Genomic DNA, 288,358 nt, shown 5'->3' with positions numbered 1-288,358 from the left:
GTTGTGTTGGATCTGGGGCAAAAACAATATGCAATGGGTCTTGTTGTGGCACAGCCAAAGCCACACTAATTGCAGGTCCCGTCCAGCTAATGTGCTGCAGATTTACAAAGTGGTGCAAAGCCACAGTAAGTGGCTTATGACCACATTGTTTATATGTCGGAGTGCATTATGTCACCAGAGCGTCACTACAAGTGTAACTTGGGTGGTGATGGGGCATTTTGATTCAGAGCTTATGTGTCCCAATGCAACCCATTAGCATGCATTGAGTGTGGCCTATGTGCCACCCCCTTCTGCCAAATGAGAGATTCCAGATAGTCCCCCCTGCAACATACCCTGCATTTGTGGTAGTTCTAGGTTGTTTGAGCTGTCCTGTCCTGTGATTCTAGTGACCAGCTCCTCCGTGATGACCACTGATTTCATCGTCTCCAGCTCATCCAGGTCCCCCTGGGGTGCAGGACTTTCACCTCCAGTCTGCAGTGCTGCCTTTTGGTTCCTGGGCAGTTTCTCCTTAGTTCTGCACTTGTAATCGTGCCAGCGCTTCTTGCATGCGGTGACAGTCCTCTTCACCTCTGCCACGCTGTTGACTTTGTCTATTATTGTCTGCTATATGGCCTCTTTACCACCCATTGTCAATTTGGAGGTGACAAAGAGCTGGTTTTGGTGATCCGTCACCTCTCTGACCAAGAAGTCATGCACCTCCTCACTAAGGTGACAGTTCCGCTTCCTCTTTCCTTCTCCTGGGGCTTTTCTGGACCCTCCTGGCTGGCACTGGCTGATTGGGATCTCCCTGGGGTCTCTCCTGACCTGCATTCTCCATCTTGTCTTCCCAAATGTATTTTTCTTGCTTGCGTGTTTTTACGCTAATGCAGTTAAATATGGCGCTTACCCATTTTGCGTAAAAAAACGTGCAGCAAAACGGTCTAACGGCACTCGTGCAGCATTAGCATAATTGTTCCTTAGAGCATGTCGCAGTGGTTAGTGTAATATCTTTTGCACACTAACCATTCCTTAGCACCATCATGCATATTTTTTAACATGGTGCACAGATGGTGCTAGGAAATGAAGTTAGCTTGTGTTAAATGTTCTGACGCACAACTAGCACAGTTGTGCAGCATTTTTCTTTAATATAGGCCTCAATTTCTTGATAAGACGCATATAGTTACAAACCATGTGTGAAGTATTCCTTATTATAGCAGCAGGGGTGTGTGATGCATCAAACATGGCACCATGTTTGTATTTATGAAAGTCGACTATGTGTATCTATAATGTCCGGTAATTGGGTGCAGGGAGGCCATATACTGAGACACATGTTCCCAGCTTGATAGCTGCGCTAAAAAAAAAATGCACTGAACATGACTAAAGTTGAAACATTTCAAGTTTTCTGCCAGATAGAGAAGCATTCTATCCCAATTAACCAGAAAGTGAAATCACCGTAGTCTAGATTTCACCCAGTCCTGAAAATTAATGAAATATAAGGTAGACAAAAAACTGACCAGGATGGAAAATCTTGGGATGTCTTTATGGGGCAAATTAGTGATAAAACAATATTACTTAAGATACTTAAGATACATTTTACTATGAAATCCATCATATTTGATACACCTAAAAATGTTTTAAACATAGTAGTTTCCTAATATGCAAGCTTATCCGGAGACATAAAAGGTACAAAGTTCATATTTACCGAAGATATAGAGTTAGGTGGCTTCTGAATACCCAATTTATTACAACTTCACTTTGCAACATCTATCATAATATATGAAAAAAAGAAATACTACATTGGACGGTCTATTTTCACCATGATAATAGATCATGAAGCCAAAGAATATCTATATCAATGTATGTCTTTAACTAGATTAGGCTTAGGATCTAATTCATTTCTTGGCATTAAGGATAGTCCATTGCAACAGCGAGTACTCTTGCCTGGTGGGCATAAACTCCTCTGCCAGGACAAGGTAGACTACCCCTTCTGCTAAGAAATACATTGAGATCTTAATAACTTTCTATGGAATAACAAAGCATGACTAGGTCTATTTAGCAAAAGGAGTGTTGACTCGATATTTCTATTTCTCTCTCTCTCTCTCTCTATATATATATATATATATATATATATATATGGAGCTGTAAGGATATCTTCTTACTACTGCAGGCTCTGAATCATCAAGACGTTGCTCCGCTGCCAGCCTTGCTGCTGTGGTGCCAGATTTTCATGCCACCACGGTTCCTGTCATGGCGGTGAGAGAGCGTAGCTTATATTATCAATATTAACATGAAATGATTATGAACTAATGTGTAATAATGCTGCATAGAAAATGTATTAATGTATTTTGCTAAACGCATGCTTGAAAATGTGCCCACAGGGAGTGGCCGTCAATATATACGGGGACTAATGAAACTGATTAATAATGTTGAAATATTATGATAGAATATATGTTTGCACTAATATTAAAAGAGTTTTGTTAATAAATCATTAGGCCTTAGTTAGCATGAGTCGAGGCCTAGCTGCCTGACTCTCATATTAAATGTGTTTTTCTAACGTGCAGAGTGCTGACTTGCTGAAGGACATGAACTCTTGTTTTTTTTCCAAAGCTAGAAGCTGAATGTAACTGTAGTAGATCCGTTCTCATGAAATTCGACTTGCTTGTAGAAACATTTTAGCTGAATGCAACACTGTAGATCACTCGTAGGTACAAGGTCGCCTAAACCGGTACAGGCAATGGAGCCACTGACTGAAGATGTGCAAAGGACCACGAGAGGATGAAATCATACCGGACCTTCCACCCAATCATAAGGACCAATAATATACGTGAGAACTGTTTTGGGGTGACAAATTTGATGAGCTAATTTGAAGTTAATTGGATAGAGATAGTGGGGTGCAACCTTTGTCCAACCAGATTTTAGGGGAATGTACAACGAAAATGGGATAAAAACCCTTGACATCAGGAAGTAAATTAGAACTAGGGAGTAGGAGACTAGGAGATGGGGAGATGCTGATGCGATTTGCTATGACCCAGACACTTTGTCACTCTGCATAGAGACTTTGCTGTTTGGTTCAAAGACAACAGAAATTCGAAAGGAGAATGAAAAGAGCAGAAAAGACTTTAGCCGAGGCTAGGTGGGACAATGAGAGCAGGATGTGGAGAAGGGGAATAGTTGACGGACTTAAATTGTTTCCAGCAATAACTCAAGAAGACGGGACACAGGGGAAGAAAGCCACTTGTAAGACAGACAAGGGCTCTAGTAAGTCAAAAGAGACTCATATGTCTTGGGTAGATGAAGATGATTCAGACGATGAAGAGTTTCTTAATCAGTTGTTACATGATCGCCCGCCGCCATAGATGATAACGCACAGGGCACTAGTATGAGTTCAGAAAACCAGGCACAGAGTAAGGGCGTCTCAAGTACAATGCAGACAAGTGATACAGTTTTGATACAGAATGGTGTCAGTGTACCCACTGCGCCAGACACACAGATATAGTTGCAGCCACCACAGATTCAAAGGATTTATCCAGACGTCCCAGTACTAGAGACAAATACGAGTCTGATGGTGCCACCTGATCCGATATATACGAGATCTAAGTTAGTTCAGATTGAGCCAACTCCGCAATTACTGCCCCAATTGCAGCAACAGCTGGTTCCGAGCTACAATGCAGTTGCAGGACCGCAGTCAGTAGCTACAGCTCCAATGATGAATCAAGCTATGGGAGTTAATGCTCCACAGGGTTTGGGACTTGGACAGCCACCAGCTGCTATATCATTGCCAATTACTGTTGGTCCACCAGTACCGCTGTATGCACAGGGTAAACCTGGCATGTGTGATCAGGGAGTAATGACCCAAGAGGCAATAAGGGAACAGGCAGCAGAAGGACTCAGGTCTTTGTTAGACCTTAGTCCGATTGGGGCTCCTTTGGAGACAATGAGGCAAGCAGGGTTAGGTGTGCTATCCCCACAGGTATTGAGCACAAACACTACACAAGCACCTTTGACGCAGTCAGGAAACATTTCATTGCAAGGCTTTTCTGCACAACAGTTGAATGAGTGGTTAGGAAAGCTCAATGCTTCGCAGACTACTGTGGCGACCACAGAGAGATCAGAGAGGGACGAATACTTAAATTTTGTGAGACTGGGTGTAGAAGCCATGGAACTGGTGGAAGGGACAATGGGGGTGAACAGATTAGAGTCAGATACAGAAGCAGAACTGAGGTGTTTGTGCCCCAAAATCACTAAAGAAGTGAGCAGGGTGCATCAGAGATTGGCAAACCTGGCAGATAAATACAATATAGATATTGAGAATACTAAACATTTGAAAAGAAGCTACAGATTAGACTTCAATTCTAAAGATTTTGATCATATGAGGTCTACCGGAATGAAAGCACATCTTAAAGAGATACTGCAAAGCCCACAAATCTGGGGAGCCCTAGAGAAGTGGGAAGGCAGAAGGGCAAAAAAAAGAGAAAAGGAGAAAGACGATGGTCCGGAACCAAAGCAAACTAAAGCCGCACCGGACACGGGGACAATAAAAATGTTACCAATGACAGAAACAGCCGGAGGGGTTCTAGTCCATGTACCGTGGTCTAGGGGAGACATCCTGTCCTTCACAAATGATTATCCCAGGTTGAGGGAGAAGCCGATAGAATGGTACCAGCAGAGAGATAGGTTTTTGAAGCTTGCGAAATGTCTCTGGGAGGAATTGAATACCCTGTTTGAGATTCTAGTTCCACCCGACTTATGGCTTGAGTGCAAGAGAGGTGTGGACTGGCCGACACAGGAGCCGGCAAGAGATAAGGCAACTAGAGCACCATCTGAAGAGGTGATGAAGTATTACCATAAAGTAATTGAGTTTTTGAAGAAGAAAGTGTCGCAGAAAGTCACTGATTGGCAGAAAATCGATCGAACTTCACAGGAAGCTAAAGAGTCGATTCATGCTTACTATGAGAGATTGTTAAAAGCGTTCAAACATTACAGTGGCACTGAGGTCATTGAGCCGAAAGACATGAATCATCTTGTGTTCAGGTTTGTTGAAGGGTTGAGGCCAGAAATTAGCCAGATGATTAAGAACCATATGATCTGCTGGCAAGCAAAGCCGATTGATGAGGTATTGCAGTATGCGAAATACTGTAGTGACGAGATTGAGTTGAAGCAGAGAAAGTTGAAGGAAAAGGTGATGGTGATGCAGATTAAGGCAGCACAAGCAGGGATGCAGGGAAATGGAGTACAGCAGGTGATACAGCAGCAACCGCAAGGAAATGGCATGTTTCAGGCACAACCCAGAGGTCGGGGAAGAGGAGGTTTTGTGAACCACGGTCCAGACTTGAATACTTTTGTAGTTCAAAATGATGTGCAGGGGATGAAAAAGGTGTCACCATGTCATGCGTGCGGGGGCGTGGGGCATTGGAAGCGGGAATGCCCAATGGTGGTGCAGGATGGTGTTGTTCAACAAAGCAATGATGTTGGTACATTCCAAAATGTGAGGGGTCCAAAGATGAGGGGCCAGATTCAGAACTTCCAGAATAACATGATTCAGATGCAGGGGTTACAGCCCATGCAGCAAATGCAAATGCTGCATGTTCAACCAGCACAAATGCAGCAGGTACAACAGCAGATTCCCATGGTACCTAGACAGCAAATGCAATTACCATTAGCTCCAATGGGACAGCAACAGGTGATGCTCCCTCAACAGGTCACAGGACAAAAGATGAGTCAAAATAACACAGTACAGCAGTTCCCATTTCGTGGTGAGGATGGAATAAATGATGAATGGTCGGATGATTGTTCAAACAGTGAGGAGTGCAGGCTTGCAGCGTCCCTTGAGGTAGATCAGAGGGGTCCCTATGTAGAGGGAAAGGTAATGGGTCATAAGGTTTCATTCCTAGTTGATACAGGAGCTACTCGCTCTACAGTCAGAAGTTCAGAGGTTCCGTAATTACCACTTTCGGGGCGTACCATAAGGGTGGTAGGAGTAGCAAATCAGTTCCTGACAAATCCGATTACAGATCCGGTCCAAGTTGAGTCTGTGATTCTAGTCCCATGTCCCTACTGGGAAGAGACTTACTGTGCAAAACAAGATGTTCAATTACCTGTTCCAATGAAGGGATCGAGGTGCAGACAAACAGTGATGATGAAGGGGACGAGGGTCAGTTTATAGATTTAGAGACGGAGACCGCAAATGAAGAATACCCTTTGATAACCTTATTCCTAATGCTTACAGTGACTGACTTACCACCTGAGCTGAAGGGGAACAGTGACAGAAAAGGTGTGGGACCTGACAGGAAAAGAAGTGGGACTGACAAAGGGAGTAGAACCGGTCAAAGTACAGGTAAAGCCGAATGCAGTGTTTCCTCAGGTACCGCAGTACCACATGGCACAAGATGTCCTCACCCAGATAGCACAAATAATTGCGGACTTTGTGAAGCAAGGAGTTTTGAAAGAAGTGCTGAGTAGTCTGTGCAATTCACCAATAATGGGTCTGAAAAAGCCTTGTGGGAAGGTCCGAATTGTGCAGGATTTGAGAAAATAAATGAGATTGTGGTAAAATGCTGCCCCATAGTGCCAAATCCAGCAGTGATCATGTTTCAGGTTCCATGTGATGCAGAGTGGTTCACAGTTGTGGACCTGTCACAAGCATTCTTTTCAGTGCCTCTTCATGAGGACAGCCAATTTCTCTTCAGTTTCAAATTCCTGGATAAGGTGTACATTTGGTGCAGAATTCCTCAAGGGTTTTCTGAGTCACCTTCTATCTTCAATCAGATATTGAAGAAGGACTTGGAGTCATTAGAGCTGCCTTTCAGTTCGACTCTAGTACAGTACGTTGATGATTTGTTAATTGCGTCCAGAACAAAAGATGACTGCAGGTACGACACAATTGCCTTACTGAACCATTTGGGAAAGAACGGACATAAGGTGTCCCCTAAGAAGCTGCAATACTGTCAGAGGGAGGTGAAGTACTTAGGTCACCTGATTGAGAAAGGGTCAAGAAGAATATCCAAAGAAAGAGTGACAGCCATACTGCAGATGAATCCACCGACAACAAAGAGAAATGTCAGGATGTTTTTGGGAATGGTGGGCTATTGTCGCCAGTGGATTCCCAATTTCTCGATTATCTCTAAACCATTGGTGAAGTTGACAGGCAAGGAAGTGCAGGATGACCCGGGTATCATAACTATGTTCGAGAAAGTACTAAAGGCATTCATGGAGTTGAGGGAAAGCATGTGCAGGGCACCAGCTTTAGGTATGCCTGATTACACGAAGCCTTTTCTACTGTTTTGTCATGAACGTGATGTTTGTTCTTTGTCTGTCTTAACACAGGTCCATGGAGGTGCAAACCGCCCAGTAGCATATTTTTCAGCTACTTTGGACCCAGTCGCAGCAGCCTTACCGGGTTGTTTGTGTGCTGTTGCAGCAGTTGGTCAAAGCCTCACACATTGTGAAGGCATAGTGATGGGACATCCCTTAACAGTAATGGTTCCACATTCAGTTGAAATTCTGTTAACCCGAACCAAGACGCAGCACATGACAAATGCTCGCCTTACAAAATACGAGACCATTATACTAGGGTCTCCGAATGTGTCCCTCAAGAGATGTACTGTATTGAACCCGGCAACTTTTCTTCCTATTGATAATGCAGACATTGATAATACCGTGGAAGTAGAACATGATTGTCTTGAGGTAACAGAACTATGCACCAAACCAAGACCTGACATTAAAGATACCCAATTGGAAGAAAATGATTACATTATGTTTGTTGATGGTTCATGCTTGAGAGACTCAGTAGGAGTACTGAGAGCTGGATATGCTGTGTCTACAATCACCAGTATTTTAGAAGCTTCCTGGCTCGAAAGAGTGTACTCTACTCAAGTGGCTGAATTACTTGCCCTTACTAAAGCATGCCACGCAGCTGAAAACCTGAAAGTCACTATCTATACTGACAGCAGATACGGATTTGGAATTGTACATGATTTTGGTCAGTTATGGTCACAGAGGGGTTTCATGACCTCTTCTGGTTCACCAATGAAAAATGGTGAAAAGATTAAGGACTTGTTGCATGCGATTCAGTTACCTCTTGAAATTGCTGTGGTGAAATGCAATGCTCATGTTAAGTCACAAGACTTAGGTGGTCATTACAACCCTGGAGGTCAGTGTTAAAGCGGGGGTAAGACCGCCAACAAGCCGGCGAAAAAAAAATTGGAATCACGACCGTGGCGGAAACCTCCAACAAAGACAGCCACTTTAACACTGTGGCGGTACAAACAAACAGCTTGGCGGTCACCGCCAACAGACAGGCGGACATGCAACACGCAACACCCCCACCCCCACCCTCACCCACGACAACCCACACACAAATACAGGATGATACATAACAGTTACATCCCCCAAACCCCCCCCGGAAAGAGTGCAAGGAAAAAAGGAAATGAGTGTAACCATTGTAATATATTAAAATCCAGTACGCAAAAATATATATATACACTATAAACAAAATATACACCAAGAATAGTAGTCCAGGTAGTGCTCCATTGAAGTCCGTGGAACACTGGGCCCACACGGTATGGGCGGGCCCACACCCAATCCCCGAAATGACGGAGAGAACACTGCAGGGGCATCAGATAGCAATAAAACAGGCACCTCAGGAGGAAGGGAAAGGGGGGGCACCTCAGCCAGTTGAGTGCACAACACCAATTCCAAGAGGGGGCCACATGCCCACTGTTCCATCCTGGTGAGTGCAAAGCCACAGTCTCTCAAGTCTCTACAGTGGGTGGTTTGCCCACTGTTCCATCCTGGGGAGTGCAAAACCACAGTCTCTCAAGTCTCACAAGTGGGTGGTTTGCCCACTGTTCCATCCTGGGGAGTGCAAAGCCACAGTCTCTCAAGTCTCACAAGTGTGTGGTTTGCCCACTGTTCCATCCTGGGGTGTGCAAAGCCACAGTCTTTCAAGTGGATAACAGTCTCTACTGGTTCTGGAGGGCGCTTTGTGCCAAGAATGCTTCATCCTGCCAAGGACAGAGGTAGTGGATGTGATTCTCCACTGGTTCTGGAGGGGGCTTTGTGCCCAGAGTGCTTTATCCTGCCAAGGACAGAGGTAGTGGATGTTTGTCTCCACTGGTTCTGGAGGGGGCTTTGTGCCCAGAGTGCTTCATCCTGCCAAGGACAGAGGTAGTGGATGTCATACTCCACTGGTTCTGGAGGGGGCTTTGTGCCCAGAGTGCTTTATCCTGCCAAGGACAGAGGTAGTGGATGTTTGTCTCCACTGGTTCTGGAGGGGGCTTTGTGCCCAGAGTGCTTCATCCTGCCAAGGACAGAGGTAGTGGATGTTTGTCTCCACTGGTTCTGGAGGGGGCTTTGGGCCCAGAGTGCTTCATCCTGCCAAGGACAGAGGTAGTGGATGTCATTCTCCACTGGTTCTGGAGGGGACTTTGTGCCCAGAGTGCTTCATCCTGCCAAGGACTGAGATAGTGGATGTTTGTCTCCACTGGTTCTGGAGGGCCTTGTGCCCAGAGTGCTTCATCCTGCTCGTAACGGACTGAGTAGCGTCAGTGCCCTTGGCACTCATGGGCCAGCAGTGCTTGTTGCGGCGGTTTCATTGGCAGCGGTGCTGGTTGCGGCGGTGCCCTAATCAGTGGTGCTTGTGGCGGCTGTGCCCTGTTCAGCGGTGCTTGTGGCGGCAGTGCCCTGTTCAACGGTGCTTGTGGTGGTGGTGCCCTGTTCAGTGGTGCTTGTGGCGGCGGTGCCCTGTTCAGCGGTGCTTGTGGCGGCAGTGCCTTGTTCAGCGGTGCTTGTGGCAGAGGGGTCCTTTGCAGTGACTTGGCTGCTGGCGGTCATGTCTGGCCCAGCGGGGCTGGTGCTGGCGGTCCTGTGTGGCCCAGTGGGGCTGGTGCTGGCGGTCCTTCATGGCCCAGCGGGGCTGTCACTTGCGGTCCTTCATGGCCCAGCGGGGCTGGTGCTGGCGGTCCTTCATGGCCCAGAGGGACTGGTGCTGGCGGTCCTTCATGGCCCAGCGGGGCTGGTGCTGGCGGTCCTTCATGGCCCAGCGAGGCTGGTGCTGGCGGTCCTGTCCTGGGCAGCAGGGCTGGTGCTGGCGGTGGCCTCCTGGGCCGCAAGGCTGGTGCTGGCGGTGGCCTCCCGGGCAGCGGGGATGATGGTGGTGGCCTCCTGGGCAGCAGGGCTGGTGTTGGCTGTGGCCTCCTGGGCAGTGGGGATGGTGCTGGTGGTGGCGTCCTAGGCAGCAGGGCTGGTGCTGGCGGTGGCCTCCTGGGCAGCTGGGCAGGTGGCCTCCTGGGCAGTGGGGATGATGGCGGTCTTCTCCGCTGTGTTGCTTTTCCCAGACTTGCTCACTTTCTTGTGGGCCTTCCCCACCTTGGAAGGTGTCGCAGCTGACTCCACACTCCCACCTGTACCCCTGGGAGCGGCTTTGGTGGCTGGAGTCTTCCCCCTCTCCCGCCGGGCACTGGCCAACTTTTGATGCTTGACAGGTGGGGGACTGTCCGTGCTGTGGCTCCATGCCACACTGGCTGCCCTGGTGGCCGGTGCACTCCAGATTTCGGTGACTACAGGCACCACTGGTCCCGGAGATGTTGTGGCTGAGGTGCTAGGTTGGGACCTGGAGAGTCGAGCCCTAGGAGAAGGACGGGGTGGGGAGGTGCGGGAAAGAGGTCAAGGTTGGCCAGGAAAAGTTTCTTGGGAACACTGGGACGGGTAGCTGGAGGGGGTTTGGGAGTGGAGGAAGAGGTTGTGGTTGTAGGAGGTGTTCATTTGGTGACTTTGGGTGAAGGTGCATGCACTGGAGGCTGTCGTGGGGTGGATAGCTGTTGGGTGGGTGTGTGCCTGCGTTTGTGTATCTTGGGAGGGGTGTAACAGACACACTGGGAGAGGACACAGGGGACGTGTGAATGGTAGTGGGGATAGTGACTGCATGTGAGCGGGGTGTGGTGGTGTGTGTGCTGGTGATGGAAGTAGTGGCTGTAGATGTAGTGCATGCATGTGTGAGTGGAGACGAGACAGGGAGGGAGTGGGGAGACGAGGAGGAGGAGGACACAGTGGAGGCAGTGGATGTTGGTGTGTCTGCATGTGTGTGATGCTTGCGTGAGTGCCTGTGGGATGTGTGGTGCTTATGTTTGCCTGAGCTTCCCTTGTGTGTTGAGGTGTGTGCATGCTGGTCTGAAGGTGTGCTTGGGATAGGCTGAGGTAGAGGAGATTGGGTCTGGGTGGACGAAGTTGGAGGGGAGAGGCTAGAGACAGGGACAATGGCTGCCATCAGTGCTGAGGCCAGAGTCTGAAAAGCTAGCTGAAGGGCCGCCTGACCAGAATGAATGCCCTCCAGGAATGCATTTGTTTGTTGCAACTGCCTTTCTACACCCTGGATGGCATTCAAAATGGTAGACTGCCCAACAGTGAGGGACCTGAGGAGGTCAATGGCCTCCTCACTGAGGGCAGCAGGGGTGACTGGGGCAGGGCCTGAGGTGCCTGGGGCGAAGGTGATGCCCACCCTCCTGGGTGAGCGGGGACTGGGCAAAGGCTGAGGGGCTGCTGGGAGGGCGGTGCTGGTAGGGGGGGTGGCAGCTGTACCTGTAGATGTGGGGGGCACAGATGTTGCCGCCACTACAAGGGAGCTCTCATCAGAGGACGAGTCAGTGTCACTGGTGTCAGCTCCTGTCCCCGCCTTGGAGCTCCCCTCGCCCTCCGTCCCACTGGTGAACCCGGAGTCTGTAGTCTCGCCTCCAGGGCTGGGATGCAGCTCCCTCCTGCTCCGGTGCCACTGCTCCTCCGCCTGATGATGCTAATGCACACAAGAACAGGGAGACTACAAAAAGGGGGGGCGACAGAAGAAAGACATGTTGAGTGCATGCATTACCGCTACCGTTGGCGGACACGACAGACACAGAAGCCCCCTGCACTACATTGCGCACTTGGGCTCCACTGTTCAATCCCTGGGACATGGCCTAAAAGGCTATGGCCGACATCTGCACACATGGATGACACAGGAGCCTGACTAGGTGAATTTGGCACTGTACACAGGTGGGGTGGGGTGCCACAGGGTCTGCCAGAACAAGGGGACCTAACTAGCACACTCGCCCTGTCCTAGGGAAACCCACAGCCCACCTTCCCCACCCAGACACCTCCACTGCGCGCAATATCAGCAGAATGAGAGTGTACTCACCCCCTTGTGGCTGCTGTGATGCCCTAAAGCGCCCATCCAACTCCCGGTACGCCACCGCCACCGCCAGGATCCTGAACATCAGGGGGGTCATGGTGCAACAGGCACCCCTCCCACGTTGGGAGGCCACCCCCAGCTGGGCCTCCGCCGTCTTCTTGCTCCAGCGGCGAATGTCCTCCCATCTCTTACGGCAGTGTGTGCTCCGTCTGTGGTGGACACCCAGGGTCCGGACTTCCTTAGCGATGGCACGCCAAATATCCTTTTGCTGGTGGGCGCTGACCTACATGAATTGTACAGGGGGAAAAGAAAAGTTATTATCAACTGCACCATCACAGTAATTGGCCCCCATCCCTACCCTTGCCATGTGGCACATGCACTCACCGTCGTTTCATGCACGCCTCAATCTCCCCCCCCCATCTTTCATCCACCCCCCTCCACACAGGCATAGCCCATACAGTATGCTCCCAGTGTACTTACCTGTTTGTCTGGAGGACCGTAGAGTAGTGTGTACTGGGGAGGACCCCATCCACAAGTTTCTCCCACTCCTTCGATGTGAAGGCAGGGGCCCTTTCCCCAGACGCACAAGCCATTGTCTCTTCCAGACTGAGGTCACAGCAGCACTTGCAGTGTAGGTCCTTTCTTGTCAAAGATCAGGTATCAAGTGATTGAACAGATAGAAAATGGCGGTCACGTCCGCGGCAGTGCGTACCGTCACGCCGGCATACATCATCATTGGCTCCTGGGACCCATAGGGTCCAATGTTAACCAATGCAGAATTGTGCCGCGGTCTTCGACCGCCTACCGCGACGGTGTACAACGCCAGCGCAGTTACATCACATCCCATTGTCCCACTTTACAGGTCAGGCAGCCGCCATTTCAGGGGCCCACATGGCTTAATTTTTAACTGTGTCACACATACCTAGGCCTTGCCTCAACACTCATATAGGCCAAATTTCAGAATATGATTTGTGTTCTGTGTAAGCTGTGGGTACGTACTTCTGAGTTGGTTGTCTCTGTGCTCGCTGTTGTCCTTCATAGGCATAGTCCGCTGGGACATGTCAGGAGATGGTGGCATCCTCCGGTGTACAGACTGTTAGTGGACCTGTCGACAATGGAGGAAAGACATGTGAACATCACCTACAGGCTTGATCGTGCCACAATCCTGGAACTGTGTGCCCAGCTGGAGCCAGACCTGATGTCAGCTATCCGCCATCCCACAGGAATCCCCCCTCAAGTGCAGGTGCTGTCAGTACTCCATTTCCTTGCAAGTGGGTAATTTCAAACAACAGTGGCCATAGCATCAGGGATGTCCCAGCCTATCTATTCCAACGTGTTGTTCAGAGTGTTGTCTGCCCTGCTGAAACACATGCAGAGCTACATAGTATTCCCTCAGGTGGAAGATTTGCCTACAGTGAAAGGTGACTTTTATGCCCTGGGACATATCCCCAACATCATAGGTGCCATTGATGGGACACATGTGGCTTTGGTACCCCCCACAGAAGTGAACAGGTGTACAGAAACCGGAAGAGTTATCATTCCATGAATATGCAGATGGTGTGTTTGGCAGACCAGTACATCTGCCATGTGAATGCCAAATTCCCTGGCTCAGTGCATGACGCTTACATCCTGAGGAATAGCAGCATCCCTTATGTGATGGGTCAACTCCAGAGGCACCGTGTGTGGCTATTAGGTGAGCACCTGGAAGCAAGTCAGTGGGAATGGTTGTCTGGGTCTGGGGATATCCCTACAGTTTAGTGTGTGTCTAACAGTTGTCCCTCGCCCTTTGCAGGTGACTCTGGTTACCCCAACCTGTCATGGCTACTGACCCCAGTGAGGAATCCCAGGACAAGGGCAGAGGAACGCTACAATGAGGCCCATGGGCGAACTCAGCGGATAATAGAGCGGACCTTCGGCCTCCTGAAGGCCAGGTTCAGGTGCCTACATATGACAGGTGGATCCCTATTCTACTCACCAAAGAAGGTGTGCCAGATCATCGTTGCTTGCTGTATGCTTCACAACTTAGCTTTGCGACGACAGGTGCCTTTTCTGCAGGAGGATGGTCCGGATGGCGGTGTTGCTGCAGCTGTGGAGCCTGTGGACAGTGAAGACGAGGAAGCAGAAGAATAGGACATCGACAACAGGACCTCTGTGATCCTGCAATACTTCCAATGAGACACAGGTAAGAATACAAACCTGCCTACTACATGTACTTTAACACTACTACCTCTCTACTGTCTATCGTTTTCACCCAGTGTATGGTCACTGAGTTGTCACTTTCCCTTATGATTTCACAGATGTGGGTCCCACTGTGTGACATCTGCTGTGTTTCCTCATGGACTAGAGCTGTGTGACATAGGTATGTTGACATTACAATTGAAAGAGCATTTTGTCACTGTAATTGCTAATACACTAATTCGAAATCACAGACAGACTCCAGATTGTTTTGTGCTTTAAGGGTGTTTATTTAAGTGCGCAATATTGGAGAGTGTTGTAAAATGGTGAGGGGTGATGGTGGAGGAATGTCCATGGCAAAGTCCAGTCTATTAGTCTCACAGGTGCATTGCTCAAATGAGCATAGGAAGTGGAGCTGGGGCAGACTGAGGATGGACAGGGTGACAAAGTGGGACAGAAGGATGACATTCAGGGTGGTCTCATTTCTTGGCGGGGATCTTGCCATCGTTCCCTGTCTTTGTCCTGGATCTCAGGGACCGTTTGCGGGCTGGTTCTCCCTCTGCAGGGGTGGGGTGCTGGTGTGGTGGTCCTGGCGCGGGCGTCCTGTCCACTAGCGCCGGCGGAGGTGGTGGGCAGTTCATCGTCCAGGCTAATGTCAGGGGCCCCTTGTTGTGCCACAGTGTCCCTCCTGGTGTTGAGTACTTCCTTCAGCACCCCTACAATGGTGCCCAGGGTGGAATTGATGGATCTGAGTTCCTCCCTGAAGCCCAAATACTGTTCCTCCTACAGCCGCTGGGTCTCCTGAAACTTGACCAGTACCGTTGCCATCGTCTCCTGGGAGTGGTGGTAGGCTCCCATGATGTTGGAGAGGGCCTCGTGGAGAGTGGGTTCCCTTGGCCTGTCCTCCCCCTGTCGCACAGCAGCCCTCCCAGTTCCCCTGTTTCCCTGGGCCTCTGTCCCCTGAACCGTGTGCCCACAGGTCCCTGTTGTTGTTGGGATGCTGGGTTAGCCTGGGTTCCCTTTAGTGGTGGACACACTGCTGATTGACGTGTCCTGGGGACAGAGGTATGGGCCTGCTGGGTGGGTACTGTGCTGGTGTTTCCAGAGGGGGGAAGCTCTGTGGTGGCCCGTGACTGTGTGAGGGGAACCGACTGTCCCGAGGTCCCCGATGGGCCAGGCTGGTCATCTAGATCCAGTTGGACAGAGCTGCTGTCCTCACTGTGGGCCTCTTCTGTTGGTGGTGTGGACCCTCCTGTCCGGTGACATTGGGTAGGGGTCCTGCAGGGGTATAAAAGGATGTTTATTACATCTGTGTGCGCTATGTTGTACAATAGGTGGGTGACCGTGTACCTCAGTGCTTGCATTCCTGTGTGGGACCTTGTGTGATGGTGGGTAAGGGGGGTGTATGGGTATGTGCAGTGGCCATGCATTGGTGAAGGGTGTCCATGCTTTGTTATTGCATGCAGGGCTTGGTGTTGGGATGTGTGGTTTGTGATATTGGGACATTTGTGAGGAGTTGGAGTGATGGGGGTGAGGGCGAGGGTGGGGGTATGTGATAGCATGCAGGTAGGGTGGGGGATGTAATAGTTAAGATTTGACTTACCAGAGTCCATTCCTCCATCTACTCCTGCGAGACCCTCAAGATGCAGAATCGCCAAGACCTGCTCCTCCCATGTTGTTAGTTGTGGGGGAGGAGGTGGGGGTCTGCCGTCAGTCTGCTGAACCGCAAGTTGGTATCTTGAGACCACGGAACGCACCTTCCCCCGTAGGGCGTACCACTTTTTCCTGATGTCATCCCTATTTCTTGGGTGCTGTCCCACTGTGTTGGAGGTGTGCTGCACCTGTGCTCTGAATAGCTGTGGCTCTACCCAGATGATTTCCTCCACCATGACCCTGAGCTCCTCCTCAGTGAACCTGGGGTGTCTTTGCCGTGCCATGGGGTGGTGTGGGTGATGTGTTGGGTGGTGTGTGTAGTGATAAGTGTGGTGATATTTAGTGGAGTGTTGTGTGAGGTGCGTGGAAGTTCTGTGGGTGATGGTATTGTGTGCCTGTGGATGCTTGGTAGTTGTTTGTGGTGTCCCTCTCTGGCCTTCTCTCGGTGATTCTGGTCATAGGGGTTTGTGGGTGATGTGGGTGTGTGTTTTATATTGTATTGGGTGTGTGGGAGTGGTGTGTGTTTGTGTATCAGGTGTGTGTATTTCGAATTGTCCAATGTGGCTGTGTTTTGTAAAAGTGTGTGTATTTTGAGCGCAGAGGTGTGTACCGCCAATGGAATACCGCGGTTGAAAGACCGCTGCGTGGATTCGTGTGTCGTGATAGTGTGGGCGGATTTCTGTTGGCGTGATGGTGGAGGTTTTGTTTTCGCCAGTTTATCACTGACCTTTGGTGTGGCGGACTTGTGTGGGTGTCTGAATTTTGGCAGATTCTGAGCTGTGGGTCATAATAGCTGTGGCAGATTTCTGCAGCCGCAGCGGTGTGTTGGCGGTCTTCTGCACGGCAGTAAGCGGCTTTTACTGCCAATGTTGTAATGACCGCCTTTGTGTCAATGGGAAACGGCCATGCAGATCAAGTCGCAAGGTTCTGCCCACTGAACTGTATATCGTTCCGAGATCAGTGGGAATTGTTCCCTGAAACCAAAAATGAAACATGTTTAGGCTTTGCATTAAGAGTGGTTGACACATTAGATGAGCTAAAATGACTGCAGGGACGTGCTAGCAAGGAGGAGAAACGCTCCTGGCAGAGAATGCAATGTGTACAGAGGTATGATGACTTATGGGTCTCAGAAGAGGGAAAAATGGTTTTGCCAAACAGTCTTTTGTCACAGTTTGCAAGATTTTACCATGGACAGGCACATGTTGGGAGAGACGCAATGATCAGGTTGTTCAAAATTGACTGGTTCAATCTGAAACTCAGACAAGCTGCAGAGGTTATCTGTCACAGGTGCATCATCTGTCAGCAGATGAATGCAGGCAAAGGGACTGTGGTGAATATGAACCACGTTGGGAGAGCTGGCGGTCTATTTAGCAGGATGCAGATGGATTTCATTGAGATGCCTGTGTGTGGAGGCTTGAGGTATGTGTTGGTGGTTGTGTGTGTTTTTAGTCACTGGATTGAAGCTTACCCTACACGTAGGAATGACAGTCTCACAGTAGCAAAACTGCTGCTTAGGGAGTAAACACCACAGTTCGGATTCCCGATCTCTTTAGAATCAGATAGGGACAGACACTTCGACAATGAGGTGATTAAGCTCTTGTGTGCCGCTTTAAACATTGAGCAGAAGCTGCATTGTAGCTATCGCCCTGAAGCATCAGGACTAGTGGAACAGATGAATGGTACCTTGAAGTCGAGAATGGCAAAAATGTGCGCAGCTACCAATTTGAAGTGGCCAGATGCATTACCCTTAGTGCTGATGTCAATGAGAAACACTCCTGACAAGAAAACAGGACTATCCCCCCATGAAATTTTAATGGCCCGAAGATTGCCCGCAGTACCTGCAAATGCTCTTGTAAATATCACGGATGATATTGTGTTGGACTACTGCAAGGGTCTGGCTGATGTGGTCCGCTCTTTTTTTCACCAGGTGGAGGCTACCACATTGCCACCGATAAGTGATTCAGGTCATACCCTGAAAGCCGGTGACTGGGTTGTTGTCAAGAAACACGTGAGGAAGTCGTGCTTGGAGTCGCGTTGGAAGGGGCCATATCAAGTAATACTGACAACCACTACTGCTGTGAAATGTGCAGACGTTCCGAATTGGATACATGCCACACAAAGAAAGTGACGTGTCCGACTGATGAGGAACTTGAAGTGACCAAAACAACAGCCGCAGAAAAGGAAGTCTCAGGGCTGGAGAGTATTCAAAGGGGAACTGAGACTGAAGGAGAGCCAGCTGTGGACAGCTTAGTCACTCAAAGTGAGTTCCAGAGAGGTGACGGTGAGCCTATCTCGGCTGAGGTAACAGGGAAACCGACGCAAAGAGAGGTTCCCCCAGAAGCAGACGGATACGGGTTTGAAGTTGAGCCTGTAACAGACCCTGAAGGCGAAGGCGAAGAGGCAGAAGGAGGTCAAAGGGAACCGACTCCTCCTGTGCCACTTGCAGGTCCATCAAGAGAAAACACCATAGCACAAGAGGAGGGCACTGTTCAACGTCCTGAAAGACCAAGCAGGAAGAAAACACACAAAGGGGATAACTGGCCGAAGCCACAAGCTGCAGGAGAGAAAGTGGTCCCTTGTGATACAATAGAAGAAGAAGTTGACACAACCAGAAAAGAGGATCTCAGTGAAGGAGAGTTGCAGAGTGAATGCAAACTGAAAAGAAAGAAAGTTGCAAACAGAAGGTACACAGGTCCTGAATGGGCGTATGCAACATCAGCTGAATGGCAACAAGAATTCTTGGCATTCTGTTTTGATCGAGAAGTACCAGGTCAATACTACGGCACCTGAATTCAACCTGAGAAAAAGACTGTATTAAATTGAAATTAAAAAAATTAAAAGGCTGAAAAGCTGAGAAAAGAGACTGATAAATTACCGAATGTGACACTGATAACTTGAATTGACTCTGAAAACCGATTATGACAAACTGCTAACCTGATTTGACAAAGGGGTCCTGGAGTGAGTGAAACGCTGTAAATACTCGCAGAAGAGACTTTGCATTGAAAAAAAAAAAAAAGAGCCTTTACATCGTCCTCAAGTTGATTGTTTGCTTTGAGTTATTCTGCTATCTGATTCTTTACAGATCATGGCTTACACTAGAGGTAATAGCAAAAAGGGTAGAATGTGTGGTTGGTTAAGTGCTATCTTAGGTATTGTGTGTGCAATAATAATTATAGGTGTGATTGTGGGAATGCCATGGATGGATAAGAATGTGACTAACAATGCTTCAAATTCTGAGACTTCTACACTAACACCGTGGGAAAAGTTTGAGCAGGATGCAAAATACTTGCATGAGGGAACTAATCCAAAAGGGGAACTCTCTACTAATGTCTTCTATTGCTTGCTGAATGAGTATGTTGACACATTGGATGCAAAGAATTGTTACGTGTGCACAAAGATTCCTTCATCAGTACAAGAAGGGGTTACTTATCATAGTCTGCCTTTAACTTATGGGATAAGCTGTAGTTTGCTGTTAACAAGATTCTATGACCAAGAACATATGCAATACTTCTACTCTGACTTAGATGTAGTGTTTTCCTTTGTGCCTGTGATTGAGTTTCTAAACAAATTAGCTAAAGAACATAGCATAACATTAGTTAGGGGTTTCTTCGAGCCGACACTGACATTTGGAACAGCTTATGCGCACCGCAATAATCTAACCTGCTTACTAACACCGGTAGAGAAGAGCTTCTTAGATCACACTGATGATAGACGAAAGGCATTAAAGGAAAGGCTAGAAAAGAGATTAGAAAAATGCACGTTTGCAAATGACTATGCTTATACCGCAATAAAGACACAGGGCAAGTTAGCTATAGATGCATTACATGTAGGAAGGCTTTGTATATATAGGCCGAAATCTGAGCATGACACTTTATTTGTGGGAAAGAGTGAATGCAGGCATGTGTTTTTGTTTCAGAGTAAGTGGACATTCATGTTAAATGGACAGGATCCAGCGATCCCTGGGATCTATTATATAGGTGGGATTTATGCTTATTACCGTGTTCCTAAAGGATGGTATGGGACATGTTATTTCGGAATAGTTTTCCCAAAGATTTATCAGATTAATGACTTAAAGCAAATTCCTAAAATGTCTGAATTACAACACGCAAAAGAGAGAAACAGCGGCTGCTATCGTTGGTTACATATTTGGAGCCATAATTCCTTCAGTAGGGGTTATCTTAAACTCCATAAAGATTCGAAAGTTGTCTACTATTGTGGATAACATGCCGACAAACTTCACAGGGGCAATACTCTTGATGGATACTGAACTTGCTGCGGAAAGAGCTATGACTCTTCAAAACCGGCTTTCTTTAGACATTCTTTTAGCAAAGAGTGGCGGAGTCTGCAAGATGCTTAATGAGCGCCATTGTTGTGCGTTCATACCAGATAACAGCAAAAAGATTAGAGGCATGCTTACTAACCTAACAAGAGATAGTGCAGATTTGAAAGAGCTGAAGGAACCTGGAGTTTGGGAGAAGGTTGGAAGAGGAATTACCAGAGTAGGGAATAGGTTTAGTATTATTTGGAATGGGGTTCTTGCAAAAATATTAGTGGTCTATTGATTGTCCTGATTTGTTTATTAGGATTATGGTTATCATTCATTCAAGTTAATGAAAGAATTAAAAGCAATCTGACAAAATGAAGTAAAAGAAATGAAGAAAATGAAAGGGAGAAAATGTTCAATGAAATTTTGGTAAGCTCACACAAAGGGCAAGATGTTGAAATGCTCATAATGCGAAAAGTGAAAGGTTGAAAAGGGAAAGGTTCGTGTGATGACAAGTGTCATCAGAGGATGGACTGAGAGAGCGTAGCTTATATAATCAATATTAACATGAAATGATTAGGAACTAATGTGTAATAATGCTGCATAGAAAATGTATTAATGTATTTTGCTAAACGCATGCTTGAAAATGTGCCCAAGGGAAGTGTCCGCCAATGTATACGGGGACTAATGAAACTGATTAATAATGTTGAAATATTATGATAGAATATATGTTTGCACTAATATTAAAAGAGTTTTGCTAATAAATCATTAGGCCTTAGTTAGCAGGAGTCGAGACCTAGCTGCCTGACTCTCATATTAAATGTGTTTTACTAACGTGCATAGTGCTGACTTGCTGAAGGACATGAACTCTTGTTTTTTTTCCAAAAGCTAGAAGCTGAATGTAACTGTAGTAGATCTGTTCTCATGAAATTTGACTTGCTTGTAGAAACATTTTAGCTGAATGCAACACTGTAGATCACTCGTAGGTACAAGGTCGCCTAAACCGGTACAGGCAATGGAGCCACTGACTGAAGATGTGCAAAGGACCACGAGAGGATGAAATCATACCGGACATTCCACCCACTAAAGACGTCAATCATAAGGACCAATAATATACGTGAGAACTGTTATGGGGTGACAAATTTGATGAGCTAATTTGAAGTTAATTGGATAGAGATAGTGGGGTGCAACCTTTGTCCAACCAGATATTAGGGGAATGTACAACGAAAATGGGATAAAAACCCTTGACACCAGGAAGTAAATTAGAAGTAGGGAGTAGGACACTAGGAGAGGGGGAGATGCTGATGCGATTTGCTATGACCCAGACACTTTGTCACTCTGCTTAGAGACTTTGCTGTTTGGTTCTTAAAACCATTCTTGCCTTATATATTGCCCTTTTACGCTTTACCTCCTTATGAGGGAAGTGCCCGTTTACCCGACTTGCTGAGTTCCTGGCTGATGGCAAATCAACTGATGTCCTGAGGACGAAGACAGAACCTGAGTGCTGACCAAATTTGGAGGGTAACTATATGACAATTAAATTGTAATTGTCTGTTTGCTTTTCCTTTCTAGGTACCAACTGCTTCTCTTTTGACAGAGACCATAGTTAGATGTTTTCCAAATTGGTGTTACTAAATTGTTTTGCATGAAGCCCAACATGCCAATGCTTATTCGAGGTCATGTGAGGTGTTCACTAAACTGACGCAAATAGACAAATGACTGAATCTATGCTTTGTTGAATAATGCGCTAATGTTACTCTGTTAAGGATAACCTATGTTGACGCTGTGTTATGGTCTAAATTTCGTGATTCTTGCTTTGATGAAATCTTATCACAGTTGCCATATTGTGACTATGCTAATGAGCTTTTTGGTTTTGAGATTAATAAACTTGCTAGTAGAATTGTAATTCAATAGGGAATAAATAGCACAAAATTCATACTAAACTGGTGTGGTTATTCATGACTGCAAGGTCATGGTGGTTTCTGAGTTTTATTAATGTCTTTAACTAAAGTGAGTTATCTTATTCTGGTAAACATTGATGACGTTATTGATATATTGATTGACATGCTGATTAGCTTTCTCGTCCTAAGGTGTCTTCAATCAGGGTCAAAAGATTCATTGAATTAAAACGAGTCCCAAAGTGATTACATTAGTCATAAAGGGACGCGTTATCAGTGGCAATAAATGTACCTGTGGGGGCTCTATCCTTGCTGTCTCAGCTGGGACTATCTTAGAAAGGTCAATTCCTGCATACGGACCCATGGCATATGCCATTTTTGGGAACATTACAGTATACATGGCAGTGCACTTAACAGACACATTTTTGTAATAAATAGTATATGTTTTCAGTGTTACTTAAATATATTTTTAATGGAATCTTAGTTTGATCATTGTTTATTTCCCAATCAAAGATCGCCAAACTTTTGCTATTAGGCCATAGCCTGTTCTGCAGTATATTGTCACACTCGGTTCTGTTTCAAACACCCAGTGTGCCTTGTATGGCACATGGGCCTCAGCACTTTGGCAGCCTCAGCCTTTCTTTCAACCTGCACAGATCTGTTATCTTCTGTATAAGTTGGAGATCAGCTATAAATGTCACGCCCAGAATTCAACGTGTTGATTAGCTTCCAGTTCTGACCAGGAGTGCAATCGGTAAGAGTTTCTACAGCCTCACATTCTACTCGTCTTCCGTACTGTACTCTGACGTTGGCCGCTTGGTTTCTGTGGGATGTCCTCCTCATCTGCGCACTGACGCCAGACGCTTGGTCAATGTGAGTCATCCTTCTCATCTGCATGTCAACACCTGCGGCTTGGTATCTGTGAGCCATCTTCCTTCCCTCTTGAACACTGACATCAGCCACACCACATCCTGTAAACCAAAACAAAGAACAAACACATTAAAAAGGTCAGTGCTCTGAACATTCAACTGTTACAATGTAAGTACTGTGACTGCAACATCTAAGTTTGAAAGGAGAGCTCTTTGAAAATCACACACATTCTTTGTTTGGCTACAAAGACATTTTCTCACTTTACTGGTTGTTAATAAGTAATTGTTTACTTGCAGCAAGTGTTTCTCTCACGTCTTGCTCTCTGAAGGAAGTAGAAGAAGCTCTGCTGCAGCATTTGTTTACATATTATGGGCCAGATTTATATTTTTTCACACAAAACTGCGTTAGCACGGTTTTCCGTGAAAAACTATAGCGCTGGCTAGCGCTAATGCCAGGGCGGGGGAGGAGTAGGGGAAGCAGGGGCTTGTGCTCCGAATTATGGCACTGCATTGTTTAGAGGCAGAAAAATGCCTCTAAGCAGTGTAGCACCATTCTCTGGCACACAACCTCCATGGACATGGCTCCTGTCTTAGTAAAGACATGAGCCATGCTCACCACAGCAATGGCCATGCCCAGGAGACGAGAGCCCCCTGGGCATAGCCATTGGGGCCAGCGCCATGCAGGGGGCCCCAAGTCAGGGGTCCCGAGCGGGGAAAAATTAAAAAATTTAAATACTTACCGGGACTTAGCTGGGATAGGTCCCCCATCCTGTGGTGTCCCTCTGGCGTGGGTGGGGGTAGGTGGTGTACCTGGGGCCAGGAAAGGGCACCTGTGGGCACATTCCATGGTCTCTGACCATGAAAATATGCCTACAGGTCCCTTTCGCCTGCCCATACCCAGGCATTAAATAATGGCGCTAAGCAAGTTTAGCAGCATTATTTAAGGCCCCAACACCCTGTGTTGGATTTTAGTGCAGGGAATAAATATGGCACATAGGCCATATCATCCTTTTCTGGACGGGAACGCCTACCTTGCATCTCATTGTTGCAAGGTAGGTTTTCACGTCCAGAAAACAACATTAACTCCATAACTTCGGTGCTAGATGTGTCTAGTGCTAAAGTACAAATATGGAGTTAGGTTTGGGCTGAAGTAGCGTAAAAAATGATGCTAATTCAGCGCAAACCGAGTATAAATATGGACCTATGATCTATGGGTCTAATGAGAGGTGATTAGATGCCAACAAGTGATAAGACTGATTTTTCCAGATGTTTTAAATAGCAGAGGTGAATCAAGACAGAAGTGGATTTCTTCCTCAAATTAAGCATTGTCTATGCAGAAATAGGAACAGTGTTAAAAACGTATTGGCGAATGTAGGCAGCACGATTAGTGAGAATTCAATGTCTTTCTATACATCTATATTAAAGGCCCCAATATGGACAGTTTGGCGGTCCCAACATGGGACAGTCAAACCCGCGGGGAGAATGCCACCACCATGGCGGTGGTACCCCCCACCCTATTACAATGTTTCAGCCTATCTGACGTGGGAGAACATTGTAATAGAGCATTTCCGCCAATCAGACTGGTGGAAACAGTGCTACAAGATAGCACTCAACTCCTTTAAAGGGGCCCAGTGCTATCTCGTAGCACAGAGGGGCCAACGAGCACACTTGGAATGCGCACTGTCTGCAAAGCAGTCAGTGCTCATTTCCATGGTGCTGTGCAGGGAGCACCCTGCTCACCCTCACCGCCAACCTTTCCATGCCGGTGATCCACCATGGAAAGGCTTGTGGTGAGGAAAGTTGTAATCAGCCAGGTGGAACTGAGTTCAGTGCTGTCCTGGCTGAGTACAACTCTGACTGCCGTCACCACTTCAGGAACCATGTTCCCAGCGGGGATGGCAGTTCCCTGGTGGGTCCACCCGCCGGGGTTGTAATTGGGCGGTCCTACTGACCAGAGTTCGGCGGTCAAACTGTCAGTGTGCGTGTGGCTTTCCGAGGCCTTAATTTTGTGTGTACATTGCTAGGTATGGAAGACACGCAAATGGCAGACATGCTCCAAACATTGAGGGAGTATCCCTAGAGCAGACCTGCCCAAATGAGAGGTGAAAAAGTCTCTCTACATTTTCCACCCTTTTTAGTCCAAACCCCCTGTCCCACAGAGTTAATCACCAATACTCACTAGAGTCTGAGTGTAGAAGGTTGGCTTCAGGAGGTTTTGGAGGATTATTTTCACTCATGCCGACTCCTGAATCTCCCAATGAGTGGAGACCTGTCATATATAAGGAAACTCCAGTGTCAAGACTAATTGCATCACAGTTGTTTCTTGCTGTTGTTTCTCCTCTGGACTCTGTGGATTATCTTCTGTTTCCCGCTCTAGTACTTTGTTAAGTTCATGTCTTTGCCCATCTAAAGGTTTTTATTTTTTTTCTGGTCTCCAGTCTTTTCCTTTCTTGCTATGTTATTTTCTACAGCATAGCTGGATACTTTGTTTTATTCTGGCTTCTAGTACTGCCTCTGAATAGAAGTAGCCGTATCTCCAGACCAAGAAGCTGATCTGTGCTTCACCCAGAATACCAGCCCTTCACAGTAGCTTCTCAAAAGGTCTCCTGGTGATCCTTCCTTTGAGCCAAACCCTTAATCTAATGTGGCACATTGGGCCTCATTATGAACCTGGCGGCCGGCGGTAAACTGGCTGTAACACCGCCAACAGGCTGTCGGTGTTCCGCCAGCTATTATGACCGTAGCACAATAGCCACAGCCATACCACCAGCCCCACCATTATACCGCCAGGCTTCCACCTGGCGGTCATAATCCCCAAGTGCCAGCCTGGCCACGTTGGTAAACACCGCCATGGAAAGGCTGATGGTAAGGGGGACTTTGGGTGCCCCTGGGGGCCCCTGCACTGCTCATGCACTTGGCAAATTTGATGCCTGACATACACACTTAGGGCCTCTTTACGAGGCTGACGGTCTTTAGACCACCAGTCTTGCAGTGGCGATCCTGACCGCCATCAGTTTGGTGGTCTGACTGCCAAATTAAGAGTTTGACGGTCAGACTGCCAAACGACTGTTGACTCCACTGGGAACAATGTTCCCGACAGGCTGACAGCAGTCCAGGTAGGAATCAGCTAGTGCTGATTACAACCCGGTTCTCCACCAGCCTATTCATGGCAGTTTCACTGCATGAAAAGGCTGGCCAAGAACAGGTGCAAGGGGTCAGAGGGAGCCCCGCACTGCTGATGCACTTGGCATGGACAGTACATGGGTCCCCCTGCCCAGCACCCTAGCTGTGCAGATAATGAGCCTTGCAAGGGTGCAACCTGTGGGTGGCATTGCCGCCAGCTCTACTACAAGCCAGCATCAATGTTGTCGCCGTCAGCCCAGTGGGAAAGTTGTAATGGGCCCGGCAGGGAGGTAGCCAGTATGGCGGCAACCTCCCCGTCTTAATTTCAAACTCATAATCAGGCCCGAAATGTGCAACTCTTACACTGGTAATCTACTGTTTTAATTTCAATTTCTTTCATCATTCAAGCTCAAAGTGCAATATAGGACATAAGAAGTAGCTTTCATAACAGAAAGAGTTTTGAAGGAGAATGGAGTTAAGGACAAATAAAAAGACTGTCAGAGAACAGGTACGGGGGGCCCTCTACTTGGCATGGGCAGTGCAGGGCTCAACAATCTTGCAATGTTCACCATCTCCTGTGCAGACGGTGAACATTGCAAGGGCACGGTGCGCCCTGTAGGCGACTGCATTGCCACTGGCTCGATTTCAAGCCGGAGACAATGCTGTTGCCTGTTTCTTGCTAGACCGTCCTCTGTTTCCATCAACCTAGCGGGAAACTCCTAATAGTGGGGTGGTCAACAATACGGGTTATCCCATCCATCAAACTCATAATTAGGCTCGTAATCTGAGTCTGTTTTATGGTTTATCATAGGTGTAGGCAACAATTAGCATGAATGTGTGAGAATTGAGGTGAGGGTAAGTAGTAGTGAATAGAGATGAATATTGTAAAGGTCTGTCGAGAAAAGTGGGATAGTAAAGTGCATAGCAGCATGATGGAGAGAAGCGAGGTGAGATTAATGTAGCAATATAATATAGATGTAAGGTAGTTAAAGTGATGACAAATTCACAGTGTACAGCAAAATCTCAGAGGGCTCATAAATCCCAAGGTTCAGCAACATCACAACTACAACCATGGCTACTTTAAGATACAGACCCAGAAATGCTAAACATATTCTTTGTTACACCAATAGAATGATTGTCTGAATGCATGATCACTTCCACCATATCAATTGTTTTTCAAGTTAATCATGACTGATCGATCACTGAATTTTAGGGAAAGTGCTGCCCACTTGTTCTGTAAAAGTACCTAACTGCTCCCATAGAAATATGGCCCTTCACTCTCACATGGTATACAGTTCTTAAGTGACCCTCATTACACAGTTAATTTTAATCAGTCTTCTAATTCCAAAATCTGAATTCCAGCAAATAACCAGCATTTATTATATAATGATGTAAACTGGTAGTGATGGAGGGGTAGACTTGTCAATTTCTCCAGCAGCAAATGAAGTAATTTTTAGCCTTCACTTTTAAACCCAAAAGTCTCACAGAGAGTTCTAAGTACTTGTGTTGTAAACTAGCTGTAACCCTCCAGCACAATCATGTTTAATGCCACTTGGCTGAGGAACTCTAAGGATCATACATTCTTCTGTGCAAACCCACCACATTATATGGGGCAGTAGGAAAAAGAAGTGAAGGAGAAGGGAAACTTTAGTATCCTTTCTCCAAAGAAAAGAGTAATGGAGTGATGAAGAAGAGATGGTGCATTATCCTTTCTCCAAAACCGCTCCAGCCCCAAGAACAGATACCTTCCTATTGAGTGGCTCTTTTGCAACCTCCCCAGATGTTTTATCAAATATCAAATGAGCCTAGGTACAAGTGAAGAAAGGTGAGTGAATATTCCCTCACTCTCTCCTTTTCACTCTCTCTCTCTCCCTCTCTTTCTCGTTCATTCTCTACACCACGTCCTCTATATCTCTCCCTCTCTGTCTTTTGCTATCTCTCCTTTCCATGGTTGAGAATGACAGCTGCCAGGGAGGTAGAACTCTTTGATGTTCATCACATACCATCTCCAAATATTATCACAGAATAACCTCTTCAGATAAGCTTGGGGATGAGGAGTGTTTGGACAAAATATCCAATAGAAAATATATAGATAGTCAAATATTTTGTCAAGAAAAACTGGTTGTGTTAATAAATAAAAACAGAAAAATGTGTTTTAATGTAGATGTTTAAATAATATGTACTTATTTTTTCAAAATAGGAAAAATATAGCTAGTTAATTATTTTAAAACTTAAAAAAGTAATAAATAAATAAAGTTTTGCAAAATTAACTGAATTATATTTATTGTTTGTTGTTTTGAAATCCGAAATATTTTACTTTCATTTTATTTGGCTGTGTGTAAAATAATTGTTTTGTTTTAAATATATATATATATATACTTTTATGAATAATCTTTAAAAGATACAATTGAAGTAATAAATTATAATAAATATGTATGAATTACGATTTATTCATGGGAAAAATATGATGTATTTTCCAAATTACATGATTTATACATCAATATAAACATGAAGTATCTTACTAGTTGTAAAATATAATATATATAAAATAAGAACATAAATATAATTCCCATAAATAAATTGTTTGTGTTGTATTAATTACCGTGCTGGTTCTCTCACCACCCCTCTGGGCTGATTGAGTTCTGTTTTCTAGCACTTGGATATATATATATATATATATATATATATTAAATGTTTGTGGCTGTAGTGTGGTACAAAAATGTGTTTTATATTTTATTAATAAATAGCTATTATGTTTTACTATGGAGTATGTATTGTGTATGTAAATCTTTTAGTGTCCACTACCTTCTCCTAGTTCATTTTGATTAGAGAGGGCAGGACCGTCACTGCTGTGGTAGCCTGACCGCTACATTAATACCATGGTGGTATGACCACCGGCGTCTACTATCTCTGCCGGGATCAGTGATCCTGACAGGTTAACAGCGGGTGGAGGTCGCAATCCGGCAGGGCAGGGCTGCATGCCGTGCAGGGCTGCATGCTGTGCAGACAGTGGACATTGCAAGGGTGTTGGTGCACTCTGCGGCAGCAGCAATGCCGGTGGCTCAACTTTGAGCTGGAGACATTGCTATCACCTAATTCCCCCTAGGCTGACGGGAGGAAACCTCGGTTTCTGCCCGTCAGCCTAGCGGGAAACTCCTAAAAGGTCTGGCGGGGTGATCGGCAATTGTTTAGGTTTGAGTGAGAATAGTAAGCATGCCTTCTTTAGTGTCCAACTCTTTCCTCAAATTGGTTCAGTTTGGAGTAGGAAAAGTAAGTGTAACCCCTATACTGTTCAGCACCTACCCCAAAATAGTTTATGGTAGAGTTCGAATAAGCAATTTGTATCCTTTTAGTATTTTGTATTCAGTAGGGGTAGTTACTGCAATTTAAATACTATCCCACATTTTCCGAAAATATGAGTTGGGAATGCACTTGTTGTATACAATGTTAATATTTAGATGTCTTTATTATAATGCAGAAACATAGCACAGTTTGTAATTTTCATTTTTGTTCACATATTTATTTAATAGACATATTTATATTTTTAGCATGTGTAATTGTACTTGGTTGATGGTGTATCGATGGCTCCCATAACACATCACACACCGCTCTCTGACCCGCCCAGTGTTGATCCGATTGCGAGGCATGGACGCTGATGTGTTGTCGCTGCTGGGCACTGAGCGCTGCTAAAATGTGGTTGGAAAATGCATCCTGTCTCGACTTGAGGCATGTCGTAATAGCCTCTTAACATGGTGTATAATGATGTGAAAAGGTGGCTGGTTCCAGGAGGAAGGAAAAGGCTTCCATTATGCCACGCCATGGAGGGGCGAGCTGCTTGGTTTGACAGGATTGTGTTTTCAGTGTGTTCTTCAACTTTTGAGGTAATCAGAGGCTCGGTGGCTGGATTTCCATTGATGCGCTCACTGACATGGTAGTGGATTTGAGTGCTTCATCTGAAGTCCCCTACTTTTGTTTGCCATCCAGAAATGCATGTAAGCAGTTGTTCTTCTGGCTATGACTCTTCCCCAGGAAGAAAGCCTGCACTTTAGACTGAATCTTGATTAAGTTGAAAACTGAAGTTGATTAAGGGGGGCAATATATTAAGTAAAGAAATCCCTGCAGGGAAATGCCTGCGAGCAGGGGGCCCTAAAAGTTCAGGTCTGAATCAACACAGTGGCCTCAAGGCAGGGTTAGGAGATCACCATGACATTCGATTAGAAAGGTGGCCTGCTTCAGAGAAGGCAAATTCCAAGCCTATGTTGAGGGACTCTACTGCACAGGCTCAAGAGTCCCCTGAATCTCAGACAGTAGGCCCCAAAGGCTGCCGGGCTCATAGCTCAACTCATGGACAATCTCAAGATGTGTCACAGAGAGGGAGTTTCAGTCGGAAGGGGCCCCCAAGAAAGAGGAGTCATTGACTGAACCAAAGGGCCTCATTATGAGATTGGTGGTCGGAATGATGGACCCCCATTGTGGAGGTCTTTTGAACGGTGCCAGGCGGACGGTCCCAAGGCTTCTGGATTACGAGTTCACCATGGGACTGGCGTAACAGTTGGGTGGAGGCAAGGGGCAGTATTATAGAGCTACTGCTGGCCATGGATCCCTATCCGTCAGTACGATGGGTAGACTGTGCCCATGCACAACGTCATGCACGGTACACAGTGCACCCCGAACCCCAAACTTGTTGGGTGGCCCATATTGGCCCCCTCCTTGACCTCCATGGGTCCGTACCCCCGATTCCTCCTGGTTTGGGCCTCTTACCTGCCTGACCGCCAAGCTTTCCATGGAAGTGGGATTGCCATTGAAAACTTGGAGGTCCTGCAGGTCGTAATGGCCGTTGCAGTCCCAATGCTGGGATCTCTAACATTGGCTGCTGCAGTCAGGACCTCCGCGGTCCCTGCCGTACTAACTATGGCAGTGCCCGTGGTCTGCTGGTAGTCTTCTGGGGGTCTGACCGTCAAACTCTCGTAATCTGACGGCCGAACACCAAAGTTGTGGTGGTCGAACTGAGTTGCTACCATGGTGGTCCGGAGACTGCCAAACTCGTATTAAAGTCCAGAGATGTCATGCTCACAAGATAAGCAAAGGGGGCCAGGGCCTCTGTCCACCAACTATAGTAAGAGTGTATCTTACAGAATGAACTACCAGTTATAAAACTTCTGAGTTTTCCCCCCTGTTCCTTATCAATAACAAGTTCAGCATACCCAGCAGCACATTGATGTCAGGCTTAGGGATAAGCTCAGCATCTGCCTCTCCTGTACTCCTGCACATGGATACCTCAACATGTCAAGCTGATTTTGAGATTTTGGCCACTGCTGGGGTGGAAGCCTCTCACTTTCCTCTAGATAATGCTTATTTGAACCAGGGGTGTGGCCTCATCTATCAGAAGTCTAAATCTTACAATCCCCAGCTCTCCAAGGAACCTTAAGTGCGATTCTAGAGGAAATAAAAATATTACAATTTTGCAGCAAATATCTTCTAAACAGGTCCAGGCTCAATCTGGAGGGGAGGGACTCTCAACTTCTCGACAGGATGGAAAAGATGGAACAGGGTATTTCCAACTGCGAGGATAAAATAACTCAATTGGTGGGGTCAGTTCAGGAGCTGGAGAAACCGCTAGGAGCCTTGACAATGAAACACGAGGCATTAGAGAATCATTTACCGAGATCCAAGTTGCACATAACAGGCATTCTGGAGCACAAGGAAGACGCCAAGGGACTGGTGCAATTTTTGACTAATCATATTAAGAAATAGGTCCTTCCAGATTATTCGGCAGATCTAACAATAGTGTGGGCACACTGGTGAATTCCAGATACCCTCGCACATTTCTCCTCAATTTTGTGAATTTACGGATCAAGGAGAAAATCTTAAGTAAGGATGTTCAAGTGAAAAAATGTGACATAAACAAGGAGTTCTTGATTTATATGTTTCATGACAGGAACATGGATTCTGCCACCGTAGGAAAGATTTCAAGGCCATGCTCCTCTCATTTCATCAGGCTGGGTCTCAGGCCACTATCTTTCACCCAACCAAATGGAATGTTTTTCATAATGGCCAGTTTAATTGGTTTACATCGGTTGATGAAGCACAGGCATTCTTGAAGACTATTTTAATGAATTAATTGTCTTGTTGATTTATTTGTTATAATTCAATGGCTTTTTGCAGGAGTGTCATCGGGGGTAGGTGGGCTAGGGTATCTGCGCACAGTACCAGGGTGCCAGGAGAGCTGAGTGGGCTGAGGGGCTACTATGGGAGGGGCAAGAGGCGTGGGTTTGTTTTAGGTTGGTGCGGGGTCACAGGGTCGGGGTTTCTGGGGAAATAGTGGTTTGTTTCAGTGGTTTGCATTACAGGTGGAGGGGGCATGTTTGGTGATGGAGGGTGATGATATTACTTTAAAGGGACAAAAAACCTGCTTGGGTACAGTAATTAGGCACAGCCTGGACACATTCATAGGGCCAAACAGAGAAAATGTTCTTAGTGCAGTAAAAAAAAGGTATGCATATCGATAATATGGATAACAAGGGGACAAATGTTATTATAGTTTGTCACAATTTGAATTGGTTAAATAATAGACGAAAATGAGCAGCATTTTTTTTTAGTCTTATGCAATATGACCCCTTGGTCATAATCACTCAAAAGACACATTTTGTTAGAGGGAACGAGGGCAATAAACTCTGCTACCGTTGGGTTAGCCAGTGTTTCTTTTCCTCTGAAGATTCAGCTCACAGGGAGACAGCAGTGCTATTTAGTCACAAACTTCAGGTCAGCTGCCTTTCCCCTGTGACAAATGTGGGTGGTTACTGGGTCATAGTCCCCACAGTAGCATCCAACATGAGATACAACATTGTGTCCTTATAAGGTCCATTGCCAGACAATATCAACTCTCTTCAGTAATTGCTGTGTGAACTATGTAAACTTGTAGGGGTACTCTTTATAGGAGGGGATTTTTATTATCTTCCAGCATGGGGTGTGGATTCCTCTAATCCAAATCTGGGCTAGCAAAAGCTTATCATAAAGGTGGTCTTTCTATATATGTGCTCTAGATTAGGGGTCCAAGACGTTTGGCATGAGTTAAATCCCACAACTAGAGTTCATTCAAAGAAGTATTGATCTGCTTAAAATTTTGTAGCCCCCTCATCTATGCCAAATATTTCTTCTCATTATCATGTCAGGACTTTTTTGGACCACTCATTGATTGTATTAAGATATTCTACATTCTGCTCTAGAGTAGCAAGGAGAGTGATTATGGATAAGTCTTTGCGGACCCAAGATTCATATGCCAAGTCTCTGTCTACAGAGATTGAAAAAATGTTTTCTAACCAGTATAACTCTACTTATACAAACACATTTTCATATTGATAAGCAAACAATATTTTAATAAAATATTGGTATTAAATAAACCTTGTAAATTAAATCTAAACATCTTCGTATTTTTACATTTTTATATAATTGTTTTTACTGTGTTACATTTGTTTTACAATAATATAGTTCTTTCAAGGATATTTTTCAAATGTAATTTTTACAGAACTTGTTTAGTATATATTAAATAATTGTACATTGTGTATACTTAGATTTAATGTATACTTTACATATTTGGCACATAATTTTACAAACATGTTTTACATTTTTAACATTCTTTCAACATTATTGCATTTTATAAAAATTTTTAACTTATATTCACATTGTTTTCAATGAGAAATTCATTTAGAGGCTATTTTTTTTATAGTTACCATTTATTTTGTAGACTATTTGTCTTATTTTCAGACTATTGTCCTGGAGGGAGGTCACTGGGAAGTACTGCTGGACTGGTAAGAAGGCATTTGGAGTTAGCATTTTTTTTTTTAAAGGAAATCAGTTTTGTTTTCAAGTAAACCAGTATTTGTTTTTATTTTGCTTTAGCTTTTTCAGTTTTCCTGGACCATTTCTTTTTTTTAAACACTTTTTTGGGTGTTGTATGGTTTATGAAGATTTGCATCGATGTATCTTTATTGAACTCATTTATTTTTACATTTTTAGGGGCTTTTTGAAGTTTCTTTTTCCATTTTTGTTGGATTATACTATTGGATTACATGGCTGTGGGGGAGGATCTGCAGATACAGGACAGAATGTAATATTTAAGTTATTTGTTCTGGTTGGAAAACATATTTTGTGAATTATGTCAAGTTTATTTGATTGAAATTTTCTAAAGTATTTTTAGGGGTGGTAATTAATTTTTACAATAATGTTACGTACTATTTAGATTTTTGATTGATGAGATTTATATTTTTTATATAAATAATATAGATAATAGCATTATTTATCAGTCCTAATGGAAATTTACTTTTATTTATTTTTGTCAGATGTAAAAACAATATATGTATTATTTATTTAAAATATATTTTGTTATGTTGGTTTGGGTTATGTTTTTCATATTGTAGGAATTTGTAGATTAATAATTACTTTACAATAGGATTTTGGTTATTAATTCTAAGTAGCTTACTCCTCTGTTGTTTATAAAGAGTTTTACTTTACATTGTAGCACGTTGTACATTCTATTTGTTTGTTTACTAGCTTTTGGTTTAATTTGGTTACCGATTAATGAATTTGCAGTTGTTGGTAGCTTTGTTCTTTTAGTATGGTTTCCATAAATTTATAGAGTTTAGGTTTGGCTCTGGAAGACATTGTGCCATCCTTCAACTGTATTGTTGGGTTTTGCTTCCTATGCTATGGTGTTGTCATGGACATTTCACCATGGTATTTGAAAATTGGTTTGATGCCTGTGTCCAGAGCAATGCAGCTGGCGATCATATGCAAGGGCAAAAAATAATAAAATATGCTGCTCGAGTAGTGCTGGACGCGTGTCAACTGAAGATGCCGAACCTGAGACCTTAAGTCACTGACCTGGCACTCGGAGGTTGGAGCGGCAAGCACTTAGGCCTCATTACAAGTTTTGCGGTCAGACCGCTAGACTGCCATGTTGGTGGTCCAAAAAAGACCACCATGATAGTGGTCTTTTAGAATGCCTTATCATGAGCTGTACAGGCAGGACCGCTGACCGCCAACCAAAAAAGGCAGACTGGCAGTGGTGCGGAGACCTGGAAATAGACAGCCTGACCTCCAGCGCCGTCAGCACCGCAACCAACCACTGACTGTATCACAAGCACACAGTCGCCATGGCGGACTCCCATGCCAGTCAGTCAATTGTGGTCCGAGCCATAGCAGGCTGCAATCACCAAAGTAATACTGAACTGCACATTGGATGAATTTGAAAACAACACAGCTGACGCACATTGCCAAACTGGACAAACCTGCAAAGGACAGTATAAAACACAGCTCTTCACACACCACTTTCCGTTGCATTTACCCTGCAACACATAGAAGCCAGAGCACTTTTATTCCACACAGTACAGATACTAGGCACCACTTTTTTTACCATCCCATACAACACCCTGCACACACTTTTGTCCAGTCACACCCTTTTGCCTTTCCCCTGCTTAGTAAGTCACTGTCACCTGTTTTTTCGTGTTTCACCATGGCATGTTTTAAAAATCCCCACTTTTCAGAAGATGAGTTAACAGTCATGGTGGATGAAATCATAAGAGTAGATTCACAATTGTTAGGAGCACAAGTCCAGCATACTCCTGTCAGTAGGGAAATGAAAATGTGGGACAGAATCGTTGACAAAGTCAATGCTGTAGGCACCACTATGCGCACAAGGGAGTGCATTTTGAACAGTTGGAATGACCCCAGGAGCAAGGTCAATTTCACGGTCTTTAGGCACCAGCTGCATGCCAAGAAGACTGGAGGTGGCCCTCCCAGTGTCCCATTACATCTTCTTCCCTGGGATGAGAAGGTCTTGGTTATCCTGAATTCTGAGACCGTGACAGGAATATCTGGGGGAGAGGAGTTTGGTAAGTTACAAAACAAAAAATGTCACCAAAATGCCATGGCATGCATGCTCACAGCTCACCAATACCCACTTTTACTGTCACTCCATTCACCAGTCCAGAGACCCCTATTTGGCATCTAACAATTAAAGGGGGTCATTACAACATTGGTGGTAAAAGCCACTTACTGCCGTGCAGAAGACCGCCAACACACCGCCACGGCAGCGGAATTCCACCACGGTCATTATGACCCACAGCTCGGAATCTGCCAAAATTTAGACACCCACACAAGTCCGCCACACCAAACGTCAGTGATAAACTGGCGAAAACAAAACCTCCACCGTCAGGCTAACAGGAATACGCCCACACTATCACGACCCACGAATCCACGCGGCGGTCTTTCAACTGCGGTATTCCATCGGCGGTACACACCGCCATGCTCAAAAGACACACACATTTCCAAAACACTACCACATTGGACAAATCGAAATACCCACACCTGATACACATACATACACCACTCCCACACACCCAATACAATATAAAACACACACCCACATCACCCACAAATCCCTGCTACCAAAAATTCAGAAAAAAGCACACACAGAGACACCACAATCTACAAACAAGCATCCAAACGCACACAACACCATCACCGACATAACATCCACGCACCTCACACAACACACCACTAAATATCACCCCACACATCACAACACACACCACCCCACCCATCACCCACACCACCTCATGGCATGGCAAAGACACCCCAGGTTCTTTGAGGAGGAGCTCAGGGTCATGGTGGAGGAAATCATCCGGGTAGAGCCACAGCTATTCGGAGCACAGGTGCAGCACACCTCCATAGCCAGGAAAATGGAGCTATGGCGAAGAACATTGGACAGGGTCAATGCAGTGGGACAGCACCCAAGAAATAGGGATGACATCAGGAAGAGGTGGAACGACCTACGGGGGAAGGTGCGTTCCGTGGTCTCAAGACACCACCTTTCGGTTCAGAGGACTGGCGGCGGACCCCCACCTCCTCCCCAACAACTTACAACAAGGGAGGAGCAAGTCTTGGCGATTCTGCATCCTGAGGGCCTCACAGGAGTAGCTGGAGGAATGGACTCTGGTAAGTCAAATCTTTAATACTATATCCCCCACCCTACCTGCATGGCATCACATACCCCTACCCTCGCCCTCACCCCCATCACTCCAACTCCTCACAAATGTCCCAATATCACAAACTACCCATCCCAACACCAAGCCCTGCATGCAACAACAAAGCATGGACACCGATCACCAAAGCATGGCCATTGCACATACCCATACACCCCTCTAAACCATCATCACACAAGGTCCCACACAGGAATGCAAGCAATGGGGTACACGGTCACCCACCCATTGCACACCATGGCACACACAGATGCAATAATCATGCTTTTACACCCCTGCAGGACCCCTACCCAACGTCACCGGTCAGGAGGGTCCAGACGTGTCCACACCACCAACAGAAGAGGCCCACAGTGATGACAGCAGCTCTGTCCAACTGGATCTAGATGACCAGCCCAGCCCATCTGGGACCTCAGGACATTCGGTTCCCCCTCACACAGTCACAGGCCACCACAGAGGTTCCCCCCTCTGGAAACACCTGCACAGCACCCACCCAGCTGGCCCATACCTCTGTCCCCAGGACACGTCAATCAGCAGTGTGTCCACCACTACAGGCACCCCAGGCTAACCCACCACCCCAACAACAACAGGGACCTGGGGGCAGTGGCAGTGGGCACACCGGTCAGGGGACAGAGGCCCAGGGAAACAGGGGAACTGGGAGGGCTGCTGTGAGACAGGGGGAGGACAGGCCCAGGGAACCCACTCTCCACGAGGCCCTCTCCAACATCATGGGAGCCTACCATCATTCCCAGGAGATGATGGCAACGGTACTGGCCAAGTTTCTGGAGACCCAGCGGCTGCAGGAGGAACAGTATTTGGGCTTTAGGGAGGAACTCAGATCCATCAATTCCACCCTGGGCACCATCATAGGGGTGCTGAAGGAAGTCCTCAACACCAGGAGGGACACTGTAGAACAACACGGGGCCCCTGACACTAGCCTGGATGATGAACTGCCCACCACCTCCGCCGGCGCTAGTGGACAGGAGGCACCGCCACAGGACCACCACACCAGCACCCCACCCCCTGCAGATGGAGAACCAGCCCGCAAACGGTCCCTGAGATCCAGGACAAAGACAGATAACGATGCCAAGACCCCCGCCAAGAAATGAGACCACCCTGAATGTCATCCTTTTGTCCCACCTTGTCACCCTGTCCATCCTCAAACTGCCCCAGCTCCACTTCCTATGCCCCTTTGGACAATGCACCTGTGAGACTAATAGACTCGACTCTGCCATGGACATTCTTCCACCATCACCCCTCACCATTTTACAACACTCTCCAATATTGCGCACTTAAATAAACACCCTTAAAGCACAAAACAATCTGGAGTCTGTCTGTGATTTCGAATTAGTGTATTAGCAATTACAGTGACAAAATGCTCTTTCAATTGCAATGTCAACATACCTATGTCACACAGCTCTAGTCCATGAGGAAACAAAGCAGATGTCACACAGTGGGACCCACATCTGTGAAATCGTAAGGGAAAGTGACAACTCAGTGACCATACACTGGGTGAAAAGGACAGACAGTAGAGAGGTAGTAGTGTTAAAGTACATGTAGTAGGCAGGTTTGTCTTCTTACCTGTGGCTCACTGGAAGTATTGCAGGATCACAGAGTTCCTGTTGTCGATGTCCTCTTCTTCTGCTTCCTCGTCTTCACTGTCCACAAGCTCCACAGCAGCCACAACACTTCCATCTGGACCATCCTCCTACAGAAAAGGCACCTGTCGTCGCAAAGCCAAGTTGTGAAGCATACAGCAGGCCACGATGATCTGGCACACCTTCTTTGGTGAGTAGAATAGGGAACCACCTGTCATATGTAGGCACCGGAACCTGGCCTTCAGGATGCCAAAGGTCCGCTCTATATTCCTCTTCGTTCGCCCATGGGCTTCATTGTAGCGTTCCTCTGCCCTTGTCCTGGGATTCCTAACTGGGGTCAGTAGCCATGACAGGTTGGGGTAACCAGAGTCACCTGCAAATGGAGAGGGACAACTGTTAGACACACACTAACTCTTAGGGATATCCCCAGACCCAGACAACTATTCCCACTGATTTGGTTCCAGGTGCTCACCTAGTAGCCACACACGGTGCCTCTGGAGTTGCCCCATCACATAAGGGATGTTGCCATTCCACAGGATGTAAGCGTCATGCACTGAGCCAGGGAATTTGGCATTAACATGGGAGATGTACTGGTCTGCCAAACGCACCATCTGCACATTCATCGAATGGTAACTCTTCTGGTTTTGGTACACCTGTTCACTCCTGCCGGGGGGGACCAAGGCCACATGTGTCCCATCAATGGCACCTATGATGTTGGGGATATGTCCCTGTTAGCAAATCCTCCACCTGAGGGAAAACGATGTAGCTCGGCATGTGTTTCAGCAGGGAAGACAACACTCTGGACAACACGTTGGAAAACATAGGCTGGGACATCCCTGATGCTATGGCCACTGTTGTTTGAAAAGACCCACTTGCAAGGAAATGGAGTACTGACAGCACCTGCACTTGAGGGGGGATTCCTGTGAGATGGCGGATAGCTGACATCAAGTCTGGCTCCAACTGGGCACACAGTTCCAGGATTGTGGCACAATCAAGCCTGTAGGTGATGATTACATGTCTTTCCTCCATTGTCGACAGGTCCACCAGCAGTCTGTACACCGGAGGATGCCACCATCTCCTCACATGTCCCACCTGACGGTGCCTATGGAGGACAACAGTGAGCACAGAGTCAACCAACTCAGAGGTACGTAAACAGAGCTTACTCAGAAAACTATTCATAAACCGAAATTTGCCTGTATGAGTGTTGAGCCAAGGCCTAGGTATGTGTGACGCAGTTAAAAATAAAGCCATGTGGGCCGCTGAAATGACGGCTGCCTGACCTGTAAAGTGGGACAATTGGATGTGAGGTAACTGCGCTGGCGTTGTACACCGTCGCGGTAGGCGGTCGAAGACCGCGGCGCAATTCTGCATTGGTTAACATTGGACCCTATGGTACGCACCGCCGCGGACGTGACCGCCATTTTCTATCTGTTCAATCACTCGATACCTGATCTTCGACAGGAGAGGACCTACACTGCAAGTGCTGCTGTGACCTCAGTCTGGAAGGGACAATGGCTTGTGCATATGGGGAAAGGGCCCCTGCCTTCACCACGGAGGAGTTGGAGAAACTCGTGGATGGGGTCCTCCCCCAGTACACGCTACTCTACGGTCCTCCAGACAAATAGGTAAGTACATTGGCAGCATGCTGTATGGGCAATGCCTGTTTGGAGTGGTGTGGATGAAAGATAGGGGTGGGGGGGAGAATGAGGCGTGCATGAAACAACGGTGAGTGCATGTGCTACATGGCAAGGGTAGGGATGCGGGCCAATGACTGTGACGGTGCAGTTGGTAATAACTTCTCTTTTTCCCCTGTACACTTCCTGTAGGTCAGCACCCACCAGAAGAAGGATATTTGGCATGCCATCGGCAAGGACGTCCGGACCCTGGGGGTCTACCACAGACGGAGCACCCACTGCCGGAAAAGATGGGAGGACATTCACCGCTGGAGCAAGAAGACGGCGGATGGCCTCCCAATGTGGGAGGGGTGCCCGTCGCCCCATGACCCCCCTGATGTTCAGGATCCTGGCGGTGGCGTATCCGGAGTTGGATGGGCGCTTGAGGGCATCAGAGCAGCAACAAGGGGGTGAGTACACTTTCATTCTGCTGATTCAGCGCACAGTGGAGGTGTCTAGGTGGGGGAGGTGGGCTGTGGGTTTACCTAGCCAGGGCGAGTTTGCTAGTTAAGTCCCCTTTTTCAGGCAGACCCTGTGGCACCCCACCCCACCTGGGTACAGTGCCAACTACACCTAGTCAGGCTCCTGTGACATCCATGTGTGCAGATATCAGCCATAGCCTTGTAGGCCCTGTCCCAGGGATTGAATATTGGACCCCAAGTGCGCAGCGTAGTGCAGGGGGCTTCTGTGTCTGTTGTGTCCGCCAACAGTAGCAGTAATGTATGCACTCAACCTGTCTTTCTTCCGTCTACCCCCCCCCTTTTTGTGGTCCCCCTGTACTTGTGTGCATTAGCATCATCAGGCGGAGGAGCAGTGGCACCGGAGCACGAGGGAGCTGCATCCCACATGGCCCTGGAGGGCGACACTATGGAGTCTGATTTCACCAGTGGGATGGAGGGCGAGGGGAGCTCCAAGGCGGGGACAAGAGCTGACACCAGTGATACGGACTCGTCCTCTGATGGGAGCTCTCTTGCTGTGGCAGGCCCATCTGGGCCCCCCATATCTACAGGTACAGCCGCCACCCCCCCTCCAGCACCGCCCTCCCAGCAGCCCCTCAGCCTTTGCTCCGTGCCAGCTCACCCAGGAGGGTGGACATCACCTTTGCCCCAGGCACCTCAGCCCCTGCCCCAGTCACCCCTGCTGCCCTCATTGAGGAGGCCATTGACCTCCTCAGGTCCCTCACTGTTGGGCAGTCTACCATTTTGAATGACATCCAGGGTGTAGAGAGGCAGTTGCAACAAACCAATGCATTCCTGGAGGGCATTCATTCTGGTCAGGCAGCCCTTCAGTGAGCTTTTCAGACTCTGGCCTCAGCACTGATGGCAGCCATTGTCCCTGTCTCTAGCCTCCCCCCTCCAACTTCCTCCACCCAGACCCACACCCCTGTACCTTAGCCTATCCCAAGCACACCATCAGACCAGCATGCACACACCTCAACACACAAAGGAAGCTCAGGCAAACATAAGCACCACACATCCCTCAGGCACTCACGCAAGCATCACACACATGCAGACATACCAACATCCACTGCCTCCACTGTGTCCCCCTCCCCTCGTCTCCCTCATCCTTCCCAGTCTCGTCTCCACTCACACCTGCATGCACTACATCTTCAGCCACTACGTCCATCACAAGCACACCCACCACCACACCCCGCTCACGTGCAGTCCCCACCCCCACTACCATTTACACATCCCCTGTGTCCTCTCCCAGTGTGTCTGTGAGGCCACCTCCCAAGGTACACAAACGCAGCCACACACCCACCAAACAGCCATCCACCTCACGACAGCCTCCAGCCCATGCACCTTCACCCAAAGTCAGCAAACGTACACCTCCTACGACCACTACCTCTTCCTCCACTCCCAAACCCCCTCCATCTACCTGTCCCAGTGTTCCTAAGAAACTTTTCCTGTCCAACCTTGACCTCTTTCCCTCACCTCCCCCACCCCGTCAGTATCCTAGGGCCTGACTCTCCAGGTCCCAACCTAGCACCTCAGCCACAACATCGGCGGGACCAGTGGTGCCAGTATTCACCGGATTATGGAGTGCACCAAGCAGCAGGGCAGCCAGTGTGGCAAGGAGCCACTGCACGGACAGCCCCCCACCTGTCAAGCATCAAAGGTTGGCCAGTGACCGGCGGGAGAGGGGGAATACACCAGACACCAAAGCCGCTCCCAGGGGTACAGGTGGGAGTGTGGAGTCAGCTGCAACACCTTCCAAGGTGGGAAAGGCCCACAAGAAAGTCAGCAAGTCTGGGAAGAGCAGCACGGCGGAGAAGACCGTCATCATCCCCGCTGCCCAGGAGGCCCCCGCCACCTGCCCAACTGCCCAGGAGGCCACCTCCAGCACCAGCCCTGCTGCCCAGGAGGCCACCGCCAGCACCATCCCCGCTGCCCAGGAGGCCATAGCCAGTACCAGCCCTGCTGCCCAGGAGGCCACCGCCATCATCCCCGCTGCCCAGGAGGCCACCGCCAGCACCAACCATCTACCAAGGTGGGGAAGGGGCACAAGAAAACCGGCAAGTCTGGGAAGATCAGCACGGCAGAGAAGAACACCATTAGCCCCGCTGCCCATGAGCCGACCGCCAGCAGCCCCGCTGCCCCAGACAGGACCACCAGCAGCAGTCCCGCTGCCCAGGAGGCGACCGCCAGCAGCCACACTGCCCAAGACAGAACCACCAGCAGCAGCCCCGCTGCCCCAGACAGGACCGCCAGCAGCAGCCCCGCTGCCCAGGAGGCGACCGCCAGCAGCCCCGCTGCCCCAGACAGGACCACCAGCAGCAGCCCTGCTGCCCAGGAGGCGACCGCCAGCAGCCCCGCTAACCCAGACAGGACCGCCAGCAGTAGCCCCGCTGCCCAGGAGGCGACCGCCAGCAGCCACACTGCCCAAGACAGGACCACCAGCAGCAGCCCCGCTGCCCAGGAGGCGACCGCCAGCAGCCCCGCTGCCCAAGACAGGACCGCCAGCAGCAGCCCCGCTGCCCAAGACAAGATCGCCAGCAGCCACACTGCCACAGACAGGACCGCCAGCAGCTGAACCGCTGCCCAAGCCAGGACAACCAGCAACCACACTGCCACAGACAGGACCGCCAGCAGTTGAACCGCTGGCAAAGACACCGCCACCACAAGCACCGCTGCCAAAAACACCGCCTCCACAAGCACTGCTGCCAAGGACACCGCCGCAACAAGCACCGCAGGCCCATGAGCGCCAAAAGCTCTGACGCTACTGAGGCAGCCACAAGCAGGATTAAGCACTCTGGGCACAAAGCCCCCTCCAGAACCAGTGGAGAAAGACATCCACTACCTCTGTCCTTCTCAGGATGAAGCACTCTGGGCACAAGGCCCCCTCCAGAACCAGTGGAGAAAGACATTCACTACCTCTGTCCTTGGCAGGATGAAGCACTCTGGGCACAAGGCCCCCCTCCAGAACCAGTGGAGAAAGACATCCACTATCCTCTGTTCTTGGCAGGATGAAGCACTCTAGGCACAAGGCCCCCTCCAAAACCAGTGGAGAAAGACATCCACTACCTCTGTCCTTGGCAGGATGAAGCACTCTGGGCACTATGCCCCCTCCAGAACCAGTGGAGAAAGACATCCACTATCCTCTGTCCTTGGCAGGATGAAGTACTCTGGGCACAAGGCCCCCTCCAGAACCAGTGGAGAAAGACATCCACTTAAAGACTGTGGCTTTGCACTCCCCAGGATTGAACAGTGGGCAACCGACCCACTGTAGAGACTTGAAATACTGTGGCTTTGCACTCCCCAGGATTGAACAGTGGGCAACCCACCCACTGTAGAGACTTGAGAGACTGTGGCTTTGCACTCCCCAGGATTGAAGAGTGGGCATGGGGCCCCCTCGTGGATTTGGCGTCGTGTACTCAACCGGCTGAGGTGCCCACCCTTTCCCTTCCCCCTGAGGTGCCTGTTTTATTTCTATCTGATGCCCCTGCAGTGTTCTCTCCGTCTTGTTAGGGTATCTTGTGTGGGCCTCGCCCATGCATTTTGGACCCAGTGGTCCACGGACTGAAATGGTGGAATACCTTGGACTTATATTATTGGTGTATATATTTGTTAATAGTGTATGTATATTTTTTAATACTGAATTTTAATATATTACAATCGTTCACCTCATTTCCTTTTGTCTTTGCATTCTTCCAGGGGGGTTGGGGGTGTAACTGTAATGTATCATGCTGTATTAGTGTGTGTGATGTCGTGGGTGGGGGTGGGCGTGTTGCGTGTGTGTGTCACTGTTTTTTCCCTCACCCTTCCCCTGTGCCGTAGGTGCAGTACTCACTGTGGACTTCGCCGCCGGCATTCGTGCTCCTGGTAGAGGAGCAAGAAGATAAAGGCTGGTAAAATGTGGAGCTCTGGTTCCATGGCGTCTTGGTTCCTCGTGGGGTGTGCAGAGGTGAGCGTTTTCCCTTCGAAGTCCTGTTTCCGCCGTGTTTTTGTTCGTGGTGAATCCGCCCGGGAAAAGGTGGCGGATTGGTAGGTTGTAATCCTGTGGGCGGTACATTTTCCTCCGCCTGTCTGTTGACGGTGACCGCCGCTGTGTTTGTTTGTACTGCCGTGGCAGTCGGAGTGTTAAAGTGGCTGTCTATGTTGGCAGTTTCCGCCATGGTCGTAATTCCATTTTTTTTACCGCCGGCCTGTTGGCGGTCTTACCGCCGCTTTAACACCGACCGCCAGTGTTGTAATGACCACCGAAGTGTATTTACTTGAGGAGATGACATTTGTGTAGAGTGTGTAATACAGGGACTGACATGACTACAACTCTCAACAGGCACTGTTCTATAACTCCAAATACCAAACCAGTGGTCACTTTTCCAAATACCCCTGTTTGGTACCTATCAATTTAAGGGTATACACCTGGGGAGGTAATATTTGTCAAGTGTGAGTAGTACATGCACTGACATGACTACAACTCCCAGCAAACACTATACCTGTAACTACAAACACCAGCACAGTGGTCACATGCTACAATACATCTGTTAGTCAACTCTCAATTGAAGTGGAGTCACCTGGGGGGAGAACAGTGGTCAAGTGTGTGTAGTAGAGAGAGTGACCTGACTTCAACTCACAGGAGGGAGGCACTGTTTCAGCAACTCCAAACACCAGAATAGTGTCTACCTGTCTAAAGACCACAGACTGGAAACTCACAACTCAAGTTTACTCAGCTCAGAGGATATGACTTGTCAAATGTGGGAAGCAGAGGGACATGACTACTAAGGCCAGGAATACCCTGTGTCGATAAAACCAACCATCAGACCAGTGTTCTCTTGTCCAAATATCATTGTTTGTGATCTCTCAATTAAAGTTGACTCACCTTGGAGGATAACATTTGTATAGTGTGTAGTACAGGGAATTACATGACTGCAACTCCCAGCAGCCCTTGTGTCTGTAACTTCAAACACCAGCACAGGGTTCACTTGCCCAAATGCAACTGTTTGTAATCTCACCAATGCTCTTCACTCAGCTGGGAGTATACCGTTTGTCAAGTGTTGGGAACTAGCGGGAGAGATATGGCTGCAACTCCCAGTGGGCCCTGTGTCTCGGACTCCAAACATCAGACCAGTATTCTGTTCTTTTGGGTCAGCTACAGATCAGACCTTTCTCTTGCTAAGGGGGAGTGACCATTGACATGATTATGTTCCATCACTGTTACCAACATTCCTTGTGCCTACATGTCAGCATGTGTCCCTTTCTAACTATTAAAACATTTGTAACTTGCTGTTTCATGCATGGTCTACCTGTGTTGATGGGATGATGCATGTATTCCCTCACATATATGTGCATGGTAACCTGTGTGTGGCATAAGACATTAACAATGGGGGCACAATTCATGTTGTTCCACATACAGGAGTGTGTCACCATTATTTATTGGCTGATACATACCCTCAAGCATCATAGCATGTCATTTCGCATCTACAACTGCAGTAGCAGTAAGGGATATAAGACCTAGGCCTGGAGTTTTGAGCAACAATGTTGATTTCTATGCCATTAATGTGGCATCATGTAGCAAAGTGTTCTGCAACATTTGAAATGGGTAAGGTTTGTAACCTTACTGTTGGCATCCATCATGGCTTGACTTTCAGTTATATTGAAATCACATGTGTGTTGGGTACAGACATCTGGGTCTGCATGAGCATAATGGAGACAATGATGTAGCTTCCAATTGGGCAGCATGTTGAAGGCCTTCTACAAGTACTTGCAAATCTCTAGGCCTCCCCAACATCACAGGGACTAATGGTGTCTACTGATGCACTCAGAGTTTGTCATTGTAAGAGGTGCCAGCCGTTAGTGGTGATTTACCTGTTTTCGTTTATTCATTGTGTTGTGGATTTTAGGGACATCTCTCCCTGACATATTGCATATGATGTCTACAATGTCCATTTCCATGCCACATGTGTGGCCTATCTGAGCAACATTAGTACCATCTCTATGACAGTGTGACATGAGTATTTCCATGTCCCTTTCTCCAGGCTATTGTTCTTTTGTCAGCAACTTGACAGAATTGTGGAGCATTATTTCTTATTGTTGAGTCATTATGTATGTGACAAATAGATGTGTGCATGACTTGTGTGGGATCTGTGGGAATGCAGTTGGCATTGGCCTATTATTGTAAGACAACAGGTAACTGAGGTCTGCTCCATGGGGCAAAACTTTGAGGGTTATGAGGTCCCCTACTAGTTCAATGGTTACTGTGATTGCATAACTTCAGCCATGCAATTGTAGTTGTCTGAGATCCTGATTTTCCTGTTGACAGCTCAGATGGCATCCATGCACATGGAATGGCACATGTGTGGGCCACTTTGTTGGAGTTTGTTGCTGGGGCCTACTTGACATAATGGTAATGTTTGCTAATCAGAGCTGATGTTCAAGTGTGATCATGGACATGTGATGACAACTTTTCTCTTGGTATTTGCAGCATCAGCCCAGGGAAGCAAAGGAAACAGGGTACACCCGAGCAGGGATGCATCTGGCCACCAGACCTGGGGTCAAGACACCATGGACACAGAGGAACCCAGAGGCCCGGAGAGTAAGGGGAGTGTCACGGGGGAGACTGGGACGTCATCTTTATCATCTAAATCTTCCTCCAGTGAACACTTCTTAGTGGAGGCGGACCCATCGGGTCATACCCCTGTACAAACTTTGTCCGCCACCCTGTTCAGTCACTACTTTCCCAATCAGTCCCACTGGCCCACACATGACATCTAGCATACCCACAGACACCACCACAACAGTCAGTGACACACCCACCAGACCCAGCATACTTGCATACGGCACCCCAAGAGACACACAGAAATCCACCATACCTGTAGATACCAACCAGACACCAAGACATCCACCACATCCAGCATACCCGCAGACACCACCCCAACAGACACACACACATCCATCACTCCGTCCCTCAGCATCTCCATCTCCCAGCTCCCCAAGACACACACCCCCACTAACCCAAACATGACATAAAAGATACCCACAGGCACCACCACAACAGTCAGTGACACACCCACCAGACCCAGCATACTTGCAGACGCCACCCCAACAGACACACAGAAATACACCATACCCGTAGATACCACCCAGACACCAAGACATCCACCACATCCATCATACCCGCAGACACCACCCCAACAGACACACACACATCCATCACTCCCTCCCCCAGCATCTCCATCTCCCAGCTCCCCAAGACACCCCCCCCCACTGACCCAAGAATGACATAAAGCATACCCTCAGGCACAACCACAACAGTCAGTGACACACCCACCACAATAAGCATACCTGTAGATGCCACCCCAACAGACACACAGACATCTACCACAACCACCATACCCAATAACACTACCCCAAAAGACACACACACATCCATCACACCATCCCTCAGCACCTCCACCTCCCAGCCTCCCAGCCTCTAAGACACACAAATGTCTACACTCACCCATGCAACAGACACCACGCAAGCAGAAGCATACCTTCTACACGCACACACCTACAACATCCACACCGACACAGCAGAAAACTACTCCCTCAGCCTCCAAATCTCCATCCCCTTCTGCTGACCGTCTTCATGTTCCTAAGAAAGTTTTTTTGCTTGACCTTGACTTTCCCCTGTTCCCTCAACCTCCTGTTCCAAACCCAAGAGGTCCCGACCCACCTCCCAACACATCCCTTCCACCTCAAAGGTCCTTCCCATCACACCTGTCCCCCCTGCAAGCACCCATATATCTCCCCCAAGAAGAAGCCCACCCCTCCTAAAAAGCAGTCCACCCCTCCCAAACCAAGCCCTCCCAAATCCAACCCCCCACAAAGATGATCCCTGAGGTGCCTGGCTGCCCACTTGATGACTCCTCCTGTGGAGGTTTCCTGGCAATTAAGAGTCAAGTTACATCACAGTAATGTACCTGGTTGGACAAAATAGACTGGCCATAGATCTTGGACTCTAAAAAGTTTGAATTATATAAACCCAAACAGTTGTTTTTTTGAGTATACATTTGTCCTGAAACTCCTTTTCTAGCTTTATGTTGTTCCTCAGTGACTTGTGTTGTCTGCCTACAGTGATGTGTGTTTCAGCCTGCTTGCTGATTCATTTGCTGTTGTTTGCAGTATCTGGCTTTCTGGGCAGTGCTGGTGTCTCCCAAGACAAGCTTATATGTTGACTGTATGGAGATGTGAGTGTAGATACAATGGGGCGTCATGGCATTGGGTACAGTTTGGTATGGTAAGTATTTCATCTTGTGCTGTCCAATGTGAGCATGTAAGGTATTAGACTTGTCCCCTTGATATGGATTATGGATTCATCTAATTTGTGGCAGCTTGGGTTTTGTTTGTGTAGACATGGAGTGTGTTCAATTGTGCTAGTTTCCTTTGCATTTCACTGTGCATGCACCCATTTAGCTGGGTGTACCTTGCAGCTACTTCATATAGAAGTGTGTCCCATGCAGTTGGACAGTTGACTTGCACTTCCACATTGTGCAGAAAGGCATGTCATTTGGGTCTAGTATTGTTTGTCCCTGAGATACATGAAGGGCCAATTCCTGTGCAAATGTTTTTTAAGGAGCATGTGCAAAGTGTAAGGTGACCTAGTGCAGCCTCCTTCCATGAGGTCTCCTGATGGCCCCATCTCTATTGTGTGGATATTGTTTGCATAGTGATCTTTGTATATTTGTCTCTCTGTCTGTTGTGCATCCCATTGTCCTTCCACTGTGTTGCAATGTGAGTGATATGTGTGTTTCCATTGCAGGGCTGTTTAATGGGAGTGGTGTTTGTGTTCCATGCTACCTCCATACATATGTGTTTTGAATGTGACAGCAGTCCATGGGATGTGAGGAATGTGAGTGTGTGAGTTGTATTTGTGAATGTGATGTTGGTATGTTTTTGGTGTTATGTGAGACAATGGTGAGTACACTTTACTGCCCCTGTGCCTGAGATGAGCAGATGTGTGTGTTTTTATGTAATGTTGTGGCGCAGTGTGAGTGACGTGCCCAAAGGGGGCATATTCTGACTGTGAATGTGTCCTTCTATGTGTCTAATTCTGATGAGGGGCACAATGACAAGTGTACTTGGTGCCCATAGCCTGACTCCCATATGATGTGGCTGGTGGCATGACGATCTGTTGTTGAGCATAATGACACAGGTAAGTGTGTGTACTTATGGTCCGTTGTGCACATGGAGGCATGGATTTTGTGCTCCATCAATGATCAGCAGCAGGACGTGTGTGATGGGCTCCATGGTGGCACCGGATGTGTAAGACTGCCTGCAGATGAGTGTCTCCCTTATTACTCCCCGTTTCCACCTGCTGAGATGTGGTGGTTGGACTGTCATGGTCATTTTGGCGGTGTGCAACCTCATAATGTGTCCAGCGGCAACACAGGGTCTACCGGCCTGCTTGTGCTTCCTTGTGACTGCAGCCATCTGTTTTGCCTGGTGCTTCTGGCTGGACCACAGCGGTCTTTGCTTCTCAGGCCCCAATGACTTGTAAAACGGTAATCCGACACCCAACTTGAAGGCGGTTGGACCACCAACGTCACCAAGACGGTCCATGGACCGCCAAACTTGTAATGAGGCCATTAAGCACTTAACTATTCAGTAATACACTGATTGCTCCCTTTAACTGCAAACAGCCTTATTTCACAAAGTGTTATAAATATTTTAATGGTCAATTTTACCTGATCATGATGTTTTTTTAATAAATAAATAGTAAAGTTTACAGCAACAACAGAAATGCAGTCGGCCAACTCAAGTGCAATCAAAATAACCTATTAGGGGCCTTAGTTTGTGAGCATGTTGTTGATGGAAAATACTTTCTATAAGTAGATTAAAGTGGTTGGCTACCTCTGTGACAGGGACATAGCTAGTGCAATCATTTTTTATTTCAAAAGCAAATTGACTGCATAGTCTACACTTAATGCAGATTGTTGAAGATCTCTCTATATGCTTTAATTGAAGTAATAGTAACAGCTTTGTATGGTTTAGTGAGGGCAACGTTTGTATTGAATCATGGCTTGTTCAAAATCAATTATTATTTTATGTGGACAGTAGTTGTTTGTCTGTTTTAATTTTAATGTGGTTTAGTAGTTCATAGTAAATGCTACTTATTTATTAGGTAGTTGGGCAAATGAATGCTATCTTTGTGTTTTGATATTTACCATGAATAGTGTATATCTGAGTGAATGCTTTGGGACACATTTTGAAGGTCCCATACATCATCCATATGTGACAATGGGTTAGATTTAGTAAGTTATCCGTTGTCGAAAATATTAGGGTTCATTTATCATTGTTGTTAGTCACCATGTAAGAGGAAGGATTCCTCATTATAAATGGTTGTTAAGTGACCAGAAATTTGAGGATCTTGGTATATTCTAGGGGCAGGAGGGTTATCATTGGTCACTCTTAAGATGGGATTTGCTGGTAGTTAACTTGTGATATGTTGAGGGACTTTAGGGATTATATCTTCTGGTATTCTAGTTGTGGGCTCTTGGGAGCTAGACCTCGCTTCTCTTACATCTTGCAATACATTTATTACTTCTATTTCTGTCACATTAAGGAGGTGGTTGTTTTCCCTTACATTAATTACAACATTATCTTTTTTAGTGGCCCTCCCATTGCAAGAATTAAAGTCATATTTAGTGCATTTCCAATTGACAAATTTCATAGTTGTACTTACATGGTCGTAAGTGTAGTCCATATGAGATAATAAGTACATTAATTTCTGAGATGTGATGTAACTTGTTCTGTCCATCAATATGTCAGAAAATAGTGTAATCGAATAAAGAATTAAAATGTTAACACCTATAATACATTTGTAATTCACATAAAAAATGATGCCACATTTTTTCTGTTTTATACTTACATGTTTGTTTTTGCTAGATGTTGTATACTTTCTTTGCAGCTTTTCCATTAGGGGTGTTGTACAGTGGAGCAGGTGATTTATTTTATAGTGGTTTAAAAAAAGCATATTATTTTCATTTTAAATGTTTGTTTGCTGGTAGGTAGTGGAGACTGGGTTAGTTAAGTCTTAATTTTTGATTGTTTTAGGGTGAGTTCCTGTTTAGTTATAAACTAAGGTCCATATTTATGGGGAACTGGCATAGGACAGCGCAGCAAGTCTTATTGATGTGCTGCCCTATGCCAATGTGAAAGGGCAGGGATGCACCATATTTATGAAATACTGTGCATTCCTCCTGTCCTTTTCCCTGCGCTGGCACCCATTTGACTATCTCTAGCGCCAACACATGCACCCCTGCACCATGGTGCAAGGGTGCCTGCATTGCATGCAGAAAGGGACACCTTCAAGCACAAAAACAATTCCAAGAAGTGTTTTCCTTTTTCTGCAGCACACAGAGAAAGAGGAGAAAACTAGGAGAAATGAAAATATTTCTCCTTGATATGTCTACTTTGGGGAGGAATAAAGCGTTGGCACTGCCCCAGGTTTACTTGATTAAGTAAATCTGGGGCAGCATCAAAATCCATGGGTGCTGCATGGGGAAGTTCACTGCAACGGCCATGGAATGTCTCCCTGGCGCATAGTAAAGCAGCACAGTGACTTGCACTGCTTTGTCCTACTCATGTGAGGAAATGCAAAGCTATGCAAAGTGGTCTTGCGTGCCCTCATAGATATGGTTGAGAGGCTTGCACCACTGGAGCTTCAAAAAAAGTGATGCTCCAGCAGTGCAAGCCTCTTATAAATATGTCTCTAAATTTATTTACTTTTTGTATGTCTTTTTTCCAGTTATGTGAGTAGTTTTGCTTTTTAGTAAATTAGCAGTTTCTCAATGTTTTAGTAATTTCTTTAGAGTAACTAACCCAGAAAGATTGAAATAGCAAAGTGTGCTAATACTTATTATTTGACATTTTTAAGTCTGATTTATTTGATGTTGTAGCATAAATACATGTTTTGCTTAGTTTATATGGTAGCTGTGTACGTATGTCCAAATCTTTTTTCAGGTTCAGGGTCAGTAAGTACTTGGCCCCCTGCAGCCATCTACACATTCAGGTAAAGGCAGCTGATTGAGAGCTCAGAAATTACCTCTGTCATTGTGGCAGAGTACTATTGACGGCAATGGATTAACACCTCAGGTAATCAGATGCTGATGGGGCAGGTCCCACTAAATTTGTTAAGGGTGACCAGACAAACCCAAACATGGAAATGGTCCCCTCATAAGTCACTGTCTGCATGGTATTGGCACACATACTCAATACAATTCCTGCCAGGGTAGCTGATACCCATAGTCCATATGCATCAGCCAATGATCCACACTACATCTTACCATTAGTAGGCTGTTCAAACCCATACAAGCCAAAACTTTGTGAGGTGCAAGTGTGAACTTACCCCCTTGTGGCTGTTGTGCTGCCCTCAAGCGCCCATCCACCTCTGGGTAGGCCACCGCCAAAATGTGTTGCCATTAGAGGAGTCAGGATCAGAGGGGTACCCCACCCTCATTGGGAGGACGCAGTCTTATAGCCCCAGCATCTCAGGTTCTCCCACTGCTTTCTGCAGTTGGTATTCTACTGGCTATGGACACCAGGGTCTGCACTTGCTTGGCAATAGCACGCCAAATCTCCTTCTTCTGATGGGCGCTGACCTACATGGGTGACACAGACAGAAGGAGAAAGTCATGTAGAGTGGCATCACAGCAACAGCAGTGAACTTCACACGTCAGACACATCTCATGCCCACACTAACGTGTCTTAATGGCACAAAAGCGCTAACTCCACTGCCACCTGCTTTCATCCACTCCATATGCGTTGTCACATCTTTTCAGCCTCAAGCACACCACTATCAGACAGGGCAGTATCATTGGACTCACCTTCTACTCTGGTGCCCCATACAACTGTCTATACAGGGGTAGGCCCCCGTTCACTAGCTTTTCCAACTCCTCCTGGGTGAAGGCAGGGGCCCTATCTCCTGCAGGACATAGCATCATGGCTCCCAAAGACAGTACACAGCAGCTCACACAGAGGAAGTCTTGGTTGCAGAAGTGTCAGGCGCCAAGTGAGCCATGCAAAGGAAAATGGCAGTCACAGCCACCACGTACATGACAGTCTCCGTCAGTGGTGATGGCCCCAGTCTCCCTTAGGCAACAATGTTATCAAATGAGGAGCTGCACAGTGGTTGCAGCTGCATATTGCCATGATGACTAATGCTGGTGGAATGAGGTCACTTCCATCTGTCCTGTGCATGCAGGACAGGGGGCTGGCATTTTACATGACGTCTGTGTATTGTAGGTGTATTTTAAGTGCATCATGGATGATATGTAGTGACGATTGGGTAGATTGACTATTTCCACACATCAAAGCTTAGTTCACACATGTGACATTAATGGAGAGTGTAGTTAGATGGACTGATGACAATAAAAGGACATGTGCAGTCATGTGCTGTGTCATAGATGGAGTATCCATATCTGTCTGTTAAAAAAGTTACATTCAGCTAATTACCTGTGGCAAAAGGGTGTTGTTAAATTGGAGTGTGACATGTTTTCTGTGTGGCAAGCTATATGTTCAGTTTACATTCCCCAATGGATTGTGCATACTTCAGTGTTTTATTCACATTAATATTATGTGTTACTAATACAGTGTTTGGTGGCACGTAAAATTTCAACTTCAACCTGTGGCTTGTCCTCTCTCCTATTCCTAGATGCCATGCAATGGTGAGAATGAATCAGGCATCAGTGTACCGGCCCCTAGTCGACCTGGCTACCCTGGAAGAGAGACACATCATTCAGACCTATCGTCTGAACGGTCAGACCATCATGGAACTGTGTACACAGTTGGAGCCTGATCTGTTGCCTGCCATTCATAATCCCAATGCAGTCCCTCCCACAGTACAAGTCTTATCAGTGCTACACTTCCTTGCCTCAGGCTCGTTCCATATTACAGTGGGCTTGGCAGCAGGGATGTCACAGTCGATGTTGAGTATTGTGTTGAATGATGTACTGTGTGCTTGTGCTTTGCTCAAACACCTGGACAGCTACATAAGGTTCCCCCAATGTGCGAATTTACCCACTGTTAAAGCTGACTTCTATGATATGGGACATGTCCCTCATGTGATAGGGGCCATAGATGGCACCCACATTGCTTTGGTTCCTCCCAAGGTCAATGAACAAGTGTACAGGAACAGGAAAAACTTTGACTCCATAATTGTCCAGGTGGTGTGTCTCGATGCCATGTGATGGCCAAGTTTCCTGAATCTATGCATGACTCCTACATTCTGAGGAATAGCAATGTCTCACACATGATGGCACAACTACAGAGAGAGAGGGCCTGGCTCAGTGGTACGTCTCCAATAGTAAGTGCAACTGTAATGTCAGCTCTCATCACAATATACCCTGTGTGCCTACCGGTATTGTGATAGGTCCAACCTTTGTGCACACAGGAGACTCTGGCTATCCTAACCTTCTGTGGCTGCTGACACCAGTGAGATACTCAACAACAGATGGTGAAAACCATTTAAATGAGGCCCACAGCAAAACAAGATGTGTCATGAGGGTACCTTTGGGCTACTGAAGGCCAGATTCCGGTGTCTACATGTCTCAGGAGGTGCCCTGCTCTACAGACCACTAAAGGTCTGCCAGATCGTTGTTACCTGCTGCATGCTACACAATTTGGTCCTGATACATCACATTCCGTCACTTGATGTTGAGGAAGGTGCAGCTGGACCAGTGGTTGATGAAGGTGACAAAGATAGTGATGAGGAGGCAGATGATGAGGATGCAGCTGACTCTAGAACAGAGTTGATCCACCAGTACAGTACGTCCAATGAAAATCAGGTATGTGTGAACTGTATTGTATGTGTACTGTACTCCTGTCTGCCTTGTGACATTGATCCTCCTGGTGTGTACCATCAGGGGTGGTGTTACTGTTCAATTGTCAGAGCTACGTTTTCCATGCTGTTGAATAGCATCACATCTGCAAATCAGTGGCCATGTTGTATGTTCCCAGTAATGCAAGGTCAACTGCAAAAGCACTGTCAACCAATGTAGTGTTCTCAGTTTAGCAACTTATCCTGACTGTTCATAATGGACGAATATGGTACATAACTTATACTGAGAATGGACCTTGGCTTTAGTTGTGTAATGTCAGCTGTGAGGGATTGAGCATTTGAAATGCATGTTTTGCAAATGTATATCTGCCATGGTAATCACTGTTGACATTCCGCTTGCCAATTCACACTAGATTGTACGACAATATCCTGCATGTGTGTTGAGTAGGCCACTTTGACTCCCATTTGTGATGGTTGTCCCTGTATTCCTATATTTCCAAGTCATGTTAGACACAGGATTACAGTATCTTGCTGTTCTACTATCAAGCTAGCTCTACATTGCTTCCCCTTCTGTCCATCTTACAGACTTTTGCAGGTCAATTACTTCACTGAAAGGACATGTTGTACTACAGATATTTATACTTGTCACAATAAAGTCATTTAAGCAGTAGCTGTGCTCAATGATGTTTATTTTGTTTCACAATTGCAATGGGTGAAGAGTGGGGTCAGGGTGGATGAATTCATCAGAGCAGTTGGCCCAGTTGCAGGTAGTACAGGTCCAGTATCCAAAGGCCATGAGAAAATGGAGACATGCCAGTGGACAGTCAACAGGGTGTGTCAGTGGCAAACAAGGGAGAATGTTCAGGAGAGTGTTACTTCCTGGCAGTGGGGTTGGTCTTGGCATCAGCTACAGTGGGAATGGTGCTAGTGACCTGTGGGTCCTCTGGCAGGGCCTCCATTCCACTAGCTGCAGCAGAAGGGGTTGGCTCAGTTGGTATATGGCTAGTGGAAGGGGCCTTCTGGTGGGTGAAGGACGCATGCAGGATGGTTGTTAGTTCTTTGAGCTCCGCTGCAATGGCGGCCATGGTGGCATTGAGGATCTGCCACTGCTGCATGACCTCCCCGTGGTATTCCCTCTGCAGCCTAAGGTTCTCATGCACAGTGGAGAGTATCTGGCCCATCTTGTTCTGGGGTTGATGGTATGCTTCCAGGACTTGGGAGATGGCCTCATGCCCAGTCATTCCCCTTGGGGGCCCCATCCATTTGTCTACAGTTGTCCTCCCACTGTCCTTGTCCCACTGTGCCCCTGGCACTGTGTGCCCACTCCCAGTTACACCAGGACCCTCATCCTCTTGGGTGTGAAGGGTAGACTCTGGCCCCTTTACTGTGAGGCACACTGATGATTTACCAGTCCTTAGGACACAGGATTGGGGATGAAGGGTTGGCTGTGCTGTTGTTGCCACGGGGTGGGGCGCTCAGATGTGGGCAGGGTGAGGCTGATGGTGGTAGACTGACCAGTCGTCCCAGATGGGCCTGGTAAGTTGTTAATGTCCAGACATCCAGAGTATTAGTCCTCACTGGGGCCTTCATCCTGGGAGGGCTGGCTGTCTCTGGCATCCTCTGCCGGGTAGCAGTGGCAGGGGTACCTGTGGATTTAGAGGGAGTGAGTTACATTGTGGAGGTGCACTTGTTCATATGATTGTCTGATGCATTTGCTGGCTTGACTTTCTTCCCAGTGATGGCAATGAGAGATGCAGCACTGCAGACATTGTTTATGGGTGGATTGTGACATTGGCTCCTTGTTCCATTGAGGATTGTGGCTAGTGGATAGAATTGCTGTCATTACCAAGTAGGGATACACAGTTAAAGCATCCAGTTGGTGTAGCTAGTGTGATGGTTTTACGAGCAGGTGCTCCACTGTGAAGTGTGAATAGCAGCGTTTCATGTGTAGGGAGTAATGCATTGTGGAAGTTGTAGTGCTTGCCATTGTGAGTGTTATCTGTGCACTAAAGAGGGCTGTGTGGGGATAGTGGAAGTGGGGTGGTGTGCCATGCAGGAGAGGGGCATTAGGTGATTGAGAGGGAGTAGGTGTGAGATGGGGAGAATTGGGGACTGATAGGGTGATGGAGATGCATGCTGTACAGGAGTCGTTGGTGCCAGGGGAGTGTTAGTGACTTACCAGAGTCCAGTCCTCCAGTTATTCCAGTCAGGCCCTCTAGATGCAAGAAGGCCAAGACCTTCTCCTCCCACTATCTTAGTTCTGGGGTAGGAGGTGGAGGGCCCACCTCCAGTCTTGTTGATGACAATTTGGTGTCTCGATGTCATGGAATGCACCTTCTCCCTAAGTTCATTCCACCTCTTCCTGATGTCCTCTGTTGTGCGTGGACGTTTGCCCACTGAGTTTACCCTGTCGATTATCCTCCACCATAACATTACTTTCCTGGCTATGGATGTGTGCTGGACCTGTGCTCCCAACTATTGTGGCTCTCCCCTGACGATTTCAGCGACCATGACCCTCAACTCTTCGTCTGTGAGTCATGGGGGCTTTTGAGGGACATGGTGGTTGTGATGAGGTTGGGGGAGTGTTGCGTGCAAGAGTGGTGTGTTTGGTTGTTTTGATTGGGTGTGTGGGATGCTTAGTCTTGTGTGCTGGTGTGTTGTGGTATTTGTGTGCAGTTTTGATGTGTGTATAGTGCTTATGGTGCAGTTGTATGGTGTGTGCTGAGTGTGATGTGTATACATGCCTAAGGTGTATCAGTGCTAATTTGTTGGTTTGTGGGTCCTAGCTGTGTCTGTCTGTGGTTGTGGTTGCAAAGGGTCATGGGTTCTGTGGGGGGGTGTTTTATAGTGGTGTGTTTCGGTGTGCTTATTCTGTGTATGTGTCTCAAAGTGTCGAGTATTTGTACTGTCCAATGTGGTGTGTTTTTCAGGCTGGGGTGTGTTTTTGACTGTTGGGGGGTTCGCACCGCCAATGGTTTACCACTGTGCAATGACCACTGTGGTGATGTGTGGTTCATGATATGGAGAGCAGTATGCCTTCGGCATGGCGGGGCTGGTGTTGGGACCGGCTCTCTCCTGCCCTCGGTCGACCTGGCGGAGCTGGTGTTGGGACTGCCTCTCTTCTGCCCTCGGTTGACCTGGCGGTCTCGGATTTGTGGCCGTTTTTGGGTGGTCTTCAGTATGTGACTTGTAATACGCAGGTCAGGATACTGCCAACACTGGCAGTATTTTGGCATCCGCCACCACAGCAGTCTTCCAAAAAGAACACCAGACTCATAATGAGGACCTGAGTCTTTTCTATTATTATTTTACAATTCTTTGTGTGATTTATGGGGTAATATTTTTAATGGTTAATTTATGTTGTTTAGTTTTCAATTGGTTTGTATTTTTTTTCAGTTATGTCCTTTTATGGTGAACCCTAATTGAAGTATCCACAGGGCTTGGTCGCACCACTCACTGCTGCCGCTCCTGCCTGCCTTTGCCGCCTCCTGCCTGCAGATTCCTTCGCTCGCTCGCTGCTCCTGGGATTTCCCGCCGCTGCCTCCCTGCGGCCCCGCCCCCCTGTGATTCCATTCGCCGGACCGCTCCCGCCACCCAGCTGCTCCTCCCTCCCGGCTCCTTACTTAAGGGGACCGTAGGGGACCACAGAGTGTGACCGCTCAGCCCTCCACAGGGCTTGGTCGCCCCACTCACTGCTGCCGCTCCTGCCTGCCTTTGCCGCCTCCTGCCTGCAGATTCCTTCGCTCGCTCGCTGCTCCTGGGATTTCCCGCCGCTGCCTCCCTGCGGCCCCGCCCCCCTGTGATTCCATTCGCCGGACCGCTCCCGCCACCCAGCTGCTCCTCCCTCCCGGCTCCTTACTTAAGGGGACCGTAGGGGACCACAGAGTGTGACCGCTCAGCCCTCCACAGGGCTTGGTCGCCCCACTCACTGCTGCCGCTCCTGCCTGCCTTTGCCGCCTCCTGCCTGCAGATTCCTTCGCTCGCTCGCTGCTCCTGGGATTTCCCGCCGCTGCCTCCCTGCGGCCCCGCCCCCCTGTGATTCCATTCGCCGGACCGCTCCCGCCACCCAGCTGCTCCTCCCTCCCGGCTCCTTACTTATGACGCCCCCAGAGCGACCGCGCAGCGGACGCGCGCAGCGGGAGCTCCGACTGAGCGCCGAAGGTGCGCCAAAGGTAAGCCCGTCTGCGCCCGTCCGCGCCTGGACCGCGCCCAGCGCCAGACCCCCTGGTCCTCGCCCTCGCCAGCACACCCTGCACAGCTACGATGCCAGAACCCTCCACGCACTCAACGCCGGCCGAAACACCGCCTGCTACCGAGCCACCCCGAGACGCACCCACGGACCCTTCACCTGCCTGACCTGCCGCTTCACCAGCCTACGACCCGACACTGCACCTACTAAACCGAGCCCCAGCAACAAACACCTGATGTGCATCCTGCTCAACACCCGCTCCGTTCACAGGCATGCCGTCGAACTCTGGAACCTCCTCGACTCGACAGCACCAGACATCGCCTTCCTGACAGAAACCTGGATGAACGCCTCCTCAGCACCCGACGTCGCCATCGCCGTCCCAGAAGGCTACAAAATCACCAGGAGGGACCGCGTCAACCAGACAGGAGGAGGCATCGCCATCATCCACAAGAACACCATCCGCATCACGACCAACTCTGATGACACCTTCACCTCCGCCGAACACCTCCACTTCCAGATACACACCAACCCCAAGACCACGCTCAGAGGCACCCTCATCTACAGACCACCGGGACCACGCACACAGTTCAGCGAAGACATCACAGACTTCGTCAGCCCCCACGCCATCAATTCCACCGACTACATCCTCCTGGGGGACCTCAACTTCCACCTGGAGGACGACAAGGACCGCAACACCACTGCTCTACTGGACAACCTGGCCAACCTCGGACTCAAGCAACTGGTAACCACCCCTACACACCACGCCGGCCACACGCTTGACCCAGTCTTCTCATCCAGCAAATATGTCACCTTCAGCCACTCCACCAATCTCCAGTGGACTGACCACAGCTGCGTCCACTTCAGCTTCAGTAAAACGACGACCCACCACCACCCTCAACAAACCCCCCGCAGGAGCTGGAACAAGATCACCGGCGACCAGCTCACCACCTTCCTCAGCCAGAACCCCCCCACCAGCTCAACGGACCCCAACGAAGCCGCCAACAACCTCACACAGTGGATCACCAACTGCGCAGACGCCCTCGCACCACTGAAGAAGAACCCCCCCAGCAGACGCAGCAGCAAAAAAGCCTCCTGGTTCACCGACGAGCTCATCACCTCCAAGAAGAACTGCCGCTCCCTGGAGAACACCTGGCGCACCAACCAGACCACAGACAACATGACGGCCCTCAAACACGCCACGCGCAAACACCACCAACTGATCCGCGCCACAAAGAAGACAGCCTTCAAGGAACGACTGGACAACAACACCCACAACAGCAAGGAACTCTTCAGCATCGTCAAAGAGCTCTCCAACCCCGACGCCGGAAACAATGACATCACTCCCTCGCAAGACCTCTGCGACTCCCTCGCAGCCTTCTTCCACGACAAGATCGCCAACATTCACAACAGCTTCGGCCCACCAACCACAAACCCCACCACTGAACCGATGCCCCCCACCGCCACCCTCCGCACCTGGACCCCAGTCAGCACCGAAGACACAACACGCACAATGAACACCATCCACTCCGGATCCCCTACGGACCCCTGCCCACACCACATCTTCAACACGGCTGACCACATCATCGCACCCCACCTCCGTGACATCGTCAACACCTCCTTCAACACCGCCACCTTCCCGGAGTGCTGGAAACACGCCGAGATCAGTGCCCTGCTGAAGAAACCAACTGCAGACCCCTCCGACCTCAAGAACTACCGCCCCATCTCGCTCCTCCCGTTTCCTGCCAAAGTCATCGAGAAGACCGTCAACAGACAGCTAGCTGCCTTCCTCGAGACCAACGGATCCCTCGACCACTCGCAATCCGGCTTCCGAGCCAACCACAGCACGGAGACCGCCCTCATCGCAGCCACAGACGACATCAGATCCCTAATGGACAATGGGGAAACTGCGGCCCTCATCCTCCTGGACCTCTCCGCAGCGTTCAACACTGTCTGCCACCGCACCCTGGTACAGCGCCTGAACAACACCGGCATCCAGGGGAAGGCCCTGGAGTGGATCGCCTCATTCCTCGCCGGAAGAACCCAGAGAGTCCGCCTCCCCCCGTTCCGGTCAGCGGCCACCGAAGTCATCTGCGGAGTTCCACAAGGGTCATCGCTCAGCCCCACCCTCTTCAACGTCTATATGAGCCCCCTCGCAACCATCGCACGTCAACACAACCTCAAGATCATCACCTACGCCGACGACACCCAGCTGATCCTCTCCCTCACCAGCGACCCGGACGCCGCCAGAGCCAGCCTACACGAAGGGATGAAAGACGTCGCCGAATGGATGAAGAACAGCCGCCTGAAACTGAACTCAGACAAGACGGAGGTCCTCATCCTGGGATCATCACCATCCGCCTGGGACGACTCCTGGTGGCCCCCCGCCCTGGGAGCCACCCCCAAGCCAACGGACCACGCTCGCAACCTAGGCTTCATCCTGGACTCCTCCCTCTCGATGACCAGACAAGTCAACGCCGTCTCATCTTCATGCTTCAACACCCTGCGCATGCTTCGAAAGATCTTCCGGTGGATCCCCACCGAGACCAGGAAGACGGTCACCCAGGCCCTCGTCACCAGTCGACTGGACTACGGGAACGCCCTCTACGCCGGCACCGCCGCCAAACTCCAGAAGAAACTCCAACGGATCCAGAACGCCTCAGCACGACTCATCCTGGACATCCCCCGACACAGCCACATCTCCGAACACCTGAGAGACCTGCACTGGCTCCCCGTCAACAAAAGAATCACGTTCCGACTCCTCACCCACGCACACAAGGCCCTCCACGACCTGGGCCCCAAGTTCCTCAACAGCCGCCTGACCTTCCACAAGCCCACCCGCCAGCTCCGCTCCGCCAGCCTCGCTCTCGCCACCGTCCCCCGCATCCGCAGAGCCACCGCCGGAGGAAGATCCTTCTCCTACCTGGCAGCCAAGACATGGAACTCCCTCCCCATCCACCTCCGGACAACGCAAGACCATCTCGCCTTCAGGAAGCAACTCAAGACCTGGCTGTTCGAGCAGTAGCGTTTCCCCCCCCCCCCCCAGCGCCTTGAGACCCTCCGGGTGAGCAGTGCGCTATACAAATGCCTTTGATTTGATTTGATTTGATTTGATATTTGTTTTATAACGTTAAATATGTATTTTAAAATGTTGCTTTTATTATTCATATATATGCATATATATATATATGTGCGAGTGTAACATACACATCTATGTATACATATATATACATATCTATACATATATATATATACATATCTATATATAGATATACATATATCTATATATATATCTATAGATCTTTATATATATATATCTTTCTTCAGTGAAGATGGAATGGTGTTATGTTTAACAGCGTGGCCCTGGCGTGAGTGTGCACCATCGCAGAGTATAGAGCACATATTTTGTCCAAACTGGGACCCCTTTGAAGTTTCAGAAATTAACTAGGGTGAAGGCTGCCGTTGAAAAGAATGTGGAAATTGAGTCTGTTTTGACACGTATTCGGAAGAAGTAGGAAGTATGCATTTGAACATTGATTCCAGTGATTTTGCTGCCATGCCCACTGGAGGGCGGTAAAATTTTATTTTAAATTAATTGCTGGAACACAGAATCTCGAATGCACTGGAAAGAACAAATAATGGACTGAGGGTATGCGAGTCAAAGGGTCATTAGCATCAAGCCACACCTGGGACAATTACCGGATATTTATTGCATGTGAAAGAGTTGAAAAGCTGAAGGGCATGCTAAAAATCTACCAACAAACAGTCCTGGCTGGATTGGGATCATAACATGGTCCTGTATGGATTAAAAGTATGTGCAGTATAACATCTGTGAGCAATATCTAGGAGGACCGCAACACGTCAGAAAAGCAATTATAATTGGAACTGTATGTTATTATTACACATATACATATACATACACATATACATATGCATACACACATATATATGTATATATATATAAAAGAATAAAATATATTTAAAATGTTTCTATTAGCTAGAAACATTTAAGCTAGAAATATATATGTATATATTGAAAAAACAAAGGTTACATGCTAAACGTACAAAACCATAGAAATTCACCTGTTATAGTTAGAGGTATCTCATTATCCAATTATAACTCAAGCCCCCACCATGCAGTTTTTTCATCAAAAATGTTATTGCAAATATTACATTGATATTATCAATGATGTTATCAAAAATTTCATGAGTGGGGTAATTTGTGTGGTGATTAGCAGTGCATGTTGAGGGCATGAGTTATAGTAACCTTAGGGCACAGTTATAGTTACTAAAGATAGCGCTAACTATAACAGCTTAATTTCTATGGTTTTGTACGTTTAAAATGTGAACCAGACTATAATGTCCTGGTAACCTTTGTTCTTTTAAGTGAATTTCTATGTTTTTTTTATTTTATTTCCTAACTATAATGGCCCTGTAACCTTTGTTTTTTTTCAGTGAATTTCTATGTTTTTTTTTTGCGCAAAGTAATTTTCATTACCAGATGTTAACCCAACTACTGCCGCAGGACCTGTGGCCAACACCCCTAACACCCCTAACCACCCAACCCCACGATGCGCATGGCCTTTGGCCACGCATAGCAGGAGTTGGTCTCAGATCCACATGGCCCCCTTCCCTGGCTGATTTTGGGCCCAGCATTCTACAGTTATTTTTTGCCCCCCCCCCTACCCTGGCTGATTTTTGTCGTGGGGACCCCATGCCCCAGGGCCTTGTGTTAATATATTTATTTATTTTTGGGGAGGGGGCCATATTCCCCCTCCCCAGGACCATCTTGGCCCCAGTAACCCCACACCCTGGGGCTAGTAGCTAATTTTGGGGGGAAGGGAGGGCTAGCTGATATTATCCCCCAGGGCCTGGACTAAACATTATCTTCTTTTTTTAGGGAGGTGGGCCACAGAGCCACCCTGCACGGGCCAATCTAAGCCCCGGGGACCCCATCCCCTGGGGCCTTGCATAAATATTTTACTTTTTTTTTGGGGGGGGACGTCGCGGCCCCTCTCCCCTAGCCAGTCTCAGATCCGGCGACCCCATCCCTCAGGGCCCAGCCATGACACCTGGGTGCCCCCCAAGGCACCCAGTCAAAATTGCTGTCACAGAGAGTGAGAGCTGCTAAACACACATCGCCCGTCTCTGTGAGAGCAATTGTTTCCTCTGTTTTCCTGCTTTCCTGTTTGTATCTCTACAGGCAGGGAAACCTCTGCTTCCAGCAAGTGAAAGCTGCTTGACAGCTCTCACTTGCTGGACCTTGAGTGTTTGCTTTGACTTGGCAGGAGCTGTCAAAGCCCCCACCACGTCAGAGCACTGAGAGCTCCTGCCAAGTCAGATCACAATGCTATGTCCCATGGAGGTCCCTAGGGCCATTATTGGCTCCATGAGGGGGCTGCCCTGCCCCATGCAACATTACAATTTACCCCAGGGAGGTCCCTGGGGTTGGAGGTCTGTAACGGACCCCTTATCTTATTTAAATTCAACCCTCAGGAGGTGGTGGTCCCCGGGGCTGACAGGGGCTGTGCGCCCCCCCACCTACTTGAATATTTGCCCCAGAAAGGTGGTGGTCCCCAGTGCTGTAGAGGAGCCATGCGCCCCCACTACACTTAATTGCATATTTGCCCGGGGGAGGTGGTTTTCCCTGGGGCTACGCGGGGCAACGTTCCCCCACATTTAGATCTATGTGGATGCCTGGGTAAGTGGCAGTCCCTGGGGCTGCAACGGGGGCGGCTGCTCCCCTGACTTTAATTCTGTGTGTGGCACCGGGAAGGAGATGGCCCTTGGACAGCGGGGAGGCAGGCAACCCCCCACTTTTCATTTCATCTTTGGCTCCGGGGAGGTGGCTGTCCAGAGCTATGGGAGGGTCTGGCAGCCCTCTTCCCATTTATTTCTATGTTTTCCCCTGTGAGGTGGCAGTCCCTGGTTCTGCATGGGGGGCAGGCAGCCCCCTCATTTCTTTGTATGTTTGCCCCTGGAAGTTGGTGGTCCCTAGTGCTCCAGTAAGCCTAGGAGGGGGGTCCCTTATGCCCCCTAGGCTTTTAACATGCCCCTGGGACCTGGCCCCACCTAGGTGCTTCATGTAAATAAGCTCGGGAGCCTGCATTTGCTTTAAAAAAAATAAATAGCTGGATCCGTGGATCTACCGTGACTCCCGGTGATAATTAAAAAAATATACTTTTTTGCTCTGGGGGGTCCCTCTGGGACCCCTGCACCAGAGCTAGGAGGTCAAGGTGTCGCTACCCTGGCCCCTTTTCTTTTTTTTATCCTTTAAGGTTGCTACTCCTGTTTCGAAATCCCTGAGGAAAAATGCATGGGGAAAAAGCGTTTTTAGGATCCCCCTTTTTTTCAGCCCCCACTTGACAGATAACCCCAAAACTTTCCAGACAGATGCTAAAGGGATAATAGTATTTTTTTTTTAATTTCTAGAAGATTCATCAAACAATGAAGTTATTAGGTAAAATGTGCACATATATTTATATATATGTATATATATATATATATATATATATATATATATATATATATACTTCAGTAGGTAGTTATTGTTAGGACCATGTTTCCATAGAAAAAGCATTTTTTGACTTGCCTATATACCGTTTGATGCTTCACAAAGTTTTCCAAAAAGAGTGGCCCAGTGATTCTTGTTGAGCACTGAAAGTTCTGGGGTGATCTGTCAAGCGGGCCGAGCAAAAGGAGGCTAAAAAAACATTGTGTTTCCCATGTTAATTCCTATAGGACCCGTCAGCACATCTAATTCCACTGGACGGAATTACACCAAATTTGGCAGAAAACTAGCTGCTTGTATGCAGATTGTGCTTTCTGTTATTTGATGTAAAAAAAAGTGGTTAAGGAGATATTTAAGGGCAAATACATTTGTATAGCTCTAGGCCGCAATGAATCGCACAATTTGAGAATTTTCAAGAATACGCATGTGAGAAGAAGCATAGTAGTTGGCTGATCGGAACCCGACTAGAAAGTTGCGTCATACATTTTTTTCATGGGACACGGTCACTGGGGGTGAAAAATGAAATTGTAAATGGCATAAGGGGTTAGAGTGAAGGTACTCTGACCCCAGGGGTGTGACATAGGTGTGTTTCAGGGGCAAATTATAGGTTTAATATAATTTTGCATGTCGGCGTGCGATATTCGTGAAAATGTGTGAATTTTCGTGAAGTTCCGGTAATTATTTGCGAATATGAAAAAATGTGAAAGAATAACCACAGACTCATTCATACACTAATTCATTCACTCAAACATGCACTTAGAGGCTCATGCAGCTATTCACACACCCACTCAGGTACTCATGTACCCACTCAGAGACTCACACACCCGCTTTCAGACCCTCTCAGGCACCCACTCACACATCCACTGACAGATACACACCATGTGGCCAACCTGAGCTGCACACAACCAAAGGCCATGTCTGGTGTGGGGTTGGGTGGTTTTAAGGCCTGGACTGCAAAGCCTGCCTGCATAGCCAGGCCTAGCGGCCAAAAAGCAGAGTGCGGCGGAGGTTGGAATATCATATAGTAATTAAAATTACTTATGTGGAAATTTACTCTTTCAAGTAACTATAACTGACGCCTTAAGATAACTATAACTCATGCCTTCACCATGCACAGCTAATTACTCCACATATTATGTCATTGATGAGATATTGTTTGGCATCTTTGATATCACTGCAACATTTGCAATAACATTATTGATAAGAAAACGGCATGGCAAAGTCCCGGGTTATAGTTACTTGAAAGAACTCTGAATTTCTATGGTTCTTTAAGAGTAAATTCAGAACCTAACTATAACGCCCTGTAACCTTTGGGTTTTTCAGTGAAAAAAAAATGTATATATATGTAGTCCCAAACCTCCATAGAACACTCGCTCAGGCAGTAAACCAGATCACAAGAATTTTAACCACCTTCAATTACGTGTTTCGGCCGAGGGGCGGCCTTGTTCACTCTATCTCTCAGGGGAGCAGCATCTGTACGAGTGCGTGTAACAAGATTCTCTCTCTCTCCTTTTATCTCTCTCTTAAAGCCTCCCTAAGCATGCTGCCATTAACCTCGGGCTGTTGGGGAAAATGACAGAAGCATCAGAAGTTGTTCTTGTCTTCCAAAATTAGTTTCCAAGGGCTTAAGGTCAGTGTGGAAATGTCTCGTGAGGTTAAAGGCCTATGCGGCCCAGGATGCTCACTCATAAATCACTTTTTTCATATGGTGCCTAAACCTAATCAGTCAGGCTTGCTCAGTAGCCAAGAAATATTAGAATATTTAATGAGTTCTCATTCATAACTGGCTTTTGTGAGAAAGTGCCTCTTTTTCGTGTGGTCACTTTAATTTTTTTTAGACTGATGCTATTGATGTTTTTGACTCTGTGCACTGAGACTCTGCTAACCAGGCCCCAGTGCATGTGCTCTGACCCTTAAAATATGTTGAGTTGGCTAACACCTAATTGACATGTTTATCTTTCCTATAAGTCCATAGTATATAGTGTCCAAAGCACATCTATGGCATGGAAAGTTAAATGTCACCTATGGACTACAGCACTACTGTTTTATCCACATGAGAGACCAGACAAACATGACTCTCTGCATTCCACAGCAGCCTTGCAGTTTAAAACTGCAACATGACCAGTCAAAATAAATCCTTTTTGACAACAGAAAAACATCTTTTTAAAATACACATAAATCACCACTTATTAGGCCTTGTAGCCGATATAGTAGGGTGCATTGTATTTAAAAGTAGGACAATGGGAATTTTAAGTTAACATGAGCTAAGAGTTACTAGTTATTTTCACTGTAGCAAAGCTGGCTGTTCCATAGAGAAACACTTTTATGTTTAATAATGCGATCCTTGGTTAGGAAAACAGATATAAAATGTATTTAATTGCAAGTTGAAGTGCGATGTATGAATGTTTTGTGACCGTGAATGCGGTCACAAAACAATCACAGTTAGCGCCAATTTTAAATTGGTGCTAACCCATTCACAAACAGGAAGGGGTTCCCATGGGACCTGTTCCCCTTTGTGGATGGTAGCGGAACTATTGTTTTTGGAGCAGGCCGTGGTCCCAGGAACCACTGCCTGCTCTGAAAAAATGAAAAGAAAACCTTATCTTTTTGTTTTAGAAATGCATCCCGTTTTCCTTTAAGGAAAACGGGCGGCATTTGAAAAAAAGACTGCTTTATTTAAAAGCAGTCACAGACATGATAGCCTTCTGTCCCCTGCAGTCCACCATCCCTGTGACTGCAGCCATTCCCAATGGGGTTGCAAATTGTGATCTACCTCATGAATATTAATGAGGTAGGTCATATATGACCCCATTGGTAATCACAAACAGTGTGAGGTACACTATTGTACATATGGTTTTGCGACTGAGTCGCAAATTGTGAGTCGCAAAACTCTGAGTCGTACATCTGACCCAAAGTTCTGGGTTTGGGGGGTGTTTCTGTTCCTCAGACAAGGTGACCATTTGGGCAGCGCCTAGGAACTTGATTACTTTTAAAGGGGTCTCTCCTGTCACAGGAAGGTGTCAGATCACACCTGCACCAGACCATCTTCATTCCTCCAGTCAGAGAGGATCCAATACTAGAAGGGAAGGAGCTGTTCCGAGAACTGGTTTGAAGGGACCAGGGTTTCACCATTTTGGATTTAGACAGGGAGGGGCACTGTGGAATGTTTTGTACTGGGTCACCCAGGAACTGCTGCAAAGTGAGTAGGCTTAACACTGGGATCTTTCTCCCAATTGGTTAGAGAGGAGCCAGGCCAGGGTGCTCTACTGGGTGATAGTGTGCTCTACAAATGTGTGTAACATAACCTCCACCTACAAGCTAGTGCCAGGCCTAAATGTGGTATCCCCTGGCACACTCCTCTGAACACTCTAGAAAGGAAGGACAGGAGAAGGACTGAACCTGCTGTTTGGGATCTGTCAGGAGACTTCAAGGGCTGAACCTGTTCCTAGTTCTACCCAGGATGAAAACGTAGTTTGCCATTTAATTAGTTGACCTCCTGCGTAAGTTAAAGACATAAAACAAGCTGTGAGACCTTTACCCTGAAGAGCCTAGCTGACACATACCCTCTAGACTTGACCTGGACCTTGATGGCCTCTGTTGGAGTGAATCTTGACCCCAAGTGCTGTTCCTGAGATTCTTTGACTCATGACTGTGTGAACGTGTCCACCTCCTAACATAACTACGCAACCTGAGTCTTAAAACATTTTGGACTTCAGAACTTTGGAGGATCAGAACAAACCTGTCACCAGATATGTGTAGCAAATAGGCTGAAAGTTTTTTCCCCTTCTCTGAGGTTATCGGCAGCAGCAAGTCAGATTCAGTGGGACCTCACTGAAAACATTTTCAGCCTTGTGGAGCCCTATTCTGATACAGCCTATACAGCTAAAATTTGACACTCTCCGACTCAGAAATGTCACGCCAAACCAAACAGCTTCACTGGGACCTCATTTTAAGACAATTGGACATTGTGGAGTCCTCTTCAGACACTGCATGCTGCCTTGCTCCTCTGAAGCATTTGGCTTTCTGAAAAAAGACCGAGGGCCAGATGCACGAAGGTGTTGTGACTTACAAATCAGTCGCAAATAGGTTAACGACAGAGGAAGTGGCTTTTTGGTTAAGTTATGCAACTGTTTAGCGACTTGCTATTTTTTGTGACTAATATTTGTAAGTAGCAATTACTGATTTCATATTTATGACTCACAAACCTTATGTTTGAGACTATCCCAATTGACGACGAATCACAAAAATGCCTGTTTGCACATGCAATTTAACACCATTTTGTTTCAGGTGTTAACTGTGTGCAAACTATAAAAGCTGTCCCAGAGTGCCTCAGGGGGTTCCACAATGGCTTCTCTTTATGTGATTGAGTGGAAGATGCAACTACTGGCTGCTCAGTAGAGGAGAAGGACAAAGACACCAGACAAAGGAGGAAATATTGAATTACAGGCTAAGTAATGGGGTTATATCAGATTTAATTGAAATGTTAAACCCACATCTTCAAATCAAGTACTCTGCACAGCAACTCCATCTCCGCTTATGCATAGGTGTTGTGCTCATGGCACCTTTTGGTCTCTGGCAGTTACCAGGATATGAGTACTGTTGCTGATGGAGTGTCCCAAAGTGCTTTTTGAGGATTTATCTAGATGCCATGTTCCCAAATATCAACAGGTTACCATTATTATTCCACAATGCCCATGGAGCACCCATGACTCAAACATCTTCAGGCATAATGGAATACACTGATGACTGGAAGGAAGGGATTTTGATAATGACCATTTATTAGGTATTGTGATGCAGTACAATGATACATATGTTTATGTTCATCAAATGCAAATAGTAAGCAAGCTCACACTTATGGTTTTGGTTCCAGGTGAAAGTATATATGCCTTCTGGCATTGGATAAGGGCACCATACTCAGCCCTGGCAAACCTAAATGAAAGGTGTTACAATATTGGCCATTGAAGCAGCACGGCTGTGAAAAAGTGCACATTTAGCATGCTGAAATCTAGATTTCATTGCCTTCACAAAAGTGGAGGTGCTTAACAGTATGCTCCTGTGGCAGCCTGCAAAATTGTGGCAACATGTGGGATGTTGCCTAACATAGCCACCAGGTCAGGACTACCCATCACTATGAATGACACTTATTCTGAAAATGAGGATCGTGAGGCACTTCTTCAGTTGCTTCTAGAGCAACGTACAGAAGTGGATAGGAAACGGATGTGAGACACTGATGGGGCCACATTGCAATAAATTACTTTTAAAGGTATTTAATAAGTGGCAGTACACTCAATGAAATGATCAAAGCAGATTTGATGCAGAAAAGTAAAGCAACCTTTCTAGGCATGCCACTATTTAAATTGCAACAATATATATAACAACATGACATCCTAGTTGTTGGAAATGTACAAATGCAATGTGGGTTACATCACCAAAATTACATTTACACAGCAATACTTAAACACACTATTCTGTGTCCTTCAAAGCCTCTTGTGGCTACGTCTCAAATAGGTTGAACTAACTTGTTCTCCGGCAGGAGTACAGCTGTTGCTGCATCACAGGACACGTGAATCAGTGGTAGAGGCACTGCTTAAATTTGGCATGTCCTCACTATCTTGAGGGGCATCTGTAACTCCACTGGCTTTTGTAGCACCTCAGCTGCAGAGGTTATCTGCCCTAAACCCCCTGCAATGTCCCCACTAAATTGTCCCATTTCCACCTGCGGGTTACAGTTCACCTGGATAGGGTTTAAGTGTCATTTTCCAATCTACCAATAGAATGGGTTATCCCATCCATTTTAACTGCAACCCTGCTGTCTCAATGCCTTTGATAGGCATGATCATCCACCATGTGCTTGCATACATTTTCTATGGCAGTGAGGAGGCTGTACATTTTTGTGCTCACGGTAACCAATTGTGTGCCAATATTGTTAAATACAAATGCCATACATTACTGCATATTCTTCATCTTTTTGTTCATTAGTTTCATCGGATTATGTTGCTGACACTGATTTTGGATCAAGGATGACTTGAGGCCTCAAAGCAACTGGCCATTTGCTTTAGGATCTACATCATGATGTGCCTCGCGGCTGCCACTGAGCACATGCACAGGGGCATGCTGCTCTCACTGCCTCACATCTTCCTGCAGGAATTGACTATGAGGCAGAGTGAACTGAAGTGAATTTAATTTGTAAAGTACAAACCATTACCATGCTGGTATCCTGGCACTGACAACATCATCCTCCATTAATGTTGCCTGTGATGACAACGAGTGAATCAGTGGGCAGGAGGTGTGCATGGCTGACTGTCTATGATCATGGCTTCTTCTGTTGTCATGTTTGAATTTTCAACTCCCTTCGCATTCTATTTGAGAAATGATTAGCCATAACCAATCAATCAATCAGTGTTTATAAAGCACAGCTACTCACCCGCAAGGGTCTCAAGGCGCTGGGGGGGGATGTGTAGCGTCCACCGGTGAGGTGGTTCTTAAAAAAGCCATGTCTTCATCTTCTTCGTGAAGTTGAGGAGGGGGTTGGTTTGTCTAATGTAGAGTGTAAGGGCATTCCAGGTGGTGGCTGCAAGGCAGGAAATGGAGCTTTCCCCTGTTCTGGTTTTCCTGATGCGGGGTACTTCGGCGAGAGAGACCTGGGGTAAGCATAGGGCCCTGTGGGTTGTGTGGAAATTGAGTCGTCTGGTCAGGTAGGCTGGTCTGCTGTTGTGGAGGGATTTGTGTGCATGGGTGAGGATCTTGAAGGTGATTCATTTCTCTATGGGAATCCAGTATAGTGTGCACAGGTGTTGTGAGATGGGGCAGTGTCGAAGCAGGTCAAGAACCAGTCTGGCGGCGGCGTTCTGGATGTTCTATAGTTTACGGGTGAGATTCTTATTGATTCCAGCATAGAGTGTGTTACCTTAGTCCAGTCTGATGGTGATGAGGGCGTGTGTAAAGGTCTTTCTGTGTTTGAGAGGGATCCATTTGAAAGTCTTGCATAGGCGGCGTAGGGTGCAGAAGCAGGTGGAAGTGACTGAGTTGATTTGGTGGTTCGTGTTGAGTTTGGAGTCCAGGATGATTCTGAGGTTGCAGGCTTTATTTGTGGGCGTGGGCAGGTTTCCGAGGGTGGGTGGCCACCAGGAGTCGTTCCACGCGTCGGGTTGAGGGCCCATGATGAGTACTTCTTTCTTGTTTGCATTGAGGTGAAGGCGGCTGTTTCTCATCCAGTTGATGACTTCTTACATGCCTTCACGGAAGTTGTGTCTGGCTGTGTTGGGTTTGTTTAATAGGGAGAGGATGAGTTGGGTGTCACCGGCGTAGAAGACGATGTTGATTCCATAGCATGTAGATGTTAAACAGTGTGGGGCTGAGGGAGGATCCCTGGGGAACTCAGCCTGTGGTAGGTGTGGGGTCTGTGAGGAAGAGGGCGAGTCTCACTTGTTGAGTTCTGCCAGAGAGGAAGGATTGGATCCAGTCGAGGGTCTTGTCTCTGATGCCAGCTTTGTGAAGTCTGCGTACCAGGGTGTGGTGGGACACTGTGTCAAAGGCCACCGAGAGGTCTAGCAGGATGAGTGCGGCCAAATCTCCCTTGTCCAGCAGGGAGCGGATGTCGTTTGCTGCGGCCAGGAAGGCTGTTTCTGTGCTATGGTTTTTTCTGAATCCAGATTGGGATATGTTGACGATGTTGTGGTCTTCGATACCAGGAATTGTTTTTCCTCTATCTGCAATTGCGTTCTTGATTTGCGACCACAGTCACAATTTTGGCATTCGCTAATACGGATGACCTGAATTGAGATGTGACTGAATAGTGAGTAGCAAACTGAGGGGTGGAATTATATGTACATACTGAATAGCGATTTCTAATAGAGATTCACAACGATTCGCTATTCGGAAATCACTATTCAGTACATTCATACATAAGCCCAAAAGTCCCATGGTAAAATCTCTGACTGGGTTGAACATGGTTAGTGTATCTGAATTTACTCCATTACGGTTAGCCTGTAATTGCACCTAAGTCCCGGTCTCCCACGAACATTGACTACCATTGGTCCTTTGTGCTTTTTGGCTCTATTTTTTACTTAAATCTTTAACAATTCATACCTCTATCTCCCCTTATTAGAGTTTTGTTCTTATTATGTCACTTTGCTCATAAATTGTTTCTGTATTTTTATAAATTGGAGCAGGATTGTTTTGTGTTGTATTTTTGACTTTTTAACAAGTTTGGTAATTCTAAATACTCTACACATGTTCTTCAGTCTGTGAGTTCTGTACCATACCCACCAGGGGTTGGGATCAGGTTTAAATCACTGAAACCTTTATTTGGATGTAACTAGATAATTACCTTATTACCTCTGGTAGCCCACCATCCTCCCCACTTAATAATCCATTTTCCCACAGCTGTCAACCCTTTAAAGTTGTGCTGTTCTTACTCGCTTATTGGTATTTGGCTATGGTGTTTACAACCCACCAGCTACTGTAAATGCAAAGTGTATGTCAAACTAGCATGTTTGTGAGTGACTTTAGGAACCCCACAAAGCTCCCCAGGAACTGGGCCATCAACATTTCATCAAACTATTAATTTATCACTGTTGAAAATAAATAAGGACCTGATATTGCCATGACTTTAACCCCCTGGGCCCTCAGCACAGAGCAAAATTGTTGACAGTTAATAAAACCTGTGGCAACAGGTGTGGTGTGGTGCTTCCATTTCAAAAATAAAATCAGAACAGATTCTAAATAGAATTATTTATTCATACTGTTAAACTTAAACAGAAATCTGCAAAATAGATTAAACAAAAGCATCTGCAAAGAGATATTCTTCTGTGTAATTAGCCTCCCATATGTTTAAGTTTGGTAAGAGACAAACAGTAGCTGTCTCGGATGGCGAGGTCAGATAAGGACAGCACAATAATGCGCATTAATGCGTTTTCCAGAAAAACAGACAGAGACATCTACAAACAGCATCCATTTTTAGAAAAAAATGCACTCAGTTCCACTATCAATACACTGATATCGAGTGATGTAAAGATTGCCATTACATTATTGAAGATGTTCTACTTTGCCCTTGGCACTGGACGTTTGGAGTCAATTTCTCAAGCTGCAATGTTCATTTAAGCTATGTCAGTGCATTATATAATTAAGGTTTCTTAATAATTCATCAAATCATGTTGATTAAAAATGGAAAAGATAAATCTCATCCATTACCTGCTGAGGCTATTCCCTGGTTAATGCATTGTTTCTCAGCTCAGTGATCTTTCTTTCTAAGCTCAGATGCAGGGATTTGATGAAGTGCATCTCACAAGAGTGAAACTAAGTCCTGCAGATCTGTAGCCAGAGCATGGATCTGTGCGCAAAGAGTCCTGCTCTCCCGGCCATTTGAAACTGCAAGAAAGTCCATCACTTTTTTATTAATAATCCTACAGGAACTGATGGAAGGGCAGCGGTGGCTGCTGGCAATCCAGGGTGGTACTGTTCAGGGTGAGGGGTAAAAATATATATTTTTTAAAATGTACCTGCCGCTCCTGCTCCTGGTCCCACTGTCGGCCACTACTTCTCCTCCTGGCAGTCACTTCCAATCCAGATTCTGCTCTCATGTTATACCAACCATTTGCCTGAGTGGGCTAGTTTGACACTCGCACAGACACAGGGAGCCTGTGCTATTTCCCCAACCCGGATGGGTTACAGAGCGGGGTCGGAGAAATGTAAGTGCGCATGTCAGTCTGGCCGGCCTATAATGGCCAGCCAAACTGACATGCACAGTTTACAGTGCCCACCACTCCTCCTTTCTAAGGCTTGGCATGCGCCAGAATTCCATGGCGCAATCAGACAGTGACAATTATTTTGTCACTGCCTGACTGAGCAGTTGGGTGATGCAGCTCTGCTAATACAGAGGGGACATCCCTGTGGATGGGACTTGCATAGCACAATCCAAGTTGCAGAGAATGTGTGTTGTACAAAAGAGAAGGGGTGCAGGGGTCATCAGTAAAATTAAGGAGGAGAGGGGAAGGAAGGACACAGTAAGGAACAAGCAGGACAGCTCATGGTGAAGGGTGAAGGCAGGCATTAGAGGGGGGTGTGAATGTGAGCAAATTTGGGCCAGAGATGGAGGGGGGCAGGACTGCATTTAAGATGGAGGAGGTGAAGAATGAGCTTATTTAACATGGGAGGGATTGAGAGATGGACAGGGAAAACCACTATGTTTGTTTGTGTGCACTCAATAGTAACCTAGCAATGAGATGCTGTTTGAAGAGCAAGGCTTTAAGGTGTTTTATGAATAGGGGGCAAGATGTTAGTCTGTCCATGCGTTTTGGGAATGAATTCCACTGCCTCGGTAGAGGGAACGATAAGTGCTATTGCTAGCCATAAAACAGAAGAACATGGTGATTTATAATAACAACCAATTGCTACTCTTTCCCAGTTGTCCTTGTTTGGGAAATAATTAGTCAGCACGATTTTGGTATTATATATACAGTTAAAACAAGAATGTGGTTACACTCAATTTGTCTTTGTTCCATACTCAAAGGATCTATTGTTGAAGTAGACTAACAATAGTGCGGTTCTTCCAATTTCAGCTGGGGTTTCAGCCACCTGACACTACTCATAATAATCTGTTGGTTAACATTGCAAAAACCAATGTACTAATTTTTCACCAAAATAGTTGGCTCTAAATATTGTATGAGAAGCACCAGGAGAGCTCAGGATAAATTGTATAATTACTTAGAAGTTTCACTGACCTGAGAACCATACTTATTCCCTTTTAAATCCAACGTCAATATGCTACCGTTTACACCTTTGAAACTATTTAAAATGCTTTCTCATCCTTCTGTCATGTCAGTATGAGCAAATTTCAAACCCCAAATGCAATGGTACTGCAAGAGCAACTAAATTCCATTTGATAGATAATGTAAAACAGATTTACATTATCTATCAAAAGATGTTCTTTTCACTTCAGAGAGCAAAACAATCACATATTTTCCTGGAATTTAATCTTATGAAGCCTTCTATCCTTACTGAGAAAGCATAACTGATTGTTGGACCTGGCCTTTTCTCCAGGGCCATCCAAACATTTTGCCTTCCTTCTCACCTTTTTACTGAATTTGTTTTTGTTGGCCTTAGGACTCTGTGCACTTTACCACTCCTATCCAGTTCTAAAGTGCTAAAGTTATTTTCCTAATACATGGTAAGATTGACTTATACCCTGTTGGCATACTTTGTTTACTTCTAAGTACATAATAAAGTGCACTACATGTGCCCAGGGCATGTAAATTAAATAATACTAGTGAGCCTGCAGCACTGATTGTGCCACCCACTTACGTAACCCTTTCAACATGTTTCAGGTCTGCCATTGCAGAGCCTGTGTGTGCAGTTTTAAACTGCCATTTTAACCTTGCAAAATAAACCCTTTGCCAGGCCCAAACCTTCCTTTTTAATATGTATAAGTCACCACTAAGGAAGACCCAGGACAGCCCCAAGGGCAGAGTGCAGTGTATTTTAAAAGTAAGACGTACTTTTAAGCTGTACATGCCTTGCTAGTAAAAAACTCTTAAATCCATTTTTCACTACTGAAAGGCCTATCTCTCCTATAGGATAACATTAGAGTTGCCTTATTATATGAGAAGACATGATCAGTTTGTGTTTGGCATATCTGGAATCCCAACATAAAATCTTAACTTAATGTGAAGTCAAATTTTAAGTTACAATTCTGAAAATGACACTTTTAGAAAGTTTGTATTTTCCTGCCTTAGCTATTTGGTGCCTGTCTCTGGTCTAATTAAGTTTTGAGATATGACAAGTGTTTCCTCCAAATAGTCAAATATGGCTCTTCTGACAATTAGGTATAGCCATTATGAAATCCGATATTTTGATTGAGAAAAGGCCAAACTATCTTCTCCAATCCACAAATGTTCTTATTCTTTTATTGCTTTTCTTTATAATATACATATATCAAACACTTTTTTGCCCTGTCACGGCATACAAGTCTAGGGCTTTTTCAATGCAAAAAATTGAGAAACATAAATCATATTGTAATGTATTAAATATTTTCCATATTAATTTAGAACCCATTCCCAAGAAGGAACACCCTGTGACTTGGTGAAATGCGGTTTACACCAACCATACAATCATGAGGACTAGAGTTAAAAAGGAGCAAAGAAGAAAAGAATAAAAAGAAAATAACCTGCTTATTGTTAGAACATAGGTTTGAAAGTAAAAGATAGAGCTCTTAAATGTGCAGAAGCTATTTTCATGAAGCACTGGCTCTGATGAGAACTGCAGTCATAAGTGTCATAATTTTACCTGCATTCTCAATATGTAAAAAGATCTCTGTGGTCACAAAAGGTAGGACATTCCCATATGGTTACCTGGGCAAAAAAGGGCACCTTAGGGTGAGTTTTCAGAATAACATGATTATAAAAATTAAAGTAAACTCCAAATGGTTTTTTAGAACTTCTTTGTTTGTGGTAAAAAAAACTGAAGTTTAACTCCTCATCGATTGCTACCTCTTCATTGTGGCCAATGCCAGCACACAAGTGACCAGTGCTTGGCAACCTAGGTCAAAATTATTAGCCACCATGCTGCCTTGCAATACTGTTGTAATATGGAAGTATACTTTGTACAGGAAGTGCAGTGTCAAGCAAAATGACACCTTATGAAGTTTGGTAAAATACGCCATAGCGTAGGTTGCCTGGCGATATTTGTTCTCACCTGTCTATGAAATGGCCAAAAAACTTTATGAGTGATCTATCTTTTAGTGATTGGAAATATTTTTAGTGATAATGGGCACATGATATGTGTAGGAAGTTGGCTCTGTATGCACTATTTCAAAGTAAGGAATAGTATGCACAGAGTCCAAGGGTTCCCCTTAGAGGTAAGATAGTGGCAAAAAGAGATAATACTAATGCTCTATTTTGTGGTAGTGTGGTCGAGCAGTAGGCTTATCCAAGGAGTAGTGTTAAGCATTTGTTGTACATACACATAGACAATAAATGAGGTACACACACTCAGAGACAAATCCAGCCAATAGGTTTTTGTATAGAAAAATATCTTTTCTTAGTTTATTTTAAGAACCACAGGTTCAAATTCTACATGTAATATCTCATTCGAAAGGTATTGCAGGTAAGTACTTTAGGAACTTCAAATCATCAAAATTGCATGTATACTTTTCAAGTTATTGACAAATAGCTGTTTTAAAAGTGGACACAGTGCAATTTTCACAGTTCCTGGGGGAGGTAAGTTTTTGTTAGTTTTACCAGGTAAGTAGGACACTTACAGGGTTCAGTTCTTGGTCCAAGGTAGCCCACCGTTGGGGGTTCAGAGCAACCCCGAAGTCCCCACACCAGCAGCTCAGGGCCGGTCAGGTGCAGAGTTCAAAGTGGTGCCCAAAACACATAGGCTAGAATAGAGAGAAGGGGGTGCCCCGGTTCCGGTCTGCTTGCAGGTAAGTACCCGCGTCTTCGGAGGGCAGACCAGGGGGGTTTTGTAGGGCACCGGGGGGGACACAAGTCCACACAGAAATTTCACCCTCAGCGGCGCGGGGGCGGCCGGGTGCAGTGTAGAAACAAGCGTCGGGTTTTCAATGTTAGTCTATGAGAGATCTCGGGATCTCTTCAGCGCTGCAGGCAGGCAAGGGGGGGATTCCTCGGGGAAACCTCCACTTGGGCAAGGGAGAGGGACTCCTGGGGGTCACTTCTCCAGTGAAAGTCCGGTCCTTCAGGTCCTGGGGGCTGCGGGTGCAGGGTCTCTCCCAGGCGTCGGGACTTTAGGTTCAAAGAGTCGCGGTCAGGGGAAGCCTCGGGATTCCCTCTGCAGGCGGCGCTGTGGGGGCTCAGGGGGGACAGGTTTTGGTACTCACAGTATCAGAGTAGTCCTGGGGTCCCTCCTGAGGCGTCGGATCTCCACCAGCCGAGTCGGGGTCGCCGGGTGCAGTGTTGCAAGTCTCACGCTTCTTGCGGGGAGCTTGCAGGGTTCTTTAAAGCTGCTGGAAACAAAGTTGCAGCTTTTCTTGGAGCAGGTCCGCTGTCCTCGGGAGTTTCTTGTCTTTTCGAAGCAGGGGCAGTCCTCAGAGGATGTCGAGGTCGCTGGTCCCTTTGGAAGGCGTCGCTGGAGCAGGATCTTTGGAAGGCAGGAGACAGGCCGGTGAGTTTCTGGAGCCAAGGCAGTTGTCGTCTTCTGGTCTTCCGCTGCAGGGGTTTTCAGCTGGGCAGTCCTTCTTCTTGTAGTTGCAGGAATCTAATTTTCTAGGGTTCAGGGTAGCCCTTAAATACTAAATTTAAGGGCGTGTTTAGGTCTGGGGGTTTAGTAGCCAATGGCTACTAGCCCTGAGGGTGGTTACACCCTCTTTGTGCCTCCTCCCAAGGGGAGGGGGTCACAATCCTAACCCTATTGGGGGAATCCTCCATCTGCAAGATGGAGGATTTCTAAAAGTTAGAGTCACCTCAGCTCAGGACACCTTAGGGGCTGTCCTGACTGGCCAGTGACTCCTCCTTGTTATTCTCATTATTTTCTCCGGCCTTGCCGCCAAAAGTGGGGCCTGGCCGGAGGGGGCGGGCAACTCCACTAGCTGGAGTGTCCTGCTGGGTTGGCACAAAGGAGGTGAGCCTTTGAGGCTCACCGCCAGGTGTGACAATTCCTGCCTGGGGGAGGTGTTAGCATCTCCACCCAGTGCAGGCTTTGTTACTGGCCTCAGAGTGACAAAGGCACTCTCCCCATGGGGCCAGCAACATGTCTCGGTTTGTGGCAGGCTGCTAAAACTAGTCAGCCTACACAGATAGTCGGTTAAGTTTCAGGGGGCACCTCTAAGGTGCCCTCTGGGGTGTATTTTACAATAAAATGTACACTGGCATCAGTGTGCATTTATTGTGCTGAGAAGTTTGATACCAAACTTCCCAGTTTTCAGTGTAGCCATTATGGTGCTGTGGAGTTCGTGTAAAACAGACTCCCAGACCATATACTCTTATGGCTACCCTGCACTTACAATGTCTAAGGTTTTGTTTAGACACTGTAGGGGCACAGTGCTCATGCACTGGTACCCTCACCTATGGTATAGTGCACCCTGCCTTAGGGCTGTAAGGCCTGCTAGAGGGGTGTCTTACCTATACTGCATAGGCAGTGAGAGGCTGGCATGGCACCCTGAGGGGAGTGCCATGTCGACTTACTCATTTTGTTCTCACTAGCACACACAGGCTTGTAAGCAGTGTGTCTGTGCTGAGTGAGGGGTCTCTAGGGTGGCATAAGACATGCTGCAGCCCTTAGAGACCTTCCTTGGCATCAGGGCCCTTGGTACTAGAAGTACCAGTTACAAGGGACTTATCTGAATGCCAGGGTGTGCCAATTGTGGATACAATGGTACATTTTAGGTGAAGGAACACTGGTGCTGGGGCCTGGTTAGCAGGGTCCCAGCACACTTCTCAGTCAAGTCAGCATCAGTATCAGGCAAAAAGTGGGGGGTAACTGCAACAGGGAGCCATTTCTTTACACAAGCCCCCCCCAGCCCACAGGCCAGGAGACTCAGCCCAAGCTGGGAGAGTCTTCCTAGTCTGTCAGGCGAGGAAGAGTAGGAGAAATAGGCTGGTTAGTTGCAGGGCCTACTCTGCCTTACATCCTTCTGTTCAGGTCATTCCCTTTGGGGAACTGACCCACTTCCACAGTGATAGGACCTAGTCTGAATTGCCTCTTGTCTGCTTCTTCAATGTCTCCACCCATTCTTTTTATTTTGGGTTTAGAGGTATCCACCTCTGCTAATCTTATTTTAGCCAGGGTCATCCCTAGCTTACCCAAAGAGGTTACCCAGAGCTGGAGTAACCCCACCATGACCAACAGGGTCAGGGGGCCTAACTTGCTATTTGGCATGGGGTCTGACCACCATGCCAAGGATAGTGCAGCCACAAAGGCTAACACCCAGCAGAGGCCACTGACAGCTGTCAGTGCCCAGAACCACACCTTTAGCTCTTCACCTAAAAGGGAAGGGGCTAAGTTACAGGCTTCTTTGGGTTCAGGTTGCCTGTCTGCTGTATTGGAGTGGGGGGTTACCACATCTTGTAGTAAACACCCTTCTTCCACTCTTTCTTCTGTTAGCTGAGGAGCCACCCACTCAGGTTTAACAGTTGCCTGACTAGCCAGGACTTCTTGTGGGTCAGGTTGGACTTTATCAGGGCCATTTTTGGAGTTCTCCCCTACTGGAGCAGAATCTCCTTGGCTTGCTGTAACCTTGGCTAAAGGTTGTCCACCCTTCCTACTCTGTTTTCTTTTCTTCTTCTTCTGGGGCCTGCTTGCATTTACTGCAGAGGCAGGACTTCCAGAATCCTTGGGAGAGGACTGGCACTGGACCAGTTCCTCTCTTGAGCTCTGACTAACCTCTGGGTAGTCATTTCCAAGGAGACAATCAAGGGGGAGGTCTGTACTGACTACTACCCTTCTCCAGCTAAGAGTGCCACCCACTTCTATGGGCACTAAAGCCACAGGCCTCTTAGTGACCCTGTCTAGGCTAACTCTTACCCTGGCAGTCTCACCTGGGATGTACTGGTTTGAGAGCACCAGCCTGTCATGCACAATAGTGTGACTGGCACAAGTGTCTCTCAGGGCAGTGGTTGGGATTCCATTCACCAGTAGGTGGTGGAAGTGTCTGCTTCCCTCTGGAATCTCCAACTCACCTGTTGGGCCCTGTTTCCAGTTGAAGGCTAGGAAGACCTCCTCATCTGAGGAGTCATCTCCCATGGCTACACTGGTTACCCCAGGAATTTTGTTCTGGGGTTTGTTTTTGGGACAAGAAGTGTCCTTGGTGTGGTGCCCAGACTGTTTACAGTTGTGGCACCATGCCTTAGTGGCATCCCAGTTCTTACCCTGGTACCCACCTTTGTTTTGGGTTGTGTCCTGGGGCCCACCCACCTGTTCTGGTTTTTGGGGGCCTACAGAGGACTCTTTTTCTTGGTTTCTAGTGTTACCCACTTTCTCCTGGGGAGTTTTTGTAACCCCTTTCTTTTGGTCACCCCCAGTGGAAGTTTTGGTTACCCTAGTCTTGACCCAGTGGTCTGCCTTCTTTCCCAATTCTTGGGGAGAAATTGGACCTAGGTCTACCAGATACTGATGCAACTTTTCATTGAAGCAGTTACTTAAAATGTGTTCTTTCATAAACAAATTATAAAGCCCAACATAGTCACACACTTCATTTCCAGTTAACCAACCATCTAGTGTTTTTACTGAGTAGTCTACAAAATCAACCCAGGTCTGGCTCGAGGATTTTTGAGCCCCCCTGAACCTAATTCTATACTCCTCAGTGGAGAATCCAAAGCCCTCAATCAGGGTACCCTTCATGAGGTCATAAGATTCTGCATCTTTTCCAGAGAGTGTGAGGAGTCTATCCCTACACTTTCCAGTGAACATTTCCCAAAGGAGAGCACCCCAGTGAGATCTGTTCACTTTTCTGGTTACACAAGCCCTCTCAAAAGCTGTGAACCATTTGGTGATGTCATCACCATCTTCATATTTTGTTACAATCCCTTTGGGGATTTTTAGGATGTCAGGAGAATCTCTGACCCTATTTAAGTTGCTGCCACCATTGATGGGACCTAGGCCCATCTCTTTTCTTTCCCTTTCTATGGCTAGGAGCTGCTTTTCCAAAGCCAATCTTTTGACCATCCTGGCTAACAGGGGGTCATCCTCACTGAGAGCATCCTCAGTGATTTCAGAAATGCTGGACCCTCCTGTGAGGGAAGCAACATTTCTGACTATCATTTTTGGAGACAGGGCTTGAGAGGCCCTGGTCTCCCTATTTAGGACTGGAAGGGGGGAATTGCCCTCCAAGTCACTAATTTCTTCCTCTGTGAAGTCATCCTCAGAGGGGTTGGCTTTTTCAAACTCTGCCAACAGCTCCTGGAGCTGAATTTTGGTAGGTCTGGAGCCAATGGTTATTTTCTTTATATTACAGAGAGACCTTAGCTCCCTCATCTTAAGATGGAGGTAAGGTGTGGTGTCGAGTTCCACCACATTCATCTCTGTATCAGACATTATTTTGCTAAAAGTTGGAAGACTTTTTAAAGAATCTAAAACTGTTTCTAGAATCTAATTTCAAACCTTTAACAAACTTTTAAACTCTAAAAGACAATGCTAAACAGGGACTTAACACACAAGGCCCTAGCAGGACTTTTAAGAATTTAGAAAAATTTCAAATTGCAAAAATGAATTTCTAATGACAATTTTGGAATTTGTCGTGTGATCAGGTATTGGCTGAGTAGTCCAGCAAATGCAAAGTCTTGTACCCCACCGCTGATCCACCAATGTAGGAAGTTGGCTCTGTATGCACTATTTCAAAGTAAGGAATAGTATGCACAGAGTCCAAGGGTTCCCCTTAGAGGTAAGATAGTGGCAAAAAGAGATAATACTAATGCTCTATTTTGTGGTAGTGTGGTCGAGCAGTAGGCTTATCCAAGGAGTAGTGTTAAGCATTTGTTGTACATACACATAGACAATAAATGAGGTACACACACTCAGAGACAAATCCAGCCAATAGGTTTTTGTATAGAAAAATATCTTTTCTTAGTTTATTTTAAGAACCACAGGTTCAAATTCTACATGTAATATCTCATTCGAAAGGTATTGCAGGTAAGTACTTTAGGAACTTCAAATCATCAAAATTGCATGTATACTTTTCAAGTTATTGACAAATAGCTGTTTTAAAAGTGGACACAGTGCAATTTTCACAGTTCCTGGGGGAGGTAAGTTTTTGTTAGTTTTACCAGGTAAGTAGGACACTTACAGGGTTCAGTTCTTGGTCCAAGGTAGCCCACCGTTGGGGGTTCAGAGCAACCCCGAAGTCCCCACACCAGCAGCTCAGGGCCGGTCAGGTGCAGAGTTCAAAGTGGTGCCCAAAACACATAGGCTAGAATGGAGAGAAGGGGGTGCCCCGGTTCCGGTCTGCTTGCAGGTAAGTACCCGCGTCTTCGGAGGGCAGACCAGGGGGGTTTTGTAGGGCACCGGGGGGGACACAAGTCCACACAGAAATTTCACCCTCAGCGGCGCGGGGGCGGCCGGGTGCAGTGTAGAAACAAGCGTCGGGTTTTCAATGTTAGTCTATGAGAGATCTCGGGATCTCTTCAGCGCTGCAGGCAGGCAAGGGGGGGATTCCTCGGGGAAACCTCCACTTGGGCAAGGGAGAGGGACTCCTGGGGGTCACTTCTCCAGTGAAAGTCCGGTCCTTCAGGTCCTGGGGGCTGCGGGTGCAGGGTCTCTCCCAGGCGTCGGGACTTTAGGTTCAAAGAGTCGCGGTCAGGGGAAGCCTCGGGATTCCCTCTGCAGGCGGCGCTGTGGGGGCTCAGGGGGGACAGGTTTTGGTACTCACAGTATCAGAGTAGTCCTGGGGTCCCTCCTGAGGCGTCGGATCTCCACCAGCCGAGTCGGGGTCGCCGGGTGCAGTGTTGCAAGTCTCACGCTTCTTGCGGGGAGCTTGCAGGGTTCTTTAAAGCTGCTGGAAACAAAGTTGCAGCTTTTCTTGGAGCAGGTCCGCTGTCCTCGGGAGTTTCTTGTCTTTTCGAAGCAGGGGCAGTCCTCAGAGGATGTCGAGGTCGCTGGTCCCTTTGGAAGGCGTCGCTGGAGCAGGATCTTTGGAAGGCAGGAGACAGGCCGGTGAGTTTCTGGAGCCAAGGCAGTTGTCGTCTTCTGGTCTTCCGCTGCAGGGGTTTTCAGCTGGGCAGTCCTTCTTCTTGTAGTTGCAGGAATCTAATTTTCTAGGGTTCAGGGTAGCCCTTAAATACTAAATTTAAGGGCGTGTTTAGGTCTGGGGGGTTAGTAGCCAATGGCTACTAGCCCTGAGGGTGGTTACACCCTCTTTGTGCCTCCTCCCAAGGGGAGGGGGTCACAATCCTAACCCTATTGGGGGAATCCTCCATCTGCAAGATGGAGGATTTCTAAAAGTTAGAGTCACCTCAGCTCAGGACACCTTAGGGGCTGTCCTGACTGGCCAGTGACTCCTCCTTGTTATTCTCATTATTTTCTCCGGCCTTGCCGCCAAAAGTGGGGCCTGGCCGGAGGGGGCGGGCAACTCCACTAGCTGGAGTGTCCTGCTGGGTTGGCACAAAGGAGGTGAGCCTTTGAGGCTCACCGCCAGGTGTGACAATTCCTGCCTGGGGGAGGTGTTAGCATCTCCACCCAGTGCAGGCTTTGTTACTGGCCTCAGAGTGACAAAGGCACTCTCCCCATGGGGCCAGCAACATGTCTCGGTTTGTGGCAGGCTGCTAAAACTAGTCAGCCTACACAGATAGTCGGTTAAGTTTCAGGGGGCACCTCTAAGGTGCCCTCTGGGGTGTATTTTACAATAAAATGTACACTGGCATCAGTGTGCATTTATTGTGCTGAGAAGTTTGATACCAAACTTCCCAGTTTTCAGTGTAGCCATTATGGTGCTGTGGAGTTCGTGTAAAACAGACTCCCAGACCATATACTCTTATGGCTACCCTGCACTTACAATGTCTAAGGTTTTGTTTAGACACTGTAGGGGCACAGTGCTCATGCACTGGTACCCTCACCTATGGTATAGTGCACCCTGCCTTAGGGCTGTAAGGCCTGCTAGAGGGGTGTCTTACCTATACTGCATAGGCAGTGAGAGGCTGGCATGGCACCCTGAGGGGAGTGCCATGTCGACTTACTCATTTTGTTCTCACTAGCACACACAGGCTTGTAAGCAGTGTGTCTGTGCTGAGTGAGGGGTCTCTAGGGTGGCATAAGACATGCTGCAGCCCTTAGAGACCTTCCTTGGCATCAGGGCCCTTGGTACTAGAAGTACCAGTTACAAGGGACTTATCTGAATGCCAGGGTGTGCCAATTGTGGATACAATGGTACATTTTAGGTGAAGGAACACTGGTGCTGGGGCCTGGTTAGCAGGGTCCCAGCACACTTCTCAGTCAAGTCAGCATCAGTATCAGGCAAAAAGTGGGGGGTAACTGCAACAGGGAGCCATTTCTTTACAATATGGTATTGGTATTGGGTCCAATATCAGCGTACAGGGCAAGATCTTGCCTTCCTTTGGTGGCTTCCCTCAGTCTTATACCTTTATTTGCAAAGATTGCTGGACACATTTCTGAAGAACAGCAATAAAAGAATACCAACAACATTTACGGATTGGAGAATATATTTTAACCTGGTCTCAATTAGAATATCCAGTTTCTCAATGGCTTTACCTAATTGTTGGAAGAACCATATTTGACTACTTGGAGGAAACACTCATCATATCTCAAAACTCAATCTGAATAGGCTGTGTCCCTCCTATACACAAATGGCTGCATACTCCCTGTAGTTAGTCCTGAGCCAGGGCCTGGAAGGCAGGGCATCTGTACCCTTCAAGGGAATACCTCTATACCTCTAGAAGCATCCCCCTACTTCAAAGGCACAACTGGGTATAAAAGAAGGACCTCAGACAACATCACTTTCGTACCCTTATGGACTTGTGGATTCTCTGACAGGAAGAAGGTCCGCTGCACTGTTGAAAGTACTGCCAATCTACTGGACTGCTACTCTGAAAGAGCTGCTATCATGATTTGCTGGCCTGCAGCCCTCTGGCCTGGGGAGGAAGAACTGACTCACAACCCATCTTGAACCCAGGACCCCAAGTGATTCAAATGTCTAGTCTGCTGTCCTCCTGATCAGAGCCTCAGGGATATAACTGGCTGTCCAACAGCTCCTGAACCGATCTACAGCGAGTTTCAGACCCCCAAGAGGTCCCTTTCAGGTCCTGGACCCTTGGTGATGAGCTTAAGCTCTTAAATGTAAGCGTTTGAACTCTTTGCGACCAGGAACAGGCCAGTTCACACCGGACCCACCCTGCTCGCATTAAAAATCAATGCAAGCCACTGCCAGTCCCTGTTTTCACACATCAGTATCGGCAGTCAGAGGGGGATGTCTAAGGCGAAGCTCCAGAGTGTGACAAAACATTTTCTAAAATGTTATCCGAACAAGGATACTCTAGAATAGTCCTATTTATGTCAGGTCAAATGCTACATGAGAACTCAGACTGTCATGTGCTTGTTTTTTCACAATCTTCAAACTTTATATTTGATTTGTTAAATATCTTAGCTCTCCTTGCAAATTGCCAATGCTGCAACCCCTCTTGAGTAGCTCACTACTACAAAGTATCAGTTCTCCTATTTCTGTTTCCTACTGTTATCCAGTAGGGGATATATTGGAACCTTGGCAACTAACTGGGGAACAATGGAAAACTACAGCTTGTGTACCTATGAAAATTAAAATCTTGCTCATTTACTCTGTAGTTGTCCCCCAAGATTACCAGAGCGGAAGGTCTATTTAAAATCTCTGTTCCTACAATTTAAAATTTGCTCTTTTAGCAATGCAATGAAGCTCTGCCCTGGTGGACACACTGACAGTCTTTTATGCCTTTTTAAGTCAGGTACCATTTCCAAGCCTGGTACTGAGATTTTTTTATTTTTTTGGCAATTTGTATATAATTATGTTTGAGAGGGGGTGGTGGAATTAAGTAGAGCCCATCACAAATTTCCCCTGCCTCCCCAGTGCTGAGTACCCAAAGGACTCATCCACTGAAGACTCTGGGGTGAAGGCACCTGTTGCACAGATCTATGTGCATCCACCATATAATATCAGCAAGTCAACTCTGAAGGTTAACACACTTCCACCCTGCCATTTCTGCACACAGATATGAAGCATCATAAAATGGCATAGAGGGTGAATGGTCACACTTTATTAATGGGAAATCCACATAACGTGTATGTCACAGATCTGGTTTTTTTTTTGTTTAAGGTAGTTCAGCATATTAATGGTCTTGTTGCAAAGATCCTGTTATTATCTGCAGATTACAAGTTACAAATATGGTGCCAACTTCAAACAGTGGCACATAACCTGTAAGACACACATTTGAAAGCTTGCTGGTAGTTTTAAACACTTACGAAACGCCATTCAATTCATTTTGTTTTGTGTGCTATATAAATGGCATGCGTTCTTAGACACCTATGAAAATACAAATGGCATTCTTACAGAGCACGCCTAGATCTATATCTTCCATCGCATACAAAGACAACATAAATATTCATATCATACTTTGCCCCTTGACAACCTGTGAAATGACATGCTGAGTATATGCTGGTTTACCATGACAGCCAAGACATTAGGCTTCACCCTTTGCTTAGTGTGAGCTCTAGCTTCCCCCAGCCAGCACAATCCAGAGTCAAAACAAGCATTTGCAATGCAGAGGGTCTCTCATTTGCTCGAGTTAGAGCTATTAGCATTGTAAACACCTAACCGGACTTTTCTTGCCACATAAATTGAAAATGAAAAGTAAAACAGTTTCATAGAAGCAAGCAAATTGAAAGTGCCACACCATCAGAGTGAAGGAGAGACACAAAAGGAAAAATAAGTTCACTCGCAGTCAAACATATCAGCAAAAGTGCAATTAGCTTTATAATAGGGTTGATGGCCAAGGTGGTAACCAAACCTCCCCAAAGGGGAACAAACCTAAAGTATTTACCAATGATAACAAAATATTGTCGAAGGGCAAGCAAATGAACGAGCCACAGTGGTGGGTGTGAGGTGGGCGTGGTTAAAAGCCCAAATAGATACCAACAGGTATGCTCGGCCTAAAACTGTTGATTATTCATTTGCATTTCCCTGCAGTCTGGTGTCTCGCACAAGTCACAGTGAACGTATGCAATCACCATGTCTGGGTGTCTCGTACTATCGTTATGACACAGATGTAAGTGATTTCTGAGACAGGTGCCTTTGTGAACTGGGCTCAAAACAGCTAAGATGGGAAAGTTGGGAATATTAAAGGAGTGTTTATACACAATGGGTACAAATAGAAAATACCTGCTTTCTTTGTATTTTTACTAATAGGGAGTTAGACTTTTCTTGGCCCATTCACAATCCATTTAGGGTTTAGTGAAGTACTGCTGCAGTACTACTTCCCATACTCATAAAGCCCTTTTTTGTATCAGCCCTGTGCATTTGTGTTGGCTAAGGTCACCATCATTAACGTTTGCAAATTGTTTTACTACATTATAAGTTCTGTATTTTTTTCTAGTGTATATTCTTCTTTGGCCACCTAGTGCTACAGTTTCGTAATAATAATAGTTTCAAAAGGTTGGACAGACATTCTTGAACATAGTCGGACTCAATAATTTCGGAATTTCTTATCTGACATGTCTGCTACTGTTGTTAACTGTCAATGCCATTTATTTAACAGCAGCCACATAAGTTTATGAGCACATTACAAACAGTCCAGGAGATAACAGCAGTATTGATGAACACTTTTAAACCCGAATGACATATTTAACATTTGTAAGATCATATGATCAAATGCAAACATAAATTTGAGGGAAGCCAACGACCTTATCCTAAGAAGTAAAAAGCTGAATGAAATAGTTATAGCAGTATTGAATTTAATGAACACCTAGGGTGTAGTAGGAGTGAAAAGAGAGGATGTTTGCTATTGTCAGGGTTGCAGCTGGTCATCTCTACTTCGTGAGCATGGTGCAATAGCTATGTCAGAAACAGGAGGAGAGGCCAAGGCAGGGGACACGGTCTATTTGTTATGCATTCCCCTGAATGGGTCCGTGCTCTCCCGGAACCCGCAGACTGCCGCCAGATTCCGGCTGAGGCAAGAAAAAAGCCACATGTGGGAGCCAGTCAGGACCTGTAATTGTTACTTACCAGACAAGTACCTGAATTTGGGGTTACTGTTCTCTTTACTGTTTGTTTCTGTCAGAACATGTGGTGACTATTTTTTATTTTGATTTAAAAACACACCTTATGAGAAAACACAAACTCCTTGAAGGTAAGGGATAAGATTCTCTTATGAAGAAGTATTTTCAGTGTTGACACTGTGAGCGCATCTGACCTTATTGGTTTATTGCGATAAATTGATAAGGGGACCCATATAACAGGTCGATAGACCGTTGTACTCGTGTAAGATGTTCACACCCCTAAGTCTGTATATATCATATAAATTAACAAAACAGTCAATAAAATTCTTTAGAGTAAATAATTTTCAGACACCATGACCCATTTGGCCACAAATAACCACACCTTTAGTATCAGTTAAAAAATGTATTTCCCTAAATTAACAATGCTATTATCACGTAAATTAGTCTCAAAACCACATGACATAAGTATAGAAACAGCACTGGTTGACCAAATCTTCTAAAGTATCTCAATTTCATCAAGGCATTGAAAATTAGTTCTTCTAATGCCAAAGTACAGACAAACAATAAGAATAATTGAGCAATATAAATAATTTGCATTTGCTTTTCAGCAATTGAACAACATCAATCAGTATTTTAGTTGAATGAAAGTAAATCTCTCTAGCCTCAGATTAGAATCAGCATGTTTGGGCTTCATGCAAAAAGATTTAGTCAACATAAATTTGGAAAACATTTATCTGTGGCTCTATCAGAAGGCAGCAGTTGGTACCTGGAAACAAAAGGCAAATCAGTAGCAAAGACATTTACAGATAGGTATATCTGTCCTTTTATGGATCAGCAAGCGGTAATTAGGGGGTCATTCTGACCCTGGCGGTCATCGACCGCCAGGGTCGACGACCACGGAAGCACCGCCAACAGGCTGGCGGTGCTTCCTTTAGTATTCGCCGCGGTCGCCCAGCCGGGTCCGGCGGTTTCCCACCGGATTACCCCCGGCTGGGAGAATCCTCCATGGCGGCGTTGCTTGCAGAGCCGCCATGGGGATTCCGACCCCCTTCCCGCCAGCCTGTTTCTGGCGGTTTTCACCGCCAGAACCAGGATGGCGGAACGGGTGTTGTGGGGCCCCCTAACAGGGCCCCAGAAAGATTTTCACTGTCTGCATTGCAGACAGTGAAAATCGCGACGGGTGCAACTGCACCCGTCGCACCCCTGCAACTCCGCCGGCTCCATTCGGAGCCGGCTTCATTGTTGCAGGGCCTTTCCCGCTGGGCCGGCGGTTCCCGCTTGGCGGGAGGCGGTCGGAATGAGGCCCTCAGTCTTTGTCAGGCAGGCATCGGTTCAGTCAGCATCAGCAACAGGACATGGAAAGGGAAATGGTTAAGAATTGGGGACTCTAAATTCTCTGAACCATTTGGAAGAAGTATCTACGATAGGTAGCGAAGGCGCAAAGATCTCCAAGCATTGAACGCAAGAGGGAACACCAGCATTTACGCATGGAGCATGAAATAAACAGTGGAGTAAGCTCTCATCAGAGAAGTATCGAAGTGACCAAAGAAGAAGTGATCTCTGAGAGTGGCCCCCAAAGTTCTGAGTGCAGTGCAATTAAGTTGAAGTTGGCCCATATTGTCACTGGTCAGAGAATCATACAATAGCCATTAGTCCAAAAACATTTTCTATTCTAAATCAGAGATATAACTAAACAGCATTTCACTCGTTGATGATTGGTTCTTCGCCCTTTAAACACGTTGTTTGACTTGTCAAGAGGCAACATTTTAGTATCCTTCTGTTCCTTCCATCAGAACGTCCATTGTTGGTTCCTGGGAACATTACTTTCTCACACATCTCAAGTTAATATTTGTAACAATTTAGAACATTCATGTTTCTATATATATTTTCTAGCAAACAATTCTTGTGAAAACAGGAAAAAACATTTTCCTACTCTAAAAGATTTGGTCATTTGGTTAACCTTTTAGTTAGAACAAGGTTTCTTTATTATTCAGCAAACACAAGATCATGATTTATCCTGACAGTGCATTTTTCAATATGAGGCTGTGTAATATTAATGCTAACGATAAGGCCTTGTTAGCTTGATCCCTACAGTTGATGTAAGCAAATACATAGCATTTATTCATAAGTATGACCTATTACTGCATTTTATTATTAATATAAACTCTAAATAAATGTAATACATCTTTTAATACAACATTTTAATGTTGGGTGATGGCGTTCAAGTGGGCACAAATTTCGAGTTATATGTTAATTTCTAGGTTAGGTAATTTTCTATCCATATTCAAAATACATACAATATTTATTAGTAAAACTTCAGCACTCACAATACTTTCTCTGATGACTAAATATGCCATCACACAAAAATGTACCCCACAAATTTTCTTTCAAAATGTGGTCTCATTTATTTTCTTATTTGTTTTTTTCCCTCTTGAATTTTCCCTAAACAAATTTTCCATTTTAATTTTTCCCTCCTCTGATTCTTTTTCAATCTTTTCAGTTTAATCATATTATACAATTTACATATTCCCTACATACCAATTAGACAAATTACAATAATCATTATCACTTGTATTATTTTCATTAATATTCCCTTTCCCAGGTTGCTAAGCCAATTTCCCACAGAAGCAATGCCTTTGCAAACATTTCCCATCATTTTTGTTCAGTTAGTTCTTTTGAGTCAGCGTTTTCTTTGGTTATATTTTTAATAAGGCCTCTAATCGCTCTACAATTATCTGGAATATATGAGCAACAATGTTGCAGACTCAGAAATTTACAAAGCCTTTTAGCTAAAAGGATGTCTAATACAAGGCGGTTCTGAAGAGTCACAGCTCTTAACGCAGCCATCTCTGTATCCACTAGGATAATGGCGCCTGAAAAATCTGTCAGCATGTTTTTGACGATACTACGAAACTTTCGAATTTAAATAGAATTCAGGACAACTCCCACTGAAGGAATCATTGCTCCAAATATGTTTCCAACAATGCCAGAAACGTATTCTCTCTCTTGTCTTTCATGATGTAATCCAGTCATTTTAGGTAGCTTGTTCAAGTCTTCAAGATGATACATTTTTGGGAACCTATCCCTAAGTAGCATGTGCCATAACATCCTCTAGGAAGACGGTAATATGCATTTGGTCCACAGATGTACTAAACACCTGGAACTGCTGGATCCTGACCATTGAACATAAATGTCCATTTATACTGAAACAGAAACACGTCTGCATTCACTCGTTCCCACAAACACCTTGTCAACCCTAGATTTAGGCCTATATAGACAAAGCTTTCCTACGTGTAGCGCATCTAAAGCTAATTTCTCTTGTGTGGTTGTGTCACTAAATGCATGATAATTTCCTGGTGTCCTTATCACTATCCCTTTTTCTATTTCTCCTTTTAATGCCCTTCTTCTATCTTTTGTGTGATCTAAAAAGCTCTTTTCTACCGGTGTAAGCAAGCATGTTAAATTATTTTTATGTTTATTAGTTCCCAATGTTAATGTAGGTTCAATGAAATCTCTCACTATAACTATGTTATTATCCGTAGCTAATTTATTCAGATCTCTAATTATGGGGACAAACGAAAACACCACATCAAAATTGGAATAGAAATATTCAATATCCTTTTTTTTATAAAATCTTGTTAGTAAAAGACTACAACTTATGCCATAAGTAAGAGGCAGACTATGATATTACTCCTTCCTGAACTGAGGCAGGAATGTGTGTGCAAACATAACACTCTTTCACATCCATTGTGTCAACATACTCACGCAATAAGCGATAGAAAACATTAGAAGAATGTTCTCTTTGAGTGTCATCTATGTGCAGATATTTCGCATCGAACTTAAACTTATCTATATTTGAGAGTATAGTAGTTGTCTCTATGGCTGAGGTATGGTTGGCCTTATTCTCGCCAAGAACAGTCACACTTACAATCAAACCCAAACACAGTATCACACATGCAATCGCCAAACCAATACCTATGTATTTACAGCATCTATTATTTCTACCTTGCTTGTTAGGGTTACTCATGGTCTGTAAAGACTCAGGAACTAAAAACATGAAAAATTTGTAGCTATGCAGCAAAAATTTTAAAACACAACAAAACCTTCCATTCTTCTTAATCCATTATTTACATCTTTCAGTCTTTCTTTCAGGACCCTTGTCAAAAATAAGTATCTTGTCAAAATCAGTTTAGCAGCTTGTCAAATCAGGTTATCAAAAATGATTCTTCCTGTTAATTACAACAGTCTCGTTTCTTTGCACTTTTCTCAGTTCACAGGTTTTCAACAGCTCAGCTCATCAGTTCCCTCCACGTGCCAAAATATTGACCTGGAATATCTTGATCAAAACAAAAAGATAAAAATTCCTTCTGCCACTCACTGGTAGATACATACACCCACTCATGACCTGAGTACCTTATTTTTGCTATTCTCTTTCTCTTCACCTTTCGATCTCCACTCAGTTCTCCTTCACTCAAGTCTTCCCTTCTGGTGGTATCAACTTCTTCCTCAATTGTTCTTCACTTTTTGTTGAGATTCTGGCCATTTATCTCCTTTCAACAGCCATTTCGGTCCTGCTCTTTTCAGTGCTGTATTTACAGATCTTCTTCGGTCTGCAATATATTTTTTTGACAAACACGCAACTGGTTTTGGAAGGGTAAAATCTTTTTGCCTTTGATCCGCCTCAACTCCTTCCCCTTTGGGGTCTGTCATTTGCTCTGTTTGTCTTTCAAGACTGTCTCCTGTATGGTCAGCCCACCTCTGACCATACTCTCCTGCCTTCTCAGCTGAGGTTTGTTCATAGTCACTCTCCTGTATTCCTTCCACTTTGCCTTACACAGGAGTGTTTACGTTGGATATGGTCTGCTCAGGTACAATCTCCAGTTCGCTTTCTCCTCTCTCCAAGCCTGGAGTTTGTCTGGACGTTGTTGGTACTCTCAACAATTCTTTTTCCTCATCCGAAGTTTTTGGTACTTTCAGAGTGTGGCTGGCATGAATCCAGTTCAGAAGACCAGCACACTTTACAGCTTTTGTCGTAATCAGCAGTATCTGGTAGGGGCCCTTCCACCGAGGCTCCAAGCATGACTTCCTCACGTACTTTCTGATCACAACCCAATCTTCTTCCTTCAGGTTGTGTCCTTGATTTTGAGACTGTTGCTGTGTGGTAGCTCCTACCTGATGAGATAAAGAACAAACCATATCATCCAGGCCTTTGCAGTAGTCCAACACCATATAATCTGTAAAGTTCACAAGAGCATTTGCAGGGACCTCTGCAACCTCATCGCTCTGACCATGAGAATCGCGTGTGGCGACAGTCCTGTTTTCTTATCAGGTGTACTTCTCATTGACATTAAAACTAACGGTAGTGCGTCAGGCCATTTCATATTTGTGGACTTGCACATTTTTGCCATTCTTGTAAAAGCTACTGTTTATTTGTTCCACAAGTCCTGATTCTTCAGGGCGGTCGCTACAGTGCAGTTTCTGCTCAATCTTTAAGGCTGAACATAGCAATTTTATTACTTCATTGTTGAAGTTGTGGTGTAGGCTCTCATTATCCTAATGAGACTACTGGATTTGGGTGGCAGAATCACTTGCACTGTGGGGGACTGAGTCTGAACCTACTACAGGTGACACCTGTCGACCTAATCCAGGTTTTGTTCCGGCTAACTAGCAGTGCCTCATCTCCACCCGAGAGCAGGGATGATTGGGCAACCAAGCTCATGACACTCCTCAGGGAAATCGTGGTCACTCAGATCCCTCTGTTTCCCTCAGTTACATTAGTCTCACGTATTCAAGGACAATCAGAAGCAAACTATGGTTCAATAAGGTTTTATTGAAGTAACTGCATCTTAGATAATAAAACATGTAATGCAATAACTAAGATGATGAAGCATCACAGGATAAAAATTGTGACAAGGAGAGTAAAGCATAAAAATAACGCTACCATATTGTCACTACGATCGTTAAGAATAGTGTTACAAGGTAAGTCAACAGATCTGAAATCGTTTGGTAAGTCTTTTTTTATACAGCATCCACAACAGTGCCAGCTGCTTACTCGCTGCATCCTTCCACTCCCAAACGTCCCTCCAAGAATCCTCAGGACATCTTGATCCAATGATGTCAGAGACCAGCCAAGTCCACAACACATCTCCCTCCCGTAGAAATAGTAAATAACTTAACTATGTTTCAATAACATTACAAACATATTGACATAAAGAATACAAAGAAAGAAATGGAAATCAACACAATGCAACAAATATTGGGCACATTGACAAAGTGTAGCTAAAGCTCATGCAACTGAAATAAAAATGGAATAACCATAAATAATCAATATATGATCAATATGTAATCACACACCCAATGTTACTGTCATAGCTTCCTTAATGTGTAAAATCCTCTAAATATTTGGGAGTTGTTTTAATCCTTACACTCCTCCTAATCTTCTCTCCAGAATCAGGATCAGATCCACCAATATTTTCCTCCTTGTACACTCCCTCAGTCATTGGTCTGTCATTCACACATTTGGCTAAGCGCGACATGCTCCACACATCACCCCCTTCCAGAACAACAACATTCCTTCTCACTTGCGCAATTTTCTTTGGTCCCATAAACTTAAACGCCCCTTTCCTTGACCAAAAAGGTTTTTTAACATACACCATGTCACCTACATGACACAACCTTTGATGAGCACCATGTTTAATATCAAATGCTTCCTTATATTTTGCTTGATTAGCAATAACTTTGTGCCGGATATCATCTTCCCCAACTGGTGAATCCCTAATCTCCTTATCAGCTAACAACCACAAGGGGTTAAGTTTAGAACCCGCCAATCGACCTCTCATTATTTTAAAGGGGGACATACCTGTAACAGCATTAGGAGCATTCCTGTGGGACCATAATTTCTCCCTAAGGACCGTTTTTAAAGGGATACAATTGTCCATGGCAGTCTGTGCACTAGCTACCACCAACTGGTTCATCTTCTCAACCAGCCCATTGGCTTGGGGGGAATATAAAGCGGTGCGAAAGTGAGATATAGCCAAATTGTTAAGAAAATTCTTCATTTCCAGTGAAGTAAATTGCACACCATTATCAGTGACTATCACTTTCGGAATACCCTCACATGCAAAAACATCAGTTAAGAACTCTATGACAACATTACTGGTGATAGCACTCACACAACTAGCAGTGACCCACTTGGACATATAATCAACTAATACAATTGCAAATCTCTCATTGTGAGGTAGAGTTTCAAACGGTCCCACAATATCTAATCCAAGTTTGCACCATGGTTCATCAGGAACACAAACCGGGGATAAAGGAACAATTCTTACACTTTTGGATTTATCAGTTCTTGCACAATACATGCAATTTTTTACGACTGCCTCAACCTGTTTATCCAGGCCCGGCCACCAGTAACATTCCCTGACACTGGCTTTGGTTAAGTTCCTGCCTAAATGTCCCTCATGAGCTAAATTGACCAGTCTCTCGTACAACCCAACTGGAGGAACCAACCTATCACATCTGTACAGATCATTTCCAACAATACTCAATTCATCTTTGACATTCCAAAATACTTTAACACCATCTGGACAATTACATAAATCAGGCCAACCCCTCGCAACATTTTCTGAAACCAGTATGGGAACGGTGTCTCGTTCACATTCTGACTCCCATCTATGCTTATCAATAGCTGGTTCTTTAATCCACAAAATTGGAATCTGATCATCCGTAGTATGGTCCATCAAAGGTAATCTAGAAAGAAAATCTGCTGGAATGTTTTCTTTCCCTGGTAGGTATTCCACATGGAAATTATGTTCCATTAGATCTTCTACCCAACGTCTGATACGTGGAGTTGTGTTTTCTATATTACGGCACAAAAACATCTGCACCAAAGGCCTGTGATCACTTCTAAGTACAAACGGTAACCCCCATAGATAGTACTTAAAATGGTTAACGGCCCAATTGCATGCCAAAGCTTCACACTCTATTACTGAATAGCGTACTTCTGCCTCTCTAAGGGAATGATAGGCAAAAGCCACAACTCTCTCTTCACCATCAACCAACTGTGAGAGAACTGCACCCAAACCCTTCAGGCTAGCATCTGTGGACAAAAAAGTTTTCCTCCTGGTATCAAAATGGCCCAGTGTAGGCATCTCTCCAATTCTGGATTTAACAATGTTAAAAGCCTCTTCACACTCCGAGGACCACATAAAATCCACACCTTTCTTTAACATGGCTCTTAAAGGCAGTACTACACTCGCAAAGTTTCTAATAAACTTTGAGTAGTATTCTGCTAGACCAAGAAATGAGCGTACTTGATCTCTGTCAGAAGGAGTGGGCATTGATATGATAGATTTGGCCAGTGTCACTTTAGGTTTGATACCATCGCCAGAAATGGTGTGCCCCAGATAGGAAACTGTACCAACCTTGAACTTGCACTTTTCCTTCTTTAAGGTTAACCCTTTTTCCTTTAATCTACTCAAAACTGCTCTGAGAGCAATGTCATGCTTCTCTTCATCTTCACTATAAATTAGCATATCATCTTGAAAGAATAGGACAGAACTCAAACCCTTAAGCACTTCTTTCATTATTCTTTGAAAGCACGCATCAGCCGACGCTAAGCCAGATGGCATTCTAATAAACCTAAAAGCTCCCAAAGGCGTAACAAAAGAAGTCAAGTGTCTTGAGTCCTCATGAAGTAAGATTTGATGGTAGGCCGCCGATAGATCTAACACACTTAGGGGGTCATTCCAGACCGCCGCCCGCCAAGCGGGAACCGCCAGAAGACCGTACCGCGGTCAAAAGACCGCAGCGGTCATTCTGAGTTTCCCGCTGGGCTGGCGGGCGATCGCCAGAAGGCCGCCCGCCCGCCCAGCGGGAAACCCCCTTTCACGAGGATGTCGGCTCCGAATGGAGCCGGCGGAGTGGAAGGGGTGCGACGGGTGCAGTGGCATAGCAGACACTGAAAATCTTAATGGGGCCCTGTTAGGGGGCCCCTGCACTGCCCATGCCAGTGGCATGGGCAGGGGCCCCACGACACCCGTTCCCGCCATCCTGTTCCTGGCGGTGAAAACCGCCAGGAACAGGATGGCAGTAAGGGGGTCGGAATCCCCATGGCGGCGCTGCAAGCAGCGCCGCCGTGGGGTATTCCCTGGGGCAGCGGGAAACCGGCGGGACACCGCCGGTTTCTCGTTTCTGACCGCGGCTTTACCGCCGCGGTCAGAATGCCCCCGGAAGGACCGCCAGCCTGTTGGCGGTGCTTCCTCCGTCACCTACCCTGGCGGATGGTTAAGGTTTCATTAATGTTCGGCAAAGGCTGGCGATCTACACATATGCACTGGTTGAGACCTCTCAAGTCCACACACATTCTAATTTTAGAACCATTGTCCTTGGGAACTAAAACAATGGGAGCCAACCATTCTGAAGCTTCAATTTCTTCAATAACTCCCAAACTCAGCAATCTGTTAAGCTCGTCCTGCAATGGAGACAACATCAAATGAGACACTTTTCTTACTTTATGTACTACTGGTTTAGCAGAGGATTTCAAAATGATTTTATGCTTGAAATCTGCCAACAGCCCCAATTTGTCACTGAACACTTCGGGAAATTAATTCACAATTGAAGCATCATTTCCTATATGAGATATGGAAAGAACTTGTTCGGGGGAATTTGGGTTAAGAATAATGCCCAGATCTTTCTGATGTCTCCACCCCAACAAGTTGTCTCCTCGTTTGTCCACATAAATTTTCCCTACAGTTTCACGCCCTTTGAATTTGATTGTCATCAATGAATAGCCAAATAAATCAATTTTCTGTCCACCATAGCCTATGGGGTTAATGTCAGGAGGCAAAAATTTGATGTGGTCATTACCAAAAATTTTCGCCCAGTTTTTATCACCTATTAAGGTAAAAGGAGATCCTGAATCCGCAAGGACAGGAACAACTTTACCATCAATCTCTATATCACATTTTGGCATAATTAACTTGGTGTCACTACTTATAGAGGAATTCTGAGTATCAGGACATATCACATTTAAAATTAACTGTTGACTCGACACTGTCTCATCTGTCACATTTATCTTCTGACTTTTGCAAACTTTTGCTAAATGTCCTTTCTTTCCACAATTTCTGCAGTTGACATTCCTAGCAAAACATCTCGGATTGTTTGCTAAATGTCCAGAGCTGCCACATTTGTAACATTTAAGTTTGGACTCTTTGGGCATCTCACTGCTCCCTTTCATATGATTTGTTGCTGATTTCTGCAAGATATTCCTTTCTTGTAAATTTTCTTGAGTGAAAACTCTAGCTACTGCCGGATTAATCAAGGAATCAGCTAAACAGTTCGAAGTGGTGTTCTTCATATCCTTGACCCAGGAAGTGGCATGCTCCAAACTCTCCACGATAGCAACAGCTTATTCCAGAGAGGGATTTTTTTCTAGCAACTTTTCTTGCACTCTTGGATTATTGGTACATCTTACCAGTTGATCCCTGATAAGAGAATCAGTTAAACCAGCAAATTCACAAGTCTGTGCTAGTGTCTTAAGAGAAGCAATGTAATTTCCCACTCTTTCATCTCTAGCTTGTGTTCTCATGAAGAATGTCTTTCCATGACTACATTTATTCGGGTATCAAAATGTTTCTTCAACATCATAACTGACATGTCATATACATCCCTAGGGTCACCATCTGCAGTGCCAATGGTAATTGGATCAAGGCTGTCATAGATATTCCTTCCTTCAATACCTAAATTATGCAGAAGAATTCCTTGTTTCCTTGCTGGTGAAAATTTTTCTCCGCCAATGCCAATCAAGTAAGATTCAAAAAGATTACTCAATTTTTTCCATGGTAGAACGGGTTCCCCACGTTCAGATAAAAATTGTGGTGGTTGAAACAAACTGAGAGTAGCCATTTGAGACATTATGTAGAAACTATGTTCCAAGAAAGATAAATCAATAAATGAATAACTGAAATATTCAAAATCCTCTAAGTACTTAAGTCAATAACGGTATATTATTCACATATTGTTCTACTTTTCATTTCAATAAAATATAACATTTCCAGGAACAAAGTGTATAAATGTGGTTTTGTGCCACAAAAAAATAAATAGTTAGCTGTCTAAACACAGGAAAGCTGTAAAACACGCGAGATCTGACATCCGTGTCAGTCTCGCAATGCATCAAAGTGGAAAACAACTATTGGAAAACGATTTAACAGTCTAGACACTGTAAAGCTGCAAAACACGCGAGATCTGACGTCCGTGTCAGTCTCGTGATGCATCAAAGTGAAAATCAATTGTTGGGAAGACTTGCGCAGTGTCGCGTTGCTTTTGATGACAGTCTCGTGCCAGCACAGAGTCCTTGGAATGCCGCTACAGTCATGCACGCACGTTTGCACGAGGACTTTGGAACACGCGCCGATACCCGCTCATGGAAAGGTATCCCTTTCCTTCTTCTTCTTTTTTTTTTTTTTTAATTGCGCACAAACTTCAACGCATGCTCGTGCCACTGCCACAAACACGGCCAGCGCGCGCTCAAAATACTACTGCCAACACAGCTCGAGCACTGCCACGAGACAAAAAAAATTAAAATGCGGCCGAAATACCTTCTCTTGCCAGGACCTGCAGTTCGGCAATTCCACAGCACGTACCAACTTGCGGCGCCACTCGACACAATTGCAGGTCAGCACTCCAGGTTGCTGAACATCAAAAAAAGGAACAAAAACTTCTCTATCACAGCGCTGGAGTACTTGAAATATCAGCGCAGCACTGGAGTACTTGAGATATCATCACAGCGCTTCCTCTCAACTGCATGGAACTTGACAGAAGCCCAGCCGTCCGTCCATCACACACCAGGTTCGGTGGATGCTGTAGACTCTCGTCGCCACTGTTACAAGGTAAGCCAACGGATCTGAAATCGTTTGGTAAGTCTTTTATGATACAGCATCCACAACAGTGCCAGCTGCTTACTCGTTGCATCCTTCCACTCCCCAACCGTCCCTCCAAGAATCCTCAGGACATCTCCCTTCTGTTCTCTGACATCATCAATCCAATGATGTCAGAGACAACCCAAGACCACAACAAATACTCCTACCTAGGCTACGTTAGAGCACAGCATGTTAAGCTCTAATTCTGCCCTTTGTGTTCCCCTGGGAAGACATCATCCCCCATACCTGAGCAAGTGGCCTGTAGTCTGCATAAGCAGCTGCAGCGAAGCATTCAGCAATCAGCATACAATCGTGGTCATCTGGCTGGAATCTCCCTCTAACGTACAGGGGTCAAAGTAGTGTTCTTATAATAAAAAAGCTGATGTTCCAAGAAAGGCTCCCAACGTAAGAGTGTGTATGTTTCTGTGAACATTAGAGACACAGCGTACCACTTTTGGTGGCAACCTATCTTACTGTAGCCTTTAGAAAAGCACAGAGTGAAAGAAATGTCTTATTTAAGAATGCAGTGCTGGCCTAGGCAAAGAACAGCTAGATAGAGAAAATAAAACAAGACCACAAATGTGGCTATTGTTAAAATAATAAAACAAAGCTGAATAAAATATGTCTAGGTTAATGTGCACAGCAGCAGGCCTAGTTTGCTAAAATAACGTGTATGAAGGTATAACAAAAATGGCTACACAACACCCTCCCCTTGCCATTTCAAAGGTGGTTCAAACCTAATTATTTTTAAAAGCTACTAAAATCCAACCTAAGGCATATATATAAGAATGTCAATAAGGACAAGTTAAAAGGCACTTGAGCATGTATAAAAAGGACAATTAAAAATGTTAACTGTGGTGTTAAAAAGGCTGAATTTCAAGAGTCTGAGTAATTTTGGAAGATGCCAATCGAATCCGGGACAATTGAAGACAGGAAATCGTCCACTTCAGCAGGTGGCAAGGTAGGAAGTTCATCACCAAGGAAAACCAAAGAGCATTCGTGTTCCAAAGCCTGAGCTCCAGCCAAGGCAGCAGCATTCTCTGGGGTGCCCAACAATAAGTTTTGAGCTGCATCCTCCATGAAGGGCAACTCATAAGCAGCTTCCCGTAGCAAATGCACCCTCAACATGCATGTCTGGCAATGAGCCCTCAGCGAGAACATCAACTGATCAGCGTCCAATGAAAGCAAGCGCTGCGTAGAAATACAAACCTTAAGTGCATGCTCAAAACAGCACCGAAACTCGGGCTGCATACAATGCAAAACTGGTCTGAATAACAGAGACCAGTCACACAGATGCCCTGGTGGAAGCGCTTTCTGTCCTCCTTTTGTGACAAGATAGCCATTGCGCAGAGAAAATAACAATAGCAAAATGCCACCTATGATAGCCAAAGTTATCGGAAATCCCCCGAAAATACTGGAGAATATTGAATGGATAGCTGAAGGCTTTAAACCGAATATAGAGGAGAAAGTGTGATCGAAACCAGAACCAATTGCGATTCCAGTAGTACTGGATGCATTAAATATTCATCCTACGAACTCACCAAAGTGACTGTATCTCTGCTGATGACCTTGCAACCTGAAGTGCATAGGTCTTGCACGCAGATGTGAGCGCCACATTTTTTGAAACAATAAGCCTTGAGTCTGCTCAAATTGTCAAATTTCCCATTTGAAGTGGCGATATGGGGCCAAATATTAGCTACTTCCCTCTGTTGTGTAGGAGGAAAAAGTACATTCCTGCAGCATGTAACAATCTTAGAGACCGAAACGACATAAACTATTCCGGCTCTTATCCCACAACAGTTTTCACTATTGAGGAGGACCTAACTGCCATTCGAGAGCACCTGGAATGCAGGTCTAATCAAGAGGACTGGGAATCCCTTCAGATAACAATCCAAGTTCGCTGCTGAAGCGTTACATGCCCTGTGCAAGGATAGCTGTTTACAAACCATCGAATGGCTGACAGAAGTCTTGCATTCACTACTGCTAAGAAATATCTCTTTCATGCACTAAGACATTTGTATGAGAAGGGTAGCTCTCATACCTCATGGATGTAACTATCTCCTACCCTTTCATATTTGCCTACTGGAATGTGTTTTAAGCAGGACATGAAGTGAAGTGTTGAAATAGGCAGATTAATGACCACGTGAATAAACCACTCAGCAGATGGTATTTCAGCCACAGTAAAAGGCAACTTTTCTAATTTCTCAATATTTAACATGACATAAGTCGCTTCTTTCTTAGCCATTAGTTGTTGTTTTCACGATAAATTAAATGTGGAAAATATATCCCTTGCACTAACATGTTGCCAGGGAACGCGACCTGCCTTCAGTGTTTGTAGTGTCCAACCCAACTTCATAATGGGCTTTAGTTGACTCTGTCCATGGTATAAAGAAGATATGTCACTTTGTATTATGTCTATTGCAGAATAAATTATATTGTTTAAGGTGTATATCCAGTTGGACAGAGTATTAACCACATTATCTACAACAGCTAATGTCTTCTGTAGGTTTTCCTGATCTATTTGCCTTAACCGGGTAGCAGCTTCTTGTTGAGAAAGCTTCCAAATTTCAATATAGACTGCAAATAAGAAGCTCCTTCTGTGTTGTTTTCTGGGGCCTAACAGGAAATCCTGTAAATCAGTGTTATTAGAGAAGAGACTGAGGTGTTCTCTGACAGCATCTAGTGAGGAACTCTTCAACCATTGCTGGCATAGTTTTCCCACACTGTATGTTGTTACTATACCCGCATGTTCAGATGACACATAGTGAGGGTCTGGCCTACTTGTTCTAAAACTCCTGTGGATTTTATAAAACGTTTATGACACGGGTGGTATCTATTGGCCATAATAACTACCCACCAGGACGTGAAAGTGAAGCATTAAACGTGCAGTTTTGGACCTATTCATCGAGCTGATCTTCAGTTGCATTTATATATTTTTGCCATTTGTAAAGATTTGCAGGGGCAGGAATAATGAGCACATTCAATTCTCTGATTTTTGCTAAGCATAAATAACTTGTCTGCTGTACTGTTTCATTTAAAAATATCATTTGAACAGGTATCATGCATGCTCTAAATAAAGCTTCCTTTCCCCTTATTTGCCAATTTTTTTGTTCCCCACACACTTTTTAAGTCAATCGACTTCAACCAATATTCATAGCCTTCTATAGCCAACCGGGAAACAAAGTAATCCGAATAGATGAATTTTGTATCTGTCAATAATATATGAACATTTTCCATCGATAGCAATTTGAAATAATATGACTCAGCATTTTTAACACTGTGCTCAGAAAAATATGCACATTTTTCGGAATATGTTTTAGAACTCCCTTGTGGTGGAGTTCGACAATGTTCCCATTGTGTGTAATTAAAAATAGTCTTTGGGGTACTTGCTCTGGGAATGAAATGGTGTACATAATAATTTTAGTAAAACATATCACCATAATTCTCTTTAGATTGATAAACATCCTCACTTTCAAATACAGTAAAATACTACAATTCAGTCATCATGAAATCAACTGTTTTTACATCCCAATCATCAGAAACAACTCCGGATATTATTACATCATACACAGAAAGTTTAAGCACATATGGTATTTGAATGACCTCCGTGGGGCCTTATATATCAAATGTGACTTTATCCCAAACAATCCCATCAGAAATTGGTATAGCGGAAATGTTCACGAAAGGCAAGTCTCTGCGGACCTTGTGTGAAGAAAAATTTAGTTTTAGGACCTCATTCACCAGTTCAACTGTTGATCTTTCAGGAAGGTAATGACCATGTATTAATAGAAAGAATGTAATGACAAAGCCAATCCAAAGGACGAAAGCGAATATAATCAAAGAAAGCCACAGATTCCATGGGAAAATAAAGTAATTGGTTTTAAGCCAGTTTTTCAGCTTACATGTTTTTGGCAGTTCAGATGTAGAAGAGGCAAATGAGTCCGAGAGGTGTCATTGATTTGGAATCCAGCCAGTAGATGTTATTGGTACATCCTTAATTCCTGTGGAGGCAGCACTGGCAGAAGCGTTGCCATCACGGAACTGTAGTAGTTCCTGCAAGAGAGAGACAAGTTCATTTATGTCAAAAGGTGTTTCTGCCGCCTCCACACCAGGACCATCAAGATCTGGAACATACATTTGAGTTCCAAACACGCACTCATATGAAGTACAACCCCCCCCAGGTATCTTCTAGGCAGAATATTAAGTGGTCTCTGGTCTCCATACAGGTGATTAAGCCAACTACGACCGTACCTAATACTCTGGCTGTTAAGGATTGCTTTAAATCACTGTTTCGTCTCTCCATGACACTGTTTCCCTCAGGATGAAATGGAGACGAGTAATGGAGTTGGACCCCTAACGAAGCCATGGCATCCCTGAATGCCCTTGAGGCAAAAGAAGGGCCTGGTCTGAGTGGAAAGTCGCAACTGCACATGTGCCGATAAAGGCTTGCAAATCTTTAGTAACAGTCCGAGCGTCAGCAGAGCGTTGTGGCCACACCCATAGAAATTTGGAGCAAGAGTCGACAGCGACTAAGATGTATTTGTATGCACTGTCCGGCGTTAGGGGACCACAATGGTCCAAGTACACACATTGTAATTGTTTGTTAGAAATTAGGAGGGGTGTCTGCGGTGGGTGATTGACAGTGGAGACTTTAATTTGTTGGCAGATGTCACAACAAAGGACATACTGTTTGGTCTGTTTGTATAGACCTGGCCACCAATAACGTGCTTGCAATAATGATATTGTAGCCGCCACACCAGCATGGTCAGATGCAATCCCCTCATGCGCTGCTTTAATCAACTCTGGTCTTAGGTCTATATTGTGAATTACTCGAACTCCCACACCTGGTATTTTTACTTCTGCGTCAAGCAAGCCTCCCATTTGGTAGGAATATTTAGCGGGAAATGCTTTTGGAAAGGGCGTGCCTTCAGCCGTGGCTTTCACAGCAGCCCATATGTCATCGTCCAGTTTCATTCTATAACAAGTTACTGCAGCTACAGCAGCTGTGGCTTCTGCTGATTTGGCTGCTTCATCAGCCAGTGTATTTCCAGCACTGTGTATTCCAACGCGCTGGTGTCCAAGTCTATGTACAACATGGATGTTTGGTAGCATTTCCTTCTGATGCGCTACTTTGCCCCACAGTATCCTATGTGTGATGGTGTTGCCTTTGGAATCTCTGAACCCATTCTGGTGCCAGTAATGCAGGTATTCATTGAAGGACTGGACACAATTGTACGAATCACAAACAATCAGTGTTAGCTGTGCAGGATCCGTATGTTCCAGTGCCATCACCAGAGCCTTTAGCTCTGCCAGTTGTGCAGTGCAATCCCCTAGGGTTTGCGTCAAAGTATGTTGTGGATAGAATTTACTACCCTCCATGTAGCTGCTTATGACTGTGCAAGCAGCTGAGTAGTGATGCTATGTGGCTATTGCAGGTTATGCTGAGCCATCGGTGTACATGACTCTTTGATATTGATCAATGGGCAATGTATTTGCCGGAACTAGATATTCTAGTTCATATTGCAAAAATTCTTGATTTTGTAACTTTGGGTTAAAAATGTAGTCGACATCAGTGGCTGTCAAAGACGTTGCCCATTAAATCCAACATGGATGTAATGCTTTAGCGTTTGGAACGCTTCCTTTGGTAACAGCCTCAAGGGCTGGAATCGGAGATACGACAATAATGCGTTTCCCCTGAGCCAGTGGTCTTTCTTTAATGACAGCCATCGGAATAGCAGTGAGAATTTTCTCAGTGAGAGCAAAACGTTGTTCTGCTGCTGAATACAAATGTGATTTGTATGCAATCGGGACTGTCTCACTCTCATTGAAAGTTACATAGGTGAAACTAATGGCACCAGCAATTATTCTGATGACCAGATGTTTTTTTTTTATTGTCCCTTGGGTGTAGGTGTTGTGCTGCAAGCATGTCTGCAAAGGTCTGTGAATGCGTGTGTGTTCGACTGTCCAAAATTTACTGGAAAAGTCAGGACATGTTATGTCATGTAAGGGCTTTAATCTGGAATGTACGTTCTGCCAGCATTTAGGAAACCCAATAGGTATTAGAGATTTTTAATGGTATTTGGAGGTTGTAACTGTGCGCATTTTTTCAAGAATTGTGGCGCCAAGCTCTTTCCTTTACTTGATAGCTCATATCCCAAAAACAGGATGCTAAGGAAGGCTAGCTTTGTCTTTTTGAAATTGAATTTATAGCCGAATTCTACAAATCCCACAACAATGCGGGCTACCTGTCTTAGATGTTGCAGTAATTCATTATCCGTGTGATAGATATCATCTACATAGGATAATACTTCAGTCACATGAGCCATGAACAGTCCTGGACTGTTCTTGTATCCCTGGGGTAAACGACAGAATGTTCTGAGAACCTAGGCCCGTATTTATACTCCGTTTGCGCCGAATTTGCATTGTTTTTTTCGACGCAAATTCGACGCAAAACCAACGCCAACTAACGCCATATTTATACTATGGCGTTAGACGCTTCGGGCGCCAAAGTGCCCGGAGTGTGCGTCATTTTTTAGCGTGAACCCCTTCCTTGCGTTAATGAGATGCAAGGGAGGCGTTCCCGTCTTAAAAAATGACTCCCAGGCCTTTACGTGGTATTTATACTCCCGGGCAAAAATGACGCCCGGGAGTGGGCGTGGCCAAAAACGGCGCATTTGCGCCGCTTTTTAACGCCTGGGTCAGGGATGGCGTTAAGGGACAAGTGGGCTCAAAATGAGCCCACAGTGCCCTCCCCTGCCCCCAGGGACCCCCCCTGCCACCCCTGCCCACCCCAGGAGGACACCCAAGGATGGAGGGACCCACCCCAGGGACATTCCGGTAAGTTCAGGTAAGTATTATTTTTTATATTTTTGTTTTATTTTTTGGGTGGCATAGGGGGGCCTGATTTGTGCCCCCCTACATGCCACTATGCCCAATGACCATGCCCAGGGGACATAAGTCCCCTGGGCATGGCCATTGGGCAAGGGGGCATGACTCCTATCTTTACAATGATAGGAGTCATGTTGATGGGGGATGGGCGTCGAAAAAAAATGGCGCAAGTCGGGTTACGACGATTTTTTCGACGTAACCTGACTTGCCCCATTTTAAGACGCCCATACGCCATTTTCCCCCTACGCCGGCGCTGTCTGGTGTACGTGGTTTTTTTCCACGCACACCAGGCAGCGCCGGTCCGCTTGCGCCGGCTAACACCATTCCATAAATACGGCGCCCGCATGGCGCTTCAGAATGGCGTTAGACGGCGCAAATTTTTTTTACGCTAAACTGCGTTAGCGCAGTTTAGCGTCAAAAAGTATAAATATGGGCCCTAGTGCGCTGAAACTTGTTAAGTCTCTAATCTCAGGCACTATATTTTGGCAGAAGAAACCATTGGAAATATCCAGTGTTGTTTTGTATTTTTTTCGCACTATGTTGTTCATAAGAGCTGTGCTGTGAAAGTTTTGTATAGCGGATGTGCGTGCATGACTGTTGAAAAGTCTGTAGTCTAAGACTATGCTGTATGAATGGTCTGGTTTAGCTACTGGGAATAAAAGATTATTCATTGGTGAAATGCAGGGTTTGATTACACCCTGGTACTCCAGTTGTGTGAGGATTTCCCTCACGGGTGCTTTAGCATCATGTTTTATTGGATACTGGGGTTGAGGATGAGGTTGATTTTTAATTGGAGTTAAATGATAGGTGGGATCTTTATCCCATCCTACGTGGTTGCGATATAATGCGGGTGCCTGCGGCAATGCCCAATTGATGGCGTAGGATTCTGCGAGCTCATCGGGAACAAGGGGAGAGAAAGAAGGTTTGATAACATCTTCCCCATGTGGGCAAGTATGGACAAATTCAGGTGGCCAATCCCTTTCGGCAAGTAGAATATCATATATGTTTATTACGCGGTCCCAGAAGATTGCGCCTATTGTGCGTTTAATATCTCCTTCTAACTGTAACGTTACTTTGTACACCCTATCAGGCGTGGAGACATGCGTGTCCGCAGTTTCAACTTGTAAGAAGTCATCAGTTGCTTTCACCTCCAGATGCTCTTGAAGATGCTGGCGAACTATTGTGACCTCTGCCGCGCTGTCTAGCAGCGCTAATGCCCACTTCTTGTTCTTCAATAGAGCCCTCTTTTTGAGTGTCATGACGAATTGCAACTGCTGCCACTTTCTTCTTTTTAAATTGGGGTTTTTGTTGGGGAAGTTTCTCTTCTTTTTTAACAGAAACTTCTGTAGAGCGTTGTGATTCCTCTCTCGGTTTCACATACTCAGTTCTTCGCTCTGACCGCCCACCTCTCTCACTGCATTTTTCTGATGAGTCCTGAAAGGAACGAGATTCACGTGTATCAGTATGTTGATATCTATCAGGCGTTTTTATATTATCTCTATTTCTGAGATTATATCTATTCTGTTGGGACTCCGTATGCTGAGATTCTCCCCTTTCTTTTTTAGGTGTTTGTTGTTTTTATCCCAGCGTTTTTTAGAATCCTCAGGAGCTTGCTTGGTAGAATCTTTATTAGATTCACCCTGAAATTGTGGTTTGGTGGGTCTGGCCCCCAGACTATCGCGACCAATACTAGAGTATGTCTCTCTGATAATCTTTGCCAGCTTACGCTCTTGATCCTGCGGAGGAACATCTCAGAGCCGCACATGCACTGCCAGTTCAACTGCTTCCCCTTTAATATCACTCAGTAAAATGGAAGATACAGTGAAAAAGTTGCCCATATGTTGCATCCCCAAGTCTAGGGCCGGGGCAGCCCCGTAGTCATCTTGAATTTGTTTTAACACTTCCGGTAGATTGGCAAGTTTCGGTGTACTGTGTGCGGTAGTATAGAGCGTGGCAAATACAGTGCCCCAAGTATTGCAGATATCTACTGTGGGAACCATCCCAAATGGCAAGCACATAGTTAATATTATATGCTTATCCTGAGGTCCGTATGGGGAAATACTGCTTCCAGTGAATTTATTTTTTGAGCTAACCAAAATGGAATCTCTTCTCGTTTGGCAGGTACTTTACCCCTGATCAAATGTACAGTCACAGAATTAATGCCTGGCGTTACTGCATGTGGTTGCGCCGGGGCAGCACGTGCTGGGATTGTGTTTAATGTTTGCATTACAATCAGTACTAATCATCTGTATATTGCCATAAACTCAGCATATAAGCGACAGACTTCAGCTACTGTCAAGGTTGCTGCAGCAGGGTGAGGTATATATGTGGCCAATAAAGGCCAGGTAGGACCATCATTACTTACAGGACCTAACCTAATTTGTAGAATTGTGTGGGGTAGGGTGCCATCAAGCCAATTATTATGATCTTGATAAGATAGAGGTATTTCTAGATATGCATATGCTCTGTATTGTGCAGGTATGTTTGCAGGTGTGTTGTGGTGAAATATATGTGTTTCAACTGCTGGAAATGTGACCCAAGAATAGAAAATTTCTGTTCTATAGGATGGATGAGCCTCAACAACAAATGTAACTGGACCCCCTGGGCCTTTAGGCTATGTGCCAATAAATGTGCAGTAAGGGGTAGTCACATATTGACTGCAATTGCTACCTGTTGCAGGTTTGCCATGATGAATGGTAATTTTGTTCAGAGATAAACACACCAAATGGGGATTATCGTTTTAGAGTTGAACAACCTACAGGGTTAGTTAGATACTCCCTACTTAGCTTAGGAGGAAAATCCTCAATACCACAGATGTCTCCATACTCAGGAGGACCCAAAAATGAGTGCCTGACCAAACGTTGGCGGTGCTATGTCGGGTAGGCTCTCATCATTCTAATGAAACTTCTGGATGTGGGTGGCAAAATCACTTGCACTGTGGGGGACTGAATCTGAACCTACTACAGGTGACACCTGTCAGCCTAATCCGGGTTTCGTTCCGGCTAACTAGCAGTGCCTCATCTCCACCCGAGAGCAGGGATGATTGGGCAACCAAGCGCATGACACAATTGACTCCTCAGGGAAATCATGGTCACTCAGATCTCATCTGTTTCTCTCAGTTACATTAGTCTCACGTATGCAAGTACAATCAGAAGCAGAATATGGTTCAATAAGGTTTTATTGAAGTAACTGCATCTTAGATAATAAAACATGTAATGCAATAACTAGGACGATGAAGCATCACAGGATTATAATTGTGACAAGGAGAGTAAAACATAAAAATAACGCTACCATATTGTCACTACAATCGTTAAGAATAGTCCTACCTAGGCTATGTTAGACCACAGCATGTTAAGCTCTAATTCTGCCCTTCATGTTCCCCTGGGAAGACATCATCCCTCATACCTGAGCAAGTAGGCCTGTAGTCTACATAAGCAGCTGCAGCGATGTATTCAGCAATCAGCATACAGTCGTGGTCATCTGGCTGGAATCTCCCTCTAACGTGCATAGGTCAAAGTAGTGTTTTTATAATAAAACAGCTGATGTTCCAAGAAAGGATCCCCACGTAAGAGTGTGTATGTTTCTGTGAACATTAGAGACAAAGCGTACCACTTTTGCCTGCAACCTGTCTTACTGTAGCCTTGAGAAAAGCACAGAGTGAAAGAAATGTCTTATTTAAGAATGCAGTGCTGGACTAGGCAAAGAACAGCTAGAAAATAAATCAAGACTGCAAATGTGGCTATTGTTAAAATAATAAAACGAAGGTGTATAAAATATGTCTAGGTTAAAGTGCACAGCAGTAGGCCTAGTTTGCTAAAATAAAGTGTATGAAGGTATAACCAAAATGGCTACACAACAAAGTGACTTCCTCTATCTCATTCTAAAGGGACCGGAAATCCAAACTGTGGTATCAGTTCTCTAAACAGTAACTTTGCAGCTGTAAGGCTGTCATTTTTTCATGTAGGGTGAGCCTCAATCCAATGACTAAAGATGCAGACAATCACCAGGACATACCTCAGGCCTCCACATACAGGCATCTCAAAGAAATCCATCTGCATTCTGCCCATATCGACTACCGTTCCTTTTCCCAAATTCTTCTGCTGGCAGACAACACATCTATGGCAAATTGCTTCAGCAACCTGTCTAAATTTTGGATTGAACCAATGCTGTTTGAAAGTGTGAACCATCGCATCTCTCCCAATATGTTCTTGACCATGACATCCAGACATTATCCTCCCTCTGCACTCATTTCATTTTGACCCAATCCTCTCTTTTCATACTTAGATACATTATCCTGTAAAGCTTTTAATTCTTCCAGGATATCTGTAACATGCAGAGCATAATTAGAATGCATTTTGTTGTCATCAGGGAATAGTTCCCAATTGTCTTTAAATGATATACAGTTCAATGTGCAAAACCTTGTGACTTGATCCGCATATCCTTTTCCCATTGAAATAAAATCTTGCTATTTCTGGTAACCACTGCATTTAACCACAGCAATCTTTTCGGGCTATTGAATAGCTCGTAACAATTTATAAATTCTCTCGGCATTTCTTACTGGTGAACCAGAATAGATTAGGAAACCTCTTTGTGACCACAATTACCCAAAGTCATGGACTACTCCAAATCCATACTGGCTGTCTGTAAAAATTGTGACCTTAAGCTGGGTGGAAATATGGCACGCTCTAGTAAGAGCTACCAGTTCTGCCACTTGTGCAAAATATACTCCTTGAAGCCAGAACTCTTCTAGAATCCCAGAGATATCCCAGATATTACATATTGCATATCCCGCTCAGAATACATCCATGTTATCTCTCAGGCAGGAGCCATCAGCAAAGACAATTTGGTAATTTTCTTCCAAACAAGTATCTCTAATATCAGGTCTAATATCAGGTCTTCTTTTTGTGCACAATTCAGTTACCTCTAGACAGTCTTGTTCAATGTTATCCACTTTGTCAATTTCAACATTCTCGTTCGGAAATAAAGTTGCTGTGTTAAGCACTGTACATCTTTTGATTGACACATTTGGGGATCCAAGATAATGGACTCGTATTTAGTCAATCAAGAACTTGTTAAGTGCTGGGTCTTTGATCTAGTAAGCAAAACTTCAGTGGAATGAGGGACCATGACTGTTAATGGTTATCCCATCACAAGGCTCTCGCTCTGAGTGAGACTCTTCTGAACTGCTGCAACGTACCTTAGACAACCTGGTAAGGCTGCTGCAACTGGGTCCAAGTTAGCTGAAAAATAGGCTATCAGGCAATTTACACTGCCATGTGCTTGAGACAAGACAGACAAAGAACATTTATCACGTTCATGACAAAACAACATGAAGGGATCAGACATACCCAAAGCTGGTACTTGACACAGACTCTCTCAATTCTGTAAAGGCTTTCATACAGGCTTGGTCTAACACTGGAGGATCATTAACCTCCTTGTGAGTCAGCATTTGCAGTAGTTTTGAAATGACTGTATAATTGGGAATCCATTGGTGGCAGTAGCCCACCATTCCCAAAAACATCCTAACATCTTTTTGAGTAGTTGGATGATTCATCTGCAATATATATCTCTCTGGATATTTTCCAAATTCCTTTCTCAATTAGGTGACCCAAGTATTTTACTTCTTTCTGTGAGTATTGTAACTTCGCTGGGGACACTTTATGACCATTCATCCCTAAATAATTCGGTAAGCCAATAGTATCATTTTTGCATTCTTCCTTTGTTTTGGATGCAATCAATACATTGTCAATGCACTGTCCCAATGCTGACTGGCAAGGCATTTTCAATGACTCTAAGTTATTTTTCAAGATCTAGTTGAAAATGGAAGGTGACACTGTGAACCCCTGTGGAATTCTACAACCAAAAGCAGACTCTATTTAAGAATTTGAAACAGAAGAGAAACTGGCTATCCTTATGAAGAAGAACAGAGAAGAATGCTTGTGACAGGTCCACTATGGTGGACCACTCAGAGTTGCATGGAATTTGAAACATAATCACTGCAGGACTGGGTATCACTGGGTAATATTTAACCACAATGTCATTTATGTTTCGAATCTTGACCGATTCACACTTTCACACATGGCTTTCGCAATCCCATTATTCGTGAATTACATGGGCTGCTCAGCACTTCTTTCAAAACTCCTGTATCTAGAAATTCTGTCATTAATGGTGCCACACTTTCTATTGTCTTCTTTGTCATGTGGTATTGCAGAATGTGGGGAAAAACTGCATTTGGCTTGACTGCAACTCTAACTGACTCAACCCCTTTAATCAGATCAATGTATTTTCCTGAAAAATCCCACACCTTTGTTATAACAGATCCCTGTAAATCGGAAGGAAGATCTCTCACAATGAAAACTGGAAAGAAGCTAATCAGAGGGTATTTCTCAATCACTGTGTTATTTTTTGCTTCAGCAAGTAAACCATCTTCATCATCACTGTTTGTCTGAATTTCAATCCCATCATTTGAGCAAGTAATCAAGCATTTCCTTTAGCACAACAAATCCCTTCCCAATAGGGACACAGGGCTCAAGTCACAAACCACAAATTTGTGCAATCCCCTGTAACTGCCAATTTTAACTGGGACTGGTTCTGTAATTGTGTTTGTCAAATATATGTTTTGCAACTCCTACAACATGGACTGTTTTTCCAGAAAGGGGCAAATCTGGAACTTCTGCAGTTCTCACTCTAGAGCATGTAGCTCCAGTGTCGACCAAAAATTATACTTTGCGACCCATCATCTGTCTTATAACATAGAAACCTTTCTTATCTACCTCTAGTGATGCAGCCAACACGCATTCTTTCTCATCTGAACTCTCACTCTACCAGTCATCTTTTATTCCATTCTCACTGTGTAATGGAAATTGGTTTACAGTATTATTATTCTTGTTAAACCTTTGACCTGTGACCGACTGAGAAAGCATCACTTGCTGCTGTTCAATTGGGGCTTGAGGTACTTGCATTTTTTTTCTAGGCACCATTTGCACTTGAGGTTGCATCTGTTGTGATCTGGGGTATCTGTAATTGAGGCAACTGCATCTGCTGCATGGGCTAAAAACCTTGCATTGTATTCACATTATTCTGACAATTTGGATTTGGACCTTTCATTCTTGGCCCTCTTATGTTTTGGAAAGAATTGACATCACTCATTTGCTTAGCTGTAGCTCCCCAACTTATCATTGGGCACTCCCATTTCAAATGCCTGAGTTCCCTGCAAGCGTGACAGGGCAACATTCTTTTCATTCCCTGCACTTGGCATTGTACAACTACTGTTTTTAAATGAGGACCACTAGTCACGCTTACCATTCCTCCACAGCTTCTACCTCTGCCCTGACCTTGAAATGGCATGTTTCACTGCTGCTGCTGAAGCAGAAAACATCCCTGAATCCCTGTCTGTGCTTCTTTAATTTGCATCACCATTGCCTTTTCTTTCAACTTTCTCTGCTTCAATTCAACTTCATCACTACAGTATTTGGAATACTGCAACACTTCATTAATCGGCTTTGCTTGCCAGCAAATCAAATGACTCTTAATCATCTGACCAATTTCAGGTCTCAGTCCTTCGACAAATCTGAACACAAAATGGATCATGTCTTTCAGCTCAATTGTTTCTGTACCACTGTAATGCTTAAACGTCTGCGACAATCTTTCATAGTATGCGTGTATTGACTCTTTCGCTTCCTGGGCTGTTCTATCTATGCACTGCCAATCAATGTTCTTGGGTGAAATCCTTGTCTTTAAAAATTCAATCACCTTATATTAATATTTCATTATATCAGGAAATGGTGCGCCTGTTGCTGAATCTCTCTCTGGTTCCCTTATCGGACAATCCACACTCCTCTTGTATTCCACCCATAAGTCTGCTGGGAATACTATCTCTAACAGAGTGTTTAAGTCTTCCCAGAGGCATTTTGCAAGTTTCACAAACCTATCTGTCTGCTGGTACCATTCTACAGGTTTCTCCCTCAGTCTGGGGTATTCATTTTTAAATGACAGAATGTCACCTCTGCTCTAAGGGACATTAACAAAGTTTCCTGCTCGAATTTCTCTCATTGGTAATATTTTTACTGCTTCCTCATCCTGTGGCATATTTGCAGGGGGGATTTTATAATCTCTTTTTCTTTTATCTTGTTTCTTCACCAATCTGCTTTCCCATGTGTCTAATGCACTCCAGGTCTGAATGCTTGAAAGTAATTCTCTAAGGTGCATTTTCGTTCCTGCAGTTCTCATGTGTCCGAAATCTTTTGCATCAAATTCTAACCTATACCTCCACTTCAAATGTTTAGTTTTCTCAAGGTCTATGTCATAATTGTCTGCTATTTCTGCCAATTTTTGATGTACAATTCCCTGCTCTTTTGGTGACTATTGGACACAAGTATCTCAGTTCGTCTTCTGTATATGACTCAGTTTACTCCCATTGTCTCCTCAATCAGTTCCTCTGCTTCCATCACAAGTCTAGTATAATTTAGGTAGTTCCCTCCACTAGAAACACCTTGCAGACTACTCAACTTTTTCAACCATTCACTTAATTGTTGAGCTGTCAGGCCTTGCAGTGAAATGTTGTTGGGCTGTGTACTTAGCAACTGCTGTACAGTTAGTTTTGGAGGTTGTGGTGTCATTAACGTCAGGTTGGGACTGATGTATGACCCTGCTTCAGTATTTGGAGGAGGTCTGTAACAATTCAAGTCTAATAATGATCCTGCTTCAGTAAGGGTCCCGACATTAGCATCAAGTCTTTCTCCCATTAAACTCTGACTCAGGGTTCCCTGGCCATTTGTTCCGTTATTTCCCTGGGCAAACAATGGTATGACTGGGCCAATGGTAAGAGGTACTGACACTGCATCTCAATTTGGTCTAACATTCGGGTTCTGAGGGTGCATTATTCCTGTATTCTGGCTCATCAGTATGGACATCTCTGTCTGTCTTCCTGTTATAGGGGTATACTTTCAAATCATTAGTGGCGGCATTTGAGGCAGCTAGTGTGGAGTTGACTCCATCTGACCCAATGTTGGTTTTGGATAAACCTATCCTCTCGGCACTATTACATTTGTTGCATTATCTACAGTAGGAACATCTGGGTAAATTCTGGGAATACTCGGCTGTGGCATTGGATTTTGAGCTGTCAATGTAGTAGGTATACTAGGGCTACTCTGTATTGGACTCTGTGGCAGGTTAACTTGTGTTGGTGCTGTAGGGTTTACATTAGTGCTTGAGCCGCTCTCTTGTGATGCATATGATGGGGGACGATTCCTCAACAACTGTAAAATGAACTAATCGTCATCTGACTCTTCATCGGGAGTCAAAGATCTCCTAGTCTCTTTTGATTTCTGCTCTCTACCCTCGGAAGGGCTTCTATTTTTCTTTCTGGTAGCTCTCATCCCCTCTCTCTCATTATCCTGTGTATTTGCAGCAAACAATATAATTCCCTGTAAAGTCTCAGATCTCCAAAACTTCTGATCACTGTCCCATCTAGCCTCTGCTAGTGTCTTTTCTGCCTTTCTCATTCTCCTCTCAAATTTTAACCGCTGTTGCTTTCTAGCTACTAGTTCCCAGATTGCTAGTGCTTCGAATTGTGCTGGTCTCGGGAGGGGTTTCAATTTGTACATCACCCTCAGTAAGTTCTCTAGAATTCTCAAATTAAATGTCCCAGGTGTAGGAATTCTCAAATTAAATGTCCCATGTGTAGGAAACGCTAAACTCCCATCTTTTTCTGTTGCTTTGCACCACTGTTTTAACCAAAGGCATGGCGCAGCACCCATTTTTTCACAAATTAAATATGCGGGTGTACCTGCTGGTGGAGTAACTTTCCCTATTGTCGCTGGAATATACACCTCTCTTCTTAGGGCCCTCTTTAGAGCTTTGAAAAATGTCATCTTTGTAATTCTATTGTAGTTCTCGATAAATCAGGAAATGACTTTTAATCCCAAAATCCTCTTTGTCTACCTTCTCAACCAATTGCGCTTCACAGTCGTTAGCCAATTCCGTGCGCAACCCTTCCCACTAACCAACCTATCCCAGTGTGGATCCAATGACGTCACACTCACACATACAGTGGCTGACAAAGTCTTGAGGCTTGCCCTCCTCAGCTCAGATTCAAACTAAACTAATGCAAAATTATTGTGAGCAGCTCAACAAAATCAAAACCCAATTTGTCCGATCACTACCGGTAGGGTAACACAGATGTTTCAGAAACCTTACGGATTTTTCACTGATTGAAATTTGCTCTAGCAGCTACTCTTTCTTTCTCAGTTTCCCTGATTCACAAGCGAAATTCGACCCACAAATTTTACTCTCTAATGATCATTGTGTCTGTCCTGGTGCACATAAGACTTGCCAAATCTCAATCGAAAATTCTTTCACTCACTTTGTCTCAAACTCTCACTTGTCAACCACGCCCGATCAACCTACTAAACAGACAAATTACAACAATAAATCAAGTGTCTCTTACACTTTTCAATATACTCTGGAGTCTTAGACCTCATAGGGCCCGTATACCAACAAACATGTGGACAATTTTTTAGAAAAAAGAGCCACACACATGCAAAGTTCGATGACTTTCCTTCTGTCACACTTCGGAGTATGCAAACTCCTTCTACATCTTCATTTGGAGTAGGCAAACTTCCTAAACTCTCACAAACATCACAATTCTCCTGCAGTTTGCATAAGCAGTACAAGAACAAAACCTATTTAATTCACCCTGTCACTATAATGCCGAAAACATTTTCAAACAAGCATAGGCAAACTCCGAGGACCTGAGAATGTCATCCTAGGCTTTTAGGGACACATCTTCTCTCTATTTTGAATCCTTGAATCTTAAAAATCACAGAAATGAAAATCCAATGAAATTTTATATTCTAAATCAGAGATATAACTAAACAGCCTTTCACACATTGATGATTGGTTCTTCTCCCTTTACGCACATTGTTTGACTTGTCAAGAAGCAACATTTTAGTATCCTTCCGTTCCTTCCATCAGGACATCCATTGTTAGTTCCTGGGAACATTAATTTCTCACACATCTCAAGTTAGACCATTCATGTTTCTATGCAAACAATTCTTGTGAAAACAGGAAAAACATTTTGCAACTCTAAACAATTTGGTCAACCTTTCACTTAGAACAAGGTTTCTTTTCTTTATTATTCCACAAACACGATATCATAATTTATCCTGACATTGCATTTTTCAATATGAGGCTGCATAATATTAAGGCTTAGGCCTTGTTAGCTTGAGGCCTACAGTTGATTTAAGCAAATACATAGCATTTAATTGTAAGTATGACCTATTAATGTGTTTTATTATTAATATAAACTCTAAATAAATATTAATACATCTTATAATACAACATTTTTATATTCGGTGGCGGCCATTCAAGTGGGTCCAAATTTTAAGTTACATGTTAATTTCTAGGTTAAGTCATTTTCTATGCATATTCAAAATGCAAAATACATAAATTATTTATTAATAAAACTTCAGCTATCACAACACCATTCATTTTGAAACTGCTCCAGTGAGCATAGAGGGCCATACAAAGTTATTATTTTCTTTTCTTCTTTGGGGATTGAGCTTTTTAAGGTACTCTGGAAAGTGGGAGGTGTGGGGTAAGGTGCACATTCTCAATCTTTATGCAGAGTGTGTTAGGGATCAGATAGGCTAGATATTAAGGGCCCGATTTAGATTTCAGTGGACAGATTACTCCATCACAACAGTGACGAATATCCCATCTGCTGAAACATAAATCCCATTATTCATTGTGACGGAGTAACCAGTCCACGGAAATCTAAATCAGACCTAAGTGCTACTGTATTTGCTTTATAGACAGATGACGACCAAACCTTGGAGGATTCTCACGAGACATGGATTAATGCAATTATTTGGAAGGAGCCCTGGATATCATTTTGTGTATGCTTTTCTCCACTTCTCCTTTCCCCTAGGTGTAGTTATCACCAGGAGGGTGTGCTTCTGATTTTCTGTTGATTACACAGAGGTCAAGGAGGTGTAGGGAATCAGCTTCTGTGATTTCCATCTTGCTCGGTAAGACTGCACAGCCAGAATGTACATTGGTTGTGCTCAGACATGACAGCTATTTAAACAAATCCTAGCAGACAAGGGGGGTATTAGGATGTCTTTGAAGCCAACACAAATAGTCTTATGGCAGTGGGGTCCATGTCATTTAACCAGAAGGAACAAACACTTTAATAGAAGGGTTAAAAAGTTAGTTGTAGAGTCTACCGGTGGTTACAAACTAGGAAAGAAGCCCAGTGTCAAACTGCATTTAGATGACTTTGTAGAGCACTTAAATAAAGATGAGTTTGGCGCTATGGAAGGAGAGAGCTTTTGTAATACCAATGACTTTATCAAAGAAATGAGAAACAATGTGGCTCCTGTGACATCTTTCCTATCCACTGTTTTAGCAGAATTTGGAAAGATAAATGTAATGTCTCTTTCTAAGCTTGATTGTATGGAGTTTGCTACAATCATAGGTTAGAGAGAGATTTTGTAATACCCATGACTTTATCAAAGAAACAAGAAACAATGTGGTCTCCTGTGACATCTTTCCTATCCACTGTTTTGGCAGAATCCAATTCACATTCTCCATACATTGAGGAATTAACCAAGCCACCTTGAAACTGATTACATTGATTACATTTTACTTTGATGTCCTATTGTTATTTATACATATATGAGTTTATTTTCTTATTTTTAATATTTCATACAATAATTATGTAATATTTTGTTTTTAAAGCTGCTGAGCCAGATTTATCTAAGGTTTTGCCCTGCTCATGTGCCACTCAAGGGGACGCATGTTGAAAACGAACTAGAAGAATATTAACCTAGCACGCAAGCCCACCTTGCGCCGCCCAATGGGGCTTGGTAAATCTGAAGTAACACAAGGCAGTACAAATCGCTACCTTGCATTACTCGGCCCCAGGGAGGCGTTCCATGAGTGGAGCTTGGGCGTTCCCATGCATTCACCCATGGATTTTGACACAATCCCAGATTTACCATGAGTGGGAGACCTGGGAATGCATCAAATTGCTAGGCCTTCCTAGGGGAGGCGTAATGAGGGGAAACATCGTTATTTCTCCTAATCTCTTTCTCTTTTTAAAGATAAAAAAGATTCAAAGTTTGGTTTAGGTGCAGGAAGGTGACCCTTCCATCACAAAAACAATCCTGCCTGCAATGCAGGCACCCTTGCACCATGGTTCAAGGGTGCCTGTGATAGTGCCAGGCAGCCAAAAGTGTGCAAGCTCAAGGAGAGAGCAGGAATCAATCAATCAAGAAATATTGGGCCATGTTTATCATTTTTTATGCAATGCTGTGCATCAAGACACCTTGCTGTACTGCACTGCATGAAAGGGAGAGGACAGAAATGTGCCACATTTCTAAAGTATGGTGTATTACTGCCATATCTTGATAGATACCGCACATTCCTGCCCTCTCCCTTTCATGCAGTGCAGAGCAGCCAGGTGTCTTGCTGCTTTGCATTGCATGCAAAATTCAAAAATTTGGCCTATTATTTCTGAACGTTAGTTCTATTTTCTTTCTATCTCCCTTCAGTATTGTAATGATTACTTTTGTCTACTTATCATAGTACTTTTTATTCATTTAAATTCCTCTTAATAGTATTTTCTCAAATTTATGTTATCCTATGTTCCAATTTCAATACAATCTCTTTACACCTAAAATAAAATACACGAAGGCTGCAAAGAACACCTCAGTTCCTAACTTCCAAATATAATTTTTGATAAATGTACTTATGCTGTCATCTAAGGAATTTCATTTTGCCAGATGACTTAGCAGGTTGATGTTGAATTATTTTTATTAACCAGGATCTTTCGAGACAAAAGCCTAAAAAAACAAAATTAATACGTTACAGACACTCCACATTTTAAGCATTGATTCATTACTGTGAACCATGTCTCTAGTAATCAATGATGGGAAGCTTAATAGTCAACTTAGGTTTGAAAAATCACACACTTGATGAGTTTTTCCTGGTAAATTGCAAATGGAGAAATATTGGAACCCAAATCCTTACATTGTCACAGACAAACCTGTTTTTAGTGCCTTGAGGAGCACAATTCTATAAAGAGAATTCATTAACTCAAAGAGGGCTATAAATATTGTATGACAATATACAAACATCACCCAGACAGGCAAGTTAATATCCTGTATGACTAAGGTAGATAGAGCAAAATCACTGAAATTATAGGATCATGCCAGATTGAATAATTAAGTGTAATTTGGGGTACAAATCCTACCGCAGGGGCACAGGCACAACAAACTAAGAGAGAGGGCTGGCTACTGCGGTTCATGTCCTTTAGCATTTTGGCCCTCATTATGAGTTTGGCAGTCTGAGAACTGCCACGGTGGAGGTGGTGGTTGCACCCCCGCAGGGACGGCAGAGAAGACCGCCATATTTTGAGCATGGCAGTGTTCCCAACGGGACACAGCCACAAGGCCACCAGTACCGCCAGTGCAGATGGACCGCCGTGGCCAGCAGAGACCACGTTACTGTCGAGCATATTACAAGGTTACACACTGCCAGGATATCTAGCCCAGTCAGACTAGCACTAAAACCCTGGTGGAAACGACCAGTATAAAAGGAGACACTCACCTTCAGGAACACAGGTACATCCAGAGCCGCCATGGAACCTGAACTTGAAGTCTTCTCACTGTTCCTGATTGCCTTACGACTCCAGACCCAGCGACGAAGACAACAATTGTAAGTGCACCCACCTAGCGCACACTGGAGGGAAAGGCATTAGTACACACCCACACACAACACACACACCGGGGATGGCGAGCGACAGCCACATATGCAAACTAACACTCATACCAACACACATACACACACCAACATAAACACATACACACACAACAACCACACAATGCCACACAACACCCTCACAACACATCACACTGAGTAGAAAGCACAAGGAAACCACACAACACATGCTGCAACACAATCACATCACATTCACGAAATCACACACATAACAAATCGCACAAGTACACATCCATCACAAAGGAAAGACAGGACACATATGTCTCCATTGAGACCAACAGGCGGTTGACCCATATCTATTAGAAAGACAGATATAAAATTTACAAAACATGTACAAGTAGGGCCAACTGGCAAGTCGAAAAGTCCAATTGCCACCAGGCACATATGGCACTTGTGAATGCCCCAACTTGACTCCTGACTGCAAAGTGGCCTCTACATGGAAGGGGCATCAAGGGGGCAAGCAGGTACCAAAGGGGTGATGGGGTGGTGGTCAAGGGGGGGTTGGGTTTGGGAGGGGGATCCTTGGGTTTGGGGGGTTTGGGCTTGACTTTTGCCTTAGTTTGTGGCTCCTTAGGTTTGTCCTTGGGAGGGGAGATGGGTTTGGGGGGGGTTGATTTTTTTGGCATGGGAGGGACATGGGGGCAAGGAAGGACTTAGAGGTGGAAGGGCTCGGGTCGAGGAGGGACACAGTGGTGGTCATTACAACCCTGGCGGACGGTGTTAAAGCGGAGGTAAGACCGCCAACAGGCCGGCGGTAAAAATGTTGCAATTATTACCGTGGCAGAAACCACGTTTGTTTAACACTCCGACCGCCACGGCGGTACAAACAAACAGCGCGGCGGTCACCGCCAACAGACAGGTGGAAGACAATGTACTGCCCACAGTATCACAACCTACCAATCCGCCACCTTTTCCGGGGCGGATTCACCGCAGATAAAAACACGGCGGAAACAGCCATTTCAAAGGGAAAACGCTCACCTCTACACAATCCACGAGGAAGGAGGGCACCATGGAGCCGGAACTTCATATTCTCCCAGCACTAGTCTTCCTGCTCTTCTACGAGAAGCATCAACGCCGGTGGCGAAGACCACGGTGAGTACTGCACCTACGACATAGGGGAGGGGGAAGGCAAAAAACAGGGACACACACACTCAACACCCCAACCCCCACACACTACAACACACACACCAATGCTTATCTATACATTACAGTAACACCCCCCAACTCCCCCGGAAGAATGCAAAGACAAAAGGAAATGAGTGGAACCATTGTAATATATCAAAATACAGTAAGCAAATATGTACATATATATATATATACACAATAAACAAAATATACTCCATGATTAGTAGTGCAGGTATTGCACCATTCATAGTCCTTGGAACACCGGGCCCAAAATGCATGGGCGAGGCCCACACAAGATACCCGATCCAAACGGAGAGAACACTGCAGGGGCATCAGATAGAAATACAACACGCACCTCAGGGAGAACGGAAGGGGGGGCACCTCAGCCGGATGAGTGCACCACGCCAGATCCACGAGGGGGCTCCATGCCCATTGATGTATCCTGGGGAGTGCAAAGCCACAGTCTCTCAAGTCTCTACAGTGGGTGCTTTGCCCACTGTACCATCCTGGGGAGTGCAAAGCCACAGTCTCACAAGTCTCTACAGTGGGTGGGTTGCCCACTGTTCCATCCTGGGGAGTGCAAAGCCACAGTCTCTCAAGTCTCTACAGTGTTTGGTTTGCCCACTGTTCAATCCTGGGGAGTGCAAAGCCACAGTCTCTCAAGTCTCTACAGTGGGTGGGTTGTCCACTGTTCAGTCCTGGGGAGTGCAAAGCCACAGTCTCTCAAGTCTCTACAGTGGGTGGGTTGCCCACTGTTCAATCCTGGGGAGTGCAAAGCCACAGTCTCTCAAGTCTCTACAGTGGGTGGGTTGCCCACTGTACCATCCTGGGGAGTGCAAAGCCACAGTCTCTCAAGTGAATGCAGGTCTCCACTGGTTCTGGAGGGGGACTGGTGCCCAGAGTGCTTCATCCTGTGCAGGACAGACGGAGTGGATGCAGGTCTCCACTGGTTCTGGAGGGGGACTGGTTACCAGAGTGCTTCATCCTGTGCAGGACAGACGGAGTGGATGCAGGTCTCCACTGGTTCTGGAGTGGGACTGGTGCCCAGAGTGCAGCACTCACCCCGTGACGGTCCCAGTTGCGTCACTGCCCCTGCCGCAAATGGGCTAGCGGTGCTTTCCATGGCGGTCTTTGCCCTGTTCAGCGGTCCTTGGCCTGTTCAGCGGTGCTTGAGTTGCCAGTGTCTGACCTGTTCAGCGGTGCTTTCCATGGCGGTCTTTGCCCTGTTCAGCGGTCCTTGGCCTGTTCAGCGGTGCTTGAGTAGCCAGTGTCTGACCTGTTCAGCGGTGCTTTCCATGGCGGGCTTTGCCCTGTTCAGCAGTGCTTTCCATGGCGGTCTTTGCCCTGTTCAGCGGTGCTTTCCATGGCGGTCTTTGCCCTGTTCAGCGGTCCTTGGCCTGTTCAGCGGTGCTTGAGTTGCCAGTGTCTGACCTGTTCAGCGGTCCTTGCCAAGGTGGTCCTTCATTGCCCAGCAGGCTGTGGCTGGCGATTCTTCATGGGTCAGCTGGGCTGTGGCTTGCGGGGCCCTCCTGGCCAGCTGGGCTGTGGCTGTCAGTGGCCTCCTGGGCAGTGACTCTGGTAGGGGCCTCCTGGGCAGTGACTCTGGCGGTGGCCTCCTGGGCAGTGACGATGGGGCTGGCGGTGGCCTCCTGGGCAGTGATGATGGGGCTGGCGGTGGCCTCCTGGGCAGTGACGATGGGGCTGGCGGTGGCGTCCTGGGCAGTGACTCTGGCGGGGGCCTCCTGGGCAGTGACGATGGGGCTGGCGGTGGCCTTCTGGGCAGTGACGATGGGGCTGGCAGTGGCCTCCTGGGCACTGACGATGGGGCTGGCGGTAGCCTCCTGGGCAGTGACTCTGGCGGTGGCCTCCTGGGCAGTGACTCTGGCTGTGGCTTCCTGGGCAGTGACTTTGGCGGTGGCCTCCTGGGCAGTGACGATGGGGCTGGCGGAGGCATCCTGGGCAGCGGGGATGATGGCGGTCTTCTCCGCCGTGCTGCTCCTCCCAGACTTTGGATATTTCTTCTGCCCCTTCCCCACCTTGGGAGGAGTGACAGCTGAGTCGACACTCCCCCCCGGGAGCCCTGTGAGCGGCTTGGCTGGCTGGAGTCTTCCCCCTCTCCCGCCGGGCACTGTCCAACTTCTGGTGCTTCACAAGGGTGGGACTGGCTGTGCTGTGGCTCCGTGCCACACTGGCTGGCCTGGTGGCCGGTGCACTCCACATACCTGTAACAACAGGCACCACTGGTCCCGGAGATTTTTTGGCTGAGGTGCTAGTACGGGACCTATGAGTTGGACAGGGGGGGTGGTGGGAAATAGGTTAAGGGTGGACAGGAAAAGTTTTTGGGAGAAACTGGGACGGGTAGCTGGAGGGGGTTTGGGAGTGGAGGAAGAGGTGGTGGTTGTAGGAGGTGTACGTTTGGTGACTTTGGGTGAAGGTGCATGCGCTGGAGGCTGTCGTGAGGTGGATGGCTGTTGGGTGGGTGTGTGCCTGCGTTTGTGTATCTTCGGAGGGGGCGTCACATACGCACTGGGAGAGGACACAGGGTAAATGGTAGTGGTGGTGGTGAGTGCACATGAACGGGGTGTGGTGGTGGGTGTGCTGGTGCGGGACGTAGTGGCTGTAGTGGTAGTGCATGCAGGTGTGAGTGTAGACGAGACTGGGAGGGAGGAGGGAGACGATGAGGAGGGGGACACAGTGGAGGCAGTGGATGTTGGTGTGTCTGTATGTGTGTGATGCTTGCGTGAGTGCCTGTGGGATGTGTGGTGCTTATGTTTGCCTGAGCTTCCCTTGTGTGTTGAGGTGTGTGCAGGCTGGTCTGATGGTGTGCTTGGGATAGGCAGAGGTACAGGGGATTGGGTCTGGGTGGAGGAAGTTGGAGAGGGGAGGCTAGACACAGGGACAATGGCTGCCATCAGTGCTAAGGCCAGAGTCTGAACGGTTCAATGAAGGGCAGCCTGACCAGAATGAATGCCCTCCAGGAATGCATTTGTGTGTTGCAACTCTCTTTCTACACCCTGGATGGCATTCAAAATGGTAGACTGCCCAACAGTGAGGGACCTGATGAGGTAAATGGCCTACTCACTGAGGGCAGCAGAGGTGACAGGGGCAGGGGCTGAGGTGCCTCCGGCGAAGGTGATGCCCACCCTCCTGGGTGAGTGGGCACGGGGCGAAGGCTGAGGGGCTGCTGGGAGGGCGGTGCTGGTAGGGGGGGTGGCGGCTGTACCTGTAGAAGTGGGGGGCACAGATGTTGCCGCCACCACTAGGGAGCTCCCATCGGAGGATGAGTCTGTGTCGCTGGTTGCAGATCCTGTGACCGCAGTGGTGCTCCCCTCGCCCTCCGTCCCACTGGTGTATTCTGAGTCCGTAGTGTGGCCCTCCATGGCCATGTGGGATGCAGCTCCCTCGTGCTCCGGTGCCACTGTACCTCCGCCTGATGATGCTAATGCACACAAGAACAGGGAGACCACAAAAAGGGGGGGGGACGACAGAAGAAAGACAGGTTGAGTGCATGGCTTACCGCTACCGTTGGCGGACAATACAGACACAGCAGCCCCCTGCACTACGTCGCGCTGTTGAGCTCTACAGATGCAATTCCTGGGAAATGGCCTACAAGGCTATGGACGACATCTGCACACAAAGATGACACAGGGGCATGAATACCTGTACTTGGCACTCTACAGAGGTGGGGTGGGGTGCCACATGGCCTGCCTTACGGAGGGGCCTTGCCTACGGAACTCACCCTGGCCTAGGAAAAACCCACAGCCCTCCTCCCCCACCCAGACACCTTCACTGGGCGCAAAGTCGGCTGAATGATAGTGTACTCACCCCCTTGTGTCTGCTGTGATGCCCTCAAGCGCCCATCCAACTCAGGGTAGGCCACCACCAGGATCCTGAACATCAGGGGGGTCATGGTTCGACGGGCACCCCTCCCACATTGGGAGGCCATCCCCAGCTGAGCCTCCGCCGTCTTCTTGCTCCAGCAGCGAATGTCCTCCCATCTTTTACGGCAGTGGGTGCTCCGTCTGTGGTGGACCCCCAGGGTCCGGATGTCCTTGGCGATGGCATGCCAAATATCTTTCTTCTGGTGGGCACTGACCTACATGACATGTACAGGGGAAGAAGAGAAGTCATTACCAATTGCACCATCAAAGTGAGTGGCCCACATCCCTACCCTTGCCATGTGGCACATGCATTCACAGTCCTTCATGCACGCAGAACTGTGCCCCCTTCCTTCTTACAACCAGCCCTCTCCATGCAGGCATAGCCCATACAACATGCTCCCTGTGTACTTACCTGTTGGTCTGGAGGACCGTAGAGTAGCGTGTACTGGGGGAGGACCCAGTTGACGAGCTTCTCCAACTCCTCTGCAGTGAAGGCAGGGGCCCTTTCCCCAGACGCACGAGCCATTGTCTCTTCCAGACCGAGGTCACAGCAGCACTTGCAGTGTAGGTCCTCTCCTGTCGAAGATCAGGTATTGAGTGATTCAACAGATAGAAAATGGCGGTCACGTCCGCGGCGGTGCGTACCATCACCGCCGGCGTACAGCGTCATTGGCTCCTGGGACCCATAGGGTCTAATGTTAATCAATGCAGTATTCCGCGACGGTGTACAACGCCAGCGCAGTTACCTCACATCCCATTGCCCCAGTTTAGAGGTCAGGCAGCCGCCATTTCAGGGGCCCACATGGCCTAATTACCAACTGCGTTACACATACCTAGGCCTTGTCTCACAACACAAATACAGGGCACATTTTGTGTATGAATGGTGTTCTGTGTAGACTGTGGGTACATACCTCTGAGTTGTTTGACTCTGTGGTCGTTGTTGTCCTTCATAGGCACCGTCCGCTGGGACATGTGAGGAGATGGCGGCATCCTCCGGTGTACCGACCGCTGGTGGACCTGTCGACAATGGAGGAAAGAAGTTTGATCATCACCTACAGGTTTGACCGTGCCACAATCCAGGAACTGTGTACACAGTTGGAGCCTGACCTGATGTCAGCAATCCGCCATCCCACAGGAATCCCCCCTCAAGTGCAGGTGCTATCAGTGCTCCATTTCCATTTTAGGGATGTCACAGCCTATGTTTTCCAACGTGTTGTCCAGAGTGTTGTCTGCCCTGCTGAAACACATGCAGAGCTATATCGTTTTCCCTCAGGTGGAGGACTTGCCTACAGTGAAAGGTGACTTCTATGCCATGGGACATATCCCCAACATCATAGGTGTCATTGATGGTACCCATGTAGCTTTGGTCCCCCCCCACAGGAGTGAACAGGTGTACTGGAACCGGAAGAGTTATCATTCCATGAATGTACAGATGGTATGTTTGGCAGACCAGTACATCTCCCAGGTAAATGCTATGTTCCCTGGCTCTGTGCATGACGCCTACATCCTGCGGAATAGCAGCATCCCTTATGTGATGGGCCAACTCCAGAGGCACCGGTTGTGGCTATTAGGGGACACTGGTTACCCCAACCTGTCATGGCTACTGACCCCAGTGAGGAATCCCAGGACCAGGGCAGAGGAACGCTACAATGAGGCCCATGGGCGGACTAGGAGGGTGATCGAACGCACCTTCGGCCTCCTGAAGGCCAGGTTCAGGTAGCTCCATATGACAGGTGGATCCCTATTCTACTCACCAAAGAAGGTGTGCCAGATCATCGTGGCCTGCTGTATGCTTCACAATTTGGCTTTGCGACGACAGGTGCCTTTTCTGCAGGAGGATGGTCCAGATGGCGGTGTTGTGGCAGCTGTGGAGCCTGTGGACAGTGATGAGGAGGAAGCAGAGGAAGAAGACATTGACAACAGGGACTCAGTCATCCAGCAATATTTCCAGTGACACACAGGCGAGAAAACATTCCTGCCTACTACAAGTACTTTAACACTTCTACCTCTATCCTGTCTGTCGATTTCACCCAGTGTATGGTCACTGAGTTGTCATTTTCCCTTACGGTTTCACAGGTGTGGTTTCCAACCTGTGTCATCTGCTTAGACTCCTCATGGACTTGAGCTGTGTGACATAGGTATGTTGACATTACATTTGAAAAAGCATTTTGTCACTGTAATTGCTAATACACAATTTCAAAATCACAGACTGACTCCAGATTGTTTTGTGCTTCAAGGGTGTTTATTGAAGTGCTCAATATTGGAGGGGGTTGTAAAATGGTGAGGGGGGATGGTGGAGGAATGTCCATGGCAGAGTCCAGTCTATTAGTCTCACAGGTGCATTGCCCATATGGGCATAGGAAGTGGAGCTGGGGCAGTTCCAATATAGACAGGGTTACAAAGTGGGACAGTGGTTAGACAATCAGGGTGGTCTCATTTCTTGGCGGGGATCTTGGCATCGTGCTCTGTCTTGTTCCTGGATCTCAGGGACCACTTGCGGGGTGGTTCTCCGTCTGCAGGGGGTGGGGTGCCGGTGTGGTGGTCCTGTGGCGGTGCCTCCTGTCCACTAGCGCCGGCGGAGGTGGTGGGCAGTTCATCGTCCATGCTAGTGTCAGGGGCCCGTTGTAGTGCCACAGTGTCCCTCCTGGTGTTAAGTATTTCCTTCAGCACCCCTACGATGGTGCCCAGGGCGGAGCTGATGGTTCTGAGTTCCTCCCTGAATCCCAAATACTGTTCCTCCTGCATGTGCTGGGTCTCCTGAAACTTGGCCAGGACCGTTGCCATCGTCTCCTGGGAGTGGTGGTAGGCTCCCATGATGGAGGAGAGGGCCTCGTGGAGAGTGGGTTCCCTTGGCCTGTCCGCCCCCTGTCACACCGCAGTCCTCCCAGTTCCCCTGTGTTCCTGGGCCTCCATCCCCTGGACCGTGTGCCCACTGCCACTGCCCCCAGGTCTCTGTTGTTGTTGGGGTGGTGGATTATCCTGGGTTCCCTGTAGTGGTGGACACACAGCTGATTGACGTGTCCTGGGGACGGAGGTATGGGCCCGCTGGTTGGATGCTGTGCTGGTGTTACCAGAGGGTGGAAGGTTTGTGGTGGGCTGTGCCTGTGTGAGGGGAACCGACTGTCCCAAGGCCCACGATGTTCCGGGCTGGTCATCTGGATCCAGTTGGACAGAGCTGCTGTCATCACTGTGGGCCTCTTCTGTGGGTGGGGTGGAGATGTCTGGACCCTCCTGTCTGGTGACGTTGGGTAGTGGTCCTGCAGGGGTGTAAAAGCATGATTATTGCATCTGTGTGTGTCATGGTGTGCAATGGGTGGGTGACCGTGTACCCCAGTGCTAGCTTTCCTGTGTGGGGGCTTGTGTGATGATGGTTGAGGGGGGGGGTGATGGGTATGTGCAGTGGGCATGCTTTAGTGATGGGTGTCCATGCTTTGTTGTGTCATGCAGGGCTTGGTGTTTGGATGTGTGGTTTGTGTTATTAGTACATATGTGAGGAGTTGGAGTGATAGGGGAGGGGGTGAGGGTGGGTGTCTGTGATAGCCTGCAGGTAGGGTGGGGGATATGGTAGTTAAAGGTTTGACTTACCAGAGTCCATTCCTCCACCCACTCCTGCGAGGCCCTCAGGATGCAGAATCGCCAAGACCTGCTCCTCCCATGTTGTTAGTTGTGGGGGAGGAGGTGGGGGTCCGCCGCCAGTCCGCTGTACCGCCAGGTGGTGTCTGGAGACCACGGAACGCACCTTCCCCTGTAAGTCGTTCCACTTCTTCCTGATGTTGTCCCGATTTCTTGGGTGCTGTCCCACTGCGTTGACCCTGTCGACTATTCTGAGCCATAGCTCAATCTTCCTTGCAATTGAGGTGTGCTGAACCTGTGCTCCAAATAGCTGTGGCTCTACCCGGACGATTTCCTCCACCATGACCCTGAGCTCCTCCTCCGAGAACCTGGGGTGTCTTTGCCGTGCCATGGGGTGGTGTGGGTGATGTGTGGGGTGGTGTGTGTGGTGATACGTGTGGTGATATGTAGTGGTGTGTGGTGTTTTGTGCGTGGAAGTTGTGTGGGCGATGGTGTTGAGTGCCTGTGGCTGCTAGTTTGTGGATGGTGGTGTCTCTCTTTGGCCTTCTTTCTGAATTTTTGGTAGTAGGGGTTTGTGGGTGATGTGGGTGTGTGTTTTATATTGTATTGTGTGTGTGGGAGTGGTATGTGTATGTGTATCAGGTGTGTGTATTTGGAATTGTCCAATGTGGCGGTGTTTTGTAGAAGTGTGTATATTTTGAGCGCGGCGGTGTGTACCGCCAATGGAATACCGTGGTTGAAAGACTGCCGCGTGGATTCGTGTGTCGTGATAGTGTGGGCGTATTTCTGTTGGCGTGACAGTGGAGGTTTTGTTTTCACCAGTTTATCACTGACCTTTGGTGTGGCGGACTTGTGTGGGTGTCTGAATTTTGTCGGATTTCGAGATGTGGGTCATAATAGCTTTGGCGGAATTCCGCGGCCGCGGCGGTGTGTTGGCGGTCTTCTGAACGGCGGTAAGCGGCGTTTACCGCCAATGTTGTAATGACCCCCAGTGTGTTTTGGGGAATCAAGGGGTGGAAGAGTGGTAGGGTAGATAGGAACCTTTTCTTAGGGACACAAGGGAGGTCATGGGGAAAGCATTTGGTAGTGGAGGGAGAGGGAGTGGTTGTGAAGTGTGTTTGTGTAGATGTCTTGGGTGCTGGTGCGTGGGTGGAAGGCATGTGTGTGCTGGGTGTCTTTTGGGTGTGTGACTGCGGGCATGTAGGTGTCTTGGGAGCAGGAGAGAGGAGGTGCAGGGAGATGACATGGTGGATGGGTGACTGTCTATTGGGGTGGTGCCTGCAGGAAAGGTGGATGTGCTGCATGTGGGGATGTTGGTAAATGTGGTGATTGTGGATGTGGTGAATAGGGTGGATGTATGAGGGTCTGGAAGTTTGGTGACTGTGGGTATGACAGGACTAGTGACTGGATCAGGGAGTGTTGGTGTTGGACTAGCAGGTGTGTGTGGTGTAGTGTCTATCAAGGAGGGGGTGGTGTGGGTTCAGTGTAGCGAGTGGATGTTGTTGTGTGTGCAGATGGGTGTTGTCTGTGTGCATGCCGGTGTAGGGTCTTGTAGTGCTTGTGTTTGTCACTGCAAACTGTGTCTGTTGAGGTAGATGAATGGCAGTCTGACTATGTGCTCTGGATGGGTGAGGGTAGAGGGGTATGGGATTGGACAGGGGTAGCTGGAGGGGGGACGGAAGAAGAAGGGACACTGGCTGCCATCAGCAATGAGGCAAGAGCCTGAAAGGATCTCTGCAGGCCAGACAGGGCACCATGAATGCCTTCCAGGAACCCATTGCTCTGCTGTACCTGAGCTGCCAGTCCCTGGATGGCATTCATGATGGTTGTCTGACCCACAGGGATGGACCTCAGGAGGCCAATAACCTCCTCACTGAGGGTAGCAGGGCTGACTAGGGCAGGGGGAGACGTTCCTGGGGAGAAGGAGACACCCACCCTCTTGGGAGTGGGTATTGGCAACTGGGTGGGGAGCTACTGGGAGGGCAGTGCTAGTTGTGAGAGAAGGCCTCTTTTTTACATGGTTATCCCCTCTTTTTTGCCTGATGTTGATGTGTTCTAGAAATTGTAGTGCCCAGGGCCCCTGCTAACAAGGTTACCTAGGTCAGAGCACTTCACCTACATTTGTTGTGATGCATTGGCACATTTGGATACACCCTTAACTTCCACTATATATCCCTAGTAAGTGTGTATCTACGTACCCAGGGCATGGGGCACTAGGGGTAAGCCCCTGAGGGCAGCAGCACTGATGGTGCCACCCTCTAGGGTCATGCATCCAGATGCACTCAGCACTGCCATTGAAGGCTGTGTATCCTAGTGAAAACCTAAAAGACAAACTCAACACAGCACACTGCCTGTGTGCCCTGTCCACCCTACACTGCATTCACTATGGGTAAGACACCCCTCTGGTAGGTCTTACATCCTGAAGGCAGGGCGCTCCCTATGATATGTTAAGGCATAGCTGCATGAGCAATATGCCCCCACTGTGTCCTCGCCAAACCTTGGATATAGTGAGTGAACAGGGCAGCTGTTTTAATACATATGCTGGACACTGGTCAAACACGAGTTTCCTAGCTACATGATGGCCACCCTGAACCCGGGGTTATTATAATTCCAAACTGGTGCCTCTATTTGATTTATCCCTAAATGTACCTAGGGGTCACCTTACAGGTGCCACCTGCAAAAGCTAACCTAACCTGGCATGGTTGCTGACTGGCCTTATCCAGCTGCCATCTCCAGACAGCCAATATACAAATTTTGGGGAGAGGCCAGCCTCTCCGGTTTGTAAGACAATGCCTTCATGGGTGGAGAAGCTATCACCTTCTCCCTCAGGAATGTGCACTGTCCTGGTGGTGAGCTTCAAAGGGCTTACTCCCCTTGAAACGTGACACACAACTGTGGGTGGCAGCAGCTGGGATCCCCCTTTGCACACCCCCACCTATGGTGGTAGCAAAGGCGGGAAACCTAACAAAGGGTAGGAGGAGTGGCCTCACCTTCCATGCACCACCCCTAAGGTGTTCCCTGCGTGGTGGACCCTTACATTTAGTTTCCTCCATCTTGGAATGGAGGAAAATAGCCAATGAGGTTTAGGGAAGTGACCCTTCCCACAGGAAGTAGTCACTATACTGGGTGTAGCCACCCAAAGGTAAGTGTCCCATTGGACACTACGAGGCTCCCCCTAAAACGCCCACTAAATTCAGTATTTAGTGGGCACCTCTAGTCCAAGAAATCGGATTTGAAAGGACAAAGAAGAAGACAGCCCCAAAGAAGACAACAGCAAGAGAACTGAGAACCTGCTGCATCAGAAGAGGAGCCAAGAACCTGCCTGCTGCATCTGTGTCCCGAGAATCACTGCTGTGGAGGAGCTGACCACTGGACTGACCTCAAAAGACCCAGAGGACCTCAATGCTTTGCCAACAGCCTGAGAACTCCTTCCTGAGTGGAGGCACCATTCAAAGAAGCATCCAGAACCAACAAGCCATTGAGGGTCACGTCACTGACTGGCCGATATCTCCACAACTGGAAGTTGCAGCTGGACCCGCAATACACTGACAAAAGCACAGACAAGACCTACAAGTGTGCCAACATTGGTGCCACTGTGCCCTTAAGTGGCCTAGTTGTGCCAATACCCCAGGGACTGGTCAGTGCACATCGGACTCCAAGAAAGCCAGCTCCCCCAGAGCTGTGACTGGACCAGGAGGAAGCCCCAGTCAACAGACTTCAGGAATACCCAAGCCATCCCCCCAGAGTGCCACCGTTGTCCTGTGAGCCACCCTCAAAGAACCTTACCTCCAGCTCCAAAGGGCTCCATTGCACACAGCTTCTGGATCACCAACTCGCCCTGCATCCGGCCGACCCGCACCTTGCAAAGAGGAATCAGCCATGCTCCCCGGATCCCTAACCCTTGCAACCTCGACAGCACAAGGGGACCCCAAGGCACCACCTTTAAGTTTGCAAACCATCCTCTTTTCCAGGTGGCCCCTCCAAGTGGCCCTGTGCCTCTGCCAAGAGACTTTCCAGCTCTGTTCCCTCCAGAACCGGGAGCCGCCCAAGGCTCTCCAGCTGGCACAAGGTGCCCACCGGCTTCTTTGACCATCCTGCAAAAGAAGAGAGTAGTGACCCAACTGTATGATTTTGTAATGCAAGTTTAAAAGTGACTGCTTATTGATTCCTATGGCGCGTAATTTCACATAAAACGACTAACTTTATTAAAACTTTGAAAAATCATAACTCAAAAAGTATTCAACATATCTTGACCATCTTGGTCTTAAAAATTATATAAAAATGTGAAGTATTTTCATAAAATTGGTCTTGAGTTATTCCGTGAGTGTGTGTGATGCGTGATTGAGACTGTGATACAAATGCTTAGCACTTCTCCAAGATTAGCCTAACTGCTCAACCAAAATTTAGAGCATTAGGTGATCTAGTTTTTGCCTCTGGAAACCAAAGGGTGGTTGCCTAGGCCCTCTACACAGTTTACCTAGTTTTGTGCACTACATAGAAGGCCAGCCTCCTACACTACTAAGTGGACACAGATGGTGCAAGGGCGGTCCCCAATGGGTCTGCCACCTCCAGGGAGTGACCACTGGAGAAAGAATTTGGTGATGATGTTGGAGAACCGGTCACCCCTGTGGCACTCCTCTCACCATCCGTCCCACTGGGTCCCTCACCTCGCTGGATCCAGCCTACTGGCACCAGTGGGCTGCTGCATCCCCACTCGCCTGTGCCCCTTCTCCTTCACCAGATGGTGCTGATGCACACAAAGGGAGAAAAAGAGAGGTAGGGAAATAGTGAAAACCTAAATCTCATTGACATATATGAACATGCGCATATCACACTTTACATTTCATGTCAGGGAATGGCATTGCCAAGGCACTCCAAGTCTGCCAATACCTATTGCACATACAAAGCTGTAAGTCTTAGTTTACATCATAAGTGCACATAGCTAGGAATATGGACATGTGGAGGCTGTGACTTTTCTGTACTACTAGTATAAGCCTAGACCATATGTCAATTCTCATTGAGTCCTTAAGTCGTCACATCAGTTAAATCCCTGGGCCATCATCTGAACTAGTATCACTCTATTTTAATGAGGCCTAGTCCACACACTGACATCTAAATGAGCAGCACTTGCTGTACCATCACACCTCATCTTAGAGTCATTAGCAGTATGCCATTGTTGTGTCACAACACATCCCTGAACTCTGACGTGAGGCATGATTACATAGTCAGCTATCAGTCCAATACTCCAGTCCCATTGAGGTCCTTCTTACGGAGGACATGTTAAGCCAGACCCATATACAGTCAATGGCAGCTAATGTACCATGCTATTGCAAAAGCAGTTGTAGTAGGGTACGTACATAGATGGAAAAGCATTGACAGCTAGGATAGAAAATGGATTTGTCCAGAGCTGGTCAGGCAGAATGAATAGAGTGTCAAAACAGGCCCACCCATGTCAAGTGTGGAAGTGCACTTCACTAGCACCATTGACTTGTCACACTTACTCCACGGTTACCCTGGCGGGGTCACTGATACACATTGTTGATGTGTACCTTACAGTGTACACATTCACAGTATGCCAGTATGCAGCCACCATTCCCATTCAAGGCCTGTCAGGTGTCAGTTTACATTTTGTACTCACCCCCTTGTGGTTACTGTGCTGCCCTCGAGTGCCCATCCACCTCAGGGTAGGCCACAGCCAAAATGCAGGTCACTAGGGGGGTCAGGGTCAAACGGCCACTCCTCTCATGTTGGGAGGACATCCTCAGCTGTGTCTCCGCATTCTTCCAAGCCCAGCATCTCAGGTCCTCCCACCGCTCTCTGCAATGGGTGCTCTGCCGGCTATCGACCACCAGGATCCTCACTTGCTTGGCGATGGTCCTCCAAAGCCCCTTCTTCTGATGGGCCCTGACCTTGATGGGTGACACAGACAGGAGGAGAATGTGATTAGGAGTGGCACTACATCGACAGCAGTGGCCCACATACACCACACACACACATCGCCATCCACAACTATCCAAAATGATCACACTCCATATATCCATGCCCTCAGCATGCATGCACACTGTGGCTGGTATGGCACGGCCACTCACAGCGACACACCCCCTATCACACAGGGCAATGGCATGGAGCTCACCGGGTCCTCTGTTGCCCCATACAGCTGTCCATACAGGGGTAGGCCCCCTTCCACCAGACTCTCCAGTTCTTCCTGGGTTAAGGCCGGGGACCTACCACCTGCAGGACATGGCATAGTGGCTCCCAGAGACAGTAAACAGCAGCTCATATAGTGAAGGTCTTGCTTGCAGAAGTGTTAGGAGTCAAGTGAGATAGTTGGCAGAAAATGGCAGTCACGGCCGCCGCATATGGGACCGTCACCGCCGGCGGTGATCATCACTGGCCCCAGTCCCCCGTTGGCAGCAATGGCAACCAATGAGAAGTTACACCGCAGCTACGACCGCCTACCACCATGATGGCATACACCGGTGGAATTGCATCACTTCCAACTGTCCTGTGCAGCTAAACAGGCGGCCGCCATTTTATGTAGAGTTAATGGGTTTATCTGAGAAATGTAAGTGCGTCATGACATACATGGCCACATACATGTGGGATACAACACGTATGTAACATGAAGTGTATATGCCCCTACATGCTGGCCTGTTGGCTGTTTTGCTACCTATATCACTGGCATATGTATATGCATGTCTTGTGCGGGACACATATGTGTACACAACCTGCTCTATCACACGTGTATTGGTTGACATATGCCATGTACAGGACCAGTTATAGCCAGCACGCTTGCATTAATGACACTCCTTGAAGTTACTGTCACCTGTTCAGTCATATCTGCAGTTTAGTGTGTATCACAATAACTTAGACTGATATAATGTTTGACCTTTAAATCACATGAAACGATATTTCCCTCTCCATCCTAGATAGCATATAATGAGGAGAAGGAGGAATGAACCAGTGTACCATCCGGTAGTCAACCTCGCCACCTTGGAGGAGAGACACATCGTGCAGAACTACTGATTGAATCGTATCACCATAATGGAACTCTGTACTCATTTGGAGGCTGATCTACTGCCAGCCATCTGTAATCCCAATGCCATCCCTCCTATGGTCCAAGAGTTGTCAGTGCTGAACTTTCTTGCCACGGGGTCCTTGGCTGCAGGTATGTCACAGCCTATGTTCAGCATTGTGTTGTGGGATGTACTGTCAGCTTTCCAGAAGCACCTGGACAGTTACATCTGGTTTACCCAACCTGAAGATTTGGCCACTATGAAGGCTGACTTCTATGAGCTGTTTTACAAGTTCCATAGGATATAATGGAACTTGTGATACAACGGACAGGATGTCCGTCACGTTTGTGATGGGATCCTGTCCACTAAGGCTGTAATCAGGCCCATTATCTCTAAATACGGCTGTTCAACGGTAAACATAACCGCCATGTTAAAGGAGATTTAAAATAATGTCACTGCTACTCAGTACGGCACAATAATACCCTGAGTAGTTAATGAAGCTAACAAAGTTAGCTTACAAATTCATTCTCACAATTTTTCTAATAACCCCTTTACCTGAGTAAAATAATTATCACATAATATCACCTTGATCAATCGGGTTGATCCCAAATTCCATCTGACCTCAGTAAGACAACTTTAATCAACCTGGCTGTAAATCCTACAAGACACAATTGGAACTAAGATAAATCCAAACCAACCTTAAAAAAATACAGTGTATCATTAGGTTCAATATTCTGCTGTATAAAGTCAGCATTTCCAATTTCTCATCTATTATTCCTATCCTTCAATCACTGCCCCACCCATAAATACATACACCTTTTTGGTGCCTTTCTGATGCGTTCCAAGGCATCTAATGTCATCAGTTCTCATGGTGACATAAGAAACAGCCAGAGAGAGAATAGATGTAAGAAAAAGTCAGTCAAATGATTAAGCATATGTAGAGCCAATTCCAAAGCATAGTGACAGGTTATAAACACAGTAAATAGTAACCTGGCCATCATGCTCAAAATGTTTAATATAATGTCATATAAATTCATAACACTTGTCTTTCACAGATCATAACAAATTTAATAATCAGTATATACGGATCCTACAAAAACTAAGACAAATAAATACATTGCATTCAATCTATTCACCCAAAAAATTATGTAATTTGTGGTCTGTGTTGCGACCATCCTCGACTGCTTTCAGTCTCAGAATCCATAATGCAGTCCAATGCCGAAGCCGTAATTCCCGATTACCACCCCTCCGATCAGGTTTTACGGTCTCTATTCCATGAAATAAGAAACCTTGAGTCGCCATGGAAGCAGAACTCGAAGTCCTCCAACTGTACAACTAATCTGGATCCAGCGATGAAGACAACAACCGTAGGTACACACCTAGCACACACCGGAGGGAAATGCATTAGTACACACCCACACAAAACACATACAGCTGGGATGCCTTGTGACAGGCACACATACACGTACCCGCACACCCATACGAACACACACACACATCTACACAAACATACACACACACACTACACACATGCACACACAAACTACACACACATGTGACATACTCACACCAGCCCGCACACACACATCACCGCCACTGTTAAACACATTCATACACAACACCACCGACTAACACAACCACATCACTACCACAACTACACAGATGCTTTGCCAACCACTCTCACTGCACAGATCCACATCACAACACATACTCACAACAACATGTAACAGCACCACACAACCAACCAACACTAACACACATCCATACAACGAATGTGTTGTCACACCACGCCTATGCCACCCACAAAGAATAGGATATAGCCAACCCCATGCACATGAACACACTCACAACCACCACACAATGGCACACAATACCAACACAACACATCACACCACAAACAATGCACAATATAACTACACACACATGCATGTGAATACACAGTCATACCACATACACAATGCGTACGAATCACAGCTGGACTGATGCCAGGGTCTCACACACACATGAAGGCCATGAACAACAGCATGCACAGCCAACACACACACATGTTACACACACAAACTAAGGATGCCAAACACAAAGCCGACATAGAGAAAGAAAGTTAGGACTTGTAGTGTTCAATGGATGCCAACATCTAGCTGGCCCAGATGTATTTAGATATCAAGATAAATAGAAATAAATAACTATGTACAAAACAGTCCATAGGCAAGTTCGAGGATGCCAAACTCACATTAGGCTCCTCACTGTCCCCCAACTTGACTTCTGGCAGCAAAATGACCTCCACAGAGTAGGGACATGAAGGGGGCAGGCAAGCAACTCAGTGGCGAGGGGGGCTAGAGAGGGTGGAGTTGGGCTTGGGAGGGGGATCCTTGGGCATTGGGTTGAGCCTTGGGAGGGGGGCTTTGGCCTTTGGGGTAGTTGACTTTTTTGCAGGGGGAGGGGGAGAGGCAATAATAGGTGTGGTAGGGGAGGACTTTGGGGTGGAAGGGCTGGACTTGGGGAGGGACACAGAGGGATCCGGGGTCTCATGGGGTGGGAGAGTGGTAGGGAAAAGGGATAACTCATACAGGAAATGTTTTTAGGTACAGAGGGGCAGTCATGGGAAAAGGCTTTGGGAGTGGAGGAAATGGTCGTTGTGGTTGTCTTGGGTGCAGGTGTGTGCGTGGAATGCTTGGGTGTGCTGGGTGTCTGTTGGGTGGATGAGTGTGAGCATTTAGGTATCTTGGGAGGGGGGAAGAGCTGCTGGTAGATGCCATGCTGGATGGGTGACTGTCTGTTAGGGTGGTGTCTGCAGGTATGGTACTTGTGCTGCATGTGGGGTGTCGGTGGTTGTGGTGAGTATGGATGTGGTGACTGAGGTAGATGTATGAGGGATTGATATTGTGGTGACTGTGGGTACCATGGGACTAGTAGCTGGATCTGCAAATGATGATGTACTGCCTGCAGGAGTGTCAGGTGTAGTGTCTGTGAAAGAGGTGGTTGTGGTGGAGTCTGTGCAGGGAGTGGATGTTGTTGTGTGTGCAGGAGTATGTTGTCTGGGCGCATGCCGGTGGTGGGTCTTGTGGTGCTTGTGTTTATCAGTGCCAACCTTGTCTGTTGAGGTGGATGCATGCCTGTGTGAATGTGTGCTCCAGATGGGTGCAGGGAGAGGGGTTTGGGATTGGGAAGAGGTAGGTGGAGGGGGTACAGTACACAAAGGGACACCTGCTGCCATCAGTGAGGTGGCCAGAGACTGATAGGATCTCTGCAGGTCAGTTATGGCACCCTGAATGCCTTCCAGGAACGCATTGCTCTGTAGTACCTGAGCTTCCAGTCCCTGGATGGCATTCAAGATGGTTGACTGAACCACAGAGATGGACCTCAGGAGGTCAATAGACTCTTCACTGAGGGCAGCAGGCCTAACAAAGACAGAGGCGGAGGTGCCTGCAACGAAGAAGACACCCACCCTGCTGAGTGAGCGGGCACAGGCAACTGGGTGAGGAGAAACTGGGAGTAAGGGGGTGGTCCCCAATGGTTCTGCCACTGGCAGGGAGTGCCAAAGTAGGATGATTCTGAAGATGATGTGTTGGATCCGGTCTCCCCTGTGGCACTTCCCTCGCCCTCCATCCCACTAGATCCCTCGGTATCGTTGGTGCCACCTTCATGGGTCCCATGGGCTGCTGTTTCTCCACTCCCCTGTGCCCCTTCTTGTCCGCCAGATGATGCTTGTTAGAAATGGGGTCTCTAGTTGGCAGTCAGTTTGCACCCTGTCAAAGTAGGGACCCTCACTGTAGTCAGGATAAGTGAGATACCCACTCAGATATCCCCTGCTCACTCCCTTGGTAGCTTGGCATGAACAGTCAGGCTTATCTCAGAAGCAATGTGTAAACATTTGCACATAACACACAGTAATACAGTGAAAACACTATAAAAGGACACCATACCGGTTTTAGAAAAATAGCCAATATTCATCTAAATAAAACAAGACCAAATACAATAAAAATCCAACATACAGTAAATAAGATACAAATTTTGCAGGAATTGCTTACAAAGTTAGTTCCTTGAAGTCAATGGCTCCGTCTGAGGCTATCACGGCGTTGTGAACAGCAAATCTAACAGTTCAGGCCGGCCGCAGCGTCGTGGGCCAGCTATGGTGTCGGGAAGACCTGCAAACAATACTTTTGGAATTGCAGGGCATCGTGATCCTCGTGAAGAGATCCAGGGAGTGGTGTTGCAGTGTCGGTTCCGGAGTCGGTGCAGGGGTCGTTGGGCCCTTGAAGTCACATATGTTGCGGATTGAACTCTGGGCTGATGAAGTCAGGAGCATTGACATGGATGGCGTCGGGGCTGCAGTGGGAAATGGGGCGATGTGACGAGCAGTGCACACAAGTCATGGTGCCGGCAGCAGCTTGGTGACGGTGTCCAGTAGCGTCAGCGAGACCAGGGCTGCTGTGTGAAGCAGAGCAGTGCAACGTGCGGTGTCACCAGGTCACGGTGAAAGCAGTGGCATCGTCGTTGCTAAAGCACTGTTGTCGGATGGCCCAAGTAGGCGGTGTGGTGAGGGACGGGCTCCCTGTGGCACCCACGGGTCAGGGTGCAGACAGGGATGTCTGTTGACGACACTGGAGTCAATGGTGCTGGCGTCGGTGGGCCTGGGCTGCGAGATGGGACGGTGCTTTGTGTACCTCACAAACGGTGTCCACAGGCCATGGTGCAGGCAGCGGCACTGGTGTCAGCAGGAGCGGTGTTGGGGTTGGCCGGGCTGCAGTGTGATGCTGGAGTGCCGGTACCACAGGTCACGGTGTAAGCATCGGCGTCAGATGGCGGCGGTGGTGAGACCAGGGTTGCAGTGCGAAGCGGGGCAGTACGGCTCTGTGCGGGATCGGCAGGTCACGGTGCAGGCCAACGGCGTCATTGGCGATGTCACAGTGGTTTTTCTTCCTGAACAGCACAAAACACACAGTCCACAGACTGTAGGCAGATGAAACTGGTCTTTGTTCTCCCCGAGACTTCCAAAAGGAGTTAAGCTCCATTCCAAGTCCTTGGAGAACTTTCTCAGGCAGAATACACAGCAAAGTTCACCCTTTGCTCTCTTTTAAGGCAGAAGCAGCAACTGCAGGCAAACCCAGCAAAGCAACACAGCAAAGGGGCAGTACTCCTCCTCCAGCTCTTCAGCTCTTCTCCTTGGCAGAGGTTTCTCATGATTTCAGAAAGATTGTAAAGTCTGGGGTTTTGGGTCGACTATTTATACCCAGTTCTGCCTTTGAGGTAGGCATACTTCAAAAGGAATGTCTCTGTTGTTTACAAGATCCTGCCTTTCCCAGGCCTGGTCCTAGACACACTCCAGGGGGTTGGAGACTGCATTGTGTGAAGACAGGCATAGTCCTTTCAGGTGTAAGTGGCTACTCCTCCCTCCACTCAGCTCAGATGGCACATCAGGATATGCAGGCTACACCCCAATTCCCTTTGAGTCACTGTATAGAGGAGAGATGTAAACAGCCCAACTGACCCAGACAGGGCATCCACAAACAGGCAGTGTCATAGAATGGTTTAAGCAAGACAGTGCCTACTTTCTAAAAGTGGCATTTTCATATGAACAATCTAAAAACCAACTTCACTAAAGGATGTATTTTAAATTGTAAGTTCAGAGACCCCAAACTCCAGATTTCTATTTGCTCTCGGAGGGGATCTGCACTTTAAAGTTATTTAAAGCAGCCCCCATGTTAACCTATGAGAGAGAGAGGCCTTGTAACAGTGAAGACTGAATTTAGCAGTATTTCACTGTTAGAACATGTGACACACATCAGTACACGTCCCACCTTCAACATACACTGCACCCTGCCCATGGGGCTACCTAGGGCCTAACTTAGGGGTGCCTTACATATAGTAAAAGGGAAAGTTAAGGCCTGACAAGTGGGTGCACATGCTATGTCGAATTGGCAGTTTAAAACTGAAGTGGCAGGCCTGAGACCTGTTTATAGGGCTACTTATGTGGATGGCACAATCACTGCTGTAGGCCGACAAGAAGCATTTGATTTACAGGCCCTGGGAACCTCTAGTGCACTTTACTAGGGACTTGACAGTAAATCAAATATGCCAATCATGGATGAACCAATCAACAGTACAACTTATATAGGGAGCGCTTGCGCTTCAGCACTGATTAACAGTGGTAAAGTGTGCAGAGACAATAAACCAGCAAAATCAAAGTCCAGTATAACATAAAAACAGAAGGTGAGAAGGCAAAAAGACAGGGGAGACATGCCAAAAAGCTGCCAGGTCTAACAATACAGATGCATACAATGAAAGATAGAGAGGGAGGGAGAGAGAGAGAGATAATGTGCAAAATGATTAACACACACCTCTAATTGACACAGCTAATCATGTACATATGTCACTATACATATCATGGCCAGGCAATATAATTTGCAAGGACACATTACCAACATCATGTACTGATATGGCACTACTTCCCATACCTGCCTGGCAACCCTCACACCTACAGCAATACCTAATTAGGACACCACTACTAGACTCATCCCCATGATGCCAACTTATTGCCTCTTAAGCTGGAACATCATGCCCTGAATGCACTATCAATACCATGCCTGATTACACATCTTACTTCACCATGCCCCTTTGACTCATTGGATGTGCATATTACACAACAATACACTGTAGTATCCTACAGTGACAACACCTAAATAGTCCATGTTAGCTGTCAAATGTTCATCACAGTGAAGACAACTCCAAACACTGAGCATACAACACTTACCTGTCCTTACACATGGCTACCCACTCAGTATAGTGAGGCCATCATGGAAGACAACTCAGATTTGGCCAATACCAGTCCGACACCTAGACACGTCACATCAGATGTGTCATGCAATATCCAAAGCACTCCCAATCGGTCACAATCTAATAGCCAAGCCAATATGTAAGAGTCACAGTCCATCACAAGTGCTCCCAACCTTCCATGTCAACATGATGTACGCAGTCAGTCAGCAATGCAGCAGAGGACAATCTAGGGCTTCATTATGCATGACATATACACACCATGGTGTCACATCTGGGATCTTCCAGGGCACTTACCACCACCAGTACCAACCCAAACTTAGGAAGGACACATCCCCACCAGTATAGCCCCCAGTAATGTTAGAACTGTGCAATCATACCTAGCTACCCATACCCTACAGTCAGCACATCACCTATATACGCCTAGTCACCTCTCAGGCCAGTACTCTATTAAGGACAGTGCAGTGGTCGAACTGTTATTCCAGCCCCACAACCTATATATACCAGTTACAGTACATGATCTACATAGTCCCAGGGGTGGAAGGAGAGTCGCACAGTTGCATATATAGTTTGCCTAAACAGATGGGAGTGGACTGACACCTCCACCTCTGAGCCACTGATGCAGATGGATGGTGCTCGTCATACACAATGCTTAGGGCACTACTGACACTCACATCCATCGTAGGGCCAGGATAGAGTCACACATATGCCCATGTCATTTGTGCATCTACACATTACAGACTTTGAGATGTATGGAACAGGGAGATGAAAATCCACTAACAGTAGAGCATGGTGACACAACTACATAAGATACTCAGCAAGGGTGCCTGTTACCCATTTCATAATGTTGATGCACATGTAGCATTAACTGCAATGCCACCTTGGCAGCATTTAGGCACCCGATCCCAATAATGGGCAGCAAAGTCCCAGGATACAGTCAATTCTCACCTCCTAGTGGTGTCGCGGTTCTCAACGGTCCTACCCTCGCAGCGGAGAGGCGTAGGGGAACGGTCCTTGTTCCGACGGGTTCTGCTCTGGCCGAGGTAGGGGCGACCCCTTCCGGTAGCCACGGTGCTCTTTGGTATGAGCGAACCACTACAGTCCGTGCCCTCCAGAAGGAGTCCCAGAGGAAAAACCCCAGTAGGGTAAAAAACCTCCACAGGAACTCCCTGAAACGAAAGGAGGACACCAGGGTATTAGGACCGCAGTTCAGGAAGGCAGGAAAACAAAGCAAATCAGGAACAGACAGGATTCGCAGAAGGATATCAAATAGGAGCGTGACTATCACCAAGGAGTGTTGCAACGCAATGAACAGGCAGTTGGAATCCCCTTAAATACCCCTGGACAGGAAACAGGAAACAGGAAGTAGAACACCGCCATCTTGGATTGGGGAAAAGAAAACAGTAATGAATTAGGTATGTGTGTTAGACAATGCATGCTGGGTAGAGAGGAAGTGGTAAGCATGCTGGGAAGAGAAAAAAGGCAAGTATAAAGAACCCCCAGTGTAAGGGTTCGGTTTGTCCTAGGAACATCGGTAAGTGGTGGTGGGCAGGTGAATACATGCAAGAGAAATAAATGTTAAGCGCATAATGCGCTGTGTGCGGCCATGCCTGAAACCCCCTCGGGGTTTCAGGCTCTGCCGCGTCTGCCTTTAAGGCAGAACTTGAAAAAGGGGGAGCGGCGAGCGCCGTGACCCCCAGACCGGCTCCCTGGAGCCTTTATGGCCCTCGCCGGAGCCGCGGCGACCCCCGCGACCTGGGTGTCTGCCTCGGCATCTACCGCGGCCCGGGTGTCGGCCGCGGCAAAATTAACGTGCCGCGCCGCAGCAACCTGAGCCCGCGGCCGCAGCGAGCGCTGCGGTGTAACAGTATGCCCCCTCCCCGAGGCCCCGGGTTTGTGAGGGAAGAGCCGAAAAAAGCGGCGGATTAAAAGAGGAGCATGGACTGAAGAGGCATCCTCCCAGGAACACTCACTCAAAGGGTACCCCTTCCAATGAATAAGGTATTGGAGGCGCCCATGGAAAAATCGAGAGTCACAGACCTCCTGCACTTCGTATTCAGGCACATTGTCAACCAACAAAGGAGGGGGACAGGGCAACTGCCTATGAAAGAGATCAGGACGGTAAGGTTTCAGTTGCGAGACATGGAATACTGGGTGGATCTTCCATGTCCGAGGTAGGCGAAGACGCATGGACACTGGGTTGATCTTCTTGCGAATGAGAAAGGGACCATAAAAGCGGGGCTTGAATTTGTTTTGGGTGAGTCGGAGAGGTAGGAATCTAGAGGAGAGCCAGACCTTATCATGGACTTGATATAGAGGAGCCGCACAGCGTCTCCTATCTGCTATTGTCTTCATGCGGGACTTGGTGGACACAAGGTTAGAATGGATAATTCGCTGTATACCCCGTAGCTGTCGAACGAAAGAGGAGATGGCGGGAAGGTTGGAGTTGTCTCTCAGGGGAGTTGGGAAGGCCCTGGGATGGAAACCATAGGAGCCATAGAAAGGAGAGACTTTAGAGGCACTGTGTAGAGAGTTATTATAGGAGAATTCGGCAAGCGGTAAGTAGGGAGCCCAATTACTTTGTGTAGCGTTACAGAAGCTACGTAAGTACTGCTCGAGACCCTGATTGAGTCGTTCTGTTTGTCCATTGGTTTGAGGGTGGAACCCGGATGACAAGGCCACCTGGATCCCCAAGATCTTGCAGAATTGGTTCCAGAAACGGGAGATATATTGGGGACCTCTGTCTGATATAATAACTTGGGGTAGCCCATGTAGCCTGAAAATTTCTTGAGTAAAGACCTGACTTAACTCCTTTGCCGTGGGTAACTTTCTCAAGGCCGTGAAGTGGGCCATCTTGGTGAAGGAGTCCACAGTTACCATTATGACGTGGTTTCCCATTGAGGAAGGTAAGGCGCACATAAAATCGGTGGATATGGTAAGCCATGGGCCTGGGGGAACAGGTAATGGGCGGAGTAAGCCCACAGGTCTGGTTCGGGGTGTCTTGGCTTGAGCACATGTAGGACAGGATAACACATATGCCTCAGTGTCAGCCTTGAGAGTTGGCCACCAGAAAGAGCGAAGCAAAAGATCTTGAGTCGCTTTCACTCCTCGATGACCCGCAATAGGAGAATCATGGCACATGTGTAAGGCTTCGATTTGCACTGTTTTAGTGGGTAAAAACAGGGCCTTATCATGATAATAGTAGTCATGATCTATGTGCAGCTGTGGACGTAACCTCTTTAGTTCTGTTTCGTGTAGACGGGCATATTCCGACTTAACTTGATCTAAAAAGGTCTGTGCTACCCCTATGATTTTATTGTTGTCGAATAAGTTTTGAACCGCGGAATCACCGCACCCAGGATAACGTCGGGACAGGGCATCCGCCAGGATGTTCTGAGAACCAGGGATGTAGGTGATATAGAAATCATACTGGCTGAAGAAGAAGGCCCATCGAGCTTGCCGGCTATTTTGGCACTGGAAATTTCTTAAACACTGTAGATTTCTATGATCGGTCCGGGCTTCGAAGGGCTCCTTTGATCCCATCAAAAAGTGTCTCCATTCAGTGCACGCGACCTTTAAGGCGAGTAATTCGCGTTCTAGCACGGAATAATTTCGCTCAGAATCAGATAGAATGTGGGATAGATAGAATACAGGGTGTTCTAGGTCATCATCGTCTTGTCTTTGTAACAAGGCAGCCCCAATGGCTCTTTCTGAGGCGTCTGTGACAACAATGAATTGTTTGCTAGTGTCTGGGTGTCGAAGAATAGGGGCTTGACTAAAGGCTTTCTTTAAGTCCTGAAAAGCTGACTCAGCGCCTGGTGTCCAACAAAAACCTTTCTTTAGGTGTTCCTTTTTGAGGGTTTGAGTAATGAAGCTGGTTCTCTGGGCAAAGTCTGCTATGAACTGCCGGTAGAAGTTGGCTAGTCCCAGAAAACATTGAGTCTCCTTGATGGAAGAAGGAGATGGCCAGTTCAATATAGCCTGTACTTTGTCTGAGTCCATGGCAATTCCGGTTTGGTCTATACAGTATCCCAAATATTTCACTTCTATCTGATCAAATTCGCATTTTTCAGGCTTACAGAACAAATGATGTTGTCGGAGTCTTTCTAAGACTTGGCGGACGTGTTTGGAATGTTCCTCTGGATGAACCGAATAAATTAGGATATCGTCAAGATACACTACCACTGTGTGTTGCAAAAGATCAGAAAAGATAGAATCCATGAATCTTTGAAAGATGGACGGGGCATTAGTGAGTCCGAAGGGCATTACTCTATATTCGTAGTGACCAAAAGGTGTTCTAAAGGCGGTCTTCCACTCATCACCTTCTCTGACTCTTAGCAGATGATAGGCTCCTCGGAGATCCAGCTTAGTGAACCTCTTGGCTCCTCTGACTGCTTCTAAGATGTCTTTGATGAGGGGTAGCGGATACCGGTCTTTGATAGTGATCCTGTTTAACCCTCTGAAGTCGATACAGGGACGCAGGTCTTTGGTTTTCTTTGGTACAAAGAAAAGAGGAGCCCCGGCGGGTGAAGAGGAGGGAGTTATTAACCCACTTTGAAGATTCTCATCTAGGTACTCCTTCAGAATTTGTTTCTCTGGTTCGGTGAGGGAGTACATCCGCCCAAAAGGAAGTACAGTGTCTGGCTCTAAAGAAATGGCACAGTCGTATTCTCTGTGGGGTGGCAATTCAGGTCTTTCTGGCTTCTGGAATACATCAATATAGTCCTGATACTGTCTGGGAACTCCCTGTAGAACATTAATGGATCCTCCCACCTGGGCAGGTGCTGTTGAGAGACTTTTTGGGGACCAATAATCCCCGGCCGGATTGCAATGGTGTGGACAAAAATGGGAGGATAACGAAATGGTTTTTGTTTCCCAGTTGATGTAAGGATTGTGCCGTGTAAGCCATGGAATTCCCAGGATCATGACATGGTGTGGTGATGAGATTAAGTCAAACGAGAGAATTTCCTGATGTTTACCGAACTGTAAACAGAAAGTAGGGGTGGTGTATTGTACCGGTCCAGAGGCCAAGAGTGACCCATCAACAGTATGTACCTGTTCTGGTATTTCTTTGGGTATTTGTGTTATTTGTTGTTCTTTGGCCCAGGTTTCATCTAAATATAGGCCACTGGCTCCGCAATCCAATAAAGCCAAAGTTCTTGCTTCGCGGCCATCAGTTAAATGGAGGATAACTGGTAAGAGAAAAAGAGCAGTTCCTTCCTCCCTGGAAGAGCAAATAGAAGGTATATCACGATATCCCGTCCTCACCCTTCTTACTGGGGACGGGAGTTGGCGTTTCCCAAGGGCTTGGTTGGACGAATGGGGCAGGCGCAAATTAGGTGACCAGCTGCACCACAATATAGGCAAAGCCCCTTCCTTCGTCTATGTTCCCTTTCGCTGGCGGATAGAGGTCCGCGAGCTGTGTCAATCTGCATGGGCTCTTCCTCGGTATTCCCTTTGGATTCAGGGCGGGCTTCCTCGGAACGATGGGCGAAGGGACGAGATGGAACGAGTGAAAAGGCAAACGACTCTTCTTTTTCTCCATTCGTCGTTCATTTAACCGATACTCTATAGTTAGTGCTTGGTCCATCAACCCTTTGAGGTTTTCTATCCTGGCAGAATGTACTAGTTCATCTTTGATGTCCTCTCTTAGACCTCTACGGAAGAGTGTCACCAAGGTACGTTCCACCCAGGTTGTTTCTGCAGCTAATTGTCTGAAACGGGTGATGTATTGTAATACATCCTGACTCCCTTGTTGGACTTCGCAAAGAGCCTCTTCTGCTGACGCCTCGAGTCCAGGGCGTTCAAACATCTGTTTAAAAGTAGTGATAAAGGTGGAATAATGAGATAGACAGGGATCGTTTCTGGTTAATAGAGGTGTGGCCCAGGCCAAGGCTGGTCCTGATAAGGCACTAATCAAATACCCCACCTTGGTCTTATCTTGTACAAATTGCGAGGGGCGAAAGGCAAAGTACACCGTTAAGGCATCCAGGAATTCTTTTAATGTGGTGGGATCCCCGGAAAATCGAGGTGTAGAGGCGGCTACTGCAGGGACATCTGTGGTCCTGGAGGCAAAGGTTTGTCGATAAACAGTATTCTCAGTACGTAATTGCTGGAGTTCTTGAGCCTGTTGTTGTATCGTCGCCAGCAGGTCCTGGTTAGTAGGTTCCGTGTTTACCACTGGGTTATCCATAGTTCCGGACTGCAACAGGAATTGTGGGCGTTGCAATCTGTCGCGGTTCTCAACGGTCTTACCCTCGCAGCGGAGAGGCGTAGGGGAACGGTCCTTGTTCCGACGGGTTCTGCTCTGGCCGAGGTAGGGGCGACCCCTTCCGGTAGCCACGGTGCTGTTTGGTATGAGCGAACCACTACAGTCCGTGCCCTCCAGAAGGAGTCCCAGAGGAAAAACCCCAGTAGGGTAAAAAACCTCCACAGGAACTCCCTGAAACGAAAGGAGGACACCAGGGTATTAGGACCGCAGTTCAGGAAGGCAGGAAAACAAAGCAAATCAGGAACAGACAGGATTCGCAGAAGGATATCAAATAGGAGCGTGACTATCACCAAGGAGTGTTGCAACGCAATGAACAGGCAGTTGGAATCCCCTTAAATACCCCTGGACAGGAAACAGGAAACAGGAAGTAGAACACCGCCATCTTGGATTGGGGAAAAGAAAACAGTAATGAATTAGGTATGTGTGTTAGACAATGCATGCTGGGTAGAGAGGAAGTGGTAAGCATGCTGGGAAGAGAAAAAAGGCAAGTATAAAGAACCCCCAGTGTAAGGGTTCGGTTTGTCCTAGGAACATCGGTAAGTGGTGGTGGGCAGGTGAATACATGCAAGAGAAATAAATGTTAAGCGCATAATGCGCTGTGTGCGGCCATGCCTGAAACCCCCTCGGGGTTTCAGGCTCTGCCGCGTCTGCCTTTAAGGCAGAACTTGAAAAAGGGGGAGCGGCGAGCGCCGTGACCCCCAGACCGGCTCCCTGGAGCCTTTATGGCCCTCGCCGGAGCCGCGGCGACCCCCGCGACCTGGGTGTCTGCCTCGGCGTCTACCGCGGCCCGGGCGTCGGCCGCGGCAAAATTAACGTGCCGCGCCGCGGCAACCTGAGCCCGCGGCCGCAGCGAGCGCTGCGGTGTAACAAGTGGCTGCTGTGCTGCCCTCAAACGCCCATCCACCTCAGGGTAGGCACCACAAAAATGAGGGCCATTAGGGGGGTCAGGGTCCGAAGGGCACCCCTCCCTTATTGGGAGGACATCCCCAGCTGGGCCTCCGTGGTCTTCCGGGCCCAGCATCTCAGGTCATCCCACTGCTTGCGACAATGGAGGATCCGCCAGGCATGGACCCCAAGGGTCCTCACTTGCTTGGTGAAGTTATGTAGACTGGCACCATACCAACAGTAGTGGACTAATAACATCAGACATTCAAAATGCCCACACATGCCTAAACTCCATGCCTCCTGCATGCATGTACCCCCTGACCAGCACATATATGCCATTCACCCTCACACACACCCTTATCACACATGACTATGGCATTGGGCTCACCTGCTCCTCTCGTGTCCCATAAAGCTGTCCATACAGGGGTAGGACCTCATCCACCAGCCTCTCTAGTTCTTCCGGGGTGAAGGCGGGGGCCTATCACCTGCAGGCACACAGTAGCTCACGTAGTGGAAATCTTGGTTGCTAGAGTGTCAGGAGTCAAGTGAGCTAGGCTGCAGAAAATGGCGGTCATGGCCACCACGTACAGGACCATCACAACTGGCAGTGATCACCATTGGTCCCAGTCTCCCATAGGCAGCAATGTTACCCAGTGAGAAGTTTCACAGGAGTTGTGACCACCTCCTGCCATGACGACATATGCCGGTGGAATAAGTGCTGCAGGTCAGGCGGCTGCCATTTTAGGCACATATCATGCCATTATGCAGTAAAATAAGTGCACCATACACCTAATACAGCAGATAGCAGGATAGGCCTAAGTGGTGCGATCATGTTTTGGCACATACATGTGAGATGCATGGCACAGTCACCCTATGTGGCTAGGTGTCTGATAACCAGCATGTCCAGATACTTATTGGCTGATTGGCTGTGTCACCATATAGGTAGATGGCATGACTACATACAGGCTCAGTGAGGGACAGGTCAGTGTACCACATATGGAACTTGACACATGTGAAGTATGTCAGAGCTATTGGTCAGGGGCAGCAATGTGCATCAAGGGAGAAGTGCATGCCACTTCAGCATGCCCAATATGGTATGTCCCAGCAGTGTGATCCACGTGGACAGTGTTGGGCGAGTGCAAGTTAGATGTGCTGTGCCAACATGTGTGGTGTGCATTTCACATTGTGTTATTTCTACCCTCCATCCTACACACCTTGTCCTGAGGAGAATGAGACATGCACCAGTGTACCATCCACTAGTGGATCTTGCAACCCTGGAGGAGAGGTACATAATTCAGACTGAATCGTCAGACCATTGTGGAACTATGTACCCAGTTGGAGCCAGAGTTATTGCCTGCTATACATAATCCCTATGCCATCCCTCCCACGGTTCAAGTTCTGTCAGTGCTACACTTTCTGAACAGGCTCCTTTCAGATGACAGTGGGCTTGACAGAAGGGATGTCACAGCCCATGTTCAGTCTTGTGTTGAAGGATGTACTATGTGCTTTTTTTAAACACCTGGACAGCTACATCAGGTTCCCCCAATGAGCTGAATTGGCCAATGTGAAGGCAGACCGCTGTGATGTGGGGCACATCCCTCATGTACTAGGTGCCGTAGATGGCACCCATATACACTTGGCCTCTCCAGTGCCAATGAACAGGTATATAGGAACAGGAAAACTACTACTCCATCAATGTGCAGGTGGTGTGTGTGGCAGACCAATACAGCTCTCAAGTAACAGCCACATTTCCTGGATCTGTGCATGACTCCTTCATTCTGAGGAACAGCAATGTACCACACATGATGACACATCTACAGAGGGAGAAGGTTTGACTAATAGCTATGTAAGCATTTGGTTGTATGTCCCTGTTATGTGCCTGTGGTTGTACCCATCCTGCAACAGGTCCTGCCTCTGTGCACAGAGGTGACTCTGGCTATCCTAACCTTCCTTGGCTGTTGACACCAGTGAGGCACCCTGCCACTGAAGGGGTAAGCCGTTTCAATGAGGCCCATGGCAAGACGAAGCGTGTAATTGAAAGGATATTTGGCCTCCTGAAGGACAGATTCAGGTGCCTGCATGTCTCTAAAGGTGTCCTCCTCTACACTCCCCAAAAGGTATGCCAGCTCATAGTGGCCTGCTGCATGCTCCACAATCTAACCCCAGATACCCTTACTAGCTGATGAGGAGGAGGCAGCTGAACCAGTGGTAGGTGATGCAGAAATGGAAAGTGATGAGGAGGCAGATGAGGAAGGAGTCACGGGCTGAGCTCATCAATTAGTACTTCCAGTAACATACAGGTATGTTGTCTATGTATTTGCATGTGTGGTATTTCAACATTGGATTTTCATCTATGGTCCTCCTAATTTGGTACATCAGTGGTGGTGTAATGTGTTCATTTCCCATGTGTGTGTTGTGGGAAATGACTGACTGCATGTAAGGTGCAGAGCTGTACTGTATTCTCTCCCACATGTGTACTCTCTGCAGTTTAAATGCATCACATCTCTCATGGACAAGCCCGTACTGTGCAATGTCTCCTGCATACTCCTGTTCTCATGTCATTCCAGCTACTGACTGTGCACTGTTTATCTTTGACACATATTGCTTGAGGCATGCATGTTCTATATCCTTTGGTCACTGTGCACATTATGGATTTTAGCAGATGAGATGTGCCATGTATAGTGTTTGGTAATGTATTTCCTGCGACTGGTGCTGTAGGGGTGTCATCTGTTGTGCCCTGATTAGTTGTCTGCTACATTGGGCACATCCACTATGGACTACATATGTGCTTAAGCTGTCACCATGCCTACTATCAACATGGTGATCTCTGTAATGGTCTTTATGCAGGGTGGATGTATAGATATACTCTGGTGTGTGTCAATTCTAGTGAGTCCCTTAAATCAGCCCTGACACATATCTGTTGTACTGTTTCTACTGAAGAGGATACCTCCCTCTGCAGTCCTTTGCACTGCCTGTTGGACTGTGGCCCATTCAACTTTGACAAATAGGTAAACATACTTATGTTACTGCACAATTAATTACACATATGCAGTGGCTGTGATCAGTGGTGTTTATTGTGACTTGAGTGACAAACAGGTAATGAGTGGGGTCATGATAGAAGAAATCCTGAGAGTAGGTGGCACAACTGTAGGAAGCACAGGTCCTGTGTCGTGGACCATGGAAAAATGGAGCTTAGGCACTGAACAGTCAACAGGGTTTCTCAGTGGCACACAAGGGAGACCTATCAAGTGAACGTCACTTCCTTGCAGTGGTTTTGGTCTTGGCATCTGCTCCAGCCGGATGTCTGGATGAGCGTCCACATTTGCGATGGGGGTGGTCCAGCTACAGAGGGAGAGGTGCCTGAGGCCTGTGCCTCCTCTGGCAGGGCCTCAATTCCACTAGCAGCCACAGATGTAGAAGGCTTAGGTGTGATGTGTGCAGTAGAAAGGGCCTGCTGGTGGGTGGAAGAAGCACTCATGATGGTGGTGAGGTCCCTGAGCACCTTTGCAATGGGGGCCATGGTGGCATTGTGGACCTGCCACTGCTGCATGACCTCTTGGTGGTATTCCCTCTGCAGCCTCTGGTTTCCCCCATCATGGTTATCTTCTGGCCCATTCTGTCCTGGGATAGTTCATATGCTTCCAGTACTTGGGGGATGGGTTCCTGGTCAGATGCCTCCCTTGGGTGCCCTTTCTTCTGGCCCACAGATCCCCTCCCTAACCCTCTGCACCTGTGCCCACTCCCATTTTCTCCAGGACTTTCATTGTCTTGGGTGTGAGAGTAGACTGAGGTCCCTATATTATGGGGCACACTATTGACTGACCTGTCCTTGGGGCACAGGTTTGGGGATGAAGGATTGGCTGAGTTATTGTTGCCACAAGGTGGGGGGTTTGTTGTGGGCAGTGTGAGGCAGGGAGTGGTAGACTGACCAGGGGTCCCTGATGGGCCAGATAGGTCATCTCTGTCCAGCCATCTAGCAGCGTTGTTCTCACTGGGGCCTTCATCCTGAGGAGGGCTGGTAGCCTCCGATAACCTCCCCATTGTTGCTGTGGTAGGGGTACCTGTGGATGGAGTGAGAGACAGTTACATGTTTTAGGTATGTATGGTTGTCTGTCAGTCTGATGCATTCAGTGGCTTGGTTTGATTATCAGCAATGGCATTGACAGGTGCATCACTGCTAACATTGTTGGTGGATGGTGGATTGAGACATGTGCACCATGCTCCTTGGGCTTGTTTGCATCAGGCCTAATCACTTTAGCTCAGTTGGTTAGCTGTGTTCCTGTGTGATGGTTCACATGACAGGTTTGCCCTGTTAGCTGATGGGCATTCTGGCTTGCTAGGTATGTGATTGGGAATGGCTGGACATTGCAGCATGGTGTACAAATGGGACGTGGGTATTTGTGGATGCAAGGTTACTTGCCTCGTCTGTGCTTGTTGTGCATGGATTATACCTCCCTACTGTCGTGGGCAGAATTGGTCCATTTCAGAGTAGTGTGTCTGGATTAGTGGCCTTTTGAATTTGTGGCAGTGCTGTATTTGTGTCTGAGTTAATTTACCATTGTGTAGTGCCATAGCATTGCTGTCATTGTTATGTAGTGGTCCTCAGTTGGAGCATTCAGTTGCTGTAGTTAGTGCAATTGTCATACATGCAATAGGTGTCACATGCTGTTTACAATGCAGGTTTTGTGGTGGTTTGGCTAGTGTATTATGAGAGTCGTAGTGATTGTTATTGGCAGTGCTATCCATATACTTGGTAGGGTGTGTGTGGCCATTGGGGGTGGGTGGCAGTGTGGCATGTATGAGAGGGGCATTAGGTCAGTAGGTGGGAGTTGTAGTGTGAGGTGCTGTGACTTGGGGAGTGATTGGGTGGTGAGGAAGCATGCTGGACAGGACAACTTACTGGCAGGGGAGTGTTAGTAACTCACCAGAGTCCAGTCCTCCAGGTATTCCAGTCAGGCCCTCAGGATGCTGGATGTCCAAGATCCTCTCCTCCCAAGATGTGAACTCTGGGGGAGTAGGTGGGAGCCCACCACCAGTTTTCATTGCAGCCAGCTGGTACCTGGACGCCATGGAACACACCATCCCCCATAGGGCGTTCCACCTCTTCCTGATGTCCTCCGTTGTGTGTGGATGGATGCCCACTGAGTTGATCCTATCGACTATTCTCTGCCATAATGCCATTTTCCTGGCTATGGAGGTCTGCTGAACCTGTGCTCCAAAGAGTTGTGGCTCTACTCTGGGGATTTCATCGACCATGACAAGCAACTCCTCATCTGTGAAGCGTGGGTGCTTTTGGCGTGACATGGTGTTTGTGTTGGGGGGTGTTGTGTGTGTGGGGTGCAGTGTAAGGTGCTTGGTGGGGTGAGGGTGTTTGGCAGTGGGTGGTGGTAGGTGGTGGTGTTTGTGCTTAATTGTGGTGTGTGTATGGTATTGGTGATGCTGTGTGTGGTAGTTGTCAAGTACATGAGTGCCTATGGTGTATATGTGTTATATGTTTGAATTGTGGCTTCTCGGGGTCAGTGTAGTTCGTTAGTTGCCCAAAGGATTGTGGGTTGTTTGGGGGGGCGTTATATACTGCTGTGAGTAGGCATGCGTAGTGTGTGAATGTGTGTATGGTGTGGGGTATTCGACTGTCCAATGTGGTGTTGTGTTCTGACAGGAGTATGTCATGAGCACGACATTCCAGACTGCCAATGATTTTTCACCATGGAAGGACCGCTGTGCTGATTTGTGGGTCATAATCTGGTGGGTGGAAAGTTGTCCGTGTGGCGGTGCAGGTGGTGCAACCGCCTCTTTCCCGCTCTCCTATATCCTGGCAGTGTCAGATTTGTAGCTGTTTTTAGGTAGAATACTTTGTGGACTCTTAATACGGCAGGCAGAATAGCGCCAACACTGGCGGTCTCCTGGCGTCCGCCACCACAAGGGTCTTGCCAAAAGACCACCAATGACGTAATGAGGCCCTAAGCATCTGCTCTCTGTTCAACTTACTCACCCGATTAGATGCTCCTCTTATCAGTTGTGTATCATATCCTCTCCTAATGAATCTGGCTTCAATATCTTTAAGATTTTGTACAAAATTTTAATCTGAACTACAGTTTCTGTGTGCTCAACCATTTTGCATAAAGAATGCCTTATATTTGGTGTTTGGGTTGGGCACTATCCTGATGTAGTACTGCATTGCATGACGTTTCTTTGTGATACATAGGGCTCCCTAATCTGGTGCCTACCATACAAAATTTAACATCCAAAAATGGAATCTTCTTAACATAATATAGAGCTATAAAAGACATATTACAAATGTTATTGTTCAGATAAGCCACAAACGTCAACAACTCTTCTTTAGCCCCTGTCCATATCACCAATATATCTTCCCCAATAGTAAATATGTTGTATCCTTTCTGCACCCTTAGGGCCCCAGACCCACTCCCCCTCAAACCACCCCACAAAGAGGTTAGTGAAAGTGGGAGTGAACCTGGAAACCATTGTGGTCCCACAGGTCTGGTGATATAATTTGCTCTCAAACAAAAAAACATTAGTATCCAAAAAAAAGGCGTATCATCCTCAAAAGCATTTTAGTATGCAATAGAAATTCTATCGGTCTCTTGAAAATGGGTTATGGCTATCATGCTATATTCATACAATATATTGGTGTACAAAAAAAACAACATCAAAAGTAACAAATAACATCCCATCTGACTAAACAGTATCAAATGGTACATTCAATACGTGCTTCGTATCCTGAATATGTGAAGTCAAGTTTATCACAAAGGGTTGGAAAAATCCATCAATAAATTGTGACAACCTCTCTGTAGGCCCCCCCAATGCTCGAACGCTCGACACAATAGGTCTTCCTGGTGGGAAACTAGCATCTTTATGTAGTTTAGATAACATATAAAGACATGAGTATCTGGGCTTCTTGATCTTTAGAAAAAAATATTTATCAGGAGTAAGCAAACCTTCATCATACCAGTGTTTAATCCTTGTGTTGATATCAATAGTAACCTCAGGAATAGCGTTCCTATCAAGAGAGCTTTAACAGTTAGGGTTACTTAGCTGAATTAGTATCTCTTTAGTGTAATCTAGCTTATTCATGACTACCACATATGGGTATATTTTATGTTTCTTTCCAGCTTGTGGGATGGTGTTGGATATACTTGGCCCATACATAGACTTTGCTGGTTGAGATTGTTTATGTTACAAGGTAAGGGGATACTGAGGGCCATATTTATACTTTTTGATGCAAAACTGTGCTAACGCAGTTTTGCGTCAAAAAAATTAGCGCCGGCTAACGCCATTCTGAAGCACCATGCGGGCGCCGTATTTATTCAATGACGTTAGCCGGCGTTAGCCGCTGGCGCTGCCTGGTGTGCGTGAAAAAAATGACGTACAGCAGGCAGCGCCGGCGTAGGGGGATATGGAGCTTGGGCGCCAAAAAATGGGGCAAGTCAGGCTGAGGCAGATTTTACCCCATTGAAATGACTCCTGTCTTAGCAAACACAGCAGTCATGCCCCCTTGCCCAATGGCCATGGCCAGGGGACTTCTGTCCCCTGGGCATGGTCATTGGGCATAGTGGCATGTAGGGGGGCACAAATCAGGCCCCCCTATGCCACAAAAAAAAAGAAAAAAAAACTTACCTGAACTTACCTTAATGTCCCTGGGATGGGTCCCTCCAGCCTTGGGTGTCCTCCTGGGGTGGGCAAGGGTGACAGGGGGTGTCCCTGGGGGCATGGGAGGGCACCTCTGGGCTCCTTCCGAGCCCACAGGTCCCTTAACGCCTGCCCTGACCAGGCGCTAAAAAACGGCGCAAAAGCGGCCGGACGTCATTTTTTTTGACCCGCCCACTCCCGGGCGTGAATTTTGCCCGGGAGTGTAAATACGGCGCACATACCTCGGAGTCAATTTTTTAGACGGGAACGCCTACCTTGCATATCATTAACGCAAAGTAGGTGTCCACGCTAAAAAATGACGCAAACTCCATGGACTTTGGCGCTAGACGCGCCTAACGCCAAAGTATAAATATGGAGTTAGTTTTGCGTCGGAGTTGCGTAAAAAAAAACGACGCAATTCCGGCGCAAACAGAGTATAAATATGCCCTTGAATGTCTTTTGATGTGGATCTGTATTGAAATAAGGGTCACTGGTAACGAAGTGCTCTCATTTTTTTACTACCAGATTATTTTCCATTGGTAATTGGATACACTTATAATGATGAGTGTTAGGTAGGAAGCTTTTGCATGGATGGAGTATTTACTCAATGATGGTGTCGGGTACTGCTTTGGAATTAAGATGAGCATGCTCCTGTAACTAGGTCATGGCAGCTGTAGTGTTCCATCAGTTCTTGTTACTGTGCTTTCCACTACAAATCAAAGCTCTATGTCCTTCACTGGTGAACATGGGGCCAGATGTAGCAAGCAGTTTAGCCCATTCTGTGTCTATGGGAAAATGTGTTCGTACATATGGCCCATGGTTTCTCTGGAGATGGTATTACAATGGGAGACTGATCTATAATGTTTCATAGGCTTCCATTGCTACGTTGCGTCTCACAGTCTAATTTCCTTTAGGTCACGGATGACTCTTGTCTCTCAGTTGAGTTTGCACACAAATGAGTTTGCTCCACCTTATACTTATTCTTATATATGGATTTATTTTAGCCCTGAAGAAGTTAGCTGCCACTTATGCAGCATAAACAAAACACATGTTTGCGTCCTTTCGTGCATTGTGAAGTTTTGGATGATTCAAGAATGAGGATACATTATTTATGAAACACTGACTAAGTTGTTAAAATCACATGAAGACTATCTAAACTTGTGTGAGGAAATGAATAAGGTTTGGAACACTTATGTGTGGAAGCTATTAATTTGTTTGGCTTTCTTTAAGAAACTATTAAAACTTTAAATTGATCAAAGAAAACTAGGGTGGTTTTCCTCCCTTCTTGTGCACCAAGTATCAAGCTTGCTGTCCTTATACTTGATATTACAGTGGAAACTAGGTGAGAGTGCTGTTTATCCTAACCACCCATTGAACTCTTACTGTAAATATACACTTGTAAACTATGAGTAGACCAAAGTTACTCAAAAGTGTAAGAGTAAGCATAATATTTAGATTTACTCATGTGTAAGCCTACCATTATGAATAAGACCGTAATGTTATTTTCCTTATTGAGGTGTGATTCATAAAGACTGTAAATATGCTATGGATGTTTAATACTCAAAATATATATTTATTTGATAAGTGACACAGGCCATTATGACGACCCTGGCGGTCGTCCGTAATACGGGGAAAGGTACTGCCAACAGGCTGGCGGTACCTTTTCCGAAATTACGACATTGGCGGTTTGGCTCATGCCAAACCGCCAATGTACCCCTCCGGCCACCAGGGTGGTAATGGCCGCTGGGCTGGAGACTTCGGTCTCCAGCCCGGCGGCCGTCACAATCCCACCCTCGGGATTATGACCCCGCCTACCGCCATGGTTTTCGTGGCAAGCGTACCGCCACAAATACCATGGCGGTAGGCACTATCAGTGCCAGGGAATTCCTACCCTGGCACTGATAGGGTTCTCACCTCCCCCGCTTCCCCTCCCCAGAGTCTTCCTCCACCCTCCCCCTCCCGCCACTGCCACATTTACACAACCACACATACACACATGCATACCCACATTCACCCATGCATGAAGATATACATACCCACACACCGCACCACACACCAACATACATTGTCGCACACACGCATTCACAACACACAGCATACACGTACACTCACATTCAGTCAATCATGCACGCATTCAATACAACGCACGCCCGCATGCACGCATTCAAAAATAGACACACACACACCCCACACACACACCACCCTCACACACGCACACACCACCCCCATCACCCTCTCCTGTCAGAGAACCCGACTTACCTGCTTGCAGGGGGTCCTCCAGCTGGAGACGGGACATGGCGCTGCTGTCAGTAGCAGCGTCCACCATCAAAACACCGCCAGGCCGTTTCATGGCTCATGATACAGTAGGCGGTGTTTTGCTGGCGTGGTGCTGCTGCTGACAGCAGCGCCACCTTACTGCTGTCCGCTGCAATGACCATCGGCAGTATTCTGCCAACCTTCTGCCGGAATTCCGTCGAGGGTCATAATGTGGGTGGGCGGCTGGTAGCCACGCCAATGGTATGTTGGCGGCCGTCACCGTGGCGGTAGGCGGCATTTGCCACCAATGTCATAATGAGGGCCAAAGTGTCTAAAAGTGGTGACACAGTGGTTTAGCTTGTCTGTATGTAGCAAAGTCAATACTGTCATTATGGTAGCCCTGTCAAGTTTTCAGAGTGTCTTGAACAACTTCTTAGCTTGATATCATAATGATGACTACACTGGTTTAAGGAAACATGCCAAAGCCTTTCTAACAGATATTATGAAGAAACCTTTATCTCAACTCGACCACTGTCAGGACATTTCAATTTAAAACTCTTGCAAATCTCAAAGCATACTATGGAATCTTTTCATTATGAGGGATGTGATTCTAGTAAAATTGAGACCTAAAAGAGGGTGGACATTGAATAGGCTAGCATTTACAATAGAGGTCTTAAAACTTTCCTGTTGGTGAATTTTCAAAGAAAGGACTGTATTATGCTAGGACGTTTTATCTGTATTGATGTCACTGTATCTGCTGATCTAAACTCACAAATGTCAAGCTTTTTGGACCTAATCTTGATTTTTTTTTGCATACACCTAAATCAGCATACTTGGAACAAGGATTGAGTGGAAAGAGTGGATCTCAAAAAGTCATCCTTTGAAGTAATTTTCAAACAATAAGTAAAAAATGAGATACAATCACTTTTTAAGAGGGTTGGTGATCAGAAAAGAGAATGATTTTTAGAAGTCGAAAACTACTGTATTGCCTTATAAATTCATAAGATTTTATGCAAGGCCTTATTTGTAAGAGTTTATACAGCCATGGAATATGATTAGAAACTAGTACTCTGAATATCTTTTTTGGACTTATGCTCATTTAATGTGCAGACATCAAGTTAGAGGTTACAGCTCTACATGATTGGACAGATTCACAAAGACATGTATACGAATGTGGAGTAGTGCTTGCCTTTGTCAATTGGTCAAAATATGATTAACTTTAAATAATTTTCATCCCTCTCCTCTTTTATTTTCTTCTTTCTGTTTTAATTTTGTCATCTTGGAGATTTTTGGTGTAATGATACAATTGTAACAAGTGGTCAGCATTAGCCTTACAATGGTCTTCCCCCAAACAATTTATCGTACTCCTCCATGTTTTTTTGATCTCTGTTTTGGTGGCCTTAGGACGTTCTGTACTTTAATACTGATAACCTGTGATAAAGTGCATGTGCTCACTCATTAAAGCATGGTAACATTGGCTTCTCCCCAATTGCCATACTTTTTTTATAACCAACTTTATTTCTTTCGGAAGTAAAACAAGACAGTGAGCAAATAGCAGTTCATTCAGTTGAAGCAAATAAATACAGCTGATGACAACCCCCCTTTCCTCACAAAAACAACATTTTTCCACTCATGGGGGCAACCCATGATGAGCCAGCCATTTCCCCCACATTTACTAATAATTCTGAGGGCAACCACCTGCTTCATATATCAGCTTTTCTAGTTGAGAGCACTAGTCAATCCCAGCTCGCCATTTAGACATCAATGGTGCCAGAGGGCTTCTCCATAGTTGAGCAATGTCCCTTCTGGCCACCAGCAATGCAACACCCACAAAGGGTTTATCTGCTCTTGGCCCCCCAACTCTTCCAGAAGCCCCAGCAGCGCCACCTTAACAATCAACTCAATTGGATGCCCCAGAACCCTGGAAATCTCCAGCTCTACTGCCTCCCAAAAAGGATGTACCCCCAGACCCTCCCAGGCCACATACAGAAAGTGCGCCTCCAGATGAACACATCTCAGACAGCCAGGAGGCATCGCCAGACCTATGAATTGTAAGCGCAATAGAGACAAATATGTCATATATATTATTGATCTGTATCATCCGTAGCCATAGCCAGTTCTCTAGATGCAAGGTACGCTTCCCACCAGTCATCTTCATCCACATCTACCACCTAGGCCATCCACCTGTCTCACAGCCTGGCAAAACCGGCAGGGGCATTAGTGAGCAACAAGCAATAAATTTGAGTAATGTCTCCCTCCCCCAGGTGGCCCGCAAGACGTTTAGCCTCAAGAGGGCTACAATCCGAAAGGGACAAGTCAGACATCAGGTGGGCCTGTAGTGCATGGCGCAGCTGGAGGAAGCAAAAGTACTGGGTATTGGCCAGGACATATTGGTTCCTCAACTGCTGGAAAGACATTAGGTGGTCATCATCATACACGTCCCCCTGGTAGGTAATCTCAATATCGTCCCACTGCCTAAATCCCCTCAGTTGGGACACCTGTCGCAATCATGTGCCCTGCCATAAGGGCCTCAGCTTAGTAAGGTGCCGGTGGAACCCCGTCAGTCATAAGGCTGTCCTCCAACAATGACCCCCACCTGCATGCAGTCAGGGGTGGCCTACGGGATCAGATCACCTTACAGCAAACCCAATAGGCCACCGAATCCCAGGTGGTAGAGCTCCAGGTGATAAGCCAGGTCTTCCCACCAACCAGTGAACCATTCATTGACCAGTACCAACTGGGCAGCCAGATAATATTTGTAGATGTCTGGTACCCCCAATCCACCTTCATAGGGAGATTTCCTTGTGGAGCAAAAAGCCACTCTATGTCGTGCCCCCTCTCCCCTGAATATGGGAAGTTTGTCAGGACATACAAATAGCTAGAGAAACAGATCATTTTGAAGAGGGCACTGCGGCCTAATGGGTTCAGCAGCAGGTGACGCCAGCGGGTCAGGTCCCTAACCAGGGCCCCGGATAGGGGCTGAAAGTTTAGTTACCAAGCCAGATCTTGGAGTTGGGAGCTGTGAATTCCCAAGTATTTAAATGTGTTTCGCCTCACCGGGCTATCTGGACTCCAAATACTTCCCCCCCACCTCCTCATACTCAATTGGGCCTCAGTCTGTCCCCCTAAGTCCACATCAGAACCACGGGCCAGTGCCAGGGGGTCTACTGCATACCATTTTGAGGCCAGCCTCTCAGTCACCTCCTCCAGCCGACCACGCTTCTCTGATCGTCCCCCCCTCTTGGGGGGGCTAGTCTGTGGGTGGCCTATATGTCCTCCTCCACCGGCTCCATCAACCACAGGGATCTGTATGGCCTCACGCCACCCACAGGGGGAACAGGGGCCAGCTGACAACCTCTACCAGGGGGGGCGGGCTACGATGCCACTCCGGCAATGCCACCACCGTGCCATAGGCCCCATCCAGCCACCCCCTCACCTTCCCTCTGTTGCCACTTGGCAGGCCCCAGGGCCACTGTAACAGGGCCTGGGGTCACCTAGTCTGAGGCCCCAGGTAAGAGGCCAGCTGCCAAGCACCCCGCAGGGCACCACGGCTCCAAGGATCACTGCGGGTCCGGGCCTGTCTCACGAGGCACCCACCATCTTGGGATCAGGCAGGGACCGCAGATAGGCACATTGTACTGATTCAGCTCGCCCAAGCCCGTGACAATCGGGTCTGCTCCCTCGCCTGGCCACAACAATCAGTTCAGCTGCCCCAGACTCCACCGGGGACTGCTCTGTCAGGCAGGATTCTGGTGGATTTTCGGCAGGCCGCAGAGCCTGTCTAAAACACGGCCTCCATGTGGGCCTACATGGCCATACACCCCCAATTTCCATACGTGAATGATCTTATATATCCCAAAAAAGTGGCGCTACATGCAGCCATGGCCAATAAATGTAATCTTACTAGTAGGCCTGCTGCCCTTCTCATGCCACTCGCTGAAGTAGTCTTGCAAACCTGTCTCAGACCTGCCCTTGCAGCCTGTGTGCAGTTTGGAAATTGCCATTTCGACCTGGCAGAATCAATCTTTTGCCATGCCTAAACCTTCTTTTTACTATTGATAAACCACCCCTTGGATAAGCCCTAAACAGCCCAAAGGGTAGGGTTAAATGTAGTTAAAATATAGGACATGTAAGTTTAAGTTTTACATGTCCTGATAGAGACAAACTCTTCAATTCATTTTTAACTACTGCAAGATCTACCTCTCCCATAGACTAACTTTGGAGTTACCTTATTCCATTTAACAAATGATAACTTTCAATTGGGAGCAAGTAGACAGAGATTGGTATCTAAAGAATTGTCATTAAAATCCCTTCTTTAATGGTAAAGTCAGAGTTGTAATAAAAATTCTGAAATGTCACTTTCTTTTAAAGAGTAGGTATTTTCATTTCTGACACATTTAGTGCCTTCAGCCTGTTGCTGGGTCACGTGCGTAGGTGTAGCTGTCAGTTAGTCTTTGTGTATTGCTCTCAGATACTGAAACAAAAGGAGGCTAATTGTTGGCAGGATTCGACACTCTGAGGTAATGAGTGGGAGGAGCTGTCACCAACCACACTTGCACATTACAAAGGATCTGTTTGAGCTCTCTCACAAAGGGCTTGACACTGGGCCAGGACAGTAAGGAAGCTGGGGCTAGGGTGAAGAGGAAGGGAATGCCTGACACCTCAGGAAGATGGAAACCTTCAGAACCTTCTTCACCTCAAAGTGGGCATCAGATATAAATATTAGACCTCAGACATCAACTCCTCAGTACACTTCTGGACCTGTGAGAGACTCTGCACGGAAGAAGGACTCCTGGGGTGCTGAAAGGATTGTCACTTTGCTGGACTGCTACCCTGCTGTGCTGACTTGCTGCCCTGCTGCCCTCTTCCCTGGGTGGGAAGGACTGGACTTGCAACTGTGTAACCAGGTCTTCCAGAGTGACTGGACTCTGCAACTGTGAGTCCTACCCTGCCAAATGGTGCCACCCCAGTCCCACACCCTTGGAAGTGAACCTGAAGGTGCTCCACAAGCCCATCTGTGCACCCAGCAGATCTGATGCATCTCTTCTGCTGAGTGGCAAAACCTTGAGCAGAACTGGTATTTTGTCTCTGTTGCATGAACCTCCCCAACACAAGGACTCCACTTAACCTACAGCAGCCAGCTGAAACCACCGCTGTACCACACATCTCAATGCAAAGACTCCACATCGCCTACAGCACCCAGCTGGAACCACAGCTATGCAACACATCTCCACACAGGGACCTCACATTTCCCAACAAAGCTATGAGGAACCACTGTTGAGCAATGCATCGCCTTGTCTGGACCTCACATTAACTATTCTGCATGACACATCCTCTACACAGGACTCCATATCTCCTCACAAACAGGATGAATGTACTGTGTTCAGTGTACCTAAGTGGTCACTGTAGCCGGCCAGAACTCCATTGCGGCCAGCCTAAACTTGTGACTTTTTTATGGTCTAGTGCAACCAGATACCCACAGTTTTTTTTTTATGCTATGTTCACTAAAATCATTACATTTGCATATATTCAGTTGTACTGATTGGACTTTTGTCATTTTAGTGTTGTTCTCTTTATTAAAACTTAATCTAGTTTTTCTAATTTGGTGTGGGATTTTTCTTGTGTTGCCTCTTTACCTTATTACTGTTTGACTACTGCATAAATATTTTTCACATTGTCACTAAGTTAAGCCTGACTTCTCCTTGCCAAGATACCAGAGGGTTGAGCATAGGTTAATTTAGGTTTTGCTTGTGACTTCACTCTGACAAGGATTATGTTTCCTGCTTAAGTAGGGTTTCACCCCACCAACCAATAACCCAAATCCCTACATGACTGCAATCTATTTCTCATTAGAAAACTGATATAATCTAATAATTTAACAATAGTGACAAAGGACTACTTTTGCAATTTCCAGAAGCATATATGTGTATGTAATCTATACTGCAGGTGTACTCCTAAATCCCTTTCTGAATTGATCCCAATATTATGAAATCAATAGTAAATTAGAAGGCCAGTTTCTTTCTATTTGTACTGATTGACTATAAATATTGTCAGATCTGTCTGCCTTAGGATGTTCTTCCCCCAAACTTGGTGCTGATTAGGAGTTTGACAGATGGAAACACCCGTCTGCAAAACTCTGCTGACCCATTACGAATTTCCCACTGGGCTGGCCGGCGGAAACCTCAGCCCAATAGGAAAGGTGCTGCAGCATTGTCACTGGCTCATAATAGAGCTGGCGACAATGTTGCCACACGCAGGGGGCATCAGCATCCTTGAAATGTGCACTGTCTGGACAGCAGACAGTGTGCATTTTGAGGGTGCTGTACCATGCCCCCTTGTGGCCCTCTGCACTTGTTCTCTGCAAGCTTTTAATGGCTGTTAAACAGCTATGAAAAGGCTGGTGGAGAACAAGTTTGCAATTAGCAGGGGAGTTCAGCACCGCCCTGACTGATTACAACCTGCACTGCTGTCAGCCCGTAGGGATATGAGATCCTAGTGGGGACAGCTGTAGGTTGGCGTGTCTGCCCGCCAACCTTCTAATGTGGCAGTCAGACCGCTACAGCCAGAGCGGTCTGACAGCCACTGCAAAGCTGGCAGTCTATGGACCACCAGCCCCATAACCAGGCCCTTAATAAGCTCTAAGTGTTGATTGGTACTATGTAGGGAATTCATGTTTGGTGTCTGTGAAATTGCAATTTAAAATCCTCTTTAATGGTAAAGTTTTGATTTTAAGTCACAATTTTCAAAATGCCACTTTTAGAAAAAAGGCATTTTTCCTGCCCTATTTGAGGCCTGCTGCCTGCTCCAGGGTCACATGATGTTGTGTAGCTGGCAGCTGAACATGTTATATTCCTCCCAGACAGCCACACAATAGAGCGATTAGGTTTGTCTGAATTAGGGTTGATTAGGTTTGCTTGGACGGGCCATTACTGGCAGGATGAGGGGCAGAGCTGGGCACAGCCCCACTTACAAATCAATAAGCTGTACCCTGCCTTCACACAAAGAACATCATGCTAGTCCATGCTGGGGCTAGGACAAGGAGGCAGGAAATTCCAACCACTTCAAAGGGACTCTCTAGAAACTTCTAATTTAAAGAAGGCACCACTTATAAAAAATGGGACCCTCAGACCCACTCTTCAGTTCACGTTCCAGACCTGATGAAGGACTCTCAGAGGACTGCCTGCTGCATTGACCTGCTGTTTATTTCTGAAGACTGCTTTGCTTCACTTGGAAGGACTGCTCTGCTGTCTGGAGCCTGGCTTGTGCCATCAGAGGTCTGCACTGCTGCCTGACTCCTGTTCCACTGCGTGAACCAAGGATACCAGATTGACTACCAGATTTACTCCAAATGGTAGTTTACTGATCAGAGCCTCAATGACAGAAAAGGCTCCTACCATCTTGAGCCCAAAGCTGGACCGAGCGTGAGTAAGTCTTGACCCTCCAAATGGGACCTGTCCAGTCCTGGACTCTTGGAAGAGGTGCTCAGGGTGCCCACGTGTCCTAAATCCAAAACTTGAGACTTGACTAAAAACAGCTTTGAGAACCAAGAGGAGACTGGCACCAGCATGCTTGTCTATCCACAGAAGGAACATCGCCAGTCGGCCTGACTTTGATGAGGTCCCATCAATATTTTTCTCCGAAGCAGCAAATCCTGTTTGGAGGCTCTCTGCAGAAGGGATATTTGGCCTCAGAGAGCCCTCGTCAGCAACCGCCTACAGTTTCATCCCACTTGAGATTGTCAACTTCCAAAAAAGAGACTAAGGGCCTGATTTAGAACTCTGCCGATGGGTTACTCCATCACAACGTCGATGGATATCCCATCAACCGAAAACTAAATCCCATCAGACATACTGAGATTTAGATTTCAGCAGATGGGATATCTGTGATTGTTCTGATAGAGTAACCTGTCTGTCAAGTTCTATATCCGGTTCTATGTCTGAATCAAAAATCTTCACCACAACTTTGTCCAGTGGCTCCCCGACGATGACGCCTTCTCTTCTCACACTGCCTGCATCTTCGTTCTGCAGAACCTTTTCCTTCTCCAACACTTTTCTATGGAAAAAGCCCAAATCACTCTTTGTACCCGCACTCTATTGCGGTCAACCATATTTTCCAACCTTGCTCCAGTCTCACATGACTAGATGTCCTCGATTGTTATTTGATATTCTAGGCACTAGTTTTTACCCTAAACTTTAAAAAATTCATAAGTTCAATTCTGATGATTAGATTTTTGTTTTTTGGTGTAGAATTATTAAAATATACTCTATTTTCTCAATTAGTGTAGAATTTTTCTTGTGTGGCATTTTCACTTTATGACTACTGTTTGTGTGCTGCATAAATACTTTACATATTGCCTCTAAGTTAAGCTTAACTACTTTAGTGCCGAGCTACCAAAGGGTTAAGCAAAGGTTAATTTAGTGTCTACTCTTATATTTACTCATAAATGTCTTTCAGAATTGGCCCCAAAGATCTAAAGAATAGTTAAATAGAAGGCTCATCTCTTTCCATTTGTGCTAATTGTATATAGATATTGTTTGAATATTGCCTTTTTATTCCCATTTTAGATGTGTGGGGTGCAATTCATAAACGTATTAAAGGCATTATAAAAGTACGACTTCATATACTCTGGATAGTAAGGTTACAATATGGCCTTTGTGAATTGGCCCAAATGTTTCACTATTTTGTACAGTATTAGCTCAATCACTTCCCATTAGTTTCATAATCACAAGGCGCAGATAACTTTCCTGTGTTTTAAAATAATTATAAATATAAAGCTAATTGTATTATGTGTAGGAGTTTGATAATGAGAGATTGCGCTAGATTGTGGTGTACACATTAGCAGCACATTTTCTATGTATAAATCATAATATCACCTTGTCCTCAATTTCCGGTAGAAGTTTTGGAAACTCTTTGAGAAGTAATTTAGTGTTGATTGAATTGAGCATTTTCAGCAAATCTGCAAATATTCGTGCAGAGTTCTAATTATCTGTATTTTCTCTACGTGCTTGTAAATTGTCGCTAATTGTGTATTTGCTAAGAAAATATACTTTATTGTTTAAACTCTGAAGTTTTAATATTTCTTTGAATTAGTGTGCGCCACTTTTGGCACCATTATTCCAGCTACTAGTGGCACCTGTTATTTACAGTTCTTGGGGATGAGAAACTGTTGTACGAAGTGTTATCTAAAAATGCTAATCCATTATTTTGCATTGTAGGATATCTATTTTACTTACTACCCGTGATTTAGGTTAGAGAGGGCTATCCAGCATTATTGCCTATCAATTCTATTCATCACTGACTGGATGGATATTAGCATCTGTGGATAAGTTCATTTGAGCATATGTGCCATCACCTTCCTCCTATAATAAGGACACTAGGAGTGCACTAAAAAGATGACATTGATGAAACGGATCACAGGAACTTGGTGATAGTAAATGGAAATCGCCTATCAGCAGGTTTTAGACATAAGCTCTGACCTAACAACTGATACACAAAATCAGCAACAGAACTCTCTTAAAAAGTATAAAGTAGCTTCAAGGTTATTGATAAGTGGTATCAACAGGACTGTCTTTGGTTCCAGGATCCTCTCTATTTCAGTTGAATTATTGATTTGATATAAGAAGGAGCATGACTAGATTGATGGAACTTCATAATGAATTCAACATGTCATGCCGGGATTGAGCCTTCAAGGTTGGGTTTGAACTATCAACTTTTATGATCAACATGACTAAACGACAGCAATTTAAATGTATTGATTTTTGGATATGTCAGTTTTACGTGTTGCATGCCACTCTTCAGAGACACGTACATCCAGGCTGCGTCATTGGTCGTAGAGATATATGGAGGGATGCTAAATAGGTGTTGACCCTCTTTGGGGTTGATTTACTAACATTTTGCACAGGGTTTGCTCATGAAAGTGACGCAAACCAGCACAACTTTTAAAAATGATTTACACCCCAGCGCAAAATGTATTTCGCGCTGGAAATTTTAAAAAAATAACACAAAGTAATGTGAAGTGCTGCTTTGCATTACGTAGCGTCAAGGTGGTGTTACATGGGCATTCCCATGCAACCACCCACTCTTTTTGACGCAAAACTCTATCTACTAAAAATGCGAGAAAGGGTTTTCGACCAAAAAATACTACCTTTCGAAAAAAAGGCGTTAAAAGGAGAAATGTAATTTCTTCTTTCTTTTCTCACTTTGCATGTGTGTTGCACTGAGCAGCACACATGCAAAGTAAGAAAAGTCTTATAAGTTGTCTAGGCATAGTATTCTGTACTGGAAGGGTAGACTTTCGCACACACCCTTGCACCAAGGCTCAAACGTGTGCGTGGTGCACTGCAGCTACAATCTGTGCCGGGCTAGGGAGAGGAGAGAGCCATATCTGCTTATCTATAGATAAGGCGTTCGTCTGCTCCTTCCCTGACACGCAATGCAGCGCAGCATTTTTGGCTGCTGTGCTGCGTTGCCTGGCAGTTTAGTAAATCTGTCCCTTCTCTTTTCAGGGTGTCCATATAGAAAGCCAGGGGCCAATGGAGATGAGGGGTCCCGGTGTCCGCGCCTCCTTTGGAGTTGAGCTGACTCCTCTGTACATCTCGCAAGACCCCACCCCCCCTCCTTCATTTAAGGCACACATCTAGCACATCCAGTGCAGTGGGATTCATGCAAATTGTCTCTTGGTAGCATGACGTTGTCTTAAATTGAACCTAATAATTTAAGCATCATGGGATAGATACATCATGGTGTGGTTTTAATTAAGTTTGCAGTGCTCAAATAGCAAGTTAAGGTTATGTTGCGCTTCCCAAGCAGAAGGCCATTAAGTACAAGGATAGAAATTATTTTTCTTCTAAAGCAAACGCTTCGAAAATGGCAGAAAATGTGCCCCAACTGAGCTATTTGAAATGTTGCAGTCATAGTCCCCCGCACTGCAGGCCTCTATGTAGTTTTGTCAAGTGTCGTTATGATTAAATCACTTGCTTTTAAAATCGATACCGAGGCTAAAAGGTTAACTTAACTAACAAACTGCACATGTAGTGATCAGTGCAGATCAGCAGGTGGTTAGTAAGGACAGCGACAAAAATTAACGAGCACCGACTGGCCGCAGATGCCAGAGGGAGAACAAGGAGACGTGCATCATAGCTGGCAAAATGGCAAATTAGATAATATCACACTGTGGGTATTTTCATTATGGATTTCGCAGGATAAGAATTAATGTAAAACAAATTATGAATGCCTGTAAAATATTGGCCATACTAACATGAATTAAATTACACCTATTTTTGAGAAGTTGACTAATATTTTCTTTCCAGTTTCACTCCACATCACCCTGTGATTCGAAACGTCGCTCAAGCAACATGCCCTCCGTCGTAAAATTATCGAAACATACAAATGAGAGGTCTGTCTTTAAAGTATCTTTTAACTGTTCATGCTCATATTATATTACTCGAATTTCTTCTCTCTAACCTATTTACTTTTCTGCCCATCTTTTCTCCTTCATCTTTTCTTTGTCCTCCCTTGGGATTCTCTCTACCTCTTTTGTCTTTTTGTTCTCTTGCCCCAATTTGTCCTTTTTATCCTTGCTTACCAATCTCTTTCTTCTACCAGCTGGCAACCCTCCTCCTCACTCTCGTGCGCCACAATCCTTTTCACTCAGTGGGGACTTGTCGTTGTCTTTCATATTTTTGCAAAAGATTATTTTTAAAAATGGTGAGATTATTGATACCAACTTGCCCTGCGTTATGCCTCTCCTGGCTTTTAAGACTGCACCATTTTGAAGGCTAGGTTTATTCTCATATTTCCATTTCATGGCTTTGCGTGACCTCATAAATCTTGAATAAGGCAACGCAGCGTAAATGGCTACGTCACCTTACTCTAGGCAGGGGTAGGCAAGGGAGGCCTTCCATCGGCATTGGGGTGGGTGTTCTCATGCAACTCCCATAGGCGTTGATACATTCCCAGATTTACAAGGACATGTAAACCCGAAAATGTGTCAAAAGCTTACACCTCCCCAGGGCAGGCATAATAAGGAGAACTGTCTTTGTTTTTCCTCGTTGCTTCCTCTTTCTATGTGTTCTGTATTCTGCACAACACATAGAGAGAGGATACCACATCTATGAATTGTTTATGTGCAGGAAGGTCCCCCTTCCTGCACTTAAACAATCCTTTCAACAACACAGGCACTCTTGCAACATGGTGCTAAGGTGTGTGCGTTGACGTTAGGCTGCCAGATTGGCACCAGGAGAAAAGGACAGAAATGCACCATATTGGATAATTATGGTGCATTCCTGCCCTTTCATTTTGATGTAGGACAGCGCAGCAAGGTGACTTGCTTTGCTGCTCTGCATCAAATCCCCATAAATGAAGGCCCACATGTCCCATTACAGTATACTAAGAAGCATTTGACCAGGATGACCAGGGAGATGGAATAGATGAGTAGCAATCTACAGTAGGATTCCTTGCCTGTGGAAAGAGAAACTATTGGGTAATAGTCGCTGTGAAGCTCAGTGGTAGCAGGTAGTAAAATTTCACTCACCTTACATGAGCTTTTTGCTTTCCCTGGTAAAGTGCATTTCATTCCAAAGATCACTAGCACCCTCTCCTAATATCTGAACCCAAAAACATCTCTCAACAGTTTGTCAGGCTAAAGCAGCGACTCTTCAGGTGTGGAATCAGGCAATTGGGCTCACTCCTATCAATCTCTTATATCAAACTGCTTCCTGAAAGCCTGCCAGACTGATTAGGTAGGCCTAAAGGTACAACTACCTTCCCACCCTCTGCTATCCAGAAGCACACAGCCAGCTTGAACCAGACGCCTGTCATCTGACCCTCTGAAGCTCAAGTGCTTTCATAGTTTCTGAAATCGTGCCAGCTTTGGTAACTGTTCTATACCTTGGAATTTGTGTCCACATGCTGCACTCTAGGCTGTTTCCACATATTCATCCAAGTTGTAATTCTTGTATTATATAGTGAATTGTTCATGACTTATTAGATTGAGTGACACAGAAAATCAATGTCTACCCTCGATTAAACATGAGGAATAGTACAACTCTTGGATTAAATCACATGCTGCCAATGGGCAATTCATAAAGGTCCGATCGTAAATGAATGCACCTACCCCTTGTCTGTGAAATGATGTGCCTCAAGTGAGAATTAATCCACACATATGAACTTACTACTGAGCTGCACATGGAGGAATGGCCATGGGGGTGACTGGAAATTGATAATAACTTCTACTAAAGGAGAGAAGCCAAGTTTTAAGCAAGGAATGTCATAAGGATGGTCATGCATATCAAACAGCACACCCACAGAAGTATAAGCTAGATTTAATTACAATGGTTGCAACCACACCTGCTCAAATAGTAATTGTAGTCAATCAAGATCCAATCACCTCCTGCCTATCTTTGAAGTAAGTCACCCACTCAGCTAGGAAGGAGTACTGCAGCTAAATTACACAAAAACTGTGGTGCAAGCAAACAACAGCACAAGGACATAGAGAAAGAACAAAAAAACTTGCACACATCATCATCATACCTCGATAATAAACACACTGGCAAACAGCTTCAGTCACCTGCCAGTTGTTTAGCAATAATCCAGCCATTTACCTAAGTCATATGTATTTGAAGACACACCTGGCAAAGCAAAGAGAGTTCTTATTTACTCCTCGTGCACCACACTAATCAGGCCCACAACTTGTTTCACATAGCCTGATCATATTAGAAAGTCCTAGTCTTGGGGCGCATGGCTTGGCGCCCTGGTAAGATGGCTGCCTTTCCATGAGCTCCACAGCAGAAGCAGGAGACAGAGGAACTGAGTTGCATGAAATTAGCAGTTTTCTTCATTGATGAAATGGGTAATGTCGGGGCAACTAATGTGGATTAGACTGAAACATTCAACAATGTTTTTTTCCAAATGCAAATAACATAATTTTATTGAAGACTTTTGCGGGTGCTTGAGGAGATGGCCGACCCGCCATTTTGTTTTCTCAACGTTTCCCCTGATGAGAGAACACCACTGCCTCATCATATGCCATGCAGCCTGGTATGATATTATTGCTTCATGTCAAGTAGAACCTTTAGGTTTTAAGATATGAGATTTGACTACATGTTTAAGTTGTTTCTTTGAGGTGAAGCCATATCTTGGAAAGATTCTGTTCAGAATTAAGATTTCTTAATTATTTTTCAGTATTTTATACTTTCATATGGGCAGATCAAGGAATCTCCAGCTCACTAACAATAAAATCCAAAGTAATAAAAATGTTTACAAAATTCTGTTATCTCATTTATTTTCCTTATTATCAAATATGGAAAATACAGGCGATTCTAGTCAAGATTTTGCTTCTTCTATACTTATAACGTCTGCAGCTTCGACATCTTCTATTAATAAACTACCCTCTAAACTTCCTATAACATCCTCTACATTCACTAATAAAAGAGCCAAGAAAGATCCTCCATCACCTATTAACTCATTAGTCCTTGAGGAAATTAGAGAGCTTAAAACTTTTATGGAAGAAACTAATAAGCAACTGCAAATACTGGATGATAAATGGACACATGTAGACAACAGGGTCTTTCACAGAGGAAGACAAATTTAGCTTTTTGAGGAGTCGGTGATGTCTGTTAAAGTGTTACCGTCTGAAGTTTCATTGTTGAAGAAATATGTGGAAGACATGGAGAATCAAAGTAGAAGGAACAATCTTCGCATTTATGGTCTGGTTGAAGGAATCGAAGGATCAGGGCCCACATCTTTTTTTCAATCATTTTTGCCCAAAGTTCTGGATATACCTTCTTCACCCTCTTTGACTATACAAAGAGCACATGGGCTTGGTTACCTTTCCTATATATGCTATTTATAACAGTAGTAAAGACCAGTTTCTTAACTCATCAATTTGGTATGCCAAATATATGAAGATGAATATCAAAACTATTTACTGGAAAACATGGCATATAAAAGGTTCATAATGTGAATCCTCTTTCCTTTGTGCAAGCTCAACAACAATTTTCCTATCCATCTTCTTTTGCCCAAAAATATTCTACTTTAATAAATATCATACAAAGATCCTATAAGGATTTTCCTGGTCAACATAATTTCACTTTTCATGATTCTCAAATTAAAACTTTATAATTTACTTTCCCCTCAGCATCTCAAATTTACAGTGTAATCACTACCCTCTCAGAAGAGCGACATAAATCCATAGTAGAAATGCAGTGGGAAAAAGACTTAAATTCTTCTTTTCCAATTTCCTTATGGAATAAAATTTGGATTAAAATACCGAACGTCTCAAGAGCGGTTAACGCAATCCAAACTTTGTTCTTTGTACATAATAGATTACTAATTACTCCACTATCACTAAATAAATTAAACTCTACATCTACTTCATCTTACTCGTCCTGTAATGAATCATCCGCGGACCTTAAACATATGGCATTTGAATGCACCTTCACATATCAATTTTGGGTTAAGGTCTGGAATCAAATAAATATTATAATCAATACTCAAGTCACTTTTAATTTCACAAATATATTTTTGGGTAGTCTCACAGAGGAATGGATACCTTATCAGAATAATATTTTAATCTTAGACGTATTGCTCACTGTTGCATTTCAACAGAAGGATTCTTCAAAATTATCCTTTCAGGCCTGGTCGTATGGTGTTTGCTACAATCACAGGCTAGATAGAGCTTATGTAACCCCATTATCCCTTGTTATTAGAAGAGAAATCCTATGGATACTCCTCAGAAATGTACTAATTTCTTAATCATCGTGTACTAATTTTCCTCAAAATGAAGATGTTTCTGAACCTCCTTGAACTGTTTTTGTTGAAACTACTGATGTTGAAAAAAAATTATTATTCTAATACATATATACAGTGAATGTATTTTTAAATCAATGATATTAATGTTTTAAGTAATATTTTGGAGAGATGTTTTTCTTTTATATCTTTCTTTCTTCCATATTTTATTAATACCTTTATAAAATTATTCAAATATATTTCTACTGTTTTATTATTATTATACTAACTGCTAATAAAATGTCTTTTAAAACTTAAAGGAATGTCCTAGTCATACCACATTTGCAACAGTCACATTTATCAGTTCCACTGCTATACAGCTTGAAGATGGGTGCAGATAAGATTTACAGGTAATGAACCACTCATCTTAGTATGTCAGCATGCCTTTTTCTGGTAAGATACATATTGTATTTACCAAAATATTAGCCCGTGGCCGAGCTTAATGAACGCACACCCACTGAACTATAATGCCCAAAACTCAAGCGCTATACATGCTTGGCTAACTTGTGATAAAAGATCTTCTTTGGCTCCTAGGCTGTCATTTACATTACAGTCCTAGGAGAGTGTTGAGGCAATGATTTAAAGAGGACCATGGCAATGTCCATAAATGTCACCCTGAGATAGCATTGTAAGCAGCAGTATGATGCAACAAGTAAACAAGTCTATCTGAAGATGCAGCACATCACTATTCCTCCATTACATAAGTATCACAATGGAAAAAGAATAACTGTGTGTGTAACACCAGTTATACAGAGTAAACATTGTCACCATATGAGTATACTGATTAATACACGTGATGTGCAACTATATATCAACACATACCGAAAATTGTTCAATGTTGATTATAGTGTCATCCTTATTGTGTTTGAGAGTACCACGTACTGTGTGGCACCATTAAGAGCTACCCCTGGACCCCATGAAACAAGCCCTACTGTTTCTATTTCTATCCTTTGAATGCCATTTCGTGGCAGTTTTACCTTCATCTGAACAGGATGCGTTTTATTAGCTGGGAGTTTTTTCTGTAACATTTCTTTATCATTGCTTAATAAGTTATCAAACGTTGATATTTTATTTGAAATTCACTTTAAAATACATGTATTGAGAAATGGTGTCGTAATACATTTGAACAACACTCTAATGCCAGAGGTGCATCATTAAACATATTGACAGAAATATGATAAAAGTACCTTAATGAGTACACATCTAAATATCTATTTCATAAAATCAGCATCTTCTTGATAATAATAATATTTATTCATAAATCAGCACACAAAAATCTAAAACACCCAACATTTTAGAGTTATCACAGCTAATAATCACCTCTAACAGAAAACAGATACATGTGGATCAGTATGTAATTATATCTTATTGAAGAAGTGTTCTGTGGGAACATAATAGCTAGCAAAATATTAAATAAAAAGCTCATAATCGTAGTCCAAAATATCTTTCATGAACAGTAAAACAGATGTAATTCACTTGACCAGTCTGCATTTACCAAACAGAAACCACCTACTTATCATTTATTACATTATACATTATACATTTCCATGTGTGTATTAGAATTGATACCCATATTTTCTCATAAATGGCCAAATGATCATGATATATATTTATATTTCTTTTTTATATAGTCAGTTGCACCATTGCCTTCACCCAAACTCTAAAATGTGGTGCATGCAGAGCTCTCCATTTATAATACAATTTTCATGATATAGCTAAAGAGGATGCAATCCATCTTTTTTACTGTATGTTGATATTTGGAATGCTTGAGAAATCATAAGGCATAATGACCATTAGATTTGTTATACATTAAGAATTGCTTATCCCTTACATCCAAAACATTATTAATATATTTTTCCAACTAAGTAAGGCTCCACTTAATCAGAACAATTTTGCTGTTTATTTGGTGACATCTCCAACATTCAGAATCTCATTGAAGGCCCAAATTGAATAAATGTTTAAGAAGAACTTGAGATGTGAAGTATTTTCACACAAAATGGGGGGGTCCAAACTTTGTACAGGAAGAGCTTGATTCATTATGGAGCTGTTACTTGAAAAGTTCCCTCTGTTTGGGGAAGGGATGCACACTCATCTGACACATAGGGCCTCATTAAGAGATTGGCGGTCTTTTGGCAAGACCGCCGAAGAAGCCGCCTAAAGACCGCCTTGTTGGAAGTAATCCGACTGCCGCATTAAGAGTTACACTGTGAAGTCTGCCACAAAAACAGCCACATTTTCGAAACTGTCAGGACACTAGAGGAAGGAAAAGAGGAGGTCCCACAACTGGCACCGCCATGCTGACAAAAATCTTTTCATCGTATTACGATCCACAAACCACAACAGCGGTTCCTCCATGGCGGAAAACCATTGGCGGTGCGAACTGCAGCAGTCTCAACTCACATCACACTGAACACAACACCACATTTGATAGTTTGAATACCTCACACTTGACACACATCCACACACCTGACACACCTACATACTGCACTATAAAACATACCCCTACACAACCCACAATCCTTTGGAAATAGAATGCCACACACAGCCATACGTAACCAACATTTTTGAGAGATACAAAAGCAAGAATAGGCACCCATTAACATTTCATTATGCACACATCACACACCTGTAAAACGTACACAACACATATTGTTTTACCACACACAATCCACAACTGTCACCTACTCACATCACAGCACCTACATCTCACCATTTACTTTTTTCTGCAGCCTATTTCTCTGAACACTACCACAACGTCTTCTCCACCACTACCATGTTCCCATAAAAAAAAAAAAAACACTTTTCACAGAAGATGAGTTGAGGGTCATGGTGAATGAAATTGTCAGGGTAGAGCCACACCTGTTCAGAGCATAGGTCAAGCATCCATCAATTGCCAGGAAAATGGAGTTGTGGCAAAGACTAGTCAACAGGGTAAATTCTGTAGGCAGCTATAAACTCATAAGGGAGGACATCAGTAAGAGGTGGAATGACCACAAGGGGAAGGTATGTTCTATGGTATCCAGGCACCAACTGGCGGTACTCAAGACTGGCGGTGGGCCCCCATCTCCTTCGCCTACTTTCACATCTTGGGAGGAGAAGGTCTTGGACATACTGCATTCTGAGGGTCTGACAGGAATACCTGGGGGAGTGGAGTTGGGTACGTTCCCAATTGTCATGTCCTGCATGCTCCCTCACCACGTTAACCCATCCCAATTAACATACCACCCATTACACCTCTGTCCAAATGTCCTAATACCCCTCTCTGACATTCTGTGTGTTCACTTCACTCACATGGCTCCACAGTCCTGGAATATAGCAGGTGAAGTACAGGCAACACATTGCACTACTCCTCCCAGAAAGCAATATCCCGCCATTGTGAAAACCTGAACAGTGCACCAAATGTGAGATATTATGCACGTGAAACTAACTACCAATCTAACACATCTTGTATGTGCAAGCATGAAACAGTTAATGGCAAAGACAGCAATGCAATGGCCCACCCCACTATCATCACAAGCAAAACACAGCTATAGCTGAGTGCCCAAACCTAATACCCTTTGAATAAAGATTTCTAAGATTGGAATGTACTCACCTGGGGTGGAAATCTAGATGCCAAAGTGGATGCACATGCAGTAGATCCAGTCACAAGTCAATGTCTATTGCTTATTCCCATACTGTGTCCCTACTCTGATACTACTGTGCATTGATCATTTGTGCCATGTATCATGTCAGACACTTCACTAGGGAACAAAGATGAACACCCACGTCAATAATCAGACAACATAAGATGGTATGAGCAGTCCAATCACCACCAACTTCGTTTAATAGCTTCAGGCATGGTGTATGGTATTGAAATTACAGTGTCTCATGTTATACAAAGTAAGGCCCATATTTATATTTTTTTAGCTCCGCATTTGCGCTGTTTTTGTATGCAAAATTGGCGCAAACTTACAAAATACAACTGTATTTTGTAAGTTTGCGCCACTTTTGCATCAAAAAAGTGATGCAAATGCGGCGCAAAAAAGTCTAAATATGGGTATAAGTTTGTGCAGCAGCTGTCACTGTCTTTTCTGGGGATCATGTTAAGGCACTGTCTGCATCTCACACAACATCAATACCTTAAATGTAAAAGCAACTCTGTGTCCCACTTCTCACACAGGAAACCTTGCCAATTGTACCACAGACAGGATACCAGAGCCACTACACCTCTGGATGAAGGCCCCAGTGAGGACAACACCTGTGGATGTGTGGATATTGAAGACAAAGCTGGTCCATCAGGGACAACTAGTCAGTAAACAACTGTCAGCCTCTCCCTGCCCACATCAACTCCTCCATCCCTGTTGCATCTACATCATAGACAACCATTCGCCCCCAAACCTGTGACCCAAGGGCTGTCTCGTCCATTGTGTGCCCCACAGTACAGGTACCTGAGTTTCCTCTTGCCACCCCTGACAGTGATGGTCCTGCTATCACTGGGATTGGGCACAATGTTCCAGGGGCACAGGCACGTGGAGGTAGGGTGTGTGGGAGGGATGCTGTGTGCCAGAGGATTTGGCTCAAAGCGACAATATTGACCAGGAAACCATCTCGCAAGTCTTAGGAGGCTACCAAAATTCCCAAAGCATGATGGGCCAGGTAATCACCAGGATGGGGGAAATCCAACATCTGGAAAGGGACAACCACCAGGAAGTCATGCAGCGGTGGCAGGCACAAAATGCCATCCTGGCTTCCATTGCTGGGTTGCTGAGGGACATCAACACTACTCTGAGTAGGTCTGCAAAACAACATCAGGCTTCTTCCACTAGTAATGACTCTTTAGGTCCTTCAACATCTGCGACTGCTAGTGCAATTGAGACTGTGTCAGGGTAAGGACATGCCTCAGACATCCCACCCTCTGGAGCAGAGGACCCACCCCCAGCAAACGTGAATGTCCACCCTGACATCCAGGAGGAGCAGATGCTAAGACCAAAATCACTGTCAGGGAGTGAACCTCTCCTGACTTGTTCCCCTTGTGTGCCACATATTCACCCTGTTGACTGTTCTGAAACCAGTCTCCATTTTCCCATGGTGCAAGGACACTAGATGTGTTTATCCTAATGGTGTAGCAGCTACCCTCATGATTCCATCCACCATGACTGAACCCTTCACTGTTTATTTTGTGTGTTTTAAGTTACTTGTCACACATATTGTTTTACTGTCCACAATAAATCACAATTAACCCCTTTGCTGCGGGTGTCAGCCACTGGCCGACGCCCGCACTACCTCCCTGGTGTGGGTCACGACCAAGTCCGACACCAGGGAGGGGGTTAGAAAATCTGTACCCGAGGATTTTTTTTTTTAACTCCCCTGGAGACACAGAAGCTTTTCCGTGTCTCCCCCCGCCCCCCACCCACCCCTTTGTGACATCAGCATGCCACTAGGTGCGCTGACGTCACATTGTTGTTTTCCCCATTGGAGCAGGAAGCGGTCGTAAGGCAGCTTCCTGCTCCGATTGGGAAAACAGCCCCAAACAGCCTTCCCCACATTGGGGAAGGCCTCGTATGAAAGGGGAGACTCTCCCCTTTCATACAAGGCCTTCCTGAACGCGTTTCCTAGCGCTCGGTCGAGGGCCAGGAAATGCCACTAGACACCAGGGATTTCACTTAGGGGGTCGGTGTCCCTGGGGGGCGCAATCGCACTAGATCGCGCCCCCCCAGGGGCTAATTAACAAAAAAAAATAAGAACATAAGAATTTGACAGGGGGTCAACCCGTGGGCAGGGCGACCGCCTGTGGGGGCAATACTTTTTTTTTTAGCATTGCCCCTGTGGGGGCAATACATTTTGTCCCACAAGGAAACCCTACAACTACTAAAAAAAATATACATCTATATATATATACACATATATATATATATATATATATATATATATATATATATATATATATATATATATATATATATGGATCTATCTATAGATATATAGACATCTTTGTAGCGATAGATCTATATATATATATATATATATATATATAGATAGATAACTTTTGTCAATGCATATGTGGTTTCCCTGGGGGCTGCGATCGGCCCCCAGGAAAACCAGACCCACATATAAAAGTGATATATATATATATATATATATATATATATATATATATATATATATATATATATATAGATCATATATATATGTAAATATATATATATTATTTGCCACCAGTTGTCTAGCAGTTGCAGCTTGCGTCTTCAAAGCAATGCACATACTTCAACTGACGCATTTCAACTGTAGCTTTTAGGCAGCAATAAAAAAAAGTCAAGTAAGTCTTGTGATTATGTTTCTGCTAAAAAAGGATCAGACTTTTGTCTAGTGGCAGCTTTAGTGACATAAAGAAGTGCTGAAGGTTTATATGCCGACTGCAAAGAGCAAATCTGTATTTTATGTAAATAGCTGAGTACATTAGTAAAGTCTGCCATTACCTCTGCTATAATACAAATTAAATGTATGTGCGGGATGGGGGGGCAGCTATGGAGAGATGAAAGGCACTTTTGCTGGATGGTAATGAGGGAATCCGAGGAGGAGGACATGGGAGAGGGAGCACCAATAATGATTGCTGGACTGGGCGCAGGAGGTGCTAAAGACTGTGACGAATGGTATGTGACAAGGTGTTTTTTGAGTGCCTTGAAAGAACGTGCTGATTGAGGGAAGAAGTGCAGGTAAGTTGGCTTCTACTGTTGCACGAATCACACACACACTAGCAATTTTGTGACTGTCTACGTAGGCTAGCGTTTTAGAGCAACAGTTTAGCTAATAGCAGAGATGGCATCTTGATGGATGACTGCTGCTGATCCCGTCACTCGGGTTATAGAGGACAACTCTGACATAGGATCAGAGACTGAGACAGCAGATACTGAGACAGGATCTGAGGGATAGGACAATGGTGCAGACTCTGGGAGTGATTTTTCAGTCGGAGAAGTCCCATTGGATAACTCCTCTTCCAGTAAATTATAAGGGAGGTGATGTGGATAGTCCTGCTGTCCCTTCGCAAGCACAGTCTGTGTAACAGGGCAATAGTGGGTTGGCCCAACCCAGAGAGCAGGTAAATGCAGCGGCAAGCACAGAGAGAGTGCTCTCTTGGGAGTTTCCCAATTTAATTCAGCCCCAAATTCCACCACCCAAATCGTATTATGGAGACATCAGAATTATCTATCACAAAACAAACTGGTTTTGTAAAGCAGGCACCTGTGTTTTTGGTCCTGGTTTTGGTTCGGTGGCCATATAGGGAAAAATACTAAACCCAAACATTTCTGGAAACTAGACATCTGGGGGAGTCCACAGAGGTGTGACTTGTGTGGATTCCCCAAAGTTTTCTTAGCCACAATACACTGCAAAGCTGAAATGATGAATAAAAACTCAATTTCTCTTGCATTTCTGTCACACAAACTTGAGGAATATGCTGGGATCCACAAAATTCCTCCCACCCAGTGATTCCTCAACAAGTGCCTGCGTTAGGAATGGATCACCCCAGGGTCAACAGTTGCCTCATGTAAGGACCAATATTGACCGTTGTGTGATCTATTCCTGTCGCGGGCACTAGGCCTACCCACACAAGTGATGTACCATTTTTATCGGGAGACTTAGGAAAATGCAAGGGTGAAGGAAATTTGTGGCTCCTCTCAGATTCCAGAACTTTCTGTCACCGAAATGTGAGGAAAAAGTGTTTCTTTGGCCACATTTTGAGGTTTGCAAAGGATTCTGGGTAACAGAACCTGGTGAGAGTCCCACAAGTCAGCTCATCCTGGATTTCCCTAGGTGTCTAGTTTTAAAAAATGCACAGGTTTGGTAGATTTCCCTAGGTGCCGGCTGAGCTAGAGGCCAAAATCCACAGCTAGGCACTTTGCAAAAAACAGCTCTGTTTTCTTTAGGAAAATGTGATGTGTCCACATTGTGTTTTGTGGCATTTCCTGTTACAAGCGCTAGGCCTACCCAAACAAGTGAGGTACCATTTTTATCGAGAGACTTGGGGGAATGCTGGGTGGAAGGAAATTTGTGGCTCCTCTCAGAATCCAGAACTTTCTGTCACCGAAATGTGAGGAAAAAGTGTTTCTTTGGCCACATTTTGAGGTTTGCAAAGGATTCTGGGTAACAGAACCTGGGGAGAGCCCCACAAGTCAGCCCATCCTGGATTCCCCTAGGTGTCTAGTTTTAAAAAATGCACAGGTTTGGTAGGTTTCCCTAGGTACCGGCTGAGCTAGAGGCCAAAATCCACAGCTAGGCACTTTGCAAAACACAGCTCTGTTTTCTTTAGGAAAATGTGATGTGTCCACATTGTGTTTTGTGGCATTTCCTGTCTCAGGCGCTAGGCCTACCCACACAAGCGAGGTACAATTTTTATCGGGAGTCTTGGGGGAACGCTGGGTGGAAGGAGATTTGTGGCTCCTCTCAGATTGCAGAACTTTCTGTCACCGTAATGTGAGGAAAAAGTGTTTTTTTGGCCACATTTTGAGGTTTGCAAACGATTCTGGGTAACAGAACCTGGTGAGAGCCCCACAAGTCAGCCCATCCTGGATTCCCCTAGGTGTCCAGTTTTCAAAAATGTGCTGGTGTTGTAGGTTGCCCTCTGTGCCGGCTGAGCTAGAGGCCAAAATCTACAGCTAGGCACTTTGCAAAAAACACGTCAGATTTCAGTGTAAAAATGTGATGTGTCCATATTGCCTTTCCTGTCGCAAGCATTAGGCCTACCCACGCGAGTGAGGTGCCATTTTTATCGGGAGACTTGGGGGAACACAGAATAGCACAACAAGTGTTATTGCCCCTTGTCTTTCTCTACATTTTTTCCTTCCAAATATAAGACAGTGTGTAAAAAAGACATCTATTTGAGAAATGGCCTGTAATTCAAATGCTAGTATGTGCACCCCGGAATTTAGAGATGTGCAAATAACTACTGCTTCTCAACACCTTATCTTGTGGCCATTTTGGAAGTAGAAAGGTTTTCTTGATACCTATTTTTCATTCTTTATATTTCAGCAAATGAATTGCTGTATACCCGGTATAGAATGAAAACCCATTGCAAGGTGCAGCTCATTTATTGGCTCTGGGTAACTAGGGTTCTTGATGAACCTACAAGCCCTATATATCCCTGCAACCAGAAGAGTCCAGCACATATAACGGTATATTGCTTTAAAAAATCTGACATTGCAGAAAAAAGTTACAGAGTAAAACGTGGAGAAAAATGGCTGTTTTTTTCAGCTCCATTTCAATATTTTTTTATTTCAGCTGATATTTTCTGTAGGAAAACCTTGTAGGAGCTACACAAATGACCCCTTGCTGACTTCAGAATTTTGTCTACTTGTCAGAAATACTTAGCTTTCTGGGATCCAGTATTGGTTTCACACCCATTCCTGTCACTAACTGGAAGGAGGCTGAAAGCACCAAAAATAGTAAAAATGAAGTATGTCCCAGTAAAATGCCATAATTGTGTTAAAAAATTTGGTTTTCTAATTCAACTCTGCCTGTTCCTGAAAGCTGGGAAGATGGTGATATTAGCATCCCAAACCCTTTGTTGGTGCCATTTTCAGGGAAAAAAACACAAGCCTTCTTTGGCAGCCCTTTTTTCCCATTTAAAAAAAAAAAAAGAAATTTTAGGTGTTTTTTGGCTAATTTCTTGGTCTCCTCCAGGGGACCTCAGAAACTCTGGGTACCTTTAGAATCCCTAGGATCCTGGAAAAAAAAGGACGCAAATTTGGCGTGGATAGCTTATGTGGACAAAACGTTATGAAGGCCTAGGCGCAAACTAACCCTAATAGCCAAAAAAGGGCTCAGCACTGAGGGGGGGAAAGGCCCAGCAGCTAAGAGGTTAAACACAGGTCTTGTCTATGTGTCATTTATCAACCATGTGCAACTGTTATGAATGCCAACTCTAGTATCAATATGCCACTCTGTATTGTACAACCTTTCTTAGGGACATCACATGTGGGCTCTATCAGCAGGAGACTCATTACATTAGGAGTGTAACATGGACAGATTTAAAAACAGTTGCATACTACATCTACACACATGTATTGGTAGATATGCAAACAGAACAATGGGCCAGATGTATGAAAAGTTTTTGCACTCGCAAATGGTGTGAATCGCAAAAATCGGTCGTTTGCGAGTGCAAAAACGTGGTCTGCGATGCATGAAAGGCATTCGCAGACCAAAAATAAGGAATCGCGATTTTTGCGATTTTTTGCATTGCGAGCTGGTTTTGCGAGTTGCATTTTGCGATTCGTATTTCCAGTAGGAAATTGCGAGGAGCAAATTGCGATTCGCAAAATCCAAATAGCAAAGAGATGCATCAAAAATTCGCAAATTGCGATTTTTCGCAGAATGGCATTTTGCACATGCAAAATACCATGAACTGAAACCAGGTGGTAACCAGGTGCAACCTATATAAAGAGGCCCAGAATGCCTCAGACTCTTTTCCACAATGGCTGCACTCTACGTCATGGCGAGGAGGATGAGGATCATGGCAGGTTTGAGGAGAGGGAGGAGGAGACAGGAGCGCATTTTCAGAGTGCGCATTACACTTTTTGACCTGACAGAGAAGGAAATATATGAGAGGTATAGGTTGAAGTCAGCCATGACACTTGACCTGATAGCTGAGCTACAATCCATACTGCAGCGCAGAACACTAAGGAGTCAAAGCATACCCACCCATGTGCAGGTATTATGCTCCCTACACCTACTCGCCTCAGGGAGCTATCAAGGGGTCATAGCAGCAGCTGGAGGGGTCTCACAGAGTACCCTCTCCAGATTTTTTACTTCTTTCATCAACGCCATGCTGAGCAAACTACAACAGTACGTTAGATTGCCCCACACCCCACAGGAAATACAGCAGACAAAAATAGAGTTTTACCAGATAGCACAGTTCCCCCACGTCCTAGGTGCCATAGATGGCACACATGAATATGTCCACCATCAGCCACAGAGTATGTGCACCAAAACCGTAAATACCAACATTCCATGAATATTCAGGTGATATGCAATGCCTCCTATATCATAACTGATCTCGTGGCCAGGTACCCAGGGAGCACACATGATTCGTACATCTTTTGCCACAGCGGCATTCACACAAGACTGCTAGCTGGGGAGCTTGGTAAAGGATATCTACTAGGTATTGTCGCTCTGTACACTGGCGCATTGATGCTGTTGTGACGTCAGATGGCTCACTTACTCATTATACCCTCTGTTCCTTCCAGGAGACAGTGCCTACGCAGTGCGCACCTACATGATGACGCCCTACCTCAGTCCTACAACACCAGCTGAAGGGAGATACAATGCAGCACACAGGGCAACCCTCAAAGTGGTGGAGCGCACATTTGGACTGCTGAAGAGTCGCTTCCGGTGCCTCCACAAAAGTGGATGGGCACTACAGTCCAGTCCAGAAACAACATGTAGAATAGTGGCTACTTGTGCAATCTTGCACAATATAGCTACAACCAGGGGCATACCTATAGAAATCAGTGACACTGAATCAGATGATATTGACGATCCCATACCACCTCTACAGCCAGCAGACAGGACCAGTGCAGCAGAGGGAAGGCAGAGGCGTGCCAATATCACACACAACCATTTCAGACGTGAGTATGAATGACACAAATCCACTGACAACTGTACCTGTAGTGACAGAAATGTATTAACTTACATCAGGTAATGTATGACTGAGTTATAAATGAAACATGTGATGTGACAAACGCAAAACAACTAATGCCAAGAGTAATGCACTATTTCCTCATAGTGGCAACAGCAGTCTAAAGGCAGCAAGAGTCATTTTTTTCTCCCACGCACACCACTCGGGTGCCCAGTTATGTCACTGGCACCTCTAATATCACCTTCAGTGGCAGTGCTGTGCCTGGCACTGCGCCTTCTGGTGTCTGCTGCTGGTACGGCAACACTGCTGAGGCTGGAACTGTCCTCAGTGTCCCCCAGTGCTACCTCACTTGGAGTGGCAGATCTTTTTCCCATTATGTGTTCTATCACATTCGTGATCTGAACAAGTCCCTGGACAACGTCCCTGCTGCTATGTGCAGCCTCCACTTGCGCAGCCACTGCGCGACGGGCAATCAATGCAGTGGAATTTGCCATCCTGTTAGAGGACCTGCAGCAGCTGCCAAACATTGTCCGGAATCTGTGCTCCTGTCTGCGCCGGCTCACCCTCTCATGGCCAGCTCCTGGCAGAGGTCACGGACAGCACTTGTAAGGTCCCTGGTGTCCTGTGAAGCCTGCACCTGTCCCTCATGCAGCTGTACAATATTGCCATTGAGTGCGTCCAGTTGGCGATGCAGGCCCATCATGTTGCGCTTGTGTTTGCACAGGTTTTGGTCTAAACTAAGGATCCGCTTATTTTGCAGACACTGCTGCTGCAACATAGCAGCTTCTAGGCCCCCGAATAAGGAGGGACCCTCGCCTGCCTCATGATGTTGTGCCCGGGACTCCATCGCAATCCTGTGTGGTGCTGTGGTTGGCTGACCCCTGCCCTCCGGAATCTGGCTGCGCCTGTCAGGTGCTGATGGTGTGCTTGGCCCTTCCTGCTGCTCATCAGATGCGTTGCTGAGCTCTGGCAGTGGCAGTGCCCTGGGCCTGCGTCGGACAGTCGACATGTGGAGGGACCCACTGGTGTTGGAATCTGAGGGCTGATGGGTGTCTGTCTCTCCTACACATGTAGATGGTGTGGCTGCTGGGCCTGGACCACCTGCAACAACAATATGCAGCATGTCAGTTATGTATGGTACATTATCTGTCAGACAATGGCAATAAAGGTACAGGTACTGCTCTACACGGTGTTGTGTGTGTTGTGTTACTTTGGGTGTCACTATACTTAATTACATTGTTGTGCTACTTTCAGTACTAGTTTGTGGACTGCCACTCCCATTATGCATTGTTGTGCTGCTTCTAAGATGTGGACTGGACTACTTCACACACTGTTTCACATTACATGCTAATTCCTAAGGGGCTTTTGTGCATATACATATACAATATTGCGCCTACCTTGGCTGGTACTCGGTGTGCCGGAGGTGTCGATGTCTGTGACCCCAGTCACAGCTTCAGTGAGGAGTGTGGACTCCACTAGGTCCTCCAATGGTGTTGATGGTGCCTCTGTTGGTGGTCCGCCACCTGTACCACTGGCCTCCACAAGTCTCCTTGCCACCCTCTCCTTTGCACGGGAGCGCAGGTCGTACCACCTTTTTTTGATCTCTTCGATGGAGCGCTGTGCCACTCCAATGGCGCAGATTGTGGACTGTATGTCCAGCCATAATCTCCTCTTTTCACTCTCAGGCACCTGGAGTGAGCTTTTTCCAAACAGGCGGTCATGGCTCCTCACCACCTCCTCAGTTAGAACCTCAAGCTCCTGTTCGCTGAATTTCAGTTTGTGCTTCCTTTCAGCCTTCTCCTGTGCTTGGCCTGCGTTGTCCATCCTGGCTCAGGTGTTCTTGCTCCTTCTGAGTGCTGCTCTGTGTGGCTAGGCTGCTCTCTCTCAGGATGCTGGTTTGGGTGTGGCACCTGAAACTGCCTGGGATGACTCATTTCCTGCTGGTGATGTCATCAGGCTCCTCCAGGTGTGCATTCTCGAACTTTCTCGCATTTTGCGATTTTTTACCGAATCGCCAAAAAATCGCAAATTGCGATACTGCAAATTGTGATTCGGTAAATGGGCCACGCAAACCACAAATAGCAATTTTTAAGAAATCGCTATTTCCGAATTGTAATTTTGTTACATGGCCAATTGCGACTCGGAAATAGCGATTTCTTAAAAATCGCTATTTGCGATTCGCAAGCTCCAGTTTTCATACATATGGCCCATAGAGTATAATTGATAGTAACATCAGGATGTTTGCTAAGGTGTCAGATACTGCTAAACCACAGGATACAGAAGTTAGAAACATGTCAATCTTCCTACAAGCCAGGAGGCATACAGATTAGTCATTTGTATCACCTGGTAAAGCCTTATCATATACCCATATCCTAGCTACCTAATATTCATACTGCATGGTACAGATAGATATCAGTACTGATGTCCAAAGACCAGGGATCTTTCACTTCACTTACATTGGTCACATACCTGTAGGCTTGCCACTCACCTATGTCAGTCCACCAAGACATGCACATTGGTCTGCAAAGTTGGAACACACTGAGAGCTAGGTTCAAGGTAGATTACATACAACAGAAACCATTGTGAGGGTAGAGCCTATGGTTCTACATTTTCATATGTGTCAGACACATATGGACACAAATATGACCACCTCCAGTACCCTACAGGCTCCCTTGATGGGAAAACACAGTTCCACCACAGTGTCCTGACAGTTTGGCCATGTTAGTTACACTCCACATACTCATGGCAGTTAGTACCTGGTTTCAGCCATGTCCACTTCTCATGTGTGGCTGCAATTCCCATCTGCTTCTGACACTGTCTGTGATCTGCCAAGGATGAGGAGCCAAACTGGAACTCAGCAAATCTGTGATTGACAGAGATAAGAGATGGGACATAGCAGAACACATTCCTCAGTTCAGACAAATCATGTTCACAAGTGTGACTTTGCATGTCCATTAACAAAACATGACACTGCAGACCACTCTGTTCTGTACACAATAAAAAATGACAGTCTGCATGCACAACACACCCATAGGCATTGGAGCTACCTAAAATCTTGTAGCTGATGGCAAAAAGGAGGTGACATGCTACTTATCAACTCTGGGTTACAAAATGAAATCACAACATTAAGAAGACATCACATACCTTGAGTCAGTTGAAGTACTGATTGATGAAATATACCTTGAAGTCTCCTGCTTCATCTTCATCTGGCTCATCATCCCTTGGCAAATCTGCATTTCCACCCACAGGTCCCGCTGGCTCCCCCTCATCTCGGAGGAATGATATCTGACATCTCAGGGCAAGATTGTGGAGCAGGCAACAATTATTTGACATACCTTGTTGGGTAAGTAGAGAAGGGCTCCTTCTGATATGTCCAGGCAGTGAAACCTTGCCTTCAGGAGCCCAAAATTCTGCTCCATGATACGCCTTGTCCTTCCTTGGACCTCATTGTAGTGGACTTCCCCTGGCATGGTTGGGTAACTCAATGGTGTCAACAACCAAGGAAGGTTTGGATAGCCAGAGTCACCTGTAAGCAAATAGGTAAAAAAACACAAATATATATCAAGGACATGCACAACAGTGACAGCAGGAGATAGTCTTTGCAAACACACTTGAAATCTGACTTACCAACCAGCCAGCCCCTTTCTGTGTTGAGTTGTGTCATCAGCAGTGGGATATTGCTGTTCAATGATGTTGGAATCATGGACTGATCCTGGATACTTTGCACTGACTTGTGAAATGCACTGGTCTCCCAAACACACCACTTAAACGTTGATGGACTGATAATATTTCCTGTTCCTATATACCTGTTCATTGGCACTGTGGGGAGCCAAGGATACATGGGTGTCATCTATGGATCCAACCGCATGTGGTATGTGTTCCATTGAATAAAACTCTGCCTTCAAATAGGCCAAATCTGCAAGTTGGGGAAGCCTGATGTAGCTGTCCAGGTGTTTCAGCAATGCACACAGTACATCCTTCAAAACCAGATTGACCATGGGCTGAGACATCCCTGCAGTTAAGGCCACTGTATTCTGAAAGGACCCAGTGGCCAGGAAGTATAGCACTTGCATGACTTGAACAATGAAAGGTATGCTATAGGGATTGCAAAAGGCAGACATCAGATCTGGCCCCAACTGATCACAAAGATCCATGATTGTATGCCTATTCAGGCACCATGTCTGGATAGTATGTCTCTCCTCTACGGTGTGCAGGCCTACAAGTGGGCAGTACATTGGAGGTTGTCTTCCTCTCCACATGGCAGGGTAGCTATCTGGAAACATAAATATTGTATGTGACCTGAACAATGCACACATAATGAATATGTACATATACAACCCACACGTATCTGCAATTGAGGTTGGTTACAACATCTGACATCTACAGTACAGCATATTGCTTTGCATCCAAGGACACTCCACTTGGTATACATTCCCTCAATTATCTAATGTACTATGCATGCATATTTATATGTGACTGTCAGTGTTTGTTAGTGCAACCAACTTTACATGTGAAACACATTTTGTAGCACATTATCTACATTACCAATGCACATAGGATGTTGAGGATAGCTGTACATCTCTATCACCAAAAATCCCTCTGTTACACAGCTTTAACTAATCACAAGCACAAATAGATTGCTAAACCTGAAGGTAGTACTTACTGACATTTATTGCAATATAGGGATTTTTTATTGACGCAGATTCCAAAACTTTTCCATACCTGAAATGTACTCAAAATGGCAGCCGTCTGACCTACTGTACTGGAAATGTAGAAGTGACCTAACTCCGCTGGATGATGTCATCATGGTGGTAGGTGGCCACAATGGGGGTGGAAATTGCCATTGGAACACATTGCTGCCTTTGGTGGGCTTGGGCCAATGGCGATGTCCGCCAGCGATGATGGTCCTGTACGTGGCGGACAACCAACTTCTGCAATATTGCTCACTTGACTCCTGACACTGCTGCCAGCAAGACCTCCACTACCTGAGCTGCTGTGTACTGCCTCTGGGAGCTGTCATGCCACGTCCTGCAGGAGATAGGGCCCCAGCCTTCACCCCAGAAGAGATGGACAAGCTTGTGGAAGAGGTCCTACCCCTGTATGAATAGCTCTATGGTGCACCAGAGGAGCAGGTGAGTCCAATGGTATACCAATGTGTGAAAGGAGTGGTGTATAATGGTGTACCTGAAATCCAAAGTTGTGAAGGTGTTGATGCATGCAGATGATAAATTATGCATGCGTGTGAACAGAGAGGATGGAAATGTTTGCCTACTTGCTGTCACTGAAGTGTCCTGTCCACTTGTTTTGTTATGGTTCATGTGGACAAGACTTGTTGCTTTTGTCTGTGTCATTAATGCAGGTCAACACCCATCAAAAAAAGGGAATGTGGCGTGCCATCACCATGTAAGTGCGGACCCTGGCGGTCCACAACTGGCGGAGCACCCACTGTATGAAGTAGTGGAAGGACCTGAGACGCTGGGTCCGGAAGACCGTGGTGGTCCGGCTGGGGATGTCCCCCCAATGAGGGGGTTGCCGTCATACCTTAATCCCCCTAATGGCCTGCATTTTGGCAGTGGCATACCCTGAGTAGGATGGGTGTTTGAGGGCAGCACAGCAGCCACAAGGGGGTAAGTACTGAATAATCACATGTACACGTCTATGCAGGTTAAGTGTATGATGTCTAAGTATTTGAGCTGTGACAATGTGGTAAGTGCTACAGGTAAGGGGTCTCCCAGGAAAACATATTACTACAGTTGTCACCATTGATGCCAGATCCTAAAGCCCCCCAGAAGACCTAAACACAAGTCCCTCTCCTCCACCAGATAGCACCTGAGGTGCCTGCCTGCCCTATAGATGCCCCTACCTGTGGAGGTTACATGACAGTCAGGAGTCAAGTTCGGGGTATACATCAGTGCACTGTGTGCATTGAGACTTTTATTGAAGGACTGGTCGATGGAGTCTGTTTTTCCAATATTATGGTTCTAGTAATAATTTAAATCAACCAGTTGTTGGTTTTCTGGTTACATCTTTGTCATAATCTTTTTTCCCTAGTATGGAGTTGTTCCTGGCTGTCATTAGTTGTCTCTCTGTATGTGTATGTGTACTGCTTGGGCTACAAGTGTTGTTTACGCAGTACGTGAGGTTGTGCACAGTGCTTTTGTCTGAAAGTGGTAGGATATGTGTTGTGTGATGGACATTTGTGTGTTGAAGAGGTTTTGTTGTGTTGGTATTATGTGTTGTTTGAGTTGCGATGCGTTTGTTGATGTGCTGTGTGGCTTTGTGTGCTTTGGCTGTGTGTGTGTTAAGTGCATTAAATGTTAGATGCAGTGTTCTTTGTAAGTCGATCAATAACTATTATGATTGTGTACTTGTATGTATTTTTTGCGTGTGTGTGTTAGGTTGTGATGTATGTGTGATGTATACCTAAGTAGTGTCCCCTGTGGGTCCCTGCAAGTGATTGGAAATAGTGTGGTTGTGTTGTGTTTGTGACATGTTGTGGTGTTGTGTGGAACTGTGTCAGTGTGGGTTTGTGCAGTGTTTCCGTGTGTGCCTGTGTGTGTTTGTGACATGTGTATGTGTGTGTGTGTTAGAAATGGGGTCTCTGGTTGGCAGTCAGTTTGCACTCTGTCCAAGCAAGGACCCTCACTCTAGTCAGGGTAAAGTAGAAACTCACCTGGTTAAACCCGGCTCACATCCTTGGTAGCTTGGCACGAGCAGAAAGGCTCAACCCCAGAAGCAACGTGTAAAGTATTTGTACAAACACACACAGTAATATAATGAAACACTACAAAGTGGACACCATACCAGTTTAGAAAAATAGGTAATATTCAACTAAATCAAACAAGACCAAAATGACAAAATTCCAACATACACAAGTCAAGAAATGAATTTTCGAAAGAATAAGGCCCTCATTCCAACCCTGGAGGTCTATGACCGCCAGGGTGGAGGGCGACGGAAGCACCGCCAACAGGCTGGCGGTGCTTCCAGGGCCATTCTGACCGCGGCGGTAAAGCCGCGGTCAGAAAAGGGGAACCAGCGGTTTCCCGCCGGTTTTCCCCTGGCCCAGGGAATCCTCCATGGCGGCGCTGCTTGCAGCGCCACCATGGGGATTCCGACCCCCTTCCCGCCAGCCTGTTTCTGGCGGTTTACACCACCAGAACCAGGATGGCGGGAACGGGTGTTGTGGGGCCCCTGGGGGCCCCTGCACTGCCCATGCCACTGGCATGGGCAGTGCAGGGGCCCCCTAACAGGGCCCCATGAAGATTTTCACTGTCTGCTTTGCAGACAGTGAAAATCGCGACGGGTGCTACTGCACCCGTCGCACCCCTGCAACACCGCTGGCTCCATTCGGAGCCTGCTTCTATGTTGCAGGGGCTTTCCCGCTGGGCCGGCGGACGGCCTGTTGGCGGTTGCCCGCCGGCCCAGCGGGAAAGCCAGAATGGCATCCGCGGTCTCCTGACCGTGGAGCGGCCATTTGGCGGTGACCGCATGGCGGGCGGAGGGCGGCGACCGCCGCCCGCAGCGGTCAGAATGACCGCCAAAGAGTCTTAATCCTTAGAAAACAGTGAGAATGCTGCTGTTACACAAAGTACCTGGTTAGCACAAAAAAAAAGCAGCACGAATGAGCATCCATCGAAAAAGGCCAGCAATGCGTCGATTTCTCACTCGTAAGCAAGACCGTGAGTCGTTCCTTCTCCCGTCGGGTCGGCGTGCAGGTGGAGCGTCAATTTTAGCTGCGAGGCTGGCATCGCGTTGTTTATCAGCCGCGTTGCAGATCGTGCATCGAAAGTTTCCCTGCACAGCGATCTGTGTGTGGATTTCTGTCCTTTTCCACCAGCTTCATCTTTCAGAGGCCCAGAGACAGGTTAGGGCACCACTTGGCAGGCCAGGAGTTTCAGCAGAGAGTCCAGGTGCTGGCAGAGAGAAGTCTTTGATGTCCCTGAGACTTCAACAACAGGAAGCAAGCTGAGTTCAAGTCCTTGGATATTTTTCACCAGTGGAAAGTCACACAAAAGTCAGTCTTTGTCCTCTCTCAGGCAGAAGCAGCTACGGCAGGCCAACCCAGCAAAGCACAGTCACAGGCAAAGGGGCAGTACCCCTCCTCCAGCTCTCCAGCTCTTCTCCTTGGCAGAGGTTCCTCTTGGTTCCAGAAGTAATCTGATTTTCAGGGGTTTTGGGTCCAATACTTATACCTCTTTCAGCCTTTGAAATTGGTAAACTTCAAAGTGAAGTCTCTCTTGCTTGCACGATCCTGCCTTGCCCAGGCCAGGCTCCAGACTCATACCAGGGGGTTGGAGACTGCATTGGGTGAGGGCAGGCACAGCCTATTCAGGTGTAAGTGACCACTCCTTCCTTCCCCTCCAGCCCAGATGGCTCATCAGGATATACAGGCTACACCACAGCTCCCTTTGTGTCACTGTGTAGAGGAGATTCACAAACAGCCCAACTGTCAGTATGACCCAGACAAACAATACAAAACCAAGCAGAGTCACAGAATGGTTTAAGCAAGAAAATGCCTATTTTCTAAAAGTGGCATTTTCAAACTAACAATCTAAAAATCAACTTCACTAAAAGATGTATTTTTAAATTGTAAGTTCAGAGACCCAAATGGAACTGTACTTTAATAATATTTAAAGGCTGCCTCCATGTTAACCTATGAGAGAGATAGGCCTTGCAACAGTGAAAACTGAATTTACCAGCATCCCACTGTTAGGACATGAAAAACAGATCAGTACATGCCCCACTTTTAACATACACTGCACCAAGCCCATGGGGCTAGCTAGGGCCTACCTTAGGGGTGCCTTACATGTAGAAAAAGGACTTGCCAGGTCGAATTGGCAGTTTAAAACTGCACACAGAGACTGCAGTGGCAGGTCTGAGCCATGTGTACATGGCTACTCATGTGGGTGGCATAACCAGTGCTGCAGACTCACTAGTAGCATTTGATTTACAGGCCCTTGGTACCTCAAAGCAACCTTTTGCAGTACACAGCAGGTCACAACAGCAGGTAGTCCTCTGAAAGTCATTCTGCAGGATCAGAAAGTGAATTGAAGATTGGGTCTGAGGGTCCTATTTTTATACCTGCTACCTTCTTTGAAGTAGAAGTTTCCCAGTGGGATCCGTGAACAATGCAGTGGTGAAATGTTCTTTGTGTGAAGGCACAGCAGAGCCTATTCAGTTGCAAGAGGGGCTGTGCCCATCTCTACCCCTCCCCCCCATCCTGGCAGTAATAGCCCACTTAGGCCCTGATTTATACTTTTTGATGCAAACCTGGGTTAGCGCAGGTTTGCGTCAAAAAGTTTACGCATCATATTTAAGGAATGACGCTAGCCGGCGGTAAGGCCCGATTAGGGTCAGAATTAATGACGCTAACCGGGTGGGGGAGGCATAGGGGAAACAGGAGGTTGTGCATTAAAGAATGGCGCTAGTCAGGTTAGAGTAAAAAAAATGACTCTAACCTGACTAGTGTCATTTTTTTGACACGCAACCCACCTGGACATGATGCCTGTCTGAGTAAAGACAGGAGTCATGCCCCCCCCCAGCCCAATGGCCATTGGGCACAGTGCCATGTAGGGGGGCTCAAGTTAGGCCCAACCCCTATGGCACTGTGAAAGAAAAAAAAAATACATACCTGGACTTACCTGGGATGTCCCCCAGTTGTGGGTGGGGGTGTCCCTGTGGGCAGGGAAGGGCACCTGGGGGCTGCTTCCATGGTCTCTGACCATGGAAATGAGCCCACAGGTCCCCTAACTCCTGCTCTGACCCAGGCGTTAAATAATGGCGCTAAGCAAGCTTAGCATCATTATTTAAGGCCCTCCTTCTCCTGTGCGTGATTTTTGCACAGGGGATAAATAAGGCGCAAAGGCCTTAGAGTCATTTTTTGCCTGGAAACGCCTACCTTGCATCTCATTAATGCAAGGTAGCTTTCTGCAGGCAAATAATGATGTTAACTCCAATATTTTGTCGCTAGACGGGTCTAGCATCAAAATATAAATATGGAGTTAAATATAAATATGGAGTTACGTTTGCGCCAGATTTGCGTCAAAATAAATGATGCTAATCCAGCGCAAACAGATTATAAATATGATCCTTAATCCCTCTATTTTGTGGCTGTCTGGAAGGAATAAACAAAGTCAAACTGGCAACAACACCCAGTCATGTGACCCAAGAGCAGTTTGGAGGCACAAACAGCTACTGCAAGAAATTCTAACTGTAATTGAAAATCTAACTTTACTGATCATTAATTACATTTTCTCAGACACCAAACATGAAATATTTACCTGTTACCAATTAAAATTAGCACTTATTAAAAGTAAAAGGGCAACACAATTTTATCCTATGGTAGAGATAGGTCTCCAGTAGTGAGGAACACATTTAGGAGTCTTTCACTACCAGGACATGTGAAACCTAAAGGTATATGTCCAATCTTTAAATTTACAATGCACCCTGCGCTGTGAGCTGCCTGGGCCCACCTTAGTGGTGACATACATATTAAAGAGGAGTTTAAGGCTTGGCGATGGGTTTATTTTGCCAAGTCAAATCAGCAGTTTAAAGTTGCATTCAGGCTGCAATGGCAGACCTGGGACATGTATTAAGTGGCTACTTAAGTGGGTGACACAAGAGGTGCTACAGGCCCACAATTAATATTTAATTTACAGGCCCTGGGTATATGGCATACCACTTTACAAGGGACTTACAAGTAAAATAAATATTCCAGTCAGGTATAAGCCAATGTTACCATGTTTAGGGAGTGAGCACAAACACCTTTTATTACTCTTGAAATGTAAGAGATGGTGGTTGAAGATAGTATTCTCCCATTTACTTTCATCTCTAGCACCTGACCAGAGGCTAGATTGACAGACATAGAAGACCGCGGACAAAGTGATATTCAGTTCATTTCCAGATATCTTGCTGAGTGCAGAAGTGGGCACCCATGAACTCTGTGATAGAAGTGAAAGATCTAACCTAGCACCACCCTTTGCCTTCTAAGTATGGAGTAGCTGGTCAAAACCAACGTCACCCCTTCCACAAGCATATAAATTGTTCAGAGCAGTGCAGAATTGCTGATTTTCTCAAAATGCTCTGTCAATTCTACATCTATTGCCAGGTATGTATTCTGTCAGTTAACATTGGACCTCTCGATGTTCCATGAAATGCAATCATGCCCAGAAGTCAGGAGGTCCTCCTATTCCAACAGGGTGACACCAAGAACATCTGCTGCAGGTCTAGCACAACTGTTGAAAGCCATAGGAGAGTTCCATTTATTTATTTTGCCATTCCTGTTTAATCACTTGTCCCATAGGTTCCATAACTGTGCAAGGTCAGCAGAATCTAATAGTAAGTAAGCATATAAAGTGTGTTTGAACCCGCTCAGTTCCATCATTAGCCAGCAATTATTTTGAAATGTGAGGTAATTGATTTTCATTACTTTGTGTAAAATGTTACATGTTTTACATATGCAGTGGAATCTATTCACTAAATGCAGTGGGGTCTGTTCACTAACCCACACATTCAACAAGTAACGCAGTACAATCAGCATCTTGTTATTAAACTAGAAGTGGCACCTTGAAGCGCACTATGTTGTATGGTTTCTAAAGGTCGGAAAGCACAACAAACAAAGTTCAAAATTGACTTCTATTTTATTAAGTATCCAAATCCTCCACAGTCAGACAATTAAACTAAGTATTTGAATATACTAAAATGAAACAATATTTTCTGTTTTATTAAGTAATTGAATTTGAAGAAAACATTTTTAACATGCCCTACGGCAAAAAACTTTAATGCCACTTCTAAACAATATAACAGTTCATGAAGACAAAAGGCATACTACGGGATACAATACAATCCCCTTTTACCTTCACATTGGAAAGAAGCTTGTAATTTGTATCACTTTTGTTTTTCCTACCCAAACATTACAGATAGCCATCAGGAACACGTTTTTGGGAAGCTAACTTTCATCCCGATCCGAGTCTGAAATAGCAAAATGTGTACGACTGATGAAGGGGCACAGAACAGACAAAAAACAAGGGCAACATTGTAGAATGGTCTCCTTTGGGATCTGATCCACACAGCAGGAAAGTGCTCATTCAAGTAGTGGTAGCTGGTTGCTCTGGACCACCTGATTTCTGAAGATGGTATGTTTAAAAAATCTTTGAATGGCTCAGGTTGCAATCATGCAGAAGGTGTAATTTGTCAAGAAGACGGTGATATGCTTTGACTTAGTTAGAATCTATCTGCATTTTCTCATGTAATTACTATTTTACTACTAACTCCGGGTCATAGAGAACAGCAAACCGACCCAGGTGGAGCAGGTGAGTCACGAGCAGCAGCTGGACACTGGTCAATTTACTTCAAAAACAAACACACTTCTTAGCACAGTCCTCAGAGAAAAATACTTTTGGTACTATTCCAGTAGAAAGTAGATACATGGGCAGACACACCAGACCATGGAGGACAATGCCATATAGAATGTTGTTTCGCTGTTTGTGAGCATCAAGCTGATTCTCTATAAACAATAGTAAGGCAGCACCTTCGTTCATGTTTTCCTCTTTTATGTACTGTCATGGACTCTGAATTTCATTTGCCACACCAAATTCTAAGATCCTCTTTTAGGCTGTCAAATGGTTTAAAAGCAGGTAAGAATGTTGTAATACCCATAGCATTGTAATGTTCATCAACATTAAGCATATAATTTTAAACAATGTTCAGCCTTAGACTGTGTACTCCCACCAGGGAACGCCAGCAAGTTTGCATAGCAGCAGAGCAAAGTCTATGATTTGTGAACCACAGACATATAAGCAACTATTAGGTAATGGAGGGATGGGGGAAAAAGGAGGTAACAGGAAAAAAAAACAAATGTGCAGGCAAAGAGAACAATGGTGGTTGAGCTGCGAATGAGGAACCATAGTACTAAACAGTTCCTAAATTCATCTGGAAGTACAGATTTCCCTCAGAGTTTCGCTCTGATTGGTCCTCTGTTTTGTCTGACCAGAAATTCTTGCTTACTACCTCTGTATCTAAGCTCTAATGACAAGCCCTCCAAGTTCTCAAACTCTCCTTTTTTCGCCCCTTTTTCTATTTAAAGGGATTGTGCCTATTTCAAACGCATTACTTCTTCTGTTCTTGAGAATTAATTGAATACATCCTCATGAAACATCATATATTATTCAAGTACAAGATCTGAGGATAAAGTGCATAAGACAAAAATAAGAAATTCCTTTGATAGCTTAGTATTGCTATTTAAGTGGTATATTTATTTTTATAGTATATATTCTTTTGTCAAACACAAATGAAGATTATCATACCTAAGGTAGGCAAGCTGCGAATAGGTACTTATAGTTAGGACATAGTTTCCATAGAAAAAGCATGTTTTGTTTTGCTAATAACTTTGGCACTGTTTGACGAATCTTAATGACATTTTCAAAACTGGTGTGCCAGTTCTAGGAGGCTGGCTCTCTATATAGTGTGCAAAGGTAGGCTCACTGTGCAGGGAGTCCAGGCAACCACATGTTGGTTTTTAGAGGTGAAAACTAGACCACCTAATGCTCTAATTTTTATGGTAGCTTGGTCGAGCAGTTAGGCTGATCTTGAAGACGTACAAAGCATTTCTTGTGCACACAGTATCAATAAGACAAGACACACACTCAAAACCTTAATTCGAGGCCAATTTACAAAAATACTTTTTTAGATTTTTATAACATTTGTAAGACCAAGATCATCAAAATTGGGAAAGTACTTTTTAACTTCTGAATTTTTGAAGTTTAATAAAAAACAGCTTTTTTGTGCGTAATCATGCACCATAGGAATCAAAGGAGAAAATACTTTGAAAATGCATATATAATCAGGCTAGGCGTTTACCAATGTCTCCTTTCGCAGGTATGTCGAGGTCATTGGTGGCCACTATGGACTAGCTGGAGAAGTTCAGGTGGCTCATGGTTTCGGCAGGAGCAGCTGCAGAAAGTTGTTGGAGCTGGTGGAACGCCACTGCAAGGGACCACTTGGAAAAACATGCACAGGTGAACTTGAAGGCACGTCTTGTGTGTGCCCTTGGAGTGTCGAGGTAGCCAGGGGTGCAGGACCCTTAGGGCACAGCTGGATCTTTGGTGCAGGGTGGCCGAGTGCACAGCGAATCGGCGACCCAGGAGCTGTGCGCAAAGGTGCCCTCGGAAGCAGGAGGTAGGCCACTTTGAGGGTTGCTTGCAGGTGAGCAGTGGCACTCTGGTGAGAGGTCCTGGTAGTTTCTGAAGTCCCTTTACTGGGGCTATCCTGGTTATTTTACAGTCCGAAATGGTCTGCTATTCTTGGTATCTGACGTTAGATGACCAGTACCTAGGGCTAGTGCGTGATTTGGCATTTGGCCAATGCCATCAAACTTGGCACCCTTGGAGGGTTTATGCTTATGGTCCATTAGAAAGAATTTGATTTGGCAGCGGTGTCTAGTACCTCGGTCAGCAGCTTGTCAGTGAAGAGTCCTTCCCTGGGTCTTTGTTCTGGGGTTGCAGGAGGATGATTCCTTAACTCTGGAGGGAGATCTTGGTGATACTTGAAGAGTAGAGGTCCTCTGTGGATTAGTAGAATCTGCCCTAAGGCCCAGCAATCCCTCAGCTGGATTTTCCAGTCCTGGGTGCAGCAGGAAGGGTTTGGTGCCTTTTCCTGGTGCAGCAGGACAACAGTTCTCAAGCCTAGGGTTTTCTTTGTTGCTGGTATTCTTTTGACCTTGGAATCTGATTTCTTGGCCAAGGGATGCCCACCAAATGCAGTGTTTAGTGGGCGTTTAGGGGAGTAGCTAGTAGTGACCAATGGGTCATCTACCTTATGGTGGCAGCACCCAATAAATGACCACTTCCTATGGGCAGAGATCACTTCGCTACAGCTGATTGGCTATTTTCCTTCCATGCAAGATGGAAGAAAATGAAATGGAGGGGTCATCTTGCATGCAAAACCTTACGGGTGGTGGGAGCTGAGGCTGATCATTCCACCTGTCCTTTGTGTTGTTTTCCAGCCATTGCTCCAGCGAAAAGTGGGGGTTTGCAATGGTGTCAGCCATCTGCTGCTAGCAGCAGACTTGGGGGTCAAATTTCAAGGGCCCTTTGAAGCTCACTAGCCAGGCAGTGCAAATTTCTGAGGGAGGGGTTGTTTGTACCTCCACCCAGGAAGGGCTTTGTTCTGGGACCCAGAGAGACAGATCTTTCACTCCAGGGTTCCAGAATCTTGTCTGGTGGTAGCAGGCTGGTTGTGACCTGCCAGCAACCCTGACAGGGTAGTTAGCCTTTGCAGGGAGCACCTCCAAGGTGACCCCTGGATACATTTTTTAATAAATCCAATACTGGTACCAGTTTAGATTTATCATTCTGAGTTGTTTGATACCAAACAACCCAGGGTTCAGAGTAGCCATCATGTAGCTGTGAAACTCGTACTGACCAGTGTCCAGCACATGTATTAAAATGGCTGCTCTGTTCACTTACTATGTTCCAGGTTTGGCAAGGGCACAGAAGGACATATTGTTCATGCATCAATGCCCTCACATACAGTATAGGGTACCCTTCCAGGGGGGTGACTTACCTATAGTGCATGCAATGTGTAGTGGACAGGGCACACAGGCTGTGTGCCATGTTGAGTTTGTCTTTTAGGATTGCATCAGAACACAAAGCCTCCAATGGCAGTGCTGGGTGCTTCTGGATACATAGCCCTAGAGGGTGGCACAATCTGTGCTGCTGCCCGCAGGGGCCTACCCTTAGTGCGCCATGCCCTGGGTACCTAAGTACCATTTGCTAGGGACTTATAGTGGCAGCTAAATGTGTTGCCAATTGGGTCAATGCATCACAACAGTTTTAGGAAAAGAGATCTGGCCCAGGGAATCTGGTTAGCAGGGGCCCTGGGTACTACAATGCATCACACATCAGGCAAAAAGTGGGGATTAACCATGTCAAAAAGAGGCCTTTTCTAACACCACTCACACATACAAACTAACCACTTAGTCACACACCCACATACACATTGTTATTAAAGGGGTCTCTGGTTGGCAGTGATTTACATCCTGTCAAAGTAGGGACCCTCACTCTAGCCGGGGTAAGGGAGTCACACTGCTAAGATAACCCCTGCTGTCCCCCTTTGTAGGTTTGCTCAAGCAGGGTTATTTTAGAGGCAGTGTGTAAAGTATTTGTACACACACACACACACACACACACACACAGTAACACAGTGAAAACACCAAAAAAGTACCCCACACCAGTTTAGAGAAATAGCCAATATTTATCTAATCAAACAAGACAAACACAACATAAATCCCAGATGCACAAGTCAAAATACCTCTTTTTAAAAGTTTAAAGGTTGACGTACATTTTAATCCATATGAATCAATGCATGTATCTCTTTAACACAAAGTATCTGGGATGCATCAAAAACAAAGAGGATGTGGGCTACAGGGGAGGTGAGGTGCCAGAAAAGCAGAGCAATGCTTTGGTTAGTCACTGCGCAGAGGAGGTGATACGGTTATTCTTTCCTTGCAGGTGACATGATGCGTTGATTCCTTACTGGCACAGGAGGTAATATGACAATTCTTTCCATGCAGGAAGGTGATGCATTACACATGCAACCTCGGTTCCCTACTGCAGTGCATGGTTAATAAAAAAATGGTCGATGGGGCAATGCATTGAAAATTCAGATGCACTGTGTTCATGGGACAGCGGTTAAACAGGCACTGCATCAATTTTGCAGCCACGAGACAGGCGATGGGTCGATTTTTCCAGCCCAATGCATTGATGCGTGGATTTTCTCCTTCAGATCACCAGCTTGTACTTGCAAGGCACCAGGGACTGGAGTTGGCACCACTTGACAAGTTGGGACTCTCAGCAGAAGAGCCCAGGAACTGAGAGATGAAGTCTTTGATGTCCCTGAGACATCCTAATAGGAGGCAAGCTTAATCCAAGCCCTCAGAGAACATTTGGAAGCAGGATGTAGAAAGCCAAGTCCAGTCCTTTCACTCCCAGGACAGAAGCAGCAAGCAGCAGGGCAGCACAAAAAAGTGACAGACAGAGTGGCAGTCCCTCCTACAGCATCCAGCTCTTCTTCCTGGTATGCGTTCCTCAGTCCAGAAGGATTCTAACTATGTGGTGTCAGAGGTCTAGTACTTATACTCATTTCTGTCTTTGAAGAAGACACACTTCAAGGAGAAGTTTTTTGTAGTGCAGAAGACTCAGCCTTTCCCTGCCCTGGCCCCAGATGCACTCCAGGGGATTAGAGACTACTTGGTGTGTGGAAAGGCACAGCCCTATTCAGGTGCAAGTATCAGTTCCTCCCACCGCTCTAGCTCAGGAAGACCCATCAGCCTGGTGATGGGACATCAGGATATGGAGAGCACACCTTAGTTCCCTTTATGAGATGAGTGAATGCATAAACAGCTCAACTGTCATCCTGACCCAGACATGTATTCAGCAGACAGGCAGAGGCACAGAATGGTTAAGCAAGAAAATGCCTACTTTCTAAAAGTGGCATTTTCAAACCTACAGTTCACAAGCCAAATTAACCTAAAACTGTATATTTAAATGGTGAATTCAGAGACCCCAAACCCCATATATACATCTGCCCCCAATGGGAAATTACACTAAAAAAATATTTCAAGGCAATCCCCATGTTATCCTATTGTCGTAGTTTGACCCTTGCTATAGGCAATACTGCTGGTTTAAGGACAATAGTGCTTATGTTTGTAGGTAACTAACCCAATTCTACAACACGTCACAACTGTTGGCCCAACCCTCCCGGCTCACAATCAGTACCTCACCAAAAACCCAAACAGTAAAAAGTGATTTGTGGTAGCCTTTACACATGGACTCTAAGGGAGGTCATGGTTAAACGGAGATTACCCTTTTCTCACATGAGCAACATGTCTCAGTCACACACAGTCAATGAAAGCGATGCAGTGAAGTTTTCAATAGGTTTTACTAACAAGACAGCAATATACTATTAATTGCATGGTCTGCAATGATTAGAATAATGACCAATACAAGAAACAGAAAGGAAAAAAACAAGAGTAATGAATACAAAGACCGCCACCATCTTGCAATAACATGTAATATGAAATAGATGTGAAATAGGCCCTAATACCCTAGAATGATGAACTTAATCTCTAACCTAAAGAGAGCTAGGTGTGTTAAACCTAATCTGCCATTACCATGTCCATGAGAAGAGCCCCCCAACCCTTGTTACCTTGGAATGAGGTCTCTAGATCAGACTCCGTGGGGACATGAACACTGGGTTAGCATCAAGGCAACGTCAAGCATAGATAGCGTTGATGGCATCTGGTAGGAATCCCTCTGATTATCTTGCCTGTGTGAAATGTATTTATACAGATCTTGTAGGATCTTGTAGGACCCCTGATGCAGGTATGTTCCCAAACAATAGATAAGAAGGCATGCGTGGGGTGGCACTTATATAAACAATTCCCTGAAAAGGTACGTTATGTTACTGTTGCACAAAAGTGGGAAAGTACATGATGTGAATACCTACCAATCTCATTTGTCTTTGACGCTGACAGTGACACCTTTACAGAGTGGCACTGATAATGTGAAACTAAAACATTTTCCTAACTAGAAACATTCCAGCCATCTTGGAAGAAATAATTAAGTAAATGTGCTAAAACAGAGCAAGCTAAGTAGGTTAAAAGTCACTAGGTGACGGGGCACAGGCCTGCAAGCTAGAAGGCTAAGCTAAACTCCTGATTCCAATCAAAACTAATAGGATCCACTACATCCTCCCCATTGCCGGAACAAGATTGGTGCCATAATGATGACACCAGAGAAAGTGAATGAACCCAAGCTAAAATGCTCTGGACTAAAACAAGCTACACTCATGTTAAAAAATATACCTACAATCTACTTGGAAACTTGTGAAAAATAGACACAACATACAAAGAGACACAATGTCGACCATGACAAGCACAGCAGGCCAAAGCTAAAGGCAATGTTGGCAAACTTTAAAGCTTTTAGAATAGGCCAACGGTCAAATTTATTTAACAGTAGTCATGATCTTGAAGAATGTCTTCAAAGCCATCAAAAGGAAAGGCATTCAAAAAAGAAGCCACATTGTCAAATGTTAGATCAATGACAGGATTGGCACACGAATCCAAAGAGCAGTAGTGTGCAGCAGTCTCAGATGCAGGATCTCCCGCAATAGTAGCACCATCCAAAGTGCCAAAGGAGCCAGTCAACCAAGGGCAGCTCATCAATGGCCTCGTGAATCAGCCTCAGTCTCATGTGGCATGACCGTGAATGAAACCTCATCGGGAACATCAGCAGTTCTTTGTCCAGAACAGCAATGCACACCAATGGTAGATGTTCAAACAGGCACCAGGTGCAATGAGAGATCGGTTGCACACACCACAGGACTGGTCGGAATGACAATGACCAATCATGCTCCAATTCCTCTAGCAACGGAGCACCAAAAAACTGCGACATGCGATCATGGCACAACTGGGCTGGTGGTAGTAGCTTCATCACTCTGCTTTGCTGGGAAGGCACAACCACTGTGTATCAGGAACAACAGCAGTAGTATCCCGCTGATCAATGTCAAAGTCACAGGGAAGCCGCCAAACACACTGGAAAAGAGTGAATGGATGGCCGAAGTAAGGACTCCAAAGACAGTCTGGAAGAAGACACAAATCCAGACCCTACAACCTTAAGGAAATGGACTATTCCCGTAGTGCTGGAAGCGTTGAAAATTCTGGATACCAGCTCTCCAAAGTGCTTGGGGAAGTTGGTATTTAATAGGAATTGTATCTCAGCTGATGATCTTGCTATCTGGGGAGCATACGTCTCTCTAATCAATGTCAATGCAACTTGTTTTTGGAACAGTAGCGCCTTTAGTCTGCTCAGCTTGTCATAATTTACATTAGTAGTATCAATGTGAGGCCACATTTCTGCAACTCTTGCCTCTTGTGTAGGGGGAAATGAAACATGTCCGCAATACATTCCGATCTCAGAGAATGAAATTGCGTAGGCAATTCCTGGTCACATTCCGCAACAGCTTTAGTCGTTTAGCACCACATAACTTCCATTCGAAAGTACATGAAATGCCAGACAAATCAAGGGGCAGGAGTACCCTTCAGAAAACAGGACAAGTTTGTGACCCCTGTCATGCATAGGCCATGAAGGGACACCTATTTGCATATCATTGAATGACAAACAGACCTCTGTTTCGCCGTTCAGACATTTATATTCAAAGGGCAACTCACACTCTTCTTTAAGATAGCTATTGCCTAACCACTCATCTGTATCCACAGCAAGATGTTTCAAGCATTTCAAAAAATGAAAAGTGAAAATGGGCAAATTTATAATGCCATGTACAAGCCAAACTGTTGATGGACTCTCTGCAACTGTGAAAGGCAATTTTTCTATCTTTTCTATTTGAAGCATGGTGAAACTCGCTTCCCTTTTGGCCATTGTCTATTTTTCACTGGAAAAATTAAAAGCAGAGAACAAGTCACTTCAATTAACCAAGGAACACACTGTTTTTTTAGAATCTTTAGTGTCCAACCTAACTGCATGATGGAACGCAGCTGAATTTGTCCATGTTGTAAAAAGGACACGTGTTGGACTTTTTGCTTAACGCAGGGTCATCCCCAGTCTTTTTGCCTCCTTCCTCCTGGTTTTTCTGACCTCTCGCTGTTGGCTCTAGGACTCTGAGCACTTCATCACTGCTGACCAGTGCTAAAGTGCAGGTGCTCTCCCATCTAAAGTTGGTATGATTGGCTTATACCTAATTGGCATATTTAATTTACCTATAAGTCCCTTGTACAGTGGTATCTCTATACCCAGGGCCTGTACATTAAATGCTACTAGTGGGCCTGCAGCGCTGCTTGCGCCACCCACTGAAGTAGACTTTCAAACCTATCTCAGGCCTGCTAGCGCAGGGCCTTTGTGCGCAGTTTTCTGCCACAGGGACCTGGCATCTAAACTTACTTGCCAGGCCCAGAACTCCCCTTTTACTACATGTAAGTCACCCCTAAGGTACGCCCTAGCTAGCCCTAGGGGTATGGTGCCATGTATGTATGCAGAAAGGCAGGACATGTGCCATATTGCATGGCCTGTCCTAGTAGTGATAAACAGCCTAACCTGGTGTCTCACTGCTGTGAGTGCTGCCTTCTCATAGGATTGCATTAGAAATGCCCTGCCTTATGTGTAAAGGGTATTGTCTGATTTATGAGGGGTAGCGTAGGCGTGTTTGGTATGGTTGTGATGGTGATAATAAATACTGCTTACTGGTGTGGGTGTATTTTTTATTACTATCACTGAAATGCCACTTCTAGAAAGTGTGCATTTATCTGTGCTTATGACTCTGGTGTTTTGAGCTTGACTCCAATCCATGTCTGGGCAGAGTGACAGTTGGGGCTTTGTGCATACTTTTCAGACAGCCTGTAACAGGGAGGGTGGAGGTGTCACAGAGGTGCATCTGCATACTGAAGAGTCTTCCTGGGCTGAGAGAAGGGAGAGGCGGGGCACACCTACATTTGTAAAGGCTGTGCCCTGGCCTCACACAATAGGGTCGTTAAGCCCCCACTGATGTTTGGAGCCTGTGCTGAAAGGAGAGAGGGGGCACTCCCAGAACCAGTTGTAACTGGCTGGAACCTCCTCTCCCTACCACGGTAAAACACTGTAAGAACTGACTATAAGTACAGGGGAATTTTCCCCACAATTTGGAGACTCTTTGAACTTACCTGGAACTGGACACAAACTGCTGGAAGGACTCCACAGGAACCGCCATGGACTGCTGCTGCTGTGCTGACCTGTGACCTGCCTGGTCACTGTAAAGGACTACCATTTGCTGGCATCTTCCTTGCGCTGGCCTGATGTTGGACCCTGTCCCCCTGTGGGCCTTTTCCTTGAGCTCTGCTCCCCAGAGGCAGGCTGCCGTGGCCCCAGACCCCTGCATTTTTACCCTGAAGCACGTGGTTGCTTCACCTGGTTGGAGAACTAAGCGCTTTGGAAAGCACTCCTTAGGGGATTTCCATAGCGCTTGAAAGCACTTCCCCTTGCTGGCGCATCGCACTTGAAGAAGTGTTTATTCGTCTTTCTGCCAAAGGAAATCACCGCCGCAGCTGGGCCCCTTTAATCACTCAAGCGCGTCGGAGCATGGTGTTTGTAGTCCCAGGGCACTACAGGAAGAAGAGAGGAGCCGGCGCGCTCCTCTACGTGCCCCCGGGGCACCAAAAAAACCGAAGATAGGAAAACTGGAGCAAGCGTGCTCCTAGGGGTGCCCCCGGGGCAAGGATTGCTCCGAGGAGCGCCCTCGGGGGACCAGAGGGCCCTTATCTGGGCCCGGAGTGAAGCCAGAGACGGGCAGGAGAGGAGGAAGCCTCTCCCTGCCCTGCCGAGCCCAGAAGGGCTCACTGTGGGATCGCGCACGGGGCCGAAGCCTCGCCAGAGGCTCGCCCCGCACCGCAGGTCCTTGGCTTGGCCCTTGTGTGGGCCAGTATGGGTTTTTGCCACCCCCTTTCGTGGAGGGCCAGTTAAGGCCCAGGTGGGCCCTACAACAATCGCGGGTCCCAGGAGGGGCCCGCGCCTTGAAGCTGAGGGGGTGCGTGGTGCCACCCTCCCCTCGCATTTCTTCTGGGTTTCACCCCCCCCCCCTTGTGGAGGCCGGCGGAGGCCGGGGGGGCCCCCAGTGATTGCAGGCCCCAGGAGGGGCCCGTTAGGAGTACAGAGGGGGTGTGTGCCACCCCCCTCTCACCCAGAATTGTCAGGAGGCCCCCGTTTTGCGCGGAGGAGCAATTCATTCAATAGGCACTGGAGGTGCCTTCATCAAGTCAGGTACTTTTAAAGGACCAATATAATTATAATCAAAGTTCTTTCTAAAGACTTTGCTGAGTGATATATATTGCCTGCCTGTTTTATGATGCTTCTACATATATGTGCAGATGTTCCTTTTATGGACATGACTTGCTGATATGTATTCCTATGACTTGCCATATGTTTTCTAATGTTCCTACTATGGGTGTTTTATGATATTCCTATGACAAGTGCTTTAGTGAAATAACGTGTTTCCTGACTACTGCTTATGTTGCAGAATATTGAGTAACCTGTGTGTTATTTGTGACTACTGCTAGTTTGCAGAGTAACTAATGTGTAACGTTCTGACAACTACTAAAGTAGCAGGATACTACTGTTATGTGATGTTGGTCTAATAATTACGTTTTGTACAATACTGTACAGTACATTTTCATATAATCTGGTGTTGTGTTTCCTTTGTGGTGGGGATATTGCGTCACATGTGTTGTGTGTGTTGTGCAAACGCTTTACACATTGCCTCCGGGTTAAGCCTGACTGCTCGTGCCAAGCTACCAAGGGGGTGAGCAGTGGTTATCTTGGACGTGTAACTCCCTTGCCCTGACTAGAGTGGGTAAGTTCTGCCTGGCTGAGGTGCATACCCTAGCCAACCAGAAACCCCATTACTAAAAACATGTCATTCTGAATTATGTCAATCGCAGATGACACAATGGGGGTCATTCTGACCCTGGCGGTAAAATCCGCCAGGGCCAATGACCGCGGGAGCACCGCCAACAGGCTGGCGGTGCTCCCTTGGGCATTCTGACCGCGGCGGTACAGCCGCGGTCAGAAACGGAAAACCGGCGGTGTGCTGCCGGTTTTCCGCTGCCCTGGGGAATCCTCCATGGCGGCGCAGCTTGCTGCGCCGCCATGGGGATTCCGACCCCCATACTGCCATCCTGTTCCTGGCGGTTTTGGCCATGGGCACTGTAGGGGCCCCCGTAACAGGGCCCCACCATGATTTTCAGTGTCTGCCATGCACCCCTTCCACTCCATTCGGAGCCGGCATCCTCATGGAAGGGTGTTTCCCGCTGGGCTGGCGGGCGGCCTTCTGGCGGTCGCCCGCCAGCCCAACGGGAAACCCAGAATACCCGCGGCGGTCTTTTGACCGCACAGCGGTATTCTGGCGGTTCCAGCCAGGCCGGCGGCTTCCGCCGCCGGCCGGGGTCAGAATGACCCCCAATGTTATTAAGGAAGTAAATCCTGTTGGACGGAGTGTTCATGCCATTTTCGACAACAGCTAAAGCTTTTTCCAAATTCTCTTTATCTGTCTGCCTTAAATGCACAGCAGCTTCTATTTGAGAAAACATTCAGATGTCATTGTATGTGGCATAAATGAATGGCTTTCTTTGACCTATCAAGAAGTCCTGTAAGTCTAGATCTTCAAAAAGAGTATTAAGATGTTCCTTAACTGCTGCTAAGGTGTTAGTCTGTAACCATTGTTGGCACAGTTTACCTACACTGTATATAGTAACTGTACCCGAGTGTTGACCCGAGACAAAGCGAGGGTCCGGTTGGCAAATCTTGAAACGACCTGAGGAATTCACAAAACGTGCCTGACACCTATTTGTGTTAATTGGCCATAATAAGCTCCTGCCGGGCCTGGAAAGTGAAGAAATATAGGTACCAACCTGAACCTTTGCATCAAATTCTTCCTTGTGACATTCAGGAAGGATTGCCAGCTGTTGAATTTTGCCGGTGTGGGGATACTGGGCACATTCATTTCTTTTATTTGTGCTTTTTTTTTTGCTAACCCTAGACAGGATGTCTGTTGAACTGTTTCATTTAAAAAGATAATTTGTACTGGAATAAGGAATGCTCTAAATAAAGCTTCCTTTCCCTGAATTTGCCAATCTTGTGCTCCCCATACACTCTTTACATCAATAGTGTTCTTCCAGTATTCGTAGCCTCCAACTGCAAGTCAGGAAAACAAAGGAATCTGAGTAAATCAATTTTAATGTTAGCAAACGTTTCCTAATTTTGGAAGGTGGTAACTTAAAATAGCATGACTCTGCAATCTTAACCTGTTCTGTGCCTTGGACGAGGTGACCTCGTCCAAGGCTACAGTTCCCCTGTGCCTTGGACAAGGTCACCTCGTCCAAGGCACAGGGGAACTTGGGGGAGCGCTAGCGCGCCCCCCGTGCACCCCCCTCCCCCCAAGGCGGGGATGGAAGGGGAAGACCTTCCCCTTCCACCCCCGACCCCCCCCGGCAATCCGATAACGTCAGCGCGCGCACAGCGCACCAAAGTCATCTAGTGTTGCTGGGCGCACTGGAAGCCATTTGTTTCCAGCGCGCGAGGAGGAAAGGACCCAGAAGGTGAGTCCTTTCCGTTTTTGGGGGGCGGGGGTGGTGAAAGCAGACACGGGGGAAAGGAAAGGGTTTTTCCTTTCCCCCTGTGCCTGTTTTCACAAGATTCCTGCTCCACGATCGCGGGCAGGGCCCGCAATCGTGGAGCAGGAATCTCCACTAGACACCAGGGATTTTCTTCACTTTGTTTATTTTGGGGGCGACCCCTTGGGCAAGGGTCGCCCCCCTGGGGGGCATTTTTTTTTAGTATTTGGCCCCCCCCCCCGGGGGAAGATCCGCCGATTTTTCGGCGGATCTGCCCCAAGGGGGGCAGGGGGGCGAAAACCACTAGACACCAGGGATTTTATTTTGCGTGTTTATTTTGGGGGGAACCCCTTGGGCAAGGGTCGCCCTCCCCGGGGGCAATTTGTTTTAGTATTTCGCCCCCCCCTAGGGGCAGATCCGCCGATTTTTCAGCGGATCTGCCCCCGGGGGGGGCGAAAACCACTAGACACCAGGGATTTTATTTTGGGTGTTTATTTTGGGGGCGACCCCTTGGGCAAGGGTTGCCCCCCCCGGGCAATTTTTTTTAGTATTTCGCCCCCCCTTGGGGGCAGATCGCCTTTTTTTCGGCGGATCTGCCCCCGGGGGGGGCGAAATCCACTAGACACCAGGGATTTATTTTTATTGTAAAGTTTCTTTTGGGGGCGACCCCTTGGGCAAATTCCCCCCAATTGGGGGCTATTTTTTTAGTATTTTGCCCCCCCCGGGGGCAGATTGCCAATTTTTGGGCTCATCTGCCCCCAAGGGAGGGGGGGGCGAAATCCACTAGACACCAGGGATTTTGTTTTTATTGTTTATTTTGGAGGCAACCCCTTGGGCAAGGGTCGCTCCCCTGGGGGGCTATTTTTTTTTCTTCTGTTTCTGCCCCCCCGATGGCAGACCAGCCATTTTTGGGACAATTTGGCCCCCGGGGGGTGGAAGCACACTAGGCGCCAGGGATTGTGTGGTATGTGTGTATGTGGTGTGTGTTTGGGGGCACCCCTTGGGCAACGGTCGCCCCCCAAAAGTGGGGAAAGTTCATATTGGCCATCTCTGCCCCTATTTTTGTAGGCCCATCTGCCCCCAAGGAGGGCAGAAACCACCAAAACGGCAGGGATTTTTTTTGTTTGTTTTGTGTTGTGCTGGGGGTGCCCCCTTTGGGAAGGGTCGCCCCCTTAAGGGGGCACAGAGGTGTTGCCCATTTCTGATTGGCCAATTTTTTTAAGCCCATCTACCCCCGAGGGGGCAGCATCCACTTAGGTACCAGGGACAACTTCTAAGTTCTTGGTGGTGGGGTGTTTGTCAACTGGCAAAATATTTGTGTAATAAAGTATAAGGGACTCAGAATGATGGACGGTGATATTCTCTTTATTCTTATTTTTCCGTAATCCAAGTTTCCATCAGTAAAATCCCAACCTCCTCTCCTGACACAACCGTCACTCTCTGACTTCGCGCCCCGCGTTCTCGAACCTCTTGAGGTTCTAATTCTCCCTCCAATACAACACATCTCCCTCCTATGTAACAAAACTCAAATACAAAACTAACATAAAATATTACAAAGATATACATTAATACATCACAAAATTCTTGAGATGATAAGGAGTTCTGATACTTCTTTTAGACCTTCCATCCGCCGCATTATGAATATAGTCTCTCCGTCCATTCAAGATGTAGTCATCTAGGTGTGAAGGAGTCTTTATGTTTCTTTCAGACTTCCTCGTTTCCATATCGTCAGCAGGACAGGTTTTCTTCTCATGTTGACACCTTAAAGTATCCAAACCTGTAGCATCAGCATTAAATTTACTTATTCTATTTAAGTTCCAAATTCGGCCATCACTCAGTTTAACAGCATTAGTGAAAAGTTTTACAACCTTTAAAGGAAAACAAAATCTCTTACTACTAGTCTTCAACACCGGACTCTTGACCATAACCCAATCACGAACACTTACAAAAGTTTTCTTCACCGCATTTCTTTTATCAAAATAACTTTTACTCATAAAAGATTTCTCTTGTTCCCTGAATTTCCAATCCTCATTTACACTCTTCCTTCCTTTCTCCCTCAAAAATTCATTGACCCAATGTGGCTCAAGTATGGTATTCCCTCGTCTTCCTCGAAACAAAGCAAAAGGAGTCTGTCCTGTTGTAGAATGTGGAGTATGTCTATATACCACAACTTTATTAATTATTTCTTGTTTCCAGTTAAGATGATTATCTTTAGCCAAAGATATAGTTTCTTTTAAAACTCGGTTGAACCTCTCAACCATTAAACTCCGGATGATATAATGCACATAACTTATGCTTTATTCCACATTTCTTAAGAAAATCTTCCATCTCTCTCGAGGTCAACTGTACCCCATTATCAGTAAGTAAGGTGGAAGGAATGCCTTCCCTAGTGAAGAGAATTTTAAGATTCTCTATTACTACCCGCGTATCAATCCCTCTGGTGAAAAATAACTCAGGCCATCTAGAATACATATCCATGACCACAATAACATAATCAACAGCACCATCACCATATATAGGACCCAAAATGTCTAGTGAAATATCCTCCCAAGGTCCCTTCGATTTGTCTCTAACTATCATCGGTTGAATCCTAAACTTCATCGTCTTCTCATTAAGAGCACACTGCATACAGTCACGAACAACTCTCTCTACATGAGTATCCATCCCAGGCCACCAATAGGATGAGCTCAACCTCTCCTTCGTTTTAGATATTCCCATGTGACTGTCATGTGCTTGACTAATAAGTAAACTTCTTACACTAGATGGTGGAATCAACCTCATCCCTCTAAGTAATAAATCTCGATCAACACTTAACTGATCTCTTACATTCCAAAACTCTCTGCACTCTACACTGCCTTGATTTTTCCTCTCCCAACCAGAACAAATTAACTTGAGTACTTCTTGTAAAACTTTGTCAGACTTGGTATCTTCATGCCACTTATCTTCAGGAATCATTTCAAGATCCAACACACAAACACTATCAAATTGCTCAAAATCTTCTACATCTTCAAAATCTGACAGTTTAGGAGATACCAATCTTGATAACACATCCGCAGAGTAATTATCAGTCCCAGGAACATACTCAACTTGAAAATCATACTCTTGCAGAGCTATGATCCATTTGGTAATTCTGCTTGAGATGGCATCAACACCTTTGGACTTAAAAATCTCAACCAAAGGTTTGTGATCCGTTTTTACAACAAAAGATCTTCCCCACAAAAACTTTTTTAATTTCTTTACTGCCCAATAAACCGCAAGAGCCTCTCTCTCAATAACAGAGTAGTTTGTCTCAGTATCTTTCAGACTCCTGGAGATGAATGCTATGGTATTCTGTGCACTGTTACATCCTTGTTGCAGAACCGCACCCAACCCTTTACCACTGGCATCAGTTGTCAGTATAGATTGCAGTTTAGGATTAAAATTCTTCAGTTTGGGAGCGTTACACAGACAATTTTTTAACTTAATGAATTCTTTCTCACACTCCTCATCCCACAGAAATTCTTTACCTTTCTTTAATAACTGTCTCATGTTGAAGCATGAACTTGCAAAATTCTGAATAAACTTATTATAATACTCAGCCATCCCCAAAAATCTCATCAATTCTTCCTTAGAGTTAGGAGAAGCCAAACTCTTTATCGTATCAACAAGATCTTTCTTTGGAAATAGACCACCCCCAGTTATAGTATGTCCAAGATAGTCAATGTTCCCCACAGCAAATTTGCATTTTTCCACCTTAATGGTTAAACCATATTCCGAAATTTTCATTAACACTCTCCTGAGTATTTCATCATGAGCACTACTGTTCTCCCCATAAATCAGAATGTCATCCTGATATACACACACACCATCGATTCCTTTTAAAATGCGTTCCATTGCCCTTTGAAAAACAGACGCAGCTGAGATTAAACCGAAAGGCAATCGAACAAATCTGAACGTACCAAAAGGTGTGACAAAAGCCGTTAAATCTGTTGAAGATTCATCTAAGATGATCTGATGATAAGCTGAAGTTAAATCAATTGTAGAGAAAACCTTAGCACCAGAAACCATAGTTAATAACTCAGAAATGTTGGGAAGAGGATATCTGTCCACCATTATACATCTATTAAGCTTGCGAAGATCCACACAAAGTCTAATTTTACCATTAGGTTTTTTAGCCACCACTATGGAGGACAACCAGTTAGTTCCCTCCACCTCTTCAATTATCCCTTGATCTTCTAATTTTTTTAGTTCTGATTGTAACTCATCCCTAACCGCAAAAGGAACATTCCGCACTTTACTACAACACGGTTTAGCATCAGGAAGCAACTTAATTCTATGAGAATACCCCTTCATGCAACCTATTCTGTCACTGAAAACATTCGGAAATTCTTTACACAAATTCTCAGTGAGATCAGTCGTAGAAATTGTATCCACATCACCCATATCCCTTATTTGTTTCACTATAATGGGAGGCGAACTATTTGGATCAAGCATCACACCAAGATCTTTCTGATGCCACCAACTTATGATGCTATCCCCCTTTTTTGAAACATAGACTTTTCCAGAGGTGAATCGTTGATCATACTCTATCAACCCAACAAAATACCCATGTAAATCAATGGGCTCGCCACCATAACCACAAGGTTTGATATCAGCTTTCAAAAGATTAACCTTACCCTTCAACTCATTTTGATAAAACTGATTAGACACAATGGAAATTTTTGCCCCTGAGTCAAAAGGATTCTGGGTAACAGAACCTGGTCCGAGCCCCACAAGTCACCCCATCTTGGATTCCCCTAGGTCTCTAGTTTTCAGAAATGCACAGGTTTGGTAGGTTTCCCTAGGTGCCGGCTGAGCTAGAGGCCAAAATCTACAGGTAGGCACTTTGCAAAAAACACCTCTGTTTTCTTTAAAAAAAATGGGATGTGTCCACGTTGCGTTTTGGGGCGTTTCCTGTCGCGGGCGCTAGGCCTACCCACACAAGTGAGGTATCATTTTTATCGGGAGACTTGGGGGAACATAGATTAGCAAAACAAGTGTTATTGCCCCTTGTCTTTCTCTATATTTTTTCCTTCCAAATATAGGAGAGTGTGTAAAAAAGACATCTATTTGAGAAATGCCCTGTAATTCACATGCTAGTATGGTCACCCCGGAATTCAGAGATGTGCAAATAACCACTGCTTCTCAACACCTTATCTTGTGCCCTTTTTGGAAATACAAAGGTTTTCTTGATAGCAATTTTTTACTCTTTATATTTCAGCAAATGAATTGCTGTATACCCGGTATAGAATGAAAATGCACTGCAGGGTGCAGCTCATTTATTGGCTCTGGGTTCCTCAGGTTCTTGATGAACCTACAAGCCCTATATATCCCCGCAACCAGAGGAGTCCAGCAGATGTAACAGTATATTGCTTTCGATAATCTGACATTGCAGGGAAAAGTTACAGAGTAAAACGTAGAGAAAAATGTATGTTTTTTTCACCTCAATTTCAATATTTTTCTTTTTCAGTTGTTATTTTCTGTAGGAAACCCTTGTAGGATCTACACAAATGACCCCTTGCTGAATTCAGAATTTTGTCTACTTTTCAGAAATGTTTAGGTTTCTGGGATCCAGCATTGGTTTCATGCCCATTTCTGTCACTGACTGGAAGGAGGCTGAAAGCACAAAAAATTGCAAAAATGGGGTATGTCCCAGTAAAATGCCAAAATTGTGTTGAAAACTTGGGTTTTCTGATTCAGGTCTGCCTGTTCCTGAAAGCTGGGAAGCTGCTGAGTTTAGCACCTCAAACCCTTTGTTGATGCCATTTTCAGGGGAAAAACCACAAGCCTTCTTCTGCAGCCACTTTTTCCAATTTTTTTGAAAAAAACGAAATTTTCACAGTATTTTGGCTAATTTCTTGGCCTCCTTCAGGGGAACCCACAAAGTCTGGGTACCTCTAGAATCCCTAGGATGTTGGAAAAAAAGGACGCAAATTTGGCTTGGTTAGCTTATGTGGACAAAATGTTATGAGGGCCTAAGCGCAAACTGCTCCAAATAGGCAAAAAAAGGCCTGGCATAGGAGGGGGAAAAGGCCTGGCAGCGAAGGGGCTAATGTCATGCCCAGAAAAATAAGTGAATTTATCTGAATAATGTTTTGGGCTCCCCACAGGTGGAATTGAACAGTGTTCCCACTGTGTGTATTTAACTATTGATCTGTGTCTAGTTGCACGGTGCAGATAGTAATGTCCCCAGTTGTTATAAAAGAACATCTCCCCATAACTATTTGTGTTATTGTACACATCATCACTTTCAAATACAGTGTAATCCTTTATTTCATCTAACATGGAATCAACTGTTTGGACATCCCAGTCATCAGTTATAACACCAGGTGTAATTTCATCAGTCGTTGACATTTTGAAGACATATGGATTTTGAATGGCCCCAGTAGGCCCGTATATATCAAATTGATCTTTATCCCACACAATCCCATCAGGGATCGGTACTGCTGAAATGTTTACAAGGGACAAATCCCTTCAAACCTTATGTGAGGAAAGATATGGAGGTAAGGCTTCATCTGCAGACTCACCAGAGGAGTGTTCAGGAAGATAAATACCATTTATAAGCAAGATGAAAACAGTCATAAAACCAATCCATAGAAAAAATACAAGCAATGTCATAGATAACCACAGATAGTTCCATGGATAAATTAAATAGATATTTGTAAGCCATATGTACAACTTATATGTCTTTAAAAACAGTTTCAATAGCAGGTGCAGATGAAGTTGAAGAAAAGTCATCAAGGTCGATAAAGTAACCAGAATCAGTCTCTGCGAACACAGGAGCTGGTGTATTACTAGTGGATGGATTCACATCACGTGGAGGCTCTTAGTAAACATTGTCAGTTTGTGTTGTGTTGGAATAAAAGACAACCACATCTTGGACAGGTGTTGCCATTGAGGTGGTAACTGGAATCAGCAAAAGCTCATTTTCTACCCTCCCTGTACACAAGGAGATATTTGTATCATCATTGGACATGATTGTGTAGTCAGAAGTGTTGCTGTTTCTTCTTTGAAGAGGTATGTCCTGTTGGGTAGTGAGAGGGGACCAGGAACTACCCAAGGGACCTCTGGGTCTACTGTGCAGGACTGGTCACATTATAGAGTTTGATGTTGTCAATGGAGATGGATCTGTTTGCTTAGGAACCAGACAGCAGTGTTAGGATGACAGTTTTGGTACCTTGTATTCCCAAGACTTGGACCGGTGCTCTGTAGGATGGACTGAATTCCTTCTTCTCATGGACCAGATCCCCTACTTTAGGAATCCAGCCAGTAGAAGTTGTTGGCAAATCCCTTATTCCTAAGGTGGCAGCACTGGCGGATAATTTATCATCACAAAATTGTTGAAGCTCATGTAAGACAGTGAGATGTTCATTTATGTCAAAAGATGTATCTGCTGCCACCAAACCAGAGCCATCTAGATTTGGGACATACATAGGTATCTCAAAGAGAACCTCATAGGGAATGTGCCGCCCAAAGACCTTCTTGGCAGATTATTCAGTGTTCTCCGGACCCCATATAAGTGATGAAGCCAGCTGCACCCAGAACCCAATACTCTAGCTGTTAAGGACTGCTTTAGATCGTGAATCCTCCTCTCCAAAACCAGATTTCCTCTGGATAGTAGGGTAAGGAGTAATGGAGTTCAACACCCATCGTCCTCATGGTGTCCCTGAATGCCTTAGGGGTAAAGGCAGGGCCCTGGTCCGAATGGAATGCTGCAACCTCAAATGTACCGATAAAGATAAGCAAGTTTTTTATAACAGTTTGAGTGTCAGCTGACCGCTGAGACCATACCCACAGGAATCTTGAACAAGAATCTTCAGCGACTAAGATGTATTTGTATGCACCATCAAGTTGTAGGGGACCACAATGGTCCATATAAAGGGGCCTGTTAGACACTGAGGGGCAAATTTATACTTGTTTTGCTCCGAATTTGCGTCATTTTCTTTTTACGCAAATTCGGTGCGAAACTAACTCTATATTTATACTTTGGCACTAAACCCGACTAGCGCCAAAGTTATGGACTTAAAGTCATTTTTTGGACATGGAATCCTACCTTGCGTCAATAAGATGCAAGGTAGGCGTTCCCGTGCAAAAAATTACTCTATGGCCTTAGCGCCATATTTATCCCCCGTGCTAAAATCACGCACAGGGAGAAGAGGGGTCAAATAATGGTGCAAAGCTCGCTTGCCTTTAGCTGAAGCTTTTACAGCAGCCAAAATGTCATTATCCAATCTCATCTGGGAACAAGTCACTGCAGCCACAGAAGCTGTAGCCACTGCTGACTTGGCCGCTTCATCAGCCAAGGTGTTGCCAATAATGTGTACTCCTACATGTTGGTGGCCTAATGTATGGACTACATGAGAACTAGGTAGCTTATCCTTAAGATCAGCCACCCTCCCCCACAGAATTCTGTGTTTTATGATGTTCCCTTTACAGTCTCTGAACCCATTCAATCGCCAATGATTAAAGTAATCAATTTAGGACTGGACACAGCAGTATGAATCATAGACAATCAAGGTGAGTTGTCTTGGATCCGTTTGTTCTAACACTATTCCCATACTTACACTTTTTTTTCGCCTCATTTGTGTAATTTTTTGATACAAAAGTGGGACGAACTTACAAAATATCATTGTATTTTCTAAATTTGCACCACTTTTGCATAGAAAAAGACACAAATGTGGTGCAAAAAAACTATAAATATAGGCCGAAGCGCAGTCCCCAAAGGTCTGCAAGTAAGTATTGATGTTTACTAACACAAAAGGATGATGGACGGAAAGCTGAACAATTCAAACTCTCACCCCCAGTCACAGATCTGGGTTTAATCCATTGTTCTTTAGCTCACTATGCCATACCAGTTTGCAACCAGCCATATGCAAATCAATCTTGAACCTGTTCCTCAAGGAATAGTCCAGCCCGAACTGCCAGGCCAGGGCCTCCCTGGACCAGAACCAAGCAACCTGGGACCGGTTTAAAGGTATCACCCTTCATCAGTCAGGCTAGCTTGAATCTAATGGCACAGTGAGCACGGAACCCACATCTGGGTATACCCTTCCCACAAAGGGCAACTTTATCAACACAAAAGGATGATGGACGGAGTGCTGAACAATGCAAACACTCACCCCCAGTCACAGATCTGGGTTTAATCCATCATTCTTTTGCTCACCATGCCACACCACTTTGGTCCCAGCCATATGCAAATCAGTCTTCACCCGGTTCCTAATGGGAACAGTCCAGCCTGAACTGCCAGAGCAGGTCCTCCCTGGACCAGAAAAAAGCATCCTGGGTCCAGTTTCAAGGTATCAACCTTCATCAGCCAGGCTAGCTTGCATCCAGTGGCACAGTGAGCAAGGGACCCACGTCTGGGCATACCCTTCTCACTTAGGGCAGGTTAGCAATACAAAAGGATGATGGACAGAGTGCTGAACAATGCAAACACTCATCCCCAGTCACAGATCTGGGCTTAATGCAGCATTCTTTTGCTCATCATGCCACCCCAGTTTGGACCCAGCCATATGCAAATCAGTCTTGAACCTGTTCCTCATGGGAACAGTCCAGCTCAAACCTCCTGGCCATGTCCTCCCTGGACTGGAAACAAGCATCCTGGGACTGGTTTCACGGTATCACCCATCATCAGCCAGCCTAGCTTGAATCCAGTGGCACAGTGAGCAAGGAACCCACATATGGGCATACCCTCCCCATTTAGGGCAACTTTAGCAACACAAAATGATGATGGATGGAATGCTGAAACTTTTCAATCACTCACCCCAGTCACAAACTTGAGTTTAATCCATTGTTCTTTTGCTCACCATGCCACCCCAGCTTGGACCCAGCCATATGCAAATCAGTCCTGACCCTGTTCCCCATGGAAACAGCCCAGCCCGAACTGCCAGGCCAGGTCCTCCCTGGATCGAAACTAAGTATCCTGAGACTGGTTTCAGAGTATCAGCCGTCATCAGCCAGGATAGCTTGATTCCAGTGGCACAGTGACAGTGGCACGATTTTGTAGTTTGACCCTTGTTCTAGGCAAGACTGCTGGTTTAAGAATGACAGTACTTATGTTTGTATTCAACTAGCCAATCCTACAACAAGACGCAACTGTTGGCCCAACCCTCCTGGCTCACAACCAGTACCTCACCAAAAACTCAAACAGTAAAAGGTGATTTGTGGCACCTTTAACGCATGGACTCAAGAGTGCGACATCTCAGGGAGGTCATGGTTAAACGGAGATTACCCTCTTCCTACATGAGCAACATGGCTCAGTCACACACAGGCAATGAAAGATATGCAGTGAAGGTTTCAATAGGTTTTATTAACAAGACTGCAACATACTATAAATTGCATGGGCTGCAATAATTAGGATAATGAACAATGCAAGAAACAGAATGGAAAAAATGAGAGTCATGAATACAAATACCCCCACCATCTTGCAAGAACATGTAATAAGAAATAGATGTGAAATAGGCCCTAATATCGTAGGATGATGGACCTAATCTCTAACCTAAAGAGCTAGGTGTGTTAAACCTAATCTGCCAGTGCCATTACCATGAGAAGAGTCCCCGACCCTTGTTACCTTGGAATGAGGTCTCTAGATCAGACTCCATGGGGACACGAAGACTGGGTCAGCATCAAGGCGAAGAGTAGCATAGAGACCATTGATGGCATCTGGTAGGAATCTCTCTGATTATCTTGTCTGTGTGAGATGTATTTATATAGATCGTGTAGAATCCCTGACACAGGTATGTTCCTAAACAATAAATAAGAAGGCATGCTTGGGGTGGCAATTATATAAACAATTCCCTGAAAAGGTACATTATGTTACTGGCGCATGAAAGTGGGAAAGTACATTATGTGAATATTTACCTATCCCATTTATCTTTGACGCTGATAGTGACGCCTTTACAGAGTGGCAATGATAATGTGAAACTACAACATCTTCCTAACTATAAACATGGAAGCCATCTTGGAAGAAATAAATAAATGTGCTAAAACAGAGCAAGCTAAGTAGGTTAAAAGTCACTAGGTGACGGGGACACAGGCCTGCAAGCCAGAAGTCTAAGCTAAACTCCTGATTCCCACTAAAACTAAATAGGATCCACTGCACTATAAGAGGGATAGGCCTTGCAGTAGTGAAATCCCAATATAGCATTATTTCACTGTTAGGATATGTTCAACACACCAGTACATTTCCTACCTTTTAAATACACTGCATCCTGCCAATGGGGGTTCCTTTGGCCTAATTTAGAGGTGAATTACATATAGCAAAAGGGATGGTTTGGGCCTGGCAAGTGGATGTACTTGCCACGCTGAAATGGCAGTTTAACACTGCACACACAGACACTGCAGTGGCAGGTCTGAGACATGTTTACAGGGCTACTCATATGGGTGGTACAATCAGTGCTGCAGGCCGTCTAGTAGAATCTGATTTACAGGCCCTGGGCACACATTGTGCACTTTTCTAGGGACTCACTAGTAAATTAAATATGACAATCATGGAGAAACCAATCACCAATACAATTTACACAGGGAGCACTTGTACTTTACCACTCGTCAGCTGTGGTAAAGTGCCCAGAGTACTAAAGCCAACAAAAATGAAATTCAACACAGTATCCTAAGCAGGAGGTCAGAAGCAAAAAGACAAGGGGAACAACGTAAAGAGCTGAAAGGTCTAATACTCATCCATCCAGCGACTCACATACCCACTCACAGACCCACACAGCCACTCACACAGCCATATACACATTTATACAGCCACTTACTGACCCATGCAGGCACCTTCACACCTGTTCACATACCCATACAGAAAAACCACTGACACCACACTCACACACCCATACAGCCACTGACAAAAGCTGAGAGAACCACACAGCCAATTACACATCTATTCATACACCCACCACCAAACTGTAGCACGTCCGCTTACACGCTCACTCAGAGTCCCAGAAACCTCTAGGGTTGTCTGTATGGCTAGGGGTTGGCCACAAGCACTGTAGCCAACCCACCGATTCACATAGCCAAAGGCCGTGCATGGCATGGGTTTGGCTACGTGTGGTGGGGGTTGGCCGCAGGGCTTGGCTGCAGGCCAGGCCATGTGGCTAACCCTCTCCTGTGCATGGCTGAAGACCATGCTCAGCAGGAAGTTGGCTGCATGCAGGGGGTTGGCTGCAGGCCCTGCAGCCAAACTCTCCATGCACTGGCAGCAGTTGGATTAACGTATGGTAAATAAATATTACTTTGCATTTAAAAAATGCTAGAAGTTCAATGAAAAAAACAAAGGTTACTGTGATGTTATAGTGAGGAAATACCATTAAACAAACAGAAATTCACTGAAAAAAACAAATATTACTGGAACATTATTGTAAGAAAATAGAAATTAAAAAAATAGAACTTTACTAAGAAATAAAGATTACATGGGCATTATAGTTAGGTTAATTTTTTACACGCACAATACCATAGAAATTCAGAATTTATCATCATAGTTATCTCAAGAAACTATGGGCCAGATGTATCAAAAAACCCTTTTGCGATTCGGTAATAGCAATTTTTAAGAAATCAATATTTCCGAGTCGCAAATGGCCATGTAACAAAATTGTGATTCGGAATTAGCGATTTCTTAAAAATCGCTATTTGTGGTTTGCGAGGCCCATTTACCGAATCGCAATTTGCATTCTCGAAATTTGCGTTTTTTTTGCGATTCGGTAAAAACATCGCAAATTGCGAGAAAGTTCGAGAATGCACACCTGGAGGAGCCTGATAACATCACCAGCAGGAAATGAGTCATCCCAGCCAGTTTCAGGTGCCACACCCAAACCAGCATCCTGAGAGAGAGCAGCCCAGACACACAGAGCAGCACTCAGCAGGAGCAGAAACACCTGAGCCAGGATGGAGACCCTAGGAACATCACAGGAGAAGCAAGAAAGGAAGTGCAAGTTTAAATTTAGTGAACAGGAGCTGGAGGTCCTGACTGAAGAGGTGGTGAGGAGCCATGACCGCCTGTTTGGGAAATCTTCACTCCAGGTTCCTGAGAGCGAAAAAAGAAGATTATGGCTGGACATTCAAGGGAAAATCTGCGCCATTGGAGTGGCACAGCGCTCCATAGAGGAGATAAAGAAACAGTGGTATGACCTGCGCTCCCGTGCAAAGGAGAGGGTGGCAAGGTGACTTGAGGAGGCCAGGGGTACAGGTGCTGGACCACCAACCGAACCACCATCCACACCATTGGAGGACCTGGTGAAATCCACACTCCTCCCTGAAGCTGTGACAGGGTTCACAGACATCGACACCTCCGGTACACCGAGTACCAGCCAAGGTAAGTGCAATGTTGTTTGTGAACCCGATATGTGTATGCACAAAGGCCCCTTAGGAATTAGCAAGTAATGTGAAGCAGTGTGTGAAGTAGTCCAGTCCACATCGTAGAAGCAGCATAACCATGCATTATTGGAGTTGCGGTCCACAAACTAGTACAGACAGTAGCATAACAATGTAATGAAGCATAGTGACACCCAAGGTAACACAACACACACAACACCGTGTAGAGCAGTACCTGTACCTTTATTGCCATTTTCAAACAAATAATGTAACATACAGAACTGACATGCTGCATATTGTTGTTGCAGGTGGGCCAGGCCCAGCAGCCACACACAGTCCATGTGTAGGGGAGACAGACACCCATCAGCCCTCGGACACCAACACCAGTGGGTCCCTCAACATCTCCACTGTCCGCCACAGGCCCAGGGCACTACCACTGCCAGAGTTCAGCGGCGACTCGGATGTGCAGCAGGAAGGTCCAAGCACACCGTCTGCACCAGACAGGCGCAGGCAGATTCTGGAGGGCAGGGGTCAGCCAACACCACGCAGGAGTGCAACAGAGTCCCAGCAGCAACCTCATGAGGCAGGTGAGGGTCCGTCCTTGTTTGGGGGCCTTGAGGCTGCTATGTTGCAGCAGCAGCAGCACCTGCAAAACAAGTGCATACTTAGTTTGGACTGGAAACTGCGAGTCCACAACAGACACATGATGGCCCTGCATTGGCAACTGGACGCACTGAATACCAACATTACACAGATGCGTGAGGGACAGGTGCAGGCTTCTGAGGACACTAGGGACCTAACTAGTGCAGTCCGTGACCTCTGCCAGGAGCTGCGCCATGAAAGGGTATGCCGGCGCAGACAGGAACACAGATTCCGGACAATGTTTGGCAGCTACTGCAGGTCCTCCAACAGGATGGCGAACTCAACAGCACTAATCGCCCGTCGCGCAGTGGAGGCACAAGTGGAGGCTGCACACACCAGCAGGGACGTTGTCCAGGGCCTTGTGCACATCACAAATGTGATTGAACACGTCATGGAACAGAGATCTGCCACTCCCAGTGAGGTAGCCTTGGGGGACACTGAGGACAGTTCAAACCTCAGTAGTGTTGCCGTACCAGCAGCAGACACCAGACAGCGCAGTGCCAAGCGCAACACTGCCACTGAAGGTGACAATCTATGTGCCAGTGAGTTAACTGGGCACCCGAGTGGTGTGCGTGGGAGGAGAAAGTGACTTTTGCCGCCAATACACTGCTGTTGCCACTATGACGGAATAGTGCGTGACTCATTTCATTTGTTAATTTGAGTTTCTAACATCACCTGTTTACTTTCTTTATCACTCATTCATTACCTGACGTAAGGTAATAAATTTATATCACTACAGGTACAGTTGTCATTGGATTTTTGTAATTCATACTCACGTCTGAAATGGTTGTGTGTGATGTCGGCACGCCTTTGCCTTCCCTCTGCTGCACTGGTCCTGTCTGCTGGCTGTAGAGGTGGTATGGGATCGTCATCCTCATCTGATTCAGTGTCACTGATTTCTATAGGTATGCCCCTGGTTGTAGCTATATTGTGCAAGATTGCACAAGTAGCCACTATTCTACATGTGGTTTCTGGACTGTACTGTAGTGCCCCTCCACTTTTGTGGAGGCAACAGATGCGACTCTTAAGCAGTCCAAATGTGTGCTCCACAACGTTGCGGGTTGCCCTGTGTGCTGCATTGTATCTCTGTTCTGCTGGTGTTGTGGGATTGAGGTAGGGCGTCATCATGTAGGTGCGCACTGCGTAGGCACTGTCTCCTGGAAGGGACAGAAGGTGTGATGAGTAACTGTGCCATCTGACATGGGTTCGCCATCTATGCGCCAGTGTACAGAGTAACATTACCTAGTAGATATCCTTCACCAGACTCCCCAGCTAGCAGTCTTGAGTGAATGCCGCTGTGGCGAAAGATGGACGAATCATGTGTGCTCCCTGGGTACCTGGCCACGAGATGTGTTATGATATAGGAGGCATTGCATATCATCTGTTTATTCATGGAATGTTGGTATTTACGCTTGGTTACAAATACTCTGTGGCTGATGGTGGACAGATTGCCACATGTGTGCCATCTATGGCACCTAGGACGTGGGGGAACTGTGCTATCTGGTAAAACTCTATTTTTGTATGCTGTATTTCCTGTGGGGTGTGGGGGAATCTGATGTACTGTTGGAGTTTGCCTAGCATGGCATTGATAAATGCATTGAAAAATCTGGAGAGGGTACTCTGTGACACCCCCCCAGCCGCTGCTATGACCCCTTGATAGCTCCCTGACGCAAGTAGGTGTAGGGAGCATAATACCTGCACATGGGTGGGTATGCTGTGAGTCCTTAGTGTTCTGCGCTGTAGTATGGGTTGTAGCTCAGCTATCAGATCAAGTATCATGGCTGAGTTCAACCTATACCTCTCAAATATTTCCTCCTCTGTCAGGTCAAATAGTGTAATGTGCACTCTGAAAATGCGCTCCTGTCTCCTCCTCCCTCTCCTCAAACCTGCCAAGATCCTCATCCGCCTCGCCTGACGTAGAGTGCAGCCATTGTGGAAAAGAGTCTGAGGCATTCTAGGCCTCTTTATATAGGTTGCACCTGGTTACCACCTGGTTTCACATAGTGGTATTTTGCATGTGCAAAATGCCATTCCGTAAAAATTTGCAAATTTTTTGATGCATCTATTTGTGACTTGGAATTTGCGAATCGCATTTTGCGCCTCGCAATTTCCTACTGGAAATACCAAATCGCAAAATGCGAGTCCCAAAACCAGGTCGCAACGCAAAAAATTGCAATTTCTTATTTTTGGTCTGCGAATGCCTTTCATGCATTGCAGACCACGTTTTTGCACTCGCAAACGGCCGATTTTTGCAATTCGCACCGTTTGCGAGTGCAAAAACTTTTCATACATCTGGCCCTATAACTCATACCCCAAGGTAATTATAACTCGTGCCTTCGCCATGCACTGCTACTTATCCAACATATTAAATCAGTCATGACAACATCTATGGCATCATTAATAACATCATTGCAATATTTGTAATACAGTTATTGATGAGAAAACTGTGCATGTGGAGGTTGAGAGTAATAGCTACTTTAGAGCATGAGTTTTGAAGTTAGAAGGACAAAAGCTTTGTGAAATGTTTGGCACTGTTATACTGCGGTAGTTTTGCACTGTATCGTGGTAAATGGAGATGAGGAAAAAAACAGTCCTATTTGTTAATGAAAGCCATAACAAAATAAACAGTCAGCCATATTGTTTAGACCCTATTTTCAAAATATAAAACACAATTATAAGTAGCACACAAACCAATGTATAAAGGGTTAGACGACTGCCCATTAGCCAACAACTTCTTTTTGAAAGGAGGGCAAATAATGGTTGTACTAAAATTTGGATCACTAATGTAGCATAATCGTACCAAAAAATAATTTTACAAAACTAAATAAGGTAATCTGCAGCATGTGAATCTGACATTTCTTGTCACATGACAATGAAAACAAATAGAAAAACAGATAAGGAATACAATTAAGAAGTGAAGCATTACGTGATTGTTTGATAAAACACATTGGGCTATAAACAGAGTCCAATACTACTAACAGGTAAATAGACTAAAAAAATAAGACTTGTACTCAGACACTTCATAGTGGAAACATTGTTTTGTTATATCTTTTGGACAGATTTGGCCGCTTTAAGCAGAATACCCTAAAATGATTATGCCGAGAAGCAAAAAATTGTACTGTACGAGAAAGAGATTAGAAAAAAGTGAACAGACAGAAGGACGACACCTACAGAAAAACAATAGTACTGGTAAGACTAAAAAATCATTTTCAAATGTTTCTATACATCTTAATGTTGGCACTAAAAAGGATAATAGGAAGCCATTGATCAAGAGACCACCATTAACAATTACAAGTCCATCAAACAAATTGGTGGCAATTATGCCCTATGTCTCTCTCACCTAGCATTAGTGAACAATATTACAGACCATATCCAATTTAAGTGCTTTGAGGCACTCTTTGACAGCAAACATTTTCCACACATTGCTCTTACTCAGAAGAATGAATTGGAAAAAAACATTTACTGGCTTAGCCAATTACAAAATTGATATTTTAGATTTTAAAGAAACAACCTCTGAAATCCCTCATCAGATGTGCATTTGTTGAGGAAGAATACATTATAAGAATCAAGTAAAAATATTTGATCTTCTTAAAAAAAATTAAAATGATGATAAATTTGTGTGGTGAAATCTAACTCTCTTTCTATATGCAGAAAAAAAGATATGATCTCTGCAAATACCAACTAACCGGCAATTATTGCCTTTGAAAACTAGACCTGACTTTATGCCTTCACGTGCAATTCATAACAATTTGGAAATGTATCCAATTCCTGCTGAAACTACAGCAACTGAATATAAAAGAAGGCATTTTGATTCAAATTGTGCATTCTTTTCAAGTCATAGTTAGAATGCAACCCAAATCTGGAAACTTTCAGCAGCATGAATTAGCACCCACACTGAAAGGATAAGTAGTTTTTCTCCCATTAAGTTCAACAAAAACATACCCACTCTTGGAATTGAACACAAAATAGAGGAACCTTTATTGATTTTTGTGAATTGAGTACAGACATAAGAATGAGGCAGCAATTAATTAGCATGGAAAAAGCTCAAAAAGCACTGCATTACCTTCACCTAAAACAACATATACTACATAGATTTTAATGTTGCAAACTACATCCTGTCTACATTCTTATGATTTAGAAAACAAAATCAGTCAAGACAAGCTGAACATATTAATGAAGATCAAGCTGAGCAAACATATGAACATTATAGCATACATCCACTAGACTCATAAAACATGATAGGTGATGCTTTAGAACTTTATCAAATGAAGACAGCTAAAGGGGAGCCTATTAGTGGGTGAGAAAAAACACTAGAAGCAAGCTGTTATCCACATTTAATGCCCCCCAGGAAAAGGTAGACAATAAGATGATCATCCCGTCCAAATGTTGGCATGTAAGTACCGAGCTACAGGATTATATTCAGAGGATCCATGCACTCAAAAAGATATTCCTCATATTTTCATACCAAAATGAAAGTGAACTTTCGGTCACTTTTTATGCGGTTGCACATGTTATGTAAATTGGAACTGGCTTTACTAATCTTTACTAATATAAAAGAAGATAATTTTGTTCAAAATGTGCATGAAAAAGATGAAACTCTAGAATATAGCTTATTCAACATTATGACATATCAAAAAAGTCCAAATCATGATTAGTTTTGAAGACTCAGAGAATCGAAATGCAGGTTCAGAACTTTAGGACCACCTACTAGGTTTATTAATTTAAGCTGTGCTTAGTATGCATGGGATCATTTGTGTCAATGTCTTCTCCAAGACAATGCAAACATTCCATACATTAATTGCAAAACAGCTGAAGAAATGTGTTCCTAGGATCCTGCTAATGTTTCCAAATAGTTAACCCAGAAATCTCAACTGAGGATTCAGTACTTCACCAACAAAAATAAAAATGCTCTTGGTGAAGTACTTGATTAATTTTGGCACAAAGACCATCCAGTAACTACACAGTCATATGCTTCTGTGAATTAGAGAGGCATCTACGTTTGAATTTGTGTCCTATTCTAAATCTTATTATGATTTGTGACATCCCAAAAATAGACCACAACATAAAAATAAATGATTAGGTTTTTCTGTTTCAATTACACATGTGAGGTAAACACCGCTGAAGAAAATCTTGGAGATGACCTAAATAATACTTAAAATGGGTTCTGAAGATCAATTCTACAGAAAGAAAGCTGTAAGACATGCGGTTACTGGGAAATCAGTAAAAACACGTAAATTTCAGAAGACCACAAGCATCACAACGGATCAATAACTGCAACCTTTTACTTCTACTTGTGTGGGTTGCTAACATAATTTTTTTTTTAAAGATAATAACAGTTGCATGTTATGCTATTTCCTACATTGCAAAGGCAAATATGAAGGAAGTATGAGAAAAAATATGTGCAGAGCTAGCATGGACCCAGGGAGGAGCAGGGCTGGTCATGCCGTAGTCATACCTTATTCCCCTGCTAATGAGTAATATCAAAGAGGGCCCTATTCACAAAGGTAAACTTAGACGTTTGGTCTAAACGGAATCCCTGCCATCGAAAGGCTGGCAGAAAGCTGAGTTTTAATCAGCCAGGTGGCACAGAGTTCAGCGCTGCCTTGTCAGGGTATAACTCCAACCAGTGTCACCCTGTCGGGAACCATGTTCCTGGCGGGGACAGCAGTCTTCTGGCACGTCCACCCACCAGGGTTGTGATGTGGTGGTCGGAACGCCACAGTTGCAGTGATTCAACTGTCACCACGAGACTGGTGGTCCTTGGACCACCAGGGTCGTAATGAGGCCCGTTGTATTATGTTTATTAGATAAAATCAAATATCACTGTACTTCTCTATTATAAATTTACCATTTGCTGCCGTAAGGTGTGGAACATTTACAAGATTGCTTGAGAACATATAAATTTAAGACTATCAAACTCAACAACTTTCTCCTTGGAGAAAATAAAATTCAATGACAATAAGGGATATACAATTGCTATGGCCTACAAATGGGGGAGTTCAAAGCCAATGAAATGCTGTTTTACAAAGGCAAAAGTATAAAGAAATTCAGTTTTCCAAAAGACAAAGTAGCTATGCCTCACTACTCTATGCCACTCTATTCTACTTTGCAACACTGTCCAAGACCCACTCCTCTCAACTGCACGCCACATCACTCATCTGTATGATAAGTCACTCCACTCTGCCACATGCTACTGTAATGTAGACATCCCACTCCACTGTATGCCACTCCACTCCATGCCCCCCACTGTAACAAAGTGTATGACACCTCTATGACATGCCACTCCATTGTACCATACTCCACTCTAAAACACTCTACTCACTATTCCACTTTATAACACTAGACACAAAGAAACTCCACTTGATCGCAACTTACTGTATGACACGCCACTCTAGTCTATGACACACCACTCCAGTCTAAGTCACTGCACAATACTTTACTTCAGCTACTGTATGATAGTATACTCCACTCTATGGTCCTCCACTTTATGACACTTTACTCTCCTCTATCCCAGTGTACAACACTCTACTCACTCTATAGTTGTCTACAACACTCTATTACTCTGTATGGCACTCTATGATACACTTCTTTAGTCTCCAATACTATACGCTTATCCATTCTACAACACTCCACTGGAGTGGGTGGTGGTGGAGGCCCTACCAATGCTGAAGATATTAAAGGTGATGCAGTGTCAGATGATGTGGCTGCTGGCCACAATGTTATTGTGCAGCATCTTGCAACCTGTTCTCCTGCCTCCTTTTGGTCCACACCAACCTGGTAGAGTGGATGTCCTCCAGGTCCTTCAGCATCCCCGTCATCTGAAACAAGTACTGCTGCTGGTTGCTATTAGAAATACCATACAGACTAAGGTTTTAGGTGACGAGTTTAGCGTTGGCTTTTTTTCTCCAGGTGGGAAGGAGAAAAACAGATTCTTTGAGTTTTTGTCAGCTGCTTTACCTCCACCTCCTGTTCTTCTTGTGCTATCATCTGTTCTACCTGTACTTCCTCCTTTTGATGCAGAGCAGGATCTTGCTACTCTTCCATTAGGAATTGAAGAGAAGTGTAAAAGGTGGTTGAAAACAAGATTTCCCCTTAGGAAAATAATAGAACCTTCCCCTTTCAAGTTCACAAAACACATGGTGACAATGGGTGTAAACTTCCTGTTTCCTATAATTGACAGTGTTATAAGTCAATAGAATGCTGTTGTCCAATATTGACATATCACTGTACTATTGTAATAGTATCTAAAAGGTTCTGTGGTACTTACAAAATACAACAGAAATTATGAAGGCTCTCAAAATGCACATACACATAATATAGGTCGTTTCTTACAACAGCCTTTGTGCTGTTTTCAGAGTAAACATATTATATAACCATCAAAAGAAAGAAGTAAACGATTACCCAAAGAGAATGTTCTGGATGTAGAAAAGGCCAACAGCTTTATTTATTCTTTCAAAAACAATACAGAAATATAAAATTATACCTCAGCACTGATATGTTTATATGTTCCTACATTAAATGTGAAAAAATCTATATAATTCTGTAGGGCTGTTTTAAACAAAAATTATAGATTTACTTTGTGTTACAATAAAAATTTTCTTAATTGAAAAAAACCCACAGTAATTTAATGGAAAAAGCAAAGGTTAGATATTCAAATTATTTATTCTTTCTATACAAAACCAACTTAAACTACATAAACCTTGCAAATTCTAGGGCTACTGTTAGACCTTAGAATTATAATTTGTGCCCCTGAAAAGTTGTATAAGTCGTGCACCTCCATACACAGTGTTGTAAACTTGCAAGCCACTGCACATTAACTATAGCTTAAACCTTTTCCATGCATTGCTTACACCCATTCATTTAATATCACTTGGGATACAAGCCATCAAATGATTAGAGAGGAGGTTCAGCAAATACCCTGTAAAGCACAGCAAATGCTCTTTAATTTAAAAATAGGTTACACCTTGAACATCTGTGTTTCAGTCTAGAGAATTGGATTATGGCCCTCATTACAACCCTGGCGGTCGGTGATAAAGGGGCGGTAACACTGCCAACAACCCAGAGGTAAGCAAAATGGAATTATGACCACGACAGAAACAGCTCACACAGACAGACACTTTAACACACCAACTGCCACGGTGGTAGCAACAAGCACTGCGGCGGTACCCACCAACAGCCAGGTGGAAGACAATGTACCGCCCACCGTATTACAACAGGCCTATCCGCCACCTTTTCCGGGGCGGTACCAACGACATCAAAAGCACGGCGGAAACAGAACACAGAAGGGAAACGACTCACCTCTGGACACTCAGGGAAGAACCACGTGCCATGGAGCCCGAACTGCAGGTGTTCCCAATGCTGGTCTACCTCCTCCTATACCATGAATACCAATACCGGCTAAGACAACCACGGTGAGTACTGCCACCCAGCACACAAGGGAGGGGGGAGGAAAAAGAGAGTGACACATACATGCAACACACAACACCCCCACCCCCAACACCATACACACAACCAGATGCAGTAACATTACATATTCCCCCCGCACTCCTCAGGAATAATGCAAGGACAAAAGGAAGTGATTAAAGTGAGTGTAATAAGATACAATACTAGAAATACGTCCTCAAAAATCAAACCAAATTATACATATATATAAATGGAGGGACACTGCCCAGTCCACAATGTCCGTGGGCCACAGAGCCACATCACATAGGCCAAGGCCCCACTTGACTCCTGCATCAACACGGAGAGAACACTGCAGGGGCATCAGGTCAAAAATACACAGGTACCTCAGGGGATGAGTAAAGGGGGGCACCTCAGACGGAAGATGGTACAACACCACTGGTTCTGGAGGGGGCAACATGCCCTGTGCGATGTCCTAGGTAGTGCAAAGCCACAGTCTCTCAAGCGTATGGTTTGCCCACTGCTAGGTCCTGGGGAGTTCAAAGCCACAGTCTCTCAAGTGGGTGGTCTGCCCACTGCTTGGTCCTGGGCAGTGCAAGGCCACAGTCTCTCAAGTGGGTGGTTTGCGCACTGCTTTGTCCTGGGGAGTGCAAAGCCACAGTCTCTCTAGTGGATGGCTTCTCCACTGGTTCTGGAGGGGGCTTTGTGCCCGTTGTTCTTCATCCTGGCAAGGAGGGGGTGAGTGGATGCCTTTTTCCACTGGTTCTGGATGGGGCCTGGTGCCCAGTGTGCTTCATCCTGGCAAGGAGGGGGTGAGTGGATGCCTTCTTCCACTGGTTCTGGAGGTGGCTTTGTGCCCAGTGTGCTTCATCCTGGCAAGGAGGGGGTGAGTGGATGCCTTCTTCCACTGGTTCTGGAGGGGGTCTGGTGCCCAGTGTGCTTCATCCTGGCAAGGAGGGGGTGAGTGGATGTCTTTTTCCACTGGGTATGGAGGGGGCATTGTGCCCAGTGTGCTTCATCCTGGCAAGGAGGGGGTGAGTGGATGCCTTCTTCCACTGGTTCTGGAGGGGGCTTTGTGCCCTGTGATGCAGATTTTGGGGAGTGCAAGGTCACAGTCTCTCGTCTGGGTGTCAGACCCACACGATTTGCAGGGGTCAGGATGCATTACAGTCCATAAAGGCAGGACTACACACTGCCCGCCGGCAGCGACGGCTGCTCAGTGGTGGCAGTGGTGGTGCTGGTGTCAGGGCTGGCAGTGGTGGCAGTGGTGGGGGGAGGCTCCAGCTCTTCCCCAGCAGCCTCAGACGGCTGCCCACTGGGGTTGCTGCTGCTGTCAGCGGTGCTGGTGACGGTGCAGGTGGCGGTGCTGGTGTTGGGGATTCCAGTGGTGGGGGAGGCTACAGCCCTTCCCCTGCAGCCTCGGACAGCTGCCCACTGGGGCGGCTGCTGCTGGAAGCGGTGCTGGTGTCGGGGATGCCAGTGGTGGGGGGAGGCACCAGCCCTTCCCCTGCATCCTCGGATGGCTGAACTGCCATGGTTGGTGGAAGGGGCTCATAATCAGTCCCAGCACCAGGCCTCCCATCCTTCCTGTCTGCAGGTGCAGGCCCTTTGCCCTTCCCCTTGTAAGCTGATGGTGCCTACTTGCCCTTGCCCCTGCCATCTGGTGGTGCCTCCATGCCCTTGCCAGCTGGTGGTGCCTCCTTGCCCTTGCAGCTGGTGGTGCACCCTTGCCTTTCCCCTTGGCAGCTGGTTCAGGCACACTGCCAGTGCTGATGGGTGGTTCCTTGGAGCCTCTCACACCTGCAGTAGCTGCTGACACTACTGTGGCCGTGGACTGGGTGGCTGAGGTGCTAGCCTGGGTTCTGATCACCCTGGCCTGACGTGGAGAGGTGGGGGGGCAAAGGGGGAAGGAAGAGGCCAACGGCGGAGAGGACCAGCTTCTTAGGGACACGGGGCAGGAGGAGGGTGAAGGTTTGGGAGCAGAGGAAGAGGGAGTGGTTGTTGGAGGTATCTGTCTGCTGTGTTTGGGTGCAGGTGCATGGGCTGGATCTGTTGTGAGGTGGATGGCTGTTGGGTATCTGAGTGCTTGCGTTTGTGTACTTTGGGAGGAGGGGGCACAGACACAGAGGGAGAGGACACAGGGGCGTGTGCATGGATGTGGGGGTGGTGACTGCCAGTGAGGGGTGTGTAGTGATAGGCGTGATGGTGATGGAGGCAGTGGATGAGGATGTAGTGCATGCAGGTGTGAGTGGAGGCGCTACTGGGAGGGAGGTGGACGAGGAGGAGGAGGGGGACACAGTGGAGGCAGTTGATGTTGGTGTGTCTGCATCTGGATGGTGTTTGTGTGAGTGCCTGTGGGATGATGTGTAGTACTCGTGTTTGCCTGAGCACTCCTGTTTGTTGTCTTGGGTGCATGCTGGTCTGAATATGTGCTTGGGATAGTTTGGGGTTCAGGGGAATGGGACTGGGCAAAGGAAGTTGGAGGCGGTAGGCTAGAGACAGGAACAATGGCTGCCATCAAGGAGGAGGCCAGAGCCTGGACTGATCTCTGTTGTGCCGCCATGCCAGAGTGAATGCCCTCCAGGAATGCATTTATTTGTTACTACCTCACTCAGGGCAGCAGTGCTAACTGGGGCAGGATATGAGGTGCCTGGGGTGAAGGAGATTCCCACCGTCTTGGGTGAGCAGGTACGGGAAACTCGATTAGGGGCTGCTGGGAGGGCAGTGCTGGTACGGGGGTGGCGGCTGTACCTGTAGTTGGGGTGGCCACAGAGGTGTCCGCCACCACTAGGGAGCTTCCATCGGAGGAGGTATCACTGTCAGTACTGTCCCCTCCTGTCTCCGCCGTGGTGCTCCCCTCGCCCTCCGTCCCACTGGTGCCCTCACCGTCAGTGTATTCAGCCTCATGGGCCCTGTGCGATGCAGCTCCCTCCGTCACCGGTGCCTCTGCTCCTCCGCCAGATGATGCTAATGCGCAGAAGGGCAGGGTGACAAAACAAAAAGGGGGGGGGGGAGAGACAGAGGATACACTTGGTCAATGGCAGCAACAACACCACCGTTAGTGTACACGACACACACACACACACACACAGGGAACCTCCCTATGCACTAGGCAATACACTACCAGTCACAATGCTAGTCACCAGGCCATTGACAGGAATACCTAATGCCAATTGCAGCATACCGAAGACCCACAGAGGCCTGCTCAGTAGTGGATGCCTACTAGCTTGGTTGGAGGTGGTGTTCATCAGCCCCTGCCCAACATGGAACCTACCCTGCAATGTCCGGCCTGGTCTAGGGGCACCAACAGGCCCACATCCCCCACCCGAAGACCACTCCACCATGCACAAGTAGTATAATGTGAAACTGTACTCACCCCCTTGTGGCTGCTGTGATGCCCTCAAGCGCCCATCCAGCTCCGGATAGGCCACCGCCAGTATGCGGAACATCAGGGGAACCCAGGTTTGACGGGCACCCCTTCCTCGTTGGGAGGCCATCCCCAGCTAGGCCTCTGCTGTCTTCCTTGCCCAGCATCTCAGGTCCTCCCACCGTTTGCGACAGTGGGTGCTCCGCCTGACGTAAACCCCCAGGGTCCGCACGTCCTTGCCGGTGGCACGCCTTTTTCTGATGGGCGCTGACCTGCAGAGAAATAAACATAGTAAAAAGGTACCAGTCATGTCGTTCGGCCTGTTACACTCATGGCCCACCATATCCCTCCCATCCTCTTACACACAGACATTGCCCACAAATACATGCTGCATGCTGCCCAGGACCCTTCAACCACCCCCCCCCTTACACAAGGCCCTCTCATACAGCACTTCATGCATTCATGCCCCATGCATCGTGCTCACAGTGTAATCACCTGTTGGTTGGGAGGCCTATACAGCATTCGGTACTGGGGTAGGACCCCATCCTCCTGTTTCTCCAACTCCGCAGTGGTGAAGGCAGGGGCCCTTTCCCCAGTGACATGAGCCATGGTCAGTTCTAGACACAGGTCACAGCAACACTTGCAGTGTAGGTCCTCTCCTGTTGAAGGTCAGGTAGCAAGTGAGTGAACAGATAGAAAATGTCAGTCTCGTCCACGGCGGTGTGTACCGTCACCGCTGGCATACATCACCAATGGCCACTGTAACCCATAGTGCCAAATGACAACCAATGAGGAGTTGCACGGCGGTAATCGACCGCCTCCCGCCATGGTGCACAACGTCAACGGTATTACCCCATTTCCACATGTCCATCCACACAGGACAGGCAGAAGCCATTTCGGGGGGGGCAGGCCATGGCATCTAACTGCGTTATAGCACACATAGGCACCATTTGGGCCTATACAACAGCATACTGTTTCAGTCACAACATGCAATGCACTGTACATTTTGGAAATGTTGAATACTGACAAGATGCTCATCATTTTGCCCCCTAGATTGTAACCGCTGCAGATGAATAGGAGATGGAGACATATCCCGTGTACAGGCCCCTGGTGGACTTGGCAACAATGGAGGACAGGCTCATTATTCTCACCTACAGACTTGACAGGGCCACAATCCAAGAGCTGTGTGCCCAATTAGAGGCAGACCTGATCTCTGCTATCCGTCACCCCACTGGGATCCCCCCTCTTGTGCAAGTGCTATCTGTGCTCCATTTCTTGGCAACTGGTTCTTTCCAAGTGACAGTGGGCTTGGCAGCAGGAATGTCACAGCCAATATTCTCAATAGTGCTAACAAGAGTGTTGTCGGGCCTGATGAAACACATGCGCAGCTACATTGTTTCCCCCCAGGTGGAGGATTTCACCACAGTGAAAGCTGACTTCTATGCAATCGGACATATCCCCAACATCATTGGAGCAATTGATGGTCCCCCAGAGAAATGAACAGGTGTTCAGAAATTGAAAGAGCTTTCACTCGATGAATGTGCAGATAGTGTGCCTGGGGGACCAGTACATCTCCCAGGTCAATGCAAAGTATCCTGGCTCAGTGCATGATGTCTTTATCCTGAGGAATAGCAGCATCCCATATGTGACGGCTCAACTCCAGAGGCACCGGGTGTGGCTAATAGGTGAGCCCCTGGTTCCCACCCAGTATATGTTGGTGTATGTGTATGGGGTTGGCCCTAAGGGTTAGTGTTTGGCTAACAGGTATCCCTCAATATTTGCAGGTGACTCGGGTTACCCCAACCTCTCATGGCTACTGACCCCAGTGAGGAATCCCTGGACAAGGGCAGAGGAACGTTACAATGAGGCACATGGATGAACAAGAAGAATTATAAAGCGAACATTTGGCCTCCTGAAGGCCAGGTTTCAGTGCCTCCATCAAAAAGGTGGTTCCCTGTGTTACTCACCCAAGAAGGTGTGCCAGATCATCGTGGCATGTTGCATGTTGCACAACCTTGCCTTACGTCGCCAGGTGCCTTTTCTGCAGGAGGAGAAGGCTGGAGATGGGCATGTGGCAGTGTTGGAGCCTGTGGACAGTGATGAAGAGGAGGATGAGGATGTGGACAATAGAACATTAATCATACGACAGTACTTCCAGTGACACACAGGTAAGACACTGAAGCTTCACCTTCCATTGACAGTTTTGTATAGGATATTGTCACTGGCAGGCTGATATTCCCACTACTATGGCCACTTACTGTACCTTTTGGCATGTCTACTTACAGATATATGTGCCCCACTCAGGCTCCTGGTGTGTTGACTGCAGCAAACTACAGGTCATACCTATGTACACTTTACTGTACAGTTGAATTACAATGTTTACAGATTGTTAAACAAATACATAGTACAATCAATTGACAGACTCAATACTTGTATTTTTTACAAGGGTGTTTATTTATGTGCTAATAAGTGGATGGGGTATTGCTATAGGCTGGGGTGGTGGTGGTGGAGAGTCCAGGGAAAAGTTCCAGTTTATTTGTATCACAGGTGCACTGTCCAAGGGGGCATAGGAAGTGGAGCAATGGCAGTTCAAGGTGGACAGGGTGACATAGTGGGACACAAGGGTGACATTCAGGAGAGTCTTATTTCCTGGCAGAGGTCTTGGCAATATACTTTGGCTTCCGCCTGGATCGCAGGGACCGTTTGTGAGGTGGGTCTCCTTCAGCAGGGGGAGGAGTGCTGATGGCCTGTTGTTCATTTGGCGGGACCACCTGTCCACTAGCATCAGCGGAGGTGGAGGACTGTTCATCGGTGTGGCTAGTGTCAGGGGCCCGGTGGTGTACCACTGCCTCCCTCATGGTGTTGGCCATGTCTGCCAGCACCCCTTCAATGGTGACCAGGGTGGTGTGGATGTCCCTCTTGTCCTCCCTGATCCCCAGGTACTGTCCCTCCTGCAGCTGCTGGGTCTCCTGCAACTTGGCCAGTATCTGGCCCATCGTTTCCTGGGTATAGTGGTATGCTCCCAGGAGGTTGGTGAGTGCCTCTTGGAGAGTCGGTTCCCTGGGCCTGTCCTCCCCTGTCACACAGCAGTCCTCCCAGCTTCCCTGTTGTCCTGTGCCTCTGTCCCCTGAACTGTGTGCCCAATGCCATTGACCCCAGGTCCCTGATTGTCCTGTGTTTGTGGGGTTGCCTGTGGTCCCTGTAGTGGTGGACACACTGCTGATTGACATGTCCTGGGAACAGAGGTATGGGCCCGCTGGGTGGGTGCTGTGGTGGTGTTTCCTGAAGGGGGAGGCTCTGTGGTGGTATGGGACTGTGCCTGGGTAACCGACTTTCCGGATGTCACTGATGGGCAAGGTTGGTCATCCTGATCCAGGCGTGCAGAGCTGCTGTCATCACTGTGGGCCTCTTCTGGGGGGGCCTGGATGTTGCTGGCACCTCCTCTCCAGTGACGTTGTGTGGGGGATGTGTGGGGATGTAAATGCAGTGTTATTGTTTCTGTGTGTGACATCTTGTGCATGAGTGTGTTGCCCTGTATGGTTGTGATTGCCCTGGCAGCTTAGGCTTCTGTGAGTGTTGATTTGGTTGGATAGCTGATTGTCTCAAGTGTGCATGCTTTGGTGATGGGTGTCCATGCAGGTCTGTGATGGGTGTCCATGGATTGGTGTTGCATGCAGGGCTTGGTAGTGGGAGGGGTGGATTGTGATGGTGGGGTGTATGTGAGTTGGTGGAGTGATGAGGGTGAGGGTAGGAGTGGGGTTTGTGCTGGCATTCAGGTAGGGGGGCAATAGTAATAGTGTTTTGACTTACCAGAGTCCAGTCCTCCTGCTACTCCTACAGGCCCTCAGGATGCAGTATTGCCAAGACTTGCTCCTCCCATGTTGTTTGTTGTGGGGGAGGAGGTGGGGGTCCACCGCCAGTCCTCTGTACTGCTATCTGGTGTCTTTATACCACGGAGCGTACCTTCCCCCGTAGGTCATTCCACCTCTTCCCGATGTCATCCCTTGTTCTGGGGTGCTGTCCCACGGCGTTGACCCTGCCCACGATCCTCCGCCATAGCTCCATCTTCCTGGCAATGGATTTCTGCTGCACCTGTGATCCAAATAGCTGTGGCTCTTCCCGGATAATGTCCTCCACCATGACCCTTATCTCCTCCTCTGAGAACCTGGGGTGTCTTTGTGGTGCCATGGGTATAGTGTGAGTGGTGTGTGTGAGTATGTGTGGGGTGATGTGTTGGGGTGTGTGCTGTGAGGTGCGTGGATGGTGTATGGGTGATGGTGTTCTGTGGCTCTGGTTCTGTGGGTGCTCCTGGTGTCTCTCCCCCTCAGTTATCAATTTTCTTGAGTCGTAAAGGGTTGTCGGTAATGTGTGTGTGTGTTTTATAGTGGTGTGGGCGTGTGTATGGGTGCCAGGTGTGTTATTCAAAATGTCCAATGTGGTGTTGTTTTTTTTGAGTGTGTGTATTTTGAGCGCAGCCCTATGTACCGCCAATGGTTTAGCGCCATCGAATGTCTGCCGCAGTGATTTGTGGGTCATAATGCTGTGGGCGTAGTTCTGTTGGCGTAATGGTGTGGGTTTTGCTACCGCCATTTTATCACTGACCTTTGGGTTGGTGGACTTGTGTGTGTGTCGGTATAGTGACGGATTGCTATGTTTGTGTCATAATATGGGTAGCAGTAAACCACGGCGGCGGCTGTAAGTTGGCGGCAGTCGGCATGGTGGTAAGCGGGACTTACCACCAATGTCATAATCAGGGCCTATGTCTCTACAGTAACATCTGTTATAAGCAATAGTGTTTGAACATGAGCTTTTCTCCCACCTCCAATACCCTGACAACCCTTGCATGGATAAACTGAGAGAAATATGTTTGAAAAGTGCACTATGAGAATGGCAACAATGCTATTATATTTGGAGCAACATTATTGTCTAAATGATGTGTTTAAAGAATGCACATCTTGAACTGAATTTCTGTGAGGCTCAATTAAAATAAGACTTTGGGCCTGATTTAGATCTTGGCGGAAGGAATACTCTGTCACAAACATGACGCATATCCTGTCTGCCATATTACAATCCCTATAGTACATAATGGGATTGAAATATGGCGGAAGAGATGTCTGTCACGTTTGTGATGGAGTATTCCCCTCTGACAAGATTTAAATCAGGCCCATAGTTTAGTAAAGTGTTTTGTGTAGAATCACACATTCTGTTTATGACGAAGCTGACTTTTGAACCCAGTTTTCCTGTTTTCACATTGGTATATACAGCCACTGAATGAATACCTCTCCTTTACTACTTTGTGTTAAATTATTTCTTGGCCTAAATTAGTACACCAATTTAAAGAATCATTGGCATTCACATTCACACTTTCCAATGTAGGCTGCAGTACCTTAGGCTAGTATTGAAGGTCCCTCAAGTGAGACACAAGCACTTACTGTTGGAGGTCCTTAAAGTTCACAGGAACACCAGTAACAGCAGGCAGCATTAATTTCAATCTGCATCAACTGCTTTAACACAACTGCGGTGTACTTTTAAGTTGCACTTTGTTTTTCCACCAGCAGGAGCTTTAGGTCACTACAAGAATGCTTACTTCATTTTAAGGAAGGAGAAATTGACCCAGGAATTTCATCCAATGTGCAATGTTGTGGTACATTTAAGGAGTAGATATTCAGAGACCTCAATGCTAGCGAGATCCAAAAAATGTTTTCTGTGGGATCAATGCTTATTTATTATTGTCATTATTTTCCTAAAAAACACGTTTGTACTGAAATACATTGGCTATTGATTTTAACTTGCAAATGATACTGTATTATGTTGTGTTTGCTTTTACGATTTGTACATGCAAAATCGATTAAATCCTGTTTTGAAGTTTTGAAATTGACTATTTTGCCTGTAAATGTTTCAACATTACTACAGGTCTCTGTAATAAATACATAACTCACATTAGTTCACATGAGTATCCAACATGCCGACAGTATGATATGTCTATCTCATGAATAGATTAACTCATCAGCTGCCAATATTTATTGTGGACACTTTATAAGGTGTGGCTCGATAGTGTACTTCAAACTGCTTTCTAAGGAAGCATATGTTATGCAATTGAGAAGTTTTCTTTTCACATCGCATCCTAGTCACAACCTACAATCATCCAGCAGTCTAACAGAACAAAGGCGGGACTTTGGGACCTCGCAGATCATTTTCCTGCCATAGTAGGTAGGTAGACATGTATCGTTTGATTAATTAAAATCATTAAAAAAAAAAGAAATAAAATCAGTATGCAAGAGATACAAAACCAAATCAGGCTATCTAAAATGACTTTTTGTGCACCGATCGTAGCAGAGGCAAAATTTCAAAACAACATTTGTGCGACAAAAATTTCAGTTCAGACTCCAAGTTCCAATAGAGAGTTAAAAGGTTTCTCAGTTACCGACATAAAAGTATGTCACAAGTGTGAATATTTAAGGCTCTGAAAAAAACTGTTGCATCTGAGACCTTCATAACTGATGTAAGTAGGGGCAGGCGCAGAGGATGTGCAGTGTTGATTCCACGCCAAAATTGCACAGCCTGAGACTCTTGTGGGCTTCAGTTTTAGAATGTAGAGGTTCAAACAATTAACCTTAACTAAGGGCAGTAGCTGTGTTATTTAAAACTAATTTGTGATTGTTAGAAATGGGGGGGTCAATATTTATGGGCTTTGCTGTCCTGGGAATGAGTCAACAACCATGGATGTTGCATGCGAACATCGACACAAAACCAATGGAAACGCCTCCCTGGTGCAGATTAATGTAACATAGCGATTTGCTCTGCTTTACATTACTCAAGGTTTATGAAGCCACACAGGGCTGCATGGCTTCATAAATCTCACTTAGGGTTTGTGTCACTCTTGCACCACATTCCATGGTGCAAAAGCAACGCAAACCAGGCCATAAATATGTCTCTCGGTCCTGGTTGGCAGAGGTATGCACCATGTCGAAGTAGGGGCCACAAACCTAGTCAGGGTAAGTCAGTTACACATCATAAATTAACCTGTGCTCACCCTCTGGTAGCTTGGCACAAAGCAAGCAGGCTTAACTTAGAAGACAATGTGTAAAGTGTTTGTGCAACATTTAAAACTGTAAAACTCCACACAAAGACACCACATCTAGTTAGAAAAATAGAGCTTAATTTAAAGAACAGAAGCACAAAATGACAAAAATCTAAGAAGTAGAAGTTGAGATAAATATTGTTAAAAAATACATGAAACTTTAGTATTTAGAAACATGGGCTATCTGGTCAATCTAGACCTGGTCAAATCTGAAAAACCAGGCCAACAACTATGAAAGATGGGTTAGATACAGGGACCAATCTTGGCCCACTGGAATCAGTACTTTGGTTCAGGGTTGCATTGGTGTCGAGGGAGGGTGCGAAGAGTGTTGTGAGGAGCAGCTGAATGGATGCATCATCGTCGATCCTGGCAATGTAGGCGATGCGTCAGTTCTGAACCACGCAATCAGGGATGCATCACTGCTAAACCCCTTAAGTGTAGGTGATGTATCGTCATGTAGCCACACAGCCAGTGATGTGATGTCTCCGGAAGTGGTGATGTATTGGTGTCAAAGGAGATGTGTCTGTTCCGACTGCAGCAATGATGACAATGCCTGGATTTTGGTAGCTGCAGGATTTTATACTCACTTCCAAGAGCCCAGAACTGGATTGGTACCACTTGGCAGGGCAAGTCTTGCAGCAAGTAATGTCCAGGTGCTTTCACAGGTTGTGTTGGAAGTCTTTTGTGTCCCTGAGCCTTCAGAATAACAGGAGGCAAGCTAGCAAGCCTTTGAAGTCACTCTGGGTTCAAGTGAGAAGGGTTCAGTCCTTCCTCAGCAGGGCAGAGGGCAGCAGGGAGCAGGGAAACACAGAAGAAAAGCAGGTTTTCCAGAGCAGCAGTCCAGAGTTGCAGACTTTGTAGCAGCACAGCAGTCCTTCTTCCTGGCAGAGTTCTTCACAGGTCTAGAAGTGTACTGATTTGGAAGGGTCTGATTACCAGTTCTTATACCCCGTTTGGCTTTTAAAGTGGAGGTAACTTCAAACGGGGGGGTCTTTGAAGTGCACAGAGTTCCTTCTGTCCTGCTGTGACTCCAGACTCACTACAGGGTGCTAAGCAATCCTTCGTGTGGGAGCAGGAAACTATCCATTGAGGTGCAGGTGTCAGCTCCTCCCTCCCATCCTGGGTAGGATTGTCCATCAATATCCAGATGGCCATTCAGTCACACCTACCCTTCCTTTGTATGAGGCTGTCTAGAGGGAATGCAGGAAACCAGCTGTCGCCCCAGCTCAGATGTGTGTTGGGGATAGGCTGCAGGCACACAGAGCTAAAAGCAGGAGTAAGCCAGCTTTCTGAGTGACATTTTCAAAACTGTAATAGTAATTCTGACTTGACTATCATTACCAGGTATTGAATATGACAGGTCCACTCCTTCTCAATCAGGAATTAAACTTTAATAAATATAATAAGGAATCCCTAATGCTGCCTATAAGAAGGGGTATGCCTCACAATAGTGAAAAATGAAATTGAGAGTTTTTCAGTACCAGGACATGTAAAACGTAAAAGTATTTGTCCAGCTTTTTAACTGCATAGCACCCTGCCCTATGAGCTATGTCGGGCCTACCTTGGGTGACCTTTATGTAATAAATGGGGAGTTTAAGGCTTGGTAATAGGTTTTAAATTAAAAGTCAACATGGCAGTGTAACTGCACCTACTGTCTCTTCAATGGCAGACCTGAGACATGTCAAAGGGCTACTTGAGTGGGTGGCACACGCAGTGCTGCAGTCCCACTAGTAGCATTTAATTTACCGGGCCTAAGCACACATAATGCACTTTACTAGGGATGTATAAGCACATTAAATAGTCCATTTGTGGATAAGCCACATTTTAAGGAGAGAGCACAAGAACTTTATCATTGGTTAGCAGTGGTAAAGTACACAAAGGCCCTCATTCCAACCCTGGCGGTTTCAAACCGCCAGGGTGGAGGACCGCGGGAGCACCGCCGACAGGCCGGCAGTGCTCCAATGGGCATTCCGACCGCGGCGGTAAAGCCGCGGTCGGACCGGCAACACTGGCGGTCTCCCGCCAGTGTACCGCCGCCCATAGGAATCCTCCAAGGCGGCGCAGCTAGCTGCGCCGCCGAGGGGATTCCGACCCCCCCTACCGCCATCCAGTTCCCGGCGGTTCTCCCGCCGGGAACCGGATGGCGGTAGGGGGGGTCGCGGGGCCCCCGTAAGAGGGCCCCTAAATGTATTTCACTGTCTGCTTCGCAGACAGTGAAATACGCGACGGGTGCAACTGCACCCGTCGCACAGCTTCCACTCCGCCGGCTCGATTCCGAGCCGGCTTCATCGTGGAAGCCTCTTTCCCGCTGGGCTGGCGGGCGGCCTGAAGGCGGCCGCCCGCCAGCCCAGCGGGAAAGTCAGAATCACCGCCGCGGTCTTTCGACCGCGGAACGGTATTCTGGCGGCCCCCGACAGGCCGGCGGCGACCGCCGCCGGCCAATGTCGGAATGAGGGCCAAAGTGATTCCACAGAAAGGGACATTTCCAATAGTGATCGAAATAGGATCCTTAATGATCATTGGTGATGCCCAGGTATTTAAATGCTTGTGTTGCAACAGTTTCTCAATGAGCCTTTCTTGCTTGTTTTCCTGCCAATCATCGTTTTTCCGATGTTAATTTCCAATATATTGGTTAAACAGTAAGTGGGCAGGTGTGATACTTTTGGCATTTTCTTGAGGAAAACTATATTGTCTGATTATTTCAGGACTGCTAAACATTAGGATTCCAGTTTTGGAGGGGCCGCTGCAACATCTTTCAATGAGGTGTATAAGTCTGCAGTAACTACATTAAATAGGATGGGGGGCATTGCACAGCCTTGCTTAAGGCTGTTTAATATTGTTGGATTTTTTTTTGAGATTGCCCCTATTTCCTATCTTAAGTTGGAATCAGGTGTAAATGTACAGTGGTTTAATGGCTTTTAGCTGTGTGCCTGAGGTGTTCCATTTGTACAATTTGCCCAGAGTAAATTCCTTGGCCCTTTATCAAAAGCAGCTTTCTATAAAACAGGTATATAAAACTGTTTTTGATGAAAGCAGCTAAGAGTAATATCTTGATAATATTGCCAATTTCTGGTCATAAACCTGTTGGTGTGAATGGAATGGAGTTCAAGGTCTGAAAAAATACAGCTTGCAAGAATGTTTACACTTCTGACAATCAATGCTATAAATCAATAATTCACCAGGTTTAAATAAGCCCCATTTGTATAGATGGGCTAAAGGATTGAGCCCTGTCATGACCCTAAAAGGCTTTGAGTGAGTAAGCGTTGTTTGAATAGTGGGGTTAACGCTGCGGTCCAAAACTCAATGTCTTGTTTGATAGAAGTGACAGTAGGCCATTACATCCTGGAGCAATGTCTTATCATCCTTTTTTATTATCAAAGCTATTCTTGCTGGGTATGGGCCACTCTCTCTCTCTGAGTGACCCAGCCATTGTCAATGTTGGCCAATTGGCAACATTTTTGAAGGATGCGATCCAAGCGTTCTAAGGGATTTTGCACACCCAAACTCTGTGGTTCACAAGATTACAGGGGTCATAACAGTAAAATCCATTTTTTTTCTTATGTACTAACATAATGTTCCAATTCAGAACATAATTTGTGAATCACAAAATGGTTTTAGTGATTCCTGCCAAGTCACAATTCGGAAGGGATATGAAAGGAGCCTTCAGTATCAAACATGTATCAATGGTTTGCAACCACAATTTTGGTTGTAAACCATACATCATTTACTGATTCCCAAGTTGGAGAGGTAACTGAATTTGCAATTGGCAAGGAGTCCCTTTGAACCTCTTTTTCGATGAGAATCAGGGCAACTTCCGGGGAGTAGGCAGTGGTCCAGAGAATCACTGCCTGCTCACTATGAAGTTCTCCAAAATGCAAAACTTTTTTAAAGCAGTCCTGGGTGGAAACAGGCCAGTGGGACAGAGAGGTAGGGAATCAGGAAGCGGCTGAAGCAACTGAACCTCAAACAGAGGAAACAGGAACAATAGAGAAAATAGCAAGGATCATGCACTCCTCTGGCATTCTAAAAGTCAACTACTATGGAAACATGCAGAAGAAATAATAGTTCACCGAAGTCAGCTTTAAAAGCAAACAACTTTTCCAGTTAAAACAATGCAAGACTGAAATGCTTTTGGCTAGAATAAAACATAAATGGGGGAATAAACATTCAATCAGAGGCAGGTAACTCTAAAAAAACATGAAAGGCATGCATGAGAAAGGGGCTGACTGGAAAAAACACCAACATTTGGCAATTATTTTTACTTCCTCAATCAATAACTCCAAAAAACAACATACAACCCCTAACTCACAAACTGAGCTAAGGCTGAACAGCCCTCCTTCATTATTGTATGGCATTGCCTATTGATCATTAAGTAATTCCTTTAATTAAATAAAATTGAAATACATATTTGAAAAGGATTTTGGAACTCTAGCTCTACCTCTTTATTAAGCTTATCAGAATAGAACTCCAAATGTGAAGTATACCCTCAAAAGGATTTGCACAACCAATTTCATACAGTTGTGTGTTGCTTCATCTCCTTCAAGGTACTGTAAGAAACGCTTTTCATATTAAAGTTAGTAGCTAAAAGAGCTCTCCCACTCATTATTTCGTTCATCTTGAAAGCTGAATTATTATTATTATTATTTTTTTAAATTGGAAAAATGATGGGAGTTTTAAAAAGACATACATATTTGCAGTTCTTCACTGTAGATCTAAATCATTATAAATATATAAAGCATATACAAACAGATTTAAGGCCTGCTGACCTGGGTCCTGTCAGTTTTACCTATTAGCTAATTTAGTTCCTAATATGTTATGTTGTGTTATGCAGATTTGTACAGTCTAGTATCACCCAGGTGGCCAAAGACGTGTGCTCTTCTGATGCTTTACATTGAGGTGATCAGGAAAATCTAGAATTTCTGAACTGTTGAAAAGTGGACCATTGTTGGACTTTGAACTTGATGAACTCCCCATGCTTGAAAAATACCTTCTAACCTCTCAATTATTTTTTTCCCTGAGTAATTGATGAGAGACCATGCACTAAAGGAAAACAGGAGTATTCATTGATAATTATCTTCTGGTTATATCTATTGCAATGTGGACCAATGTAATCTACAGATATTCTTTCCCAAACATGTTTTGATAAATCTGACATTTTCAAAATATACTGAGTGGTTTTAGAAGCTAAGCTATTGTACAGATGACAGGATTTAATTTTTCTTTGAACTCTTTCATCTAAATGAGGAAACCAAACTCAATCTCAAAGATCTTGTTTACTGACTGCGATTCCATGATGTCCTTCAGTAGGCGTTTCAATTATTATTCAATTAGTCGCAAACTCTCTGGTGTGACCATTCTCAAACTGCTTAAATCAATACCTTCTTGAGTAACAGACAGGTAATCTCCTACATTTTTGAAATTCTGGTACTCATTGTCATGTGTGAGAGGTCGAGTGAGCTGTTTCCAGGACTGATGTACAATAATGTCTTTCAATATCAACAGGACACTGTCTTTGCTTGTTCCAGTAATAATTTGGCCCAAAGAATTTGCTGCAGGAGTATTAGTCTTTATGATGAAATTAATGTAGGCTTCAGCCTCTTTGGAAGGGGGTTCCTTTATACATTAGTGGCATTAGTGAAAAGCACTCAGGGCCAGATGTAGCAAATCGGCAATTTGCGACTTGCAAATTGCGAGTCCCTGCGACTCGCAATTTGCAAGTCGCAAATTGCTATGCAGAACGGTGTCTCAGACACCGACTGCGACTCGCTATGGGGTCGCAATGACCCACCTCATGAATATTCATGAGGTGGGTCGCAAATTGCGCCCCCACAGCGAGTATAGGCACTCGCTAACATGGAGGCCTGCTGACGTCAGCAGACCTCCATGTTCGTGACCTGCTTTTAAATAAAGCAGCTTTTTTTTTTTAAGTGTAGCCCGTTTTCCTTACAGGGAAACGAGCTGCACTTTAAAAAAAACGAAACCTTTTGTTTCGGTATTTTTTCAGGGCAGGGAGTGGTCCCTTGGACCACTCCCTGCCCTGAAAAAATATTTTTGGGTCCAGTCACAAACTGGAAGGGGTCCCATGGGGACCCCTTCCAATTTGCGAGTGGGTTACCATCCACTTGAAGTGGATGGTAACTGCGATGCCATTTGCGACCGCGTACGCGGTCGCAAATGGTATTGCATCCCACTTCGACTCGCAAATAGGAAGGGAACACCCCCTCCTATTTGCGAGTCGGAAATGCATATTGCGAGTCGGTAACGACTCGCAATATGCATTTCTGCATGGCAAACCCACGTTTGCGACTCGCAAACGGCGATTTTCGCCGTTTGCGACTCGCAAATGGTTTACTACATCTGGCCCTCAGTTCTTCCTTTGTCTCTGAACAGTGCACAATAGTGTAGTCATATTCCTGTAGTCTCACACCCCAACATTCAATTCTAGGGAGCGTCTTGGCTGTTGGATTACCATAAATGGTGAACAATACTTAGTGAACTGTTACTAGAGTGAAAGGTTTCCCATACAAGAACACATGAAAAAGACCACAAGCTCAGACCACTGCTAAGCATTCTTTCTTAGATTGCAAATAAGCATGTTCAGTTTGTGACAAACGTCTGCTGGCATAGGCTACAATATGCCTTCAGCAATTGGGTGTCCATTGTGTTCGGCAAGGATGACACCTAACCGAACTGAAAGCATTTGTTACAGGCTCTGTTATGTGTCGAATGAGATCTTGAAAAAGTTCTGCAGCGGACAATACACCAAGATTTAGGGGCTATTTTACAAGCCCCTTGCCCTACCATAGCAATATTTTTTTGATGCTACGGTAGCACAGAACAATCCCCTACCTGCAACATGTTTACAAATTGGTGCAATGGGACCATTACGCCAGTTTGTAAAACCTTGCACCACATTATACCCGAGCCAGGTATAAAGTAGGCAAGGGAGGCATTCCCCTGCTAGGAGGTCCAGAGGAATGGTGTAGTGCAAACTACACAATTTCACTGCGTCATTCTAGCATCATTTTTTAATGCCTGCTGAGGGCAAGTGTTAAAATGACGCTGTGCTGTTTTCAATGTGGCCCCTTTAGCATTGCTGGACTAGTATCCACCTTTTTGACGCTAGAAATTCTGACGCAGCTGTGCTAAAGAGTGCCAGGGTGAGCTGTATTGTAACTACAGCACTACCATGGTGTCGTTAGGGGGGCGCAGGGCGGCACAAGCAAACTGGTGCATCGTGATTGATGTGCCAGTTTGTTGTAAATGAGACCCTTAATCTTTTATACCTGAACAAACCAATGAGAGAAGGAAAGGTAGTTATGTACTTGCAATCTTCCAATTGAAGATACCCTTTGTTCAGGTCAAGACGAGAAAAGAATTTGGCACCATTTAGCTGTGTGATCATGTCAGCAATATGTCGACTTGGATGTCATTCACTTTCAATTGCCTTGTTAGCTTAACACATATCAATGTAAATGCATCCAGCTCTTTCACTGTCCTTATTGGGTATTACCACTATAGGCAAAACCCACGGAGTTGGACCAGTAGATTGCTCAATGATATTATGCTTTAGTAATGTTTCAAGCTCTGTCTCAACAACTTCTTGTAGATTAAATACAATTGATCTGTGTCTTTGAGCAACAGGACGAAAGTCCTCATCAATATACAGTATCACTTTTATAGTCTTAAGTTTTTTAAACCATGAACCGTGATGAGAATTGGCTTACTTTTTCATGAAGGGTGTTCACAGATAGCAGTCCCATATCAGCAGCAGTATTGAAAATGAGTAAACAGGCACTTGATGCATTACCTTCAAGAACATGAAGAGGTGCTTGTATCATTGTGTCTCTTGTGCAAATGAACCTTGACTGTTAATGGTGTTGGTGACGCATATGTATATAGTTTAGTCTTTGACAGTGTGCGACGGGATAATGGCGATAGCTCATTGTATTTCCCCTCAGGCATAACATTTATCAATGCTTGACTGTTAATAATAAAAGATATGGAGCTTCTGTAAACTTTTAGTGTGATTTTCAGATACTGTTTGAATGACATGGATCTCACTTGATGGCTTTCTTTGGACTCATACACTACTTTGCTTGCGGCCAGTCTGACATGCACATTTTTGTAAGGTAAACATTGTCATCACACAATCGTCTTCTTTCCTGTCAATTCACAAGGAAACTGAAAAACTCTTTGAAGAAGATCTAGATGATGATTGGCCTAGTTTATTGTTGATTTGCCTCAGCTGATATTGCTGCTTGGCCTTGTGGTCATGACTAGAACGTCGCTTCTGGAACGTTTGGTCAGCCAGTTTGTTTTCTCAGTGTGACACACTTAGATTTTCTTTTGCCTTGCAGACCACCACAAAGGGGTTCTCTTTCCTGCAGCCTTTGCATACTTCTCTAATGACCGGACATTCACTTTCGTGTGGAAACATAAGTCCACATCTGAAGCACAGTTTCTTTTTCTTTGAAGGCATCACTTTGTGTCCTTCAGCCTTGTGTTTCTGCTTTCTTTTCATGTTCATGACTGACTCACTTTTGGCACCTCTGGCCTCCATGTCAGCAGCTTGTCTTTCAGCATGTTCCTCAGCTCTGCCAGCCATGAGCACTCGCTCCAAACTAAGGGATTCTCTCAGCATTCATCATCTGAAGGAATCTGACAAACATCTGTTGAGAACTCGCAGACATACAGCTTCTTCATCATTGAATTGATTGAACTTACAGTGTTTAATGAGTGTATCATGTATCTCAACAAATGTGTTGATTGTTTCACCAGGCTTCTGTCTTTCCTGACTGAAAATATATCTTTTGTAATCAACATTAGGCATCTGATTGAACTTCACTTCATCATTCATCATTTTGCAGAAGATTCTTTATTTCCTCTTTTACTCCTTCACCATCAAGCTGTTTGAGTTATTTGTCAATCTTTTTCTTATATGTTTCTTCCAGGGAATCACTGAAATCATCAAAAGTTTCTTTCCAGTTAGTCCATCTATGACAAATATTTCGCTTTTTTGTGGTATCAAAAGGAGGAGACAGTTTTAAGAAGGAAGCAGCATTAGAACTATTTATGGAACTTACTTATGTTGGGAACAGAGTTCTGTGCAGCACCATCTGCTGTCTGCTAGGACCTGCTTCACTCATGCTATCTCCAAGCCCTGCAAGAAGCTGGATCAGGGTCATCACAATCACTTTCTGGCTGTAAGGCACCTTCTTCTTTTCTCCCTGCCATGGGGGCCTTTCAACTTCTTGAAAGCCTTTTGAATTGTGTTGAGCTCCGACCAGCAGCTTTGGTGGTGTCTCTCAACAGATTGATAGTTTGGTAAGCATATCCCCTGTGTTTCCACTTGGGTCATGGCGCCTTGTACTGAGGTAGTATGGCTCTTTTGGCTCAGGTTCTGGTAAGTGCAATCAAATTCTCTATATATTTGATTATCACCACCTCTAATATTTCTCTGCATTCACCTGCTTCTGCCCACAGCATTTTCTTGCACCTAGCTGTTACTGCTCACTGTATTTTCCATAACTGGTTGTCACTTCCTGTAGCATTTATTTGCACTGGACTGTCTTTAACACTTCTCAATATCTGGTTGTTGTACTGTGTGATTTATAGCTTTCTGTTGCATAATGGTGCAGTACCTCTTTCACAGCCTTACTAGTACATGTCTGGCCGTCGATGAGTAAACTTCTCACAGAAACTTTCAGTATCTTTAAAATCTTTGTACAGGATGGAATAGCACTTGTACTCCACATACACCAAACGCAAAACTTCACTTTGACTGAGGCACTTGTGGCACGCACAAGCTGTCTACTGGACCACAGCAAACTCTCCAGGAGAGCACAGTCTATCTTAGGGTTCCTTATCCCCTATCTCGTCACCAAATGTAGCATTCTCCCTAGCCCAGGTACTTGTATATGAACATGCCACACAGTTGGAGCTATGTCTTTATTCATCTGTGTGTAACTGTGAACTTAACATTTTAAACATTAAAGCCCTCATTACGACCCTGGCGGTAGGTGATAAAGTGCCAGTAATGCCGCCAACAGGCTGGCGGTAAGTACTGCCAAATTATGACCATGGCGTTGATATCTCCAATAGACAGCAAATGTACCACACCAGCCGCCAGGATGGAAACAACAGCCACCACGGCAGTAGCCGTCTACAGCCAGGCGGAAGTAAAAGTTCTGTCCACCATATTAAGACCCTGCAAACTGCCACCTTTTCCGGGACAGTACCAATGCCAACAAAAGCCTAATGGAAACAGAGCACAAAAGTGAAAGGACTCACCATTGGAGACACAGGGAAGAACCACGCAGCCATGGAACCCGAACTGCAAGTTTTACCGATGATCTTCTACGTTATGTTCCACCTGGAACCCTAACGCCGAAGAAGACGACAACGGTGAGTACAGCCGCCTAGCACACAAGGGAGAGTGGGAGGAAAAAGAGAGTGACACATACACGTACAACACACACCATTCACACACACACTACACATACAACCAGCTGCAGTACAAAAACAATTTGACCCCGAAAACCTGCAGAATAATGCAAGGACACCACCAGTCCTCTGTATGGCGAGCTGGTATCTTGCTGCTATAAAACGTACCTTCCCCCGTAGGTCATTCCAACTCTTCCTGATGTCGTCCCTTGTTCTTGAGTGCTGTCCCACGGCGTTGACCCTGTCCACGATTCTCCGCCATAGCTCCATCTTCCTTGCTATAGATATTTGCTGCACCTGTGCTGCAAAGAGCTGTGGCTCTACCCTGACGATTTCCTCCACCATGACCCTTAGCTCCTCCTCAGTGAAACGGGGGTGCCTTTGTGGTGCCATGGCTGTTGTATGATGTGTGTTGGTGAGGGTGTGCTGGGTAATGTGGTGGGGTGTGTGATGTGGTGCGTGAGGTGTATATGGGTTTATGCAGTGTGTGTGTCTAGTTGTCTCTGTGCTCCCTTTCTCAGCCTTCTGGTGCCAACTGATGTACATAAGGGGTTGTGGGTAATGTGGGTGGGTGGTTTATAATGGTGTGGGTGTCAGGAGTGTGTCTTTAGTATTGGCCAACGTAGTGTTGTTTTGTATGTGGGTGTCCATTCTGAGCACGGCGGTATGTACTGTCAATGGTTTACTGCCATTTAATGTCTGCTGTGGTGACTCATGGTTCATAATGTGATGGGCGTTGTTCTGTTGGCGTAATGGTGTGGGTTTTGGGACTGCCCCTTTATCACTGACTTTTGGTCTGGCGGATTTGTGTATGTGGCTGTATTCTCTCGGATTGGTGTGTGTGTCATAATATGGTGAACGGATATTCGCCAGCACGGCAGTTGAGTTGGCGGCCGTCATAATGAGGGACTTCCATTCTATGAAGCCCATCAGGAGCCAAAAGTGTTCCATCATTGCTAACTCACAAGACAAAACACTGGTGAAGTGCACTTCCTGAAGGTCATGATTTTGGTCTTGTCAGGATTCAGTTTTAGACAGTTGGTCTTCATCCAGTGGGCAATTTCAGTCACGGAGACCTTTAACTTGATCCCGGTGCTGGGTGCCCTGTCCCTGAGGTAGAAAATGTGTTGCATGTCTTCTGCATAGGAGAGAATGATGCAGTCCACCAGAGCAATTAATGGTCCAAGTCATGTTGTGGTAGCATCTCAGGGTAGATTTGAAGGCACTTCTTTCTGTATTGTCCTGGCTCATTCCATGTTTGCTCTCCAGTTGCTCACAGCGGCTTTCCATCAGTCTGAGTTCCACTGTGTACCAACTGGTCTAGACCTTGTTGTATTTCGGTGTTTGAGGAGGGCCAGGGAGTTGCTGCAGGAGGTGATCCAATTGTTAAAATTCTTGATGTATATTTTCAGGTTGGTCCCTTTACTCATTGTTTGAGTCCCAGGCTGTCAAGGACTTTGATTAGTGATTTTGAATTGGTGTGGTCTTCTAGTCTCTGAGTAGGATGTAATTGCTAGCATCAAGTAGTGCAACAAAGTCCATGATGGAGACAGTGAAGTTAGTGTGTGGTTTCAGTGGTTCGTTGATGAGAATTCCAATTTAGATGAAGTTGGCTGTGATGTGGACCTTGATTGACAGGTGTTCCATGATGGAGGATGATGTGTCCTTGGGGGTAGTGCAGCTGATGGTGTTCTTGTGAACAATGGCGATTCCACCTCTGAGCTTGTAAAGTCTACCTTCGCTGGCTATCTTGTACTAGAGAGGGTGGGGGTGTGACTGATGTGATGTCAGATGCAGCCAGGATTCTGTAAGGAAAAGTAGGTCTGGGGCGTTGTCATGCAACAAGTCCCAGATCTCAGTAGCATGTTTGGTGAGTGAGTGTGTGTAGATGAGGATGCATGCAAGTGAGGAGTGTTATGTGCGAGTGGATGCAGGACTGTGTGAGGGCGAGAGAGTGGAGTGTTGGGTGCTGTCTGTCAGTGCGGGTGCATTAAGTAACGGGTGTGGGTAAGTGATGAAGCTCAGGAGGATAAGCCCTCACTGTTGTGCGAAGGAAAGAGAATGGGATGTTTGGCATTCCAGGCATTGTCTGGTGCGCAAATGCCTTGCAGACACCCTTTAAGTAAGTCCTGGGAGGGCTGAGGAGTGATGTAATTTCGTGTAGATGGAGAATGGGAAATTTAATGATGTAACTTCCTAAGCAGATGGAGAATGGGAATTCCAGTGATGTGAATTACTGTGTAGATGGATCATAGAAGTTAGTACTCTTGCTTTGCTTCTTCATATAAAGAGAGTTTTGGCAGGAAATCAGCGATGTAACTTCCTGTGCAGATGGATAATGGTATTGATATAATTTCCAGTGCAGATGATTGAAGGGAAATCCAGTGATGTAACATCCTGTGTTGATGGATGATGGAAATTAGTTCTTTTGTCTGGCTGCTTATTTTAAAAACAGAGCTGGCGGGAAACAAGGCATGTCTCTTTCTGCTCAGATGGATGGTGAGAAATCTAGTCATATCACTTCCTGTGTAAATGGATAATGGAAAATATAGGACATGTTTATATTGTTTTTAGAACAAGATACAACATTATGAGATAGAGGACCTTGGTCAAAAATCAAGATTTCCAACTGCTTGTACCTTTTGTTCGAATATTGGCCAAACATTAAAGCATGTTTCATTTCTATAACCATACTTACAATGACATTGGTGACTGTAATAGAAGTTTTATAGAAGGTAAAAACTGTTAAGATTGGTTATTGCCTTTTTACCTATGTTAAAGTGTTGAATTTATTGTGATAAATTATGCTTTCGCTCACCCTGGAAGGAAGACAAATTTTCAATTAAGAAAAATTCAGCAATACAATCTAATTTTAGGGATTTCACATGATTCTGCAGAAGTTTCATACTTTTAATAGCAAGCTACTTGTTACAAAATATTCTGTGGGAACCAGTTATTGACATAAAGTTATCAAAATGTTTTTGATGCTAGACTCCTAACAAAGGACTTTGGCCCTCCAATACAAAGGTCTTTTGGGGTTGCAGCGTTTGTGAATCACAACATTACACAGTTTGCAACTGCAAAGGTCAGTTTTACAAGTTCAGAAATGTTTTTCAGTCTCAGGGTCGCAAACACTTGGGCCCGTATTTATACTTTTTTAGCGTCGCATTTTCTGCATTTTTTTACGCAAAAGCGCGCAAACTTACAAAATATAATTGTATTTTGTAAGTTCGCGCCACTTTTGCATTAAAAAACTATGCAAATGCGGCGCTAAAAAAGTATAAATACGGGCCTTGATCCGTTACGGAGCTCACTGTTGGTGTGGTACATAATTTACAAATGGCAAGCTGCCTCTCTGGGGCAGCTTGCACTTTGGAAACTATATCGAAAGGATATGGGAGGGGCAGATAGTGATTCAGTGGATCAATGCATATGCCCAAACTTCTCCTCAGGATGTCAATATGTTTTTTCAAAACAACGCCTTGTCCTTTAGGGACAGAGTCTACTTTTTTTTTAAAAGATGCCCACATGCAAAGCATGTGAACCCTGGGATAGAGAAGGAGGGTTGCTGTCCCTAACATGTCTTCTTTCATACATTTAAAACCAATAGTTCAAGATCACAATATGAGATTTGCCTCAACAATAGTAAAGTAGCGCAATTTCAATGTACACATTCCTGCATATTATTCGACCATTTTGTATGGGGGATTTCAGTCGACCAACCTGTGATCCACTTGTAATACCACAACTTTGGCAGTTGGACCACCAAGAGGCTGGTGGAGAAGACCGCCAAATTATGACATTGGCGGTATTCAGAACAGAAAACATCCAAAGCACTGCCGGCACTGCCACAGCAGTGTGGCCGTCACTGAGGCCAGTAGCCACCTTCAGGCCGGTGGAGACAATGGGGTTATTACAACTTTGGAGGAGGTGTTAATCCGTCCCAAAAGTGACGGTAAAGTGACGGATATACCACCAGCCGTATTACGAGTCCATTATATCATATGGAACTCGTAATACGGCTGGTGGTATATCCGTCACATTTGGGACGGATTAACACCTCCTCCAAAGTTGTAATAACCCCCAATGTTTCCGCTGGACTGATTATGACAACTTTGTATTACAGATAACCCCAGTATTAGTAAAACCCAGTGCAGTATTGTTGGGGCATAACCATAACAATGGGACACCCATAACTAGGGCTATAGATTTGGAAAAAATACGTTAACGAGGTCTCAATATTCTGACTTGATAGCCAAAGTACATGAACAATGAATTGTATGTTGCAATTGGATGCAGAAGACACACATATTTTGCTTCTTTTTATAGCAAATCATCTCTTGTCCTTTCTTTTCAGTGACACCCTGCCCAAGCATGTCTCATGAGATAAAAAATTATTGTTCTGCATTTAGAAACCTCAGGAAGCGGTCGATCTGCTTAGTCTTTGGAAAAGTTAGAAAAATGCTTCTGAAATAGGATGGCTCATTTTGTAGTTATGCATGCTTCTGAAATAGGATGGCTCATTTTGTAGTTATGGCATGTACTTACAATCAATTACTAATCAAGACTTAAGATCAAAGAACCAAGCCCCCAGGTGGCCTTTCTGAGATGCTAGATTTCAATGCAAGACGGCCCATCTGCAAGCATAAAATACCCATTTATTCTTGCTTGGAACTTTTACAGATAAAATGAACAATGATATCCAGCTTTTACACCAAAAGCAGTTGCAAAGAAAACATTTGAGCAGAGGGTAATGGGTTACTTGAAGAAGAGTTAAGTTTAAGGCATTTTCACATTCATATTATTTCTTTCACTAGCACTTTGCAAAAATATATACTTCCAAATATTTCATTTGGCTAATTATGCAATGACGCACCTCAAGTTTTACTTTGCTTGACAGTAGTTAGCAATTCACTACACAACAGACTTGTATTTTTGTTGCCATGTGATTATTCAGGGAAAAATGAATTGAGAAAATATTCCTTATAGTGGTGGAAACGTGTTCACGTATTAAAAAGCAGCAAGGTGCTCTTTGATTCATTTTCACAGGTTTGCTCTGGATCCTTGGGCCGATGTTCCACTTCCAGCTGAGTACCGTTTATTCTGTCTATTTGAGCATTAAACAGAGAGTAAACATTTCAATTTTATAACTGTCTACCACATTGCTTTACAATAGAACTATATTGCCAGTTCTCTATTTCATGACTCTTTCACAAAGCCTGAAAATTGAAAACCTTTATGTGAAGGTGGTGGCAGAACACTGGCTCAGTGCATAGAGCTGTATAAAACAAATCATCTAATGAAGTGTTTCTGCGTGCATGGAGCTGTATAAAACAAGTCATCTACTGAGGTGTTTCTGCTGTTGTAACAGGTGAAAAAAGGGTCTAAACACGTTGGAGAAGCAGAGGACCCTTTTCAGGCACTCACAAGAGGTTGACAATGAGAGGATCTCTGCAGCAGAATCCTGGGGCAGGAGATGCAAGCACATGGTTCTGTCTTGGGTGGTCAAGAGAACAAGCAGGGGCATTGATTTACCACCACTCGTGAAATAGTTAGTGGAGTACTCCAACTGCCTGAGACTTACCTCTGGTGTTGAACTGTGGTGCCCCCTATCATGAAGTTCGATGAGGCAATCTTCCTACCACAGACGCCTTTCTAGACAGTAATGGCCTCATTATAAGTTTGGTTGTCCCAGGACCGCCATGTTGGCGGTGGCAGTCGAACCACCAAGAGGCTGGTGGAGAAGACCGCCAAATTATGACATTGGCGGTATTCAGAACAGAAAACATCCAAGGCACTGCCACAGCAGTGTGGCTGCCACTGAGGCCAGTAGCCACCTTCAGGCCGGTGGAGAGAATGTTTCTGCGGGACTGATTACGAGGTTGCACTCCGCCAAGGTTTCTGCTGCGGTTGCATCACCACAGAAACCTAAGTAGAAACAAACTGCATTAAAGGAGACACCCACCTTCAGGAAGCCATTCTTGTCCGGAGCCGCCATGGAACCAGAACTAGACGTCATCCCACTGCTCCTGCTCACCCAAAGATTTCAGAATCTGCAACAATAACCGCAAGCATAAGTACACACATTTACCTGTCACTGTTGTATATTGTCAATCTTTATACACTTACACAACATACATTTGGGAAGGGGGTGTGGGGGCGACACTCACACGTAAGCACACTGACACGCACACTCACATACAGCCACACACAACTGCACATACACAACAAGCATGCTACGGCCACCACACACACATATATAAACATCACAAACATACACAGGTACGCACGGTAACACTAGTACCACACAACACCACAACAGGTCACCACTACAACAGAACCACACCATCTCCAATCTCCTGGCGGGGACCCACATAGGACAGTACCCAGGTACACATCACACATACATCACAACATACCACCAAACAGAGACCAAACACCCACAACTACACAACAATACTACTAACTGATCGGCCTACACAGAACACAGTATCTAAAATCCCATGCACACACACACACACACACACAAAGTACCCACAGCCATACAACACACCAGGTGTCATGATCACACAAACTTGCCAAGTCAAATCAAAGAAGTGCATGAGAAAAGCAAAGAGATATCCTCAGTGGAGACAGCAAAGCCCAAACTGGAAGAAGGTTTGCAGAGTAATCTTGCGCTTATTTCAAAGGAAGAATCAAGAAGAGAAGATCCAAGATGGCCGCTGTGAGTCCTGAAGGTTAGGTACAGTTCTAGTCTTGCAATCGGTGGGTTGCTAGGTTACGAGCTCTCCAGCTGGAAGCCTTGCACTTCAACTGAGGTCTGACAGGAATCAGCTGTGTGGAGAGAGAGCGCGCTTCAGAACAGAAACTCCTGTGAGGTAAAATTACATTTGAAGATTATATTACAGAAAACGGATAAATATTGTCAAGGTTTATTCGAAGAGTTTGATAGTAGACCGTTCCTGTGGAAGTCGGCAAGGCTACAGAGTTAATGTATGAATTAACCTTATGTTTACAAGGTTCTTGTTTAAGATATTAAAGTCAAAGAAAAAACAAACTTTAAAAGAGCAAGTATCTCCAAATGTCAAGGTTATAAACAAAGGCCAAGTTTAAAGGAGAAACAAACTGTTAACAAATAAGCATTTACAAATTCAATGGTAATAAACCAAAATAGAGTTTAAAAGAGAAACAAACTTAAATAAACACGCATTTACAACTACAAGTTATCAACAGATGTCGAAGTAAGGAAGGAGAAACTAACTGTAATAAACAAGCATTTACAAATACAGGCTATCAACAAATGTCGAAGTAAGAAAGGAGAAACAAACTTTAATAAACAAGCATTTACAAATACAAGTATTGACAGAAGTCACAATAAGACAGGAGAAATTAAATAACATCAGCTGATTTGAAGAACGCATTATCACCAACTATATATATATATATATATAGCAACATAAAACCAATCTCTAACAAAGGTTGAGAAGTTCTTCCAGAATCAGTAATAAGCATTTTTTTAAGAAGAGCTATCATTTATAGAGAGAAGCAAGGCTACAGAGAACTCAGGGTGAGTGAAGAAATAATAGAATTAAAGAGAATTAAGGGGGTTATTCTAACTTTGGAGGAGGTGTTAATCCGTCCCAAAAGTGACGGAAAAGTGACGGATTTACCACCAGCCGTATTACGAGTCCAATATATCCTATGGAACTCGTAATACGGCTGGTGGTATATCCGTCACTTTACCGTCACTTTTGGGACGGATTAACACTCCTCCAAAGTTAGAATAACCCCCTAAGTGTTGAGAGTAGAAAGTGAAAAACTGATGTTGTATGTCCCTAGTAATTGCGACTGTGACTCTTGCATGTGCTGTATCCAATCTTAGATGTGAAGAGGCAGACTGAGTACTGGCGTTCATCATCTCTGTGGCAGTCTCTACCATCCCATTCCCCTTTCCCCCTCCGGGGTACTCAGCACGAAGGATTAATATTCGTTGTGAGTAGCTTGGGTCGGGACTGAGGAGTTATCTTCTGCTTCTGAGTAAATCGAATTGAAGTATCCTGACACCAGGAAACATTTAAAAAACTACTCAATACCAACACAACAAGATGTGTTGAACACACAAATATCCATCACACAACATACACCCTCTCACTGTCAAACTAAAGCACTGCACACAACTTTACATACCTACTAAACAACACAGGTAGGACAAGCACCACGCACACACACAAGTACAGAAACACAACTAATGTCAGCCAGGAAAACTCTATACTAGGGAAAGAGATGCTTGACGAAGATGTACACAGTAAACCAACAACAGGTTGGTTCAAATATAATAAAACTCATTAGAAATGTGCAACTCAAAGGCCATAGGCCAGTCCAAAATATAACAGTCTTTATGCACGTAGTACACATGTGTGCCCCGAACTTGACTCCTGACTGCCATGTGACCTCCACAGGTAAGGGCATCAAGGGGGCAGGTAGGCACCTCAGGGGATTTCTGAAGGGGGTGGTGGAGGAGGGGTTTGGGTTTAGGTTTTGAAGGGGGGGCGTTGTGATTTGGCTTGGGAGGGGGAGTTTTGGCTTTGTTTTAGTTTTAGGGGACGGTTTTTGTTTTTTTGGGAGGCATAGACTTCTTGGCAGGGGGAGGGGCCTGGGTACCTGCAGGGGGGCAGGGGAAATTTTGGAGGTGGAAGGGCTGGACTTGGGGAGGGACACTGAACATCTAGGGGTATCAGGGGTGAAGAGGAGTAGTGAAAAGGGCAAACATAGAAAGGAAAGCGTTTTTAGACACACAGGGATGATCACTGCAAAAGGGTTTGGGTATGGAGGGAGAGGGAGGTGTTGGTGTGGATGTCTTGGGTTCAGGTTTGTGTGAGGTATGTTTGTGTGTGGCGGGTGTCTGTTGGGTGGGTGAGTGAGGGTGTTTATGTGTCTTGGAATGAGGATGGGGAGGTGCTAGGGATTCTGTGGTGGGTAAATGTATGTTGGGGTGGTGACTGCAGTTATGGTGGGTGTGCTGCATGTAGGTGTGCCAGTGGTTGTGGTGTCTGCAGGTGTGGTGACTGGGGTTGATGTCAGAGGGTATGCTGTGGTGCTGTGTGTGGGTAGGATTGGTGTAGTGGCTGGACCTGTGAATGTTGGTGTGGTGTCTGCAGGTGTGTCAAGTGTGCTGTCAGTGATGCTGGGGGTGGTGGGGGTGTCATTTGTGACTGTTGCTGGGAGTGCATCTGAATGTTGCTTGTGTGCATGCCGGTGGTGTGTTTTGTGGTGTTTATGTTTGTCTGAGCTACCCTTTGGATGTTGAGGTGAATGCATGCCTGTCTGTGTGCTTTGGCTGGGTTGGGGAAGAGAGGTTTGCGACTGGGAAGAGGAAGATGGAGGGGGGACGGGAGACAAAGAGTGACTGGCTGCCATCATTGTGGAGGACAGAGCCTAAAAGGATCACTTTAGGCCAGCCAGTGCACCATGAATGCCCTCCAGGACCGCATTACTCTATTGGATCTGAGTTGCAAGTCCCTGAATGGCATTCATGATGGTCGACTGACCCACAGAGATGGACCTCACTGAGGGCAGCAGGGCTGACAGGGGCAGGGGCAGAGGTGCCTGTGTCAAAGGAGACGTCCACCCTCTTAGGTGAACTGGCACAGCCAACTGGGTGGAGAGCTACAGGGAGGGCACTGGTAGTAAGGGGGGGTGGTGGGCTTAGGATGTGCTAGAGTGGTCCCAGGTGGGTCCGCCACCACCAGGGAGCATCCACTGGAAGATTCTGAAGATGAAGAACTGGATCCTGTCTCATCTGTGGCACTCCCCTCGCCCTCTGGGCCACTGGGTCCCTCGGTGTCAGCAGTATTATGATTTCGGGCCCCATGGCCAGCAACTTCCCCACTCAGCTGTGCCCTGTTTCCTTCACCTGCTGATGCTGATGCTGAGAAACAGAGAGAGAGGTAGGGTCATCACATTCTTTATATACACATACATTACACCATAATCCACAGTAACATCACATCTATGTGTAAAATACCCCTAGGTAGGAGACATCCTGAACCAACATCAAGTTACAACAACATATTTTCCACCACCGTATATGACAACAATGTCACACACAACATAAGCCAACTATCTGAGCACTACATCACCATTCTATCAGTACAGCTACAACACAAACTATTTCTACACAAGATGATTTGTTAACATAAAATTGTGTCCTTATACAGAGCATCACAGTGAAACAACAACCCATCAATGGGAATTAGTGTACACTTGCTCAGTGCTTTACCAAATGTCATGTTCTCTGAAAGTTACCTCATCACATTCCAATTACAACACAGCATGTTGGTTAGCAAACACATTGCACATTGATAACATGTAACTGTATCAATAACATTCACAATGGCAAAAACCACGGATTCACCTACTCCGTTTGACATATCCAAAGTTGGAGTATAATAGACTTCAAATCCATTTCAACAACACATATATCAATTGTGTTTTTGTAAAGGTTTATATATACTTTGTGGACCTATTTATCTTAGTCATTCTCACATATAAAACAAAGCCATGTACAGCAATAAGGGCCTCCTTAGCACACAGGATTTACCCATAGGCAACCCCAGGGAGTATACCAACACCTTCAATACAATGGACACCTGTCATGTGTATGAAGGCCACATACAGTTCTACTAATCATGATGAGTGCCAACCTCAACTTAACAATACCAAAATACCAACATCACTATGAAAACATCATCCATGGCTAATCTTACATCTTTGGAGTAAAGTTATAGAGACATAAACAACTTCTTAAGCAACTATGATTTAGACATACACCTAGAGTCCAGCAAATTTACTGATAACATATACCATTCCACCAACATATAAATGTGAACTACAACAACAGCAACATAATGAAGTCAGTGTAAATTGAGCTTAGCCATACTAATATACTTCTGAACAGATTCAGAATAGCAAAAGTAAGTATGCCAAACTTGGATCACAAATCTTAAAAATGGCAGGAATTACCAATGTACACATGATGTTGACAAAAAACAATGTATATCGTACCTATGTAGGCGATGTCCTGCCCTATGTAGCATGCCCACAATACATTTGCTAAGGGAATAGCAGGCTAGCCACTTACCTTCACGATACCATGTATATGGTACAAATAGTCTGAATTTTTATGTCAATTATATGTCTTGCACTAGGAATGTAGAATTAGCACCATGCTTTTCATCATGTAGGATATCTACCCTGATTAAACATCACATTTGCCAATGTACAGTCCACAAATAACAATGGGGACAACTCTTCACACCTATGAGTAAGTGTAGCAAGTATACCATGTGAAATTTCAGATGGATATCACACCCTCACATGAACTTTACATCTAGTTCACAACTCATGAATAATTGGCCTGTTTCTCACCTGTTAAACCCTATGTTGCACAAGGAGCTAGATCCAATGGAATAGGAATGGACAGAGACCAAAGACCTACACAACGTACCAACAGGATATCTGGAGTAGGGAACAGTAGGTGGGAAGGATGATCAAGTAGGTTACATATAGAGCAGTAAAGTGGTACACATATGACACATTCAAATGTGCATCAACACATACTTTAATACAATACGGTTAACATAGGTGAGTCTTATGTCCCTATACACAATAGAATGTCTACACCAGTTTATCAATGTCATAAACTGTACACCTAGGTGTTCCTACAGGAAACTTTGCCTTTAGCACTTACCACATTGTCACAGCTTAAATACTTATACATTATACACTGAACTGGCAAAGGGATGTACATGTGTGGTCAGTACTTACCCTTTTTGGCTGCTGTGCTGCCCTCAAATGTCCATCCAACACAGGGTAGGCCACTGCCAAAATGTGGGCCATTGGGGGGTCAAGGTCTCAAGGGCACCCCTCTGTCATTGGGAGGACATCCCCAGCTGGCCCTCTGCGGTCTTCTGAGCCCAGCATCTCAGGTCCTCCCATCGCTTCCTACAGTGGGTGCTCTGCCGGCAGTTGACCACCATGGTCCGCATTTACTTGGGGATGACATGCCAGATTCCCTTTTTTTGGTGGCCGTTGACCTTCATGGATGACATAGACAAAAGGAGAAAGTTATGCCCATATGCACCATACCATTGCAAGTGGTCAGAACACTTCAGTCACAGTAAGTAAGCAAACAGTCCCTTCCTGTCCGTGCCAATTCCTTCCCAATTTTCCATCTGCAGCCAGCCCATGTATGAAGTGGATTCACCCATACAACATGCATGATCAGTACCAGGCAATGACTAGACACATATGAGCAGGCCACATGATTGTCCATAAGATGGTATGTCTCTATCAACATTCCTCACACCATTATTGTTCGACATTCTACAATCTATGTTGTGTATAGAGGAAGTTAGATTACACACTATCTACCATGTATCACTACTGTATGTCTGCCTATGCACATGTACACAGGTCCATACACCCACACATGATTGCCCAATACTTCACCACTGCACATTTCATGTACACCATCATAAGCTCCACCTTTTACATGTTGGTATACCATTGGACTCAAATGCTCCTCTGGTGCACCGTATAGCTGTCTATACAGGGGTAGGACCTCATCCACAAGCCTGACCACCTCTTCTGTAGTAAAATCTGGGGCCCTATCACCTGCAGGACATGGCATGGTAGCTCCCAGAGGCAGTACACAGTGACTGCAGTGTCAGGAGTCAAGTGAGGGATTCTGCAGAAGGTGGTGGTCATGTCCGCCATATACATGAATGTCACTGCTGGCGGACGTCACCATCGGCCCAAGTCTGCCAAAGGCAACAATGTGTTACAATGGCAATGTCTACCATGATTGTAACTGCCTACTGCCATGACAACAGCAACCGGTGGAGTTAGGTCGCTAGCTCATGTCCACTACAATAGGTCAGGCAGCTGCCATTTTAAGGCAATTATATGTATTGGAAAGTAATGGAAGGTGTGTAATTTACTATCAACTATATTGTGTGAACACATTTTTAGTGCTGCTTTCATGTTTAGTAGTCTGAATGTGCATGTGTGTAGTAAAAGCTGTTTAAAAGAGATATGGCTAGTAATGGAAATGAAAATCTATTTACAACATCCTATTTGCGACATTAGTGCAGTATAGGTACAACAAAGATGTTTCACATGCAAACTAGGTTGGACTATCAAACACTGCCAGTCACGTATATATGCATGCAAAGTACATCTGAGAGTTTAAGGAATCTGCACCAAGGGAACTGACATAGAATGCATAGCAATATGCTGTACATCAAATGTCATATGTTTCATCTGACATCATATGGAGATATATGTGACTTGTATGTGAACATATTCACTATGTGTACAGTACAATCTGTTTCTGTTCCACATAGTTACCATGGCATGAGGAGAGGAAGACAAACTGCAGTGCACTGCCAACTACTAGACCTGCACACCATGGAGGAGAGACACATTATACAAATATATTGCCCGAATAGGCATACAATCATGGATCTATGTCTTCAGTTGGAGCCAGCTCCGATGCCTGCCATTCGCAATTCCAATAGCCTACCTCCCATTGTTCAAGTCATGTCAGGCCACTGGGTCTATTCCGATTACAGTGGCCCTAACTGCAGGGATAACTCAGCCCATGTTGAGTCTGGTTTTGAAGGCTGTACTGTCTACATTGTAAAAACATTTGGACAGCTATATCAGGTTTTCCCAATGTGCAGATCTGGCCTATGTGAAAGCAGAGTATTATGCTTTGTGACACTTTCCACATATGGTTGGAGCCATAGATGGCATCCATGTAGCCTTGGCTCCCCCCGTGCCAATGAACAAGTATATAGGAACAGTAAAAACTACCACTCTATCAACGTCCATGTGGTGTGTTTGACAGACAAGTACATTTCACAAGTATGTGCAAAGTATCCTGGATCAGTCCATCATTTTTTCATCATGCAAAGCAGCAATATCCCACTGCTGATGACAGGACTGTAAACAGAGAGGGCCTGACTGGTTGGAAAGTCACATTTGATGCATGTCTACAAAGTTTTTCTTCTGCTATCTCAAATGTGCATGCCCAAGATATATGTTTGTGTTGTTATATCTATTCCATACAGGGGACTCTGGCTTTCCAAACCGTCCATGGTTATTGACACCAGTGAGGTATCCAACCACGCCAGGGGAAGTCCACTTCAGTGAGGCCGACGGAAGGATGAGGGGTGTCATGGACTGGACTTTTGGACTCCTGAAGACAAGATTTCACAGCCTGGACAAATCTGGAGGAGCCCTCCTTTACTCACCCAACAAGGTATGTCTAATTATTGTTGCCTGCTACATGTTCCATAACATTGCCCTGAGACATCATATACCATTCATACCAGATGAGGAAGAGCCAGCAGAACCTGTGGGTGGAAATGCAGATTTGCCCAAGTTAAGATGAGCCTGATGAAGATGAAGCTGGAGACATCAGGGCAGATCTCATTAATTAATACTTCAACCGAATAAATGTATGTGATGTGTTCTTAAAAGTGTCCATTTTGTAGTCTATTATTGATGCCTGGCATGTCACCTCCTATTTATCATTATTTGTGAGGTCTTAATTTGCTCCAATGACCTGCGTATCCATGCAGATCGCTAGTTCGTTTTGTGTACTGAAATGTGTGGTATACAGTGTCATGATTTGTTTCTGCACAAGCAAAGTCACACTTGTACAAATGACTTGTCAGAATAGATGTATATTTACAATTATGTACTATCCCTTATCTTTGACAGTCACAGATTTGATGAGTTTCTGTTTGGCTCATCCTCAATGGCAAATCACAAACAGTGTCAGAGGCAGATGGGAAGTACAGGCAGACATGAGAAGTGGACATGGATGAAGCCAGGCACTGATTATCATGAGTATGTAGAGTGTCACATATATGGCTTAACTGTCAGGACAATGGGATGGAAGTGTATTTTTCCAACAAGAATACATGTATGGTACTGGAGGTGGTCAAATGGTGCCATGTGTGTGTCCATATGTGTCTGACATATGTGGAAATGTTGAACCAGAGCCTTTACCATCATAATGGCTTCTTTTGTATGTGACCTACCTTGTACATAGCTGTCAGTGTGTTACTACTTTACAGACCAATGTGCATGTCTCTGAGGACTGACATAGGTGAGCCTCCAGGTACCTGGCCACGGTGAGTGAAAGGTTCCCGGACTGGGGACAGAAGTACTGATCTCTGTCTACATCATGGGGTATGATTATTAGGAAGCTAAGGTGTGGGTATGTGATATGATAAGGCTTTACCTGGTGATACAAAGGAGCAATCTGTTTGCCTCCTGGCATGCAGAAGGACTGACAAGTCCCTAACTTCGGTATCCTGTGGGTAATTTGTGTATGACGCCTAAGCTGACATTCTGAAGTCACCAGCAGTACTACTTTATCTACTGATTGCAAATTTACTAATACATGTGTGGAGATATACAATACAGCTGATTTGGGTCATGCCTATGTTACAATCCCAATGTACTGAGTCTCCTTGTTATAGAGTACACGTGTGATGTCCAGAACAAAGGTTGTGCAATACAGAGGGACATATTGGAACAAGAGGTGTCATACATGACAGTTGTACATGGTTGATACATGACACTTACACAGTACCTGTGTTTAAGTTGTATTTATTGGGGAGTGCAAAACAATATATGTGAAATGAAACTGAAATAACAGAAAGTAAACAGCGAATGGTTCAGTCATGGTGGATGAAATTATAAAGGTAGCTGCAACATCATTTGGAAACACAAGTCCAGTGTCCTTGCACCGTAGTAAAAAGGAGTTATGTTTCAGAACAGTCAATAGGGTGTATCTGTGGCACACAGGGGGAGACAATCAGGAGAGGTTAACTTCCTGAGAGTGGATTTAGTCTTGACATCTGCTCCTCCTGAATGTCTGGTTGGACATCAACGTTTGTGGGGGGGGGGTTCCTCCGCTTCAGAGGGTGGGGTGTCTGGCAGGGCCCCCATTCCACTATCAGCTGCAGATGGTGAAGAGGCTGATGACTCATTACTAGTAACAGAGGCCTGACATTGTGTGGCAGACTTACTCAGGATAGTGTTGATCCTCAGCACCCCAGCAATGGAAGTCAGGAGGGCATTTTTTGAATGCCACTGCTGTATGGCTTCCTGGTGGTTTTCCCTCTGCAGCTGTTGGATTTCCCCCATCATGGTGAGTACCTGGCCCATCATGCCATGGTAATTTTGGTAGACTGCCAAGTGTTGCGCGATGGTTTCCTGATCAATATTGTCCCTTTGAGCACCCATCCTATGGCCCACATCATCCCTCCCATGTACCCTACCCCACATGCCTGTGTCCCACTCCCAGTGGTGGCAGGCCTATCATTGTCAGGGGTGACAAGAGGAGACTCAGGTACCAGTAGTGGGGGGCACACAATGGAAGAAACACTTCTGGGAGACACAGGTTTGGGGGAGATGGGTATGGTTGCCTGTGATGTAGATGTAACAGGGTGGGAGGAGTCAATGTGGGCAGGGTGAGGCTGACAGTTGTTGACTGACCAGGTATCCCTGATGGGCCAGCTTCGTCATCAGTGTCCAAACATCCAGGGGTGTTGTCCTCACTGGGGTCTTCATCCAGAGGGGTTGTGGCAGTCTCTGGTATCCATTCCATGGTGACAATGGCAAGGTTACCTGTGAGAAAAGTAGAATACACAGTTGCTGTAGGTGATACAACAATTTACGTTTAAGTTTGAGTAGAAGTGATGCTGTGTAAGATGCACACACTGCCTTAACATTATCCCCAGATTTGACAATGACAGCTGCTAGCAATTCTCAATTAGACAAAATGAGACTCAGGTATTTCAATACCATACACCATGCTCAAAGATGTTAAATTATGTTTGTGGTTATATGACTGCTAATACCCTCTTATGTTGTCTGACTAATGACATGGGTGATAATCTTTTTGCCTAGTGAAGTGTATGGCATGATACATGGCACTAAAAGCTGAACAATGCACAATAGTGTCAGGGTAGGGACATAGTATAGGAGTATGCAATTGAAATTGACCTCTATCTGGATGTACTGCATGTGCATCCCCTTTGGCATCTAGATTTCCACCGCAGGTGAGTACATTTCAGTCTTTGGAATCTTCTTTCTAAGGGCAGTTTGTGTAATGCTATTGGGAGTGGGCCATTGCATTGCTGTCATTGCCATAAACTGTTTCACAGTGGAACATTCATGATTGGTTACATTGGTTGTTAGTTTCACAAGCAGGACATCTCAAATTTGTTGCACTGTTCTGGTTTTCTTTATGGTGGAATGTTACTTTCTGGAAGTTGTAGTGCTATCAGTTCCCAGGACTCAGTTTAATGGACATGTGGCATGCCAGAGAGGTGTATTTGTACATTTGGCACAGAGGGGTGGTGGGTGGCTTGGTAGTTGAGGTGGGGAAAGGTGGTTAGAGAGAAGTAAAGACAAAATATTTAGGTGACATGAATGTTGTAGGGACTTACCCGACTCTACTCCCCTAGGTATTAATGTCAGGCTCTCAGGATGCAGGATGTCTAAGACCTTCTCCTCCCTAGATGTGAAATTAGGGGGAGGAGGTGGGGCCGGGTTTCCACCCCCAGTTTTGAGTACCGCCAGCTGGTGCCTGGATGCCCTGGTACGTACCTTCCCCCTGAGGTTGTTCCACCTCTTCCTAATGTCATCCCTGGTGCATGGATAGCTGCCTACTGAATTGACCCTGTCGACTATTCTTTGCCCCCCCCCCAACTCCATTTTCTTGGCTATTGATGTTGCTGGACCTGTGCTCCAAAAATGTGTGACTCCATCCTGAAAATTTCATCCACCATCACCCTCAACTCATCATCTGTGAAACCTGGGTGTTTTTTGGGGACATAGTAGTCGTGATAAAGACGGTGAGCAGGTGTTAAAAAAAAGGTAAACGTTAGTGATACGGTGTAGGTGCTGCGATGCGAGTGGGTGACAGTTGGGTATTGTGTGTATGTTGCACAGGTGTGGGATGTATGTGTGGTGAAATATGTATAGGTTCCAAAAGTTTTTTTTTAACTAAATCTGGGCTAGTTATTCCTTTTCTGTGGCTGTGAGTGGCGTTCTTTTTGCAAAGTAATGTGGGTTGTGTAGGGCTGTGTTATATAGTGCAGGGTGTAGGTGTGTTGAGTGTGTGGATGTGTGTCAGGTGTGGAGTATTCAAACTATCCAATGTGATGTGGTGTTCTGGGTGATATGAATTGAGACCGCTGCTGTTCGCTCTGCAAATGGTTTTCTTCCATTGAAGAACTGCTGTCATGATTTGTGGATTGTAATCTGTTGTGGGGATTTTTGCCGGGCTGGTTGTGCTGGGGGTGGGACCGCCTCTTTTCCGTCCTTCAGTGTCCTGCCCGTTTTTGAATTTTAGCTGTGTTTTGGCAGGCTTCACAGTGTGACTCAGTACGGCGGTTGGATTACCGCCAACATGGCGGTGTTCTGATGGCCACCATTGTGGCGGTCTTCACAAAAGACCGTCAAACTCATAATTACCCCTAATGGTGGACCTGCTTAACGACAATGGTGTCATCTTGTAATAGGGACAACCGTAGGATTTAGTCAGTGAGCGATGGAAACCACATGTGGAGTGTAATAGTGACACAACTCCCTGGGGATTGCAAGGTTCACTGAAAAGGGGTAGACAAAATGAAAATGTACCCTCATCTCCATGGAAGAGTGACAACTGTCAAGAAAGTGGGCAACTCCCAGTGTGATACATAAGAAGAGCCACACCACTCTTTGTATAGGCAAGCAAGTAGTACAACACAAATGGAGGACCTTTTTTGGAAATTAAAGGCCTTTCCTAGCTTGAATGGTTATGTCAGTCTGATAAGAAAAGCTATTGGTTACTGTCATTGTAAAACTTTATGGCAAATTGTACTTTATGGAACAATGGATGGTGACTTAAGCAAATCAGATAGGACCAGTTAGAGCTGCCACTCAGAGAGGCAGAGAAAATGTCAACTTTATCCTCCAAATATTGGGAGTTGTGGAGGAAGTCTGTGTAACAGAGGCAAAACTACTTAAAATTATGTTCTAGAGTTGTGCACAAATTTCACTCCTAACTAAAAAAATCAATTTGAACACCTAAAAACCTCTGAAGAGCAAGAATAGCCAGAGGCTTGGGATGGCCTCCAACTCCTAGAAGTCCAACCATGTGTCCACACTCGAAGATGACTTCCTACAAGAGGTGATTTCCAAATCTGAATAGACATTTAACAAGATAACAACAGCGCCCGACTTCATGTTGCCTTTCATTGTGAGCGTTTTGTACACCATCAGATAAGGTAATTCCAACTGAAATCTTCATAATCGAGAATATTCATAACGTAAAAAGTATGTTTTGTGTTATTTGAGAGTGTCATGTTGAGTGGTAATGAAGGTTATGGTGGTGTAACTGCAAAGTTAAACTTTACTTCAAAGGAAAAGTTATAAAAACCGATGTATCTTGCAATAGAGCTCATCAAATGGGATTTATTTTGGACATGCTTCTATCTTTGAAATCCGGTTATAAACTATGGGCTTGGAGTGTCTTGACAGGGTCTACGAGGTTTAACTCCTGCTATACCGAGCTTTGCAGTTTGGTACTCTTGAAACAGCCTTTGCTCCCCTAAGTGCTTGGCCATGAACACAGTGGCAGCAAAAAAAATAGACTAATCAATCGACAGCAAAAAGGCTGTTGAAGAAAAAGAGATAGAAAAATTCCATTCCAAGCAAAGAAATACAAAATGATGAGATTGTAAGTCATTTGTAACTCAGCACTGGCCATGTCTCCCTATGATGGGAAGTTTGATGTGGAAATTCTGCTTCAATTCTGATTGTGTTTGGAATACTGGCATGTGCTACACTAAGTTTATCCTGGTTGCTTACACGCTGGGGTGACACTTCATGTTCTTGCCAGGGTGCACCCAGAGACTCCATAATTACATTCTAGGTAATTTTGTTGTCTGGTCTAGGTAGGAAGATCTTTCTTATTCGCAGCCCTGGCACATATATCACATACTTCTATTTTTATGTTGTGGGTTCCTCTGTTTTTTCTTTTAATCCTAGTCTCAATACTGTCTTCATATTCTAAATGTCACATCTACAGTGACCTCATCAACATAAGAGCAAATGTCCAAATAGTTTGCACAGCTTTTTAGTCGCTGCCATTTTTCATTTTCTCTACTGATCCATTCATTTTCTCCTTTTCAATGCACTTTATACAGACCACACTTTCTCGAACGCCACATTAGGTGCTCATCAGGGATAATTTCTTTGACACCTCTGTCAGTGACAATATTTGTAGTTTTTTGGGTGCAGTAGCTCCACCCAGGGCTGATTGGTATTTGGACACAATATTGAGGAAATCTTGTTATACAGAAATATTGTCAAAAACATTCTTACTATAAACATTTTGTGGTAATGAATATCGTAGTAAAGAATATTATTTTATTCGTAAGAAACATCATTTTTTTTAAATTGTCTTTTTAAATAATCTTTTCTTTACTATATACTATATATATAATTTTGAAATTAATTTGATATGTATTAGTTAATATATTATTTTAGGTGGCAATACTGTTAGTATAATGTTTATTTATTTATTAAAATATAGCTTTTAAGTGTTTTAGTAATATATTTTTAAATATAATTAGTAATTTAAAGCATAGTAGTATATAATTAGGTTCATAGAGGAATAGGGTGGTAAGTTATTTACATTTAAACTAATTTACATTTCACGGTAAAATATCAATTACCATAAAATGTAAATTAGTTTATTAATTACTGTAAATTAATTGACTTTTAATTATGTTATTTTTTAATTGTCACTTATATTTTTTGTTTAAATATAAATTAAACATATTTTAATCTATATTTTAATTGTATTCTTGTTAATAGTATGTTATATTTAAATGCTGGGTTGATTGGTTTGTAGGGGAATAGAGTGAAATGCTAAATAAATTGTAAGTATTTTGAATGTAATGGAAATACTTTTTTACTGTAAATTAATTATTTAATTGATTGGTAATTATGGTAAATGTTTCCTTGTTACATCATGTTTTGTAATTTATTTTGTTAATTGAAAGGTATATTTTAATTTCATTATCAGATAGAATGATATAGGGGGTCATTTTGACCTTGGCGGACGGCGGAGGCCGTCCGCCAAGGTACCGCCGCTGAATGACCGCACCGCAGTCAAAAGACCGCGGCGGCCATTCAGACATTTCCTCTGGGCCGGCGGGCGCTCTCCAAAAGAGCGCCAGCCGGCCCAGAGGAAATGCCCCTGCAACGAGGACGCCGGCTCAGAATTGAGGCGGCGTAGTTGCAGGGGTGCGACGGGTGCAGTTGCACCCGTCGCGTATTTCAGTGTCTGCTTAGCAGACACTGAAATACTTTGCGGGGCCCTCTTACAGGGGCCCCTGCAGGGCCCCGCGGCACCCCCTACCGCCATCCTGTTCCTGGCGGGAGACCCGCCAGGAACAGGATGGCGGTAGGGGGTGTCAGAATCCCCATGGCTGCGGAGCGCGCTCCGCAGCCATGGAGGATTCTGTAGGGCAGTGGTAAACCGGCGGGAGACCGCCGGTTTACCCTTTCTGACCGCGGCTGAACCGCCGCGGTCAGAATGCCTTCGGGAGCACCGCCAGCCTGTTGGCGGTGCTCCCGTGGTCGGTGACCCTGGCGGTCACCGGCCGCCAGGGTCAGAATGACCCCCATAGTTTGTAGGGGTACAGGGTCAGAAACAAACTACAATTTATTTACGTTAATGAAATATTCAATTGAATATTAATTATTTAATGTACTTACCTTTTATGTTTTTATTGGTTTGTGAAATGTTTTATTTTATATGTGTATTTCCATTGTATTAGATGTATGTGTACATTTTTATTTCTTTTTAAGTTGTATATAGTAGGAATGTGATATATTTGTATTTTTATTTATGAATGATAAAGTGAAAATTGATTAATTTTACTTTTGCCTGTATTTAATTAATTATTTACAGTTTTTGGATATTGAATTCATTTGTAAGTGATATTGAAATTTTGTGTGTGGAAAGATTTTTCTTGGAATATTTTATATACGTTTTTTCAGTACTAGTTTAAGTTAACTACTTTTGAATTTATTTTTAAAGTATTGCCATTTCCTTATTACTTTGGTAAGTCGAAGTGGTTGTAAGTAGTTTTATTGATTTGTTTCCTACATTTTTATATTGCAAATTTGTTTTATTTTTTTTCTTGATTTATATAGTATCAACTTTTTCTACATACTATAAATCATTACGTTTTATTATGTGTTATTCTTTCAAAGTCCTACACTTTCTCTACTCTTAATTAGACTTCAGTGGGAATAGATAATCGTACTCCTCTGATGTCGAACACGTTCCCTACTGCTGCTTAGACTGAAGTGGGAGTAGTAAATGGAACCCCCTTGAAGTTCAATGTTTTCTCTACTGTTGCTTAGATGGGAGTGAGAATAGTAAATCTAACCTACCGTAATCCAACGCTTTCCTAATGTTGCTTAGCCTAAAGTGGAAATAATACATTTAACTCCTCCGAAGTGTCTAGACTAGAGTGGGATTAGTAATTGTAATCCCTCGGAAGTTAAAAAAATTTCCCTACTGTCGCTCAGAAAGGAGTCAGAATAGTAAATGTAACCCCTCCGAAGTCCAGCACATTCTCTACAGTTGCTTATACTAGAATGAAATTAGTAAATCAGATCCCTCTGAAGTTCAAACTTTTGACAAATATTGTTTACAGTGGTGTGGAAATAGTAAATGTAACCCTGCATAATTCTTTCCCTACTGTTGCTTAGACTCGAATGGCAATAGTAATTTAACCCTCTGAAGACCATCCCTTTCCCTACTGCTGCTTAGACTAGAGTGTGAATAGTAGGTCTAACCCTTATGAAATCCAACTTTTTTTCTACTGGTGCTAAGAGTAGATTTTTAATATCAATCATATTGTTGTTTATTTGTATTTTTTATATTTAGTGTTTAGAAATGTGTTCAGTATTTGTGGAAAAAAATCTTTACTTTATTTTTTAGTTAATACTTGTTTTATATATATAGGGCCTCATTAAGAGGCTGGCAGTCTTAGTCCACATTAACATACCTCAATTGCTGCCGGGATCCATGATCCCGAAGGTCTGGGAGTGGAAGAGATCACAATCAGTCAGGGTAGAACTGCATGCAGAGCCGCCCTGCTGATTACGACCTCATTCTCTGCCAGCCTCTACATGGCAGTTTCACCACCATGAAAAGGCTGGCGGAGAACAGGTGCAGGAGGGCACAGGGCTGCTGCACAGCCCATGCATGCACTTGGCATGGGAAGTGCAAGGGCCCCCTGCCCAGTACCATAGCAATGTTCACTGTCTGCTGTGCAGGCAGTGAACATTGTGAAGGTGCTGGTTCACCCTGGGGCGGCAGCATTGCCGCCGGCTCGATTAAGAGTCGGAGATAATGCTGCCACTTGTTTCCAGCTAGGCTGACGGGCGGAAACCTCGGGTTCCATCTGTCACCGGGCTTTCCTACCCTCCAAACTCAAAATGAGGCCCATAGTGTTTTAATGTTTTTTATTTATATAATTAATTTTGTAAAATTATTAAACTTTTCTTAATATATGATACATGAATTGATTTTGTTGCTAACTTTAGTGTACAGTATAAATAAATAAAATATATTTTAACATGTTTATTTTAATATTTTATTTAGGTTAAATATTTGTTCATAGTATATGTTTGTTAATTTATGATTTATTTTAGTGGTAATATTTACAATACTTAAACAGTGATTATTGAGTTTGGCTGACCTGGGCTGATTTTGACCCAGGCACCCAATCCCCTGTGGTCTGGTACAATTTTTTACGGGGGAGATGGGGCCCCCCTCCCCAGGCCATTTGTGGCCCCGGGGATCCCATCCCCTGGGGTCCACCACTATATTTATTTGGGAGGGGGAATGCAGCCCTTCTCCCTGGGCAAATGTTGGCTATGGGGACCCCATGTCCTGGGTCCCAGCCATCTTCCAAAGGGGGAGAGTTCATATAGCCTCCATCCCTAGGCTGATTTTTGCCCCTAAAACCCCCTCCCCTGGGGCCAAGCCAATGTCTAAAGGGGAGGGGAGGGCACTCTGGTGTCGTCCCAGGGCCGAATTTGGCCCAGGGGACTCCTTCCCCCCGGGCCCGACCAACAAAAGGTGGGTGCCCTGGTGTCCATCCAGGACACCTGTAACCCTAGGTTTGGAGGCCACAATACAATACAGTACAATATGCAACACATATTTCTATAGTGCACAGCTACCAAAAAGGTGTCCAGCACTTGTGGTGAAGATTGCTCAATAATGAGGTCCCATAAAAGAATCAATAGGATGGGTCAAACAAAAAAGTTTTTAGATTCTTCCTGAAGATCATTTTCAGACGGGGTGCTTGTGAGGGTATAAGGCAATCTGGCTGCCAAGTAACAAAAAGAACGAACCCTGCTTCTGGACTTGAATATCCTAGGTATTATTAATAATTTGTGGTCATTGGACCGCAAAGAGTGTACTTACATCAAGATTTTAAACCTATTCCTGAGGTAACAGGGACCTTTTTAATTGAAGATTTGAAAAGCAAGAGTAAGAGCCTTATAACGTATCTTACTTTTGATAGGCAGCCAATGGAGGTAATGCAAGTGATTGGAAATCGAGATCCAAGGGGGAATCGTAAAAATCAAATCTGCTGCCGCATTTTGAATAGTCTGTAGTCATTGGATCAGAATGTTCAAACGACCTAAACACTGACTATTACAGTAGTTCAATTTCAAAGTAATCAAAACATGGACAATGGTTTTTTGATCTTCCGCAGGAATGAGGTGTAGCATGTGCCTAAGTGATCTGGTAGTTTGAAAACGAGAACGAGACAAAGCTTCAATCTGAGGTTCAAAATTAAGCTTTGAGTCAAATTTGACACCCAGGTTCCGAACAACCAGGGAAGGACAGGGAGGAGGTCCTATCTCAGGAGGCCTCCAGAGTCTGGAGTGGACTTAGTGCTGAAAAAAATATCTCAATCTTGTCAGAGTTAAGTTTTAGAAAACTAGAATTCAACCAATCCATGACTGACTTAAGACAAGCTTTGAAGGAGTTCAAGGAGGATTGGACCCTTTCCTGAAAAGCCAAAAGATTTGTGTATCGTCTGCAAATGACACGTACTTCATGCCCAGTGGTTCTACAAGCTTGGCCAGAGGTGCGACATAAATATTAAAAAGAGTAGGGAAAAGGGCTGAGCCCTAGGTCAATCCACAGTTCAGAGGTAAGCACACCCAACCACGCAACAGCACCCTCACCAATACACATACAACACACCACCCACAAACACACACCATGGCACCCCAAAAGCACCCCCCTTCACAGACAGGGAGCTAAGGACCATGGTGGACAAATTACTCAGGGTCGAGCCACACCTATTCGGGGCACAGGAGCAGCAGACACCCGGGGCCAGGAAGATGGAGCTATGGCAGACAACTGTCAACAAAGTCAAAGCAGTGGGAAACCATCCACAACCAAGGGAGGACATCAGGAAGAGATGGAATGACCTGCGTGGGACGGTTCGGTCCATGGCATCCAGGCACAACATCGCCGTACAGAAAACTGGTAGTGGTCCCCCATGTACACCGACTGGGAGGAGAAGGTCCTGGCTATCCTGCCCCCGGAGGGCCTCACTGGACTCACTGGAGGACTGGACTCAGGTAAGTCAACTACAATACCTTAACAGTCACCACACCTGTAATGCATGTATCTCCCCATCCCCTCATTACCACCAGGACCCCATCCCCTATCCAGCCCACAACACCCACACACCCACATCCAAGTCCCCTGCATGCCTTCAATCCCCCAAACAAATCACCATCCATTCCCCTGTGCACAGTCACCTACCCCTGCATGGAATCCCAGTGGCACTACAGCACCCACAATGCACCTCCACCTCCCTAAAAAAAAAATGCATCTAAATGTACATGAAGGGACCTTGCATGCCACTACATGGGAATTTAACCGTCAATTAGTGCTGACCAGTGCTGCAATTGACAAAAAAGTACAGGACACCTACATCTCTAGTCTCTCACACACAGGCACCACCACCCATACCACCCGGACGGAGACATCAAGGAGTGTCAGTCTGCCCCCTCAAGACGGATGCCCCACTCAGGAGGGTGCATATGGATGTCTGGACATAGAGGAAATCCCTGGCCCATCCCACACACCTGGACAGTCACCCTACAGAAGCCCCACCCAGGACACCACTGACATCCCTACCACTCAGCCACCAAGATCAGCTCTTGCCAAACGACCCCACACCAGTGTCACTAGATCACAGACTGGCTGCCCACATGTACAGAGGCCAGAGTCTCCACCCACCAACAGACAGGATGATGAAGGGCCAAATGCAAGTGGGACTGCCAGACCTGTGCAGGGGCCACAGGCACAGAGGGCTAGAGCAAGTGGGAGGGCATCATTGGCCCAGGAGGGGGGGCAAAGGATGAATGCAGCAGCCCAGGAGGTGATATTTGAGGTCCTGGGAGCATGCCACCATTCCCATGACAGGATGGACCAGATCCTGGCAACCTTGGAGCAGAATCAGAGGCTGCAGATAGCACACGACCAGGAGGCCATGGAGCAATGTAAACAGCTCAATGCCACCATGGCCTCCATTGCAGGAGTCCTCCCCCCATCTGCAGGCCCCTGCCACTAGCCAGGACACTGCCCTGCCTTCTACACCTGCAGCATCCACTGGACTGGTGGCACTGCCAGAGGACTCACAGGACATCAGCACCCCTACCCATACATCCCTGCTACACCTTCACAGACGTGCCCTCAGACCCAGATATGCCACTGAAAAACCCGCCAAGACCAAGCCCAGCGCCAGGAAGTGACCCTGCCCTGAACAGTCTCCCTTGTGTGCCACTGAGCTACCTCGTTGATATGCCACTGCCATCTCACCAACTTCCAATGGCCCCATGGATGATACCCCTGTGCAACCAACAGCTGATCATATGTACCTGAGTATGTTGTTCACCATGTGCCCACTCCAATTCACTGTCCCAACACTTATGTATATAGTGCCATTGAATAAATACACCTTTGCACTCAACTCGTATGTCACTCATCAATATGAGATATCAATTCTGATTGTGTATGCATTAGCCAGTTACTATCATAATCACACTTTTATTGCAGGAGGGGATCCAACACACTGTAGTGTCTGAACTATGTCACACTGTACATACCATTGCGTGCACTTGCATCTGCCACTTCAGTCATGATTTTGCATTGTCACTGACAAAGGACACCACAGTACTTATTACATGAGTCATACTGAAACAATGCAGTGAAGACATCAGCATCACAGAACAGTCCCTGAGTCACTGGAAGTATAGCCGGATTAGCTGGGTCCTGGAGTTGATATCGTCACCCTCTTCTTCCTCACCATCATTCTCATCCCTCCTCTGAGGTTGCAGGGCTAGTTGGACAGCACCCGCCTCTTCCAGAAGTGGGATAGCTTTCCTCACAGCCAAGTTGTACAGCATGCAGCAAGCCACCACTGTCTTATACACCTTGTCAGGGACATAGTACAGGAATCATCCATAGAGATTGAGGCAACAAAATCTTGCTTTCAGGAGTCCTATAGTGCGCTCTATCGCCCTCCTAGTACGACCATGGGCCTCATTATAATTCCTCTCTGCATCTGTCCTGGCATTTCTCACAGGTGTCAGGAGCCATTGCATGTTGGGGTAGCCAGAATCACCTGCAAAAGTGGGTGAAAGAGGACTTGAACACACACATTTTACTTGCAAACAGCCTGCCTGTCAAGTATGTAACTGATCCAGTGTCACACACACTCAGCTATGAGCCAAGCTCTGTCTCCCTGAAGTTGCCCCATCATGTGTGGCACACTGCTGTTTCTCAGGACAAATGAATCATGGACTGATCCTCGGAACCTTGCATTGACATGTGAAATGTATTGATCAGCAGTGCACACCAATTGTACATTCATGGAGTGATAGTACTTACGATTTCTATACACCTGTTCATTCACTCTTGGAGGTATGAGGGCTAGATGGGTTCCATCAATGCCACCTATCACATGGGGGATATTAGCAAAAGCATAGAATCCAGATTTGACGGCGGTCGGATCAGCCCTTGGGGGAAACTGGACATAAGTTTGCAAGGGTTGAACAAATGCATCCAGGAAAATGGACAGGATGTGGCTGAACAATGGCTGAGATACCCCTGCAGCCATGCCCAATGTTACCTGAAACAAACCTGTGGCCAAAAAATGGAGCACAGATAGCTCCTGTACAGTTGTAGGTATGGCATGCTGATTCCCATTGGCCAGCTTCAGAACAGGATCCATTACTGTACAGCGGTCAAGGATTGTAGCTCAATTAAGTTGGTAGGTAATGATGAGATGTTCCTCCATGGTGGCCAGATCTACC

Source organism: Pleurodeles waltl, chromosome 1_2, assembly GCF_031143425.1.
Source record: "Pleurodeles waltl isolate 20211129_DDA chromosome 1_2, aPleWal1.hap1.20221129, whole genome shotgun sequence".
Taxonomy (NCBI): domain Eukaryota; kingdom Metazoa; phylum Chordata; class Amphibia; order Caudata; family Salamandridae; genus Pleurodeles; species Pleurodeles waltl.
The sequence above is the reverse complement of the archived record's forward strand: the minus strand, read 5'-3'. Positions refer to the sequence as shown.